The sequence below is a fragment of the Ranitomeya variabilis genome, chromosome 3 (genome assembly GCF_051348905.1).
Source record: "Ranitomeya variabilis isolate aRanVar5 chromosome 3, aRanVar5.hap1, whole genome shotgun sequence".
Classification (NCBI taxonomy): Eukaryota; Metazoa; Chordata; class Amphibia; order Anura; family Dendrobatidae; genus Ranitomeya; species Ranitomeya variabilis.
In genome coordinates, this window is record NC_135234.1 from 266,096,247 (window position 1) to 266,384,604 (window position 288,358).

The window sequence follows — 288,358 nt, forward strand, 5'->3', positions numbered from 1 at the left end:
TCTAACCTGCAGAAAACAAGCGAAGCAAAGGGAACTGCTTCCATTGCCGAAACCATTTTTCCTCAAAACCATCATAGTAAATCGAATGGAATGAGGAGATGAGTGACCACGTACACGATCTCCCTCTTGAAGGGCCAAGGCCTTGTCTCAAGGGAGAATTATCAACCCTCTGGAGGTGTCCAGGATCATCCTCAAAAAGGATATCTGCTGGGCTGGAAATGAGGAAGACTTGTCTAAGTTTATCTGCCAGCCCAGGTAAGAAAGGGTATCGCAAGTGATATAGTCTGACTCAGTGCAGTCCTGGAAGGATGGCTAGAAAGTCAACCAGATAGGGCAGGACGAACATGCCCCGAGAGTGCAAAATAGACATGACAGCCACCATGACCTTTGATAATACTCTGGGAGAAATAGCAAGGCCGAAGGGCAAGGTCGTGACCTGAAAATGCTGTTCGCAAATGGAAAAGTGCAGGAATTTTTTTTCTGGAGAGGGGAAAAATCAGAATGTGGAGGTAAGCATCTCGAATGTCGATGGATGCCAGAAACTCCACCTTTTTCCATTGAGGTAATGGCCGAACGGAGGAACTCCATTCAAAAAATGAGGACCTTGTCAAGCTTGTTAGAAGTTTGAGGTCCAGGATCGGTCTTACTTTTCCGTCCCCTTTTTGGGACAAAGATCCCTCAGATCTAGACTGTTTTGGACAACCCTTCCACTGCTGGTTGGGTCTATAGGAAACATGCGATCCTTTGTTACTGCGTGGGGAACGCCCCAACTTCTCCCCGAATAACCGACCACTCTGCTAAGGGAGTGATGTCAGAGGCTTTTTGAACGCAGAGTATGCTTCCATTCTCTGAGCCATGATGCCCATCTGAATGTAATGGCATTTGCTGCTGAAAGCGCCGCGCAACTAGCCGCATCCAAGAGGCGTGAACCACATAGTCTCCTGCTCAAGAGATTGGATTGGCCAGCTGTGTTGTCTTCAGGAAAAGGTTACTGTTGTGAATCAAAGTAGTTAAGGTCTCCGACCAGGAGACCACTGCTCTAGCAACTCATGCGGCGTATAAGGGAGGGTAGGGCGCTGAACCCGAGGCCGCAAGACGGAACGAGACAGATTTGCTATCTGACAGTCCGTGGTATTTTTAATTGATGACCCATTGGGCAGGGATACTGGTAGGTATACCACAGGAGATTCTACCCGGTTAAGCTGCCAGGTGGCAGAATGCACGGCTGCATCCAGGTCAGGCAAAGGCCGTCTCTTGCTATCGCCGCTGTCTTTCGACGGTGCAGAGTAAAAATGATGAATCCTCGATCCACCATCCTCTAACAGGGAAGTGGTGAGGAATAGTCTGCCTTCTTGCATCATCCGCAAACTAGTGGTGATGCAGAGGGGGCTGCTCGGATGCCAAAAGGGGTGTCTCTGTACATCCATGGAGCTCAGGTCCCCGGGTGGACAGGGCTGGTTGTCCGGCATTAGGCCTGGCTGCAGAAGAGGATACATGGAGGCTACACTCCATGTGCTTGTCTGTTGATGGTGTGGGGAGATCGGTGCCCTTTAAAGGACCAGTCGCCCCTAAAAATCAGACCAGGCATGGCATCCCACGTCATAGGGGGGTATACGTGGAGGGGACTCTCCACGTGTTCGCATATTGGCTGAAAAAGGATACTGCGCTTGAAGAGGCTTCTGTCCAATGAATCGCTTATCAAGATGCTCCCTGTCCGGGTGAATGGCAAATGCTCTAGTTTAGTCTCCTCTTGAGGGTCACTGCCCGATCTAGAGCAGAACCGGAGTCCTTGTCCATCAACAGAGATTGGTTAATGGTCTAAATAGGCAAATCCATCTTTTTCTGAACCTCTGGCGAGTCCGGATCCAAGGCAACATCCGATCCATATTCAGAGTCTTGTTCTCAGCAAATCATTTGTGAGGGAGATCAGGAAATGAAGCTTCCATTTTCTAGACGCCTGTACGCTTCTAGAATACTGGCGGCCCCTGCTAGCCGATGGCTCCCATATAGGAGAGGGTCCAGCTACATCGGTTCTGCGAGCACTCCGAGCCACAGAGGGTTCATGGAGGGATTCAATCTCTTGGTTAGAGAAGCCATGGATTGCGGCAGTGACGAAGCCCACTCAGGGGAACTAGGTACTCTGGGATAAGCCGGGATCGGCGGCGGCAGAGGGCTCCTGAGCTCATTTGGGGTGACCGGCTTCGGACTGGTCATGTGCCTTTAAAGACCAGGAAATACTGGTCATGTGCCTTTAAGACCAGGGAATACTGTGCATGTGTCTTTAAGACCAAGGAATACTGGTCATGTGCCTTTAAGACCAGGGAATACTAGTCATGTGCCTTTAAGACCAAGGAATACTGGTCATGTGCCTTTAAGACCAGGGAATATTAGTCATGTGCCTTTAAGACCAAGGAATACTGGTCATGGCCTTTATGCTGACGGAGGTAATGTGGGAAGGGGGAGGAAGCGGCATCTCCTTACCCGGATCCTGGGTCCCCCGAGTCTCACCGGGTCCTATGCAGCAGCCGCTTCCGGATGCCAACTCGTGTCCAGAAGCGGCAGGAGAATATGCTGCGAGTGCTCTTGTCCTGAACGAGAAGCGCCTGAACAGGGGGGCGGAGCCATGGAAGCGTGGCATAGTACGGGCTGCGGCCTACACAAACCCGAAGCCGGGGGCTAACTTTTTGGCGCTGGCCGGCAGGAAAAAAAAGGTGACCCATGCTGCAAAGAAAGCGGGGATCTGCCGCTTGAGCAGAGCACTCCAGCAGCTCCAGTCTCGGCACTTAGCCAAGAAGCTGCCGGAAGGCAGAGTACGCAGCTCTATTCAACAGGTCAGAAAAATAGAAAAGATCCTCTGCTGTCGATGCTGTTTGGACGGTGCAGGGATAAAAAGAAAAACCTCAATCCATCATCCCTTTAGTAGGGAGGTGGAGAGGTACTGTCCGCCTCCGTGTACCATCCGCTTTAACTGTGGTGGTGCAGTGAGGGCTGCTTAAACACCACGAGGTGGGCCTCTGTACATCCAAAGGGTTAATCACCTAGGATGGGACAGGACTGAATGTCCAGCAATAGGCCTGGCTGCGGAAGAGGATACGTGGAGGCGACACTCCATGTGATCGTCCGTTGAAGGTGTGGGGAAATTGGTACCCGTCGCCCCTAAGAATCAGCTCCGGTGTGGCATCCTACATCGCTGGAGAGGATACGGAGAGGCGACACTCCACGTGCGCCCCTGGTGATGGTTCGGAGAGATCGGAACCTTGAAAGGATCGGCCGCCCCTTCGTCTGTTGTAAAAAGTATAATAAAAAATGTAAAAAAATGTAAAAATAAAATAATAAAGAGTTTTGGGTCTGAATAGCAGACCCGCCCATGTGCCTCCTACGGACACTAAGCAAGAACTGGTTCTCTGGGAGCCACAGCATGAGGGTTTATACTGCAGGGGAGGAGCTAACTTTCTTTGTAATACTACTTAGTGTCAGCCTCCTGGTGGCAGCAGCATACACCCATGGTCTATGTCCCCCAATGAGGCGAAGGAGAAATAAAGATTACACAACAGGCACTGTATCATATTAGTCAGCGCCGACCTGACACTGTGTGTAGGTTACTGTGCACAATCCTGCTGACAGGTTCCCCCCTTTGAGGATATGTTTCCACGGTCAGTAAACGCTGCAGGTTGGACGCTGCGTACATCCACAGCATCCAGATGTAACAGCATAGTGGAGGAAATTTTATGAAATCCCATCTCCACTATTTATGCAGGGACACCTCTTGGCTTCCCTGCGTAAATGGACATTGTGGCGCGTTTTTCCAGACTGCAGCATGTCTATCTTGCGGAGACGCTGAGTGTCCGCAAGATAAATATCACCGTCCAATGTATAGGATGCAGTGATTCTGCATGGTTCAATGAACACACGCGGAATCACTGGCGTTCAAAAGCCGGCAGCGCTTTGGACGGAGCAGACATATGGTGCGTCCAAAGCGCTGACGGTTTCTGCCTATGGAAACATACCCTAACACATCCACTTGTGGAAGTTATTATTATTCCAAGATCTATTGATTAAAATGTACTTTGTTCTGGGACAATGCCTTTAACATTAAATCTGTTTCGTTTCGGAGAACCCCTAAGGGTGAGTGCCCAGGATCAGGAGTTGCTATGGGTTTAACGCTGTGTATTTATGCAGCAGCCAGATGTTACAGCATAGTGGATAGGATTTCTAGAACTCCCATGTCCACTATACGTGTATGTGTGCCTCTGGATCACCCACGGAGACTGACGTGCGGGCAGGTGTCTCCGCAACAGAAATGTTGTCAGTAGAATTTCTTGGATGAGGTAAAGTCACACGGTTCAGTGAGCACATGAAGATTTACCTGCGTGACTAGGCCGGGAGCCCACCATCTGGTAGTAGCAGTGCAGGTCCGCTACGTCCAAAGTGCAGGTCCGCTACGTCCAAAGTGCTGCTGTCTATTGAATGCAGGTGAATCGCGTGTGATCACTGAACCGTGCGGATTCGCTGTGTCCAATACATTGTGCAGGTGAAAATACTCTTGTGGTCTGGAAAGCCACGCCACATGTCCGACTCCTGGGGTGATCCACAGGCGCCGCTGCACGCATAGTGGAGATGAGACTTCTTGGTATTCCATCCAGTATACTGCAACATCTGGCTGCTGCACTAATACACAGCGCCCAACCTGCAGCGATTACTGACCATGTGCACATACCCTTCGCATTCAGAGTTGTGGGCGCAGAGCAAATCCGCTGCTACTTCCTGGCGCTGTGCACATAGCCTCAGACAGGGCCGGCCTGGCCATCGGGCAGTTCTGGCAAATGCCAGAAGCGCCGGTGGCAGTCATGGGCCACTCGCCAGCACCGACTCCCAACCCCCCGCCCCCGCCGGTGCCGCCGCATTGAACTATACTGGCGTCTATGACGCCGGTACAGTTGAATGCAATGATGGAGGAGAGGGCGTCTGCTGACGCTCCCTCGCCCATCATTCCCCGCTCTGCCTGGCGCTGACACTGCGGGTGCGCGATGAGGTCATATCATCACGCACCTGTGTGACCGGGCAGACTGCAGCTGCTGAGACTGGAGCCAGGAGCAGCGCTGGGCACGAGGAGAGGTGAGTGTTTTTTGTTTTGTTTTTAAACATATCACTGAGTGATAACTAGATTGTGGGGCTATTGGGGGGGCTGCCTTACATTCTATGGGGGCTGTGCTGCATTACATTCTATGGGGGGCTGGCTGCATTACATTCTATGGAGGGGCTGCATTATATTCTCTGGGAGGTTACATTATACTCAGGGGGCTACAATATATTCTGTGGGGTGGATGCATTATACTCTGGGGTGGCATCATTATACTATATGTGGGCTGCATTATACTGTATTGAGGACTTTGGGGAATACATTATATTATATGAAGAACTAAGGGGTGCATTATACTATGGGAAGTGAATTGTACTACATGGATGACAATGGCAGGGCATTATAATATATGGAGCACTATGAGGAATGTATTATACTATTTGGAGGACTGAGGAGTGTATTATACTATTTGGAGGAATTGCAGTGTATTTTAACCCCTTCCCGACATGTGACGGTATAGTACGTCACATGTCGGGACCCCCGCTTTGATGTGCGCTCCGGCGGTGAGCGCACATCAAAGTCGCGACATGTCAGCTGTTTTTTACAGCTGACATGTGCGCGCAATAGCGGCGGGTGAAATCGCGATCACCTGCCGCTATTAACTAGTTAAATGCCGCTGTCAAACGCAGACAGCGGCATTTAACTACCGCATCCGGCCGTGCGGCCGGATATGAGCGCATCGCCGACCCCCGTCACATGATCGGGGGTCGGCGATGCTCCTCCATTGTAACCATAGAGGTCCTTGAGACCTCTATGGTTACTGATTGCCGGTGGCTGTGAGCGCCCCCCTGTGGTCGGCGCTCACAGCACACCTGCAAATCTGCTGTGTAGCAGCGATCTTATGATCACTGCTGCATAGCAGAGCCGATCGGGCTGTGCCTGCTTCTAGCCTCCCATGGAGGCTATAGAAGCATGGCAAAAGTAAAAAAAAAAAAGTTTTTAAAAATGTGAAAAAAATAAAAAAAATATAAAAGTTTAAATCACCCCCCTTTCGCCCCAATCAAAATAAATCAATTAAAAAAAAACCCAACCTACACATATTTGGTATCGCCGCGTTCAGAATCGCCCAATCTATCAATAAAAAAAAAGCATTAACCTGACCGCTAAATGGCGTAATGAGAAAAAAATTCGAAACGCCAGATTTACCTTTTTTTGGTCGCCACGACATTGCATTAAAATGCAATAACGGGCGATCAAAAGAATGTATCTGCACCAAAATGCTATCATTAAAAACGCCAGCTCGGCACGCAAAAAATAAGCCCTCACCTGACCCCAGATCATGAAAAATGGAGACGCTACGAGTATCGGAAAATGGCGCAATTTTGTTTTGTTTTTTGCAAAGTTTGGAATTTTTTTTCACCACTTAGGTGAAAAATAACCTAGTCATGTTAGGTGTCTATGAACTCGTAGTGACCTGGAGAATCATAATGGCAGGTCAGTTTTAGCATTTAGTGAACCTAGCAAAATAGGCAAGCAAAAAACAAGTGTGGGATTGCACTTTTTTTGCAATTTCACTGCACTTGGAATTTTTTTCCCGTTTTCTAGTACACGACATGCTAAAACCAATGATGTCGTTCAAAAGTACAACTCGTCCCGCAAAAAATAAGCCCTCACATGGCCAAATTGACGGAAAAATAAAAAAGTTATGGCTCTGGGAAGGAGGGGAGCGAAAAACGGAAAAAGCTCCGGGGGTGAAGGGGTTAATATATGGAGGTCTATGAGGAGTGTATTATACTATGTGGAGTACTGAGGAGTGTATTATACTATATGGAGGACTGAGGTGCACATTATTATAATACACCCCATAGTCCATATATTATAAACAAGCAAAATGCTGCCTATTCATCGAGTGATTGGACTGTTTATGTGGGAACACAAATCCTTGTTCTCAGCAGCGCTCGGTCGCTTGTGACCTGGGGCTAAAAAAAAAAAAAACACCTTGCTCAGGTGCCGCCCCCCGCAATGTCGCCGCCCTAGGCACGTGCCCTCGAGTGCCTAGTGGCAAATACGGCCCTGCCGCTCTTCAGTCGCCGAGCTCAGCGCAAGACCCAGAATACTGATGTCACCGCTCTTCAGAGTCTCTGGGTCTCGTGCTGCGCAGCGGAACCAACAGTGGCTGTAGGCAAACTTTATGGAGCATCAGAATGAGGTTCTATAGCCTTTGGTCGTCTCATCCCTTCATTATCTACGAGATCCAGTTATGTAGATAAAGTAGCGGCTTTTCTTGGTACTGCAACTAAAAACAATAAATAGGACTGAGCTGTAATGCTGGATACAGCTGTGATTATATGTTATATAGTCGTGTTACTCTCCCCTCACTTCTTGTAGCCTACAAGTGTACAAAGATATTATACAGTCACATGTGACAAGTGGGCCTGTGTAACTTCAAATGCCAGGGCTGAATTTTAGTCCCAGTCCAGCCCTGGCCTCAGATAACCTGCGCTCTCCGGTATCTTCTCTGAACCAGTGGCCGTGTGCACAGCAGGAGTACACTGTCCGCAGCAGCACGGAGCCCCCGGTACTACACGCCCCGGTACTACACGCCCCGGTACTACACGCCCCAGTACTACCAGTAGCACTGGGACGGAGGACGCCCCCAGGTGACAGCGCCAGCTACGTATTAGCGGGGCGGAGACCCCGAGCTCTAAGTCTAACTCTGTAGCCCTAAAATGGAGCCTTCTCTTCCGCCCGCTCCCTCAGCGCAATTCTCAGGGCGCCATGTCCCAGCAGGCCCCGCCTCTTCCGGTACAGTCCGCCGTGCTCCGCCTCCGTGGCCTCCACAGTTGTTTCTTACTTCCTCTTTTGCTTGGAGTTTTCGCCTAGAAAAGCGAGTGGAGCGGGAGCGGGCAGGTAAGAAGTGTTCTCTCATACACGGGATAATACAGGCGGAGGTGGGTCAGTGAGCTCGGCACTGCGCAGGCCCAGATGGCGGGTAGGTCAGTGAGCGCGGCACTGCGCAGGCCCAGATGGTAGTTCGGGCCCGGGCGCAGCATTAGTCTGGTGTGCGGCTCCAGGAGGGCAGTGGCGGTGACGAGAAGAGCCCAGTCCTCGGGAACAAGGTGCCGAGGGGTAATTTGTTCTCTGTGCTTGGGTAAGGGTCTCACATCAGGGTGGTAAACAACTGGCCGGGACTGCGGGGGCAACGCATGTGTGGCCCGGGGGCACAGGACCCACCTCATAGAGACAGGCTGCTCACATTGGGAAAAGGCCAAAATGTCTCCCACGTGAGGGCTAGGCCTCCTCACACCTAAGATACCGTGGTGTGGGAATCCATGCACACGTCCTGTGAGTAGCCACTGTTACCTGCCTGTGTCCGCGGCTCTTCTTTTCATTAGTTGGCAGGGCATCGGTGCTGCCACTTACCTGCCTGTGTCCGCGGCTCTTTTCATTAGTTGGCAGGGCATCGGTGCCGCCACTTACCTGCCTGTGTCCGCGGCTCTTTTCATTAGTTGGCAGGGCATCAGTAACGCCACTTGCCTGCCTGTGTCCGCGGCTCTTCTTTTCATTAGTTGGCAGGGCATCAGTGCCGCCACTTGCCTGCCTGTGTCCGCGGCTCTTTTCATTAGTTGGCAGGGCATCAGTAACGCCACTTGCCTGCCTGTGTCCGCGGCTCTTCTTTTCATTAGTTGGCAGGGCATCGGTAACGCCACTTGCCTGCCTGTGTCCGCGGCTCTTCTTTTCATTAGTTGGCAGGGCATCGGTAACGCCACTTACCTGCCTGTGTCCGCGGCTCTTCTTTTCATTAGTTGGCAGGGCATCGGTGCCGCCACTTGCCTGCCTGTGTCCGCGGCTCTTTTCGTTAGTTGGCAGTGCATCAGTGCCGCCACTTGCCTGCCTGTGTCCGCAGCTCTTCTTTTCATTAGTTGGCAGGGCATCGGTGCCGCCTCTTACCTGCCTGTGTCCGCGGCTCTTCTTTTCATTAGTTGGCAGGGCATCGGTGCCGCCTCTTACCTGCCTGTGTCTGCGGCTCTTCTTTTCATTAGTTGGCAGGGCATCGGTGCCGCCTCTTACCTGCCTGTGTCTGCGGCTCTTCTTTTCATTAGTTGGCATGACATCGTCTGGTACAGTGTCATTGTTGCAGCATGAGGTAGCACAAGGCCTTCTAATCAAAGAACCTTGGTTGTGCCAGGTAAGAGGCAGTACTCCACAGGGCTGTGGAGCCAGTAAGCCAAACCTCCGACTCCTCAATTTCCATGACAGACTCCACCAAAATGGGCTCTGTCTCCAACTCCACAGCCCTGGTACTCCCTCTCCCATCCAGTGGCCAATTGGAATGTACAAATAAATTTGCACGAACTCTACTGCCAGCCAAATGCTCTTCCTCCTAGGTATCATTTACAGGGGCTGATAACCAGAATCAAGAATTCATAAATTGTTTTGTTGTATTGTTAGCAGGGCCTCGTTTCACATTAAATATTGTGCCCCTTGTATTCGATTGCTCCTGCCATCTGTGCACATGTAGAATGGTCCACTGCAAATTTTTCCGCAGCGGATTTGATAAATCCGCAGGGCAATAACTGCGCGTTTTTCCTGCGGATTTACCGCGGTTTTTGTGCGGATTCCACTGCGGTTTTACACCTGCGGTTTTCTATTATGGAGCAGGTGTAAAACCGCTGTGGATTCCGCAGAAAGAATTGACATGCTGCGGAATGTAAACCGCTGCGTTTCTGCGTGGTTTGTTTTGCAGCATGTGCACAGCGTTTTCGGTTTCCCTTAGGTTTACATTGTACTGTAAACTCATGGGAAACTGCTGCGGACCTGCAGCAAAATCCACATTCGTGTGCACAGAGCCTGACACTTTCTGAAGTGCTGACTTCAGGAGCCAGCTGTGGGTCCATTCTATTGTTAGGTGACATACTTCTCCTTATACCAGTACAGTAGGTTTTTTAAATGTGATTTTTACTTGTATTTTTAGTACAAATAGAAAAGACTGAAGAAAACAACATACCAATAGTGAGTTGTAATTTTATATCCATGTATGTTATGAAAAAACAAACGTTACAAAAACACCAGAAAATAAAACAACTTTTTTGCATTTCAACTTTGAAATATTTTACTAGAAGCTTCAGGCTGTGTTCACATCTGTATTGGTGTTGTGCATTGCAGTGAATATTCTGACTTGCATATTGTCAGTGGCCATGCAGATTTGTGGCACCGTACCTAAAGATGGGGTCAGATGCCTTTGAAGTAAAGTCAGTAAAGGTGTCCTTTTGTATTGAATTTGGAGAAACCACTTCTTACTGTGTTTGGCATTTACATTATTTTTTCCAACTAGTGTATGGCAAGAAGGAGAAGGAATTTGAAATGGCGTTTGATTAATTTTGATCACGATTGTAATTATGCTTATGAAAGCTGATGACTGTTAGTACACAGTGACTGCTGAAACCAAGTTACTCATTTGTATGCACCTTCCCACCTGCTTGTTTTCCCTCTATCACCTTCTCCCTCTTTGGTTGACAGCTCTGGCTTTATACAGCCAGAGAAGGGAGGAGATAGATGAGACGGTGTATTTAAATGATTGGGTTCAACCGTCATTCTGTGCTGACAAAGTCCCTTTTAAAAGGAGCCTGTCAGCAGGATTGTGCACAGTAACCTACAGTGTCAGGTCTGCCCCGTTGTACTGACTAAAATGATACCTTGGTTGATATCCATTTTGTGGTAAATTTTTATTTTCAGTTTTGAGATAATGATATGCTTGTTCTCCTGGGGCGGCCTGTGGGGTGTGGCTTCATGTGGTGCTCTGATTAGCTATTCATAATGCAGACTGCTGACAGGTCACCAATCCCTCACTGACCTGCGCCCTAGTTTGCATAATGAATATTATATATATACACATATTGGTGGGATAAAGAAAAAACCCTTCTGCAGGAAGGCACCAGCCGTGGCACCTACTCTGCAGCATAATCACATATGTACTGTGTATAGAATTAATGTCTGAGGTTATCCTGATATTGCAAAAAAATCCACTTGAAAATGGCGTCGGCTGCACCTGCCCAGTAGTAGCCATCAGTGATCCAATAGCTGCTACTTTGCTTTTTTACTCAAGCAAGATGGTGCCACCTGCACAGTAGCAGCTATCGGATCACTGATGGCTACCACAGCGCAGGTGCTGCCGGCGCCATCTTCAAGTGGATTTTTTTTTTCTTTGGAATATCAGGAGTATTTCAAGCATATTCTGTACACAGTACATATGCGATCATGCTGCAGCGCAGGTGCCACAGCTGGTGCCTTTCTGCAGAAGGGTTTTGTTATATATATTTCTCATTATGTAAACTAGGGGGCAGGTCACTGAGGGGTTCTGTGACCCACCAGAAGCCATACAGATGATTAGCTAATCAGGGCACCATATAAAGCCCCCCACAGGCCGCCCCTGAGCACGAGCATGTCCTTAAAGGGCCACTGTCACCACCCTCCAGCCGTTATAAACTAAAAGAGCCACCTTGTGCAGCAGTAATGCTGCATTCTAACAAGGTGGCTCTTTTAGTTTTTGGTTCAAGTATTCCCAAAATAAAGCGTTTTGAAAGTTAGCCAAAATACCTGTCGTTAGCCAGGGAGGCGGGTCCTCACTCCCCAGCTTGAACCGCTACTCTGCCGTCACTCCAATCTTCAGGGACTTTCGGCGCCACCCCCTCCGTGCTTTTTTCTCTTCAAAACCGGCGCCTGCGCTGTGTGTAGGCTCTGGCCGTGTGACGTCCCAGCCAGGCTTGCAGACTGCGCCTGTGCGGGCATTGCGGCCACCCACCTTGGGAATCCCAGCCCCGCAGTGTGTTATGCATTATGCACAGTGCGGGGCTAGGATTCCTGGGCATGCGCACTGCGTGTGTCAGCCTGTCACCCAGGTCCCCCGCCTTACAGCGTCTGTATACTGTACTGTATACTGTATGAGGAGGCACGATCAGCTGAATACAGTATACAGACGCTGTAAGGCGGGGGACCTGGGTGACAGGCTGACACACGCAGTGCGCATGCCCAGGAATCCTAGCCCCGCACTGTGCATAATGCATAACACACTGTGGGGCTGGGATTCCCAAGGTGGGTGGCCGCAATGCCCGCAAAGGCGCAGTCTGCAAGCCTGGCTGGGACGTCACACGGCCAGAGCCTACACACAGCGCAGGCGCCGGTTTTGAAGAGAAAAAAGCGCGGAGGGGGTGGCGCCGAAAGTCCCTGAAGATTGGAGTGACGGCAGAGTAGCGGTTCAAGCTGGGGAGTGAGGACCCGCCTCCCTGGCTAAAGACAGGTATTTTGGCTAACTTTCAAAACGCTTTATTTTGGGAATACTTAAGCCAAAAACTAAAGAGCCACCTTGTTAGAGTGCAGCATTACTGCTGCACAAGGTGGCTCTTTTAGCTTATAACGGCTGGAGGGTGGTGACAGTGGCCCTTTAACTCAAAACTGAAAACAAAGATTAAACAACAAGCACAAGATGGATTTCAACACCCAAGGTATCATTTTATTCAGTGTAACGGCGCCGACCTGGCACTGTCTGTAGGTTACTGTGCACAATCCTGCTGACAGGTTCCCTATAAATTAGGCCTGTCACTTTTTGCTTTTCCATGCGGTCAAAAGGCACGTCAAAATGCCGCATTTGGACGCATCCGCATACAACGCATGTCCCTGTGTACCGAATGTGAACTATAGGTACGCAGGACCCATGCAGAAGTAGGTGGAGCTTAAGGGAGTGTATACGCAGACCAGCCAAACGCAAGTGTATACTTAGCCTTAGAGAGAACAAGGTCAATCATATTACAATAGTAACAAGAAAGTAATTACAATAAACCGGGGTAACATCAAAGGATGTACATGTACATTTCACATGAGGAATTTCAAGGAAACATTTCTAACCGTGTCCATTTTTTGGCTAATTTGTTAAAGCAGTTATTGATCATGGCAAACTTATGCTCATATGATTTGTGAAGGGAAATTTTATCTATTTTATCTTTTATTGTGGGAGGTTCTGGGTTCTTCCAATTAAATGCAGTGGCATTTTTTGCCACTAAAAGGATATGAATAATAATGGGTCTGAGGGAGGGGTTGACTTCTTCCATGTTTAGTGAGGAGTGCCAGTTGGGGAGATAACTTCAGTTCCTTATTCAGTAGGTTGTTGATGATGATTGAAATTTTTGTCCATAGGGGTTGATGTTTGGGCACTTCCAAAAGATGTGCAGCATTTTGCCATGTTGGCCGCAATTCCTCCAACTATCAGATGAGTGTTGTACATTGATTCGGGAAAACCTAGCCGGGGTGAGATACCATCTGGAAAGAAGCTTATAATAAGACTCCTGAAGTGACATAGAAATGTTTGAGGAGTACGTGTGCATGATTGCTAGTTCCCATTTTTCGGGTTGAAAAGAAGAGTGTAGCTCAGATTCCCATTTTAACATATTTGAGGTTTTAACCAGTTCTGAATTGTTAAACCAGCTGTAAATGTAGATGTAACTTCAGAATATCTTATGGCCTATATTACAAATGAGGTTGATTACTGCTTCCAAAAAAAAAAAAAGGTTTGCTAGCGAGAACATTTTGGATTTGGTCTTTTAAAATCTGGAATTGAAGAAAAGCTGATTGGGGGGGGGGGGGGGGAGAATGTTAAAGTTGATTTTAAGAATATTACAGTGATGGACGTTTTTTCCCATCATGGATGTCTTTTAACTTCTTGACATCGAATTCTGACCAAAGAGGGGTGATGTTTTGGCTAAATAATGAAAGGATAGAAGAGTGGAAGTTTTTTTTGTTTTTTTTTCCAGAGAATTGAACCTATTTGACCCTCTTTTGGGTTTTGATAGATTTATTTCATGCCATAATAGATGCTGAGAAAATAGGATGCGTGTTGACGTTGCTGTTATTCGTTAGATGTTTTAAAATTCGATCTCGTGAAGGGTTATTCTTATTAAGGCTGTGTGCACACGATGCGGAATTGGTGCGGATCCGCAGCGCATTTTTCCGCTCAGAAACGCTGTAGTTCCGCACAGTGATTTACAGTACAATGTAAATCAATTGGAAAAAAAAAAGGCTGTACTAATGGTGTGGAAAAATCCGCATGAAAACCGCTGCGGAACACAATCTGCAGCGTTTCTGACCCCTTCCATAATTGAAATCCACAGGGGTAAAAACCGCAGAAAATCCGCATCAATTCCGCCTCAAAACTGCACAAAATCCGCAGCAAATCCGCGCCTGCGGTTTCTGCCAGGAGATGCGGATTTTGTGAGGAAAATGCTGCACCCCAATCAGAAGTGAGTTCTAAGTCGAACCAATCTGGAGTTTCTTCTTGAGACCACCAATGGAAACTTTGCTTAACTAGATTTGCATGGTAATACGCTGATATATTTGATAAGCCTAATCCTCCTGAGATTTTGCTTTTATATAATATTTTTGTGGCAATTTTTGCCTTTTGTTGCTCCAAATAAAATTTATTACGGCCTGTAAACTTATCAAGTAGGAGGTTGAAACTGTCAAAGGAAGGGATCTGAATATATAAAGGATCTTGGGGAGAATGTTTTAATAGTTTTACCCCACCATGATATGTCTTTATCCCCAAATATATTCAGGTCTTTTGTGATGGTTTGATTACCGTATATACTCGAGTATAAGCTGAAATTTTCAGCCCAAAAAAATGGGCTGAAAGTGCCCCTCTCGGCTTATACTTGAGTCATGGAAGGCAGGAGGAGCGACGCCTGTCAAATACTCACCTGCTCCTGACGCGGTCCCTGCATGTCCCACGGTCTTGGGGTGCGGCAGCTTCTTCCCCTATTCAGCGGTCACTGGTACCGCTCATTAACCCCTTCATGACCTTGGGATTTTCCTTGTTCGTTTTTCGCTCCCCTCCTTCCCAGTCAAAACTTTTTTATTTTTCCGTCAATATGGCCATGTAAGGGCTTATTTTTTGCGAAACAAGTTGTACTTTTGAATGACATCATTGGTTTTAGCATGTCGTGTACTAGAAAACGGGAAAAAAAATTCCAAGTGTGGTGAAATTGCAAAAAAAGTGCAATCCCACACTTGTTTTTTGTTTGGCTTTTTTGCTAGGTTCACTAAATGCTAAAACTGACCTGCCATTATGATTCTCCAGGTCGTTACAAGTTCATAGACACCTATCATGACTAGGTTATTTTTTATCTAAGTGGTGAAAAAATTCAAAACTGTGCTAAAAACAAAAAAAGGCACCATTTTCCGATACCCATAGCGTCTCTATTTTTCATGGTCTGGGGTCGGTTGAGGGCTTATTTTTTGCGTGCCGAGCTGGCGTTTTTAATGATACCATTTCGGTGCAGATACGTTCTTTTGATCGCCCGTTATTGCATTTTAATGCAATGTCGCGGCGACCAAAAAACTGTAATTCTGGTGTTTCTAATTTTTTTTTCTCACTACGCTGTTCAGCGATCAGGTTAATGCTCTTTTTTTTTTTTTGATTGGGCGATTCTGAAGGCGGCGATACCAAATATAATTTTTTTACTTTTGCCATGCTTCAATAGCCTCTATGGGAGGCTAGAAGCTGGCACAACTCGATCGGCTCTGCTACATAGCAGCGATCATCAGATCGCTGCTATGCAGCAGAAATGCAGGTGTGCTATGAGCGCCCACCACAGGGTGGCGCTCACAGCTATCCGGGATCAGTAACCATAGAGGTCTCAAGGACCTCTATGGTTACTTTGCAGAAGCATCGCTGACCCCCGATCATGTGACGGGGTCAGCGATGCGCTCATTTCCGTCCGGAAGCGCCAGTTAAATGCCGCTGTCAGCGTTTGACAGCAGCATTTAACTAGTTAATAGCGGCGGGTGAATCGCGATTTCACCTGCCGCTATTGCGGGCACATGTCAGCTGTCATGTCAGCTGTTCAAAACAGCTGACGTGTCCCGGCTTTGATGCGGGCTCACTGCCGGAGCCCTGCATCAAAGAGGGGGATCTGACCTCGGACGTACTATCCTGTCCGAGGTCAGAAAGGGGTTAAAGTAATGAATATGGACTCCACTCCCATAGGGGTGGAGCCGCATATTCATTACTGTAATGAGCGGTACCATGTGACCGCTCACTATAGGAAGAAGCTACCGCTCCCGAAGACCGTGGGACATGCAGGGAACCGCGTCAGGAGCGCCGGGAGCAGGTGAGTATTTCATATTCACCTTTCCGCGTTCCACCGCCTCCCCGTCTTCCGTGTCTTCTGCTGTGACTGTTCAGGTCAGAGGGCGCGATGACGTATTAGTGTGCGCGCCGCCCTCTGCCTGAACAGTCAGTGCAGAGATACGGGACGCTGAGGGGCAGCGACGAGAGGTGAGTGTCATATTTTTTTATTCTTTTTTTTTAGTGCAGCATTACATGAGGCACAATGCTATATGAAGCGTCTATGGGGCCATAAAGAACTGCATGGAGCATTATATGGGGCATCTATGGGGCCATAACTGCATGGAGCATTATATGGAGCATCTATGGGGCTATACACTGTGTTCCAAATTATTATGCAAATTGGATTTAAGTGTCATAAAGATTTAATCATTTTGTTTTTCAAATAAACTCATGGATGGTATTGTGTCTCAGGGCTCAATGGATCACTGAAATCTTAAATAAATGTGATAATTAGTTTTCCAGGTGATTCTAATTAAAGGAAAACTACCTAAAAATGATGTTCCACATTATTAACCCCTTCATGACCCAGCCTATTTTGGCCTTAATGACCTGGCCGTTTTTTGCAATTCTGACCAGTGTCCCTTTATGAGGTAATAACTCAGGAACGCTTCAACGGATCCTAGCGATTCTGAGACTGTTTTTTCGTGACATATTGGGCTTCATGTTAGTGGTAAATTTAGGTCGATAATTTCTGAGTTTATTTGTGAAAAAAAAACGGAAATTTGGCGAAAATTTTGAAAATTTTGCAATTTTCACATTTTGAATTTTTATTCTGTTAAACCAGAGAGTTATGTGACACAAAATAGTTAATAAATAACATTTCCCACATGTCTACTTTACATCAGCACAATTTTGGAAACAAATTTTTTTTTTTGCTAGGAAGTTATAAGGGTTAAAATTTGACCAGTGATTTCTCATTTTTACAACAAAATTAACAAAACCATTTTTTTTAGGGACCAACTCACATTTGAAGTCATTTTGAGGGTTCTATATGGCTGAAAATACCCAAAAGTGACGCCATTCTAAAAACTGCACCCCTCAAGGTGCTCAAAACCACATTCAAGAAGTTTATTAACCCTTCAGGTGTTTCACAGCAGCAGAAGCAACATGGAAGTAAAAAATGAACATTTTAACTTTTTAGTCACAAAAATGATCTTTTAGCAACAATTTTTTTTATTTTCCCAAGGGTAAAAGGAGAAACTGGACCACGAACGTTGTTGTCCAATTTGTCCTGAGTACGCTGATACCTCATATGTGGGGGTAAACCACTGTTTGGGCGCAGGGCTCGGAAGGGAAGGAGCACCATTTGACTTTTTGAATGAAAAATTGGCTCCAATCTTTAGCGGACACCATGTCGCGTTTGGAGAGCCCCCGTGTGCCTAAACATTGGAGCTCCCTGACAAGTGACCCCATTTTGGAAACTAGACCCCCCAAGGAACTTATCTAGAAGCATAGTGAGCACTTTAAACCCCCAGGTGCTTCACAAATTGATCCGTAAAAATGAAAAAGTCCTTTTTTTTTTCACAAAAAAATTATTTTAGCCTCAATTTTTTCATTTTCACATGGGCAACAGGATAAAATGGATCCTAAAATTTGTTGGACAATTTCTCCTGAGTACACCGATACCTCATATGTGGGGGTAAACCACTGTTTGGGTGCACGGCAAGGCTCGGAAGGGGAGGCGCGCCATTTGACTTTTTGAATGGAAAATTAGCTCCAATCGTTAGTGGACACCATGTCGCGTTTGGAGAGCCCCTGTGTGCCTAAACATTGGAGCTCCCCTACAAGTGACCCCATTTTGGAAACTAGACCCCCCCAAGGAACTTATCTAGATGCATAGTGAGCACTTAAAACCCCCAGGTGCTTCACAGAAGTTTATAACGCAGAGCCGTGAAAATAAAAAATAATTTTCCTTTCCTCAAAAATATTTTTTTAGCCCAGAATTTTTTAATTTTCCCAAGGGTAACAGGAGAAATTTGACCCCAAAAGTTGTTGACCAGTTTCTCCTGAGTATGCTGATACCCCATATGTGGGGGTAAACCACTGTTTAAGCACATTCCGGGGCTCGGAAGGGAAGTAGTGACGTTTTGGAATGCAGACTTTGATGGAATGGTCTGCGGGCATCATGTTACATTTGCAGAGCCCCTGATGTGCCTAAACAGTAGAAACCCCCCCCACAAGTGACCCCATTTTGGAAACTAGACCCCCCAAGGAACTTATCTAGATGTGTGGTGAGCACGTTCAACCCCCAAGTGCTTCACAGAAGTTTATAACGCAGAGCCGTGAAAATAAAAAATAATTTTTCTTTCCTCAAAAAAGATGTTTTAGCAAGCAATTTTTTATTTTCACAAGGGTAACAGGAGAAATTGGACCCCAATATTTGTTGCCCAGTTTGTTGTGAGTATGCTGGTACCCCATATGTGGGGGTAAACCACTGTTTGGGCGCACGTCAGGGCTCGGAAGGGAAGTAGTGACATTTGAAATGCAGACTTTGATGGAATGGTCTGTGGGCGTCACGTTGCATTTGCAGAGCCCCTGATGTGCCTAAACAGTAGAAACACCCCACAAGTGACCCCATTTTGGAAACTAGACCCCCCAAGGAACTTATCTAGATGTGTGGTGAGCACGTTCAACCCCCAAGTGCTTCACAGAAGTTTATAACGCAGAGCCGTGAAAATAAAAAATAATTTTTCTTTCCTCAAAAATTATGTTTTAGCAAGTAATTTTTTATTTTTGCAAGGGTAACAGGGGAAATTGGACCGCAACAGTTGTTGCCCAGTTTGTCCTGAGTACGCTGGTACCCCATATGTGGGGGTAAATCACTGTTTGGGCGCACGTCGAGGCTTGGAAGGGAGGGAGCACCATTTGACTTTTTGAACGCAAGATTGGCTGGAATCAATGGTGTTGCCATGTTGCGTTTGGAGACCCCTGATGTGCCCAAACAGTGGAAACCCCTCAATTCTAACTTCAACACTAACCCCAACACACCCCTAATCCCAACTGTAGCCATAACCCTAATCACAACCCTAACCCCAACACACCCCTAACCACTACCCTAACCCCAACACACCCGTAACCCTAATCCCAACCCTAAACCTAACCCTAATCCCAACCCTAACCACAACTGTAACCCCAACACACTCCTAACCCTAATCCCAACCCTAACCCTAATCCTAACCCTAATCCCAACCCTAACCACAACTGTAACCCCAACACACTCCTAACCCTATCCGTAACCCTAACCACAAGCCTAATCTTAACCCTAATTCCAACCCTAACTCTAATTCCAACCCTAAGGCTATGTGCCCACGTTGCGGATTCGTGTGAGATTTTTCCGCACGATTTTTGAAAAATCTGCAGGTAAAAGGCACTGCGTTTTACCTGCGGATTTACAGCGGATTTGCAGTGTTTTTTTGTGCGGATTTCACCTGCGGATTCCCTTTCTGCGGAATCTGCACAAAGAATTGACATGCTGCGGAAAATACAACGCAGAGTTTCCGCACTGAATTTTCCGCACCATGGGCACAGCGGATTTGGTTTTCCATAGGTGTACATGGTACTGTAAACCTGATGGAAAACTGCTACGAATCCGCCGCGGCCAATCCGCTGCGGATCCGCGGCCAATCCGCTGCGGATCCGCAGCCAAATACGCACTGTGTGCACATGCCCTAACCCTAACCCTACCCCTAGTTCTAACCCTAGTTCTAACCCTAACCCTAGTGGAAAAAAAAATATATATATTTTCTTTTTTTTATTATTGTCCCTACCTATGGGGGTGATAAAGGGGGGGGGGGGTCGTCATTTACTATTTTTTTTTTTTATTTTGATCACTGATAGGTTATATCACAGTGATCAAACTATATCTGGAACGAAGCTGCCGACTGGCAGATTCGGCGGGCGCACTGCGCATGCGCCCGCCATTTTGGAAGATGGCGGCGCCCATGGAGAAGACGGATGGACACCGGGAGCCTCGGTAAGTATAAGGGGGTGGAGATCGGGGCACGGGGGGGGGGCGTCGGAGCATGGGGGGTGGCATAGGAGCACGGGGGGAGCGGAGCACAAGACGGAGGGGAGCGGACCACAGATCGGTGGCTTGGGGGGGGGGGGCACGATCGGTGGGGGGGGGGGGTCACATCAGTGTTTCCAGCCATGGCCGATGATATTGCAGCATCGGCCATGGCTGGATTGTAATATTTCACCAGTTTTTTAGGTGAAATATTACAAATCGCTCTGATTGGCTGTTGAAAGTGAAACTGCCAATCACAGCGATCGTAGCCACGGGGGGGTGAAGCCACCCCCCCTGGGCTGAAGTACCACTCCCCCTGTCCCTGCAGATCGGGTGAAATTGGAGTTAACCCTTTCACCCGATCTGCAGGGACGCGATCATTCTGTGACACAGCATATGCGTCACACGTCGGATTGGCACCGACTTTTATGACGCATACGCTGTGTCACAGGTCGGGAAGGGGTTAAGTAGGCCACAGGTTTCAAGCAATATGGGAAATAAAAAGGATCTCTCTGCTGCTGAAAAGTGTTAAATAGTGCAATGCCTTGAACAAGGTATGAAAACATTAGATATTTCACGAAAACTTAGGAGTGATCATCATACTATGAAGAGATTTATGACTGAAACAGAGTTCATGCAGATAAAGGCATATTGAGGAAGGTTTCTGCCAGACAAATTCATTGAATTAAGAGAGCAGCTGCCAAAATACCATTACAAAGCAGCAAAAAGTTATTTGAAGTTGCTGGTGCCTCTGGAGTCCCTCAAACCTCAAGGTGTAGGATCCTTCAAAGGCTTGATTTGGTGCATAAACCTTCTATTCGGCCACCCCTAAACAGTGATCACAAGCAGAAATGGTTGCAGTGGGCCCAGACATACATGAAGACTATTTTTCAAGCAGTCTTGTTTACTGCTGAGTGTCGAGCAACCCTGGATGGTCCAGATGGAAGGAGTAGTGGATGGTTGGTGGATGGCCACCATGTCCCAACAAGGCTGCGACGTCAGCAAGGCGGTTGAGGAGTCATGTTTTGGTCCAGAACAGCTGGTAGGGCCCTTTAAGGTTCCTGAAGGTGTGAAAATGACCTCTGCAAAGTGTATAGAGTTTCTCACTGACAACTTTCTTCCATGGTATAAAAAGCAGAAACATGCCTTCAGGAGCAGAAGCATCTTAGTGCATTGTCATGCATGATCTCATGCTGTCATGCTGCAAAGAATGCATCTGAGTCATTGGCTGCTATGGGCATAAAGGGAGATAAACTCATGGTGCGGCCACCATCTTCCCCTGACCTCAACCCTATTGAGAACCTTTGGATTATCATCAAGCAAAAGATCTATGAGGGTGGGAGGCAGTTCACATCAAAACAGCAGCTCTGGGAGGCTATTCTGACTTCATGCAAAGAAATACAAGCAGAAAGTCTCCATAAACTCACAAGTTCAATGGATGCAAGAATTGTGAAGGTGATATCAAAGAAAGGTTCCTGTGTTAACATGCATCTTGGCCTGTTAGGATGTTTTGGAGTTAAATAGCTTTTTTGCTCAGTGAATGTGACCTCCTAATGCTGCAAATTCAACAAATGAGCATTTTCAGTTCTTTAAAACATATCAAATGTTTAGAAATTCTACTGTGCCTAATAATTTGGAACAGTGCATTTTGAGTTTTTATTCATTTTAGAGATTATACTGTTATCATTGGGAGGTTTCTTCAATAAAATTCGATGTATACTCTATCGGGTGATGACTTTTATTAGACTGATTGTCATTTGCACCAACCATTTAGGAAAATCAAAGAAAAATGTCATTTGCATAATAATTTGGAACATAGTGTAAAGAACTGCATGGAGCATTATATGGATCATCTATGGGGCCATAAAGAACTGCATGGAGCATTATATGGGGCATCTATGGGGCCATAAAGAACTGCATGGAGCATTATATGGGGCATCTATGGGGCCATAAAGAACTGCATGGAGCATTATATGGGGCATCTATGGGGCCATAAACTGCATGGAGCATTATATGGGGCCATAAAGTACGGCATGGGGCATTATATGGGGCCATAACTGCATGGAGCATTATATGGAGCATCTATGGGGCCATAACTGCATGGAGCATTATATGGGGCATCTATGGGGCCGTAACTGCATGGAGCATTATATGGGGCATCTATGGGGCCATAACTGCATGGAGCATTATATGGAGCATCTATGGGGCCATAACTGCATGGAGCATTATATGGGGCATCTATGGGGCCATAACTGCATGGAGCATTATATGGGGCATCTATGGGGCCATAACTGCATGGAGCATCTATGGGGCCATAACTGCATGGAGCATCTATGGGGCCATAACTGCATGGAGCATTATATGGGGCATCTATGGGGCCATAAAGAACTGCATGGAGCATTATATGGGGCATCTATGGGGCCATAAAGAACTGCATGGAGCATTATATGGAGCATCTATGGGGCCATAACTGCATGGAGCATTATATGGGGCATCTATGGGGCCATAACTGCATGGAGCATTATATGGCGCATCTATGGGGCCATAACTGCATGGAGCATTATATGGGGCATCTATGGGGCCATAACTGCATGGGGCCATAAAAAACTGTATGGAGCATTATATGGGGCCATAAAGAACTGCATGGAGCGTTATATGGGGCATCTATGGGGCCATAAAGAACTGCATGGAGCGTTATATGGGGCATCTATGGGGGCCATAAAGAACTGCATGGAGCATTATATGGGGCATCTATGGGGCCATAAAGAACTGAATGGAGCATTATATGGGGCATCTTATGGGGCCATAATGAACTGTATGGAGCATTATATGGGGCCTATTTTGTATGGAGCATCTTATGGGGCCCATCATGAACTTTATGGATCATTATATGGGGCTCCTGATTCAATATGGATATTCAAAAACATTTAACCTACTGATGTCTCAATTAATTTTACTTTTATTGGTATCTATTTTTATTTTTGACATTTACCGGTAGCTGCTGCATTTTCCACCCTAGGCTTATACTCGAGTCAATAATTAGGGGGGTCGGCTTAAACTTGGGTCGGCTTATACTCGAGTATATACGGTAATAGATCTAGGTATCTAGGTTAGTAGAGATTAGGGAGTTAAGATTTTGTTATTTTTAAACCAAGATAGGTGATGTCTTTCTCGGCCCAACTCCAGGGAGAGCTCTTTACTTCTTTAATTTGTGTACTACTTAAATTTAAAATGGAGAATTTTCGATTTGTTTTCATTGACCTTAAAATAGGATACTTTGGAGAAGAGGTCAAGCAGTTTATGGAGTTCTGAAATAGTTTATAGGGTCTGTTAGGGTCAAGATTGTCTTCTGCGAATAACCCTGTTTTAAAATCTCTGAATGTTGAGTGAATACCTGAGATTTTTGTATGTTCTCTAATTAATTGAGCCAATGGTTTCTTGGCAATAACGAATAGCAATGGGGAAAGGGGGCAACCTTGCCTGGTGCCATTGGATATAGGGAAGGGGGTAGATAGATGGTTATTGGAGTATATTCTCGCTTTAGGATTTGAATATCTACTATATAATTGTCTAAGGGTCACTTCCGTCTTTCTGTCTTTCTTTCTGTCACGGATATTCATTGGTCGCGGCCTGTGTCTGTCATGGAACCCAAGTCGCTGATTGGTCGTGGCAAAACGCCCACGACCAATCAGCGACGCGCACAGTCTGGAAGAAAATGGCCGCTCCTTACCTCCTTACTCCCCGCACTCGCATACTCCCCTCCGGTTACCGGTCACACAGGGTTAAATGCCGGCGGTAACGGACCGCGTTATGCCGTGGGTAACGCACTCTGTAACCGCTGCTATTAACCCTGTGTGTCCCCAATTTTTTACTATTGAGGCAGCCTATGCGGCATCAATAGTAAAAAAATGTAATGTTAAAAATAATAAACATGCTATACTCACACTCTGTAGTCCGCCGAGCCGCTCGCGCCGGCCGCCATCTTCCGTTCCTGGCGATGCATTGCGAAATTACCCAGAAGACTTAGCGGTCTCGCGAGACCGCTAAGTCTTCTGGGTAATTTCGCAATGCATCCTGGGAACGGAAGATGGCAGCAGCCGCGCGAGCGGCTCCGCGAAGCTTCAATGGATCCCAAGCGTCGGTATCCGCTTCCTGGATCCAGGCGCCAACGGAAGGTGAGTATATAACTTTTTTGTTTTAATTTTTTATTTATTTTTTTTTAACAGGGATATCATGCCCACATTGCTATATACGTGGACTGCGTAATGTACTGCGTGGGCTGCGCAATGTACTGCGTGGGCTGTGCAATACACTATGCATACATATTCTAGAATACCAGATGCGTTAGAATCGGGCCACCATCTAGTAAAGCCATAATTGAGGTGAAACATTGTACGTTGAATCCACATTTTTGAAGCGCTGACCTAAGAAAGTCCCAATTAAGGCGGTCGAAAACCTTTTCGGCGTCTTAAGAGATTATGGTTGAGGTGATTTTTTTTATATTTAGAGTTGATCAGTTTGATTGTGTTAATGATCCTCCTTGTTCTGTCGATAGGCTGCATATTTTTGATCCTATCTGGTCCTTTTTATTAATTATTTTTGAGAGGATGCGGTTCAATCTATTGGCAATAATTTTGGAATATAGTTGTCAGTATTTATTAACTAGATCGGTCTGGTTACTTGATTTAAATCTCCATTTGGTTAGGGATGAGTATAATTGTGGCTTCAAGCATTTCAAATTTGTGTGAGGTGGGGGTTTCTCTTAAAATTCTTAAACAGCTCTTGCACATCCTAGGAAACCGTTAAATTTGGGATCATAGGCAATGTGTTGAATAACCATAACCCTTTTTTTTTTTTTTTTTTTTAAAGGGAATCCGTAATAGCTTGAAAGCGTCAAGATGGGGACAATGTGCATACAGCTAATTGGTTAAAATTGTCTTGCCTGTATGCCTCAAAGCTGCCGTCTAATTGTGGGGAAATAATTGAAATGTTTTATGTTAATTGGTTCTTCCAGGCTCTGGGAGTGTGCAGAGCCTCCTGACTCAATTATAATACCATCCTCTTCCCGTGAACGGCACACTATTCTGTGGCGCCGTAATCCTGTGCCTGCGCCCTGCATTCACGCTGTTCTGGGTACCTAATCCATCCCCTTCTATGGGCAGTGTCTTCACCCTGCTTCTGCTCGGGCGAGTGAATGGTGCTGTGCCTGTACAGAAGCAGGATACAGACACTGCCCATATGAGGGGACAGATAGGTACCCAGAACAGCGTGAGTGCAGGAGCGGGATTATGACGCCACAGTTGCATAGGGCACACTGACGTGCATGGGAGGGTGATGGTATTATAGTGAACAGAGGAAATACCATAGAAACTGGGGAACAAACAAGCCCCATAGGGTCTTAGGCTTCTTTCACACTTCCGTCGGTACGGGGCCGTCGCTAAGCGTCGTTGCGACGTACCGACGGACGTTGTGAAAATTCGGCACAACGTGGGCAGTGGATGCAGTTTTTCAACGCATCTGCTGCCCATTCTAATGTCCCTGGGAGGAGGGGGCGGATAACTATGACTACTTTAAAAGTGTTATTCAAAACCGATTTAAAAGTCAGCGCATTTCAGTCATTCCTGACTTCTCCCTCAGGACACAAAATGTATATCGGTGTGTGTCCTGAATGACTTTGAAAAGCGTTGACTTTTAAACCTGTTTTGAATAAAACTTTTTTAAAGGGAAACTGTAGCAGGATTGTGCACAGTAGGCTACTTTCACACATCAGGTTTTTGCAGTCAGGCACAGTACGTCGAATGTTGAAAAAAAAAATGGATCCATCGCAGATTGTGAAAAACCGATGCAACGGATCCGACTAGCATATCCAGATAATTGGATAAAAAAAAAATTGGAGCATGCTCAGTTTAAAAAAACGGAATTTGGCGCCGGGATCCGTCATTTTTCGGACCCGGCACCTTCCGGCTCCCGTAGGCTTCCATTCTAGTAAAAAGCCGGAAGCACCGGATCCAGCGCTTCCAGCTTTTTCACCGGACAAAGAACGTTACTGTGTGCGTTTTTTTTCCAGAAGCCGGAATTGAAATTTTAGCTGGATTCGGTAAAAAACGGAATGAACGGTAGGCCATGTGGCGCATTCTGGCGCTAATACAAGTCAATGAGAAAAAAAACTGATCCGGCTTTTGATTTTGCCGATTCCGGTTTTTCAAAAAAGCCGGAGGGAAAAAACCTGATGTGTGAAAGAAGGCCTAACCTACACACAGTGTCAGGTCAGTGCCGTTATACTTAATAAAATGATGGCTTGGGTGATGAAATCCGTCTTGTAGTTGTTACGGTAATCTTTATTTTCAGTTAATGAGATGCTCGTGCTCCGGGGCGGCCTGTGGGGGTCTTCATGTGGTGCTCTGATTAGATATTCATAATGCAGACTGCTGACAGTGCCCAAAAATGTTACTAATTAAAATGTCAGCTCGTCCCACACAAGTCCTCACATGACTGTCGGCCGAAATATAAAAATATTGTAGCTCTCAAAATATGGTGATGCAAAAACTAGTTTTCGCAATAAAAAGCGTCTTTTAGTGTGTGACCGCAGCCAAATATTAAAAACCCGATATAAATCCGGTATCACTGCAATCGTGCCGACCCGAAGAATAAAGTTGCTTAGTCACTTATACCGCACAAGGAGCAGCGTAAAAAAGAAATAAAACCAATCCTTCACCGGCTATTGATTTTTTTTTTTTTTTTTTTCCTCATTCTGCCTTCCAAAGATCACAGTAAGGCTCGGCGCACATTTATCCTGCACAAAGTGCTTGCACCGGGGTATCCGTGTAAATGTCTGAAATATGTGATTGAGACAGAATCCTCGGTGGAAGATTACCTATAATGAGGCAGACGGAGGCACTGTGGATGCCTTCTGACCTGTGATCCAGTGGTGTCCGTCTTTTGAGGGTATGTGCACACGTATTCTTGTCCACTGCAGATTTTTCCACAGCGGATTTGATAAATCTGCAGGGCAAAAATGCTGCGTTTTTGCTGCAGATTTAGCGCGGTTTTTCTGCTGTTTTACAACTGCGGTTTTCCATAGGGGCAGCTGTAAAACCGCTGTGGAATACGCAGAAAGAAGTGACATGCTGCGGAATGTACACCGCTGCATTTCCGCGCAGTTTTTTCTGCAGCATGTGCACAGCGTTTTTTTGTTTCCCATAGGTTTACATTGTAATGTAAACTCATGGGAAACTGCTGCGGATCCGCAGCGTTTTCCGCATCGTGTGCACATACCCTTAGGATTGCATAAAAGTGCCGTTGGCCACAGTTTTGTGTACTTCTGAAAAGAAGGAAACCACTGAACAGAGGTCAGACTGAGTCCAGAGTAAGGCCGGCCTCACACTAGCGAGTTTTACGGACGTATGAGCGCATAAACTACGTCCGTAAAATACGCATAACACATGGCACAATGATTCCCTATGTCCCAGCTCCTATCAGCCGTATTTTACTGATCCGTATTATACGGTCTTGTACGGCCGTAGAAAATCGCAGCATGCTACGTTTGTCACCGTATTGCGCAAAAAAAATCGCCAATGAAAGTCTATGGGGGCGAGAGAAATGGGGATTCCACACGGACCAGCAGTGTGACTTGCGAGAAATACGCAGCGGTGTTAGTGAAAAGCCGGTAATTCAATTGCCGGCTTTTCATTTCTCCTTCACAAACCCGACAGGATATGAGACATGGTTTACACACAGTAAACCATCTCATATCCCTTTTTATTTTGCATATTCCACACTACTAATGTTAGTAGTGTGTGTGTGTGCAAAATTTGGGCGCTGTAGCTTGTAAAATAAAGGGTTAAATGCGGAAAAAATTGGCGTGGGCTCCCGCGCAATTTTCTCCGCCAGAGTGGTAAAGCCAGTGACTGAGGGCAGATATTAATAGCCAGGAGAGGGTCCATGGTTATTGGCCCCCCCTGGCTAAAAACATCTGCCCCCAGCCACCCCAGAAAAGGCACATCTGGAAGATGCGCCTATTCTGGCACTTGGCCACTCTCTTCCCACTCCCGTGTAGCGGTGGGATATGGGGTAATGAAGGGTTAATGTCACCTTGCTATTGTAAGGTGACATTAAGCCAGATTAATAATGGAGAGGCGTCAATTATGACACCTATCCATTATTAATCCAATAGTACTAAATGGTTAATAAAACACACACACACATTATTACAAAGTATTTTAATGAAATAAACACACAGGTTATTGTAATATTTTATTAGACTCTTAATCCACCTGAAGACCATCGTTCTGTAACAAAGTTAAAAAAGCAAACAACAATATTCCATACCTTCCGTCGTTATGTCCCACGATGTAAATCCATCTGAAGGGGTTAAATCATTTTACAGCCAGGAGCTGTGCTAATGCACTCGATCGTGCCTGTAAATCCCTGGGTACTGAAAGGAAAAGCTGGGTGATCTGTACTTACCTTGAGTTGCGGTGATGCGCCCTCTGCTGGATGTCCTCATGAACTGGAGCCTTGGAAAAGTTCCCACGCTGGGGTGGCTGGGGGCAGATGTTTTTAGCCAGGGGGGCCAATAACCATGGACCCTCTCTAGGCTATTAATATCTGCCCTCAGTCACTGGCTTTACCACTCTGGTGGAGAAAATTGCGTGGGAGCCCACGCCAATTTTTTCCGTGATTTAACCCTTTATTTTAGCAGCTACAGCGCCCAAATTTTGCACATACACACTACTAACATTAGTAGTGTGGAATATGCAAAAAAAGGGATATGAGATGGTTTACTGTATGTAAACCATGTCTCATATCCTGTCGGGTTTGTGAAGGAGAAATGAAAAGCCGGCAATTGAATTACCGGCTGTTCACATATATCGCGCTGAATTAAATATACATACAGAAAAAAAAAGAAATATATATATGTTTTACCGAACATTTGAGCACATAAATCCATTAGATGTCGGTTTTGCAAGCCTGCGAGAAAATATCGCAGTACGGATGCCATACGGATTACATACGGAGGATGCCATGCGCAAAATACGCTGACACACCCTGCCTACGGATGACATACGGATCACTATTTTGGGGACTTTTCTGCGTATTACGGCCGTAAAAAACGGACCGTATTTACATACGCTGAGTGTGAGGCCGGCCTAACTGCTGCCTCATTATAGTGAATGGATCCCTCTGGGGTTTCATCTGAATCACGTCACACAGAGATTTAGATGGAAATCCCAAAGTAAATTGTCGGCGTAGAGCGCCAGATAAATGTGATCCCAAACGTTATGTTAAATGTTCCCAATATAAGCTTCAACTCGGTCCACAAAAAAAGCAAGCCCCCCACTTAGGTCTGTCATCTGTTAATGGAAATATAAGGGGCTTCCACGTTACTTACTGGTAGTACAAAGGCTCTTGAAAAGTGAAATGTTTCGTCACAAGAAATTCAGCAAATTTTGTGCTCCCAGATACAAATGCCCCTCTCCCTTCTGAGCCCCAGTGTAAACTACATTTAGCGCTCACGTTTGACATTTCTGTAGTGATGAGAGCCCGCCTAATTTACAAGTGCGTGTCTCCAGAAGCATGGACTGGGCATAATGTACTGGTCACTACAACGGCAGTTTGCATATTTCACTCGGCAACATCCACTGCTGCCTGTTTCTGGAAAACACCCATGGAGTCAAAATCATTACTACATTTGTAGATAAATGGGGTCACTTGAGGGGGGGGGGGGGGGGTTCTGCTTTTCTAGCACTTAGGGGGTCTTTATATGGAATCTGCAAACTTTTCTAGGAACATCTGTGCTCCAGGAGGCAAATAGCGCTCTGTCCCTCCCGACTCTCCATGTGGCAAAGTACTGTACATCAACATATGGGGCATTTCTACATTTAGCAGAAATTGAGGGACAAATTTTGGTGCCATTTTTACCTATTTCCCTGTGTGAAAATGCAAAACTTGGGGCTAAGACTCCATGCTGGTGGTAAAAATGTAAAAAATAAATTTCTTCACTGCCCAATGGTATAAAAGTCTGTGACACACCTTTGGTGTCGGTATAATCATTACACCCCTTGATGAATTCATTGAGCGCTTTAATTGGTAAAATGGGGTCTCTTATGGGGGGTTCTGCTGTGTTTGCACCTCGGGCTCTGCCAATGTAACATGGCACCCTCAAACAAGTGCAGCAAAATCTGCACTGTAATATGGCGCTACTTCAATTCTGAGCTTTGCACTGTGCCTCAAAAGTAGTTTTCAACCACATATGGGGTATCTGTGAACTCAGGAGACATTGAACAAACTTTGGGGTCTATTTTCTCCTTTTGCGCTTGTGAAAATACAAAATTCGTGGGAATTTTTTTTTTTTTTTTTTTTTATTATTTTCACATCAGGGGCTCTCCAAATGTGACATGGTGTCCGCTAATTATTCCATCAAATTTTGCATTAAAAAAGTCAAATGCGCTCCTTCACTTCCAAGCCCTGCCGTGTGCCCAAACAGTAGTATTCCCCCACATATGGGGTATCTGCGCACTCGGGAGAAATTGCACAACAAATTTGTATGGAGCAATTTCTCCTGTTACCCTTATTAAAATGCAAAATATGGAGCTAAGGGTATGTGTCCACGTTCAGGATTTGGTCAGGATTTTATGCAGGTAAAATCCTGACCAAATCTGCACCTGAGGTCACTGGCAGGTCATCTGCGTTGTCCTTGAGTTTTTTCTGCAATGTAAGGACATGCTGCGTTCTTAAAAGACGCGCCGCATGTGAGTTTTCTCGGGTGTGCCGCATGCGTCTTTTACTGCATAGTGGAGACAGGATTTCATGAAAACCCCTCCACTATGCTGTAACATCTGGACGCTGCGTTTTTTATGCATGCTGCTCAATGCTGCGTCAAAAACGCAGCGTTTCCTGAACGTGGACACATACCCTAAAAAAGATTTATTTGGGGAAAAATGTGATATATATTTCCACGGCTCTACGTTATAAACTTCTGTGAAGCACCTAGGAGTTGAAGGTGCTCAATACACATCTAGAGAAGTTCCCAAAGGGGTTTAGTTTCCAAAATGATGTCACTTATTGGGGGTTTCCACTAAGCACATCAGGGCCTCTCCAAATGTGACATGTTGTCCGCTAATTATTCCAGCAAATTTTACATTCAAAAAGTGAACTAGCGCTCCTTCCCTTCCAAGCCCTGCCGCGTGCCCAAACAGTAGATTTTCCCCACATATGTGGTATCTGCATGCTCAGGAGCAATTGCACCGCAAAATGTGTGGTCTATTTTCTCCTGTTACCCTTGCGAAAGTAAAAAAAAAAAAAAAAAAGTCTAAAGGAAAATTTTTGCAAAAGAAAAGTAATGTTTATTTTTTCCTTCCACATTACAAATAATCCTGTGAAGCACCTGAAGGGTTAATAAACTACGTGAATGTGGTTTTAAGCACCTTTGAGGGGTGCAGTTTTTAGAAAGGTGTCACTTTTGGGTATTTTCTGTCCTATAGGCCCTTTAACCCTTACAACTTCCTAACTAAAAATTGTTTCAAAAATTGTGCTGATGTAAAGTAGACATGTGGGAAATGTTACTATTAAAGGGAACCTGTCACCCCCAAAATCGAAGGTGAGCTAAGCCCACTGAATCAGGGGCCCGATGTATCCTGAAAGATGAAAAAAAAGGTTAGATTATACTCACCCAGGGGCGGTCCCAGTCCGGTTCTGGTCCTATGGGCGTCGGGGGGGCCCCCGACGCCCATCGGATCGGGACCGCCCCTGGGTGAGTATAATCTAACCTCTTTTTTTTAATCTTTTAGGATACATCTGGGGCCCCTGATGCTGGTGGGCTTAGCTCACCTTCGATTTTGGGGGTGACAGGTTCCCTTTAACTATTTTGTGCCCTAGGACTCTGATTTAAGGTCATAAAAATTAAGTTAGAAAATTGCGACACTTTCGCCAATTTTACATTTTTTTTTTTTTCCACAACTAAATGTAAGTCATATCAAAGAAATGTTACCCCTATCATAAAGTACAATATGTCATGAGAAAACAGTCTCGGAATCAATGGGATCCATTGAAGCGTTCTAGAGTTATGACCTTAAAGTGACAGTGGTCAGAATTGTAAAAATTGGCCCGGGCAGGAAGGTGAAAACAGGCTTCAGGGTAAAGGGTTTAAGTGTGAGATTTGTATTGGACTGGAAAGGTAATAAGACTGATGAGCAGCTTGTACTCACGCCTGTGTCATTTGTTGTTTTTGTTTTTCAGTTTATTGACAATCGTGGGAAATCAATCAGTGTGAGTATGGAACTAACCTTTATCTACAAAGTGGCATTGCTTAGCCCTAATAGGATTACATCTTACTCAGGTTGGGAGAGCGTCCGACAATGGCACGTAGCTTTTCTAGAATACTTGGTACTCATTCCACCAGGTTAAAAAGTGTAATAATCCATTATAGACCAAGTGCTTTAATAAAAAACTGAGCAAACGCCTTGTATATTTTGTATATGGTAAGATATACATTATTGCATACCACTACTGGATATAGTGTGATTTCTTGACCAGTAAATATTCAGTTAGAACTGTAGTCATGGATACACCATTATTTGGTTAGACCGTATACATATAATCGATTAGATGCTCCTGTCTATAGCATGGTAGTAGCAATATGTTTAAGACCGTATAATAACCCTGTGCTTATCTACTTCCGCTTTATTTTTAAGAAAGGGGGAGTTGTTTTGTTCTTTTCATACTAGGTTAAGAAGATGTGGAATTGAAGTTATTGAAAGCTGCTTAATTTTTCTTTTACTTCCCCCCCCCCCCCCCAAGAAGACTTTTTTGATATTACATTCCTTGCAGAAAACTGGCCTTGCGCCTTTTGGTGTGTTTTTTTTTTTTGTTTTTTTTTTTCACTTTTTTTTCCCCCCCTCAAGTAGTTGAGGATTATATTTAAAGAAAAAAAATACATATATATAATTTTTTTTTTTTTAAAAAAAAAGCCTTTTTCGTCAATGGACTGTCCTGTATTGCTTATACATGACTGATCATTCAAGGTCAAGTCTAAATCCCTTCCTTCACCTTACGGGCCATTCTCTCTGCCACAAATGAACTGTTGGATTGATGGTTGATTCGACCTACAGGAGAAAATTCTTGCAGCTGTTTCAGTTCGGAGATCTACCAATGTGCCTTGGTGAGTTTTGACCTGCTAAAATGTTGTTTAAGGGTATATCTATAGACAAAAATAAAGCAGGGTAGCAGGAGCAGGCAGTCTATTCTTATGGGCTATGCTAGAATTCTATTTAATGGGGTTGTGTTTTGTACTTGTAGCCAAACACAAATGAAATGAAAGACCTAGTTGCCTGCCACTTTGCACACAGACTTTTAAGGGGTTGTTTGATATCTATAATGCCTTTTATAAACCTCTATCTGTAAGTCCTAACCTCTTTTCTAATCTGCTTTATTTTAAAATGTCCCACCATTCTCCCTATACAGCTAATCCTTATGTCTGTTTCTTACTTCCTTCTTTACTTCCTGTTGCATTCAGTTCGAGGAGTCTTAAAAGCGACGTCACAGGAGGATGACTCTGCAGTCACTTCCTTGCTGCTTCCATCTACATCCCCCTGCCCCTTCCTGATATAGGACATCATCAAGGGGAGGTGCTGTGGTCACTGCCATTCCTTGATGATGTCCAAAATCAGTTGTGTAAGGCTTTCACACTAGCGTCGTACTCGGCCCGTCGCAGTGCGTCGGGCCGACCTACCGACGCTAGCAGTGAATGCGCCGCACAACGGGGGCAGCGGATGCTGTTTTTCCACACATCTGCTGCCCCATGGGGAGGTGGGGGCGGAGTTCCGGCCGCGCATGCGCGGTCGGAAATGGCGGACACAGCGCAGTAAAAACCGTTACATGTAACGTTTTTTGCTGCCGGCGGTCCACCACAACACGACGCAACCGTCGCACGACGGTTGCGACATGTCAATGCATCGCTAATGTTAGTCAATGGGGAAAAAACGCATCCTGCAGCTAACTTTGCAGGATGCGTTTTTTAGCCAAAACGACGCATTGCGACGTATGCAAAAAAAACGCTAGTGTGAAAGTGGCCTTAGGCTACTTTCACACATCAGGTTTTTTGCATCAGGCACAATCCGACGAATGTTGGAAAAAACGGATCCGGCGCAGATTGTGAAAGATTGGTGCATATCCAGATAATTGGATAAAAAAAAAAAAAATTGGAGCATGCTCAGTTTAAAAAGCCGGAAGCTGTCATTTTCTGGATCCGGCACCTTCCGGCTCCCATAGGCTTCCATTCTAGCAAACAGCCGGATCCGGCACGTCCGGCTTTTTCACCGGAGACAAAAAAAACACGTTGCTATGGACGTTTTTCCGGAAACAGCATATTTGCAATGTCATCCAGCGCAATCCAACACTAATACAAGTCTATTGGAATAAAATGTATCCGGCTGCAACATTCGCCGGACCCGTTTTTTGAAATTTAGCCGGATTGAGCCTGACAGCGAAAACCTGATGTGTGAAAGTAGCCTTAGGGTATGTGCACACGATGCAGATTTAGTGCAGAATTGGTGCAGAACTGCAGCAGATTTTTCTGCTGCAGAAACGCTGCAGAACTGCACTGTGATTTACAGTACAATGTAAATCAATGGGAAAAAAAAAAAGCTGTGCACATGGTGCAGAAAAATCTGCGCAGAAACGCTGCAGATTTCAAAGAAGTGCACGTCGCTTCTTTTGTGCAGTTCTGCAGCGTTTCTGCTGCAGATTTTTCTGCACCATGTGCACAGCTTTTTTTTTTCCCCATTGATTTACATTGTACTGCACAGAAACTGCACAGAAACTGCACAGAAACTGCATAGAATCTGCGCAGAAACTGCATAGAATCTGCATAGAAACTGCACAGAAACTGCACAGAAACTGCGCAGAAACTGCGCAGAAACTGCGCAGAAACTGCGCAGAAACTGCGCAGAAACTGCGCAGAATCTGCGCAGAAACTGCATAGAAACTGCACAGAAACTGCATCAAATCTGCAGATGCAGATTTAGTGCAGAAAATTCTGCACCACATTTCCTACGTGTGCACATAGCCTTAGAGGAAGGGAGAAGTGACAGCTTTTTTTTTTCCCCAGCCTCTCCACACACCATCTGCATCTTCAGTCCCCACTCGCACATGCCTTGTTAGCTGAAAAGCGATGTCATCAAGGGGCGCTGATGGAAACGGTGAGTGACAGTAGCACCGCCCCACAGCTTCCATCACCACCCTGATGTGAATTGTCATCAGGGGAGGCCCTGGTGTTTCTCCCTTTGCTTCAATCACTGCACCCTGATGACTTCTCCTTTCAGTGAATGAGGTGGTAGGGACACAAGACGACATGTGGCAGTGGTGAATAAAGCTGCCATCCCTCTTCTTACCTCCATCATCCCAATTACATTTGGACATGAGGATGACAGTGAAAAAGCTGTACAGTAGTCACTGAATGGTAGGGAACTTTATAGTAAAGCGAGTTATAAAAGTGCTTAGGGCTTAAAGCTGAAGATTTATAAAGTGCATTATATGTATCAGACAATCCCTTTAGTATACGAAGCTTGCGACATGTTTGTAATTTGACAACCCTAAAAAAGTGTAACACCCCCCTCCATGTTGTGTCAATGTCTTAGGCTGAATTTCAAGGGCTCATTCAGGCGTTGGTATGTTTCTTGGATGCAAAAAACGGAGCTGATTTTTCTTTAGTGCTTTGAATCCAGATTTTCAGAGGTGTTTGGTGAGAGTGTTAGATTTACTATCATTAAGTTGTTTTTAGCCTATGTTACAGTTTTCAAGCTTCTATCACATAAACATGGATATCGCACAGCACTGGGATGCTGCTGTGGTGGCACAAGTGCTGTTAATTTTTTTTTTTCCCCCTCACAAATCCATAGACTTGCAGCGGTGAGTTTCATATGTGACTTGGATCATAATCGGGCATGTGCTTTAGTGCTGACCACTCCTGCAAAAAAACATTTGAACAGCCCCATAGACTGTAATGGCTACGAGTTATATCCATGAAAAACACAGATTGAACCCGAAAGTTATTAACTGACGTCATATTGAGCCCTAAGATTCCGGTCTTGCAACATATACAGGATTAATGGTACTGGAGCACCCAATACACTCTGGTAACAGTACTGAAGCAGAATTCTGATTTTAGCATTTTGTCTGAGGACATCAAAGCTTGGGTGATCATGTACCAAAACTTCTAAACAGATTACTATTATTAAAGTTGTTAATACTGTACAAGCTCATTTCAATAGTTCCACTCTACAGCATAAAATTTCAAAAGCTCTGTGACCTGTTGCCGTTCCTATGATCTCGGCGTCGGGTCCCCTGGTGATCACGTGACATAAACTTGTTACTTGAGCACTGATGACAAACCGGATCCCCTGATCGGCTGCAGCCTTCACTGTTCACTGCTGCACAGTGGAACTATAGGAAATGTGGTGCAGAATTTTCTGTACATAGCAACGCAGATGCAGTTTCTGTGCAGTTTTTACCAGTGCAGATTTTTATCATGGAGGGGTGCAGAAACGCTGCAGAACTGCACAAAAGAAGCGACATGCACTTCTTTGAAATCTGCAGCGTTTCTGCGCAGATTTTTCTGCACCATGTGCACAGCTTTTTTTTTTTTTTTCACTTTGATTTACATTGTACTGTAAATCACAGTGCAGTTCTGCAGCAGAAAAATCTGCTGCAGTTCGGCACCAATTCTGCACTAAGGGTATGTGCACACGATGCAGATTTAGTTTGCGGTTTTCTTGCGGATTTGCTGCAGTTTTTACCCCTGCGGTTTTCTATAATGGAATGGGTACAAAAACGCTGCAGATTCACAAAAAAGTGACATGCTACTTCTTTTAAACCGCAGCGTTTCCGCAGTGGATTTTCCGCAAAGTGTGCACAGCATTTTTTTTTTTCTCATTGATTTACATTGTACTGTAAATCAATTGCGGATCTGCAGCGTTTCTGCACCTCAAAAAACGCTGCGGATCCACAGCAAATCCGCAACGTGTGCACATACCCTAAATCTGCATCGTGTGCGCATACCCTTAGGGTATGTGCACACGTTGCAGATTTGACTGTGGAATTTTCTGTGCAGATTCTGCATTTCTTTGCAGAAAACGCAGGTTTTCTGCAATGTGCAGATTTTTGTGCAGATTTCTTCCTTTTGTTACCCGTGCAGATTTCTATAATGGAATGGGTGCAGAAACGCAGCAGATCTGCGCAAAGAATTGACATGGTCCTTTTTTGAACCTGCTGCGTTTTCCGTGCAGACTTTTCTGCACCATCAGCACAGCATTTTTTATTTTTTTTTTTTGCCATTGATTTACATTGTACTGTAAGGCTGGTTTCACACTTGCGTTTTGATCTGCAGCGTTTTTTTAAAAAACGCATGTGGTGAGAAAACGCATGCAAACGCTGCCGCATGCGTTTTTGCGCCAAAAAAACCCGCGGGAAAACGCGGCGTTTTCCCGCGCTTACATGCGTTTTTACTCTTCGCCACGACAGCACCCTACTGGAGAGAGGGATCCGCCCCGCAGGAACAGGAAACCTATTGAGAAATAAAAGGGGGCGGTCCGCCTCTCCTCCTCAGTTTAGGTTTCCTGTTCCTGCGGGAACGACAGGACTTCTGAATGAGAAGGCATACCTGGGCTTGCATGCCGCCTGCGCAGTATCCGAGAGAACGGCAGGGGCTGCGGCTCAGAAGCAGCGTCGGGGGAGTTCCGTTAGACGGCTCCCTCCTCGTCTGATGGAGCGGGCAGACGGCCGGGTCCGGGAAAGGCCGACCGGCGTCCTTCCCAGCGTGCGGTACGGCAGCAGGAGCCGGGTAAGGTGACCTTCCATTGCGGCCCGGCGTTGAATCCCGGGCCGCACATGCGCCGACCGCCGCAAATACAGGCTACCCCGGAAGTGGATCTTGGACTTCCGGGGCGCCTAGGCCGGATCCAGGGCAGGGGAGCCGGCACTGGTCTGCGCATGCGCAAAAAAAAAAAACAAAAAAAAACAAAAACGTTTTGGCGCTCTATTTAAAGCGCTCACTAACACTGAAACGGCGATGCAGAGATGTCATCCCCAGGTGCCATGGACCCCACAACCGGAGTTCCAGTACCCCCCGCCAAAGATCACGCCAGAGGATCCTCGGACACCGCTCGTAAAAGCGACGGTTCCAGAACAGGATCTCGGCCTTCTGATCCGGTATTGTTTGCTTCACTGGGTGAGTTGTGAACTCTGCCTATTAAGCTAACGCTGTCTCCCTATCTCTCTCTTTTTCCCTTTCTCTACTTACACGCTTAGAGCAAAAAACGACAAAAAACGAAGCACAGGGAATGTGCCTTGTGTAACCAGCCCCTCCCTGACTCATACTCCAAAAAACTTTGTGAGGACTGTTTTAAAGAAACAACACAGGGAGCAGCAGTGTCCATTACGGACCTACGGGCCATTATTAGAGAAGAACTAAAAAATATGACCCAGGAAAAACCGCGTAGTTCTAAATCTAAAACACCGACACTTGTGTCAGACTCCGACAGTGACCAACCGATACTGTCAGATGCCTCCCTATCATCATGTCCAGCGTCATCATCCTCATCAGAGATTGAGGGACGCTCATGTTTTCCTTTGGACAGTGTGGACAACTTGGTAAAATCTATTCGAAATACCATGGGGTGTGAGGAGTCTAAGGGTGCGCAAACCGCGCAAGAGATAATGTTCGCGGGTTTGGCAGACAGAAAGAGGAGATGTTTTCCGGTTATACCAGCAGTGAAAACATTAATTAAAAGAGAGTGGGAGAAGCAAGATCAGAGAGGCTTTCTACCCTCAGCGTCAAAACGTAAATATCCGTTTAGTGACGAGGAGCTTCTTACTTGGACCAAAGTCCCTAAGGTCGACGCAGCTGTAGCCTCTACCTCCAAACAATCCACTCTACCTGTGGAGGATGCGGGACTATTGGTCGATCCTTTGGATCGTAAGGCTGAATCATCCCTTAAACGTTCCTGGGAAGCGGCTACAGGAATATTCAAACCTGCAGTAGCCAGCACTTGCGCGGCCCGGTCAATGATCATCTGGATTGATCAGTTAGACCAGCAAATTGAAAAGAAAAGCTCAAGGGAAAAACTAAGAGCAGCCATCCCTTTAATACGAGGAGCAGCGGCCTTTCTGGCAGACGCCTCCGCCGACTCACTCCGTTTAGCAGCAAGATCTGCGGGCCTTGTGAATAACGCAAGAAGAGCCCTATGGATGAAGAGTTGGAAAGGGGACGCGCAATCTAAATCTAAAATATGCGCAATCCCATGTGAGGGTGAGTACCTCTTTGGTAAAACCTTAGATGAGATACTCAAAAAGGCAAAGGACAGGAAGAAAGCTTTTCCTGAATCCTCTATTCCCTTTTACAGGAGAGCCTTTAAGAGGAGGCCGTTTGGCAAAAGGAGGCAAACGGATAGGTCTACAACATGGACCCCTAAGGACGACAAGCAGAGAGGTACCATGTTTAGAAGACCCAACCCCCCAAAAGACAAATACTGAGGACATACCAGTTGGGGGCAGACTTAAATTTTTCACCACCCAATGGGAGAAGATAACATCTAGCTCGTGGGTTTTAAATATCGTCCGAGATGGAATTAAATTAAAATTCTCTCGTGTGCCCCACGAGTCTTATATTATAACAACTCTCAGCTCGCCTATACAGCAACAGGCTTTAGAGCTTGAAATCCAAACCCTAATATCAAAACGGGTCCTAGTCCAAGTGCCGGTGGGACAGGAGGGTAGGGGATTCTATTCTCCCCTATTCCTAATCTCTAAGCCCGATGGTTCTTTCAGAACCATCATAAACCTTAAAAAACTCAATTCATTCATTGAAAATTATACATTTAAAATGGAGTCCATTAGGTCCACCATAAAACTCCTCTTCCCAAACTGTATGATGGGGGGCATTGATCTAAAGGATGCTTACTATCATCTCCCCATTCATAACAGATACCAAAAATTCCTCAGAGTGGCGGTAAAAATCAACAACGAGGTTCGTCACTTCCAGTATGCGGCCTTACCCTTCGGCCTCTCAACAGCGCCGAGGATCTTCACCAAGATAATGCTAGAGGTGATGGCATACCTACGCCAGAAGGAAACTTTGATTGTGCCCTATCTGGATGACTTTTTGGTAATAGGAAATTCAGTTACTCAATGTGCTGATCGTTTAGCTCACGCAATTTCCTCTCTACAGGACCTGGGCTGGATAATCAATACCGACAAATCCAGACTCACTCCACTTTCCCGTCAGGCGTTCTTGGGGTTCCAGTTAGACTCCATAACTCAAAAGTGTCTTCTGCCACAGGTAAAGGTTCTACTGATCAGACACAAAGTCCTAGCTGCAATAAATAATCCGCGTATATCCCTAAAACAAGCTATGTCGTTATTAGGGTCCCTTATCTCTTGTATACCAGCAGTGAGATGGGCTCAACACCATACTCGTACACTACAACATCAAGTTTTACAAGAGGATAGACGGTTATTTGGGCGCCTAAATGCAAAAATAACCTTGTCTCAGGAGGTTTTAACTTCCTTAGAGTGGTGGCTAGACTCAAACCATTTGAGTGGGGTTCCATGGGTAATAACGCCATCTCATACCATAACCACTGACGCCAGTCCTCATGGATGGGGCGCTCATATGGGAAACGATTATTGCCAGGGGTCATGGAGCATGGAGGAAAGCGGTAGCTCCTCTAACTTTAAAGAACTGAATGCTGTAAAATACGCCTTATATCATTTCCTCCCACAGCTTCGGGGGAAAGACGTCAGAGTCCTATCCGACAACACCACCACAGTGGCGTATCTAAATCGGCAAGGAGGTACGCGATCAGAGACTCTGATGTCTTCTGCTACAGAAATCCTAAATCTAGCAGAAAGTCACCTAACATCCCTTACTGCGCTGCACATAAGAGGAGCAAGCAATCAGCAGGCGGACTTTTTAAGCCGACACACCCTGAGACAAGGAGAGTGGTGTCTAAACCAGCAAATATTTCTGGACATAATATCTCTTTGGGGCCGTCCTCAGATAGATCTTTTCGCCACAAGGAAAAACAGAAAAGTCCTGAGATTTGCTTCTCTATCTCCAGCGGATCACCCGGACAATATGGACGCTCTCCAAGCCCCTTGGCAGTTCAGTCTGGCGTACGCATTTCCTCCGATCATATTGCTACCTCAAGTTATACGCAAAATCAGAGAAGAAGGGGCGAGAGTTGTACTGATAGCTCCATTCTGGCCCAAGAGACCATGGTTCTCATGGCTACGGACCATGTCGGTCTCAGATCCTTGGGTCCTCCCCTCAACGCCCAACCTTCTCTTCCAGGGTCCGTTTTTCCACCCTCAGGTGGACAATCTCCACCTGACGGCCTGGAACTTGAGAGGCAGATGCTAAGATCGAGAGGATTCTCGGGGGGTTTAATTGATGCGCTTCTCCATAGTAGAAAACCCTCCACCACAAAAATCTATACAAGAGTATGGAGAAAATTTTTTCAATTCCATACATCTACCAACACATCAGAGATTCCGATACATTCTATCCTGGAGTTTCTTCAAAAAGGGAGAGAACTAGGTCTAACTGTAAACACCTTAAAGGTTCATGTTTCAGCACTAGGAGCCCTCTATGGCCATAACATTGCGGGGGATAGATGGGTATCCAGATTTATTACGGCCTGCGAAAGAATGAATCCAGTTAACATACCTAGAATTCCACCCTGGGATTTAAATTTAGTCTTACAAGCCCTAACAGACTCTCCATTCGAGCCAATAGACTCAATACCAATTAAATGTCTATCACTAAAAACGGCCCTCTTGGTAGCACTGACTTCAGCTAGGAGAATCAGTGACATCCAAGCACTCTATAGATCCACCTTTTTTGTTAACCTTTCAGGATAAGTTAATTCTTAAACCAGACCCTACCTACCCAAAGTAGCGAAAAAATTCCAGAGGTCACAAGAAATAATCTTGCCCACTTTCTTCAGTAATCCCTCCACTCCTGAAGAACAAAAATATCACACTCTAGACGTTAAAAGAGTAGTGTTAAAATACATTGAAAAGACCAGTAGCTGGCGACAGAGTAGGGCTCTGTTTATTTCCTTCCAGGGTGTCAAGAAGGGTCATGGAGTAACAAAAAGCACCTTATCCCGGTGGATCAGAGAATCTATCAGACTGGCTTACTCCGCGAGGAAAGAAAACCCTCCGGAAGGCATAACGGCACACTCTACCAGAGCGATGGCATCCTCCTGGGCAGAGAGGGGAGACGTCCCGATTGAAACTATATGTAAGGCGGCAACGTGGTCAAATCCTTCTACATTTTATAACCACTATAGGCTAGACCTATCGTCAACTTCTGACCTAGACTTTGGCAGGACTGTCCTCAGCACGGTGGTCCCCTCCCTAGGTGATGGTCTCTGAAAGATCTCCAGTAGGGTGCTGTCGTGGCGAAGAGTAAAAAGCCGGATTACTCACCGGTAATGCTCTTTTAGTGAGTCCACGACAGCACCCTCTTACATCCCTCCCTATATTAATATAATGCATATTATTTGAGTAAAATCCTTTTAATCATAAGCAAATAAGTTTAAAGAATGAAATAAATGATATTTGCCTAATATTGGCGGTCCTCCGGGTACTCTGAAATCAAAACTGAGGAGGAGAGGCGGACCGCCCCCTTTTATTTCTCAATAGGTTTCCTGTTCCTGCGGGGCGGATCCCTCTCTCCAGTAGGGTGCTGTCGTGGACTCACTAAAAGAGCATTACCGGTGAGTAATCCGGCTTTTTTTCCCGTTTTTGAAACGCATGCTGAGAAGTGTGTGACAGCTGCCAATCATCAAAATCAACTAGAAAACACACTATTAATAGAATTAGCTAGGGTTAGGGTTAGGGGTAGCTTTTTATTAGAATGTCTTGGTCACCAGGTCACTGATAAGCCACCCCCCACCATCAAGGTGATAAAGGGATCCAAACCCTACCCCTAACCCTCACCATAACCCTTGGGATCCTAACCCTAAGGGTTAGGATCCTAACCCTAAGGGTTAGGGTTAGGATCCCTAGGGTTACTAGGGATCCTAACCTTAGGGTTAGGGTTTTCTTGTTTTTTTTGTGTTTTCTTGTGTTTTTCTATAAAAACGCATGCGTTTACATAGACAGCAATGCATTTTTTTTGCCGTGAAAAACGCATGCGTTTTTTCGCGGAAAAAAAACGCCGCTAGAAATTACTACAGGTTGCATTTCTGCAAATGAACGCACACGTCCAAAAACGCATGCGTTGCCGAAAACGCGTCAAAACGCATGCGAAAAAGGCATGCGTTTTTAATGTTAAGTATAGGAAAAAAACGCATGCGTTTTTTAGCGCTATAACGCAGCTTACAAAAACGCAAGTGTGAAACCAGCCTTAATCAGTTGCAGATCTGCAGCGTTTCTGTGCGGAAAAAAAAGCTGCAGATCTGCAGGAAATCTGCAACATGTGCACATACCCTTAAAGGGAAGGTACCGCTTTTGTAGATGAATAAATCACTGTAATGTAGCATAACATGCTGCTATAACCAAGTTTTAAATGCATGTGAAACAGATTTTGTGTGTTTTGTGAGTTTAAAGAAGGCACTGGGGGCTGACATCTTGGTTTCACAGCAGTTCACGACACTAAGTGTGTCATATTATGGCACCCCATGGACATAGGGTCAGCGCCGGTCTATTATCTCCTATCTCTAACATTGCAGCAGCATTAGCAGTGAGCTGGGCACGCCTCTGTGGGCTGCACAATTCACTGCTGTAGGTGTGGCTGGCCGCCATTTTATTATAGCCCAGTCTGCCGAGCTCCACTTACTCTCTATCACAGGAGAGAAGCGCTCACTGGAGCCGGAGGATGGAGAGTGGGGAGTGCGGGTGATTTACCTCCCTGCTCCTCTGTACTCCAGGCACTGCACGTCCTGAGCAGACATCCCCTGCTCTCACACGCTGCCCTCCCTGTGTGCTTCTCCTGCTCTGTCTCCTCACACACAGACCCTGTGATCTCCAGTAAGCTGCATTCACAGCCTGCAGAGACGGAGCTGACACCTGGTGAGAGAGAGCAGGGCAGCTGACAGGACAGGGATTAAGGTGGGGGAAGGGGGGATGGCAAGAATGTTAGTCACAAAACAGGAGAGACATAGCATGCACACAACAGGGATCACATACCCTTCCCCCATATATCTCTTCTGTTATCTCCCATAGGCCAGCACACTGCTCTCCTGAAATACTCTGTGCTGCAGTCACCCTGCTCCTTCCTCCATATATCTCCCTCTGTGACTCTGGAGGTGACTGTCTCCCAATGGGTGCTGTCTCTCTCCCCATGTGTGCTCTCCATCCCCCTGTGCCTGTTCGCTCTCGCTCCTATGCACTCCTCTCCCCCTGCATGTCTTTCCCCATTGCACACACAGCTCAGTGCTTGCGATAACAGGAGCTGCGGGGGTCATGCTGTCGCATGTCAGCGTGACCCCCACAGCTGTGACTGTCACCTGCGGTAACGCTACCGCCGGTACTGTCGGTCACAGCGCTGCGGGATCATGCTGGCAGATGTCAGTGTGATTCCGCAGCTGACTCTGACCTGCAGCGGTGACCTGCGGTAAAAAAGCAGGCGCGGACCGATGAGATTACTGCTCCCATTGGGCTATGTCTGATGGGAGAGTAGTATCATCTGCCGCTACCTGTGCTCACAGTTTAAAAAAAAAAAAAAAAAAGTTACATTACATACACATTCACATAAAAATAAAAAAACATTATGCTGACGGTGGTGCAGTAATCCACTGCAGGGGGCGATCTCATCCTGTCAGTCTATCGCCGGCTGTCTTTGAGAGCACTCATATCACTGATGTGACTGCTCTCAAAGTGATCAGGATCGTCATGGGACATTATGGATTATCTTCTCGGCAGGCAGGTGAGGAATATTTGTGGTTTATTTTATTTTTGTTGCAGGAGGCGAGGACGAGGGATTCGGGGATTATGCGTTCGGTAAGTATAGTTTAATTAAGATTAAGAAAGGACTTTATTCGGGCTGTCTCTTTATTTACAATACAACTATAGGATTAGTAATGGATAGGTGTCTCATATACGCCTCTCCATTACTAAGCTGTGGGTTTGATGTCACCTGACAATAGAAAGGTGACCTCAATCCCACAAATATGAAACCAACTTGCCACCGCTACAGGGCAAGTGGGAAGAGCCGGGCAAAGTGCCAGAAAAGACGCATCTAATAGATGCGCCATTTCAGGGGCGGCTGAGAGCCCCTTCCTAGGCTATTAATATCCCGCAGCTGTTTGCATAACCTTTGCTGGTGATTATAGGGGGACCCCACGTAATTTTTTTTGTTTGGAGTCCCCCATTTTAATAGCCAGTAAAGGCTAAGTATACAGTTTGTGTGTGTGTGTGTCACCACGTGAGCGTCAGCGTGCGCACACTCCCCCCATAGACCAGCACACTGCTCTCCTGAAATACTCTGCTCCCTCCACCGTATATCTCTCTCTGTGACCCCCCCATAGACCAGCACACTGCCATATGGATCACATAATACTCCCATAAACACCACACATTATACCGCCATATATATTTATTACATAATACTGCCATATAGATCACACATGATGCCACCATATATATTTTTTACATAATACTAATAATCAAGTGTAGTCTGACAGTACTATGTGTGATCTGTATTATGGCATTATGTGTGATCTTTGACGGTATTATATGTGATCTTTATGGTGGTATTATGTTTGATCAGTATGGTGGAATAATGTAAAAAATATGACTATTATATGATAACTATATTGTGGGATTATGTGTGATCTATGTGGCATTATGTGACAATTATATGGTGGTTTTATGTGTGATCTACATGGTGTGTGTGATCTATATAACGGTATTATGTGTGATCTATATGGCGGTATTATGTGAGAAGTATATGGCGGTATTATGTGCGAACACTATGGCGGTATGTGTTATCTATATGATGGTATTATATGAGAACTATATGGCGCCATTATGTGTGATCTATATGGCGGTATTATGTGAGAACTATATGATGTTTATAGCCTAGGAAGGGGTTAATACCCATGGATCTTCCCAGGCTATGAATATCAGCCCGCAGCTGTATATTTAGCCTTTACTGGCTATTAAAATAGGGGGACCCCCCAAAAAACAGTGGGGTCCCCCTATAATTAATAACCAGAAAAGGCTATGCAGACAGCTGCAGGCTGATGTTAATAGCCTAAGAAAGGGCCATGGATATTGAACCCACCCCCTTCCCCAGCTACAAACACCAGCTCAAAGCCACCCCTGAAATGGCGCATCTCTACGATGCGCCAATTCCGGCACTTACCCTCTCTTCCCACTACCCTGTAGAGGTGTCATATGGGTAATATTTGTGGGGTTAATGTCACCTTTCTATTGTAAGGTGACATCAAGCCGCCTTAGTAATGGAGAGGCATCAATAAGACACCTATCCATTACTAATCCTATAGTTAAGGGGTTAAATAAACACACAGCCAGAATAAAGTATTTTAATGAAATCAAACACTACACACTTTCTCATCTTTTAGTCAGCTAACCGTGCAACGCCCTCAATCTCCTGAAAAAAAAACAAACAGCAGTATACTCCCTGTTCCCGCACACACACGTAGATACACACGGACACCCGCACACAGACACGCACATATTCACAGTTCACACAGTCTCCGCCCACACACTTCCTCCTCCGCAGCGTTTATCGCACGCAACTCCGTAGCAAGACCTCAGATTTTTACACCTGCTGTTTTGCTGTGGATTTGCCTAACTCAATGGTAGTCAATGGGTGCAGAAACGCTGCAGATCCGCAAAAAGAATTGATGTGCTGCGGAAAATACTACCCTACAAATCCGTGCTTATTTTTCCGCAGCATGTGCACAACAATTCTCAATTTCCCATTGACTAACATTGGTTGTGCACTACACTGCGGATTTGATGTAATTCCGCGCATCCAAAAACGCTGCGGAAGCGCATCAAAATCATCCAAGTGTCTCACCCCTGCTATTCCATGTGTATCTCTCTCCATCACACTCCATATGTCTCTCATCATACTACATGTCTCTCTCCTCATCACGCTCCATGTGTCTCACCCCTGCTGTTCCATGTGTATTTCTCTCCCCATCACGCTCCATGTGTCTCACTCATCATTCTACATGTCTCACTCATCATTCTACATGTCTCACTCCTCATTCTACATGTCTCTCTCATCATTCTACATGTCTCTCTCCCATCAGTCTTTCTCAGCCATACCAATGTATCTCTCCCCTCCCTCCACATTGCCTGGCCACTCACTGCAGACCTGGATCTCCTTCTTATCTTACTGAGTTATGAGTCACAGACAGCTCTGCTCAGATAATGCTGCTCCATACATAAAGGCCATGTGCACACGTTCAGTATTTTTCGCGTTTTTTTGCTATAAAAACGTGACAAAAATGCTTACATATGCCTCCTATTATTTAGTGTATTCCGCATTTCTTGTGCAAATGTTGCATTTTTTTCCGCGAAAAAATCGCATCGCGGAAAAAAAAGCAACATGTTCATTAAATTTGCAGAATTGCAGGGATTCCGCACACCTAGGAATGCATTGATCTGCCTACTTTCCGCATGTGGCTATGCCCACCATGCGGGAAGTAAGCAGATCATATGCGGTTGGTACCCAGGGTGGAGGAGAGGAGACTCTCCTCCACGGACTGGTCACCATCACCATATAATTGGTAAAAAAAAAGAATTAAAATAAAAAATACATGTAGAAAAGCCGCGGAGACACCATCACATGTTTCTCAATGCAAGCAATGAATAGCCAGGTCTTTCACCGGGAAGGAACAACCACGGGAAGGGCAGCATCCAATAAAGGAAAACCACCTATGCCAAAACATGGTATCCATCCACAGACAGCTGTTTCGGGGTATTTGCCCCTCATCAGTGTGGAGTAGGAAACTGGCTATTAGGAGCAGTGCCTAGTGAAAAGGCTATGAACATAAGGATGAATGACCTCGGGGAGATCATAACATCCAACACCGCGGAGACACCATCACGTGTTTCTCAACGCAGTGATCCAGAACACTGCCCCCATCCCTTATGGGAAATATGCAAATGCATGTAGAAAAGCCGCGGAGACACCATCACGTGTTTCTCAACGCAAGCAATGAATAACCAGGTCTGAGAAACACGTGATGGTGTCTCCGCGGTGTTGGATCTTAAAATAAAAAATAGTCATATACTCACCTTCGATGGCCCCCGGAGTCTTCCCGCCTCTCAGCGGTGCATGCTGCCGCTTCGGTTCCTATAGCTGGTGTGTGTGAAGAACCTGCGATGACGTCGCGGTCAAGTGACCGCGACGTCGTCGAAGGTCCTGCACACACACCATCTATAGGAACGGACGCCGCTGAGGAGATCAGCTGTCTGCAGGTGAGTATAACCATTTTTTTTAATTTTTTTATTATTTTTAAACATTCTATCTTTACTATTGATGCTGCATAGGCAGAATCTATAGTAAAAAGTTGATCACACTTGTCAAACACTGTTTGACAAGTGTGACCAACCTGTCAGTCAGTTTTCCAAGCGATGCTACAGATCGCTTGGAAAACTTTAGCATTCTGCAAGCTAATTTTGTTTGCAAAATGCTAAAAAAAAAAAAAAAAAGCGGGAAAAAAGCGGCAAAAAAAATGCGGATTTCTTGCAGAAAATTTCCGGTTTTCTTCAGGAAATTTCTGCAAGAAATCCTGACGTGTGCACATACCCTACATAAACACCACGTCTTCACTTTTCCTCCAGTCCACCATGCTGCTGAGCCCACTGTGTTCTGCTCTTTTGTAAACTCTGTAGCACCGTTTCTGATGCAGTAACTGCTGGTGATGGCAGATCACAGGGCAGTCGCACACAAAATGGCTCTGCCCTGTGATGCTGCTCTTCATTCTGCCCCAGGGATATTAGACCACCCAAAAGGGAGGGAAATGGTGATGTCAGCAGTTTCTGCCCCAATTTTCCAGCTAACAGTAAAGCTGGTAAGTCTTACTATAGCTGCTTGAGGTCTAAGACGGAAAATGCTCCCCCTAGTGGTCAATATATATATTTGTAAGAAAATATATAATATTTTTCATATAGAAATGTTTGCAAACATTGCATTAATGCATTTTAATTACTATTTTAAGCTTAATTTCACAAAAAAACAAACTACAAGAAAACTGGTGGCACCTTCCCTTTAATAAGGAATTGCCAATAATAGACAACCCCTTAAAGGGAACCTGTCACCCCGTTTTTTCCGTATGAGATAAAAATACCGTTAAATAGGGCCTGAGCTGTGCTGGACAATAGTGTATTTTGTGGACCCCGATTCCCCACCTATGCTGCCGAAATACGTTACCAAAGTAGCCGTTTTCGCCTGTCAATCAGGCTGGTCTGGTCAGATGGGCGTGGTGACATCGCTGTTTCTTCCCCCAGATCTTGCTTATTTTTCCGATGGTGGCGTAGTGGTTTGCGCATGCCCAAGTGCCGAATCCACTGCATAGGTGAGGAAAAAGAGCGCGATCTGCGCTATTCCCCTGGTGATCGGTGGGGGCGGCCATCTTCCTGTGGCCGCCCGTGCGCAGATGGAGCGCTCTGCTGCCCGGGGCTTCAGGAAAATGGCCGCAGGATGCCGCGCGTGCGCAGATGGAGATCGCGGCGGCCATTTTCCTGAAGCCAAGATGCGAACTCTGCTTCAGGAAAATGGCCGCCGCGATCTCCATCTGCGCACGCGCGGCATCCCGCAGCCATTTTCCTGAAGCCCTGGGCAGCAGAGCGCTCCATCTGCGCACGCGCGGCCACAGGAAGATGGCCGCCCCCACCGATCACCAGGGGAATAGCGCAGATCGCGCTCTCTTTCCTCACCTATGCAGTGGATTCGGCACTTGGGCATGCGCAAACCACTACGCCACCAACGGAAAAATAAGCAAGATCTGGGGGAAGAAACAGCGATGTCACCACGCCCATCCGACCAGACCAGCGTGAGTGACAGCCCAAAACGGCTACTTTGGTAACGTATTTCGGCAGCATAGGTGGGGAATCAGGGTCCACAAAATACACTATTGTCCAGCACAGCTCAGGCCCTATTTAACGGTATTTTTATCTCATACGGAAAAAACGGGGTGACAGGTTCCCTTTAATGACCACCAATACGTCTTTTTACTGACCTGAGATATAAGGGAATATCATCCCCATACAGGTGACAATCCAGCAGCTGTCGGATGTACACTATAGTTGACAACTTGCTGCATTAGCCATGATCAGCCATGGCACCGCCCATATCTGCTTAAACCCTTAGATGTTCCTGTCCATAGTGACTACATCATATAAATTGTTAATTGAGTGTGGGGGCTTCCTATTTAACCCCATCGGCACCTAGAGATCATGATTGTGTGGTCCTGATGTTTGCCATGGCAATTCTTGGCCTAACAGTGACCTTAGAGTCTGTGGCTATAGCGACCTGTTCAAAAGTTACTGACATTTAGGTGGTAAAAATACACTTTCTCGGTCCCCCATGACAGCACTACGGAGAGAGGGGATCCGCCCTTCAGGGACAGGAAACCTACAGATAAAAAGGGCGGTACCTCTCCCTCGCATCAGTTGGTTTCCTGTCCCTGACGGGGAACCTCTTTTCGGCAGTACCTGACACGAAGACGCCGTTTCCAAAGGACCGGGACCGGACAGTCGGGTTCCGGCAGCAAGGAGGCTCCTGCCGCGGCTCGTCCGGCACCCGAAGCCGCCACCGCTGGAACCGACGGGTTCTTCAGGGTGTGCGGGGGAGAGGCCGCCGCCAGACTCCGAGGGAGGAAGGGGCGCTGGTCACCCGGAGCTCCGGTGCCGGCTGCTGCACGCTCCGGGTGAAGAAAGATGGCTGCCGCTCCGGAAATGCGGCGTTAACTTCCGGGTCATCTCCGCGCGCATGCGCGGTACTCTCTCCTCTCCCTGGGATGTGCGCAGGACCGGAAGTGAGGCAGAACGCCGGGGGTGGCGCCGAATTCAAAAAGGGAGATAGTTGTCGCACTATGTGTGCACCATCTCCGTTTAACCATGGAGGACAGCGATCCACAGCAGCTGCAGCCCAGACAGCAGCACCATAAGAAAGGGGACCCAAAGAGCTCCAGAAGAAGTGAATCAAGCAGTCGGTCCACACAGCGCAGCAGATCTGCTGCAGGGACTACCACTCCTCTTCAAGAAGCTCCACTGTCAGACCTGGGCCCGCCTCCAGAATCTGTACCTGCCTCCACATCCGGATGGTGAGTGATCTCCGTGAAAGTGTACATTTTTTATAATAGGGCTCCCTCTTCTCCCTTACTAGGGTAAGAAGAGCCTGGAGAAAAAGAAAAATAGGGTCTGTCCCACCTGTAACAAAGCTTTGCCGGTAACCTGGAGAAAAAAGCTTTGTAAATCTTGCATTCAGCGATTATTATGTGAAGAGACCCCTGACTTCGCATCTGAACTAAAAACTATAATTAGATCTGAAGTTCAGAATGCCCTGTTATCTTCCAAAAAAGGGAAGGAAAAGGTGAAGGAGACGGTATATTCTCACTCTGTCCGATCCTCGTCTGAGGACGCGGACTCTGACGATTCCAAATCCTCCCTATCTTCCTCCGATGAAGATTCGGGCCGTCATTGCTTCCCACTAGAGGAAGTGGACGCTTTAGTTAAAACCGTCAGAGCCACTATGGGGGTTGAGGATCCCAGACCCGATAAAACGGCTCAAGATATTATGTTCGGAGGTCTGGGACAAAAAAAGCGGAGAACTTTTCCGTTAAATCCCAATGTCCAGACACTGATCAAAAAAGAATGGGAAAAAACGGACAGGAGGAACTCTTCAGTACCCTCGCTTAAAAGAAAGTATCCCTTCGAAGATGAGGCGTCCACTTCTTGGGACAAGGCACCCAAATTGGACGTGGCAGTGGCCAAAGCCTCGAAAAAATTTGCGCTCCCGTTTGAGGATATGGGTACCCTCAAAGACCCCTTAGGGTATGTTTCCACGTTCAGGAAACGCTGCGTTTTTGACGCAGCGTTGTTCCGCAGCGTCAAAAACGCACCGTCCAGATGTTACAGCATAGTGGAGGGGATTTAATGAAATCCCGACTCCACTATGCGTTAAAAAACGCATGCGTTTTTGCCGCGAAAACGCACATGCGGTGCGTTTTTTCAAAACGCAGCATGTTCCTGCTATGAGCAAAACACGCAGGCACACCGCAGGTGACCTGCCAGTGACCTCAGGTGCAGTTTTGGTCAGGATTTTACCTGCATAAAATCCTGACCAAAGCCTGAAGCAAAACTGAACGTGGACACATACCCTTAGACAAGAAAGCGGATACCTTTCTTAAAGGGGCTTGGGAATCGGCTGGGGGTAGCTTGAGACCTGCAGTTGCAGCGACCTGCACCTCCAGATCTTTGATGGTGTGGGTTGACCAGCTGGAAAGCCAGATCAAGGACGGGTCACCCAGAAGTAAATTGCTGGACTCAATCCCTGCAATTAGGGCAGCAGCAGCATTCCTAGCAGACTCCTCAGCGGACTCAGTACGTTTAACATCCAAGGCCGCTGCCCTCTCCAACGCAGCCAGAAGGACCCTATGGCTTAAGAGCTGGCCAGGGGATCTCCAAACAAAGTTGAAATTGTGTTCTATTCCATGTGAGGGAAATTTCTTGTTTGGGGAAACCCTGGATGACATCCTCCAGAAAGCAGGAGACAAAAAGAAGGGGTTTCCAAACCTGGGGCCAGCCCCATTTAAACAGTCCTTTCGGAACCGTAAATTTTTTAGTCGGAGACCTCCCAGAGAACAGAATAAATGGGAAGAAGGGAGAAGACGAGATAGAGGTTACCTCTTTGGCAACACCTCCCGTGATAAAAAACCCTCCAAATGACATTTTCCCTACGGTGGGGGGAAGGCTCACCTCATTTCTTCCTGCCTGGGAAAAAATATCCAACAACACCTGGATTTTAAGACTAATGCAATCTGGTCTAAAAATAGATTTCTTTTCTCTCACCCCCCCCCCCCCCCGAAATTATGTAGTGACAAAGACGAGGTCTTCGGCAGCAGAACAAGCGGCATTAGAGAAAGTTCCCTACTGCAGAAAACCATAATTCAGGAGATCCCTCCTCAAGAAATGGAGGAAGGGTTCTTTTCCCCTCTCTTTCTAGTACCGTAGTACCGAAACCCGACGGGTCTTTTCGGACGATTATAAACTTGAAAAATCTAAACAACTATGTAAGAAATCACAAGTTCAAAATGGAAACAATAAAATCTACAATAAAAATTCTCTTCCCAAATTGCTACATGGTTGTGATAGACCTAACCGACGCATATTACCATGTGCCCATCCACGAACATTCTCAAAAATTTCTCAGGATGGCGGTGTCCATAAAGGGAAAAATAAGAAACTTCCAGTACAGGGCCCTCCCTTTCGGGGTTTCTATTGCTCCGCGGATATTCACAAAAATAGTAGCGGAGATGATGGCCCACATAAGGGAACAAAACATTATCATAGTCCCTTACTTGGACGATTTTCTTATTGCCAGCGACTCGGCTCAAAGTTGCAGAGAACAGAGAGACCGAGTAATGACTATTCTAACGGACTTGGGTTGGCTCATAAATATAAAAAAATCAAAATTGGAACCCTCTCAAGTGCAGGAGTTCCTAGGGCTGACGTTAGACTCCCAGGTTCAAGAATGCCGACTCTCGGGCCCCAAAAAAGACAAAATATTAACCATGATAGCACAAACACTGCAAAACCCCTCCATGACTCTAAGGAGGGCAATGTCACTGCTGGGGTCTCTATCTTCATGCCTGCCGGCGATACCCTTTGCACAATTCCACACAAGGGAGCTTCAGTGGCACATACTAGAATGGCAGGTAATATTAAAAAACAATTTGGAAAGCAGGGTCATTCTAAATTCCTCCGTTATTCATTCCCTTCTCTGGTGGGGAAAGAACCAGAATATCTCAAAAGGGAGTCCTTGGGTACCAAAAATATCTCGGGTGATAACAACCGATGCAAGTCCCAAGGGGTGGGGGGCCCACATGGCAGACAAAGTGGCTCAGGGCAACTGGTCAATTCAGGAGCTGTCAGCATCCTCAAATCAAAAAGAACTCTGGGCGGTACATCATGCGCTTCTATCATTCCTTACCTACATTCGGGGACATCATGTCCGAATTCTCTCGGACAATATAGTGACAGTAGCCTACATAAATCACCAGGGAGGAACAAGGTCTCGGTCACTGATGAATTCCTCCGCCAAAATTTTCAGCCTTGCAGAAACAAATCTACTATCCCTTTCTGCACTGCATATTCAAGGTTCAAAAAACGAGAAAGCAGATTACTTGAGTCGAACCCAGTTGAAACAAGGCGAATGGTCCCTGAATCAGTCTGTCTACAACCAGATCACGAGGATGTGGGGAACCCCAACAATAGATTTGTTCGCCAATTACAAAAACAAAAAAGTAAGCAAATTTTGTTCTCTAAGCCCGGAAGGGAATCCTCAGGCTCTGGATGCCTTTCTGATTCCATGGACACACAAACTGACATACGCTTTTCCACCAACCATTCTGATTCCGGCAGTCATTCGGAAAGTCAGAGAGGACAAAACAAAAATGATCCTTATTGCCCCATTCTGGCCCAAAAGGACATGGTTTTCCTGGCTAAGGATGCTATCGGTCTCAGACCCTTGGGTTCTACCGAATTTGCCAGACCTACTACAGCAAGGACCGATCTTCCACCCACAGGAGACGAACTTGCATTTGACAGCCTGGTTTTTGAACGGGAACTAATAAAAAAAAGAGGCTTCTCAGACAACTTGGTCACAACATTATTAAAATGTAGAAAACCTATTACTACTAAGATATATGGGAAAACATGGAAAAAATTCTTGTCTGTATCCAAAGTTAAAATCCAGGAGGGACCCTCAATTAATAAAATACTTGAGTTCCTACAAAAAGGTCTGGAACAGGGGTTAGCGGTTAGTACTCTTAAAGTACAGATAGCAGCCCTGGGTGCACTCTATAACTAGAATATTGCAGCCAACCAATGGATAATAAGATTCATTAAAGCGGTAACAAGAGCAAAACCTGTAGTTACCCAAAAAATGGCCCCATGGGACTTAAATCTAGTACTCTCGGCATTATCTGGTCCTCCGTTTGAACCAATAGACATGATTCCCATTAAAATACTATCTCTTAAGACCATTCTTCTAGTAGCCTTAACATCTGCGCGCAGGATAAGCGACATTCAAGCCCTGTCCTCTAACCCCCCCTTTACAAAAATCATGGATGATAGTCACTCTAAGACCTGACCCGGCCTATTTGCCAAAAGTGGCAACAAAATTCCATAGGTCACAGGAAATAACCCTGCCGTCCTTCTGCCCGAACCCTAGAAATGAGAAAGAGCAGAACTTCCATAATCTAGACGTCAGAAGATGCCTAGTCCAATACCTAGATTCCACCAGGGAGTATAGGAAGGAAGGCTCTCTGTCTGTTTTCAGGGTCCCAGAAAAGGATTCCGGGCATCTAAAGGTACCTTGGCAAGGTGGATAAAAGAGGCAATAGCGTTGGCCTATTCATCCACGGGGAATGCGAACCCGGACGGTATAAGAGCGCATTCCACAAGAGCAGTAGCTACCTCATGGGCTGAGAGGTCAGAGGTATCAATAGAACAGATCTGTAAGGCGGCCACCTGGTCATCACCGTCAACCTTTTTTAGGCACTATAGATTAAATCTAGCCTCTGTATCTGACCTGACCTTCGGTCGAAGGGTTCTTGAGGCGGTGGTCCCTCCCTAAGCTTAGTCTCTGCAATTCTCTCCGTAGTGCTGTCATGGGGGACCGAGAAAGTCAGTTACTCACCGATAACAGTGTTTCTCGGAGCCCATGACAGCACTCGCTTATTCCCTCCCATCACGAGTGCGGTGAGCACCATTAATTACATATGATTTATATAGTTATATATTATAATTTAGGCACGGGGTTCCTTTTTTTAAGAAATGTTATAATATGGTATTTTCTCTGTTGTAAACTAACCTGGAGGTCCTCCGATGCTCTGTAAACCAACTGATGCGAGGGAGAGGTACCGCCCTTTTTATCTGTAGGTTTCCTGTCCCTGAAGGGTGGATCCACTCTCTCCGTAGTGCTGTCATGGGCTCCGAGAAACACCGTTATCGGTGAGTAACTATGACTTTTTCTTTTTTTATGCCACTTTGCATTAATTCCTGAAAATCACCTGAAGTGTAAATAAGCTACCTGACAGCAGTTTTCAGTATGTAGAGGGGTACAGTTTTTAAAATGGTATCACTTTTGGGGGGGTTCCAATATCTGGGACCCCCAAAGTCACTTCAAACCTGGATAGGTCCCTAAAAAAAAATGTTGTAAATTTCCTTGAAAAAATGAAAAATTGGTGCAACATTTTTAAACCTCCTAAAATTAATAAACGTTTTACAAATAGTGCTGATGTAAAGCAGACACAAGGAAAATGTTATTTATTAATGTTTCTGTGGTATGACTATCTGGATTAAAGGGATAATCATTCAAAGTTTGAAAATTGCAAATTTTTAAATTTTTTGACAATTTTTTTTATATTTTTAGAAATAAACACAAAACATATAAACCTAAAGTTACCATTATCATAAGTTATAATGTGCCACAAAATAATAATCTCAAAATCACTGGGATTTGTTGAAGCGTTCCAGAGGTATAACCACATAGTGACACTGGTCAGATTTCAGAAATTTGGCCCAGTCACTAAGGGGTTAAGAAACACAGGAACTTTAAAAGAAATCAACTACTGAATCAGATTCTCATGAACAATTTTTATTTTATCTGGGTTGTCAAACAATCTAGAATGTTATGAACAGTAAGACGATAGTGTTTGAGAAAAATGAGATGTGGTCTTTGAGATTCTTGAGGCTGGTGGTAGCTGAGGAGGTCATAATGATAGTAGGTATGCTGGTAATGGGTTTAGACCAGTGTATTGAGCCGTATACATGTATTGCTGAGTATTATTTAATGATATCTGTCACCAGATTTAACAATACAAAATATTTATAGATGTCTTGGACCTTATGGCTCACATACTTTGTTTCAGCCATAGGAGTGGGGATCTTTAGCTTTCCAATCACGGTCAATCAAATGCCTTTTCAAATTCTCCATGCCCATTGTAAGTTCCAGCTTCATATCAAATGTGTTCATGCTCCAGAGCCACTGAGTCACACTGAGTCACACTGAGTCACGCATCCACAAGCCACTGACTCATGTGCGCATGCTCTGGAGCCACTATGATGTGACGCTGGGACGTACACCCAGATTCGGTGCACATGCCCAGAAAGCGGATAGTCATTGCCCAAGCCCAGGATCTGCTGGGAGATTTTGGTGATGTAGGGAGCAGTCAAGGAAATGAATTATGATGGGATGGGTGTGGAAAATTTGAAAAGGCATGTTTTGTTTTGTTTTTCAGTAAATTACAATATTCCAAAACTATCTTGATAAGATGAATGGGCAAACACTTGGCTAATGAGATTTAATGTAGATAAATGTACAGTAATGCACCTAGGACGGAGTAATCCTATTGCTGCATATGGGAGTGTACTCTGGACATTCTGGTTACAAGTAAGCTGAGCAACAGTACTCAATGTCAGAAAGAGAGAGAAAATCCCACGATCCCAACGTATTGTTACCTCTTAATAAATCACTGGTGGGGCCACATCTAGAATATGGGGTCCAGTTTTGGGCTCCACATTTTAAAAAGGATATTCAGAAATTAGTGACCGTTCAAAGATGGGCAACTAGATTATTACAAGTGATGGAAGGCCTCTCGTATGAGGAGAGGTTGGAAAAGTGTGGCTTGTTTAGCTTGGAAAGAAGACACCTCGGAGGAGATCTCATTTATATGTATCAATATGTGTGTGATCAGTACAAAGGACTGGCTTGTGAATTATTCCTTCTAAGAACTATACTAGGGACCAGGGGGCACTCATTACGGGTGTAAGAAAGGCGATTCCGACAGCTAAATAGGAAATGGTTGTTTACTAGGGTTGATTGATTAGCCTCGGACAAGAGCTTATCCGAATAGCTATAGCGCTTCCCAAATAGCTGCGTCAGTAACCTGGTTACCTGGAGCGCTCCCAATGATCAGCTGTTCGGCTCTGCAGCTGCATGTGTCGCGGATGTGTGACAGTCACAGCACATGCATTGGGAGAGCCAGTTTGTTGAGCAGTCAGACTGGAATGCCCGACCACAGGAGGTAGTAATGGCCGACACTATAACAGTTTTTTTTTTTAAAGTGCTGGATAATTTCCTTGATACACATTAGATTGCGGGTTATAGTTATCGTATATACTCGAGTATAAGCCGAGATATTCAGCCCCCCAAAAATGGGCTGAAAGTGCCCCTCTCAGCTTATACTTGAGTCATGGAAGGTGGGGTGAGGGGGAGCGACGCCTGTCAAATACTCACCTGCTCCCAGCGCTCTTGGCGCAGTCCCCGCGTGTCCCACGGTCTTTGGGCACGGCAGCTTCTTCCCCTTTTCAGCGGTCACTGGTACCGCTCATTAAAGTTATGAATATGGACTCCACTCCCATAGGGGTGGAGCCGCATATTCATTACTGTAATGAGCGGTGCCACGTGACCGCTCATTACAGGAAGAAGCTGCCGCTCCCGGAGATGTGGGACATGCAGGGACCGCGCCGGGAGCAGGTGAGTATTTCATATTCACCTTTCCGCTTTCCAGCGCCGCCTCGTCTTCCATGTCCTCTGCAGTGACTCTTCAGGTCAGAGGGCGCGATGACGTATTGGTGTGCGCGCAGCCCTCTACCTGAACAGTCAGTGCGGAGAGACGGGACGCTGAGGAGCAGTGGGCAGCGACGAGAGGTGAGTATGTCATTTTTTTTTTTTTTTTTGTGCAGCAGCATTACATGTGGCACAATGCTATATGGATCGTCTATGGGGCCATAAAGAACTGCATGGAGCATTATATGGGGCATCTATGGGGCCATAACTGCATGGAGCATTATATGGGGCATCTATGGGGCCATAAAGAACTGCATGGAGTATTATATGGGGCATCTATGGGGCCATAAAGAATTGAATGGAGCATTATATGGGGCCATAAAGAACTGCATGGAGCATTATATGGGGCATATTTGTATATGGAGCATCTTATGGGGCCATAATGAACTGTGTGGAGCATTATATGGGACCTATTTTGTATGGAGCATCTTATGAGGCCATAATGAACTGTATGAAGCATTATATGGGGCCTATTTTGTATTGAGCATCTTATGGGGCCATAATGAACTGTATGGAGCATTATATGGGGCTCCTGATTCAATATGGATATTCAAAAACATTTAACCTACTGATGTCTCAATTAATTTTACTTTTATTGGTATCTATTTTTATTTTTGACATTTACCGGTAGCTGCTGCATTTTCCACCCTAGGCTTATACTATTTTCGAATTTTCGATTTGTTTTCTTTGACCTTTAAAATAGGATACTTTGGAGAAGAGGTCAAGCAGTTTATGGAGTTCTGAAATAGTTTATAGGGTCTGTTAGGGTCAAGATTGTCTTCTGCGAATAACCCTGTTTTAAAATCTCTGAATGTTGAGTGAATACCTGAGATTTTTGTATGTTCTCTAATTAATTGAGCCAATGGCAATAACGAATAGCAATGGGGAAAGGGGGCAACCTAAGTTTTCCCAGTTTTTTGTTGCAAAATTAGGGGGGTCGGCTTATACTCGAGTATATACGGTAGTAGTTGTTTTTTTTTGTTTGTTTTTTTTTTCAACCTATGTAAATAGATCGGGTGCGGGTGTCAGCTGTATGTGACAGCTGACACCCCACAGCATTGCCCACGATCAGTGCTAGCACCAATCGTGGGCATTTAACCCCTCTGATGCCGCTGTCAGTAGTGACAGCAACAGAGGGGCATCGCACAGGAATGATTTTGCAATTTTTGTTGTAAAAATGAGAAATCGCTGGTCAACTTTTAACCCTTATAACTTCCTAAAAAAAAAAAAGTTTCAAAAATTGTGTTGATGTAAAGTAGACATGTGGGAAATGTTATTTATTAACTATTATGTGCGATATGACTGATTTAAGGGTATAAAAATTAAAAGTTTTAAAATTGTGAAAATTTTCTCCAAATTTCAGCTTTTCACAAATAAACGCATATCAAATAAATCATGACGTACAATATGTCAAGAATCAGTGGGATCCATTGAAGTGATCCAGAGTTATGACCTCACTAGATGGTAGCCCGATTCGAACGCATCGGGTATTCTAGAATATGTATGTAGTTTATTTATGAAGATTTTAGAATAATGCATTGAATACACAGGATTCGGCCGGCTGCGACCAATTAGCGAAGCGTGGTTTAAATCCCGAGCCAATTCATGGCCGGACTGCGCTTGTCGCTGATTGTTCACGGCCGGCCACGTATATAACCCGGCCACGGCGTAGATAGCGGCCCGGCCCACGGCGTAGATAGCGGCCCGGCCCACGGCGTAGATAGCGGCCCGGCCCACACAGGACACTGCCCGGCCTGCATCCATATCCCTGTTTAAAAAAAAAAAAAAAAAAAAAATTAAAATAAAAAAGTTATACTCACCTTCCGTTGGACCCCAGATGCAGGCGAAGCAGTTACCGACGCTCCTCGCGCGCTCCAGTCTCAAGAGTGCATTGCGGTCTCGCGAGATGATGACGTAGCGGTGTCGCGAGACCGCTACGTCATCATCTTGCGAGATCGCAATGCATGGAGCGGTCACCGGAGCGTCGCGAGGAGCGAGGAAGGCCTGTTCTGGATCCGAGAGGCTGACGGACGGTGAGTATATAACGATTTTTTTTTAATTATTATTATTATTTTTAACATTAGACCTTTTTACTATTGATGCTGCATAGGCAGCATCAATAGTAAAAAGTTGGTCACACAGGGTTAATAGCAGCGTTAACGGAGTGTGTAACGCCGCGGCATAACGCGGTCCGTTAGCGCTGCCATTAACCGTGTGTGAGTGCTGACTGGAGGGGAGTATGGAGCGGGCACTGACTGCGGGGAGGAAGGAGCGGCCCTTTTGCCGCCGGAGTGTGCCTGTCGCTGATTGGTTGCGGCAAAACAATCAGCGACTTGGATTTCCATGACAGACAGAGGCCGCGACCAATGAATATCTGTGACAGACAGAAGGACAGACGGAAGTGACCCTTAGACAATTATATAGTAGATAATGCAACAGTGGTCAGAATTCTAGAAATTGGCCTGGTTAGGAAGGTTTAAACAGACTTTGGGGTGAAGAGGTTATAGACTTAAAAAATACTCCGGTGTTACTTTTCTCCTTTCCGTTGTCAAATTTCTGAGGACCCCAGCCAGTGCTTGCTTACTTTTCAAGTTACATGTTGCCCTTACTAGCATCGCTACCAGAAAATAAAGAAGGACCAGCGGGCATTGGCACTGGAGGAGGAGCATTCAGCAGTTGAGGATTTTATTTATAACATTTCCTGCTGCTAGTTTTAGACTAGGAGTGCTAGGCGAAATGTGACTCATCTGCAACTTGGCAATTTTATTCAAAGCATAGTAATAAAACAGCAAGTTGCCATTGCATGTAACTTGCATGTGACTTTCATTCAAGTTGCGACCAACATTATAAAATCTGACATCTTTGGTCAGAAGCACTCCAGGGCACTGAATCCTATGCCCAGTTCTAAAAATAAAATTTGTGAGCTATGAACAGAAATGTTTTTCTTTTTGCACAGAATGTGGACAGCCAAACTAACTAAAAAATGTCTTCTTTGTTTTAGTGTAGAAGATTATTTAAGATCTATATATACTTCTATATATATTTGTTAAAAAAAATAACCAGCAGAGTTGCCAAGCTTGAACTCCGATGTCTAACCAAGGAGATGATTGCTATTTCTTCTTCTACTCCACCTGCACTAAGGTAACCCTGTGAACTTAAAAGCTGTGCTTTCCTAAACTCCAGTTTAGTTGCATGACACTTTGCTCATAGTTCCATGTTTACTTAATAAGTGTAAATGAATTGTATAATATCATGCTAACATTTTCACACCATTAACCCCTTACCCCACTTTGATGCAGACTTGGGAGCTGAACCTGCATCATGATCTACAATTGGTAGCTGTATTACATAGCCATCATCTGCCTCTAATAGCTGAGCACCACCTGCTGCTGTTAACCCTGTTAAAATGTTTGACAGTGCAGCATTTACCTGCAGTCCAGGAGGCACCTTTTCCACACGCCAAACTTCTTTACCCAACCCGTGGTGTCTGATGGATTTACTATGTCAGTTGGTGACCTGCTGATGACTCCAATGCCTTACAGTGCAGGACTATATATTGCAATGCTGTACGCCATTTTATTCCTATTTAAAAATAAACATTAAAAAATCTAGCCACCAGATTTGTTTTTCCAAACAACTTTATTAACATTTTTAACCAAAACAAGACATAGAGAGAGCAATGTTAACACAAATGCAATGACATGAAACATTCATGAAGCATAAAAGTAAAAATAGAATAAAATAAAACCACAAAACAATAAATACAGTAAATTCTTATGGAAATATTTCCAGCCAGCGAGACCATTTTTTTTTTTCAAAAAGAAAGGAAAGCAGCCATTCAGTAACTCCAATTTCTTTATCGCTTCATTGGGGGACACAGGTAACCATGTATGCTGCTGTCGATAGGAGGCTGACACTATGCAATAAAAGGAAAATGGCTCCTCCTCTGCAGTATACACCCACCGACAGGCAGGAAGTACCTCAGTTTAAGCTTAGTGTCTGTAGGAGGCAGACCTGGATCTGTTCCCATATCCGCAGCTAATCCTTTTTTTCCTTACAGGTTTGTTGTGTTTTAGTAACAATTTCCCTTTGTCTTTCAGATACAGATTCAGGGAAACGGGGTGTAATTTCTCACCCTGCCTTCCCATATTATGCGGCTGAGCGAGCAGTGTGGTGTCACCCACATCGCAATTCTCAGGCCCGCAGGCAGGACATTATCCCCTGTCACCTTCACGGGTGCTCCAGGGCTGATTCCGGTGGCCAGTCCTTGCCATTTCCCTCCTCACCCCTCTCCTCGGAGAGGGCTGAGAGGAAGACGGTGGTCACCAGCGGTGGCCTCCCCCTTGTAAGGGGTTGATGCCGTCTTCTGCACCGTCCGGAGACGTTGCGGGAAGGAGGATCCCGGTTTCCAGTGACCCTCACCCTTCCTGAGGGCTCCTGATATGTGATCCTCATCAGTGAAGAGGGATTCGGGACTCACCTTTTACAGGTATGTCCTTTTCTCTGTCCCTGGCAGCTACCCGCCTGCCTCACAGTTTACCCGCGAGAACGCTGCACAGAACATGACGTCACTGAACAACAACGGCCATCTCAGCTAGTGCTTCGTTAACGCCCTCCGCATTAAGCGCGCGTATTTATCGCGCTCTTTTCTCCCTATCAAGGGGCCTCCTCTCCCCTACCCGGTGCACTCCTCTGATGGCACGGTCAATGGAAGGGCCCCTACTCCCACCAGACGCAGACTAGGACTTTCGTTTACCGGCCCTGCCACCGCGGGTGCCGAGACTGCACATAATTCCACAACTTTGGGACCCCCACTTCCTGACACTGTCAGACGGGGCCAGTTTTCATACCGGACTAGGACCTTCTTTAATACCAATTTTCCGATCCTGTCATTGTCTGTGCGGAGGCTTCGCATAATTATATGCACCTGTTAATTTAGCCCCCCGGCGTCGGGGCCTTTTCCCCAGACTCTGTGTAACCGTGGTTGCCTTATGCTTAGCCACGCCCTCTTATGAGACTCTCTGCTCATTAGGGCACGCCGTACGCTGAGGCCCCGTCTCCTGGCCTAATGAGAGTGTTTTTTCTCTATCCCTCTCCTAATACACGAACCCCCCCTCCCACAGAGGGGACCTAGTGTATCTCTGCCTGCAGGTTGAGTGAAGATTCGAAACCGAATGAAGAATTGTGCAGCCACCATCACCTTCCGAAGGGCACAAAAGGCGTCCATCATTAACCTACTGGTTCTGGGGACACTGCAGCCTGAACATTGACAGCCGTGTCTGTTATCAGGTAGGACCAGCCCAGACTGGTTATTTTCTCTCTTCACAAGGGCTTAGCTATCCCAGCTGTAGCCCTAGCCTATTACTTATGCCCAATCTCAGGGAGGCCCATTCCTGTCCCTATAATCCGCAATGCTTGTGCCATCCGTACAAGAGCAGTGGCATTTAGAGAAACCCTCTAACACCCGGGATGAGAGCACTCCCCTCCTTCCGGAGTGGGTTGTTGCCAGGTCACAGTCGGTCTCAGATCTGACCAAACTCACAGTCCTTGGTCCAGGTCCTGGAGCGTCCTACACGTTTGTCTTCTGCCACCAGTGCTCCGAACACCTCTCACAGTGATTCATACGCACCTGACCGCGACCTTCACAGGGACAGATCGCGTAGAAAGCAACGGAAACTGCGGGTCCCTCTACTTTCTCCTGGACGCATTCCTCATCCCATGCCCCTCCTTGGAGGTGGTTTTTGGGTCTGATATGGATACCCAGTCAGTCTGAGTCCAATACGGACCAGACCTGAACGATGCAAGATATGCTCAATAACCTCATCTTGGCAAAATACCAAATTTATCGGTCGTCCATGACAGCACTACGGAGAGAGGGGATCCGCCCTTCAGGAACAGGAAACCTACAGATACATAAGGGCGGCACCTCTCCCACGCATCAGTTGGTTTCCTGTTCCTGGAGGACAGGATTCCCTGCAGATACGACTTCGTTTCTCCTATCAATACCCAGGCCGGCTGTCCGACCCAGGTAGCGAGGGGGTCTCCTACCTTGGGCAGTGCGGGTCCCTGGAAGCGCCACGGTGGGTCCGGGTAGGGCTCCACGACAGTGAGCGGTGCAGTGTGGAGCGACGTCCGGAGGAGGTCCATCCCCAGTGGTCAGCGAGGTGAGTATGTCCCCCCCCCCCCGGGGTCCGCTCACCCTCCTGGGCCTCGGTCTTCCCCACTCTGATCCCCGTTGGTGCGGTGCGGCGTCCTGTGTGCTCCTTTCGATTCGGGACCGGAGCTGGGGGTCGGACGCCGGCCTCTGCCGCGGTCACTGCTGGGCTGCGGCCGTGGAAGCGGCGGTAGCGTAGCGGGGGGGCGGCTGGGTGGTCCGGCGGCACCGTTCCCCGGCTTCCGGGCGCGTTCCTGAGCGCTCTGCCCGAAACCGGAAGTGACGCGCAGGGGGCGGGGCCAGGACCGGAAGTCAAACACCGGCCGTTTTTTTTCTAAAAACGCCGCTGTCCTGCATGCGGCGGGGGAGCAGTGACCTGCAAGTCGGGGGGGTGGATTTGGCCACACACCTGCACTGATTCCGGATCCGGGGGAAGGGCTATTTATAGCCAAACAGAATGCTGCAGCGCTGCTTGTGAGCCCATCTGCAGCTATGGATGAGCCGGAAGCTGCCGTCGGTCTGCTGGAGCAGGAGCAGGACGGATCCTCGGAGAAGTCCCATGCGAACCCCCAGCTGAAGACCTGCGGACGCAGTAACCAGACCAGTCGCAGATCTAAACAGAAGGATCTGGACCGACCCCCCAATAATCCGGTACCTACCGCTACTGCCTGGGTAAGAGATCTTCGTGAATGTACCCTGATGCAGTCTTTTCCTATGTTTATTTCTGTAGGGGAAAAAAAGCGCTGGTAAAACAAAAAACAAGGAGTGTGCGCTATGCGCTTGCCCTTTGCCAGACGCCTACCCTAAGAGACTTTGTCAGTCGTGTGTACGGCAGACGGTAGGAAATAAATTGATGGGAACACTGATAGCGGTAGCGCCAGATAATTTACATAGCCTTTTTCTCCGCTCCCATAGGTGGCGGAAGAGTCTCCTGATTTCACATCAAACCTTAGGGAGATTATCAGGAAGGAGGTGAAAGATTCCCTGAAATCCCTCTCCCGGGGGGAGTCTTCCAAAAGAAGAAGGGAGCCTAGCGCCTCAGATTCGGATTCGTCCGCTGGCCCTAGTAGGGAGAATGATTCAGACGCCTCTGTCTCCTCAGCGTCCTCTTCGGAAGAGGAGTCTAACCGTTTCTGTTTCCCGTTGGACCAAATGGACAAACTAATTAAATCAGTTAGATCCACCATGGGGGTGGCTGACGAAAGGCCAGAACTCTCAGCACAGGACCTAATGTTTGGCGGTCTAGACCCTAAAAAGCGTAGGTCTTTTCCGCTCAACGACAAGGTTCAGAACCTCATCAAAAGGGAGTGGAAAAAGCCAGAGAAAAAAGGCTCTTTTCCACCGGCCTTTAAACGCAGATATCCCTTTGAGGACCCCATGGTGAACACATGGGATAAGGCGCCGAAATTGGACGCAGCGGTGTCTAAGGCGTCTAAAAAATCATCTATCTCCTTCGACGACATGGCTTCCCTAAAGGATCCTCTCGATAAGAAGGCTGACACATTCTTTAAAGGGACATGGGAGATGTCGGCGGGTGCCCTGAGACCTGCTGTAGCTGCGACATGTGCAGCCAGATCGATGATGGTCTGGCTGGATCAGCTAGGGTCTAAATTGGAAGGGGGTGTTTCCAGAGATTCTATGTTGAAATTCCTACCAACAATTCAGAATGCCGCTGCCTTTCTCGCGGATGCATCTGCGGATTCGGCAAGAATGGCAGCTAGGGCGGCCGGACTATCAAACGCAGCACGCAGGGCCCTATGGCTGAAATGTTGTCCGGGTGACCTTCAATCCAGATCCCATCTGTGCTCTATCCCATGCGAAGGGGAATACCTGTTTGGTCCAGTCCTAGACGAACTGCTGGAGAAAGCCGGAGACGAGAAGAAGTTGTTTCCCAATCTACCAACTGCCTCTTACAGGCGTCCCTTCCCAGGGAAGAGATTCTTTCGGAGAAGACCAGCCAGAGACAAGAGCAGATGGGATAAGAAAAAGAAGAAAGGTACTGGATTTATGTTTGGAGGTGGAGGACGTCAGGAGCCATCTCATGAGGTCAAAAAACCACCCCAATGACTAGTCGCCCCGGTGGGAGGTAGACTATCTGCCTTCTACCCGGCCTGGTCCAAAATCTCCAGTAGTGATTGGATTTTGAGGTTAATAGCTATGGGTCTGCGGCTAGCGTTCTCTTCTATCCCTCAGGACTTCTTCAGAATTACCCCACTCGGGTCCTCTCCAGCAGAACAGGCGGCCCTGGAAACGGAAGTTCACGACCTGCTCAATAAAAATGTCCTGTCAGAGGTTCCGGAAGGAGAACAGGGTAGAGGGTTCTACTCTCCTCTATTCCCAATAAGTAAACCTGACGGCTCCTTCAGAACAATTATTAACCTTAGGGCTCTTAATAATTTCCTGACCGTTCAATCATTTAAAATGGAAACTATTAACACCGCAATAAAGCTGCTGTTTAAAAACTGCTTTATGGTAGTATTGGATTTGAAGGACGCCTATTACCATATCCCTATTTATGCAGGTCACCAACGATACCTGAGGGTGGCGGTAAGGTTGGATGGGGTAATCAGTAATCAGACACTTCCAGTACAGGGCCCTCCCCTTTGGTATATCGGTCGCCCCTCGAGTGTTTACCAAAGTTATGGCGGAAGTTATGGCACACCTGCATGAGTCCAACATTCTAATAATCCCCTACCTGGACGATCTCCTTATCGTAGGTAAAACGGCGGATCACTGTCTGGAACAGTTACATAACGTGATGTCGGCTCTGGAGCGTCTGGGGTGGTTGCTAAATGTTAAAAAATCACGCTTACAGCCCATGACGGTGCAGCGATTTTTAGGCCTGACCCTGGATTCCCAGGTTCAGGAATGCCGTTTGCCTCAAGAGAAAATTGATCGCCTGCACCTTCAGGTGCTGAATGCCTCTAAAAACCCCACCATGTCCCTTAGAAGAGCCATGTCTCTGTTAGGCTCTTTCTCGTCCTGTATTCCAGCGGTCCGATGGGCCCAGTATCATACGAGGATACTGCAGGGCGAGGTGCTGTTACAACAAAAAAGGTTGGGGGGATGTCTGGAGAGCCGGCTGACCCTATCCCAAAACGCTATTGTATCCCTCGGATGGTGGCTAGACCAAAAGAACCTGTCCAATAGGGTCCCCTGGGAATATAATGTAACTCGTATAGTCACCTCGGACGCTAGCCCTTCTGGGTGGGGGGCTCACATGGGGGATACATTGGTCCAGGGGCTTTGGGATCGGGATCAGATAGAAATGTCCTCCAACCTAAAGGAGTTAACGGCTGTGGAACAGGCAGTTAAATCACTCCTTGTCTATCTACAGGGCCACCACGTGCGGGTATTCTCGGACAATCGGGTCGCCGTGGCATACATAAATCACCAAGGCGGGACTCGTTCCAAATCCCTAATGTGCGTAGCAGATCGACTATTCCATCTAGCAGAGCAACATCTTCTCTCATTGACGGCTCTTCACATAAGAGGGGCAGAAAACACTACGGCGGATTTCTTAAGCCGCAACACATTGAGGCAGGGAGAGTGGTCCCTGAACGGCTTCATCTTCAACCTCATCGTGGAAAGATGGGGTCAACCAGAGGTAGACCTGTTTGCCACAAAAGAAAACAGGAAAGTGGCACAATTCTGCTCTCTCAACCCCAGAGAAAATCCTCTGTCAGTGGACGCCCTCCTCATAGACTGGAACTTCAGGCTAGCCTACGCCTTTCCTCCCCTATCTCTACTTCCTCTGGTGGTGAGGAAAATCAGGAAGGACAAAGCCACTGTGATAATAATTGCCCCCTTTTGGCCCAGAAGGACGTGGTTTCCATGCCTGAGGGCTATGTCGATATCCGACCCATGGGTCTTGCCAGACATCCCGGATCTCCTATCCCAGGGCCCAGTCTACCATCCTCGGGCGGTTGGCCTTCATCTGACGGCGTGGATTTTGAGCGGGCGCTGTTAAAGGATAGGGGGTTCTCTCCAGGCCTCATTAACACTCTGCTGAAGAGCAGAAAAATAATCACCACAAAGATTTATGTCAGGATCTGGAAGAGGTTCCTTCAAAACTCGGGGGTAATAGCTGGTCAGTCAGTACCAATAGACCAGATTTTAGAATTCTTACAGAAGGGGTTGGATATGGGGTTATCCCCAAATACACTTAAAGTGCAGGTATCAGCCTTGGGGGCCCTCTTTGGCTGCAATATTGCTGAGAATCACTGGGTCAGCAGATTCATCAGGGCAACAAAACGGGCTAGGCCAATGGTGAAGAATAGGGTCATGCCATGGGACCTGAACCTAGTCCTCTCAGCCATGACAGAGGCCCCATTTGAGCCAATTTCTTCAGCCTCTATTAAAAATTTATCTCTTAAAGTAGCCTTCCTGGTGGCCCTAACATCGGCGCGTAGGATAGGCGACATCCAAGCATTATCCAGGGTCCCCCCTTACATGCAGCTTAGGGATGATGGAGTGATACTATCCCCTGATCCAGCATATCTTCCTAAAGTAGTGTCCAGGTTCCACAGAACACAGGAAATAGTTCTTCCATCTTTCCTCCCCAATTCTACTAACGATAAGGAAAGGAAGCTACACACTTTAGATGTAAAAAGATGTATCCTGGAGTATCTAGCAGTAACTGATCCCTGGAAGATAGATAATGCCCTATTCGTGTCCTATCAGGGTAGTAGGAGGGGTCATAGAGCATCAAAATCTACTTTAGCTAGATGGATCAGGGAGGCTATCTCGCTGGCATACATCTCAAAGGGCAAGCCGACGCCTGAAGGTCTGAAAGCGCATTCCACTAGAGCTATGGCGGCTTCGTGGGCAGAAAGATTGGAGGTGTCGATCGACCAAATTTGTAAGGCTGCTACTTGGTCTTCCCCAAACACATTCTATAACCACTATAGATTGAACTTGGGTGCCTCTTCTGATCTCTCTTTTGGTGTAAGGGTGCTGCAAGCTGTAGTCCCTCCCTAGTTAGTTACTCTCTGTAATTCTCTCCGTAGTGCTGTCATGGACGACCGATAAAGTCTTAGTTACTCACCGGTTAACGGTGTTTTTCGGAGTCCATGACCGCACCTGTACATACCCTCCCGTCTTCTTAAGTTCTGGGTGTACACCTCTTCCTTTATTTATATAATTCACGGGTAGTGAATAGTTAGTTATTGTATCATTGTTTATTATGTATGCTATTAACCTTGGTGGTCCTCTTGTGCTCTGTAAACCAACTGATGCATGGGAGAGGTGCCCCCTTATGTATCTGTAGGTTTCCTGTTCCTGAAGGGCGGAACCCCTCTCTCCGTAGTGCTGTCATGGACTCCGAAAAACACCGTTAACCGGTGAGTAACTAAGACTTTCTGAACCTACAGGAGGATGAGGCTCCTGCTCATGAGCACTCCGTTACTTTCAAATGGGTAAAAATGTTTTTCCCGGAATTTTCCCTGATCACAGGGAACTTGTCATGACTATGTCTAAACACTGGGAACACTCTGAAAAGCGCCTCCCATTTAAGAGGAAGCTACACATCCTCTACCCCTTTAGACCAGGCCTTCTTGATAAATGGGCAGAATCCCTAAGGTGGAGCCACTGGCTTCTCGCCTGTCTTTCTAGACAGCCTTGTTTCTACTGATCAGTGCATCCCTTAAGGATTCTACAGATAGACAGATTGAAACCTTGGTTAAGTCAGCCGTTGAGGCAGCTGGCGCCTCTGTCCCACATTTGCCTACACCTGGGTGTCAAAATCCATGTCTGTCTGGGCAAGAATACTTAGTCAAGGTATTCCTCCGGATGGGAGGCCAGATCTGGCTGATCAGATTGTCCATGCCAGCAAATATCTTGTGACCGCTCCCCTTTTGATGCGGCTGGTTGTTCCGTCACGACTACCGGCAGCATCGTTGCCATACACCGCATTCTCTGGCCTCACTGGTTTTGCCTTCCAAGTCTCTAGATCTTTTGGATCCAAGCTGGATCAATAGTTTCGAATGCCACCGGCGGGGGAAAAAAAACACCTCGCTTTTCCGGTCCAAGCCTAATGTCCTTTTAATAGGAAAAGGTTGCTTCAAACTCAAAAGAGATAGCGACGTCCGGCTACAATATCGACCGTTCTTCTCCCCCAGGAAGAAATTTCCTTTTGGTTTTTCGCCCGTCAAGACATACATCGCAGGCCCCAGCAGTTCTTCAGGCAGTCTTTACCTGCCATTCACAGGAGTGATCATACCCGTCCCCTGGAACGTACTGTTGTCGGGGTTCTATTCTATTCTTTCTTAGTCACGAAGAAAGGCGGAGCGCTCCTCCGTTTTTAGTCCTCAAGCGGTTTACCGGTCACGTTCGGTACTGTCTTTTCAGGACGATGTAACTAAGTTCGGTAATCACTTTCATGGACTCGGGAGAATTTTTCTCACATTCTTGTTTGTGTTTAGCTTCAGAGGCTCCTATGATGTGCGATCCAGGAGGGTCCTTATCAGTTCACGGCCCTCCCCTTCATCCTAGCTTCTGCTCATAGACTATTTACGTCATGGCAGCGGTCAGGGTCATTCTTCTATCCAAGGGAGTTTTCATATTTCCCTACTTAAACGATCTTCTGATCAATGAGCCATCCCGCTGAGGCTGCAACCAGAGTCTTCAGTTTACTCTACATATCCGGGTCCATCTCAGCTAGATTATAAACAGAGAAAAGTCCTCCCTCACCTTTGCTTAGTACTTTTTGTTTCTAGGTATGGGTTCGACTTGACCCAAGCCCGTCTCTTCTTTCCAAAGGAGAAGGTTTTTCATCCCTCTGCCAGGGATTTCTGTACTCTAAAGCGATCAGCTTCTCTTCCCCTATGGTCCTGCATAGGAGTTCTAGGGGAAATGGATTGTCGCCTCAGAAACCGTTCCTTTTGCCTAGTTCCATGCCCGCCCCTTTCAGTGGGCTTGCTGGTCCTTTCCTTGGACAATCCTGTGCTTTTTCCTCTGAGTGAGGCAGTCCCTCATCTGGTGATGCCATCGGCATCAGTCCTATAAAGGAAGTTCCTCTTTCCTCTCTAGTGGCAGGTTGTCACCAACAACGCCAGTCTCCTCTTTTGCGGAGCCCCTTTTTCTTCGGCATACAGCGCAGGTCCACTGGAACGCCCAAGAGACAACGCCACGGCCGAGGTTTACATAAACCGTTAAGGCGGTACTCTCATCAAACGAATGAAGTCAGAGTTAACAAGAATTCTGCGAGAGGCAGAGCGTAATGTTTCCGCCATATCAGCCGTGCACATTCCGAGGTTTGGAAACTGGGCAATCGATTTTCTGTGCCATCTGGGTCTTTCTTCGGGCAGCCAATGGCTCAGCCCCTCTGTCTTCTTCCATATATGCTGAAATGGGGCTCTCCGCACGTTGTCCTCGTGGCGTCTTGGATAAACCACAAGGTTCCTTGGTTCGTAGCCAGATCCCGGGACCGCTAGCCACCTGTTACGATGCTCTAGTAATATCGTGATCACAATTCCATCTGCGCTCTCCTTTTCCGTCTCTTCCCTTGGCCCGAGAGTTGTGAAAAGGATAAAGGAAGAAGGGATCCCTATATTCCTGTTATCTTCGGATTGGCCAAGAAAGGCCTGGTGAATATGTTCATAGACGCCCCTTGGAAGCTTCCAGGCCGTCCAGATTCTCTCTCTCTCTCTCGCTCTCTCTCTCTCGCTCGCTCGCTCGCTCGCTCTCGCGCTCTCTCTCTCGCTCTCTCTCTCTCTCGCGCTCTCTCTCTCTCGCGCTCTCTCTCTCTCGCGCTCTCTCTCTCTCGCGCTCTCTCTCTCTCGCGCTCTCTCTCTCTCTCGCGCGCGCGCTCTCTCGCGCGCGCGCTCTCTCGCGCGCTCTCTCTCTCTCGCGCGCGCTCTCTCTCGCGCTCTCTCTCTCTCGCGCTCTCTCTCTCTCGCGCTCTCTCTCTCTCGCGCTCTCTCTCTCTCGCGCTCTCTCTCTCTCGCGCTCTCTCTCTCGCGCTCTCTCTCTCTCGCGCTCTCTCTCTCTCGCGCTCTCTCTCTCTCGCGCTCTCTCTCTCTCGCGCTCTCTCTCTCTCGCGCTCTCTCTCTCTCGCGCTCTCTCTCTCTCGCGCTCTCTCTCTCTCGCGCTCTCTCTCTCTCGCGCTCTCTCTCTCTCGCGCTCTCTCTCTCTCGCTCTCTCTCTCTCGCGCTCTCTCTCTCTTCCACCACAGTTCATAGTCTGTCTTTCACAGCATGGCCATTGAGGCCATAGTCCTGGGGGAGGCTGGTTTTTCCCCGTCTGGTCATTCAGACCATGATTTGGACCGGGAAACCAGCATCCTTGCGTATCTACTACAAATACTGAAAGGCCTTCTTTTGGTGGAGTATGGACAAGGGTCTGGTCCCTATGTCCGTTTTTCCTTTCATTCTCGGTTTTCTTCAAGGAGTCGCCCACCTAGCTCCTCCTTATTGTCCTCCGATAAATCCATGGGATTTTAATCTGGTCTTAGGCGCGCCACAGCGCGCTCATGTTTTAGCCCATTCAACACATGACATTTTTTCTCCTGTCTTAGACAGTTGTCTTCTTTGCTCAATTATGTCCATCAGGAGAGTTTTCAAGTCAGCGGCATTGTCCTGCCTTTCCCCACTTCTGATCCTATATCAGGACAAGGTGGTTCTCGGACCTGGCCCTTCCTTTCTTCCCGAGGTGGTCTTTTCCTTTCTCATTAACAAAGTCATTGTCCTTCCTTCTGTGTCTCTCCAGTCCATCCGCTGGAGAAGTCCCTCTACAAGCTGGTTTCCGTCACCGCTCTTCGAGTCTACCTTTCAAGGACTGCTCCCTTTCGTCAATCTGATTCCCTGCTCATCATCTCCGAAGGTTGCCTTAAAGGGCTCCTAGCTTCTAGTTTCTCTGTTGCCGTGAGGCATTCCGTGTTCAGGACAAACAGCCTCTTCTGACGGTGCAGGCTCCTCCGGGGGTGAAGGCTCACTCCGCCCTGCGGTGGGGGCCTCCTAGGCTGTGCGTTACCAGGATTTGGCTTTCCAGACTGTAAGACCGCAACCTGGTCATCTTTGCCCTCTTTTGTTAGTCTTTACAGGGTTCATACCATGCCTCTTCTGATGCAGGCCTGGGAAGGCAGGTGCTGCAGGTGGCGGTTTTGCACTGACCGACCTGAGCCCATTTATTCCTTGAATCTTCCTGTTTCCCACCCTAGGGACTGCTTTTGAACGTCCCATGGTTACCTGTGTCCCCCAATGAAGCGATAAAAGAGGGATTTTTGGTACTCACCATAAAATCTTTCTTGGAGCCTTCATTGGGGGACACAGCACCCTCCCTATCTTGTTTGTACCATTAATGTACCTTCCTAGTTGCATTGGCACATATGTGATACCATTATTTGGTATGTTGTACCATTATTTGATCTATGTGTCTTCAGGTTGGATTGCTACATATGTTGTACCATTATTTGGTCTATGTGCCTCCGTTTTTGGATTGGTATATATGTTGAGTTTTGGTTGCTTCTACTACTGCTTTAACACTTCCTGCCTGTCGGTGGGTGTATACTGCAGAGGAGGAGCTATTTTCCTTTTTTTGCATAGTGTCAGCCTCCTAGCGACAGCAGCATACATGGTTACCTGTGTCCCCCAATGAAGGCTCCAAGAAAGATTTTACGGTGAGTACCAAAAATCCCTCTTTTTGTTCATAGGATTTATGCAAGGCCAGTTTGTCAATAATTTCTTGTGAAGAGAGTACTTTAGAAGATTAAAAAAAAAAAAGCAATAGCATTCTTAGAAACTAAAAGCAGATGTATAACAAGTTTCCTAAAAGGTGGAGTCAATTTGGTCTGCATTCAACGAGAGCAGGGCCAACTGAGGAGACAGAGAAAAATCCGAACGTTTTAATATAATAGAAATAAGAGAAGAGATTTCATCCCAAAAAGGTCTAATATGTGGACAAAACAAATGGGAAAGGCTACCATAATGTCTAGCCACCAGATTTGTAATTTTTTTTTGGTTGCTGCAATAACACACAATCAGAATGTACCTACCGCCGAAATTGTCAATTAAAACATCATCTCGCGATCCCAAAAAACTATTCCTCACACAATTCCAGCGGCAGAAAAATGAAAACGTTAAGTGTCTTGGAAAATGATGACCTAAGCAAAAACAAAAAATTCTGAATTTTTTTTTTTTTATACAACTTAAACACGAAAACCTAACATTTCCATGGCGGGAAGGGGCTAGAGTGCACCTAATTTGTCACGCTGACTTGTGTTGGATAAGAAATGTGGTGCATTATACACTCTTGTCTATCTTTATACTACATCTTAGTATCTTGCTCATGGATAATTTTTTTTTCACCAAAAACTATTGCCCAGGGCCACCATTACTTGTGGGTGCATTTTAAAAATGACATGTGACACGCATTGTGATATCGCATCTAGCCATTTCCCATGGTGGCACATTGTGACCTACATTTGAGCCCCAAATATTTAAAATGTTAGATTTTCAGTTGCTGTTGCAAGTGACATGCGGCTTTGGCAATACCAATTTCGTGTAATTTTGTAGGTTTTACAACTTTTACACAATACTCCCATGTCCTTGCAATCAGAATGATGAACATGTATGTCAACGTGTGGCCAGGCATCTATATACTGCAAATGACGTGTGGTTTTCGGTCAGGTGGTTAAGCAGCTTATGCTATATACTTTGGATATTCCATATCCAATATATAATTGAATAATTTTTGTTTATGCTACTTCATTATTCTTCATGGGATCAGTAAGTTGGTACAAATGTCTCCTTCTTTTCAACAGGGGGACGGCTGTGCATTCCGTCACTCTGAGGCTGCCTTAGGAAATGAAACCGTTTGCACTTTGTGGAAGGAAGGCCGGTGTTTTCGCCAAATCTGCAAGTTTCGCCACATGGAAATTGATGTAAGTGCTCAAGATTAGAGATGAGCGAATATCTTGGCCTTCCTCTTTATTCGGCAAGCTATAGTGCTTACCGAAGATGCTGCAGCAGGAACCCGAATGCCTGGAGCGCTCCAATAATCAGGTGTCCGGCGCCGCAGCTGCATCTGTCGCGGCTGTGTCACTGCCACAGCACACCGACTCTCCATACATGTGTTGTGACTGTCACACAGCCGCAACACATACAGCTGCAGCGCTGGACACCTGATTATCGGAGCGCTCCAGGTATGTGGGTTCCTGCTGCAGCTTCTTCGGTAAGCGCTATAGCTTGCTGAATAAGGAGGGACCCGGACAGATTAACTCATGTCTATTCTAGATCAATAAGTGACAGCCAAATGTGGTCTAAGGGGTAACGTTTCTCCTTATGGAGAGTGACATACCAGCTGGCTTGTCAAGGTAAGGAGGCTTATTCGCCGTGCAATGCTCCTCTGGGAAATTAAATATGCAAATTGCCTCTTCTGAGAAAAAGAGGACTTAACTCTATAGCGCCACCTGTTGGAAGTAGCGATCCTACAAGTCACAATCAACCCTTTAACGAGTCGTGCAATATGACTTAGGATAAAAGCCAAATCCGTATCTGATTTGGCTCTTATCCTAAGTCATATAGCACGACTCGTTAAAGGGTTGATTGTGACTTGTAGGATCGCTACTTCCAACAGGTGGCGCTATAGAGTTAAGTCCTCTTTTTCTCAGAAGAGGCAATTTGCATAGCCAAATGTGGATCATTTTTGGGTTGTAAAAAATCCTTTTTTTGTATTGTTTCCATAAATGGCTGATTCAGGATCACACCTTTTGCATCTTTATGGAGTATTTTTTTTCTGCCCTATATCTGGTATATAAAATAAGACAAGTTCAATTTGAAAATAATAAGCTTTTTGGTGATGTATAACTTAATGTGCAAAAATAGAAGAGAGTGATCCATTATTCAATAATCTAAAAGGGCGTGCTGAGATCAATGAAGGACAGAGAGTACATCATGACTTTACTAACCAATATCAAGTATAATAGCTAGAATAATGATGGCTATTTATGAGTGCTATGCACATCAATCACCCATCCTTGCTTTTATTGCTCATACTTGCACCAGGCGTTTGTCCAGTACTTGGGAGCAACAAAAGCTACCCAAAAACTTAGAACAGTGTACTTTTAACTCTTATAATACATGAAAACACCAGAAAGAGAGAGTATACATACCATAAAAATCTTATATTAAATATGTACGGTAATTAAAAAAAACACATATATGAAGTATACAATTGTAATGGCAGAGGCTGCAAAAACCGTATACAAATCAGGGGAGGCCAAACCACATGTATTATCCCCAAATGAGGTTCTACAACATGTCTACAAAATATAAACCTTGAATAGTGGATTACAATCAGTAAAAGTGCATATAGTGCAAAAAGCTGCCTAATGGCGTGCAAACTTAATACATGTAAATAAAGGGACTTACCATATTTTTCGGATTATAAGATGCACTTTTTTCCCCCAAACTTGGGCGTGTGTCTTATAATGCGGATATACCTTACCCAGTAGCGTTGCTGCGGGCCGCAGGCTGGATGAGGGAGTGTCTGGCGCAGCTGGCGGTGCCATGGGGGTGTCCGGCGCTGTGGGTGGTGTCCTGCGCTACCCGGTGGTGCTCATGCTAGTCTCCGTTCGAGCCCCCGGCAGTTCCATGGGTTTCCTCCTGTGCGGTGGACTCCAGGAAAAGGGCCGCCGAGATCTCGGGAGATGAGATTTCAGCTCTGAGATCTCATCTCCTGAGATTTCGGTGCAGAGATCTCCATCTGTGCATGGGGGCTGCACCGGAGACCAGCATGAGCACCACCAGGCAGCACTGCCCAACACCCCCCAGCGCCAGACACCCGCAGCAGGTACCTGGATCAAAGTGCATCTTTCTACTTGGAGGATCCAGTAGGTGTGTGTTTTTTTTGTTTGTTTTTTTTACTATTGGACATGGACAGGTTATCAATTTCGGTGAGAACTGTTGTGACTCTTTAGAGTAATAAACAGTTGCCTGGATTCCATCACAGATTGCAGCTTGACAACAGGGGGCAGCCTCTGGGCATATGTATCACTGTAAATAAGTTTTAGGCAGGTGTTGAAAAAAGCTGTAACGTAATAGTGTTTATTGGGAAGCCGCAGCAGCGCGCCACACATTGGAACACCCCTCATCCCATCCTGCGCCTCCAGCAGCGACCCAGGGACCCCGCTGACCGCAGCCACAACCCCCAGTAAGCAATAGATTATAAGAAGCACCACCATTTTATTTTTTTTAAAAATCCTATTTTTTTTCCTCAAAATTTGGGGTGCATCTTATAATCCGAAAAATATGGTACATTGAAGGACAGGTTATAGTGATGGCACTCCCGCCACCCTAACGCACGTTTCGTTATGTAACTTCCTCAGGATGCCTCCTTTTGTAGACGTGATAGAACCTCATTTGAGGATAATACATGTTTTTGTCTTCCCTGATTTGTATATGGTTTTTACAGCCTCTGCCATTACAATTGTAGGATATATATGATATATATATATATTCTTTTTAATTACATATTTAATAAGTTTTTTTTATGTTACTTATACTCTTTCTGGTGTTTTCTTGTTTGTCCAGTGCTGTAACATTTTTATATTAAGGAGAATATTATTCTCACCATGTTAATTGTGATCTGATCTTTGCAGAAAAAGCGCAGTGAGATAGCCTGCTACTGGGAAAACCAGATCTCTGGTTGTCAGAAGGCAAACTGTGCTTTCTATCACACAAAGGGGAGATTTGTGGATGGCACATACTTTCCTCCCAATAAGGGTGAGTGTTTTGCTTTCTGTGTACTTGGCAAATATTCTTTCATCTGCTTTAACTTTGCAGCTGACCTGATGCATCTAAATATTCTTCCATAGCAGTGACAATGCCTGAACTATGTGAACCTGATGTGCAGAACTCTCTACCATCGCCAGTCCCAGCTAAGCTTTCTGTGGTCCCCACACCACAGTTACGTGGGGTCAAAAAAATGGAAGCTACAGAGAATGTTCCAAGTCCTACACATCCACCTGTGGTCATAAATGCAGCTGATGATGATGAAGATGACGATGGTGAGTTTGACTTGCAGGATAACCTAGTACACAATTTTGCGGGGTAAAGTAATTAAGTACTGTATTTTTCGGATTATAAGACGCACTTTTATGATCCCCAAACTTAGGGGGAAAATGGAAGTGCGTCTTATAAACCAAACATTGTTCTTGCGAGATCAATGCTGCGGGCCCGGAGCTGGGGGTGTTGCGGTGGTACAGCAGCGAGTAGTGGTCCTGCTGTGGTGGAATGGTGGCGAGTGGTAGCCATACGGTGGCCGCCATTCTTCTTCCGGGGTCCGGCTTCTTACTCTGCGCAGATGGAGGAAAGCCAAAATCTCCATCCCCGCCTGCCTCTACGTGATGTGTCCAGGAAAATGGCTGCAGATGGAGATCTCGGCTTTCTTCTATCTGCGCCGAGTAAGAGGCCGGACCCCGGAAGAAGAATGGCTGCTGCTACAGGGCTACCGCTCGCTGCCGTACCACCACCGCACCACGACCACAACACCCCCCGCTCCGGGCCCGCAGCATTGACGCTCCAGTAAGAATATTTCACCGAGCCACCACCCCCGGTAAGCTATAGGAGGACACCTGGATTGTAAGAAGCACCACAATTTTAGTAAAACAACGTTTATTTTCCTATTTTTCTCCTCAGGATTTGGGGATTGCCTTATAAACCGCAAAATATGGTACACATTTGTCAACACTATTGTATTCAGCTAAAGCCTCATTCAGAAGTCAGTGATTTTTCTAGTATTTTTAATCGTTTTTTTTATTTCTAATCCATCTGCTCACTGTCAGTTTTAGCATCAGAAATTTGCCATTTTCATCAATTTTTCCCAGACACACTAAAAAAAAATTGAGGTTTCTCAACTATCTCATATCAAACCGCACACGCAAGGCACCTGAGTGCTTTCCAGTTTTTGTATTTTTTTTTTCTCAGACCTATAGACTTTGCTTCAAACAATTTTATTCTCATCAAGATTGAGTACATCTCAGTGAATAGGCTAGAATAGTGATAAGTTATTTTCACAGAACTCGTATGAGAAACTGACATCTGAGCCCTGTAAAAGACTACTGCCACCAGAAAAGAGTCCACCACTTGATATTTTTACCTGTAAATATGCATTATTGAAGCCAGTTTCTCTATTGTAGGCACAGCTGAATTCCATTGTTTAGGAATTCAAGCGCAATTCAGATTGGCGTTCCACACAATGTCAGGTTTGTCAAATTAATTTATTTAATTTTTACTTTTTTTTTTTTTTCTTGAAAGATCAATTTTCAGAAGGTGAGGAGATGAAGAATTCTTCACAGCATAGTATGGCACCTGGAAATCAACAACGAATACATGCATTATCTACTAGAAAATCAGTGAAAAAAGGTAAATGAAAGGGGTTATCTCCTACTTAAGTGCCCCAAATAAAATCAAAACTATTTCTACTCCCTTCCATCCCATGGTGGGTGTTCCTGTGATTTAGTCTCTTCTTTTATCGGCTTGTCACGTGACTGCTGCAGCCAATCTGGAGCCATAACTATTACATCAGAGTGAACTACTAAAGTTGCTTTATTAGAAACAGCCCAGCAAAGCCCATAGACAAACTGAGCTATTAGAGAGCGATGCATGAGCAGGCTTCTCCACACTTTCCAAATGATATAGGGTAGACAGATAACCAGTGTGTGTCTTGATGATCAGCAAGCTGATTGGGTGTGGGCAGCTTTAATCTGGCATAGGTTTTTACAAAATCATAGTTATAAATGATGGATTATGAGGGTCAACAAGTGTCAGGAAGATTTGTATCACATTAACCCCTTCAAGATCTTGCCCTTTCTCGTTTTTCACTCCCCTCCTTCCCAGAGCCATAACTTTTTTTATTTTTCCGTCAATATGGAAATGTGGGGGCTTATATTTTGCGGGACAAGTTGTACTTTTGAACAACATCATTGGTTTTAGCATGTCGTTCACTAGAAACTTGGAAAAAAATTCCAAGTTAGGTGAAATTGCAAAAAAAAGTGCATTCCCACACTTGTTTTTAGTTTGGCTTATTTGCTAGTGATATTAAAAAAAAAATACAATCTTTGCTTTCACTTGATACCAGACTAAAATATATTTTAAAAGACTAGCCCAGTAAGGAAAGGGTGGGAGACACTACTAGTGACAGCAGGAAGAAAGATCACAGCTTGTAAGCATCACATATCTGCCTGCCTATACAGTCTCAAGTAATCCTAAAGGTGAAGGATAGTGGAACCTATCTTCAGATCACGCCCTTTCCCAATTAAACCCTTCATGATCTCAGCTTTTTTCGGTTTGGCGTTTTCGTTTTTCGCTCCCCTCCTTCCCAGAGCCATAACTTTTTTATTTTTCCATCAATATGGCCATGTGAGGGCTTATTGTTTGAGGGACAAGTTGTACTTTTGAACGACATCATTGGTTTTAGCATGTCGTATACTAGAAAACGGGAAAAAAATTCCAAGTGCGGTGAAATTGCGAAAAAAAAGTGCAGCCCCACACTTTTTTTTGTTTGGCTTTTTTGCTAGGTTCACTAAATTCTAAAACTAACCTGCCATTTTGATTCTCCAGGTCATTACGAGTTCATAGACAACAAACATGTCTAGCTTATGTTTTTTCTAAGTGGTAAAAAAAATTCAAAACTTCGCTAAAAAATTGTAAAAAATTGCACAATTTTCCAATACCCGTAGCGTCTCCATTTTTCGTGATCTGGGGTCGGGTGAGGGCTTATTTCTTGCGTGCCGAGCTGACATTTTGGTGCAGATACGTTCTTTTGATTGCCCGTGATTACATTTTAATGCAATGTTGTAGCGACCCAAAAAAGTTATTCTGGTGGTGTTTCGATTTTTTTTTTTTTTCTCGCTATGCCGCTTAGCGATCAGGCTAATCCTTTTTTTTTTTTTTTTTTAACTTTTGCCATGCTTCAATAGCCTCTATGGGAGGCTAGAAGCTGGCACAACTTGATCGGCACTGCTACATAGGAGCGATCCTCAGATTGCTCCTATTTAGTAGATTTACTGCATTGCTATGAGCGCCGACCACAGGGTGGTGGTCATAGCAATCCAGCATCAATAACCATAGAGGTCTCAAGTAGACCTCTGGTTGCTATGCCGACGCATCGCTGACACCCGATCATGTGACGGGGGTTGTCGTTTCTTTCATTTCTGGCCCGAAGGCCAGAAGCGGTAGTTAAATGCCGCTGTCAGTGTTTGACAGCGGCATTTAACTAGTTAATAGCGGCGGGTGGATCGCGATTTCACCAGCCACTATTGCGGGCACATGTCAGCTGTTCAAAACAGCTGACATGTCCTGGCTTTGATGTGGGCTCACCGCCGGAGCCCGCATCAAAGCAGGGAATCTGACCTCCACAGTACTAGTACGGCAGAGGTCGGTGAGGAGTTTTAAAGATGCCACTCTCTCTCCATGTATTATGCATAAAAATTGCCACTATTGCTGTTAAGGAAATACAGATTTTCTTGACTTTTTTGCAGATGTTAACCTAAACTATGGTATTAAAACACTAAAAGAATTAAAGTCTGAGAAACAGAAGGATCGAGAGGTAGCCAGCAATGGTAAGATGTCTTCTGATTCAAATTCAAGGCTGTTTTCTTATGTACCTTTTTTTTAGAGTGTATCGGGCAAGCTGCAGTACATGCTAAATGTCTCTATAAGGCTACATTAGTCCAACTAAGAGCAAAAGAGACTCCTTTTTGGCCCAAGGCTGGCCAGTATCTGTCAGTATGTTACAAAATAATGTATAGGAATTGATTTTGTCTGCAATGGTAACTAGTAAAAGAACATTTGCAAGTAACTTGGTAACCACAGGAGCTCAGACTTTAAGATATAATATGCAGACCGATGATGTTTGAAGTAAACTTATTTTTTAAAATATCTTTTAGGCTAGGTTCACATTGCGTTAAAGCAGCCCGTTCAACACATGCGTTAAACGGGCTGCGTTAGCGCAAGTGCCGACATGCTATCCCAGATACAGCTAGCAGATGCTCTATCTGTGCTAGCGGTGACGGACCTGGAAACGCTGCTACCCCCGTCCGAGGGTCCGTCAGTCAATGACGAAATGGTGCTTAACTGACTGCGTTACACCGCGTTATGCCGTGGTGTAACGCAGTCCGTCTAACGGACTGCTTAAACGTAAAGTGAACCCAACCTTACATATTCACATCCTGCAGATTGGAGGGACTACTCATCCAGAGACCTGCACTAGTGTATAAAAAAAACTGCTGTTACATGAATTTCATGTCATGAAGGGATTTATGTCATATGTTTTGTTCCTGCCTTTTGAGGTTGAGCCTGCATTTTTCCCGGCAGATGATGGCTGATTTAATCAGCCATCATGTGTCCAACAGCCGTGGATGGAGTGCTTTCTGCAGCTGTTAACTTTTTAAATCACGTCGTCAATCTCACAATGGCATTTAGCATGCAGGAGAGTGCGTCATTCCACGCTCCCGCTGGCCTGCCATGACATCCAGAGGTCTGCTGAAGACCACCTGCTTGTCATGATGATTCTTCTGTGAAAGCCAGCCTCTAGTTGGCATTCGTAGGAGATTGTGATTTGGGCTATACATAGCAGTGCTGAAGTACTGCTGTGTACAAAACAAGCTATCACACGGTCACAGCTTGAAGACTTCGAAGATGACTAATAAATAATGATGAGCAAGTATACTTGTTGCTTGGGTGGTCTCCAAGTATTTGTGAGTGCTCAGAGATTGTTTTTGTCGACGCATCTGCATGATTTGTGGCTGCTAGACAACCTGAATACATGCGGGGATTCCCTAACAACCAGGCAATCCCCACATGTATTCATGCTGTCTAGCAGCTGCATCAACAAAAACTAAATCTCCGAGCACTCACAAATACTCTGAGACCACCCAAGCATGCTTGGGAAAACTCGAGCAACTAAGGCCGGGATCACACACAGCGAGATACGGCTGAATCTCGCAGGTTAAAAACAAGCTCTGGCACCGGCACTCCAGAGCAGAGCGTACGGCCACATAGCAATACATGGAGCTGCATGCTCCGCTCCAGAGTGCCGGTGCCAGAGCTTGGTTTTAACCTGTAAGACTCGTCCGTATCTCGCTGTAGTGTGACTCCGGCCTTATATACTCGCTCATCACTGCTAATAAATTGAAAAAAAGTTAACTAGTATGGGGGGAAAAAAAACACAAGATCAAATCACCCTCTGGTTTGCCCTTTATTGCTTCATTGGGGGACACAAACAACCATGGGTGTATGCTGCTGTCGCTTGGAGGCTGACACTAGGCAAAAAAAGGAAAATAGCTCCTCCTCTGCAGTGTACACCCACCGACAGGCACAAAGTACCTCAGTTTAAGCTTAGTGTCTGTAGGAGGCGGACCTGGATCTGATCCCAGATCCGTATTTTCCTTTCGGCTATGTGCACACGTTCAGGATTTCTTGCAGAAAATTCCTGAGAAAAACCTGAAATTTTCTGCAAGAAATATGCATGCGTTTTTTGCCGCGTTTTTACCGCGTTTTTGATGCGTTTTTTTTCCGGGAAATCTGCAAAAAAAAAGAGCAAAATTAATGAACATGCTGCGTTTTTTACCGCAATGCGTTTTTTTTTGCGGAAAAAAAACGCATCATGTGCATAAAACATGCGGAATTCATTCTAAATGATGGGATGCATATTGTATGCTGTTTTTTGTGGTTTTATAGCGTTTTTATTCAGAAAAAAACGCGAAAAATCAGCAACGTGTGCACACAGACTTCAGGTCACCTGTTGTTTTATTAATCTTTTCCTTTTGTCTTTCAGGTTTCTTCGTCTTCAGGGTAACGGGGTGTAATTTCTCCCCCTGTTTTCCCACACTTATGCAACCGAGAGAGCAGTGTGGTGTCACCCACATCGCCCACTCTCAGACCCGCAGGCAGGACTTTTTCCCCTGTCACTTTTACTGGTGTTTCAGGATAATTCCCGGTGGCCAGTCCTTTTCTCCACCCCACCCCTCTCCTCTGAGAGGGCTGGGAGGAAGACTGGTCACCAGCAGTGGGCCTCCCCCTTCTTGTAAGGGGTTGATGCCGTCTTCAGCACCATCTGGAGATGGTGTGGGAAGGAAGATCCTGGATTCCAGTGACCCTCTCCCACCCGAGGACTCCTGATGTGATCCTCATCGCTGCAGAGGGATCGGGATTCACCGCAGGTATGTCTCCCACCCCTCCCTCCGCAGCGGCAGGCGTTATCCTTGGGTACGCTGTCCCTTCATCCCAAGGGGCCAGGCGGCGTTGGTGGTAGGGAACAGCTGGCGGCCGCAGCCATATTTCCCATAGCCAGGCTCAGCACTTGCGCACACCCCCCTCCCTTTTTCTGGCTGCACCTTTCCTGTTTTCTTTTAGCCAGTCACTGGTGTGCGTATAAATGCGCATTCTTTTTATCCAATAGGACGCGTCTTCGTCCTTCTTCTTTTGAGCTGCCCACACCCCCCGCGTTTTGTTTTTTTTTCGGCACCCTTTCTTCCGCTCTATCACGGAACTTCTCCTTCCTGGCTGTTCACACCCCTGGCATGTCAGCCGATTGGACGGGGACCTTCGTTTTCACTGGCCAGCAGAGTGTCCTGGCTGTCCCCGTCCCTGGTGTGTCAGCCAATAGGATGCTTGCTTTCTCTTGCTGGCCAGCAGATTAGAGCAGTGTGGGGAGAAGCAGCGTCTGCATCAGCCTCTTCACACCGCCATATCCTGCGTGCTCTACAGTCCTGCTGGTGCTCTACTCATGGGGGACACCGCTATATCCTGAGCTCTCTGCAGACAGCTTCCACTGCTCTTTCTGCTGGTTGTAACTGGCATCAGGTAGTAGTCTTCAGGCCAGCCCTCTGCTCTCTGCCTGTCCTGCAACCCCTCCACCATGTCTGCCCCACAGGAGCACCCTAATGCCCGGGATGAAAGCACTGCCTCTGGAGTGGGCTGTTGCCACGTCAGTCGATCTCAGATCTGACAAAAGTTTTACAGTCCCTGTTCCAGGTCCTGGACAGACTTCCACAACTGCCACCAGTGCGCCGAACACCTCTCATGTTGATAAGCACGCACCTGACCGTGACCTCCACAGGGTCAAATCGTGTATAAAGCAAAGGTAGCAGGCTCCTTCCAGTTCCTCTAGTTCTCCGGGTCCCTCTGCATCCTTCGGATGCATTTCTCACCCTATGCCCCCTCCTCGGAGGCAGCTTTTGGGTCGAAGGTTGATTCCCAGTCAGAGTCTGATACAGACCAGAACTCAAAGATGCAGGACATGGTCAGTAGCCTTATTTTGGCAATTACCCAAACTCGGAACCTAAAGGAGGACGAGGCACCTGCTCAGGAGCACGGTTTTTCCTTCAAACAGGTAAACTGTCCTTCCCGGAATTTCTCTAATCACAATGAATTTGAAGCGATTATGTCTAAATACTGGGAGCACCCTGAAAAGCGCTTCCCAGAAAGGAAGCCGCTAGATATTCTCTACCCCTGTAGGCCAGTCTTCATTGGTAAATGGGATGAATCCCCTAATGTGGAACCGCCGGTTTCTCGCCTGTCTTCCAAGACAGTCTTGTTTCTATCGGACGGTGTATCTTTTAAGGATTCTACGGATAGACAGATTGAATCCTTGGCTAAGTCAGCCTTTGAAGCAGCTGGCGCCTCCCGCTGTCCCATATTTGTCTTCACCTGGGTGGCAAAGTCCATGTCTGCTTGGGCAAGAAAGCTTCATCAGGGTATTCTAGCGGCAGCTCCTCCGGATGAGATGGCATATTTGATTGCTCATGCCGGCAATCTCGTGACCACTTCCATAGATGCGACTGGTTGCTCCGCTAGGGCTACCAGCAACATCGTTGCTATACACCGCATTCTCTGCTTGAAAGCGTTGAAGGCGGTTCCGCCGTCACAAAAATTCCCTCGCTGACCTTTCCTTCCAAGGCTCTAGACTTTTTGGATCCAAGTTGGATCAAATAATTTTGGATGCCACTGACGGGAAAAGCACCTCGCTTCCCCCGGTCCAAGCCTAAACGTCCTTTTTAGTTGGAAAAAGGTTGCTTCAATCTCGAGACAGATAGTGACTTCAGACTACAAAATAGACACTTCTTCTCACTCAGGAAGACGTTTCATTCTGTCTCGCCCACCGAGACATCCGTCGCAGGCCCCATGGGTTCTTCAGGTGTCTCTTCCCAACCACGCACAGGAGTAATCGTACCTGTCCCCCGGAACAAATGGTTTTCTGGGTTCTACTCTATTCTTTTCATAGTCTCGAAGAAAGACTGATCGCCCCTTTCGATTTTTGGACATCAAGCAATTGAACTGTCACTTTCGGATCTGCCATTGCAGGACTGAGTCCCTACGTTCGGTTATCGCCTCCATGGTACCGGGAGAATTTCTTCACATTACTGTTTGTGTTCAGCATCAAAGGTTCCTACGGTTTGCGATCCGGGAGGATCTTTATCAGTTCACGGCCCTTCCTTTCGACCTGGCCTCGGCCCGAGACTATTCACGAAGGTCATGGCAGCGGTCATAGACATCCTTTGCTCCAAGTTTCTCATAATTCCTTACTTGGTCAATCTTCTGATAAAGGGGCCGTCCCGCTGAGACTACGACCAGAGTCTTCCGTTTACTCTGGACACTCTGGTTCATCTCGGCTGGATTATCAACAGGGAGAAGTCCTCCCTGACCCCAGCTCAGCACTTGGTGTTTCAGGGTATAAGGTTACACAAGACCCAAGCCCGTGTCTTCCTTCCAAAGGAGAAGTTTTCATCCCTCTGCCAGGAGATACGTACTCAAAAGCGACCAGCTTCTCTCCCCCTTCGGTCTTGCATGAGAGTTCTAGGGAAGAGATTGGCGCCATTGGCATCAGTCCTATGAGTGAAGTCCTTCCTTCCACTCTGATGGCAGGTCATCACTATCGACGCCAGTCTCCTCAGTTGCGGAGTGTTTTTTTTCTTCGTCACACAGCGCACGGCTACTGATCACCCAAGAGGCCGCTCTCCCCATCAATCTCCTGGAGATCAGGGCAATTTTCTTTGCCCTTCGCCAATGGCAGACCCTCTTCGCGTTCAAGCTGGTCCGCATACAGCCGGACAACGCCATGGGCATAATAAACCATTAAGGCGGAACTCGCAGCAAACATGTTATGATAGAGGTAACAAGGATTCTGCTATGGGCGGAATGTCACGTTCCCGCCATATCAGCCGTGCACATTCTGGGGGTAGAAAATCAGGCAGCCGGGGGCGTGGCCTAGCAGCATGTGAGGAGGACGTGTGCTTGCAGAGCTCCTGCATGACCTAGTGAATTACTGCTGCTAAATCCCCACAGCACAGCCAGTAATTATCTGTGGAGAGGCCCTGGGGACTGGTGGAGGTCCTCGGGCCATCGAGGGAGCATTCCAGGCGTGCAACATGCCGAAAAAAGGTCAAAGGAGGATTACAGGAGAGATGGCCTCTGGTTCCCAAGATGGCGCTGCTGCTTCAGCACATGCTCTGGCAGATGCAGAGACTGATAGTGCAGCCAGAAACAGAGAAGTAGCGGCTCGTCTGCAGCGATTTGCCCGAGTGGAGGAATTGGAGAAGGAATCTCCCCATGCAGTTGGAAAAGATCCGGACACAGGAGGAGAAGGTACAGAGCGGGGGATGAGTGAAGAGGGGGAGGAGGAGACTGAAAGTGCTGGAGGGCAGAGGAACCAGGAGGCCCTGGCTAGCTGGGGAGAGCTGGTGGAACAAAATAAGAAGCAGCTCACAGCGCTGAAGCTGCAGGTTCCTGCTGAGCCCACTATAAAGGACGTGCTGGTGGCTGTTATGCAGTGTGGATCAGCTATTACTAATGTGCTCACTCAGTTGGGCTTTTTACAGGAATCAATGCAAAATGTAAAACATGATCTTCACACAGTTAAGGACAGAACTGGGCAATTGGGGAAAAAAGAGTTGGTGTGGTTGAAAATACAGTTTCTGCGTCTGCGCAGCACAATAAGGAGATCACGAAAGATATTGCTGCGATTTGGAACAAAACGGATGATTTGGAGAACAGGTCCAGGCGCAATAATGTTCGCATTGTCGGTGTGCCAGAACGATGCGAGGGCAAAAATCCTACTACTTTTATTGAGACCTGGATAAAGGAGAAAGTTGGACCGGCCACTCTGACTCACTTGTACGCGGTGGAGCGCGCTCATAGAATTCCGACCCGTCCCCCTCCCCCCGGCCATCCACCAAGACCTATTTTGGCCAAAATACTTCACTACAGAGACAGAGACAACATTCTTCGGTTTTCAAGAGATCACCCTGAACTAACTATTGATGGTTCTAGAGTTTCATTTTATCCGGATTTTTCGCCGACAGTGCAGAAAATGAGAGCAAAATTTGTTGACATTAAAAAACGGCTGAGGGCTCTTGGCCTGAAATACTCAATGATGTTCCCGGCTAAATTGCGGGTCGAGGCTGGGAATAAATCTCATTTTTTTCTGGACGCTATGGAGGCAGCTGATTGGTTGGATCTGAATGAACAACATTTAAGAAGAGAGATGGAAGACCGCAGTGGGGAAAAGTGAACTTTTAGACATTTTAAGTTGTCTCTGTGCTCAGATGGTCACATTGTGCTGTGGGGTGTTATCCTGTAAAATGTGGGGGGCGAGATGGGAACTGAAACGCCTGGTGTTGGGGGTTTTATCTATACCAGAGTGGGATGAATCCAACACAATTTAAAGTTATGTTGGGATGGGTTGTTAGGAGGGTGGGAGGGAATGGGGGGGGTGTTAGGTCCTTTGATATGTGCACATATGTTAAAATAGGTTTGGCTAAGATTAACTGGATATTGTTTTGTATGACTGAAACTACTAGTTATGGGGGAAGTTAGGATTCTTAGTTGGAATGTTAGAGGGATGAAATCCCCAGTAAAAAGACAGGCAATTTTTTCTTTTATTGCGGATCATAAGCCAACGGTAATCTGTCTGCAGGAGACGCATCTTACCCGAGAGACACTCAATATTCTAGATAAGAGATGGATATTGGCGGGATATCACTCCACTTATTCCCAGTATTCCAGAGGGGTTAGTATACTAATTGGACGGGGTGCTCAGTTTTCATGTAATCAGGTGGTGGTGGACGAAGAGGGGCGGTTTGTTATTTTATGTTGTACCTTGTCTGCAGTTACAATGACACTGATATCTTTATATATTCCTCCGCCATATAGTAGTAAGATCATATATCAAATTCTTACTATTTTGAGAGGTTTTCCAGGGGTCCCATATTTAGTGGTGGGTGATTTCAATAACATTTTAGATGCCCATTGGGATAGAGGTAATCACGCACCTATAAAACCGGAAGGTAATTGCACACCATTTGGGGCGCTCCTGCGAGAACTAGCTTTAACTGATCTGTGGAGATGCAGGAATCCCGAGGTGTATCAGTATTCATGTTTTTCTCCTACTTTTACTTCTCTATCTCGTATCGATCTGGCCTTGGGGGATGGTCTCATGCTGGGGAAAATTAAAAATGTTGAATATTTGCCAAGGACAGTGTCGGACCATTCACCCCTGTCCATTGTGATCAAGGGGGATGACGTGGTGTCACGGGGTAGGCCTTTGTGGCGCTTAAATCCATTTTGGTTGCAGCTAGTGGATAAGACAGATATGTTCACCTCGGAATTACAGGAATTCCTTCAGTTTAATGAGAACTCAGCCTCTAGTCTGGTGGTGTGGGAGACTCTGAAGGCATACTTGCGTGGTATGTTTATTCGCGAGATTTCAAAGATTAAGTCTAGTTCAAGACAAAAATCTAAACTTGTACTTCAGGAGTTGGAGGCTGCAGAGGGGGCTTTCTCAATGCAGGTCACCCCTAACACACAGAGGAGACTTAGGGATGCTCAGTCACGAGTGACCAAAATGACTCTAGAGGCGGCCGTGCAGAAACGTATGTTCCAATCAACCCAATTCTTTGAAAGTGCAGAGAGTGTGGGGCACCTACTCTCGGTTATAACGTCAGCACAAAAAGGGTCCTCGTTCATACCTGGGCTCAGTGGTGGGGATGGGACACTTATTACGGATTCACCGGGAATTCTAAGGATTTTGAGGGCCTTTTACACTAACTTGTATTCCTCTCATTTTGGGGCTTCCACGGAAGAGCTTGCAGACTTTTTAGAAGCCGCCAGGCTCCCGCAACTTTCTGATGCGGATAGAGCTTTGTTAGATGAACCTTTGGGTTTAGATGAGCTTGAAGAGGCTCTGAACACTATTTCTAATAACAAATCACCGGGGGTGGATGGCATACCAGTGGAGGTCTATAAAAAATATAAGTCGGTTCTACTCCCAATATTATTGACTACACTTAATGATAGCCTCGGGCTTGGGGTCCTTCCGCCTTCTATGCGGGAAGCTATTATTACTGTCTTACCAAAAAAAGATAGGGATCCTACCCTCCCGGCCTCGTATAGACCAATTTCCCTTCTGACAGTAGATATTAAGCTATTAGCAAAGGTGTTGGCCATTCGTCTTTCAAAAGTCGTGGAATCTCTAATACACTCGGATCAGACGGGATTCATGCCTCATAAGTCAACGGCCCTAAATGTTAGAAGACTATATCTCAATATGCAAGTGGGGGCAGACAATGTGGGGAGGAGGGCAGTTCTGTCCCTTGATGCCGCTAAGGCGTTTGACAGCGTGGAATGGAAATACCTGTTTGCTACGCTTCAGTGCATGGGTTTTGGTCCAGGCTTTATTGGTTGGATTAAGCTTTTGTACTCAGAACCGTCAGCAAGAATACGAGCAAATGGACTGCTGTCTGAGTCCTTCAATCTGTATAGGGGTACGAGGCAAGGTTGTCCTCTGTCTCCGCTGCTTTTCGCCCTGGCGGTGGAGCCTTTGGCTTCAAGGATAAGGCTTAGCCCAGAAATTGAAGGGTTTAGATACGGGACATTAGAGGAGAAAGTGGCTCTCTACGCCGATGACATTCTCCTGTTTTTGGCTGACTCTGACGAATCGCTCAATGGCGTAATGTCACTTTTTGCTGCGTTTGGGGCTATATCGGGTTTGGCCATAAATTGGGAAAAGTCTGCTATTTTACCATTAGACCCAACTGTGGTTAGAGCTCCACAGGTGCCAGTAGTGTCATGTTTTAAATACCTGGGTATTAATATATCAAACAACATATTAGCTTATGAACACTTAAATCTTTCCCCACTTGTGGCTAGGATTAAACAGAAGATTAAGGCCTGGGCTAAGTTACATTTGTCAATAGTTGGGAGAGTGAACCTGTTGAAAATGGTGATTATGCCTCAGCTTTTATATGTTCTTCATAACTCCCCAATTTGGCTTCCCCAAAATAGGTTCTTTAAAATTAATGCACTGTTTAGGGAACTTATATGGTTGAAAAAGGGTGCGAGAATTAAGTTAGAGCACTTACAAAGGAGTAAGGAGGAAGGAGGGTTGGCATTGCCTAACCCTTGGCTATATTTTTTATCTTCCCAGTGTCAACATCTGGCAAGTAGAGTGGAGGACACATCTGTGGAAATAGGGGGAGGTCGAGGGATTCTTCAGTTTCTCGGGGGTCGGGGTCCCCTATTGTCTAAGTTAGAGGCAAATAAATTTAAACCGTGGGTGTCTAAATTTCCGACGGTAATGCTTATGGTCAAAGTGTGGGGTAAAATTAAAAGTTTAAGGGGAATTACTGGGTTCACAAGGTATACCCCTATATGGGATAATCCATATCTGCCGCAATTGAGGACACTGAAGGGGTTTGCGCAATGGCGACGAGTGGGTATCTGGTGGCTCTCACAGCTGATAGATGGGGGTGTCTTTAAATCATTTGAGGACTTACGAAGGGAGTTCTCACTTCAGCATTCTATGTTTTATCAGTATTTACAAGTAAGACACGCTTATATAATGCAGACTCATATACACCCTATTATTATACATCATGATACTGTTATTAATAGGCTCGGTTTACAGGCATCTACAAGGGGACTAATTTCATTCGTGTACGGGGAGCTCCTCTCAAGGGCGCTATTAGGTCACCCGATGACTGCATTGGCGAAATGGGAACATCAAGTGGGGGGGATTTCGGTAGATCAATGGGAGTCAATAATGCAAATGATCCCTAAGTTGTCTCTCAGTGAGCCTAACCGTCTGTCTCAACTATATATCCTTTATAGGGTTTATAGGACTCCTAAGTGGCTGTTTGATTTAGGTCTAAGGCCAAATTCAAAATGTCCCAAGTGTATGCTCGATAATGCAGATATCCTACATATGTTCTGGACGTGTCCCTGTATACAAATATTCTGGATTATGGTTCTCAACTTAATATATATGGCCACAGAGCAGGATATTCCCAGAGATCCTATTGTCTGTGTGCTTGGATATGTTGAGGAGGCGGGAGGAGATGATCATTCACAAATAGCTGTTGCCAGAATGCTTTTTACTGCTAGAAAATTAATAGCATATCACTGGATCTCAGATAAAGTTCCCACGAGGAAGGAGTATGTAAATAAGCTAAACCTCATACTATGCAGAGAGAAGGCCATTTATCTTAAACGGGGTAGACCGGCAGTGTTTGAGAAAATTTGGGCAGGATGGTTGAATGTTCCAGGCTTACCGTCTGTAAGTTTATTCTCGTGATACCATGTTTATATCACCCTGAAAGTGATTTAGTTGTACTCCATGACTGGTGCCTTGGGATATGTGCCTTATCTATGTCTGTATTTTTCTTGTGATATATTTTATCATTGGACCAGGGTTGGGGGGGGGGGGGGGGGGGAGTTGTTGGGAATGGGAAAAGACTGTGGGGTATTTTGGGAAAAATTCTGTTATGTTCTGAAAACTTTAATAAAAAATATCTGATTTAAAAAAAAAGAAAATCAGGCAGCCGATTTTCTGAGCCGTCAGGGACTCGCTTCGGGCAAGTGGTTGCTCAGCCCTGCCGTCTTCATCCAGATATGCCAGAAATGGGGCACCCCGGACATCAACCTGATGGTGTCTCAGATGAACCACAAGGTTCCTCAGTTCGCAGCCTGGTCTCGGGATTCGCTGGCCACCGGTTGCGATGGTCTAGTAATCCCGTGGTCACAATTCCAACTGCCTTATCTTTTTCCACCTCTCCCTTTTGATCCGAGAGACGTGAAAAAGATAAACGTAGAAGAGATCCCCGCAATCCTGATGGCTCCGGACTGGCCTAGAAGGGTCTGGTGCGCGGAGCTGGTGAGCATGCTCATGGATGCCCCCTGCAGGCTTTCAGACCGTCCAGATCTCTCTCAAGGCCCCCTCTTCCACCAGAGTTCACAGTCTGAGTTTAACAGTATAGCCGTTGAGACCGTAGTCCTGAGGGAGGCTGGTTTTTCCCACCAGGTCATTCAGATCATGATTGGGGCCAGAAAACCAGTATCTACCGCCGATACTGAAAGGCCTTCTTCTGGTGGAATGAGGAAAATGGTTTGGTCCCTATGTCCTTTTCTCTTCTTTCCATTCTTGGTTTTCTACAAGCGGGTCTTGACTTGGGTCTATCGCTCTGTTAATTCTTGTCCAACGAAATCTGGCTTCTCTTTCCCAGGTAAAGGCCTTTCTTCAAGGAGTTATCCACCTGGCACCTCCTTATCGTCTTCTGATAGATCCATGGGATTTTAACCTTGTCTTTGGCGCTCTGCTGTTGAGCCCATTCAAGACATCACATTTTCTCTTCTGTCGTGCAAAGTTGTCTTCTTAGTTGCTTTATGTCCAAGAGGAGAGTTTCCGAGTTAGCGTCATTGTCCCGCCGTTCCTGATTCTACATCAGGACAAGGTAGTTCTCAGGCCTGTTCCTTCCTTCCTTCCTTCCTTCCTTCCTACCCAAGGTGGTCTCTTCATTTCATATTACTGAAGACATTGTCCTTCCTTCTCCATGTCCCTCTCCGGTCCAACCCCTGGAGAAGACCCTCCATAAGCTGGATCCCGTCAGAGTTATCAGAGTCTATCTTTCAAGGACTGCTCCCTTTCATCAATCTGATGCCCTGTTCGTCATCTCTGAATGTCGTCGTAATGGGCTCCCAGCTTCCAAGTTCACTATTGCCGTTGGATTCGTTTGGCAAAATTGAAGGCATACTGCTCGGCGGTGGGGGCCTCCTGGGCTGTTCGACACCAGGCCTCGGCTTTCCAGATTTGTAATGCTGCAACCTGGTCATCTTTGCACTCCTTTGCGAAGTTTCACTGGGTTCATATCCATGCCTCGTCTGATGCAGGCTTGGTAAGGAAGGTGCTACAGGCGGCCGACACGCATCGGCCGACTTGAGTCTGTTTTTCCTTGCATCTTTTCTGTTTCCCACACTAGGGACTGCTTTGGGATGTCACATGGTTACCTGTGTCACCATTGAAGTGATAAAGTGATTTTTGGTACGCACCATCAAATCTTTCTTGAAGCCTTCATTGGTGACACATCACCCTCCCTAATTGTACCATTATTGGGCCTATGTGCCTTTGTTGTTGTTTTGCTACATATGTTAAGTTTTTGGTTGCTTCTCCTACTGCTTTAACTCTGAGGTACTTTGTGCCTGTCGGTGGGTGTATACTGCGGAGGAGGAGCTATTTTCCTTTTTTTGCCTAGTGTCAGCCTGCTAGCGACAGCAGCATACACCCATTGTTACCTGTGTCCTCCAATGAAGGCTCCAAGAAAGATTTTACGGTGAATACCAAGAATCCCCCTTTTATTAGCCACCCCAACATTGAAATAAGAGGTAATCAAAATATTGTATCTACCCCAACATGGTATAGGTAAAAACATCAGTTCAGAGCTTAAAAAAAAGTGATTACTCAGCCTGGTATCTTAAACATTGAAAGCGAGGAAAACGGCGACACAAGCAGAAGTGTTTGGAGTGTTTTTTTTTTTTTTTCCTTTTTTTTTTTTCACCACTTAAATAAAAAATAAATAAAAAAAATATATATGTATGTATATATACGTGTGTGTGTGTATATATATATATATATATATATATATACACACACACACACACACACACACACACACACACACACACACACACACACACACACACACACACACACACGTTTGGTATTTGGTACATACCTGGAGAATCGTATTGCGGGTCAGTTTTACCGTGCAGTGAACATGGTAAATAACCAATTTGTCTGTTATGCTCAACTTGTACTCTGCTTATAGAGAAGAGCAGGCTGTTACAGCTCACACAGGAGTAGTCCAGAACAGGCAAAGCTGCTCCTGTGTGAGATGTAATGACAGCCTGCTTTGATCTTGCTGCAGAGCGATTACAAGCTGTTTGCATACAGCAGACATAAGTATGATTTAAAAAAAAAAAAAATAACATACATAGTAACCACAAGAGCTGATAGGGATTGTAATTGGGGTTGAACGAATAGCTTCGGATAAGTGCTTATCCGAATAGCTATAGCGCTTACCGAATAGCTGCCTCGGTAACCTGGATACCTGGAACGCTCCCGATAATTAGCTGTTCTGGTCCGCAGCTGCATGTGTCGCGGCTGTGTGACAGTCACAGCACATGCATGGAAAGCCCAACAAACTGGCTCTCCATGCATGTGTTGTGACTGTCACACAGCGCAACATAGGCAGCTGCGGCGCTGAGCAGCTGATTATCGGGAGCGCTCCAGGTATCCAGGTTACCGAGGCAGCTATTCGGATTAGCTCTTATCCGAACCTATTTGATCAGCCTTATTTGTAATGTGACACAGATAATCTCAGATGCAGTGCCTTTTTCCCCCACACTGACTCATGCAGGAGGTTAGACCAGGGGATCAGGGCTGTATCATTACATCTCGCACACTGAGAATTCTGCTCTAAGCTTTTAGTAAGGGGGGCATGTTCTTTTTTCCTTTTGAGTGTCTGATTAGTCAGAATTGTACAGGGAGCAGTACAAGCCCCTAGTGAAAATTATCTAACACCCACTTGGATTTATTTATTTATTTATTTTAACTCATGAGGTGCCAAATTTCTATAATGTTCACCATGGAAAAGGGCGTGAATAACGTTGTTCCTCTCTGTAGCCACTACTACGTCCTGTGTACAGTTAAACATTAAAAATTTGGTGAAAGGTCTTCTGCAAGTGCATTGATCAGCAAGTAGAAGCGCTTAGCTTCTGCATGACTGCTTGTGCAGAGTGGTGTACCGGCTGAGAATCTGTTATTGGGGCACAGTCAGGCTACTGTATTACTCGTGTGAGGATCACATTGCAATCCTCACACTTGGCGTTGGCTGTCTTGACCTGAGTAGGACACCATGTATTTCTATGCCGATGTCACACTTGGGCAGGGAGAAGCCGACTGCCAGTCCGAGGATTGCGATGCGATTCACTTAGAGTAATACTGCAGTCTGACGGCACCCTAAATCCCATACTCTGCTCTGTGTACTCGCTTATGCTCGAGCACCTGCTTCTGCTTGCTGAGCATTGAGCTTCTCAGCAGTTTTTTTGAGGGATAGTGGGGGTTTCTATACTCAGACCACCAACAATCTTGCAGGATAAGTCTGAGTCATTTTTATTTATTTTAATTTAATGGCCTTCAGATGAATGCTCTGTAGGAAGATTGATCTTGTGCAAGCCTAGATGGGTCCGCCATTATCTTGATCCTATCACTAAATAGAACGTGTTTTGTGAAATAAATGATAGGTACTAGTGATGAGCGAATATACTCGCTACTCAAGATTTCTTGAGCATTCTCGGGGGTCCTCCGAGTATTTTTTTAGTGCTCAAAGATTTAGTTTTTCTTGCCGCAGCTGAATGATTTACAACTGTTACCCAGCATAAGTACATGTGGGGGTTGCCTGGTTGCTAGGGAATCCCCACATGTAATCAAGCTGGCTAAGAGATGTAAATCATTCCGCTGCGGCAAGAAAAACTAAATAGCCGAGCACTAAAAAATACTCGGAGGACCCCCGAGCTTGCTCGAGAAATCTCGAGTAACGAGTATATTCGCTCATCACGAATAGGTACACTTTTTAAAAAGGAGGAACTATAAGTGCACTTTGATTTCACTTAATTTACTACTCCTGACTTATTTGATTTTAGACACATTTACAGTGTTTTTCATTTTAAGATAGAGCCTTTTCCAAAACACAAACTTTTTTCTTTTTTTCCCAGAATCCACTGTTACTTCAGAAATTTTAGTTTCATCCTATAAACAAACAGACAACAGCATTTCATTTCAGCGGACTGTAAAGTTCACCAATAAAGGTAGCCTGAAGATGGGTTTTCAGCTTTTCATTTGTGTCCCTGACTATAAATATTTTGCTAAAGCCCTTTTTCTTGAAAAATGTTAGAGAAAGTAATTGGAAGAAACATGGGTGTGACTGTGTGGGTTGTCATCAATTTATATGTAAAATATTATATACTCTGCATGTGTGTATGCATGTAGATGATAGTGATATATAATTAATTTCACATTATATAATGTGTCTGTGATATTTATACACACTATAATATATTTGTATCTAAAATATTTTTTTTGCTTTCAATCAGATTTGGCAACAAACCTTAGTTTGGCACAACGATTGGGAAAACGCAAGAAATTCCAGGGAGACAGTCCATTAGGTAGTGCATTTACTGCTTTATTTTGTGAACTGTTATGTGATTAAATGCACAACTTTTCTGGATGGAATTGTATGTTCTGTTTAAATATGTTGATTGAATTGCATATACAGGAACAGCAAATTAGTTACAAATATTCTTTTAATCTGTTCCACTAGCTGCTTCTGATGGAGAGGTTCCACCTTCTGTGAAGAAATCATTATCAGAAAGACTTGGGAAGAGAATTGCCACACCTACTGATAGCCCAGAGCGTCCACCAACGAAAGGTATTTTATAGCTAGAAATGGTGCTTGGCTTAAAACCGCTTTACAACAATTATTAAACCAAATAGTCAAATATATCCATTTAACCAAATTAAACTTGAATTGTGCAATAGATTGTGAGACCATTCTGGACAGTGAGTGATGACCATGTCTGTAAAGCGTTGCAGAGGAGAGATGTGGCACATTATGAACTTGTTCATTGGCACTTTAGAATTTTGACCATCTTTTAAACAACTCTGAATCAAAAAATTTTTGATCACAGCTGAGTCCTAAAAATAAACATTCAGGACATGCAGAGTTCATCCATGCCGTTTATGCCTATGTCTAAATGCGTATATGACCACATAATTACAAGAACTATATCCCAAAAAGCAGATGTCCACGACTTCGAGTCCATAAATGACTTGATTAAGGGGTTACATGCTCGCCATACTCGCTGATTATTATAAAAGTATGACGGAGTTAAATAGTCCTTAACCCCTTTCTGACCATTTTTTTACCACTTAGATAAAAAATAACCTAAACATGTTTGGTGTCTATGAACTCGTAATGACCTGGAGAATGGCAGGTTAGTTTTAGCATTTAGTGAACCTAGCAAAAAAGCCAAACAAAAAAACAAGTGTGGGGTTGCACTTTTTTTTTCGCAATTTCACCAAACTTGGATGTCGTTCAAAAGTACAACTTGTCCCTCAAAAAATAAGCCCTCACATGGCCATATTGATGGAAAAATAAAAAAATTATGGCTCTGGGAAGGAGGGGAGCGAAAAACGAAAACGCTAAACTGAAAAAAGCTGAGGTCATGAAGGGGTTAATTGGGAAAGGGCGTGATCTGAAGATAGGTTCCACTATCCTTCACCTTTAGGATTACTTGAGCCTGTATAGGCAGGCAGATATGTGATGCTTACAAGCTATGATCTTTCTTCCTGCTGTCACTAGTAGTGTCTCCCACCCTTTCCTTACTGGGCTAGTCTTTTAAAATATATTTTAGTCTGGTATCAAGTGAAAGCAAAGATTCTGTCCTTTTTTAATATCACTTAAAGATCTATGATTAAATTATGGCAGTCATTTAAAGGGGTTATCTGTGACTTTAGACTTGTCTTATTGGGCGAAGAACTTGCAGGCAGTTGCCAACCACTCCTGCCAGGAAAATTCCTGCTTCCGGTGATGTGACATCGACAACAGTGCTTTCTCTTCTGTTCTGATCTGTTGACAAGGTCATCACTGCCGATTGTCATGCTGATTGACAGCCGACTCCTTCCCATTCTGCCCGTCAATCAGCATGACATTGGCACTGATGCCTCGTTGGCAAAGGTGACTGGAAGAGAAGGCACTGCTCTGTTGATGTGAGATCAAAAGAAGCAGGGGAATTGCTGCCTGAGCTGGGAGAGATCTTCACAGGGAAGAAGATGCTGAAAGTTCTTAGCACCATAGGAAAGAAACCCTAAAGTCCCAGATATTACAGAATGGGTTAAGTATTCTCTTTTTTAAGGCCGGGGACCTAAGCATTTAGCTGCATAGAAATACATGCAGCCGCACACTCCGGTCACGAGTGCCGATGGTAGTGCCGGGTATTGATACGAGAGACTTGCGCGAGTTTCTCGCATTGCACTCACGTGTGACACCGGCCTTACACATACTTATGCACCGTGCACACTTAACCCACAGTTTTATGTAGACTATATTGCTGTGTATGCCAATAAAATAAAAATACATTTTTTTCTTACAGAGCACCATTTTATTCCACTGTGCTTGATAGATATTCTCAGCACTGTCCCATTTGGGGCTCAGTCTAAATCGGTATCACCCACTCAACCTGACTTGCATATGGATCATAACATAAACATCTCCTGATTGGTGCATCAGTATCTGCAAAAAATTGTTTTTATTGGTGGACAAGCGCCAATACAGGAATTCACCTACCTTTTATTTGTAAAACATGCTGACAGGTTCCCTTTAACATCCACGAACAACTGGTAACTATGATGAAATCTTTGTTTTTCAGTTCAAATTTCCAGACCTTTGAAGGATCGACTTGGTTTACCAACAGAACAAGGCAACAAAGAAGCAGGTAACAAATTAAACTCCAAACTAAGTTTGTGTATTTTTGTTTTCTTTTTCCTTTCAGACTGAGGTTATCTTGAATAGTTTTGTAAAGTTCATGATCTTTTGCTGTATATTGGACATTGTTGACCTATTTTTTGGATATGTCCTTAAATTTAGACTTTTTGAGTCTGATATCTCGCCCATGAGCTGATGGATTATATAGTGGCCACCAAAGGTAAATGGTATGTACAGAGGCAAAACTCCACAGCACCATGCACTCTATACTCCATATGCTGTCGTAGAATACTGCAGCTCATCTCCCATTTACTTCAGTGTGAGCTGAACTGTAGTACCCAAGAATGGCGGCAGTCTCTCCTATTGCAGATCTTTGCTCATAGCTATCCTCATGGATGACTCCCGTGCCTGTCATTACTCATCCTGTGAATACTGGACCATGGCCAGTTTTCATAGATGGAGATTCCAGCCATACAGATGCTGATGCACTGCTATGTATAGTACAGTCCGGCAGAACATCACCTGTTCAAGTCTTCTGAGGGGGCTATTAACCCCTTCCCAACCTGTGACGCCACGTAGGCGTCATGAAAGTCGGTGCCAATCCGACCTGTGATGCCTATGTGGCGTCATGGAGGGATCGCGTCCCTGCAGATCGGGTGAAAGGGTTAACTCCAATTTCAACCGATCTGCAGGGACAGGGAGAGTGGTACTTTAGCTCAGGCGGGGTGGCTTTGCCCCCACGTGGCTACGATCGCTCTGATTGGCTGTTGAACTTTCAGCAGCCAATCAGAGCAATTTGTAATATTTCACCTATGAAAAGTGGTGAAATATTACAATCCAGCCATGGCCGATGCTGCATTATCATCGGCCATGGCTGGAAACTTTGATCTGCCACCGATCTCCCCTGCCCTCCGTCCTGTGCTCCGCTCCCCTCCGTCCGACCGGCCGGTCATCCGTCCTCCGGCCGGCAGATTCGTTCCATGTACATTTTGATCACTGTAATAAAACCTATCACAGTGATCAAAATAAAAAAAAGTTACTGAAACACCCCCCCCCTTATCACCCCCATAGGTAGGGACAATTAATAAAATGAAGAAAATATATTTACTTTTATTTTTCCACTAGGGTTAGGGTTAGAACTAGGGCTAGGGTTAGAGTTAGGGCACGGGTAGGGCTAGGGTTAGAATTAGGGTTAGGGTATGGCTATGTGCACACGTATTCTGGTCCTCTGCGGATTTTTCCGCAGCGGATTTGATAAAACCGCAGTGCAAAACCGCTGCGGATTTACCGCGGTTTTTCTGCGGATTTCACTGTGGTTTTACAACTGCGGTTTTCTATAGGAGCAGCTGTAAAACCGCTGCGGAAACAGCAGAAAGAAGTGACATAATGCGGAATGTAAACCGCTGCGTTTCCGCGCAGTTTTTTCCGCAGCATGTGCACAGCGTTTTTTGTTTCCCATAGGTTTACATTGAACTGTAAACTCATGGGAAACTGCTGCGGACACGCTGTGGATCCGCAGAGTTTTCCGCAACATGTGCACATACCCTTAGAATTAGGCTATGTGCACACGGTGCGGATTTGGCTGCGGATCCGCAGCGGATTGGCCGCTGCGGATTCGTAGCAGTTTTCCATCAGGTTTACAGTACCATGTAAACCTATGGAAAAACAAATTCGCTGTGCCCATGGTGCGGAAAATACTGCGTGGAAACGCTGCGTTGTATTTTCCGCAGCATGTTAATTCTTTGTGCGGATTCCGCAGCATTTTACACCTGTTCCTCAATAGGAATCCGCAGGTGAAATCCGCAGGTAAAACGCAGTGCCTTTTACCTACGGATTTTTCAAAAATGCTGCCGAAAAATCTCACACGAATCCGCAACGTGGGCACATAGCCTTAGGGTTAGGGTTGGAATTAGGGCTAGGGTTGGAAATAGGGATAAGATTAGGCTTGTGGTTAGGGTTATGGTTAGGGGTGTGTTGGGGTTAGGGTTGTGGTTAGGGGTGTGTTGGGGTTAGGGTTGGGATTAGGGTTGGGGTTGTGGTTAGGGGTGTGTTGGGGTTAGGGTTGTGTTGGGGTTAGGGTTGTGATTACGGTTATGGCTAGAGTTGGGATTAGGGTTAGGGGTGTGTTTGGGTTAGTGTTGGAGTTAGAATTGAGGGGTTTCCACTGTTTAGGCACATCAGGGGTCTCCAAACGCAACATGGCGCCAACATTGATTCCAGCCAATCTTGCGTTCAAAAAGTCAAATGGTGCTCCCTCCCTTCCGAGCCCCGACGTGCGCCCAAACAGTGGATTACCCCCACATATGGGGTATCAGTGTACTCAGGACAAACTGGGCAACAACTATTGGGGTCCAGTTTCTCCTGTTACCCTTGCGAAAATAAAAAATTGCTTGCTAAAACATCATTTTTGAGGAAAGGAAAATATTTTTTTATTTTCACGGCTCTGCTTTGTAAGCTTCTGTGAAGCACTTGGGGGTTCAAAGTGCTCACCACACATCTAGATAAGTTCCTTGGGGGGGGTCTAGTTTCCAAAATGGGGTCACTTGTGGGGTTTTTCTACTGTTTAGGCACATCAGGAGCTCTGCAAATGCAGCGTGACGCCCGCAGACCATTCCATCAAAGTCTCCATTTCAAAACGTCACTACTTCCCTTCCGAGCCCCGACGTGTGCCCAAACAGTGGTTCCCCCCCACATATGGGGTATCAGCGTACTCAGGACAAACTGGACAACAACTTTTGGGGTCCAATTTCTCCAGGTAACCTTGTGAAAATAAAAAAATAGTGGACTAAAAAATCATTTTTGAGGAAAGAAAAATTATTTTTTATTTTCACGGCTCTGCGTGGTCACCGCACATCTAGATTTGTTTCACGGGAGGTCTAGTTTCCAAAATGGGGTCACATGTTGGGGAGCTCCAATGTTTAGGCACACAGGGGCTCTCCAAACGCGACATGGTGTCCGCTAATGATTGGAGCTAATGTGAGGTGAGGTATCAGTGTACTCAGGAGAAATTGCCCACTAAAGTTTAGGATCCATTTTATCCTGTAGCCCATGTGGAAATGAACAAATTGAGGCTAAAAGAAACTTTTTGCGGGGGAAGTACTTTTTCATTTTTACGGATCAATTTGTGAAGCACCTGGGGGTTTTAAGTGCTCACTATGCATCTAGATAAGCTCCTTGGGGGGTCTAGTTTTCAAAATGGGGTCACTTGTGGGGGAGCTCCAATATTTAGGCACACAGGGGCACTCCGAACGCGACATGGTGTCCGCTAAGGATTGGAGCTAATTTTTCATTGAAAAAGTCAAATGGCGCTCCTTCCCTTCCGAAACCTGTTGTGCACCCAAACAGTGGTTCCCCCCCACATATGGGGTATCAGCGTACTCAGGACAAATTGTACAATAACTTTTGGGATCCAGTTTCTCTTTTTACCCTTGGGAAAATAAAAAAATTGTTGCTAAAAGATCATTTTTGTGACTAAAAAGTTAAATGTTCATTTTTTCCTTCCATGTTGCTTCTGCTGCTGTGAAACACCTGAAGGGTTAATAAACTTCTTGAATGTGGTTTTGAGCACCTTGAGGGGTGCAGTTTTTAGAATGGTGTCACTTTTGGGTATTTTCAGCCATATAGACCCCTCAAACTGACTTCAAATGTGAGGTGGTCCCTAAAAAAAATGGTTTTGTAAAAATGAGAAATCGCTGGTCAAATTTTAACCCTTATAACTTCCTAGCAAAAAAAATTGTTTCCAAAATTGTGCTGATGTAAAGTAGACATGTGGGTAATGTTGTTTAACTATTTTGTGTCACATAACTCTCTCGTTTAACAGAATAAAAATTCAACATTTTGAAAATAGCGAAATTTTTGCCAAATTTCCTTTTTTTTCACAAATAAACGCAAAAATTATCGACCTAAATTTAAATATGCAAATTGCCTCTGCTGAAAAAAAAGAGGACTTAACTCTATAGCGCCACCTATTGGAAGTAGCGATCCTACAAGTCACAATCAACCCTTTAACGAGTCGTGCAATATGACTTAGGATAAAAGCCAAATCAGTATCTCAATTCGCAGACACGGTGTTTCGGGCTGTTGGCCCTCGTCAGTGCGAATCATGAGAACTGATTTGGCTAGGTGAGAGGCTCTGGAGTGGGGTCTAAGGGGTAACGTTTCTCCTTATGGAGAGTGACATACCAGCTGGCTTGTCAAGGTAAGGAGGCTTATTCGCCGTGCAATGCTCCTCTGGGAATTTAAATATGCAAATTGCCTCTGCTGAAAAAAAGAGGACTTAACTCTATAGCGCCACCTATTGGAAGTAGCGATCCTACAAGTCACAATCAACCCTTTAGCGAGTCGTGCAATATGACTTAGGATAAAAGCCAAATCAGTATCTCAATTCGCAGACACGGTGTTTCGGGCTGTTGGCCCTCGTCAGTGCGAAGCATGAGAACTGATTTGGCTAGGTGAGAGGCTCTGGAGTGGGCAACCTAAATTTACCACTAACGTGAAGCCCAATATGTCACGAAAAAACAACCTCAGAACCGCTAGGATCCGTTGAAGTGTTCCTGAGTTATTACCTCATAAAGGGACACTGGTCAGAATTGCAAAAAACGGCCAGGTCATTAAGGTCAAAATAGGCTGGGTCATGAAAGGGTTAAATACAATAAAAAGTGAAGAAAAAAAGTTTTGAAAATACGAAGTTTAAATTGCCTCCCTTTTGCCCCATTAAAAGTAAAGTGATAAATGCACATGTGGCAGGCATCCCTGTGTTTAGAAATGTCCGATCTATCAAAATATAAAATTAATTTGATCGGTAAATAGTGTAATGAGAAAAAAAGGTCATAACTACAGAAATGCCTTTTCTCCTTCGCCTCATGGGGGGACACAGGACCATGGGTGTTATGCTGCTGCCACTAGGAGGACACTAAGCAAATACACAAAAAAGTTAACTCCTCCTCCGCAGTATACACCCTCTGCTGGCTCTCTCATGAACCAGTTCTTGCTTAGTGTCTGTAGGAGGCACTAGGGTCTGATTTCAGACCCTGATTTTCTTATTTTATTTTTTACTATTTTAGTCTTTTTTTCCACGGATTCAGTGGGCGACGGGGCTTTTCAAGGTCCCGATCTCCCAAAAACATCAACAGGCGGAAACGCGGAGTGTCGCCTCCCCGTACCCCTCCTGCAACGTCAGCCTGGGCTCTCATCGGGGCAACAGATTCCACTCTCCCCACACCAACAACGGACAGGAACATGGGGTGTCGCCCCCATGTACCCTCTTCCGAAGCCAGGACTTCAGCTGGCCTGCCCCCCAATGAGGTGAAGGAGAAGCTCCCTAGTGCCTTTTGTGTGGCCCCACTGCACCACCACTGAGAGAAAGCTGCTGGTGTCAAGAATCCATCATGCCCTCTCGTCCTCCCTGTCAAAGGGATGGTGGATTGAGGATCGACAGCGCGACTGACTCTGCTTGCAGTGAGTACTGCCATTTCAGTGGGAGGGAGGACTCCTTACCTCCCTCCCCGGGGTCCTGTGTTGGTGTCCTGGCCCCCGGGGGGATCGGCACCCGAATGCTGCGCCGCGGCCTTCACTACCACCGCACCCGTCCCCAGCCCGCCTGCCTGCAGCCGCAGTCCTCTCCGCTGGCTGTGGCTGTCTCCAGCCACCGCAGCCGCCATCCTGGCTGCTATCCCCGCCGCAGCTGCAATCGTCCCCGCTGCCGTTGCCATTACCGCTGGCCACGGCCGCCTGCATTACCGCGGCCTCTAACTTAGTCCCCGGTTTCTGGCCGAGGTAGGCCCGATTCCGCCCACCTTGCTGGCTCCGCCCCTTCCTTTAGCTCTTTCTATGGGAACTTGTATAGCCCTGCCTTTCTGGGACTCTGCATTATGCAGCCACGGTGTCCCGGACATTCCCTCCGCCCACTTTTTCTGGCGCTTCTCTTTACCCACGAGACGTGCAGAACTCACTCTCGCGGTCTTCCTCCTGAAGCAGGAACATGGGGGACGCCATTTGCACGCCGGGCACCGCAGCAGGCGACTACTCTGGGGGCACAGAAGCAGGACATAGGACCTGGGTAAGCTAGCCGCTTAACCCCTACACGGCAGTCGCACACCACCGCAGGCACATCGCTTAACCCTTCGCCAAGTCCTCTTACCTTTTGGTAGCCTCCCTTTTTTACAATGTCTCAATCAAAACCTACCAAAAGGGCTGATAAAGCTCACACAGTGGTATATGTCGCATGTGCATCATGCAATGTCCTCTGCCTCGGGGGCACTCTAACCTGTTTTGTATAGTCTGCGATGCCTCATGTCTCCAGGAGCCCCTCGCTACTGCAGAACACAGCGGTGCCAGTCCCCCGGAATGGGCTTCTTCCTTGACTCAGTCTGTGATTTCTCTCACCAAGGCCTTAGAGTTCTTTCGGGACTCCTCTTCAAGCCAGGGCACCTCCCTTCCTTCAGTAGAGGGCCCCTCAGCCACACAAGAGCCTTCCTCAGACGTGGCAGGATGGCCACAAAAGGGGAAACATTATTCTAGAAAACTTGCCCGTGACCCGTCCCCACGAAACTCCGATGCTCTGGAATTGGACGATGAACCTGGTACTAATCCGGATCACCCAGTGTCTTTTAAACGAACAAAACGTCCACACAGGGTTTTTGCTAACCACCCTGAGTTTACAGACATTAAGAGACATTAGAAGTCGCCCAGATAAGTGTTTCACGGGCTTTGAACCGCTAGAAGCTCGGTACCCTTTTGCAACTACTCTAAGACAGGTTTGACTGTCCCCTGCAGTAGATCCACCCATTTTGAGACTCTCTTCAAAACCTCTATCTCTAGCTGACGGATCTTCCATTAAATATCCCACTGATCGTCAGATTCACAACCTGGCCAGGTCGGTCTTCGAGGCTGCCGGAGCAACGCTATTTTCTTCTTTCGCCACCACTTGGGTAGCTAGAGCTATGGTGGCCTGGGCTGAGGCCATAGTGAGGACCAGTAGGGACAATAGTCTGCCGCCCGAGGTGACCAGTCTCGCCTACCAGATCGCCCGAGCAGGGGATTACGTAGTTCATGCCTCCCTTTATGCAGCTAATTGTGCTGCTCTTGCGTGGCCATCAGGAGAGCATTGTGGCTCTGAGAATGGTGGGTAGACTCCGCTTCAAAGAAATCTTTGACTTCCCTGCCGTACCAATACGGGCATTTGTTCAGAGATAAACTTGATCAGATTATCTAAGATGCTACCTCTAGGAAAAAGCAAATTCCTCCCTCAGCGTAGGCCCAATCGCCCCTTTCGGAACCAATCCCAGGCTCGCTTCCGACCTTTTCGCAATACCACAGGCTGGCCATCCACAACCGGTTCCGAAGAGGCAGGGGTTCGCAACCTTCCTTCATACCTTCTAACTCCTGGAGACCCAGATCCCCAACTCCCCCCCCCATCCATCCCGATCCAGGCCCAAAAGTGCCCCTTTCTGCAAATTCGCCTCTCTGACTTCTTGCCATGTCCAGAGGTTCAAGACCAATGGGTCAGAGATCTCATGTCTTCTGGATACAAGATCGAATTCACATCCTAAACCCCCCCCCCCCCCCCCCCCAACGCGTTTCTTTCAGTCTCATCTTCCAAGGTCCAAGGCGCACACAGCCCCCTTTTACCAGACCTTGCAAGCCCTCCGCAACAGCTCAGTCATTGTTCCGGTTCCTCCCAAGGAAAGGTTCAAGGGCTTTTACTCGAACCTCTTTGTCGTCCCAAAGAAGGACGGAACCATGCATCCCATTCTAGACCTAAAGTTGTTGAACAAATTCGTCACAGTGCGCCACTTCAGGATGGAATCCCTCCGCTCCGTCATCGCTTATCTGGAGACAGGGGAATACCTTGCGTCAATCGACATCAAAGACTCAGATCTTCACATCCCAATCTTCGAAAGTCATCAAAGATTTCTACGCTTTGCGGTCGGAGACGGTCATGTTCAATTCACTGCTCTGCCCTTCGGGCTTGCCACCACCCCCAGGGTATTCAGGAAAGTCATGGCAGCCGTCATGTCTATTCTACACTCCCGGGGCCTGGTGATTCTACCCTACCAGGACGATCTTCTCATCAAAGGTCCGTCCTATCGGGCTTGCGCAGAGAGTGTCCGTGTCGCCATCGACACTCTCTCGCCTAGGTTGGCTAGTGAACTTGGACAAATCTTCCCCAGTTCCATCCCAGCTAATTCCCTTTTTGGGGATGATCTTGGACACTTACCGAGGGTTGGTAATTCTCCCTCCGGAAAAGGTTTCTTCTCTTATCCGGGGAGCCCAATTGCTATCTCTTGGCCGCTCTCTCTCCTTGCGGTTCGCCATGCAGGTCCTCGGGAAGATGATGGTATCCATCGAGGTGGTGCCGTTTGCATGATTTCACCTCCGTCCCCTGCAGCAGGCTTTGGTCTCAGCCTGTGACAGGAATCCAGCCTCCTTGGGTCACCGCTTTCGCCTGGCACACAGGATCAGGCGGTCTATCAGGTGGTGGATGGCAAAGTCATCATTGGATCAGGGAAGGTCGTTTCCCCCTGTACCCTGGCTGGTAGTGACCACCGACGCCAGCCTCCTCGGCTGGGGTGCGAACTTTCGTCACCACACGGCTCACGGGCGTTGGTCTATTCGGTAAGCCAACCTTCCAATCAATATCCTCAAGATCCGAGCAATAAAACTGGCTCTTCATCAATTCCATCACCTTTTGGCCGGACGTTCCTTCTGGATCCAATCAGACAACGCCGCGGCTGTGGCTTACATCAATCGCCAGGGAAGCACGCGAAGCAGAAGGGCGATGATCAAAGTGACGCACATTCTGCATTGGGCCGAGACAAATCATTCGCTCATCTCTGCAGTTCATATTCCGGGAGTAGAGAATTGGGCAGCGGATTTTCTCAGCCGCCAGGGCATAGCCTCATGAGAGTGGTCTCTCCACACGGAAGTCTTTCTACAGATTTGCCAGCGTTGGGGCACTCCAGATGTGGACCTCATGGCCTCCAGGCTAACCACCAAGGTCCCGACATTCGTTGTCCGGTCCTGCGATCCGTTAGCCATCGGCACGGATGCTCTAGTACTCCCATGGAGCCAATTTCGCCTCCCTTACATCTTTCCTCCACTTCGCTGATCCCAAGGGTCATCCGGAAAATCAAAGCGGAAGGCATTCTGGTGATCCCAGTCTCTCCAGACTGGCGACATTGAGCTTGGTATGCAAAGCTAGTGCATCTAGTCACCGACGTTCCCTGGCTCTTACAGGATCGTCCAGATCTACTCTCCCAGGGACCCCTTTGCCACCAGAACTCGAGTTCTAAGTTTAACGGCCTGGCCATTGAATCCTGGATTCTATTCCAGGCCGGGTTCGCGCATCAAGTGGCATCTACCATAATCAACGCTAGAAAGCCTGTTTCCATGCGTATTTTCCATCGCGTTTGGAAAACGTTTTTCTCTTGGTGTAAAGATGAGGGTCGTTTCCCGTTTGTGTTTTCCATCCCCTTCATTCTGGAGTTTCTTCAAGCGGGATTGGATTCAGGCCTAGCGCTGACCTCTCTCAAGGGCCAAATCTCTGCTCTATCCGTCCTCTTCCAGCGACGGATAGCTTCCAAACCACAGATTAGGACCTTCATGCAGGGAGTTTCGCATCTTGTCCCTCCATACAAGATGCCTTTAGAACCTTGGGACCTTAACTTGGTCCTCAGTGGCTTACAAGAAACTACTTTCGAGCCAATGCAGGATGTTCCTTGTTCTCTTCGTTCATGGCAAGTTGCCTTTCTTGTTGCAATGACATCCATCATATGGGTCTCGGAACCGTCGGCTTTGTCGTGCAATCCTCCGTTTCTGATTTTCCACCACGACAAGGTGGTGCTCAGGACGTCCCCATCCTTCCTGCCTAAAGTCTTGGGTTTTCATCTGAATGAAGACATAGTTCTGCCCTCATTCTGTCCGGCTCCAGTCCACCGTACTGAGAAGGCTGTTTACACTGGACCTGGTGAGGGTTCTCAGAAAGTACATTTCCAGAACAGCGTCTTTCCGCAAATCAGATGCCCTTTTTTGTGCTTCCAGAAGGACACAGAAAGGGTTTACCTGCCTCTAAGGCCACGATAGTCAGATGGCTTCGTTCAACGATCCAAGAAGCTTACAGTGTCAAAGGCCAGCCTATCCCCGCGGGGCTTAAGGCACACTCCACTTGGTCAGTGGGGGGCCTCCCGGGCCATTCGGCACCAGGCATCCGCACAGCAAGTGTGTAAGGCTGCGACTTGTCCAGTCTTCACATGTTTGCTAAACATTACAACATTCATACTGAAGCCTCTTCAGATGCGGCCCTTGGCAGACAGATTCTGCAAGCGGCAGTTTCGCATCTGTAGGCTTCATTTAATCACTTAATCCTTTAAGCATTGGGTGTGCGAGGTTTCACCTGTTGTGACGGTTTCCCACCCAGGGACTGCTTTAGGACATCCCATGGTCCTGTGTCCCCCAATGAGGCGAAGGAGAAACAAGGATTTTTGTGTACTCACCGTAAAATCCTTTTCTCCGAGCCAATCATTGGGAGACCCAGCACCCGCCCTGTTAGCCGTTGGCTTGTTGTCTTTGTTGGTTTTTACATATTGCAATTCTGTTTGTGAGCTCCCACTGCTTTGACACCGAACTGGTTCACGAGAGAGCCAGTTGATGTCAATCAAAACTACAAATCATCTCCCAAAAAAACAGCCCTCCATACAGCTATATGTACCGAAAAATGGAAAAGGTATGGCTCTTGGAAGGAGGGGAGGAAAAATCGACATCTTTAAAAATAAAAAAAAATAAATTGCTAGTTGATTAAGGGATTAAAGTATGTGACATTTTCTGCCTGACATGAGTGCGTTATGCTTTTGGCTAATATATTAGTCCCATGTATCTTAAGGACAGGGTTAAATCTGCCAGACCGTATTAATGAGAAATTATTGTTCTTTTGTTCTATGATGTAACCTTTATTATGTTGTATAATCTTCAATAAAATTAGTTTTAAAAAAAAAAAAGCAGCAGCACTATGTGTCAGCAGTTTGGTGAGGGTCTAACAACCAGCATTCGCCCCCAATCTGAAATTGGCTTTTAGTCCCTTTCAACACATTTAAATTCTTGAACTGATTCTAATAGATGAGAAAAATGAGACGCATTGTCCATGTATTGACCATGCTTTTCTTCATACAGGCATCGGTGACGATCAGATCCTCCGTCAAAATGTCCAGTTGAAAAGAACAAATTCGGTCCCAGGAAACCAGTTTAACGGGGTTTTCACAGGATTGAAAGTTTTCACAGCAATCCCAAGAATGGGCTGGGCAGAGACGTGTAGAAATGGAATAGAGGTCAAGCATGCTCGCCTCCTCTCTTCATTGTTATGCGACTCTGGGAGAAAGCAGAGTGCAGGACTTAGCCATTTCCTGCAGTCCTATAGACAATAAATGGCGTACTAGTGCACATGTGTGAATACAGGGTTCTTGTGCTTCAACCCTAACTGATCCCCATTAAATAGGGAATAACTTTCAATGTTGGGAGAACCCCTTTAGACTTTAGAAAAAAATCACATCAAAATGTAGGAGGTTCAAAAACCTTTGCCGGTCAGCACAATGAGGTGGATAGGAGTCAGCTGCAGTACCCACACAACTGCTTGTACAGATGACACTGTGTTCGTACTGATAATTAGGAGACACATTTTTTTTCTTTATATCCTGCTATACAAAAAAAAAAAAAAAAACCCTCACCAGTTGAATACCAATGGCGTGTCCTAACTAAAACGAGTTCTATGTTTTGTTTTAGGGAAAGCAATCCCTTCAAGAAAGTGGTTTTACAAGCCCTGAGTGATTAAATGCTTAGTTTCGAGTTACCTGTGATTTTCTGTCACTACACCAGATCTTCTGTTAACTGTCATAAGTAGATGCATAACTCAAGCATCTCATAAAGGATCGGGTATCACAATGCAGAAGTGAACTACATAGTACCTCTATAGATTTGTGAGGTTGTAAATATATACGGTACTTAAAGCCGGCTTCTTACAGGTCACCAGCCCTAACATTGATGCTTATGGTTTGTGCTGTCCACTGTCAGCCACCCTACCCAAACTGACCAAACCCTTATTAAAGAGAAGATGTCTCATTGTTCTGTGGGATTTCAATAGAATATTCATAGGTTGCAGGGTGACTGGGTCACTCATTTGTGTGACCAGTCTGTTTTTTCTGCTGGTTTGCACATTCTAAGTGTCCAGATGCTCCTGACTCATGAAGAGGCATACGCCTTTTGCATCTGGAGCATTGGACAAGTGGCATACATGTCTGTGTGCAACACCACAAATCCTACTCAAGTCCCTGCTGGAGTAAGACTTGTGACTTGGCAAACGCCTTCTCTCTTCTTTTATTTGATGATCATCGATAAATACGCCCAAGTTCCGCCAACTTTGTCAGAACTGGGTAAAAAAGGCATGAGCGCATTAAAAGTCGCAAAAGCAACTTTTCAAAACTTTATACAACAAAATGTAAAAGCTTTGATCAGTCGGGGCCAAATTGTTTTTCAATGTGTGCTATTTTTTTTCAGTCTCTTGTGGATTTTTGTATCCAATAAATTATATTGCTTGATCATCTTAGTGTGCACGGCTGTGGCACATTATAGAATTTACCATGGTTGTGCCTGTTCATCGTTATAGAAGGCTCCTTTGCCTACTGCCAATTCCTTCTATTGACTCATTAGACCACCTTGCTGCTTGTAGTAAAGAATATCACCACATTATTTCAACAAAGTCAAAACTACTATAATAAAACAAACTGCCAGTAATGGTGTAGAAATCTTCTAGTGCCAGGCTGCAATGCAGTAGGGTCTTTTACGACCTGCTGGCTAATTCTCAGGGCCATGTGGTGCCAACAATGTAGAACGTTGGTTCTTAAACTAGATTCTATAATAATAATAATCATTTTATTTATATAACGCCAACATATTCCGCAGCGCTTTACAAATTATAGAGAGGATTTGTACAGACAATAGACATTACAGCGTAACAAAAACACAGTTCAAAATAGATACCAAGAGGAATGAGGGCCCTGCTCGTAAGCTTACAATCTATAGGAATGTCCCTAATTGTCCCTAATTGACGGGTTTTTGTTTTTTTTCAGAAACAGATGCTAATACAGGGACTGACTTCCATATTAAGACTCTTCAAGAAATCCGTCAGGAAAAAGCCAATCAAAGGCAGGATCACAATGTCTCAAGTTTATCTTCTCAAAATGAAGACAAAGTCCTTGTTAAGAGCAAACCTTCCTCCAAGCCTCAAACAGCAATTTACATCAAATCATTAAGTGAAATTCAGGCAGAAAAGAGACTTAGACAACTGAAAAATGGGGTAGAGAAGTGTGAGACCCCAAAAGATGAAAAACAGAGCATTGCAGATAATGCTCTAGAGCAAAAAACTGATGGAAGTACAGCACAACATTGTCTGGTCCCACCTGAAACCACACAAAAACAGACTGGTGTTAATTGTAAAATTCAGTGTGAAAGAAAGATGAAACGGACAAATGACAATATTTCCAGAAATTCTGGTACTGCAAAACTTCTTTCTGTGAGTTTACAGTCAATAGAAAAAGTAAGAGTCAAAACATTGGAAGAGATCAGGCAAGAGAAAGCTCTCCGTCTCCAACAAGCCACAAAATCAGAGAATGTAGAGTCTGAATTTCAGCCACCGGCACCCGTACACCACAGAAAGATCCTGCGGCTCTCCAAACTCCCCGGTAAATATGATTATCTGTAAGGTGTAACTACCATAGCCTTCAACCTCTGACCTCTAGGGATCTTGCTTACTGATCATCAGTGCACAGATATCTGCACGGCTTGGTTCTTATTAGTCTTCTGCTTTAAATGTATTCATATTTTAAATCTGTGCCCTGCCTGCTGTAAGTAATAACTTGCCACTGCAATGGTCAGATGTGGGGAAAATGGTAACCCTTTCATGAGAAAGCAAGTTTTTTGGATTGGTGCATTTGTGGGTTTTTTTTTGTTTTTTTTCCCTTCTAAGAGACACAGCTGGCATCTGCCGGAAATGGTGCATGCTCAGCTCCCTAGCCTTCTCCCTACACCCACATTTGAGAAATAGTTAAAAGGTTGTTCTGCATAAACAAGTTATCACTAGCTTATTGGTGGGTGTCCCATCACTGCAGCTCGCACCGATCAGTAGATCGGGGAACTTCTATCAACCGACCGCCCCCCCCTATTCATTTTTTATGAGGGCGTGGGAAAAAGCCGAGCACAGCGCTTGGCAGCCCCAAAGTGAAATGTAGTGCAGGTCACACACATTGCCACTCCATTCTAAAGGGGATAAATGTTCCACATTTTGCTGTTCAGTGGGGGTCTCAGCAGTCAGACACCCACCAATATATGTTATCACTTATCTTGTGCATAGGAAGCTACTTGTTTTAACCGGACAACCACTTTAAAGGGGTTATCTGGTTTGCTAGTTTAGTCTGGCATGTTAATGTTCGAATGAACCCACATATGATTATTGGACCACTCTGTCCAATTCTTATAGATGGCTTAAGAGGAAAGTCCATAGTTTCATGCAGGTCTTTGGTTGGAATCCTACCACATGAACCATAGTGGCACAAGGCAACAATGTGCTAGAGCTGGGTACAGAAGAGCCACATTTAGATAAGCGACAATTGTTTCTAAGCACTTGATACTAAACCATTTTGTACTCCATTCCTCATTTCCATTCAGTTTTTTTCCCCCTCCCTATATATCGGGAAGATCTGGACAGAAAACATCACATAACCACTCACATCAGTTCTTATCCCACACAAGACTAATTTTCCCTCCTCATACACATGAATACACATTTAACACTTAAATAAAAAAACTACACTGATATATTATAACTAGATGGTGGCCCGATTCTAACGCACCGGTATTCTAGAATATGTATGCGTAGTGTATTGCCCAGCCCACGTAGTATATTGCCCAGCCCACGTAGTATATTGCCCAGCCCACGTAGTATATTGCCCAGCCCACGTTGTGCATCAATAGTAAAAAGTTGGTCACACAGGGTTAATAGCAGCGTTAACGGAGTGTGTTATCCGCAGCATAACGCGGTCCGTTAACGTTGCCATTAACCCTGTGTGAGCACTACTGGAGGGGAGTATGGAGCGGGCGCCGGGCACTGACTGGACTGAAGTAGGGAGGGACTAATTCTTGGCCGGACTGTGCCCGTCTCTGGTCGAGGCCTAGCGGCCTCGACCAATCAGAGACGCAGGATTTCCAGGACAGACAGACGGAAGTGACCCTTAGACAATTATATATATATATATATATATATATATATATATATATATAGATATATGTAATGGCATACCAGATTTCCAGAAAATGTCTGCTCTGCTTACCCCAACAATCACCTCTTTCTGAAAATATCTTTTTATACTATGTATTTAACAAATGATTGCAAAAACTGTGTATGTTCTTTAAAAAAAAAAATAGGTAGGACAGATGCAAAGATGGACCAAACGACTGACAAGCCAACCCCTGCTGAAGAGGTAATTTGGGTATTTTGTCGTAAAGTCTGATGTTTCTGATCAAATTCTTTTAGATGAGGATAATGAGACACATCGTCCATGTATTGACTGTGCTTTTCTGCATACAGACATCAGTGACGATCAGATCCTCTGTTAAAATGTCCAGTCGAAAAGAACAAATTAAAAAAAATCTCTCCACCAAGACTGAGAGTAGCACATTGATTGCAGACTCTCAAGTGTCCACACTGAAACATGGAATCAACACAGAAATGTTTAAGCCAACGCCTATAGCGCTTGAAAAGAGAGGTATGTGTTTCAGTGATGATGGTGAATAAACAGAAGTGCATGGATATAAGAGAACTGGTTTTACAGTTACCGTATATACTCGAGTATAAGCCGAGATTTTCAGCCCAAATTTTTGGGCTGAAAGTGCCCCTCTCGGCTTATACTCGAGTCACGATCGGCGGGTGAGGGGGAGAGGGCGCTGAGGCATACTCACCTAGTCCCGGCGATCCTGGCGCTCCCCCTGCCTGTCACACGGTTTTCGGGTGCCGCAGCTCTTCCCCTGTTCAGCGGTCACGTGGGACCGCTCATTAGAGAAATGATTATGGACTCCACTCCCATAGGGGCGGAGCCGCCTATTCATTTCTCTAATCAGCGGTGCCGGTGACCGCTGACAGAGGAAGAGCTGCGGCACCCGAAGACAGTGTGACAGGCAGGGGGAGCGCCAGGATCGCCGGGACTAGGTGAGTATTTTATATTTACCTGTCCACGTTCCACCCACCGGGCGCCACTCAGTCTTCGCGTCCTCTTGTTCTGACTGTTCAGGTCAGAGGGCGCGATGATGCATATAGTGTGCGCGCTGCCTTCTGCCTGATAAGTCAGTGCAGAGAGACGCCGGGACGGGACGCTGAGGAGCTGCAAGCAAGAGAGGTGAGTATGTGTTTTTTTTTTTTTATTGCAGCAGCAGCGTTATATATGGCACAGATTTATGTGGCACATCTATGGGGCAAAGGTGCAGAGCACTATATATGGCACTGCTTTATATGGCACATCTATGGGGCAACGGTGCAGAGTATTATATATGGCACATCTATGGGGCAACGGTGCAGAGCACTATATATGGCACAGATTTATATGGCACATCTATGGGGCAACGGTGCAGAGCATTATATATGGCACAGATTTATATGGCACATCTATGGGGCAACGGTGCAGAGCATTATATATGGCACAGATTTATATGGCACATCTATGGGGCAACGGTGCAGAGCATTATATATGGCACAAATTTATATGGCACATCTATGGGGCAACGGTGCAGAGCATTATATATGGCACTGCTTTATATGGCAAATCTATGGGGCAACAATGAACAGTGCAGAGCATATATGGCACAGCTTAATAAGGAACATCTATGGGGCAATAATGAACAGTGCAGAGCATATATGGCACAGCTTAATAAGGAGCATCTATGGGGCCATAATGAACAGTGCAGAGCATATATGGCACAGCTTAATAAGGAGCATCTATGGGGCCATAATGAACAGTGCAGAGCATATATGGCACTGCTTTATATGGAGCATCTATGGGGCCATAATGAACGGTGCAGAGCATTGTATATGGGGCATATATGGGGCATCTATGGGGCCATAATGAATGGTGCAGAGCATTATATATGGCACAGCTTTATAAGGAGCATCTATGGGGCCATAATGAACGGTGCAGAGCATTCTATATGGCACAGCTATATATGGAGCATCTATGGGGCAATAATCAACGGTATGGAGCATTATATATGGCACAGCTTTATATGGAACCTCCTTTGGGGCAATAATGAACGGTATGGAGCATCTATTTTTATTTTTGAAATTCACCGGTAGCTGCTGCATTTTCCACCCTAGGCTTATACTCGAGTCAATAAGTTTTCCCAGTTTTTTGTGGCAAAATTAGGGGGTCGGCTTATACTCGGGTCGGCTTATACTCGAGTATATACGGTACATTTGTTAGGCAGTTATGGAGTATTCAGTCTGTATATGCCACACAGTAAAGGTGGTTGCAGATTGGTACTTCATGAGTACTATACATTTTCAACAGTATCATTTCCACCACAAGTGTAACTTGTACATCCTGGGGTGTAGCCAGTTAGAAAATAGCTATACTGCCTTTCATGCTTGGAAACAGTGGTTGTCAAATGGTGTCATACATTGGATATGCCTTACATGTTCATGTGTTGTGGTGTAACTGCTGGGAGCACCATTAATCCCATGGATGATCTTTCAACAAATAGACATTGCACTCTTACTTCCAATAAACCTATCCTATATTCTCATTCTGCTACAAGGCTTTATCGTTTTTAGATAACTATTAGCAACATTTAATATGTTCCTGCTTACAGAGAAACCAAAACTTAATGTTGAGCCATGTGTGGTGAAAAATACATTGCCTGTGAAAGTTGCCACGAAGCAGAAAGCACAAGAAAGAACTGTAGTTGCTGAAGTTAAACCAATGAGCTCTGCTCTAACATGCAGCAAAGGCGAGACCTCACCAGGAATAGTAAGTAACACTTATGTTTTATTATGAACACTTCACAAACTGAGAGAACAGTAGGACGATTGCAGGAACATAGCCTATGAGCCGTGCTGCCGCTTGTTAGTCTGCTGTCCATCAGTGATCAATCACTCCAAAGCCCTAATGATAGGGAATTTACATTGTGAGCCCCATTAGGGACAGTGATGATAATGTATGCAAAGCGCTGCAGAATAAGATAGCCCTATATAAGCAAAGCATAATAAACTCTACACTGAATTGAGCGATTATTATTTAACAGAAGCCATTATGAGCCTTCCTCTCTCTTACACCTGATGGCAAAGCTGACATTGTCTTGGCTCTGTTCCACTCTCCCAAGTAGATTATCACCTGTACTTTTGCACAGTACACCACAGTGCATCTTATGATGGTTGTCCTCATCAACCGCTGATACACCATGTGAGTTCAACAAACATTTATCTAACCTGCTTAACCCCGTAGAGCTATATGACATGTATATCCATAATCAGCACATGTCAGTAGATCAGTGTCTTTCTATTGCGATCATTTGATCACGTCTGTCCTCCTGGTAGACTAATAAATATTGTATTAAAAAAAAATGTAAAACAATTAACACATTTCCCAAAATGCAATTTTCTTATTTTTTTTTGTTTAAAAAAAGGTACGTTTATTTCTTCTGGATTAAAGGGAACCTGTCACCTGAAAAAACAGAGTTTTTGCAGGTTAATAGCGTTGTGAACTTGCCTGGTGTGGCACTTAGGTCATTTTCTCTTGGCAGAGGGTCTTTCTCCCCCCTCCCCCCAGCAGCATTCGAGTTCCAGGCATAGGGGTGGCACCTTATACACAAAGCGGTGGCTGAACACGGGTCCCTGCCACCCATGTGATCCCTACCGGGGAAATAAAGTTTATTTACTTTCGACAGCGTAGGTGTAAGTGAAGGCGCCGGGCAGGTTAACAACGCTATTGACCTACAGATTAACCTCATATCAGCAGGTTAATACTGTTTTGGTTTTTTTCAGGTGATAAGTCACACTTAATACTACCATGTCCATAATATCTCGCATGATAAGCCATGCAATAAAAATATGTATTTTCATTAAAATGTGATTTTCTTGCTCAAAATGTATGAAATGTAAAAAATAAATAAATAAAATGACCTGTACTATGAAACAATAAAATTATTTATCCCGTATTATGAATGACATAAAGGAAAAAGTGGAAAACAATACCAAATTTGTCAGTGTTTGCTCATCCAACTTCACAAAAATAAAATTAAAAAGTCGTATGTGGCAAAAAAATGCACCAGTGAAATTACAGCTTGTCCTGCAAAAAATAAGCCTTAACACGACTGGGTAAAAATTGTTAAAGTTATTGCCCTTGTAATATGGTGAACCACCCCCTCACCACCACCATATTTTTAAGTAATAAATCCAAACAGAACAAGGAAGCATAAGCCAAAAAAAGGAAAAATAAATCTTCTTTATTAACAGAAAATCTAAAATTGAGTAAAAACTGGAGATACAAATAAAAAAAAGTTACTGGCTAATATGGTTGTACACCCATACCTAACTAGATCAGTGTAATCATACAAAGCCGACCTATATCACTGCCAAGTAAACAATTCCAGGTACAAAAGCCCTTACAAAAGGTTCAACTGCAGTCAGAGTACATAAAATATGAGTCAGCCAACATAAATCTGGATAGTAGATTTCATGGGATCAGTACATTGCAGCACTAGTTAAGCTTAATGCATAGAGGTAAATATTAAGGCAATGTAAGACTATACTTACTAGAGCTGATTTCAGCTGTATGAGAGCTCTGATTGCTAAGCATGCAAATAAAGATATATCTATATATAAAAAGAAATCAATTAAAGTGCACTGTGTGTATATGTGTATGTATATGTATGCATGTATGTATGTGTGTGTGTATATGTGTGTATGTATATATATATATATGTATATATATATATATATATATATATATATATATATATATATATATATATATATATATATATATATATATATATATATATATATATATATAGTCATTAAGGACTAACATCAGTATTGAAAAAACGCCATTTGCATGTGTTTCAAAAAGGCAAACGCCTCAGATATAACAGCAAGTAGGGTAGCAGCAGGTGAAAATAGCAAGAGATCAAAAAGGTGACATGTATGTACCTTTCCAACCGCACATTCAGCGTCTCCCACACTACCTCCTCATCCCACCCTCTCTCTGGAGTCCCCCAAGGCTCTGTTCTAGGACCCTTACTCTTCTCAATCTATACACTTGGCCTGGGATGACTCATAAAGTCCCATGGATTCCAGTACCACCTTTATGCTGATGACACTCAGATCTACCTCTCTGGCCCAGACGTCACCTCTCTGCTGTCCAGAATCCTGGAGTGTCTATCAGCCATATCCTCCTTCTCCTCTCGCTTCCTCAAACTCAATGTGGACAAATCTAAACTCATCATCTTTCCTCCATCTCATAGATCTTCCTTACCTGACCTATCTATTGCAATTAACGACATCACTCTTTCCCCCCGTATCGGAAGTTCGCTGCCTCGGAGTAACCCTTGACTCTGCCCTGTCCTTCAAACCGCACATCCAAACTCTTTCCACCTCCTGTCGCCTCCAGCTCAAAAATATCTCCAGAATCTGTTCTTTCCTCAACCGTCAATCTACTAAAATGCTTGTGCATGCCCTCATCATCTCCCGCCTCAACTACTGCAACATCCTTTTCTGTGGCCTGCCTGCTAACCCTTGCTCCTCTCCAGTCCATCCTTAACTCTGCTGCCTGACTAATTCATCTCTCTCCTCGCTACTCCTCCGCTTCCCCCCTCTGCAGATCTCTTCACTGGCTCCCATTCCCTCAGCGTATCCAGTTCAAATTACTAATACTAACCTACAAAGCCATCCATAACCTGTGTCCTCCATATATTTCTGAACTAATGTCCCGGGATCTTCTCTCGCGTAATCTCCGGTCCTCCCAAGACCTCCCTCTCTCCTCCACCAGAGGTGTCAAACTGCATTCCTCGAGGGCCGCAAACCATGAGGGTTTTCAAGATTTCCTTAGCATTCTACAAGGTGCTGGAATCATTCTGTGCAGGTGATTAAATTATCACCCGTGCAATACAAGGAAAACCTGTTTGCGGCCCTCGAGGAATACAGTTTGACACCTCTGCTCTACACTTATTCGCTCCTCACCCAACTGCTTCCAAGACTTCTCCTGAATATCCCCATCCTCTGGAATTCTTTGCCCCAACACGTCCGACTATCAACCACATTCAGTTCCTTCAGATGGAACCTGGAAACACATCTCTTCAGGAAAACTTAGCTTGCACTGACCCTGCTGCCTCCTCACCACTACCGAAGCTACAGCCTCACCAACACCGGAGTTTCTGCAGCCCTCAACCTATTGTCTCCTTCCCCATAAATCCTGTAGAACAGAGGTGTCAAACTGCATTCTTCGAGGGCTGCCAACAGGTCATGTTTTCAGGATTTCCTTAGCATTCCACAAGGTGCTGGAATCATTCTGTGCAGGTGATTAAATTATCACCTGTGCAATACAAGGAATTCCTGAAAACATGACCTGTTTGGCGGCCCTCGAGGAATGCAGTTTGACACCTCTGCTGTAGAATGTAAGCCTGCAAGGGCAGGGTCCTCGCCCCTCTGTATCAGTCTGTAATTGTTAGTTTGGTTACTGTAAGTGATATCTGTAATTTGTATGTAACCTCTTCTCATGTACAGCACCATGGAACCAATGGTGCTATATAAATAAATAATAAATGTATGCATAAGTAAAGGGTATACGACCTAGTTAGGCAGTGCAGATCCCTTTAAGTAGTGTAGCATAAAGATCTATATAAATTGGGTTATGCCATTTTCTTATCAGCCTGCAGAATAGTTAAGTGTTAAAATAAAACTAAAATTCCAGAGTTACTTTTTTGTACTTTTCTCCTCAAAAAAGTGTAATAAAGGTAATCAAAAAGTCATATGTAACAGAAAAGGGCACTTCTGAAAGCGAAGCCATCATACAGCCCCACTGATGGAAAAATCAAATTACTATGGCTCCTGAAATGTACCATAAAAAGGCAGGAAAAAAATGCTCTGTCATATTAGTCTAAAATGAAAAGTCTGTAGTCACGGTGATTGCAGGCTTATGGTTCCACCCCCAGAGCACGCGCTGTGGGGATTCCCTGGTATCGGAGCCAGGACCGGTGGTGATGTATGCGTTATACATACTCCTGGGCAGAAGTGTGTCTAGTGCAGTGGTCCCCAACCTTTCTGACCTTGAGAGCCACATTCAGCTAAGGCTAGGTTCAGATTGCGTTAGGGCAATCCGTTTAGCGCTAAGCGCTCGCGGATTGCGCTAACGCAATGTCTTTTAAGGGGTCGCGTTAAACGTCCCCGCTAGCGCAGATCCTCGATCTGCGAGCGCGGGGAACGGACCTCGGGCGCGCCGCGGACGCTGCAAGCAGCGTCCGAGGCGCGCTTCAAAAGAACAGCACATCGCTAGCGCGTGCTGAAAGTGACACGCGCTAGCAATGCGCTTTAACATTGCTGGCAATGGGAGCGCTAACGGACGCGTTGCACGGCGTTAATTTCGCCGTGCAACGCTGTCCGTTAGCGCTCACACTAAAACGCAATGGGAACCTAGCCTAAGAGAGATGGTCGCGAGCCACATTCAGCACTGAGAGAGGGTCGTGAGCCACACCAAGCTCCCACCGCCTTCAAAGTAGGGTCAACCAAAGCCCCCATTAAGGGTATAATGATAACCAAAGCTTTTCCACAGAAATCACTCCAAAGCAGTAGACTGAGATCTAGGCGTTCCCACAATACCCCCATTCAGTATTCTCCCAGCAAGGACTCCCAACACAGTCACATCCAGCTTCAAGCACCTCCTCAGACAGGTGGTGTCACCTTGTCTTCAGCGTACCATACTTCATTGATCTCTGAACCCCTAAGACCAGTAAATGTGCATCCAGATCTGCTCTTCTGTGCAGGGCTACTCACAAAATTCACCATTTTAAGATGTACTCTTCATACCTGTTTGCTAGACCTGGACCTAATGCAACAAGTTGGCTGACAGTCGCGAGCCACATGTGGCTCCCGAGCTACAGGTTGGGGAGCCCTGGTCTAGTGGGTGCAGATTTGCTCCAAACAATATTTGGAGCAAGGGCGCAGCCATCCACTAGACGGGTTCTGGCCGGGAGTATGTATAACGCATACATCACCACCGGTCCTGGCTCAGACACCAGGGAATCCTCACAGCGCACAGACCAGGCAACCCCTTTTAAGGCCAAAATGGGCATGTCTTTGAAGGGAATCTGTTGCATTGAAAATGCAGTGCATTCTGCAGGTGTGTGGACCCTATACAATTTCACCAATTGTTTCAGGGGTGAGTGTCTATTTTCTTAGTGTCAATTCTAGGTATGTTTATATGGCATTGCTTTGTGTAAATTGTAATTCATGTTTCCTTCTCTTCACAGCTTCCAGTAGCACAACCCTCTGAGGAACCGTCAGACAGTGCAAAACCAAAACATCTCAAGCCCAGGTATTTGAATCATAAATAAATGTAATTTTATTTCCCAGCGAAGACTGCATGTTTGATTCCATACTGACAAATGCATGTCGGTGTGGTGTAAGTGGTGGCTAGCAGTTTTCAATGGGGAGGTTAGAAATGCATAAAATGCTGCATAGCGGTAGTAGATTTTTCCTCCCCTATATAGGGGAATTACAGAGTAGCTTCTCACCAGTCGGGGGCTGCACGTTCTATTAGTAAGACTGTGCAGCTCTGCACTAGTAATTTTATGAAATACAGCTTAGTGTAAAACTGTTCCTAATGCTCCCCCACTTTTTCAACCCGTTGGGCCGAAGCTTCTGGTTTGTGTGTTTTCACAGTGAGAGAGTAAAGGCTTTGTGCACGCTTTGCGGATTGTTGTGCGTATTTTTCCGCACGTTTTTTGCAAAATCCGCAGGTAAACCACACTGCGGATTTACCGCAGTTTTTGTGCAGATTCCATCTGCGGTTTTAGGGTATGTGCACACGTTCAGGTTTTTTCGCTATAAAAACTCATTAAAAAGGCATACATTATGCATCCTATCATTTAGAATGCATTCTGCATATTTTGTGCACATGGTGCGTTTTTTTCCGTGAAAAAAACGCATCACGGTAAAAAAAAGCAGCATGTTCATTCATTTTGCTGATTTTCTGCTTTTTTCCCCGCTGTTCTATGCATTTGGAAACACCGCAAAAAAAAAAAAAAAAGGGGCGTCAAACGCATGCGGATTTCTGGCAGAAATGTCTGTTTTTTTGTCAGGAAAATTTCTGCAAGAAATCCTGACGTGTGCACATACCCTAACCTAAAACCTGCGGATTCCTATTGGGGAGCAGGTGTAAACCGCTGCGGAATCCGCACAAAGAATTGACATGCTGCGGAAAAAAACACGGCTGTGTTTCCGCAGCATGTGCACTGCGGATTTTTATTTTTTTTTCCATACGTTGATATGGTACTGTACAACACATGGAAAGCAGCTGCAGATCCGCAGCGTCAAATCCGCTGCGGATCCGCAGCGAAATCCGCAATGTGTGCACATAGCCTAAGATTTCACCCTTTCCACTAAGCCAGTTCTGTCACATTCTTTCCAAGGCTGTTGTCGAGCGATATCTCTGTAAGGATGTTACCATGGTTTAGGAAACTTGTTCTGGCCTGAGATCTCAGCATTAACCATTGCGATCCGGCCACATGTAGCTGTGACGTAACAAATGGGGTGTTATATCCTTTGCAGGTACGCCGTCTTGATTGAGTTACTACTATTTGAATGCGTGTGTATGTGGATGACTCGGCCTTAAATGATCAGGCGGACATCTTCAGTTTTGTACTAAAAGAATCCTTGATCTTTATGTAGCATTGATTTTTAGCTTCTGGAATATCTGATTTCTTATATTGGTAGATGTATTACTTTGGCATTGTGCTGGGATGTGAGCTGGGCCAATGAAGGAGCTGAGCACTTTATCTCCTAATAATTGTGCTGGACATGATCTAGGTATGACAGGCTCTCCTCCTGCTCTTGGTATTACAGACTGCACAGCAATCCTGTCCATACAATGGCTGATGATGGTGTGACATGTCACCAGCTCTGTCCATCCTCACATGGAAAAGCTGCTTTTCTATTGGACAAGGTTAATGGTCGGGTCGCATGCTCCTCCACCAGCAGCCATTTTAAGGACCGAAGTGCCCTGAAAAAAGCTGAACTAACAAAAGAAAGTGGTCAACCTCCTTTTATGGTGTAATTTGTCATTTTACATTTTATGAATGTAAGATAAGAAATTCTGTGATATATCTGATTAGAGATATAGGGTCTGATTCATCAAAGCTTTTATGCCAGTATTTGAGTATAAATAGTGTTAAACGTTGCAAAATTTTGGTGCAGCTCTAGGCGGTGTTAAAACATAGTGACTTTTTCTCGCTCCATTTTTGCCTTGCTCTGACAAAGTGAGTAGAGCTGAGATGGTATGGGGCAGTGAGTGCCACTCATCAAATTCATGACAAGCTATGGCATTCAGGAAGCCACTAATCTTACTCCAGTAGGCCTGACGCTACATGAAGCATACGCCTCTTCGTGAATTGGGAGCCTCTGACTCCCAACATGTCTTCTCATCAAAACCAGCATAGACACTGATCATTCACACTCAGACCACTAGTAAAATGTGTTATTCGCTCAGTGGTGAGAAATGCGTTACTGCTCTTAAGTCTACGGGCAGGAGGCGGGAAACTAGAGGAACACTTCAGGCTTTTCAGTGATGGTGTCTATTTGACGATAACAATTTTTTTTTCTTGTCCTAGCCCTGAAGTTATCACACCTTTGCCTAGTGCTTCTGCTGCAGTTCAGCTTCCCATAAAGTCACCAAGGACAAGTACAGCATCGATGGGTAAAGCCTCTGTGCCCACAGAGGATGAGCTGGATGAGATGATATGGGAAATTGATGATGATGATAAGCTTGATGCAGAGTTGGATCTGGATTCAAATAAAGATGAAGATGCTCTTCTTCTGGAACTGTCCAAGATGATTGACAGCTGATCCTGCAGTGATTTTGGATCTAAGCAATGTAAACTGTATATGGTGTATTAAATATACAACTGCCATGGTTTTGCACAGTGAATTGCTTGCTCAGTTTTAATCCTGAACCATTGGAAGCATCAGACTGGTATGGCATCAAGGCTAAAATTTGTAGGAGAAAAAAAGGAAATTGTATTACTCTTGCCTATCTAGATACTAACTTTTTGCTGGTTTATTTAATCTCCTAGGCTTAAGCAAAACCAATATAAATTATGGGCAATACTTTGTTTTTTGTCTTTTTCAAAAATATTTAGCCACTATTTTACATTTTTATTTGTTTTTATAATGAGACTTGTAAAAAAAAAAAATTCAATTATGTGTATATATTTATATAAAAAAAAATTTCATGTGAAAGCAAATTACCCTCCCTTTCTTTTTAATTGGACACTGAAGTATAAAGAATTACTGTGCTGGGTTGTTTTGTTAAATTATGTACAATTATTGAAGCGATTGCTAATATATTATTTAAAGCAAAGTGTCCCTAGCAGCTTTTCATATACTAGTCATAAAACTGAGCTGTAATTTTTCTCAGGAAATACTTTTACCATTGAATCATGTAAAAAAAAATTTATTTTTTTTTTGATTGGTTTAAAGGAACACTGATTCCTATTTTACTTACACTTACTAGATGTACATAATTGCATTCACTTAAAAATTCTATTGCTTACTGGGTTTTAATTTATTTGTTTAAACACCTGACACAGTGCGACATTGACAAAATGTAGTAGTGTCAACTTCTGTGACTTTTTTTTTTTTTTTTTTTTTTTTAGTGGGTGATTCAGTTTTGGACAAGCTGAGGTTTAAAAGTTGAGTTATGGTAGAGAAATGTGTATGTTTAATCATACTGTGTATTTTTAATTGAAAGTGTTGAGTTATTGCCACAAAGTAAAAATATTTTCTCAACTTTAATGGTTTGTCTTTTGGTGTTTTTTTTTTTCTTTACCTTCAAATTTTACTGATTTATTCAATATATTCTGTTGTCTTAAATGTGTTTTTTCCACAACAAAGCTAATTTGAACCCCTTTCTGACCACGGACGGGATAGTATGTCTGAGGTCAAATCCCCTGCTTTGATGTGGGCTCCGGCAGTGAGCCCACATCAAAGCCGCGACATGTCAGCTGTTTTGAACAGCTGACATGTGAGTGCAATAGCGGTGAGTGGAATTGCGATCCACCCGCCACTATTAACTAGTTAAATGCCGCTGTCAAACACTGACAGCGGCATTTAACTACCGCTTCTTGCCATCCGGCCGGAAATGCGCTCATCGCCGACCCCGTCACGTGATCGGCGGTCAGCGATGCGTCGCCATAACAGCCAGAGGTCTCCTTGAGACCTCTATGGTTGTTGATGCCGGTGTTCTGAAATTTGTCGGCATGTCGTAGATAGTAGGGATGGGCGAGGCTACGTGGCGCAAACTGACCAATCACGGCCAAGCAACAGCTGAAGATGCATGGTGGAGAGAAGAGGAGCTCTGGGCGGCAACATGCCTGAAAATTTCAGGGACGGGCGTGAGTATGGCACCTGGGGGCCTGGTTAAAACCACAATAGTGAGGGAGGGGGCGTGACAAAGGGAGGGGGGCGTTACTATGCTCAGAAATTTCAGGGCGTCTTCATTTCTGCAAAGGGGGGTGATTAAAGCAGCGGGGAGTGACTACATGCCGAGAAGGGGAGTGTATACATGCCCAGAAATTTCACCAGAGGGCGTGATTAAGGCAGGGGGGAGTATATATATGCCCAGGAAGGAATTGAACACTCAGGAGGACAGATAGCCGAGAACGATGCTGAAGTTGGTTTCTTATTCAGCAGTTTCTTATTCGGCTATTTTTTATTTTCTGTTTTTTTCAGGTTTTTGTATAAAAATAAACCATTCTGAGTATATAATAATATGCGGTCATGTGTCCTTTTGTGAATACACTTAAAAACAGATAAAAATATTAGAAGGCTGGCACAAAAATGGGCATCAAAGTGCGCACTGAGGTATGGTATTAAAGGGGTTAAATGCCTTTGTGCCACTGATCTGACACCTGACTTGCATACCTTGTGATGCCACACATCAAGTTCCTGTCAATCCAGCCTGGCACAAATGGGTTCTGGGCATCAGAACTGGCATCAAAGTGGGCAGAGAACCAATTTTCACACATGCGAATAAGTAACAGCTATTTTTAAGGGGTTAAATGCCTTTGTGCCACTTATTAAACACCTGATTTACATACCTACTGATGCCCCACATGAAATGCATGTCACTGCAGCCTGGCACAAATGGGTTCTGGGCATCAGAACTGGCATCAAAGGGGGCAAATTGCACATTTTCACAGATTTGAATAAGTAACAGCTATTTTTGAGGGGTTAAATGCCTTTGTGCCACTAATCTAACACCTGATTAACATACCTAATGATGCCCCACATGAAATCCATGTCAATACAGCCTGGCACAAATGTGTTCTGGGCATCAAAACTGGCATCAAATGGGGCAAATCGCCCATTTTCACTGATTTGAATAAGTAACAGCTATTTTTGAGGGATTAAATGCCTTTGTGCCACTGATCTAACACCTGATTTACATACCTACTGATGCCCCACATGAAATCCATGTCACTCCAGCCTGGCACAAATGGGTTCTGGGCATCAAAACTGGCATCAAAGTACTCAAATCACCAATTTTCATAGATTTGAATAAGTAACAGCTATTTTTAAGGGGTTAAATGCCTTTGTGCCACTGATTTAACACCTGATTTACATATTTCCTGATGCCCCACATGAAATCCATGTCACTCCAGCCTGGCACAAATGGGTTCTGGGCATCAAAACTGGCATCAAAGTACTCAAATCACCAATTTTCATAGATTTGAATAAGTAACAGCTATTTTTAAGGGGTTAAATGCCTTTGTGCCACTGATTTAACACCTGATTTACATATTTCCTGATGCCCCACATGAAATCCATGTCACTCCAGCCTGGCACAAATGGGGTCTGGGCATCAGAACTGGCATCAAAGGGGGCAAATTGCACATTTTCACAGATTTGAATAAGTAACAGCTATTTTTGAGGGGTTAAATGCCTTTGTGCCACTAATCTAACACCTGATTTACATACCTACTGATGCCCCACATGAAATTCATGTCACTCCAGCCTGGCACAAATGGGGTCTGGGCATCAGAACTGGCATCAAAGGGGGCAAATTGCACATTTTCACAGATTTGAATAAGTAACAGCTATTTTGAGGGGGTTAGATGCCTTTGTGCCACTGATCTAACACCTGATTTACATACCTACTGATGCCCCACATGAAATCCATGTCACTCCAGCCTGGCACAAATGGGTTCTGGGCATCAGAACTGGCATCAAAATGGGCAAATTGCACATTTTCACAGATTTGAATAAGTAACAGCTATTTTTAAGGGGTTAAATGCCTTTGTTCCACTAATCTAACACCTGATTTACATACCTACTGATGCCCCACATGAAATCCATGTCACTCCAGCCTGGCCCAAATGGGTTCTGGGCATCAGAACTGGCATCAAAGTGGGCAAACAGCCCATTTTCACAGATTTGAATAAGTAACTGATGTTTTTAAGGGGTTAAATGCCTTTGGGCCACTGATACGACACTTAAAATACACAGAAAGTGATGCCCTGCATCAAACCCAGGTTCCTCCAGCCTGGCACAAATGGGTTCTGGGCACCAGAACTGGCATCAAAGTGGGCAAGCGGCCCATGTTCACAGATTTGAGTGTTATGGACATGGTGGTTAGGTGCACCCGGAATGACCTGATAGTTATACACAGAATCGGGACTAGCACTGGGAAGTGGGAACTCTGCTGACCGCAAACCCTACTATCAAACACACTAGAAATAGCCGTGGAGCGTGCCTGACTCTGCCTAGACGCCTCTTCACAGCCTAAGAGCTAACTACCCCTAAAGATAGGAAACAAAGCCTCACCTTGCCTCAGAGAAATTCCCCAAAGGTAAAGGCAGCCCCCCACAAGTATTGACTGTGAGTTAAGAGGAATATACAAACACAGGAATGAAATAGGGTTCAGCAAAGGAGGCCAGTCTTCACTAAATAGTCAGAGGATAGAAAAGGGAACTATGCGGTCAGCACAAAAAACTACAAAACCACGCAGAGTATGCAAAAAGACCTCCACATCGACTCACGGTGTGGAGGTGCAACTCTGCACCCCCAGAGCTTCCAGCTATCAAGGAAATATCATGATAGCAAGCTGGACTAGAATTAGCAGTAACAACAAATGAACTAGCAGGAACTTAGCTTCTGCTGGAGTAGACAGATCATCTGAGAAGTCCAAGAGAGATCTGAACCAATACTGAGACATTGACAGCTGGCATGAAGTAACGATCTGAGTGGAGTTAAATAGAGAAGCCAGCCTAGCAATAAACGAGGCAGCTGAGAAATCCAACCTCAAGGACCAGCAGTTCCACTCAAAGCCACTAGAGGGAGTTCAAGGACAGAACTCACCGAAGTACCATTCATGACCACAGGAGGGAGTCCGAGAATGGAGTTCACAACAGGCCACCCAGGGGTTAGAGGTACTTTGGAGTTGGTGTCACGTCAGTTTTGGTGGCCCAAAATCCGACAGGACGTGGTCTCATATGTGTCAGCTTGCACTACGTGCGCTAGGGCGAAGACGCCCCGCTCCCGTCCTGTTGGCACACTACTTCCTCTGGAGGTACCTAGTAAGCCATGGACGGAAATCTCCATGGATTTCATCACTGATTTGCCCTCCTCAGCTGGGAACACGGTCATTTTGGTGATTGTGGATCGGTTTTCAAAAATGTCGCACTTTGTGTCTTTGCCTTCTTTACCTAACGCTAAGACTCTTGCTCAGATGTTTGTGCAGGAGGTGGTCAGGCTTCATGGCGTTCCGTCTGACATCGTGTCAGATAGGGGTACTCAGTTTGTAGCAAAATTTTGGAAAGCATTTTGCTCACGGCTGGGGATCAAGTTGTCTCATTCGTCTGCGTTTCATCCCCAGTCAAATGGTCAGACCGAGCCTATGAACCAAAATTTGGAGCAGTACTTGCGCTGCTTTGTCTCTGATAACCAGGAGGAGTGGTCTACCTTTCTTCCTTTGGCTGAGTTTGCCATCAATAATCACCGCCAGGAGTCGTCTGGGGAGTCTCCATTTTTTTGTGTTTACGGGCTACATCCTCAGTTTTGTACGTTGAGTCAGAGAGGCTCTTCCGGCGTTCCGGAGGAAGATCAGTTAGGAACACAATTGTCATCAGTCTGGAGGAGAGTTAAACAGCGCCTGTTGAGTGTGGGTGCTAGGTACAAACGTGTGGCTGACAGTAGGCGTGTGCCAGGTCCGGACCTGAGTGTGGATGACTGGGTGTGGTTATCCACAAAAAACATAAGACTTAAGATACCATCCCTTAAATTGGGTCCACGGTTTATTGGTCCATTTAGGGTCACCGCCGTCATTAACCCAGTAGCGTACCGACTGGAGCTCCCTACGGTGTATAAAATACACAACATGTTCCACAGGTCTCTTCTTAAGAAGGTGGTGGGTTCTGTGGACGCGGCGCCTATGCCACCTCCAGTCTTGGTGGATGGTAACCTAGAATTTGAAGTCTCCAGGGTGGTTGACTCTCGTGTGGTGCGCCGCACTTTACAATATTTGGTACACCGGCGTGGTTATGGGCCTGAGGAGAGGTCCTGGGTACCAGCCTCGGACATTCATGCGGATCGGCTGGTCAGGTGTTTTCATCGTCGCCATCTGGACAAGCAGGGTCCTATAAGCCGTGAGGGCCCTGGGGTCCCTCGTAGAAGGCGGGGTACTGTCATGTCAGACACTGTTCAGACCAGGTCGTCTGACAGACAGCGGTAATTCCGCATTTGACCACTGTTTGCTCATTGGCGTCGGCTAGTTTTCGTCTGGCTGCTCCGGGGTTAATTTATCTGATCCTCGGAATGGAAGCTGAGCCATGCCCATTTCCTTTAAATGGTTCTCCTGATCTTTGGGCATCGCCGATTATAGCTTCTGTCTTATCCTTAGTTATCTCGGTCCGGAGTGGAGAGCTGGTTGGTGGAGTATCGTTGCTGGTGGTGTATTTTCCTTTGTCTTATTTACTCCTTTCTATATTTGTATTTATTTTGCCCTGCACTTTTATAGTGTATTCCTGATTGACTGCTGGGTGGTGTATATTTTCCTTTATCCTTGTTTGTTACTCTGGGAATTGGTCTATTGCATTCACTGGGTGGTGGGCGGTGGTATTCAGTCTAGGGCTGAATCAGGAGTCAGGGTGAGGGTGGAGGCCTGAACATGCACACCTTCAGTGTAAACTTCAGGTAAAGGGTCAGACAGGGTTTCCCTATGTGACGGGGTGTTCGGCAGAGCAAGAAGGGACAACAGGCCAAGGGATGATTCCACAGATTTATTATCAAGAACACTGGAACAACACATGCAGGTAGATCTACAGAGTCCACAATTAGTCCAACGGAACAGGTTCGGGGGCACCTCCCGATAATCCTTGTGGCAGCTAACAAAACAATAGTCCACACGAGTCCAAGCGATCACAAAACAATCCCTCGAACGACGAGATATGTCCTCAGCTCAAGTCTCGCCCCGTTCGCTTCTGCAGTCCCAGATGGACATGGGGCCTTGCCTCAGCTAAGAATCCCCACTCCTTCTCCTTCCAGCCTCAACTCACATCTGATCTCAAAATAAGAATGGATTGTCTGAGCTCCTGGGATCCGCCCCTGAAGGGGGTAGGGGTCACACCTTCTATTCAATGGCTGAGTTTACCAGAAGATTCTATTCTGCTCGGCTCCACTTAGTCTAGGTTGTATGTACATTTGACTAGCCACCTGCTGTGAGGAAGAATGGCTATTCTGCACTAGTGGTGTTTACAAAGCTTACTTACATTATAGCTTAGGGCTGCAAGTATTGGGGGAAGGAGACATTGTTACAGGTGACTCCCAGCACAAGAAAATACAATACATAAATTACAGCTAATAGAAACCAGAGAACAGTTACATACATCAAATGGCATATTATTCAAATGCAGGACAGGGCAAAAGTACATATCATGACACCCTAGTCTGAGGGAAATTGCAGGGGCCCGGGTTATTAGCTCTCGCCATCCTTGTCTCCCCGTGACAGATATGCCCCTTACGAAGACTCTCGGCAAAATACTCCTTCATGGCCAGCCGCTCAGGACAAGACAGATTAAACAAACGGGCCTTGGGCAATTTAGCCCCAGGAATTAAATTGATGGCACAATTAAAAGATGGATGTGGCGGTAGAACCTCAGTCTCGCTTTCAGAGAACACGTCTTCAAAGTCCTTCAGGTACTCCGGAATAGCTTCCAGACCGACAGACAACACAGATACAGACTTCAAGGACTTAGATAAGGACCATTGAACAATTTCCTCAGTAACCCAGTTAATAACAGGGTTTTGATGCTGTAACCAAGGCATTCCCAAAACCAACCCACTATTTGCCCACTTTGATGGCAGTTCTGGTGCCCAGAACCCATTTGGGCCAGGCTGGAGAGACCTGGGTTTGATGCAGGGCATCACTGTCTGTGTATTTTAAGTGTCGTATTAGTGGCCCAAAGGCATTTAACCCCTTAAAAACATCAGTTACTTATTCAAATCTGTGAAAATGGGCTGTTTGCCCACTTTGATGCCAGTTCTGGTGCCCAGAACCCATTTGGGCCAGGCTGGAGAGACCTGGGTTTGATGCAGGGCATCACTTTCTGTGTATTTTTAGTGTCAGATCAGTGGCCCAAAGGCAATTAACCCCTTAAAAACATCAGTTACTTATTCAAATCTGTGAAAATGGACTGTTTGCCCACTTTGATGCCAGTTCTGATGCCCAGAACCCATTTGTGCCAGGCTGGAGTGACATGGATTTCATGTGGGGCATCAGTAGGTATGTAAATCAGGTGTTATATCAGTGGCACAAAGCTATTTAACCCCTCAAAAATAGCTGTTACTTATTCAAATCTATGAAAATTGGTGATTTGAGTACTTTGATGCCAGTTTTGATGCCCAGAACCCATTTGTGCCAGGCTGTATTGACATGCATTTCATGTGGGGCATCATTAGGTATGTTAATCAGGTGTTAAATCAGTGGCACAAAGGCATTTAACCCTTTAAAAATAGCTGTTACTTATTCAAATCTGTGAAAATGTGCAATTTGCCCACTTTGATGCCAGTTCTGATGCCCAGAACCAATTTGTGCCAGGCTGGAGTGACATGGATTTCATGTGGGGCATCAGTAGGTATGTAAATCAGGTGTTAGATTAGTGGCACAAAGGCATCTAACCCCCTCAAAATAGCTGTTACTTATTCAAATCTGTGAAAATGTGCAATTTGCCCCCTTTGATGCCAGTTCTGATGCCCAGAACCCATTTGTGCCAGGCTGAAGTGATTTGACTTTGATGTGGGGCATCAGTAGGTATGTAAATCAGGTGTTAGATTAGTGGCACAAAGGCATTTAACCCCTTAAAAATAGCTGTTACTTATTCAAATCTGTGAAAATGGGCGATTTGCCCACTTTGATGCCAGTTTTGATGCCCAGAACCCATTTGTGCCAGGCTGGAGTGACATGGATTTCATGTGGGGCATCAGTAAATATGTAAATCAGGTGTTAAATCAGTGGCACAAAGGCATCTAACCCCTTAAAAATAGCTGTTACTTATTCAAATCTGTGAAAATGTGCAATTTGCCCCCTTTGATGCCAGTTCTGATGCCCAGAACCCATTTGTGCCAGGCTGAAGTGATTTGACTTTGATGTAGGGCATCACTAGGTATGTAAATCAGGTGTTAGATTAGTGGCACAAAGGCATTTAACCCCTTAAAAATAGCTGTTACTTATTCAAATCTGTGAAAATGGGCGATTTGCCCACTTTGATGCCAGTTTTGATGCCCAGAACCCATTTGTGCCAGGCTGGAGTGACATGGATTTCATGTGGGGCATCAGTAGGTATGTAAATCAGGTGTTAGATTAGTGGCACAAAGGCATCTAACCCCCTCAAAATAGCTGTTACTTATTCAAATCTGTGAAAATGTGCAATTTGCCCCCTTTGATGCCAGTTCTGATGCCCAGAACCCATTTGTGCCAGGCTGGAGTGACATGGATTTCATGTGGGGCATCAGTAGGTATGTAAATCAGGTGTTAGATCAGTGGCACAAAGGCATTTAACCCCACAAAAATAGCTGTTACTTATTCAAATCAGTGAAAATGGGCGATTTGCCCCATTTGATGCCAGTTTTGATGCCCAGAACACATTTGTGCCAGGCTGTATTGACATGGATTTCATGTGGGGCATCATTAGGTATGTTAATCAGGTGTTAGATTAGTGGCACAAAGGCATTTAACCCCTCAAAAATAGCTGTTACTTATTCAAATCTGTGAAAATGTGCAATTTGCCCCCTTTGATGCCAGTTCTGATGCCCAGAACCCATTTCTGCCAGGCTGCAGTGACATGCATTTCATGTGGGGCATCAGTAGGTATGTAAATCAGGTGTTTAATAAGTGGCACAAAGGCATTTAACCCCTTAAAAATAGCTGTTACTTATTCGCATGTGTGAAAATTGGTTCTCTGCCCACTTTGATGCCAGTTCTGATGCCCAGAACCCATTTGTGCCAGGCTGGATTGACAGGAACTTGATGTGTGGCATCACAAGGTATGCAAGTCAGGTGTCAGATCAGTGGCACAAAGGCATTTAACCCCTTTAATACCATACCTCAGTGCGCACTTTGATGCCCATTTTTGTGCCAGCCTTCTAATATTTTTATCTGTTTTTAAGTGTATTCACAAAAGGACACATGACCGCATATTATTATATACTCAGAATGGTTTATTTTTATACAAAAACCTGAAAAAAACAGAAAATAAAAAATAGCCGAATAAGAAACTGCTGAATAAGAAACCAACTTCAGTCCGAATAAGAAACTGAACGAATAAGAAACCAACTTCAGCATCGTTCTCGGCTATCTGTCCTCCTGAGTGTTCAATTCCTTCCTGGGCATGTATATACTCCCCCCTGCCTTAATCACGCCCTCTGGTGAAATTTCTGGGCATGTATACACTCCCCTTCTCGGCATGTAGTCACTCCCCGCTGCTTTAATCACCCCCCTTTGCAGAAATGAAGACGCCCTGAAATTTCTGAGCATAGTAACGCCCCCCTCCCTTTGTCACGCCCCCTCCCTCACTATTGTGGTTTTAACCAGGCCCCCAGGTGCCATACTCACGCCCGTCCCTGAAATTTTCAGGCATGTTGCCGCCCAGAGCTCCTCTTCTCTCCACCCTGCATCTTCAGCTGTTGCTTGGCCGTGATTGGTCAGTTTGCGCCACGTGACTCCGTAGCCTCGCCCATCCCTACTATCTACGACATGCCGACAAATTTCAGAACACCGGCTTGCTGTGAGCGCCACCCTGTGGTCGGTGCTCATTGCAAGCCTGTAATTCCACTACATAGAGGCGATCTATGCTTCGTATGCTTCTATGTAGCAGAGCCGATCGAGTTGTGCCAGCTTCTAGCCTCCCATGGAGGCTATTGAAGCATGGCAAAAGTTAAAAAAAAAAAAGTTTAACCCCTTCCTGACCTTTGACGCCACGTAGGCGTCATGAAAGTCGGTGCCAATCCGACCCATGATGCCTATGTGGCGTCATGGAATGATCGCGTCCCTGCAGAGCGGGTGAAAGGGTTAACTCCAATTTCACCCGATCTGCAGGGACAGGGGGAGTGGTACTTCAGCCCAGGGGGGGTGGCTTCACCCCCCGTTGCTACGATCGCTCTGATTGGCTGTTTCACTTTCAACAGCCAATCAGAGCGATTTGTAATATTTCACCTAAAAAACTGGTGAAATATTACAATCCAGCCATGGCCGATGCTGCAATATCATCGGCCATGGCTGGAAACACTTATGTGACCCCCCCCCACCCCACCGATCGCCCCCCCAAGCCACCGATCTGTGCTCCGCTCCCCTCCGTCTTGTGCTCCGCTCCCCCGTCCTCCTGTCCGCTCCCCCCGTGCACCTATGCCACCCCCCCATGCTCCGACGCCCCCCCCGTGCCCCGATCTCCCCCCCTTATACTTACCGAGGCTCCCGGTGTGCATCCGTCTTCTCCATGGGCGCCGCTATCTTCCAAAATGGCGGGCGCATGCGCAGTGCGCCCGCCGAATCGGCCGGCAGATTCGTTGCAAGTACATTTTGATCGCTGTGATAGGTTCTATCACAGCGATCGAAATAATAAATAACCCCCCCCCCTTTATCACCCCCATAGGTAGGGACAATAATAAAATAAAGAAAATATTTTTTTCTTTTTCCACTAGGGTTAGGGTTAGAACTAGGGGTAGGGTTAGGGGTAGGGTTAGGGTTATGGCATGTGCACACAGTGCGGATTTGGCCGCGGATCCGCAGCGGATTGGCCACGGATCCGCAGCGGATTGGCCGCAGCGAATTCGTAGCAGTTTTCCATCAGGTTTACAGTACCATGTACACCTATGGAAAACCAAATCCGCTGTGCCCATGGTGCGGAAAATTCCGTGCAGAAACGCTGCGTTGTATTTTCCGCAGCATGTCAATTCTTTGTGCGGATTCCGGAGCGTTTTACACCTGTTCCTCAATAGGAATCCGCAGGTGAAATCCGCACAAAAAAACACTGGAAATCCGCTGTAAATCCGCAGGTAAAACGCAGTGCCTTTTACCTGCAGATTTTTCAAAAATCGTGCGGAAAAATCTCCCACGAATCCGCAACGTGAGCACATAGCCTTAGGGTTAGGGTTGGAATTAGGGCTAGGGTTGGAAATAGTGTTAAGATTAGGCTTGTGGTTAGGGTTACGGATAGGGTTAGGGGTGTGTTGGGGTTACAGTTGTGGTTAGGGTTGGGGTTAGGGTTAGGGTTGGGATTAGGGTTAGGGTTGGAATTAGGGTTACGGGTGTGTTGGGGTTAGGGTTGTGGTTAGGGTTGTGGTTAGGGGTGTGTTGGGGTTAGGGTTGTGATTAGGGTTATGGCTACAGTTGGGATTAGGATTAGGGGTGTGTTGGGGTTAGTGTTGAAGTTAGAATTGAGGGGTTTCCACTGTTTAGGCACATCAGGGGTCTCCAAACGCAAGATGGCGCCACCATTGATTCCAGCCAATCTTGCGTTCAAAAAGTCAAATGGTGCTCCCTCCCTTCCAAGCCCCGACGTGCGCCCAAACAGTGGTTTACCCCCACATATGGGGTACCAGCGTACTCAGGACAAACTGGGCAACAACTGTTGGGGTCCAATTTCTCCTGTTACCCTTGTAAAAATAAAAAATTACTTGCTAAAACATAATTTTTTGAGGAAAGAACAATTATTTTTTATTTTCACGGCTCTGCGTTATAAACTTCTGTGAAGCACTTGGGGGTTGAACGTGCTCACCACACATCTAGATAAGTTCCTTGGGGGGTCTAGTTTCCAAAATGGGGTCACTTGTGGGGGGTTTCTACTGTTTAGGCATATCAGGGGCTCTGCAAACGTAACATGATGCCCGCAAACCATTCCATCAAAGTCTGCATTCCAAAACGTCACTACTTCCCTTCCGAGCCCCGGCATGTGCCCAAACAGTGGTTTACCCCCACATATGGGGTATCAGCGTACTCAGGAGAAACTGGACAACAACTTGTGGGGTCAAATTTTTCCTGTTACCCTTGCAAAAATAAAAAATTCTGGGCTAAAAAAATATTTTTGAGGAAAGGAAACACATTTATTATTTTCACGGCTCTGCGTTATAAACTTCTGTGAAGCACTTGGGGGTTCAAAGTGCTCATCACACATCTAGATTAGTTCCTTGGGAGGTCTAGTTTCCAAAATGGGGTCACTTGTGCGGGAGCTCCAATGTTTAGGCACACAGGGGCTCTTCAAACGCGACATGGTGTCCGCTAATGATTGGAGCTAATTTTCCATTCAAAAAGCCAAATGGCATGCCTTCCCTTCCAAGCCCTGCCGTGCGCCCAAACAGTGGTTTACCCCCACATATGGGGTATCATCGTACTCAGGACAAACTGGACAACAACATTTGGGGTCCAATTTCTCCTATTACCCTTGGGAAAATAAATTCTGGGCTAAAAATTTTTGAGCAAAGAATTTTTTTTTATTTTCACGGCTCTGCATTATAAACTTCTGTGAAGCACCTGGGGGTTATAAGTGCTCACTATGCATCTAGATAAGTTCCTTGGGGGGTCTAGTTTCCAAAATGTGGTCACTTGTAGGGGAGCTCCAATGTTTAGGCACACAGGGGCTCTCCAAACGCGACATGGTGTCCGCTAAAGATTGGAGCCAATTTTTCATTCAAAAAGTCAAATGGCGCTCCTTCCCTTCCGAGCCCTGCCGGGCGCCCAAACAGTGGTTTACCCCCACATATGAGGTATCAGCGTACTCAGGACAAATTGGACAACAACGTTCGTGGTCCAGTTTCTCCTTTTACCCTTGGGAAAATAAAAAAATTGTTGCGAAAAGATCATTTTTGTGACTAAAAAGTTAAAATGTTCATTTTTTACTTCCATGTTGCTTCTGCTGCTGTGAAACACCTGAAGGGTTAATAAACTTCTTGAATGTGGTTTTGAGCACCTTGAGGGGTGCAGTTTTTAGAATGGCGTCACGTTTGGGTATTTTCAGCCATATAGAACCCTCAAAATGACTTCAAATGTGAGGTGGTCCCTAAAAAAAATGGTTTTGTAAATTTTGTTGTAAAAATGAGAAATCACTGGTCAAATTTTAACCCTTATAACTTCCTAGCAAAAAAAAAATTTGTTTCCAAAATTGTGCTGATGTAAAGTAGACATGTGGGAAATGTTATTTATTAACTATTTTGTGTCACATAACTCTCTGGTTTAACAGAATAAAAATTAAAAATGTGAAAATTGCGAAATTTTCAAAATTTTCGCCAAATTTCCGTTTTTTTCACAAATAAACTCAGAAATCATCGACCTAAATTTACCACTAACATGAAGCCCAATATGTCACGAAAAAATAGTCTCAGAATCGCTAGGATCCGTTGAAGCGTTCCTGAGTTATTACCTCATAAAGGGACACTGGTCAGAATTGCAAAAAACGGCAAGGTCATTAAGGCCAAAATAGGCTGGGTCATGAAGGGGTTAAAAAAATATGAAATAAAATAAGTTTTAAATCACCCCCCTTTCGCCCCACAAAACAATGAAAATAAAATAAGAAATACACATACCGTATATACTCGAGTATAAGCAGACATCAGTAGGGTTATGTGTTTTTGAATATCCATATTGAATCAAGAGCCCCATATAATGCTCAATACAGTTCATGATGGGCCCCATATAATGCTCCATACAAAATACGCCCCATATAATGCTCCATATACAAATGTGCTACATAAAATGCTCCATGCAGTTCATTATGGCCCCATAAGATGTTCCATATACAAATATGCCCCATATAACGCTCCATACAGTTCAATATGGCCCCATAGATGCTCCATATACAAATATGCCCCATATAATGCTCCATACAGTTCAGTATGGCCCCATAGACGCTCCATATAACAATGTGCCACATATAATGCTGCTGCTGCAATAAAAAAAAAAGACATACTCGCTTCTAGTCGCTGCTCCTCAGCGTCCTGTCTCTCCGCAGTGACTGTTCAGGCAGAAGGTGGCGCTCACACTAATCGCGCCCTCTGACCTGAATAGTCACTGCAGAGGACGTGGAAGACGGAGCAGCGCCGACGCCGGAACAAGGGACAGGTGAATATTTAATACTCACCTGCTCCCGGTGCGGTCCCTGGCAGCTACTCCTGGACAGATGGTCTCCAGCGCCCGCAGCTTCTTCCTGTATTGAGCGGTCACTGGTACCGCTCATTACAGTAATGAATATGCGGCTCCACCCCTATGGGAGTTGAGTCCATATTCATTACTTTAATGAGCGGTACCACGTGACCGCAGAACTGGGGAAGAAGCTGCCGGCGCCGGAGACCATGGGACACGCACGGACCGCGTCGGGAGACCCCAAACCCCCCCCCCCCCCCATTCCATGACTCGAGTATAAGCCGAGGGGGGCACTTTTAGCCCTTTTTTTGGGGCTGAAAATCTCGGCTTATACTAGAGTATATACGGTATTTGGTATCGCCGCGTTCAGAATTGCCCGATCTATCAATAAAAAAAGAATTAACCTGATTGCTAAATGGCGTAGCGAGAAAAAAATTACAAATGCCCGAATTATGGTTTTTTGGTCGCCGCAACATTGCATTAAAATACAATAACGGGTGACCAAAAAAAGTATCTGCACCAAAATGATATCACTAAAAACGTCAGCCCGGCACGCAAAATATAAGCCCTCAACCGACCCCAGATCACCAAAAATGGAGACGCTACTGGTATCGGAAAAAGGCGCTTTTTTTTTTTTAAGCAAAGTTTGGAATCTTTTTTTTCACCACTTGGATAAAAAAATAACCTAGACATGTTTGGTGTCTATGAACTCGAAATGACCTGGAAAATCATAATAGCAGGTCCGTTTTAGCATTTAGTGAACCTAGCAAAAAAGCCAAACAAAAAAACGCGCATCGGATTGCACTTTTTTTTGTAATTTCACCACACTTGGATTTTTTTTTTCCCATTTTCTAGTACACGACATGGTAAAACCAATGATGTCTTTCAAAAGTGCAACTTGTCCCACAAAAAAATAAGCCCTCACATGACCATATTGGCAGAAAAATAAAAAAGTTATGGCTCTGGGAAGGAGGGGAGCGGAAAAACAAAATCCCAAGGTCATGAAGGGGTTAAAGTTGATTTTAATCAATAGATCTTTGAACAATAATAAGTTCCACAATTTGGATGTGTTTAAATAAAATGTTTCTGTGCTGAAATAATCTTATAAATGTGTCCCTGCTGTGTACTATGTAATGGCTGTGTCTGACCGTACAGGGACATGGTCTGATCATCATATCGCATCTCCTGGGCAGGGGAGGATAAATAAAAGTATACAGACATTACAGCAGGGGATCGCAAATGTTTGTGAGATGAAGCATTTCATTGCCTGTTATTAAAAAATATTTTACATCAGACAGATTTATTTGTGATCCCTTCATGTATACTTCTGTACTCCTCACTCTCCTTTTCCCCTCCCTGCCCAGGAGATGATGTATGATCAGACATAGCCATTACACAGGAGGGACACATTTATTAGATTATCACAGGAACAGTTTATTTAAACACATCCAATTGTGGAAGAGTTATTATCCCAAGATGTATTGATTACAATGAATGTTCATAGGGATAACCCCTCTCCCACCTGAGATGTATCCATTCGTCCCTGTTACTTGGTTTCATATTGACCTGGAACATATGGCTACGTCCCGATAATTTTGCACAGAGGCTGTGCACGTGCAATCACCACCGGGTTTCGTTTGATCCTCACAGCTGACACCCGGTACTCATTGTCAGGAGTGGTCCCGCACCGCTCCCGGCACGTTGACCCCCTGAATGCTGAAATCAAACTCAATCGCAGCATTTCGAGAGCAGGCAGAGGGAAGACAGGTCTTTATGCCTTTTGGATCGGAGACCCCGTGACGTCATTGCAGGGTCCTGATAGTTGCCATGACCCTGCTCACCAGAGCTAGAAAAGTTGCTTGATCATGCTCAGAGTGAGAGCACTAACGTCAGTGCAGCGCTGACCGTTTGCATAGAAAAGGGAATGCTGCTGCAGTTTCTGTGCTATACAAGCGATCAGCCTGCAAAAAAATGAAAATCATGTAGTCGGACAAAGTAAACAAATTATTGTAAAAATATTAAACCTTTTCACCCCTAGGCCATTTTTGCGTTTGTTTTTTGCTTCCCTTCTACTTAAAGCAATAACTTTATTTTTCCGTCAATAAGGCCATGTGAAGGCTTGTTTTTTTGCAGGACGAGTTGTATTTTTAACGACACCATTGGTTTTACCATATAGTTTACTGGCAAATGGGAGAAAAATTCCAAATGCAGTGAAATTGAAAACAAAAGTGCAATTCCACAATTTGTTGTTTTATGGGTTTTTTTTGCCATGTTTACCAAGTGCTAAAACTGACATGCCATTATGATTCTCCAGGACATTAAGGCTATGTGCACACGTTCAGGATTTCTTGCAGAAAATTCCTGAGAAAAACCTGAAATTTTCTGCAAGAAATCTGCATGCGTTTTTGGTGCGTTTTTTTCCGGACATTTCCCAATGCATTTTATAGTAAGGAAATTCGCAAAAAAAACGCAAAATTAATGAACATGCTGCGTTTGTGGAAAAAAACGCATCGTGTGCACAAAAATTGCGGAATTCATTCTAAATGATGCGATGCATATTGTATGCTGTTTTTTTGCGGTTTTATATCGTTTTTATCACGAAAAAAATGTGAAAAATCAGCAATGTGTGCACACAGCCTAAGAGTTCCATGATAACAAACATGTCTAGGTTATTTTTTTCTTTACCCCTGGAGCTTTTTTTTGGTTTTCTTTTTTTCCGCTCCCCTCCTTCCCAGAACCATAACTTTTTTATTTTTCCGTCAATATGGCCTTGTGAGGGCTTATTTTTTGCAGGACGAGTTGCACTTTTGAACGACACCATTGGTTTTACCTTGTCGTGTACTAGAAAACGGGAAAAAAATTTCAAGTGCGGTGAAATTGCCAAAAAGTGCAATCCCACACTTTTTTGTTTGGCTTTTTTGCTAGGTTCACTAAATGCTAAAACTGACCTGCCATTATGATTCTCCAGGTCATTGAGTTCATAGACACCAAACATGTCTAGGTTCTTTTTTTATCTAAGTGGTGAAAAAAAAAAAATCCAAACTTTTCTAAAAAAAAAAAAAAAAAATCTCAGGATTAGAACTCTGGGAGGCAGACGCCGTAAGGGTCCCGCCTCATGTGAGTGGGAACTTCACACGGAAGTCTTCCATCAGATCTGTCTTGTAGGTCGGATGGCGTCCAGACTGAATGCCAATGTACTCTTAAGTTCATGGTTCGGCCTTCAAGTCCAAAAACCATTGCAGTGCATGCTCTGGTCCTTCCATGGTACCAGTTTCCTTCACCCCTCTTCCACTACTTCCAAGATCTTTTCGGAAGCAGAAAGGGCCCCAGTGATCCTGGGAGATCTGCACTGACCATGTCAGGTTTTTGTCGTTTGCGGAACTAGTATTTTTCCATCTTATTGCAACAAAGCTGCAAATATAGCCTTCCTCGCAGGGAGTCTTCACATATGGTTCTTCCCTATTGCATACCGTTAAATCTTTGGGACCTTAATGATCCTGGGAGTCTTACAGTAGACTCCTTTTGATCCGAACAGACTTTACTATCAGGGAAGGTCGCCCCTTTTTTCTCTGCGATCTCCTCATCCTGACAAGTCTTCAGAGCTAGCTGCTGTTCTTTCAGACCTTTTTCCCTTATTACCATCAAAGCAAGATTGCCCTCAGGCCATCCCCGTCCCTTGTTACCAAGGTGGTATTGTATTCCCACAGTTATGAGGGCATCCTTCTTCCCTCATCTCTTTTGACACTAGTCCACATAAAGGAATGTGGTGAGTGCTCTGAGTAGGTACTTCTTCTTCACGGACCGCTCCCGGCACATTAAACCCCGGAACACTGTGAACAAACATGATCGCAGCGTTCCAGCAGCATAGGGAAGCAGGGAGGGGGCTACCTGCGTGCTTACCCGAGACCCTCGATACAACGCAATGTGATTGCGTTGTACCGAGCGTCTCCTCCCTACAGAGATTTACGGTTGGAATTAGGGTTGGGATTAGGGTTAAGGGTGTGGTTAGGGTTAGGGTTATGGTTGGGGTTGGGGTTAGGGTTGTGGTTGGGGGTAGGGTTGGGATTAGGGTTAGAGGTGTGTGTGTTTGGGTTAGGGTTTCAGTTAGAATTGGGGGGGTTTCCATTGTTTAGGCACATCAGGGGCTCTCCAAACGCTACATGGAGTCCGATCTCAATTCCAGACAATTCTGCGTTGAAAAAGTAAAACCATGCTCCTTCCCTTCCGAGCTCTCCCGTGCGCCCAAACAGGGGTTTACCCCAACATATGGGGTATCGGCATACTCAGGACAAATTGGAGAACAAAAAAAAAAATGTTTTAGTTTCACGGCTCTGCGTTATAAATAAGGCAGCACACTGCAGCGCTAAAACATGCAAACATGAAAATTGAATGGCATTGCTGCCCTAGAAATATGAAAAACTGAGTGTTTAGCGCATAAATTGGCCAATTCATGTGTACCTGGTAGCCACATTAGGGCATCTCTCGTATACCAGGTCCTACACTTTCCTTTCCACGCTGAGAATAAACGTCTTCATCTGAATGGGTACCTGTGAAACCTCTTCTTAGACTAAATTTCTCTCTCTGTGGAGGGGTAATGGACCTGCTGCGATTAAAACACCTGTGGCTAAGAGGCGGAGTGCTCAGTCAGAAGGCTAATGAATACAGATTTTAAAAAACTGACCGTCACATTCAAACATAGACTAAGTGTGAACAGGTGCTGAACCTACAGTCACCAACTCATATACAGTCAAATAAATAAGGCAGCACACTGCAGCGCTAAAACATGAAAATTGAACTGCATTACTGCACTAGAAATATGAAAAAGAGTGTTTAGCGCATAAATTGGCCAATTCATGTGTACCTGGTAGACACAGACTAAATTTCTCTCTCTCTGTGGAGGATTAATGGACCTGAATACAGCCGCAATACAGCATCATCAGCGAAAAAGTAAACACATTATAGTCCTCAGAATAAAGCGATGCAAAAATAATTATTTTTTTCTATAAAATAGTTATCGTATAAAGGCGCCAAAACATAAAAAAATATATAAATGAGGTATCGCTGTAATCGTACTGACCCGAAGAATAAAACTGGTTTATCAATTTTACCAAATGTGGAACGGTATAAACGCCCCCCAGAAAATGAAATTCATGAATTGCTGTTTTTTGGTCATTCTGCCTCCCAAAAATCAGAATAAAAAGCGATCAAAAAAGTCACGTGCCCAAAAATGGTACCAATAAAAACGTCAACTCGTCTTGCAAAAAACAAGACCTCACATGTCTCTGTGGACCAAAATATGGAAAAATTATAGCTCTCAAAATGTGGAGACGCAAAAACAATTTTTTGCAATAAAAAGCATCTTTTAGTGTGTGACAGCTGCCAATCATAAAAATCCGCTATAAAAACCAGCTCTAAATAGTAATTCAAACGCCCCTTCGTCACCCCCTTAGTTAGGGAAAAATAATGAAATAAAAAATGTATTTATTTCCATTTTCCCATTAGGGTTAGGGTTGGGGCTAAAGTTAGGGTTAGGGCTTAAGTTAGGGTTAGGGTTGGGGCTAAAGTTTGGGATGGGGTTTGGATTACATTTGCGGTTGGGATTAGGGTTAGGTGTTATGGACCTGGTGGTTAGGTGCACCAGGAATGACCTGATAGTTAAACACGGAATCAGGACGAGCTCTGGGGAAATGGAAACTCTGCTGACCGCAAACCCTACTCCTATCAACACAACTAGAAACAGCCGTGGAGCGTGCCTGACTCTGCGTAGACGCCTCTTCACAGCCTAAGAGCTAACTACCCCTAAAGAAAAGAAACAAAGCCTTACTTGCCTCAGAAATTTCCCCAAAGGTAAAAGCAGCCCCCCCCACAAGTATTGACTGTGAGATAAGAGGAAATCACAAACACAGGATGAAATAGGTTTTAGCAAAGAGAGGCCAGTCTAACTAAACAGATTGAGGATAGAAAAGGGATCTTTGCGGTCAACACAAAAAGCTACAAAAACCACGCAGAGTGTGCAAAAAATACCCCCGCACCGACTCACGATGTGGTGGTGCCACTCTGCACCCCCAGAGCTTCCAGCTAGCCAGGTAATTTCATGATAGCAAGCTGGACTAGAACTTAGCAAGAAAAACCATATGTAACAAATGAACAAGCAGGAACTTAGCTTGTGCTGGAGTAGACAGGTCCTCAGAAAGATCCAGGAGAGATCTGAACCAGTACTAGAACATTGACAGCTGGCATGGAGTAACGATCTGAGTGGAGTTAAATAGAGAATCAGCCTAGCCCCAAATGAGGGCAGCTGGAGAAGGAATCTCAGAACCAGCAGCTCCACTCCCAGCCACCAGAGGGAGTCCACGGACAGAACTCACCGAAGTACCATTCATGACCACAGGAGGGAGTTCGAGAACGGAATTCACAACAGTTAGGGTTGTGTCAGGGTTAGGGGTGTGGTTGGGGTTATGGTTGGGATTAGTGTTAAGGGTGTGTTGGAGTTAGGGGTGTGGTTAGGGTTGGGATTTGGGTTAGGGGTGTGTTGGGGCTAGGGGTATGGTTGGGATTAGGGTTAGGGGCGTGTTTGGGTTAGGGGTGTGGTTATGGTTAGGGTTTCAGTTAGAATTGGGGGTTTCCACTGTTTAGGGTTTAGTCACATCAGGGGCTCTCCTAACGCGACATGGTGTCCGATCTCAATTCCAGCCAATTTTGCATTGAAAAGTCAAACGGCGCTCCTTCCCTTCTGAGCTCTGCCATGCCCCAAACAGTCGTTTACCCCCACATATGGGGTATCAGCGTACTCAGGACAAATTGCACAACAACTTTTGGGGTCCAATTTCTCCTGTTACCCTTGGTAAAATAAAACAAATTGGAGCTGAAGTAATTTTTTGTGAAGAAAAGTTAAATGTTCATTTTTTGTTAAACATTCCAAAAATTCCTGTGATACACCTGAAGGCTTAATAAACTTCTTGAATGTGGTTTTGAGCACCTTGAAGGGTGCAGTTTTTAGAATGGTCTCACACTTGGGTATTTTCTATCATATAGACCCCTCCCTCAAAGTGACTTCAAATGTGATGTGGTCTCTAAAAAAAAATTGGTGTAAAAATGAGAAATTGCTGGTCAACTTTTAACCCTTATAACTCCCTAACAAAAAAAAATTTTGGTTCCAAAATTGTGCTGATGTAAAGTAGATATGTGGGAAATGTTACTTATTAAGTATTTTGTGTGATATATCGCTGTGATTTAAGGGCATAAAAATTCAAAGTTGGAAAATTGTGAAATTTTCCAAATTTTTGCCAAATTTCCGTTTTTTTCCACAAATAAACGCAGGTAATATCAAATAAATTTTACCACTATCATGAAGTACAATACGTCTCAAGAAAACAATGTCAGAACCATCAGGATCCGTTGAAGCGTTCCAGAGTTATAACCTCATAAAGGGGGACAGTGGTCAGAATTGTAAAAATTGGCCCGGTCATTAACGTGCAAACCACCCTTTGAAATGAAGGTTCTTAGAGCATAAATTGGCCAATTCATGTATGCCCATCAACCGCGGCAAGGTGAACTCCCTGTGATGGGTCCCTGCTCTACTGTACATGCCTTCTCTTTCCACTGTCAAACCTACAATTTTGGACATTCATGTCTGCTCCTGGGTTTAGCCTACAATTTATGGGCAAGTAGAGCTGATTACGGCCACCTGAAGGTCAATGGGAGGAGTGCAGAATCATACTGGATGGAGCCAACATCCAATAGTTAAATATACAAAAAAACTGACTAGCACCTCTTAGGCTAAGTGCACACGTCGCAGAATTGCCGCGGAAATCTCCGCGGCAATTCTGCAACTCCTGCCGTGGGTATATCGCATGCGGAATTGGCATGCATATTCCTATCGTTTTGCAAGCATAATTAGCTTGCAAAAAGCTAGTGTTTTCCAAGCGATCTGTAGCATTGGAAAACTGATTGACAGGTTGGTCACACTTGACAAACATAGTGTTTTGACAAGTGAGACCAACTTTTTACTATTGTTGCTGCCTATGCCGCATCAATAGTAAAAAGATCTGTTAAAAATAATGAAAAAAATTTAAATGGTTATTCTCACCTTCCGAAGGCCCCCGATCTCCTCAGCAGTGCATGCGGCGGCTTCCGTTCCTATAGATGCTTTTGTGTGCAGGATCTGCGATGACGTCATGGTCACGTGACCGCGACATCATCGCAGGTCCTTCACATAAAGCATCCATGGGAACGGAAGCGGCCGCGTGCACCGCTGAGAGGCGAGGAGACTGCGGGAGCCATCAGAAGGTGAGTATATCACTATTTTTTTATTTTAATTCTTTCTTTTTTACCAATTATATGGTGCCCAGTCCGTGGAGGAAAGTCTCGTCTCCACCCTGGGTACCAACCGCACATGATCTGCTTACTTCCTGCATGGTGGGCATAGCCCCATGCAGGAAGTAAGCGGATCAATGTATTCCTAGGTGTGCGGAATCCCCGCGATTCCGCAAATTTAATGAACATGCTGCGTTTTTTATTTTCCGGAAAGCATTTCCGCTCAGGAAAACAACGCAGCATGTGCACAAAAAATGCGGATTGCATTCTATTAAATAGGATGCTTAATGTGAACGTTTTTTTTTTGCGGTTTCATAGCGTTTTATAGCGAAAAAAAAGCAACGTGTGCACACAGCCTAAAGTGTGAACATGTGCAAGCTGCCTTAGAGAAGGAAAAGTAAGTAAAATTAGAAGACAGTGATTAGTCTTACCGATTTTGGGATATTTCTTATGTTACACTTGAAAGATGTCACACTTCAAATGATGTCATATCTGACCTTCTCCATTCAACTTATACCATTCAAATGTCCATGACGTGTAGCCAGATGAGAGGGAAGGAGGAGGGAGCAGGAGGACAGTTAACAGCAGGGAGCAATTAACAGATTGCAGTTAGCTTGCTTTCACACATCAGTTTTTTTCTCATAAACTTGTATTAGCGCCGGATTGCTACGTTTTCCGGCAGAATGTTTTTTTCTGTCTGTCAAAAAAACGGACAGTGACGGATCTGGCGAAAAATGGATGAAACATGATGTATAATGATGGAATCCGGCGACAGATTCTGTTTTATTTAAACAAATCATGCATTTTCCATCTCTCTCTCCCCTCAGAATCCAAAATAGCTGGCAGATCCACAAACTCGGATCCGCCGAAAAAAACGGATCCGTCGCATCAGTTTTTCACAATTTCCAATGGATCCGTTTTTTTTCAAAATTCATTGGATTTTGCATGAAGACAAAAAACTGATGTGTGAAAGCAGCCTAACCCTGCTCTTTAACCATGCTCACTTTTGCACTCACCATTTTTGCTCCACTAATCCTCTCCTTCGCTTTGCCACTGACCCCCTTCCCCCTGCTTCCTCTCTCTGGAGCACTTTGGAATGCCCGCTCCGTCTGCAACAAGCTCCACGTGATCCACGATCTCTTTACTTCCTGCAACCTTTTCTTCCTGGCCCTCACTGATACCTGGCTGACGCCCCCCGACACGGCCTCCCCTGCTGCACTGAGTTACAGTGGCCTCCACTTTACTCACGCTCCTCGCTCTGGCAACATACATGGTGGAGGAGTGGGTTTCTTTTTAAAAACTGCTCCTTCAACCCTATCCAACCCTTATCCTCCCTTCTTTCTAGGTTAACTCTGTCTGTATCTACTTTCACTCTAATCTCCAAATGGCTGTCATATACCGATCACCAGGCTTAGCCACTGCCTTCATTGACCAATTCTCCACCTGGTTAGTTCACTTTCTATCTGCTGACATCCCCACCATCATGGGTAACTTTAATATCCTTACTGACACCCGCTAGCCAGCAGCCTCCAAACTCCTGTCCCTTACCTCATCCTTTGGACTTACTCAGTGGTCCTCCGCAGCCACCCACACAGGCGGACATACACTAGACCTCATTTTCACCCGCCTCTGTTCCCTATCTAATCTCACAACCTCTCCCTTCCCCCTATCTGACCACTATCTACTCTCCTTCTCATCCTTGTCCTCCTCACCCGCCCCCATGTCCAGCTACTAGCACATCCTCGCAGAAACCTCGCACACCTAGACATTCGTAGACTCTTCTACCTCTGTCCTCCATATCTTCACTCCATGACACAGACAGTGCCACCACTTTCTACAATGCCACCCTCACATTAGCCATAGACACAGTCACCCCCCTCATGCATGGCAAAGTGAGACAAATCAATAGGCGACCCTGGCACAACAATCTCACCTAAAAACTTCGACAAGCATCCAGGGTCGTGGAGCAGCTTTGGAAAAAAAAACATGCCTGCCACACGACTTCACCACTCTCAAACAAGCTACACTTGCCTTCAAATTAGCCCCACCTCTGTTAAACAGACCTATATTTCACAAACATTGTGTCTTCATTATCCTACAACCCAAAGCAACTGTTCAGCACATTCAACTCTCCTCCGCCCACCACTGCCTCCTCCAACTCCCCTAATCTCTGCCGAGGACTTTGCCACCTACTTCAGAAATAAGATCGACCAAACAAGGTAAACCTTTACTGTTCCACCACCCTAATCACTTCATATACCAGACGTCTGCCCTTCCCTAATAACCTCCCTCTCCAACATCACTCAAGGTGAGCTTGCTCACCTCCTTTCCAAATCACACCTCACCACCTGTGCACTTGACCCCATCCCTTCCCACCTGCTCCCCAACCTAACTAACATACTCATTCCAGCCCTAACCCATCTCTTCAACCTATCGTCTGGTAATTTCCCTCTGCCTTCAAATATGCCACCATCATACCTATCCTCAAAAAATCTAACCTTGACCCAACTGCTATGCCCAGCTATCGCCCCATATCACTGCTCCCGTTTGCTTCCAAACACCTTGAGCAGCATGTCCATGTTCAACTTTCCTCCCACCTCTCATTTAACTCTCTCCTTGACAACCTCCAATCTGGCTCTGCCCCACCAATCCACCGAAACTGCCCTGACCAAAATTACTAATGACTTACAGCCAAAGCTGACAGAGTTCTCCATCCTCCTCCTTCTCGACCTGTCCTCTGCCTTCGACATAGTCGACCACTGCTACAGATTCTTTCATCCCTTGGCATCAAAGACCTTGCCCTGTCCTGGATCGCCTCATACCTTTCCGACCGCACATTTAGCATTTCCCATTCCCTCAATACCTCCTCATCCTGCCCACGCTCTGTTGGAGTCCCTCAAGGCTCTGTCCTGGGGCCCCAACTCTTTTCCATCTATACCCTTGGCCTAGGACAACTCATAAAGTCTCATGGCTTCCAATACCACCTGTATGCGGACGACACTCAGATCTACCTCTCTGGCCCAGATGTCACCTCTCTGCTGTCCAGAATCCCGGAGTGTCTATCAGCCATATGCTCCTACACCTCTCGCTTCCTAAAACTCAATGTAGACAATGTATCTCCCCTACCCGACCTATCTATTATGGTAAACAGCATCACGCTCTCTCCCGCACCTGAAATCTGCTGCCTTGGAGTAACTCTCGACTCTGCCCTGTACTTCAAACTCCACGTCCAAACTCTTGCCGCCTCCTGTTGCCTCCAACGCAAAAATATTTCCAGAATCCATCCCTTCCTCAGCCCTCAATCTACTAAAACTCTTGTGCATGCCCTCATTATCTCCCGCCTTGGTTACTGCAACACCTTTTTCTGTGGCCTCCCCGCTAACTCTTGCACCACTCCAGTCTGTCCTCAACTCTGCTGCCTGACTAATCCACCTCTCTTCTCGCTACTTCCCTGTTTCTCCCCTCTGCAAATCCCTCCACTGGCTCCCAATTTCCCAACGAATCCAGTTCAAACTACTAACACTGACCTACAAAGCCATCCACAACCTGTCCCCTCCTTATATCTCTGAACTAATCTCCCAATATCTTCCCTCATGTAATCTTTGATCCTCCCAAGACCTCCTACTCTCCTCCACACTTATTCCTTCCTCACACAACCACCTCCAAGATTTTTCCCAAATATCCCCCATCCTCTGGAATTCCACGCCTCAAGATGTCCGATTATCCACCACCCTCGGATCCTTCAGATGGAATCTGAAAACCCACCTCTTCAGGAAAGCTTACAGCCTGCAATAACCATTCTGCCGCCTCACCACCACCCGAGCTGCCGCCTCACCACCACCACAGCTGCTGCACCCCGACCTTCTGTCTCTTCCCCATTATCCCGTAGAATGTAAGTCCGCAAGGACAGGGTCTTCTCCCCTCTGTACCAGTCTCATCGTAAATTTGTTTACTGTAAACGATATCTATAACTTTGTATGTAACCCCTTCTCATGTACAGCACCATGGAATTAATGGTGCTATATAAATAATAATAATAAGTTTAGGCCATGTGAAAACAGAAAAACACATTAAAAGCATAATCTAGATTATAAATTGTAGGCTAAACCCAGGAGTAGACATGAGTGTTCAAAATTGCAGGTTAATAGTCCAAGAGAAGGTATGTACAGCAGAGCAGGGACCCATCAGAGGGAGGTCACCATGCCGTGGTTGATGGGCATACATGAATTGGACAATTTATGGGCTAAGAACCTTCATTTTCTTTCATTTCCGTAAGTTTTTAAAAAAAAATTTGGTGCTGTCTGTGAGCTCTGAGGAGGCATCCTCACAAATCGACATTCATTGCGGCCAGAAATCACTTTCTATATTTACATGCAATATATCTCCTCCACTCATCATCAGGAGTATTTGGGTACCAAAATTATCATTTCTGGAGCAGCTTGGAGAACTTTGCCTGGACCGCATGGTTCAGGCCCACCACCCAGCATACTAAGAGGACGCATCCTGCTGCCCTTATTTACGGGCTATTTCTCCCCACCAGCTCTTTTATAAACTTTTCCACCCAATATTCTTGCTGGCAGCAGGAGGACTCCTGACCCTCCGCAGACCCTGACCTCCAATCAAGAAACAAGGGTAGTAACCCATGGAGGACCCTCTGAAATACCGGATCTCCTACTTATACAGGCGTTCCACCCCTTCACATACTTCCCCGGTCTCCCTGGCTGTCTGGAGTTGGATCAGATCCTCCTACGCTGACTAAAGGTGCTGTAAAGAAGCAGCTGGAGGAACCTGAACTGGCCTGCCAGCGCCGTATCACATCGCGGCTGTAGCTGCGGCCCGCAGAGTAGATAAGCCAGGACCTTGTTTATTCTCGCAGCGGTGAGTGAAGGATCAGCCGCAAAGCGCCGTGCCACAAAGCGAGCACTGTATTGCGACTCCCCGGAGCCCTGCACGGCCGGAGCGATCTCGCCGGCAATCAAAGGGAGGACTCAGAGCAGCGCATCGGACCCTCCGCAGAGTAAACAAGACCAGAAGGTAAGAAGTCCCAGGAGCAACGCGGCACTCGGACATTAACCCCTTAGTGTGACTGACTGAGTGCTACACGCGGACGGAGTAACAGCCTTTACATAATAATACAGCCACAACCTTAGTTATCAGCCACAATAAAGCACCATACTCCAGCAGCAGTATTACTCACCGCTGCATCCATCACACAGGGCACGCCGACCAGGAGGAAGACTTCAGGAACAAACAATGCTGCACCCCTAGTGGCTGATAATAGCTCAAATTTCGGGACAATAGCTTTTCTCATTCAGCAGTGGCTACTGGACTTTCCCTAAAGGGGTCATATGATCGATCTGAACTGTATACCCAGCATTTTGCTCCTTTAAACTCTATAACCATTACATCTATTACAGCCAGCATCAAGAACATTAATCCTATCAGGGTGATTATTGGACTTGAGGTACCCTCGGCTTGACCTATCAGTTGATCAAAGGCAATATTGGACATTATACCTAGTTTTGCTTGTGTCCTTGGACTGGTGCTCTCACCTGGGGACACTCATAGTGGAGAACTCTCACCTACCTTATCATACCGAGCAATGCACTCCCAAAGACATCAATCATAAAGCACTGCTTGTCTGTCATTTTGGAGTTAGGGTGTTTTGTTTCCCCTAAACCCCCTGGTGAATCACAGTGAGGGGCAAACTTCCATTATATTTTGTCTTGGAGCCTACATATATTGTCCTCTAACAAACTGAGGTTACAAGGGCTTGCACTCAAATATATCTTAACCCCTTTCTGACATTGGACGTACTATCCCGTCGAGGTGGGGCCCGTATGACCACCGACGGGATAGTACGTCCAGCGGGATTGGCCGCGCTCACGGGGGGAGCGCGGCCGGGTGTCAGCTGACTATCGCAGATGACATCCGGCACTATGCCAGGAGCAGTCACCGACCGCCCCCGGCACATTAACCCCCGGCACACCGCGATCAAACATGATCGCGGTGTGCCGGCGGTACAGGGAAGCATCGCGCAGGGAGGGGGCTCCCTGCGTGCTTCCCTGAGACCCCCGGAGCAACGCGATGTGATCGCGTTGCTCCGAGGGTCTCTTACCTCCTCTCCCTGCAGTCCCCGGATCCAAAATGGCCGCGGCATCCGGGTCCTGCAGGGAGGGAGGTGGCTTACCGAGTGCCTGCTCAGAGCAAGTGCTTGGTAACCCTGCAGCACTGTAAGTCAGATCGCCGATCTGACAGAGTGCTGTGCAAACTGTCAGATCAGCGATCTGTGATGTCCCCCCCTGGGACAAAGTAAAAATGTAAAAAAAAAAATTCCTAAATAAAGAAAAAAATATATATATTATTCCCATAAATACATTTCTTTATCTAAATAAAAAAAAAAAAAAGTACACATATTTAGTATTGCCGCGTCCGTAACGACCCAACCTATAAAACTGTCCCACTAGTTAACCCCTTGAGTGAACACCGTAGGGGGAAAAAAAAAAACTAGGCAAAAAAAACAACGCTTTATTATCATACCGCCGAACAAAAAGTGGAATAACACGCGATCAAAAAACGGATATAAATAACCATGGTACCGCTGAAAACGTCATCTTGTCCCGCAAAAAACAAGCCGCCATACAGTGTCATCAAAGAAAAAATAAAAAAGTTATAGTCCTCAGAATAAAGCGATGCCAAAATAATTATTTATTCTATAAAATAGTTTTTATCATATAAAAGCACCAAAACATAAAAAAAAGATATAAATGAGGTATCGCTGTAATCGTACTGACCCGAAGAATAAAACTGCTTTATCAATTTTACCAAACGTGGAACGGTATAAACGCCTCCCCCAAAAGAAATTCATGAATAGCTGTTTTTTTGTCATTCTGCCTCACAAAAATCGGAATAAAAAGCGATCAAAAACTGTCACGTGTCCGAAAATTTTACCAATAAAAACGTCAACTCGTCCCGCAAAAAACAAAACCTCACATGACTCTGTGGACCAAAATATGGAAAAATTATAGGTCTCAAAATGTGGAGATGCAAAAACTTTTTTGCTATAAAAAGCGTCTTTTAGTGTGTGTCGGCTGCCAATCATAAAAATCCGCTATAAAAGTAAATCAAACCCCCCCTTCATCACCCCCTTAGTTAGGGAAAAATAATAAAATAAAAAAAATGTATTTATTTCCATTTTCCCATTAGGGTTAGGGCTAGGGTTGGGGCTAGGGTTAGGGCTAGGGTTGGGGCTAAAGTTAGGGTTAGGGTTGGGGCTAAAGTTAGGGTTAGGGTTTGGATTACATTTACGGTTGGGATTAGGGTTGGGACTAGAGTTAGGGGTGTGTCAGGGTTAGGGGTGTGGTTAGGGTTACCGTTGGGGTTACGGGTGTGTTTGGATTAGGGTTTCAGTTAGAATTGAGGAGTTTCCACTGTTTAGGCACATCAGGGGCTCTCCAAATGCGACATGGCGTCCGATCTCAATTCCAGCCAATTCTGCATTGAAAAAGTAAAACAGTGCTCCTTCCCTTCCGAGCTTTCCCGTGCGCCCAAACAGGGGTTTACCCCAACATATGGGGCATCAGCGTACTCGGGACAAATTGGACAACAACTTTTGGGGTCCAAGTTCTCTTGTTACCCTTGGGAAAATATAAATTTGGGGGGCTAAAAATCATTTTTGTGAGGAAAAAAAAAGATTTTTTATTTTCACGGCTCTGCATTGTAAACTAGTGAAACACTTGGGTTTTCAAAGTTCTCACAACACATCTAGATAAGTTCCTTGGGAGGTCTAGTTTCCAATATGGGGTCACTTTTGGGGGTTTCTACTGTTTGGGTACATCAGGGGCTCTGCAAATGCAACGTGACGCCTGCAGACCAATCCATCTAAGTCTGCATTCCAAATGGCGCTCCTTCCCTCCCGAGCTCTGCCAAGCGCCCAAACAGTGGTCCCCCCCCCCACATATGGGGTATCAGCGTACTCAGGACAAATTGGAAAACAACTTTTGGGGTCCAATTTATCCTGTTACCCTTGTGAAAATATGGGGGCTAAAAAATCATTTTTGTGAAAAAAAAAAGAATTTTTATTTTCACGGCTCTGCGTTATAAACTGTAGTGAAACACTTGGGGGATCAAATCTCTCAAAACACATCTAGATAAGTTCCTTAGGGGGTCTACTTTCCAAAATGGTGTCACTTGTGGGGGGGTTTAAAGTTTAGGCACATCAGGGGCTCTCCAAACGCGACATGGTGTCCCATCTCAATTCCAGTCAATTTTGCATTGAAAAGTCAAACGGTGCTCCTTCCCTTCCGAGCTCTGCCATGCGCCCAGTCGTTTACCCCCACATATCGGGTATCAGCGTACTCTGGACCCCAAAAGTTGTTGTGCAATTTGTCCTATTTCTTCTCTTACCCTTGGTAAAATAAAAATTGGGGGCGAAAAGATCATCTTTGTGAAAAAATATGATTTTTTATTTTTACGGCTCTGCATTATAAACTTCTGTGAAGCACTTGTTGGGTCAAAGTGGTCAACACACATCTAGATAAGTTCCTTAAGGGGTCTACTTTCCAAAATGGTGTCACTTGTGGGGGGTTTCAATGTTTAGGCACATCAGGGGCTCTCGAAACGCAACATGGCGTCCCAATTCCAGTAAATTTTGCATTGAAAAGTCAAATGGCGCTCCTTCCCTTCCGAGCTCTGCCATGCGCCCAAACAGTGGTTTACCCCCACATATGGGGTATCACCGTACTCAGCACAAATTGTACAACAATTTTTGGGGTCCATTTTCTCCTGTTACCCTTGGTAAAATAATACAAATTGGAGCTGAAATAAATTTTGTGTAAAAAAAAGTTAAATGTTAATTTTTATTTAAACATTCCAAAAATTCCTGTGAAACACCTGAAGGGTTAATAAACTTCTTGAATGTGGTTTTGAGCACCTTGAGGGGTGCAGTTTTTAGAATGGTGTCACACTTGGGTATTTTCTATCATATAGACCCCTCAAAATGACTTCAAATGAGATGTGGTCCCTAAAAAAAAAATGGTGTTGTAAAAATGAGAAATTGCTGGTCAACTTTTAACCCTTATAACTCCCTAACAAAAAAAAATTTTGTTTCCTAAATTGTGCTGATGTAAAGTAGACATGTGGGAAATGTTACCTAGTAAGTATTTTGTGTGACATATCTCTGTGATTTAAGGGCATAAAAATTCAAAGTTGGAAAATTGTGAAATTTTCAAAATTTTTGCCAAATTTCCGTTTTTTTCACAAATAAACGCAAGTTATATCGAAGAAATTTTACCACTATCATGAAGTACAATATGTCACGAGAAAACAATGTCAGAATCGCCAAGATCCGTTGAAGCGTTCCAGAGTTATAACCTCATAAAGGGACAGTGGTCAGAATTGTAAAAATTGGCCCGGTCATTAACGTGCAAACCACCCTTGGGGGTAAAGGGGTTAATGATGCAACAGTGACACCTAGTGTCCATTTCATCTTGAATTTCTTGAATAAAGTCCATTCCATGAATATGTCTAACCACATTTGTGGACCCAATCAGCGATCACAGCACGCAGCACAGTAAAGAATGGGCAAAAAGCTTAACCAGAAACCCCTCTGTAAACCTGAAGTCTACCACACGCGGTGAACTTGATAAATTTCTAAAAAATGAGAGGCTAGACGGTCTATAGACAAATTACAAGGACAGGATAATGAATCCTCAATTACCTGAAAATTCAGACGTTAGTCCGGATGAGTCAGAATGTGAATCTTTAACAGACGATCAGGTCCCTATCTCATGAAATTTCATGAAAAAACTGTTAGCCACCAGCATGAAACCTTTGATTGAAGAGGTCGCGGGCCTGAGGTCCAATGTGAAACACATCGGCCATAGAGTGGAAACACTGGAAAGCACACAGTCTGACATGATTGAAGCCTCTAATACGATGAGAAAACACCTATTGGCTCACCAAAAACATATAAATTCAGTCTCTCTGGCCATAAAAGATCAAGAGAACAGAAGTAGGAGGAAAAATATCAGACTCAGGGGTATACCAGAGTCCTTTGCCCCAGAATCAATAAAGTCTGCAAAGAGATTTTCTTCACCATCTTGAGCCAAGACCGAGCGGACGCTATTATAATTGAAAGAGTATACAATAATCCCTAAGGAGGGGAGAGATGACACCCTGTGCAGCAGTTACCGCCCTATATCACTGCTTAACACAGACATTAAATTATGAGCCAAGCTCTTTTCAACTAGAATCAGTTTGGTTTTGGTGGACCTGATCCACCCTGATCAAGCTGGGTTCGTAAGAAGCAGAGAAGGTAAAGACAATTCCACCAGGATTCTGCAGGCCATCTCCTATGCAAAACATGCTCATCAGCCTCTCGCGATTCTCTCTACTGACGCCGAGAAGGCTTTTGATAATATATGTGTTGGCACTATTTGGTGTGTGTCTTATAGAAATTTGCCTTCCCCGCTCCTTTTATTGAAGCTATAATGTCCTTGTATGCTCAACCCACGGCTAAAGTCAGAGTTAATGGAATCCTATCAGAATCCTTTAAGATAAGCAATGGTACTAGGCAGGGTTGCCCTCTCTCCCCCTCCTTATTTATTCTGGCCATGGAGACACTTATACAACACTAGATGGTGGCCCGATTCTAACGCATCGGGTATTCTAGAATATGTACAGTAGTATATAGCACAGCCCACGTAGTATATAGGACAGCCCACGCAGTATATAACAGAGCCCACGTAGTATATAACAGCCCACGTAGTATATAGCACAGCCACGTGGTATATAACAGCCCACATAGTATGTAACACAGCCCACGTTGTATATAACAGCCACGTGGTATATAGCACAGCCACGTGGTATATTGCCCAGCCGCGCAGTATATTGCAGCTTTACATGAACACCCGAGCCTTACACTATGGCTGGTCCAAATAACTAAAGCAATTGTTACCATCCACCTCTCGTGTCTCCCCTTTTCCTCATAGGTTGTAAGCTTGCGATCAGGGCCCTCATTCCTCCTGGTATCTGTTTTGAACTGTGATTTCTGTTATGCTGTAATGTCTATTGTCTGTACAAGTCCCCTCTATAAGTTGTAAAGCGCTGCGGAATGTTAGCGCTATATAAATAAAATTATTATTATTATTATTATTATTATTGCACAGCCACATAGTATATAGAACAGCCCACATAGTATATAGCACAGAGACGTAGTATATAACACAGCTCACGTAGTATATAGCAATGTGGGCACCATATCCCTGTTAAAAAAAGAATTAAAATAAAAAATATTTGCTCATCTTTCGGCAGCCCCCGGATCCAGTCAAGGCATTTAGTGATGCTCCTCGTGACGCTTTGGTCCCAAGAATGCATTGAGGCAATAACACGTGATGTAGCGGTCTCGCAAGACCGCTACGTCATCATCTCGCGAGACCGCTACGTCATCTGCGGTCATTGACTGGAGGGGAGTAGGGAGGGGCCAATCAGTGACCCGGGATTTCCGTGACAGACAGACGGAAGTACCCCTTAGGCAATTATATATATATATATATATATATGTTATGGTTCTCAATGGCAAGAGAACATAGCCCAGCAAACATAAGTACTAGCTCTTGGAAGGATGGAAACTAAACTGACCATGAACTAAACCTGCCGCACAACTAACAGTAGCCGGGTAGCGTTGCCTACGTTTTTTATCCCTAGACGCCCAGCGCCGGCCGGAGGACTAACTAATCCTGGCAGAGGAAAATATAGTCCTGGCTCACCTCTAGAGAAATTTCCCCGATAGGCAGACAGAGGCCCCCACATATATTGGCGGTGATTTTAGATGAAATGACAAACGTAGTATGAAAATAGGTTTAGCAAAATTGAGGTCCGCTTACTAGATAGCAGGAAGACAGAAAGGGCACTTTCATGGTCAGCTGAAAACCCTATCAAAATACCATCCTGAAATTACTTTAAGACTCTAGTATTAACTCATAACATCAGAGTGGCAATTTCAGATCACAAGAGCTTTCCAGACACAGAAACGAAACTACAGCTGTGAACTGGAACAAAATGCAAAAACAAACGAGGACTAAAGTCCAACTTAGCTGGGAGTTGTCTAGCAGCAGGAACATGCACAGAAAGGCTTCTGATTACAATGTTGACCGGCATGGAAGTGACAGAGGAGCAAGGTTAAATAGCGACTCCCACATCCTGATGGAAACAGGTGAACAGAGGGGATGATGCACACCAGTTCAATTCCACCAGTGGCCACCGGGGGAGCCCAAAATCCAATTTCACAACAGTACCCCCCCCTCAAGGAGGGGGCACCGAACCCTCACCAGAACCACCAGGGCGATCAGGATGAGCCCTATGAAAGGCACGGACCAGATCGGAGGCATGAACATCAGAGGCAGTCACCCAAGAATTATCCTCCTGACCGTATCCCTTCCATTTGACCAGATACTGGAGTTTCCGTCTGGAAACACGGGAGTCCAAGATTTTTTCCACAACGTACTCCAACTCGCCCTCAACCAACACCGGAGCAGGAGGCTCAACGGAAGGCACAACCGGTACCTCATACCTGCGCAACAATGACCGATGAAAAACATTATGAATAGAAAAAGATGCAGGGAGGTCCAAACGGAAGGACACAGGGTTAAGAATCTCCAATATCTTGTACGGGCCGATGAACCGAGGCTTAAACTTAGGAGAAGAAACCCTCATAGGGACAAAACGAGAAGACAACCACACCAAGTCCCCAACACAAAGCCAAGGACCAACCCGACGCCGGCGGTTGGCAAAAAGCTGAGTCTTCTCCTGGGACAACTTCAAATTGTCCACTACCTGCCCCCAAATCTGATGCAACCTCTCCACCACAGCATCCACTCCAGGACAATCCGAAGATTCCACCTGACCAGAAGAAAATCGAGGATGAAACCCCGAATTACAGAAAAAAGGAGACACCAAGGTGGCAGAGCTGGCCCGATTATTGAGGGCAAACTCCGCTAAAGGCAAAAAAGCAACCCAATCATCCTGATCTGCAGACACAAAACACCTCAAATATGTCTCCAAGGTCTGATTCGTCCGCTCGGTCTGGCCATTAGTCTGAGGATGGAAAGCAGACGAGAAAGACAAATCTATGCCCATCCTAGCACAGAATGCTCGCCAAAATCTAGACACGAACTGGGTTCCTCTGTCAGAAACGATATTCTCCGGAATACCATGCAAACGGACCACATTTTGAAAAAACAGAGGAACCAACTCGGAAGAAGAAGGCAACTTAGGCAGGGGAACCAAATGGACCATCTTAGAGAAACGGTCACACACCACCCAGATGACAGACATCTTCTGAGAAACAGGAAGATCCGAAATAAAATCCATCGAGATGTGCGTCCAGGGCCTCTTCGGGATAGGCAAGGGCAACAACAATCCACTAGCCCGAGAACAACAAGGCTTGGCCCGAGCACAAACGTCACAAGACTGCACAAAGCCTCGCACATCTCGAGACAGGGAAGGCCACCAGAAGGACCTTGCCACCAAATCCCTGGTACCAAAGATTCCAGGATGACCTGTCAACGCAGAAGAATGAACCTCAGAAATGACTTTACTGGTCCAATCATCAGGAACAAACAGTCTACCAGGTGGGCAACGATCAGGTCTATCCGCCTGAAACTCCTGCAAGGCCCGCCGCAGGTCTGGAGAAATGGCAGACAATATCACTCCATCCTTAAGGATACCTGTAGGTTCAGAGTTACCAGGGGAGTCAGGCTCAAAACTCCTAGAAAGGGCATCCGCCTTAACATTCTTAGAACCCGGCAGGTAGGACACCACAAAATTAAACCGAGAGAAAAACAACGACCAGCGCGCCTGTCTAGGATTCAGGCGTCTGGCGGACTCAAGATAAATTAGATTTTTGTGGTCAGTCAATACCACCACCTGATGTCTAGCCCCCTCAAGCCAATGACGCCACTCCTCAAAAGCCCACTTCATGGCCAAAAGCTCCCGATTCCCAACATCATAATTCCGCTCGGCGGGCGAAAATTTACGCGAGAAAAAGGCACAAGGTCTCATCACGGAACAATCGGAACTTCTCTGCGACAAAACTGCCCCAGCTCCGATTTCAGAAGCGTCGACCTCAACCTGAAAAGGAAGAGCAACATCAGGCTGACGCAACACAGGGGCGGAAGAAAAGCGGCGCTTAAGCTCCCGAAAGGCCTCCACAGCAGCAGGGGACCAATCAGCAACATCAGCACCCTTCTTAGTCAAATCAGTCAATGGTTTAACAACATCAGAAAAACCAGCAATAAATCGACGATGAAAGTTAGCAAAGCCCAAAAATTTCTGAAGACTCTTAAGAGAAGAGGGTTGCGTCCAATCACAAATAGTCTGAACCTTGACAGGATCCATCTCGATGGAAGAGGGGGAAAAAATATATCCCAAAAAGGAAATCTTTTGAACCCCAAAAACGCACTTAGAACCCTTCACACACAAGGAATTAGACCGCAAAACCTGAAAAACCCTCCTGACCTGCTGGACATGAGAGTCCCAGTCATCCGAAAAAATCAAAATATCATCCAGATACACAATCATAAATTTATCCAAATAATCACGGAAAATGTCATGCATAAAGGACTGAAAGACTGAAGGGGCATTTGAAAGACCAAAAGGCATCACCAAATACTCAAAGTGGCCCTCGGGCGTATTAAATGCGGTCTTCCACTCATCCCCCTGCTTAATTCGCACCAAATTATACGCCCCACGGAGATCTATCTTAGAGAACCACTTGGCCCCCTTTATGCGAGCAAACAAATCAGTCAGCAGTGGCAACGGATATTGATATTTAACCGTGATTTTATTCAAAAGCCGATAATCAATACACGGTCTCAAAGAGCCATCTTTCTTAGCCACAAAGAAAAAACCGGCTCCTAAGGGAGATGACGAAGGACGAATATGTCCCCATGCGTCCCCTTACATCCCCAGCTTAACACAGACATAGCTTTCCAGTCAAGGACTGGGTTATGAGATTGCAGCCATGGCAATCCAAGCACCAACACATCATGTAGGTTATACAGCACAAGAAAGCGAATAATCTCCTGATGATCCGGATTAATCCGCATAGTTACTTGTGTCCAGTATTGTGGTTTATTACTAGCCAATGGGGTGGAGTCAATCCCCTTCAGGGGTATAGGAGTTTCAAGAGGCTCCAAATCATACCCACAGCGTTTGGCAAAGGACCAATCCATAAGACTCAAAGCGGCGCCAGAGTCGACATAGGCATCCGCGGTAATAGATGATAAAGAACAAATCAGGGTCACAGATAGAATAAACTTAGACTGTAAAGTGCCAATTGAAACAGACTTATCAAGCTTCTTAGTACGCTTAGAGCATGCTGATATAACATGAGTTGAATCACCGCAATAGAAGCACAACCCATTTTTTCGTCTTAAATTCTGCCGTTCACTTCTGGACAGAATTCTATCACATTGCATATTCTCTGGCGTCTTCTCAGTAGACACCGCCAAATGGTGCACAGGTTTGCGCTCCCGCAGACGCCTATCGATCTGGATAGCCATTGTCATGGACTCATTCAGACCCGCAGGCACAGGGAACCCCACCATAACATCCTTAATGGCATCAGAGAGACCCTCTCTGAAATTCGCCGCCAGGGCGCACTCATTCCACTGAGTAAGCACAGCCCATTTACGGAATTTCTGGCAGTATATTTCAGCTTCGTCTTGCCCCTGAGATAGGGACATCAAGGCCTTTTCCGCCTGAAGCTCTAACTGAGGTTCCTCATAAAGCAACCCCAAGGCCAGAAAAAAACGCATCCACATTGAGCAACGCAGGATCCCCTGGAGCCAATGCAAAAGCCCAATCCTGAGGGTCGCCCCGGAGCAAGGAAATCACAATCCTGACCTGCTGAGCAGGATCTCCAGCAGAGCGAGATTTCAGGGACAAAAACAACTTGCAATTATTTTTAAAATTTTGAAAGCAAGATCTATTCCCCGAGAAAAATTCAGGCAAAGGAATTCTAGGTTCAGATATAGGAACATGAACAACAAAATCTTGTAAATTTTGAACTTTCGTGGCGAGATCATTCAAACCTGCAGCCAAACTCTGAATATCCATTTTAAACAGGTGAACACAGAGCCATTCCAGGATTAGAAGGAGAGAGAGAGAGAGAAAGGCTGCAATATAGGCAGACTTGCAAGAGATTCAATTACAAGCACACTCAGAACTGAAGGGAAGGGGAAAAAAAAATAAAAAAATCTTCAGCAGACTTCTCTTTTCTCTCCTTTCTCTGTCAATTAATTTAACCCTTTTTGAGGCCGGTCAAACTGTTATGGTTCTCAATGGCAAGAGAACATAGCCCAGCAAACATAAGTACTAGCTCTTGGAAGGATGGAAACTAAACTGACCATGAACTAAACCTGCCGCACAACTAACAGTAGCCGGGTAGCGTTGCCTACGTTTTTTATCCCTAGACGCCCAGCGCCGGCCGGAGGACTAACTAATCCTGGCAGAGGAAAATATAGTCCTGGCTCACCTCTAGAGAAATTTCCCCGATAGGCAGACAGAGGCCCCCACATATATTGGCGGTGATTTTAGATGAAATGACAAACGTAGTATGAAAATAGGTTTAGCAAAATTGAGGTCCGCTTACTAGATAGCAGGAAGACAGAAAGGGCACTTTCATGGTCAGCTGAAAACCCTATCAAAATACCATCCTGAAATTACTTTAAGACTCTAGTATTAACTCATAACATCAGAGTGGCAATTTCAGATCACAAGAGCTTTCCAGACACAGAAACGAAACTACAGCTGTGAACTGGAACAAAATGCAAAAACAAACAAGGACTAAAGTCCAACTTAGCTGGGAGTTGTCTAGCAGCAGGAACATGCACAGAAAGGCTTCTGATTACAATGTTGACCGGCATGGAAGTGACAGAGGAGCAAGGTTAAATAGCGACTCCCACATCCTGATGGAAACAGGTGAACAGAGGGGATGATGCACACCAGTTCAATTCCACCAGTGGCCACCGGGGGAGCCCAAAATCCAATTTCACAACATATATATATATAGATATTAGGCAAAACAGGGAAATCAGAGGAGTTAGAATAAACCAATTAGAAGTAAAAGCAGCGGCCTTTGCAGATGATCTCTTACTTTTGATTTCCAACCCGAAAACTGCTTTCCAAAAGCTGTTACAAACCTTCACGTTATTTGGGGACCTTTCTAATTTTAAGATCAACCTTGATAAGTCCGAAGCCCTTAATATTTCAGCAAATGCGTCAGATATTCACTTCCTGAAAAATACTTTGCCCTTTAAATGGCCTAAAGACAAAATTAAATATCTTGGCATCTTTATCTCCAAAGACCCAAACTCCCTTTTCTTCATAACTTTTTCCCTATCCTGGAGAACATTAGAAGCCTTCTCACCTCATTTGACTTAGCCTGTCTGTCCTGGATAGGTAGAGTGAACATTTTTAAGTCATATATCCTACCCAAAATCCTCTGTCATGAACATCTCACTTCTGAAATCTTGCTTCAACACACTAAATAAAATTATCTCAAAATTCATCTGAAAAGCTAGATTACCCTTTAAGACACTTATCCTCCCAAAACAATGAGGGGGCCTGGCCCTTCCGGATCTCCAATCGTATTATCATGCCATACATATAGCCAGATGGTTAAAATTAACACATTTGGTAAATAATGACGCACAAGCACATTTTGAAATGCAATTATTGGGTCAGGATTTGGGAAAATTGTTATGGACCAATTACCCTACCTCAAACATAAGCTTTAATGAAATCCTTTCCACAACCATTCTAATTAAGCGCTCACTGATTCCTAATCAGCCACCTTCTGGTCTTTTCCTGGACAAAATTCCAATTGGCTTGATCCCATACATCTTCTATCCGGAATCCACTCCACGCTCAGAATGGCTTTGGTTGGACTTACTGACCAAAATTAAGCCACCTGTCTTGAGATTATTATCAAAAGTCTACGCTAACCTCGGAATCTCCCTATCATCTGAAGACATACAGAGAATTTGTTGATAAACCTATAGAGAGGGCACTACAAATAAATGCTCAGCCATCATTGAGCGCCCCCCGAGGAAACAATATTTGCGAAACGCGCGTCGGGGCTCCTCTCTTCCGCATACCGCTGCAGGGCGACTCTACATGTGCATATATCTCTTCATTTGTAAGTACATCATAGCTTGATTCATGCATGTGCTTGGGATTTTCCTTATTATACTTATACACTGATACTAGGATGTACTTTCATAATATGCATGAGGCACTTTATTGTCCTGTGTGACTTATGTGCACACCTATTGTCCCCCTGTACCTGCTCCCTATGTGTGAACTATCACGCTATTGTTGCCAGGATAGTTGTACACAAATGTGATAATTGGGTCTCACATATAGGGCTGCCCTGCTATACTTTACCGACATTAGGCACCTTTTATTGTTTCAAGTTTTCTTGACCACATGCCTTGTTTCTTTATACCTGCTTCTTATATGTGAACTATTATCTTACTAAATGACAGGTTATTGGCTGTGAGTCACGGTCTACACGTTTCAAGCAGGATACATGTGTATGCGGCACTAGTGTCGCTTCTCCACTATTTACTACAAACTTTGTCTTTATTAATATACTTTATTTGTATGTATTGTTTTTATGGTTCTTTAATAAAATTGTAATTTTTAGCTCTTGGAGTTCATCTTCTTTTTGGTTTATAATACAGAGAATTTGATCGAACTCCCATGGCTTTTCTAGATGCATCCTACTCCAGGAATCTCCTTATAAAATACTATCACGTTGGTATTATACCCCGGAGAGGCTTTTTCATTTAGGCCTCACTGACTCTCCAATGTGCTGGAGATGTACGTCTTCTAGGGGTACACTAAGGGTACCGTCACACATTGAAATTTTCATCGCTGCGACGGCACGATCCGTGACGTCGCAGCGATCGTATGATCATCGCTCCAGCGTCGTAGACTGCGGTCACACGTTGCAATCACGGCGCTGGAGCGATGCCGAAGTCCCCGGGTAACCAGGGTAAACATCGGGTAACTAAGCGCAGGGCCGCGCTTAGTAACCCGATGTTTACCCTGGTTACAAGCGTAAACGTAAAAAAACAAACCGTACATACTCACCCGTCGGTGTCCTTCAGGTCCCTTGCAGTCTGCTTCCTGCTCTGAGTGCAGCCGTACAGTGAGAGCAGAGCGCAGCACCGCTGTGATCTGCTCTCTCACTTTCCGGCCGGCACTCAGAGCAGGAAGCAGACTGCAAGGGACCTGAAGGACACCGACGGGTGAGTATGTACGGTTTGTTTTTTTACGTTTACGCTTGTAACCAGGGTAAACATCGGGTTACTAAGCGCGGCCCTGCGCTTAGTTACCCGATGTTTACCCTGGTTACAAGCGAAGACATCGCTGGATCGCTGTCACACACAACGATCCAGCGATGTCAGCGGGTGATCAAGCGACGAAAGAAAGTTCCAAACGATCTGCTACGACGTACGATTCTCAGCAGGATCCCTGATCGCTGCTGCGTGTCAGACACTGCGATATCGTAACGATATCGCTAGAACGTCACGAATCGTAACGTCGTAGCGATGGAAATTTCAATGTGTGACGGTACCCTAACACACATTTTTTGGTCTTGTCAGAAGCATCAGTACTTCTGGCATCAAATCAATCAATCTATAAGAGCTATGGGAGTTTTGAAGTTGGATCTCACAGCCCCAGAAGTCCTTCTGTCTCTTCCCTCACCGAATTTTAAACCTAAGAAACACGATCTCCCACCTCTACTGCTGGGAGCAGCAAAACATTTAATTGCGTTGAAATGGAAGCAAACAACCCCACCATCCTTGGGGAATTGGATTGAGAAGGTTAGGGATATTTTTCGTCTGGAAGAATTGACAAGCTGGGAAACGCTCTCTCACGACCTTTTCCTAAAGAGCTGGTCCAACTACTGGACTGGACATAATCAGAGCATTGTCTGACTTAAATTTTTCTTTTGTATTCTTCAGAGTTTTGGATATCCTAAGAAATGATTCCCATTTATACTAGTGTGACAGAGTCTCCTCCCCCTATTTCAGCCTCAGTAAACAAACTTATTATTCCTATTTTGATTTCAAAAGGTTTATTATAATTTGATGTTCAGTCTAAATTTGGTACGCATATGTTGGTCTTATGCCTTCGCTGAATCATAAGTGACACCTGTTTGGTCGTTTCATTTTGTTTGGTTCTATTGATACTTGATTATACAAATGCATAACTTCATTTGTACTACGAACATTTACTCCTTACAAGACATATTGTGATGAGTGTTTATTTATTATTTTAACAAAAGAAACATACAAGAATTGAAAAAAAAATATATATATTATTTTTTTTTTAGTAGTAAAATCTAGATAATGTTTTTCTGTGTTTTCACATGGCCTAAACTTACACTTAGTCCTGTTGTGCTTTCTGTTTTCTATATAATGCAGTCTGGCAGCTTGCACATGTTCACACTTAGGAGGTGCTGGTCAGTTTTTTGTATATCTATAGATATATCTATCTATAGATCTATCTGTCTATAGATCTATCTGTCTATAGATAGATAGATCTATAGATAGATATGTCTATAGATAGATAAATATGTCTATAGGTAGATAGATATGTCTATAGATAGATAGATATGTCTATAGATAGATATGTCTATAGATAGATAGATAGATAGATATGTCTATAGATAGATCTATCATCTATCGATCCATCATCTATCTATCTCCAGATATATCTATAGATCTATCTATCTATAGATCTAGCTGTGTGTAAACATTATTCTTCAATGGAGTATGTAAATGAAGAGGTTGAACAACAAATGACATCACAATTCTTTTTTTTGTTAAATATTAGATCTTTATTTAGCATACAAAAACGCATAGAAATCGGCATGAAAATCTGCATCAAAAAACGCGCGGATTTTTTCCTGTGTTTTCTGCTAAGAGATGCAGAATCTGCGCAGAAAATTCTACAGGCAAATCTTCAATGTGTGCACATACCCTAACAGTAAAATCTGCACTATAGTATGGACCTCCTGAGATTTGTACTGTGCCTGAAAAATATTTCCCGATTACATGTAGGGTATTGGCGCAGTCAAGAAAAAAATGGACCTCAGTTTGTGTAAAAAATAATTCCTAAGCCATTAGAAAAATTAAAACTTGGGGCTGAATCAACATTTTAGCAATTAAAATATAATTTATTCTTCATCACTCAATGGTATAAAATTCTGTGAGGCACATGTGGTGTCAATATGATCACTGCACCCCTAGATGAACTCATTGGGGAGTGTTAATTTGTAAAATGAATTCACATATGGGGGGGTTTCTGTTGTGTAGGCTCCTCAGGGGCTCTGCCAATGTGACATGGCGCCCTCAAACCATTTCAGCAAAATCTGAACTCCAATATTATGCTTCTTCCTTCCTGATTTTTTCACTGTCTCAAAAGTAGTATTCCCCTACATATGGGGTATCGGCGTATTCAGGAGAAATTGCACAACAAATTTGTGCAATTTCTCATGTGATTTTTTATTTTCAAGGCTCAACATTATAAACTAATGTGAAGCACCTGAGGGTTCAGGGTGCTCACCACACATCTAAATACATTCCTTCAGGGGTCTTGTTTCCAAAATGGTGTCACTTGTTGGGGATTTCACAGCAGGTGATCTCCAAACAGGACATGGTGTCCGCTAATGATTCCAGGAAATTTTACATTCAAAAAGTCAAATGACGCTCCTTCTTTTCCAAGCCCTGTTGTGCGCCCAAGCAGTGGTTTTCCCCCACATGAGGTATCAACGTAATGAGGGGAAATTGCACACCAAATTTTGGGGTCCATTTTTTCTGTTATCCTTGCAAAAATAAAGTGACTGAAGTAAAAAAAAAAAATATTTGAAAAAAGTTAAATGATCATTTGTTTTTCCACATTCAAAAAATTCTTGTGAAGCTCCTGAAGGGTTAATACACTTTTTGAATGTGGTTTTCAGCTCCTTGAGGGGTTCAGTTTTTAGAATTTTGTCACTTTTGGGTATTTTCTATTATATAGACCCCTTAAAGTCACTTCAAATGTGAGGTGGTCGCAAAAAAGAAAAAAAGGTTTTGTAAATTTTGTATGAAAAATGAGAAATCGCTGGTCAACTTTTATCCCTTATAACGTCCTAACAATAAAAAAGTTTCAAAAATTGTGCTGATGTAAAGTAGACATGTGGGAAATGTTATTTATTAACTGTTTTGTGAGACATCTCTCTGATATAAGGGTATAAGATTTCAAAGTTTGAAAATTGCAACATTTTCTAAATTTTCGCCAAATTTCCATTTTTTTTCACAGATGCAAGTTATACTGAATAAATGTTATCAATACCATGAAGTACAATATGTCACGAAAAAATAATCTCAGAATTGCTGGGATCCATTGAAGCATAATGTGGTAGTGCACCATCTTGGGTGTCAGGTCCGAGCATTCCTACATGAACAGTTTCCTGGAAAGTGGATTGGTCATAATGAGCCAGTTGAATGGCCACCAAGGTCTCACGATCTGACCCCCTTAAGGCTGAGTCACACATAACGATATCGTTAACGATATTGTTGCAACGTAACGCTTTTGGTGACGTAACAACGATCCCGCTAACGATCTCGTTATGTGTGACAGCGACCAACGATCAGGCCCCTGCTGGGAGATCGTTGGTCTTTGGGGAATGATCAGGACCATTTTTTGGTCGCTGATCACCCACTGTCATCGCTGGATCGGCGTGTGTGACGCCGATCCAGCGATGTGTTCACTTGTAACCAGGGTAAATATCGGGTTACTAAGCGCAGGGCCACGCTTAGTAACCTGATATTTACCCTGGTTACCATTGTAAAAGTTAAAAAAAAACCACTACATACTCACATTCTGATGTCTGTCACGTCCCCCGGCATCCACAGGGTTAAAACTGCTTTCGGCAGGAGCGCTGCTGCCGAGAGCTTCCCTGCACTGACTGTGTCAGCGCCGGCCGTAAAGCAGAGCACAGCGGTGACGTCACCGCTGTTACTGCTGGCGCTGACACATTCAGTGCAGGGAAGCTCTCGGCAGCAGCGCTCCTGCCGAAAGCAGTTTTAACCCTGTGGACGCCGGCGGGGGACGTGACAGACATCAGAATGTGAGTATGTAGTGTTTTTTTTTTTTTTACTTTTACAATGGTAACCAGGGTAAATATCGGGTTACTAAGCGCGGCCCTGCACTTAGTAACCCGATGTTTACCCTGGTTACCCGGGTGCTGTAGGGGGACTTCGGCATCGTTGAAGACAGTTTCAATGATGCCGAAGTCGTTCCCCTGATCGTTGGTCGCTGGAGAGAACTGTCTGTGTGACAGCTCCCCAGCGACCACACAACGACTTACCAACGATCACGGCCAGGTCGTATCGCTGGTCGTGATCGTTGGTAAGTCGTTTAGTGTAAAGGTACCGTCACACTAAAGCGATGCTGCAGCGATACAGACAACGATGCCGATCGCTGCAGCGTCGCTGTTTGGTCGCTGGAGAGCTGTCACACAGACCGCTCTCCAGCGACCAACGATGCCGAGGTCCCTGGGTAACCAGGGTAAACATCGAGTTGCTAAGCGCAGGGCCGCGCTTAGTAACCCGATGTTTACCCTGGTTACCTGTGTAAAATGTAAAAAAACAAACACTACATACTCACCTTCGCGTCCCCCGGCGTCCGCTTCCTGCACTGACTGAGTGCGGGCCCTAACAGCAGAGCGGTGACGTCACCCTGGTTACCCTGCACTTAGTAACCCGATATTTACCCTGGTTACCATTGTAAAACATCGCTGGTATCGTTGCTTTTGCTGTCAAACTGTTGTGAACTCTGTTTTTGGGCTCCCTCTTGTGGTCACAAGTGGTACTGTGTGAGTGTTGTCTTTGGGCTCCCTCTGGTGGCTCTTTGTGTCATTCTGCAGGTCTGAGGTTGGATCAGCTGTCTCGTTATCTGTTAGCTGGTTCCTATTTAGTTCAGCTGGACTTTCAGTGGTTGCCTGCTGTCGTTGTATTCAGTGCTATTCTGATTGCTCCTGTCTACATCCGTTATCAGTCTCTCCAAGAGAAGCTAAGTTTTGTTTGCTTATTTTTGCTCATCTGTGTTCAAGATGTGTCCTAGTATATGATGTGTTTTGGTCCAGCTTGCTAATATGTGATTTCCCTGCTTGCTGGTGCTCTGGGGTGCTGAGTTGCTCCCCCCACATCGTTAGTTGGTGTGGGGGTTCTCGCATTCTCTGCGTGGATATTTTTGCATAGGGTTTTTTACTGACCGCACAGATCCCTTGCTATTTTCTGCTATCTAGCGTTAGCGGGCCTCATTTGCTTAACCTGTTTCATCTCTGCGTTTGTCTTTTCCTCGCTGGTTAGATTTGTGATCCTAAGCCACTGGGATCATAACACAAACACAACGATACACGGCGATCTGACGACCAAATAAAGTTTTGAACTTTAATCAACGACCAGCGATATCACAGCAGGAACCTGATCGCTGCTGCGTGTCAAACACAACGATATCGCTATCCAGGACGCTGCAACGTCACGGATCGCTAGCGATATCGTTTAGTGTGACGGTACCTTAACTCCAGCTTTAGACTTTTATCTTTGGGGTCATCTGAAGGCAATTGTCTGTGAAGATATGAGATGTGGAGCATCTGAACAATGGATACTGGAAGCCTGTGCTAGCATTTCTTCTGCTGTGTTGCTATCAGTGTGTCAAGAGTGGGAGGAGAGGGTTGCATTGACAATCCAACACAATGGGCAGCACTTAGAACACATTTTATAAGTGGTCATAAACTTGTAAATAACTCATGAAGGAATAAAGTAAGTTACGTTAAAACCAAGCACACCATTGTTTTCTTGTGAAATTCTCAATAAGTTTGATGTGTCACATGACCCTTTTCCCATTGAAAAAAATAAAGTTGGATCCAAAATGGCCGACTTCAAAATGGCCACCATGGTCATCACCCTCTTGAAAACTTTTCCCCCTCTCATATACTAATGTGCCACAATCAGGAAGTTGATATCACCAACCATTCCCATTTTATTTAGGTGTATCCATATAAATGGCCCACCCTGTATATAGTGACGATTATTGTAGATATAATTTCATGTCAATCATTTGTATCCTTTGTTTCATAGGATTATAAAATCCCCTTCAGTGTGCAGCTATAACAGAAGGCAAGGACCCTCTTTGGAGTGTAGCTAGCTCAGCAGGGGGGACAAGCTCCAAAGGCAATGAGTGACAGATCTCGCACCTTGATTCAGTCCAAAGTAGGACAAAGGCTGCTTGCAATATAGAGTCATGCTGCAGCTGCCATCGAATATTCTAGAAACATGATTCCATAAAGAGTTATGGAGATACTATACATCCTACCGTACATTTTTTTTATATTACCGAGACACCCAGAACATGGCGAATGCCCACCTGGGGCTTGACCTGTTTTAGCACCCAAGGGTATGGAGATAGAACCTTTTCTCGGTTTAACTTCCCATGCTACCGGGGCTGGTTTCAGACCCGATATCCCTGTTAATGGCTTATATTTAATGAGGAATTAGTGGCAGTCCAACCGAGCTGGCAGCGCTGTTTCACTGGTGCTAGTGAAAAGGGCCTCTCAGCTTGTTAGGGTTGTGAACAAGTGTGGTGGTATGGGCAGTAACTGCGTGGGCCATATTCTCTCACTCCCCATGCCTCCTGTGGCCCATGTGGACAGGGACGTCTGTGTAAAACTGTAACAAGCTGACCTTTTGTGTCCCCAGGGTTTGCGTAACGTCAAATTGGTTAAAGTGGAGAGACCACATTATGTGATTCGTCTGACATAATAATGACATCAGGCGAGGTGTGGGTTTCTTACATGTGGCAGCGGTGGGATTCTGCATGATCTCTCTGGTGCCATCCTTCACAAGTGGTGGCAGCATGGTGAGATCAAGATAAGAGTCTGTGAGAGTGTGGGACCCATAATCCCAGATCCTAAAGACTACCAGCAGTAGCTTTTTGCCGCTAGGCCTTAAGATCAGCTCAGCACAAGACAGTCCGTGTGCAAATACTGTAAGGTGTGTGGGTGCATCAGGTTGCAGTTGTGTGTCAATTATCAAAGATTGCAAGGATGGTCAGTGGCACCAGGGGCAAAGCCAGGGAGATGGCCAGTGTTTTGATGGTGGGGAGGAGGTGGAAGACCATGTTCCTCAAGTAGAGGGGGAGTCCACCTCAGGCTCCCCAAGAAGCCAGTGGTCACTCAGTCCCACAGTGGACCGCTCACCACCTTACAGTCCCCCCAGCCAGGCAAGTTCAGATACACTCCTGCAAGCTGCCATGCACAGAGTCAAGTAAGGAAGCAAGGCCTCCTACAAGACTCTGATAGTAGCACCAGAACATCGCGAGGCAGCTGTAAAATGTCAGTGGGAGCACAAGCACCAGCAACAAATGCTTCAGCTCCAACTCCAGCTGCAGACCCCAGACAGTCACGAGTCCTCCGAGATTCGGGTCACGAAGCTACGGGCAATGGACTTCCCCCTGCGGGACAAAGGAAGGGACTTGGACACTTTCTTTCTGGCATTTGAAAAATACTTGCCATCCGTACAATCTGCCTGAGGACCAATGGGTCAGGTTCTTAACCTCTCGCCTCAGGGGTAAGGCCCTGGAAATCTTTGGGTACATGCCCAGAGAGACTACCCTGAGTTATAAGGACATCAAGCTGGCTCTGATCCGGCAGTACAACTTGACACCTGAGTAGTGTTGAGCGATACCGTCCGATACTTGAAAGTATCGGTATCGGAAAGTATCGGCCGATACCGGCAAAGTATCGGATCTAATCCGATACCGATACCCGATACCAATACAAGTCAATGGGACTCAAGTATCGGACGGTATCCTGTATGGTTCCCAGGGTTTGAAGGAGAGGAAACTCTCCTTCAGGCCCTGGGATCCATATCAATGTGTAAAAGAAAGAATTAAAATAAAAAATAGGGATATACTCACCCTCTGACACGCCCTGGACTTTACCGCCGTAACCGGGAGCCGTTGTACCTAAGAATGCGCGCTTGAAGGGCCTTAGATAACGTCACGGCGCTCTGATTGGTCCGTAGCGGTCGCGTGACCGCTACGTGACCAATCACAAAGCCGTGACGTCACCTAAGGTCTTTCAAGCGCTTGAAATACCTTAGAAGACGTCCGCAGCTTCTGATTGGTCGCGTAGCGGTCGCGTGACTGCTACGCGACCAATCACAAAGCCGTGACGTCACCTAAGGTCTTTCAAGCGCATTCTTAGGTACAACGGCTCCCGGTTACGGCGGTAAAGTCCAGGGGCCGCCGGAGAGGTGAGTATATCCCTATTTTTTATTTTAATTCTTTCTTTTACACATTGATATTAATCCCGATACCGATTCCCGATACCACAAAAGTATCGGATCTCGGTATCGGAATTCCGATACCGCAAGTATCGGCCGATACCCGATACTTGCGGTATCGGAATGCTCAACACTACACCTGAGACATACCGGAAGAAGCGCAGAAGTATGCAGCGAGGTCCTGCAGACAGCTGGGCTGATCACATGTGGGCAATACCGAGAGCAGTTGATCAGTAGACCATGGGATTGGAGCTTACCACCGTCCAGCAGCTGAAAGGTCACACTGCGACTGAGCAGTTTTTGTGGAACTGACTGGAGGACCTCCAGCAGTGTCCCCATGACTGGAAGCCAAAAGGAGTCTCTGCAACAGAGACACTTGCCAATGAGTACTCCAACAACAGAACTTCAGAGGCCAAGACATCTGCAAGCTGGAGAGGGAGTAAGACGCAAGGGGTGCCTGCTGTCCCTGCACCCAAAAAAGGGGGGTACCCAGTGGGGGAACTCCGACTATGTCTTTTCTGCAGACAGTCAGGAGACTTCAAAGCCATGTGTCCCCAGGGCCAGAAAGATCTGTCCCCATCCCAGAAACCATGCACTGTTTTGTGTGTAGGTGGGGGTGTTGGGAGGTCCCTTGCTAACCTTCAGCATGTCACTACAGGCTAGGCCGGTGCAGAGATGATTCTGGTACAGCTTGAACCTGTGTCTCCAAAGGATTTGGTACCAGTGAAAATGCTTGATGTCTCTGGGATTGGAGTGCGGGAGGTGGAGGTAACCTTGAATATTCTCGCAAGTGTTTTGTTTGGACGGACTTGGGGTAGCTAGTAGGGTTGAGCGAAACGGATCGGTCAATTTCATAAGTCGCCGACTTTCGGCAACGTCGGGTTTCGTGAAACCCGAGCCGATCCCAGCGTGGGATCGGCCATGCGGTCGGCGATCTTCGTGCCAAAGTCACGTTTCGTATGACGCTTTAACCGCCATTATTTCAGCCAATGAAGGAGTGTGGGCAGCGTGATGATATAGGTCTTGTCTTGCTTTCTGCGGCATCACAGGGGGTGGGGGTATAAACGCCATCTTACCGTTTTGGATTTAGCGATTTACACAGTCCGAGGAATGTACTGATTTACAATCTGTCCGAGGAGAGAGAGAGAGAGAGAGAAAGAGAGAGAAAAAAAAAATCCCCATTGACCTGCATTGGGCTTCGTGTTTCGGTCGGCCCCCCGACTTTTTACAATAATCGGCCGATTTCACACGATCCGACTTTCAAGAAAGTCGGGTTTCACGAAACCCGACTCGATCCTAAAAAAGTAAAAGTCGCTCAACCCTAGTAGCTAGTGGTCCAGTATGTGGCCATTGAACCCCCAAGGTCTGATCCTCAAGGCAGCAACGTAATGTCCATCCCTGTTGATGTCCATGTCATTAACATGCCTACTGAAGGGGGTGTGAGGGTGGGTGATGTACTGTGTCCATCTCCACTCGAGAGGGAGGAGATCAATCAAGCCTCCTGTGATAATACCTTAGAGTGTGGCCAGATGGCATGCTGGAACAGTTTGTCTTGTGATGTTGTCACAGAGGGGACAGACAGGGCAGTGGAGGAGGAGCATGCAATTGAGAGCTGGGCTGTCCCAGGAGAGGTAGGGCTCCCAGATATGACCTCATTGCAGGGTCCCTCCACAATTGGGATGTCAGAGGACCAGTTTAGTCAGTCTGGACCGGTGACTTGGTTGAAAGCAGAGGATAAGTGGACACTACCATCAGCTGCAACGTCCGTGGCTGCTGTCACTTGCAGTGGTAGTACTGGGGCCCCAGAGGCCTCTTGGGGGTCTGAAGGCTTCCCCCCTTTTGACCAAGTGGCTGCTAGGTCAGACGGAGGCCAGGAGACAGGTCCCGGGGAACTGACAGAAGACTTGGAAGTCTCATCTATTCTGACCATGTCCAGTCAGGCGATTCAGACGGTGTTGGAAACTGGCGACAGCCTGAAAGCTCTCAAGGAGCAGGCGGCACATCATCCCTCAGACTCACACCTCAAGCAGATGGTCTGGGATGAAGGATGGCTGTACCAGCTAACGGCCTAGGGACCGACAGTTAGTGGTAGTTGCTGCGGATTGCACATAAGATTCCGATGGCTGGACATCTAGGGATCACTATGACCAAGGCCAGGCTAGCCCAGTATTTCTACTGGCCATGAATGGGGGCAGATGTGGCTGCCTACTGCCGCTCATGCGACACCTGTCAGAGGGTGGGGAAGGCCCCAAAGCCTCACTGATAGCTGTTCATCATTGAAGAGCCTTTCAGGAGGACTCCCACCAGCTCCGGGAAACACTACGTACTGACAATAGTAGACTAGGCCACCGTCTTACTGCAGATTCTCTCTTGAGTGGGTTTTCACCAGGAAATGCTATCCGACCAGGGGACCCAGTTCATGTTGCAACTGATGGAGTCCCTCTGTAAGCAGATACAAGTGGAACATCTGGTGACCAGCCCATACCACCCACAGCCCAATGGACTGTGTGAAAGGTTCAATGGCAACCTGAAGCAGCTGCTTAAGACGTTTGTCGACTCCCATGGGCGTGACTGGAAGTGATACCTCCCACACCTGCTATTTGCCTACCTCGAGGTTCCACAGGGGGCTCAATAGGGTTCTCCCTCTTTGAGCTCCTGTATGGGCGACGTGTGTGGGGGTTCCTGGCTCTGGTGAAAGAGGTCTGGGAAGGAAACTTAGCCACCCCTTGAGTGTCAGTCATTGAGTATGTGCATTTCTGTGACAAGATTTAGGCCTTGCCTCAGCTGGTGCACAATAATATGTAATATGACATGAGCCCTAAAGTGATGGTAAGACCAGAATTTTACCCTTCACCAGCACCCACTTGAGAGACGGATCCGCCCATAGGAACAGGAAACCTACAGAAATAAAAGGGGCGGTCCATCTCTCCTCCTCAGTTGGTTTCCTGTTCCCATGGGAACCGAAGGAAGAAGACCTATGAAGAAATACCTGGGCCAGTGCATGCCGCCTGTGCAGTAACGGCAAGGGCTGCGGTCCGGAGGCAGCATCGGCAGAGTTCTGTCTATCAGCCTCCCTCCTCGTCTGACAGTGATGACCACCCGGTACCACATTGACACGCGGCGCGTGATCTGGGTCCGGATGAGGCCGCCCAGACACGCACGATATCGTGGGGAGCATTCCGGACGCCTCCACTATGCAAGAAGGTTGATACCAGCGGGGCGACTGAAAGAACAAGGCCACATAATGTGCCGGAAAGCGCTCCTGCCCCAGAAGTGATAGGTACTTCCAGGGCGGACCAGAAGAGGTGGAGCAACCGGCGGGAACTGTGCCGGATTCAAATATAAAACAAGAGCAGGAGAACCACCTGTGTGCAAAGCGGTCATCCCCACAAGTGGAGGTTCATGACGATCGCACACCAGAGTTGGACTCGCATGCAGAGAGCACTGGATCTAGACGCTCCAGCAGAGGTTCCACGGACAGGAGCCAGAAGAGTGATGTGGCAGATGCACCCAGGAGTCGTACTGTGCGCCGTCTTCCAGAACCGGTATTGTATGGCTTCACTGGGTGAATGTATGGGGCTCTACCTATTAGGCTGACTTTCCTCTTGCTATATACCCCTTCTTTCAGACCAAGAAGAGATAGAAATCAAAACATAAGGAATGTGCCCTATGTACTCAGCCCTTCCCTGACTCCTACCCTAAGAGATTGTGTCATGATTGCATTAATAAAACAATGCAGGAGGAGGCTGCAGTGTCAGCAGTAGACATCCACACTATTAAAAGGGAAGAGATGCAGGCCCTGAGCCAGACCAGTATACCCCAAAGGCACAAAAGTAAAAGAAAGGCAAGGTCCCCTATCCTCAGTTCAGAATCGGACACTGACATTAAGGAAGCCTCCGACTCCTCAGAGTCATCCTCTTCACCTCCTTCATCAGATATGGAAGGTCACGTCTGTTTCCCTATAGCTAGTATTGACAATTTAGTCAGATCAGTCAGAAACAATATAGGGTGCACGGATACCAAAGACGCTCAAACGCCTCAAGAGATAATGTTTGCAGGACTGGCAGAAAAGAAAAGGAGGGCCTTCCCTGTAATCCCAGCAGTGAAAGCCCTAATTAAAAGAGAATGGGAGAAACAAAATCAGCGGGGCTTCCTTCCCTCAGCTTCTAAAAGAAAGTATCCATTTAGTGACGAGGAATTACTAAACTGGTCAAAAGTTCCTAAAGTAGACGCAGCAGTTGCCTCCACTTACAAACAGTCAGGTCTACCTGTGGAAGATGCGAGCATACTATCAGATCCACTTGACCGCAAAGCAGAATCTTCGCTAAAAAGGTCATGGGAAGCGTCTACGGGTAATTTTAGGGTCAAATTGCTATAGGCCATTTCTTTTATCAGAGGGGCAGCAGCATTTATGGTGGATGATTCGGCTGACTCTTTACGCCTGTTAGTTAGGTCAGCTGGCCTGATTAATAATGCAAGGCGCGCCTTATGGTTTAAAAGCTGGAAAGGGGACACGCAGTCCAAGTCAAGACTCTGCACTATCCCGCGTCAGGGTGAGTTCCTCTTTGGAAGTGTTCTGGATGAGATTCTCACCAAGGCAAAAGAAAGGAAAAAGTGTTTCCCTAATCCATCTCTCCCATTCTATAGGAGAGCATTTAGGAGACGACCATTTAATAAGAGAGGGCCGTCGGAAAGACAGGTCCGCTGGAATACAAAAGAAGAACAAAAAGTTGCCATGTTTAAAGGATCCTCCTTCCAGAGGGGTGGCGGCTATCGATAACCCTGATCCTCCAGTAGGAGGCAGACTGAAATTTTTTTCCCAAAAGTGGGAGACTAAGATCAAGTGCCTGGATTTTGAGTATAGTAAGAACGAGGCAGAAATTAGAATTCCATCACATTCACCGTGAATCATTTATTATTACTTCTTTCATTTCACCAATGCAACAGGCAGCTCTTGAGTCAGAAATTCGCAGTCCATTATTCAAAGGAGTCCTGATGAAGGTTTCGGAGGGCCAGGTAGGAAGGGGATTTTACTTCCCTTTGTTCCTTGTCTCTAAACCAGATGGCTCGTTTAGAACAATCATTAATTAAAAGAAGTTGAACACATTTATCCGCAGTCATAAATTCAAAATGGAGTCCATTAAGTCCACCATAAAACTTCTATTTTCTAGATGCGTCATGGCTGGCCTGAATCTGAGAGATGCATATTGCCGTTAACTCATACATGGCAAACATCGAAAATACCTCAGAGTCGCAGTGTCTATCGCGAGGGAGATTCACCACTTCCAGTTTACAGCAATGCCCTTCGGTGTCTCTATGGTACCCTGAATTTTCACAAAGGTGATGTTTGAAGTTATGGCTTTCTTACGTCACAAGGACACATTAATTATACCGTATCTTGATGACTTCCTCATAGTAGGAAATTCAACCACCAAATGTAAAGATCATCTAGCTGACACAATTTCGTCCTTACAAGTGCAGCGCCCCAGAGTCCTGGTCGTTGCAGTACTGTGGCTCCGCCACTATGGGGAGCTACGGTGCGTCCGATGGCACTGAAGGAGTTCATCTGATCAGGTATCACAGACACCAATACATTTCACCGCAGGGCCTCCGGGGGGAGCTAAGGGTTCTATTCATTAGGCCACTCCCCACCATAGTGGGTAAACTGGGGGTCAGGCAGGAAGTTAGAAGAGAAAGCTGACTGGATTGAACGAAGCAACACCTTGTGGCAGAGGGTGTTGTGGAGGAAGAGACAGTAGGGTCTCTGCCAGGGGTGGGATCCTGGCAGAGGCTTGGCATTGGAAAGAACGTAACGGGTCCGCGCCAGCTCCGGGAAGCGGCGGGATTCAAGAAAGGACTAGAAGCGAGATAGATTGTGCTGAGTGAGAAACGAGATCAAGCAATAGGAGAATTCCAGTAGGGGTCGTGCTGTAAGACCGAAGCAACACCCTACTGAGGCGCACTACCGGTGGCCGGAACGCCGAGGGAGTATTATAACATTCAGCTTCAAGCAATACTCTAAACAGCGGCAGGACAGTCAGTTTAAGGCGGGCTGTCTAACACATATCACCTATGAAGTCTTGGGAGGCAATTGCGGGAGAGGGGCGTCTCTAGGGTCCCGGAAGAACTCCAGGCCTACCCGACAAACGGGTGCCGTTCTAACCGTAACATCAGGGAGGGACGGACGATTAGAAGAACATCATTTAATCGAGTTGTGAGGGAACTTAAGAAACAGACACAACAGTTGTGGGGTACTTTCCGTAAGCACAGCAGGGGAGGACTACAACACATAGCGCTAAGAAGGAAGGCACCGATTTCCACCTGTGAAGAGAACTCTGGAAGTGCCATTGGACCGGCCGGACTTGCGCAGCCTGGTGAACCGTATTCTGGACTGAGGACTCAGAGATCTCCAGTAAAGAGGTAAAGAGACTGCAACCTGGTGTCCTCGTTATTTACCGCGACCTGCACCCCACAACTGCACCGTTACAACACCACTTATTGCACCGGACGTCCCCCACTGACAGACAGGGCCACGGACCGGGTCTAGCCACCGTGACAACCCCAGGACTGAGACCTAGAGGCCCGGCTCCGGGTACCCCTCGGCCCTGCGGCGGTGTGGGGGCGCTCCAAATCTTGGCGTCACGAACAGGATCTACTTAAGCCTGAAGAATCAGGTCATGTGTGCCTAGAGACTGTGATTTGTTGTGCTTGGACTGTACTTTATTAAGAGGACTGTGTGTTGTGCCATTTGCCGCCAAAATCCGCCGCCATTGTAGCGCTGAGGAGAGCGCAGGGAGAGAAGAGGGGCGTGAAGGGGGCGTAGGCAAGCTGGAGAGCGCGAACAGCAATGGCCGCCCAGTCTAAGTATTTCTGTGTCCTGAGGACGTGCCCGTCAACAGCCGAGGTCCGCCTCCTGATCCTGGTCGGAGGGTGGAGACCATGGGGACGGGGCCGCCCACGAAAGAGACCGCGGGAAGAAGACATTGGAGAGGAGATAAAGATGGCGACACCAGAAGCAACGCATGGGGATGGTCGAACTCCGAGAGAGGCTGGACAGCCCGGTGTGGCTCAGGATACGCCGCCGCTGCGGGAGCTGACCCTCACGGAGCCAACGATGGGCCGACCCCCCAGGCCGCCGTCGGAAGAGTGCGTGGCCGCAGCCGAGGCCCGGCGGATCGCTGCTCGCCTGGAGGCCGATGCTCGAGTGACTGCTCGGCTGGGCCAGCCCACGGAGGTCTGCTTGTCTCCAGTGTCCCTTGATCCTCTCAACCCGGTCGCGGCTGGAAGTGCGCCGCTGACACCAGGCTTGAAGCTCCTGCCTGAAGCCGAACACCTGCGGCACATGATGGCTGCATGGCGAGCCCGGCCACAACCGGTACCCCAGGTAGACTTGCTCACTGTTGCGGAGCCCCCCTTGTCCCACTGGGGTGTAGTGGTCTCCTTTAACCCCCAATATGGACGCGGGGTCATCCAGGAGATTGGGGAGCCGCTGCAAATCCACGTGGAACGGGAAGAAGTGGAGCCCTGCAGCGGAAGATTTCCCCGCGACCTGGAGCCAGGTGATGCGGTGACGTACACCCGATGGAGGAGGGCTACGGGAGAAGCTGGCTGGGTGGCGCGAGGTGTTCAGCGGTGCATCGCCCTCCAGGCTGCTGCTGAAGCACCGGAAGAAGGTGATCCCAAGGGAAAAGCAGCGGAGCCCGGCCCCGCGGAACCACAAGAAGCCCGACCTCGCCGTGCCCCGGAGGAACGTGTGCGCCTGCCAGTAAGAAGGGCCTCCCGGCGAGGGATTTTATCACTGCTGGGACCGGAACGGCGTCCTGGCTCACCAGTGCGATCTGTTGGCCTGGTGAGGCCGGATAGGAGACCACCTTCCGCTTCACCACAGTAAGGTTTTACTGTTTCTTTTGAAAATGTAAATAGTTCTCCTTTTAACTGTTTGTTTACTGTTTGCTGCTAAACCCGTCCAGGGTTAACTTTTTATGGATCCCTTAGTTGACCCGGGATCCTTATTGTTTGTTTTTCTACAAGTTTGCACAAGTTTTACAAACTGAGAAATCATGAACAGTGCATGATCCAAACTTTCTTGTAAATAGTTTGCACCTTATTAAAGGCGCTTCCTACTGGTTTTATTTAAAGACTCTTTGCGAAGATACCGTTCTGGAACCTTTGCTGAACAAAGACTGGTAGGCTGAGAAGACGAGCTACCTCAGAAAGACTTGATCCTCTTTTAAAGGGGATGTCCAACAGCGTACTTACGAGAGATACTGTTTTAAGAACAGTAATGCCATGGTAATGTTGGAATGAGAAAAGTTGTATGTGTTTTAACTAGTTAAATGTGAAGAAATGCTGATGATGATGCTCTGGAAGAAATGTAACTGCTTTGCATATAGGAAAGTTATGTGTGTTCAATTTGTTTAAAATGTGAAACCTAGATAATGTTCTTTGAAAAAAGAAAGATGCAGAAAGCCCGTAGGGGCAGATTTAGAGTTCTGCTTAAGTGAAAGTAAGAAAGTAATAATGAAGGTGAGGATAGAAGGTAAACCCTGAGTCCCCATAGAAAGTTAATAATGTGTTACTAAGGACAGAAAGTGAACCCGTAGGGGTTAGTGAGTGAGTCCTAATAGGAGCCAAGTAGAGCCGGCTCCATGTTCTCTAATTGAAAGGAATGTTATGTCTATACCATGTATAGTAGAGAAAGGCAGTAGGCCCTGGCTGAACGGGGCGGTCCTGTAAAAGAAAGGAGAGGCAGTAGGTCTGGTGCCATAGGGACAGGCGGTCCTGCAGGTTCAAAGTAGGAGAATGAAAAGTTAACTTGCCCTGTAATGTGATTATGGGAAGGCCTTTAGCGAGCTAAGAGTGTATGTTCCTTGAAGGCAATGTTAAATTATTGTTCATCAAATTGCACTTAGTAGAATACCCGGTTGGGTAATGAGAGTTAATTGTAGCCTGTTGCTATGATATTTAATTATGTTTGTAACGTTAAAGTGTCCTCACCTCCCATAAAGGGAAGCCTGTTCAAGTATACTTATTGTTTTGCACTCAACAAAATTGTATGTCTTTTTGCTAACTTGTATTGTTGTTTTCTTCCCAGTCCCGGAGTACTGTGTTTAACCAGGGGGGAGTGCAGCGCCCCAGAGTCCTGGTCGTTGCAGTACTGTGGCTCCGCCACTATGGGGAGCTACGGTGCGTCCGATGGCACTGAAGGAGTTCATCTGATCAGGTATCACAGACACCAATACATTTCACCGCAGGGCCTCCGGGGGGAGCTAAGGGTTCTATTCATTAGGCCACTCCCCACCATAGTGGGTAAACTGGGGGTCAGGCAGGAAGTTAGAAGAGAAAGCTGACTGGATTGAACGAAGCAACACCTTGTGGCAGAGGGTGTTGTGGAGGAAGAGATAGTAGGGTCTCTGCCAGGGGTGGGATCCTGGCAGAGGCTTGGCATTGGAAAGAACGTAACGGGTCCGCGCCAGCTCCGGGAAGTGGCGGGATTCAAGAAAGGACTAGAAGCGAGATAGATTGTGCTGAGTGAGAAACGAGATCAAGCAATAGGAGAATTCCAGTAGGGGTCGTGCTGTAAGACCGAAGCAACACCCTACTGAGGCGCACTACCGGTGGCCGGAACGCCGAGGGAGTATTATAACATTCAGCTTCAAGCAATACTCTAAACAGCGGCAGGACAGTCAGTTTAAGGCGGGCTGTCTAACACATATCACCTATGAAGTCTTGGGAGGCAATTGCGGGAGAGGGGCGTCTCTAGGGTCCCGGAAGAACTCCAGGCCTACCCGACAAACGGGTGCCGTTCTAACCGTAACATCAGGGAGGGACGGACGATTAGAAGAACATCATTTAATCGAGTTGTGAGGGAACTTAAGAAACAGACACAACAGTTGTGGGGTACTTTCCGTAAGCACAGCAGGGGAGGACTACAACACATAGCGCTAAGAAGGAAGGCACCGATTTCCACCTGTGAAGAGAACTCTGGAAGTGCCATTGGACCGGCCGGACTTGCGCAGCCTGGTGAACCGTATTCTGGACTGAGGACTCAGAGATCTCCAGTAAAGAGGTAAAGAGACTGCAACCTGGTGTCCTCGTTATTTACCGCGACCTGCACCCCACAACTGCACCGTTACAACACCACTTATTGCACCGGACGTCCCCCACTGACAGACAGGGCCACGGACCGGGTCTAGCCACCGTGACAACCCCAGGACTGAGACCTAGAGGCCCGGCTCCGGGTACCCCTCGGCCCTGCGGCGGTGTGGGGGCGCTCCACAGGCATTAGGGTGGATCATCAATTTTAAAAAATCCAGGCTTGTACCTCCGACCCTCCAGTCCTTTTTTGGTCTTCACCTAGACTCAACGAGTCAAAAATGCCTACTTCCAGAGGTAAAAATATTACTCATAAAGGAAAAAATTAAAGTGGGTATAGACAGACCCCGGATGTCTCTAAGGAAGGCTATGTCCCTGTTAGGTTCCCTTTCCTCCTGTATCCCGGCGGACCAATGGGCCTAGTATTATACCCGGAAGTTGCAACATCAGATCCTCCTTGAGGAGAAATGTTTGCGAGGTCATCTTGGAAGAATGATAACTCTATCCGCAGGAGTTTTGTCTTCTCTGGTTTCGTGTTTAGATAATTTCCATCTATATATTGGTGTCCCATGGGTGGTGAAACCCTCCTGTATAATCACTATGGACACTAGCCCTACGGGATGGGGTGCCCATATGAAGAAAGATGTCACACCGGGTCAATGGAATATAAGGGAATTGCAAGATTCATCAAACTTAAAAGAGCTAAATGCGGTTAGTTATGCACTGCACCATTTTTTTCCACAGCTCCAAGGGAAACACGTAAGAATCATGTCGGACAACACCACAGTAGTCACCTATGTGAACAAACATGGAGGAACCAGATCAGAAAGCCTAATGTCTTCCGCAGAGAAAATTTTCGATTTAGCCGAAAATCATATGCTATCCCTTTCTGCTCTTCATATCAGGGGCAAGGACAATTTGGAAGCAGATTTCCTAAGCCGCCATACATTAAGGCACCAGATATTCCAGAAGATCATGGATATTTGGGGTCTTCCTCAAATAGACCTTTTCGCCACAAGAAACAACAAGCAGGTACAGAGATTCGCCTTCCTGAACATGACAGATCATCCAGAAATACTGGATGCCCTTCAAACTCCATGGCATTTCGAACTATCTTATGCCTTCCGGCCAATAATACCGTTACCACTGGTCATCAGGAAAATCAGGGAGGAGAGGGTGAGAATAATCCTGATCGCACCATTCTGGCCCAAGAGGCCATGGTTCGCCTGGCTGCAGACCATATCAATATCAGACCCATGGGTCCTTCATTCAATCCCCAATCTGCTCTCACAAGGTCCATTTTTCCATCCTCAAGTGGAGAATCTGCACTTGATCTCAATAACTGCCTCTTAAGTTCTAAGCTGTCAAGAGGATTCTTGGAAGGACTAATTAATACACTTATACAGAGCAAAAAACATTGTACAACAAAAATTTACTCTAAAATATGGCGAAAATTCTTAGATTTTTATACGGACACCTGTTCTAGCGATGTTCCGATAACACCTATCTTAGAATTCTTGCAAAGAGTTATAGATTTAGGCCTGTCTATTAATACATTAAAGGTCCAGGTATCTGCTCTAGGGGCCCTTTATGGTTATAATATAGCAGGAGATAAGTGGATAGCACGTTCATCAAAGCATGTGAACTTATGAATCTGGTCCACATGTCTCGTATTCCTCCCTGGGACTTGAAACTAGTCCTGGATGCTTTAACAGGGCCCCCCTTCAAACCATTGGACTCTGTCCCTCAAAAATACGTATCTCTGAAGATAGCCCTTTTGGTAGCACTGACATCTGCTACGAGGGTTAATGATATCCAGGCGCTATCCATAAACCCATCATTTTTATTGATATCCGAGGACAGTTTAATACTAAAGCCGGATCCCTCGTATCTTCCTAAAGTGGCAGCGAAATTTATAGATCGCAAGAGATCTTTCTTCCCTCCTTCTTTAGTTGTCCGGTCAGTCCAGAAGAAGAAAAATTTCATACCCTATACCCTAGACAGTAAAAGAGCAGTCATGAAATACATAGATAGATCTAGGTATTGGAGATAGTGTAGGGCTCTGTTTATATCCTTCGAGGGTCACAAAAAAGGGTATGGAATCACGAGGGGCATATTATCGCATTGGATCAGGGACACGATTTACCTGGCATACTCCGTGAAAAATGAAAATCCTCCAGAGGCGCATTCAGCTCGAGCCATGGCATCTTCCTGAGCGGAGAGAGCAGACGTTCCAATTGAATCTATAGGTCAACTTGATTGACTCCGTCTACCTTCAATAACCACTACAGACTTAATCTTTCTTCATCTTCTGACTTAGCCTTTGGCAGAGCTGTACTCAGCACGGTGGTCCCTCCCAGGTGATAGATCTCTAGAGGTCTCTCAAGTGGGTGCTGTCATGGCGAAGGGTAAAAAGCCGGATTACTTACCAGTAATGCTCTTTTAATGAGTCTACGACAGCACCCACTCACTTCCCTCCCTAAGTTTGTTGTAAATAGTACACATAATAAATTATGGATATTTAAATAGGAGAATAGTATTCTTGGATGTACAAAATTATATTGCATATGCCTAATACTGGGCGGTTCCTCTGGTACTCTGAAATCCAACTGAGGAGGCGAGGTGGACCTTCCCTTTTATTTCTGTAGGTTTCCTGTTCCTATGGGCGGGTCCCTCTCTCAAGTGGGTGCTGTCGTGGACTCATTAAAAGAGCATTACCGGTAAGTAATCCGGCTTTTTTGTGAGTCAACCTACTAGGTGGGTCAAAAGGTGTGGTTACTCCAGAACAAGAAAAATAGCAAAAAAGGCAGAGATGCTTACCTGCCTAGGCCTCCAAACAAATGCACTATCAGGATGCAGTGGACCCATGTGGTTAAGATAGCAGCAACACAGGTGCAGAAATACCAATGAGGCAGCCACTCACAGCCTACCAAATTAATGGAGGGGGTGGCTGCTTGCCTTTTTTTGCTATTTTTCAGAATTTTTGGAGGATCTCTGAATCCTCTTTTTGTGCTAGCATTGGTTAGTGGTTAGAGTAGGACTCGTAAGCGTGGGGACCCGTGACGTGGGTTACGAGCTTGCATATTTTGGCCAAAATATAAACTAATACCTCACATATTTTTATATGTGTTTTTTGCATTTTTTCAGGATGCAGTTGGGTCCATTCTGTCTTGTAAACTGTGGTGTATGTTCACATGGGATGCATGTTAATAGCGCTGGGCAGCCCGCCTGAGCTAATAGAAGGGTGTCACTAATAGGGTGTTAAACTGGATGCTGTGCATTCCCATTGTGTGAACAGCGCCACGTACAAGTCTCTTATGTACAGTCATATGCCAAGCAGCCACCCCCTCCATTAATTTGGTAGGCTGTGAGTGGCTGCCTCATTGGTATTTCTGCACCTGTGTTGCTGCCAACATGGGTCCACTGTATTTGTTTGGAGGCCTAGGCAGGTAAGCATCTCTGCCTTTTTTGCTGTTTTTCAGAATTTTTGGAGCATCTCTGAATCCTCTTTTTGTGCTAGCATTGGTTACTCCAGAACAAGCTTCACGCTGCCTGGGAAGGCCTGTACCTCATGCTCCAGCAGCCCAATGCCGTAACATACCTGTTCAACCTAGACCACACCTGGGGAAAGTGGAAGGCTGTCTACATGAACATGATGAAGGCACATCTGAGCGGGAGGTCTGCATCCTCGCCGTATGCAACCTGCCATAAGAGGGAATGCCAGAGACCCTCCTGGATATGCTTCCCCAGGCTAGGATGAGTGGGACCATAGAGGATGTGGAAGTTTGTCATCTGCTCTTGTCAAACAAATGGTCCCAGCAACACTACACCCCTTCCGAGATTTGTTCAGCAACAAGCCCGGGAGGACAGAGTTGACCGTCCATCACTTTGACACCAGGCATCACCCCTCAATCCGACGTTCAGCATATTGGGTCTCCCTGGAGGTGCAGCAGCACTTGAGCCAGGAGATTGATGAGATGCTGAAGGTGGGGGTTATCCAACCATCCAGCAGCGCTTGGGCCTCACATGTAGTCCACATCCCAAAGAAGAACTGGTTCTGCATGGACTACAGGGGGCTCAAAGCTGTCAGGGTCACCAATGCGTACCCAATGCCGCGCATTGATGACCTGCTTGATCAGTTGACCGGGGCCAAGACTCTGACCATCATGGATCTTAGCCAGAATTATTGGGTTTTCCCTGACCTGCAATGCGAGGTAACGCTCTGCCTTTATCACCCCATTTGAACTGTACAGTGATGACATTCAGCATGAAAAATGCCCCTGCCACATTTCTTTTTATAGTCACCAAGCTGATCAAGGGACTTGAGGGGCATGCGGCAGCGTACCTGGACGACATTGCAATCTTCAGTCTCTGAGCAGGCTTGACCATTAAGATGGAAAAGTGCCAGCTGGGTATGAGGGCGGTCCTGGGACACCAGGTTGGCGGGGAGCCTGGGAAAGTGGATGCTATCACTTCCTAGCAGGTGATGTCCTTTCTAGGCACCACCAGGTACTATAGGAAGTTCGCCCCTCACTATAGTAGTGTGACAAGGCCCCTGATGGACCTCACCAAGAAGAAGCTGCCCTCTGCAGTCGATTGGTCAAACGACTGTGAATCGGCCTTCCAAGCATTGGAAATTGCCCTTTCCATCTTCCTGGTACTACAAGCACCGACTTTACATGGCCGTTTGTAGTATAGACCGATGCCAGTGACCTCGACCTCGGAGTTGTGCTCAGTTAGGTTGACACTATGGGCCAAGAATATCCTGATATTGTACCTGAGCCGTAAGCTCCTGCCGAGGGAGTTGGCCTACTCCACGATGGAGAAGGAATTTCTGGTAATTGTGTGGGCCCTGCAGAATCTGCATCCATACTTGTACGGACAACAATTCACAGTGGAAATGCACCACAACCCCCTCAGCTGGTTACACACCATATCTGGAATGAATCTGAGGTTGCTATGCTGGAGCCTTGCACACCAGCAATACTACATTCACCACAAGAAGGGCCGTGAAATTGGTAATGTCAATGAGTTATTCCCCGTGCGCCTGAACAACGTAAAGTGCTGCCCCCTAAGCCGTCAAAAGGGGTGAGGTGTAAAGAATATTGGATATATAATTTCATTTTCAATCTTTGTATCCTTTGTGGCATGGGATTAAAAAACCCTGTTCAGTGTGCAGCTGTAACAAAACAGTCATGCACAGTGATAAAAGACTAAGCGCAACATGAAGGGAAGAGGAGAAGGAAGCCCAAATGCTAGGGAAAGGGGGAGTGGAGACCGCTAGGCAGATCTAATAGCACCCTGCCACCCCTACCATCCCTATATTGGTTCCACAACAATCATTGAGCAGGAACCTAAGCCCAGTATATCCCTAGAGCTATGCCCTGGATAGGGAAGGGGCATGAGCACTGGTTAGTCTCCACTGTACACTAAAGACAAGAAGGGAGACAAACAAGGTGAAAGAAACTTAGCTTGAACAGACTCCAGAGAGGTAACACCAAACATCCTCGAAGAGCACTAGAAAGGAAGTAAGCCGACTGTTACAGCTCCAAGTCTTCACCAGAGAAAATGTGATGTACAATAACAAATTATATTGTGGTACCGTGTTAGCCAGAAAAATCAATGTGAATACTTTTCTGCCCAATGACGACAAAAGTATTCTTGGTAGCTAGAAGGAATATAGAGCGCACATAGGGTCTTATCCGAGATAAAGGGAATATTCGTGAGAGATAATATAAATTCACTCACCTATTATGGTTGTGTGAGACACAACCACTGCACTTAGCATTGGCGGCTGCTGCAAGCCCCGATGTGATGATCCTTTGCTAGGTGAAGAGAATAGGGCATCAGACTACGCTGCTCGCCTGTCAGGATAATGTAACAGAGAAGTCCAAGTAGATGGAATAGAGAATAGACTTTATTTCTACGCGTTTCGTGGTGATCACACCACTTCCTCAGGACAGTCTATACACTCTTTCCGCATACCCTCACTGGGTGGGACTCTGCGTGTGCCTATAACTCTTCTATTTTTGTAAGTATATATGGCTCCATTCATATGTGGTCAAGTAAAAAAGGCAGCACACTGCAGCGCTAAGACATGCAAACATGAAACATGAAAACTGAACTGCAATACTGCACTAGAAATATGAAAAATGAGAGAGTTTAGCGCATAAAAATGGCCAATTTTATGTGTACCTGATAGCCCCTTTACGGCATCTCTCGTATATCAGGTCCTACGCTTGCCTACCTCGCTGAGAATAAACGTCTCCATGTGAATGGGTACCTGTGAAAACCTCTTCCTAGACTCATATTCTCTCTCTCTGTGGAGGGGTACTGGACCTGCTGCGATTAAAACACCTGGGCTAGGAGGCGGAGTGCTCAGTCAGAAGGCTAAATAATATATTTGAAAAAACTGACCGTCACATCCATACATAGACCCCTCCACAGAGAGAGAGAATATGAGTCTAGGAAGAGGTTTTCACAGGTACCCATTCACATGGAGACGTTTATTCTCAGCGAGGTAGGCAAGCGTAGGACCTGATATACGAGAGATGCCGTAAAGGGGCTATCAGGTACACATAAAATTGGCCATTTTTATGCGCTAAACGCTCTCATTTTTCATATTTCTAGTGCAGTATTGCAGTTCAGTTTTCATGTTTCATGTTTGCATGTCTTAGTGCTGCAGTGTGCTGCCTTTTTTACTTGACTATATATGAGTTGGTTACTCTAGGTTCAGCACCTGTTCACACTTAGTCTATGTATGGATGTGACGGTCAGTTTTTTCAAATATATCCATTCATATGTGTTTATAGGAATTTTTTCCCGGTATACTTGCACACATGTGTTATAGTAATATAAAAATATAGGACCTTTTGCCATGTTGTACTTTACATGAGGCACCTTATTTTCCAGTCACTTACATGCACACTCGTTTTTCCCCCTGTACCTGCCCTCCATTTACGAGTTAATATCTTACTGCTGTTGGACATCCTTCTGGATGTGTGCCACCATAAACGTTTTATAGCATTTATATGTATTTATTGGTTATCTTGCGGCCCACCTCCTTCTTATCCCGTATTACTATACTATTCAGCAGGTTGTATTGTGTATGAGGCACTAGTGTTGCCTTTCTTTCATATTATTTTTTTGTATATTTTTTTTTTGTTATTTCTGTGCAGTTTTTTACTGTTTTAAATGGTCTTCAATAAAATTGTTATTTTTAGCTTTGGTATCCATCTTTTCTTTGGTGTACAGTCTATACACATACAGGGTCTTGTATTTATAGCAAAAGAATGCACATGGAGATGCATCCTTTAAAAAAAACACACCCAGTGGGCAGGGAATCTGACTTAGGCCGGCGTCACACTTGGCGTAAGACAATACGCCACGTATTATACGTCCGTACTACGGCCGTAATACGGAGAAATGTTCCCAAAATAGTGATCCGTAGTCAGGGTGTTTCAGCGTATTTTGCGCATGGCATCCTCCGTATGTAATCCGTATGGCATCCGTACTGCGAGATTTTCGCGCAGGCTTGCAAAACCGACATCTAATGGATTTATGTGCTCAAATGTTCGGGAAAACATATATACAGTATATATATATATATATATGTCATTGTGACACATATATATATATTCTGTATTTAGATTTCAATCAGCGCGATATCTGTGAACAGCCGGCAATTCAATTGCCGGCTTTTCATTTCTCCTGCACAAACCCGACAGGATATGAGACATGGTTTACATACAGTAAACCATCTCATATCCCCCTTTTTTTTGCATATTCCACACTACTAATGTTAGTAGTGTGTATGTGCAAAATTTCAGCGCTGTAGCTGCTAAAATAAAGGGTTAAATGGCGGAAAAAATTGGCGTGGGCTCCCGCGCAATTTTCTCCGCCAGAGCGGTAAAGCCAGTGACTGAGGGCAGATATTAATAGCCAGGAGAGGGTCCATGGTTATTGGCCCCCCCCTGGCTAAAAACATCTGCCCCCAGCCACCCCAGAAAAGGCACATCTGGAAGATGCGCCTATTCTGGCACTTGGCCACTCTCTTCCCACTCCCTGTAGCGGTGGGATATGGGGTAATGAAGGGTTAATGCCACCTTGCTATTGGAAGGTGACATTAAGCCAGATTAATAATGGAGAGGCGTCAATTATGTCACCTATCCATTATTAATCCAATTGTAGGAAAGGGTTAAAAAACACACACACATGATTGAAAAGTATTTTAATGAAATAAACACAGCGGTTGTTGTAATAATTTATTGTTCTCTCAAATCCATTTGCAGTCCCTCGCTTGGCAACATAATAAACGCACAAGATACATACCTTCTGATGTACTGTCAGGTCCAACGATGTAATCCATCTGAAGGGGTTAACTAATATTACAGGCAGGAGCCCTGCTAATGCAGCTGTGCTCTGTGCTTGTAATTCCCCTGCGAATGAATGAAATGTAGGTCATTGACCTACATTTCATTCATTCGCGGTGAGGCGCCCTCTGGTGGATGTTCTCATGAACTGCAGCCTGGGAACTTTTTCCCACGCTCCAGGTCATATGAGGACATCCACCAGAGGGCGCCTCACCGCGAATGAATGAAATGTAGGTCAATGACCTACATTTCATTCATTCGCAGGGGAATTACAGGCACGGAGCACAGCTGCATTAGCAGGGCTCCTGCCTGTAATATTAGTTAACCCCTTCAGATGGATTACTTCGTGGGACGTGACAGTTCATCAGAGAGGGTATGTATCTTGTGCGTTTATTATGTTGCCAAGCGAGGGTCTGAAAATGGAATGAGAGAGCAATAAATTATTACAACAACCGCTGTGTTTATTTCATTAAAATACTTTTCAATCATGTGTGTGTGTGTTTTTTAACCCTTTCCTACAATTGGATTAATAATGGATAGGTGTCATAATTGACGCCTCTCCATCATTAATCTGGCTTAATGTCACCTTCCAATAGCAAGGTGGCATTAACCCTTCATTACCCCATATCCCACCGCTACAGGGAGTGGGAAGAGAGTGGCCAAGTGCCAGAATAGGCGCATCTTCCAGATGTGCCTTTTCTGGGGTGGCTGGGGGCAGATGTTTGTAGCCACGGGGGGGCCAATAACCATGGACCCTCTCCTGGCTATTAATATCTGCCCTCATTCACCGGCTTTACCGCTCTGGCGGAGAAAATTGCGTGGGAGCCCACGCCAATTTTTTCCGCCATTTAACCCTTTATTTTAGCAGCTACAGCGCTGAAATTTTGCACATACACACTACTAACATTAGTAGTGTGGAATATGCAAAAAAAAGGGGGATATGAGATGGTTTACTGTATGTAAACCATGTCTCATATCCTGTCGGGTTTGTGCAGGAGAAATATAAAGCCGGCAATTGAATTACCGACTTTTCACTAACACCGCTGCGTATTTCTCGCAAGTCACACTGCTGGTCCGTGTGGAATCCGTATTTTTCTCGCCCCCATAGACTTTCATTGGCGATTTTTTTGCGCAGTACGCTGACAAACGCAGCATGCTGCGATTTTGTACGGCCGTAGAAAGCCGTATAATACTGAACCGTAATATACGGCTAATAGGAGCAGCCCCATTGAGAATAATTGTGCCGTATGTTATGCGAGTTTTACGGACGTAGTTTCTGCGCTCTTACGTCCGTAAAACTCGCCAGTGTGACGCCGGCCTAAAACACATATTCAAACACATATGTACATCATAAAACAAACGAAACAATCATAACATATAATTGAGTATAGCACTTAAAACCATTGCTCATACATGTAAAAATCTAAATACAAAAAAACACATTAAAAAGAGTAGTTAAGCAAATGAATAACTTTTGCAAGCTGGAGGAGTGCTGGAACCTACGGTGTTAAAACATTTATTCTTTGTCAGGACCCTGCTACTGATGTTTTGAACCATTGAGCCTTGGGTGGATTTAATTGGAATGCTTTGATTGGTGGTAGTTTCACAAGAGTCTGTGAAATCAAAGCTATAACAGTGGAAAACAAAAGTGCAGCGCCCCAGAGTCCTGGTCGTTGCAGTACTGACGCTCCGCCGCTAAGGGGAGTGATGGTACGTCTGATGGCACTTAAGGAGTTCATCTGACCAGGTATCACAGTCACACATTACACTTCACATTCTGGCCACCAGGGGGAGCAAAGGGTTCTATGTATTAGGCCACTCCTCACAATCTGGTAAAACTGGGGGCTGGATAGGGAGTTAGTCAGAAGCTGACTGGGTTGGATCCAGGTAACATCCTGTGGCAGAGGGTGTTGCAGGGGAAGATTCAGGGAGGTCTCTGTCAGGGGTGGGATCCTGACAGTGGCCTAGCGAACAGAACAGAACGTTACGGAGCCGCGCCTGCACCCATTGCAGCGGCATCCTAAGAAAGGAAACGAAGCGAGGTTTATTGTGGAGAAGTGAGAAATGAGATTGCAGCAAAAAGGAGATAAAGTCAGTAGGAGTCGTGCCGTAAGATCGAGGCAACATCCTACTGAGGCGCGTAGCCGGTGGCCGGAACGCCGAGGAAGTATTAGGCTCCAAGCAGTACTTCAAACAGCGGCAAGACAGTTAATTTTAGGTTGGCTGTCTCACCTAAATCACCTAAGCAGACATAGGGGGCAATTGTGGGAGAGGGACGACGCTAGGGTCCTGGAAGAACTCCAGGCCTACCCGTCATACGGGTGCGTCCTATCCATATCATCTGGGGGACGGAGAAAGAACATCAGAACAGATACGAGTTGTGAGAGAAGAACATCAGAAATAGACACAACAGTTGTGAGGACTATCCCATGGTGCTCAGCAGGGAGGTACTACAACACACAGGCGCTAGAAGGTAGGCACTGATTTCCATCTGCAAAGGAAACTCTGGATGTGCCTTCGGACCGGCCGGTCTCAGCCAGCCCTGTTAGCAGTGCTCTGGATTGCGGATCCTGAAGCCTTCAGTAAAGAGGTAAAGAGACTGCAACCCTGTGTCCTCGTTATTCATCGCGCCTTGCACCACGCCCCACCATCACACCTTTCATTGGACGCCCCTTAGCAGGGTCACGGACCGGGTCTAGCCACCGTGACAACCCCAGGACCGAGACAGAGAGGCCCGGGACCGAGTACCCCGCAGCCCTGTGTCTGGGGGCGCTCCAATTTGGCATCACGAACAGGATCTACTTAAGCCTGAAGAATCAGGTCATGTGCGCATTGGAACTGTGTCTGAATTGTGCTTGAACTGTGACTTATTGCGAAGACTGTGTGTTGCTATTTGCCGCCAAAAATGCCCACCAAAACCGCCGCCATTACAGCGCTAAGAGGAGCGCAGGAGAAGAAGAAGGGCGTGAAGTGGGCGTACACGAGCTGGAGGGCGCGAAAACAATGGCCGCCCAGTCTAAATATTTATATATCCTAAGTACGTGTCCGTCAGCAGCGGAGACCCGCCTCCTGATCTTCTATGGCGGGCGGAGACCGAAGAAACGAAACTATGACTCAGATGAGGTGGGACTGGAGACCAGAGAAGGCCTGCAGAAAAGAATGGCCTTGCACCGACCCCTGTCACCGGAGGACTACTCCGACATGCCCTCGTTGGAGGATTTCGACCCGCGGGAGCTGTCGATGGGGCATCCCATGCCTGAACGGTCCCCAGTCCGCACGCCTCCCTCAGGGGAGTGGAGTGGTGCCGGAGGAGTTACCTCAAGCGTAGGTGCTCAGTGCTGCGACTCCCAGGGAGGATGCCTCACCTCCGCACCTGACCCAGTTACCACTGCGATCACTGGCACCACGGTGGCCCCGCCGCCTGACCCCAAATTACCGGGGGGCACGACCTCGGGCCCTTCCCTTGGGGAGAATATAGGAACCACCTGATCGCGGAGTTCCAGCAGGAAGTGGAGCGGGAAGCGCGAGGCGAGCTGCTGGAGGGCTCCTTGCCGAAGTGGGGCGTTGTGATCGTTTACCAGCCCCAGGAGGGGAAAGGCTTCGTCCAAGAAATTGGAGCGGCCCTAAGAGTTCGCATCACCCGGGATGAGGTGGAACCCTGCCTGTGTGGAGACGGTGCCAAGTCCCTCCTGGAGCCGGGAGATATGGTGACGTACCGCCTGCATCTCAAGGGCAGAAGTTGGTGGGCCCGAGACATGCAGCGCTGTACAGCCGTCCTGGCGGTATCCAGAACCGAGGGGGAGGAGCTTGCCGCCGAAGCGGCTGCAGCAGCCTCTGCCACCGCCAGCATCATCCACCGGCCCACGCAGTCACTCATCGTGGCGCACCACCTGGTCGTGCAGAAGACCCAAACCCATGGAGTGTACCTGGCACCGGGAGTAGACTTGGAGTCAAGCCTGCCTGGGCCGCAGAGGGCCACCTGTCAGGTAAAGCCTCGGTGGAGGCCACCAGAACCAGGGTAAGATCCTAATGCTCTGAAACTGTACATAGATAACTGTTTGTTTCCCTGCTTTTTGCTGCTAATACCCGACCAGGGTTGTTCTTAAAGGGATCCCTTCGTTTACCCGGGATCCCTATTGCTTTTTGTTTTTGCTTTTGTTTTCATTTTTGCTTTTGTTCCACAATGTTACAAAGACTGCCAAATCATGAACGGTGAATGGTTCACAAACTGTATTGTAAATAGTTTGCACCTTCTTAAAGGTGCCCTTTACTGGTTTTACAAGAAGGAGAGCTTTGTGAAGAGACTGTTCCTGAGTACAGCATGGAAGCTCTTGCCTTAACTGGACTTGCAGATTGAGGAAGTCTGCATTACCTCAAAGAGACTTGGTTCCCTCTTAAAGGGAACGTTCACTAGTTGCCCTTAAAGTATAATGTTGCCTTAAAAGAAAGTAGATGGTAATAATGTTTTACATAGGAGTAATATGTAGTTAGCTAGATAGTTATAGCGAATGTTTAATAATGTTACTAGAGAATGAGGACAGGAAAGAGTTGAAAACCGAGTTTCAATAAAGTAAACCAGTAGGGGTTAGTTAGTGAAGTCCTCCTGAGAGCTACAGAGAGATGGCTCAGTGATCCTGTACTAAGAAAAGAGGCAGTAGGCCTGGGCAGATAGACAGGTGGTCCTGCATATGGAAAATCAGAGAGTAAAAAGAAAAATGTTGCACTTAGAAGAGAGAAATAAAGAAAAAGTTAATTTATATTTTAGAGTTTTACAGTAAGCCTTTAGTGGGTTCAGCCTATACGCCCTTAAAGGAAAAGTTAAATTATTGTTCAGAATTTGCACTTAGTAGAATACCCGGTTGGGTAATAGAAGTTATTTATAGTATGTTATTTAAAATATTTAACCATGTTTTGTTTGTTTGTATCGTTCAAGAGTCCTCACCTCCCATAAAGGGAAGCACTGTTATAATTACTTGTTCATAGCATTTCAAAATTTGTATGTCTTTTGCTGACATGTATTGTTGTTTTCTTCCCAGTCCGGGAGTACTGGATTTAACCGGGGGGGAGTGCAGCGCCCCAGAGTCCTGGTCGTTGCAGTACTGACGCTCCGCCGCTAAGGGGAGTGATGGTACGTCTGATGGCACCTAAGGAGTTCACCTGACCAGGTATCACAGTCACACATTACACTTCACATTCTGGCCACCAGGGGGAGCAAAGGGTTCTATGTATTAGGCCACTCCTCACAATCTGGTAAAACTGGGGGCTGGATAGGAAGTTAGTCAGAAGCTGACTGGGTTGGATCCAGGCAACATCCTGTGGCAGAGGGTGTTGCAGGGGAAGATTCAGGGGGGTCTCTGTCAGGGGTGGGATCCTGACAGTGGCCTAGTGAACAGAACAGAACGTTACGGAGCCGCGCCTGCACCCGTTGCAGCGGCATCCTAAGAAAGGAAACAAAGCAAGGTTTATTGTGGAGAAGTGAGAAACGAGATCCCTGCAAAAAGGAGATAAAGCCAGTAGGAGTCGTGCCGTAAGATTGAGGCAACATCCTACTGAGGCGCGTAGCCGGTGGCCGGAACGCCGAGGAAGTATTAGGCTCCAAGCAGTACTTCAAACAGCGGCAGGACAGTTAATTTTAGGTTGGCTGTCTCACCTAAATCACCTAAGCAGACATAGGGGGACATTGTGGGAGAGGGGCGACGCTAGGGTCCCGGAAGAACTCCAGGCCTACCCATCATACGGGTGCGTCCTATCCATATCATCTGGGGGACGGAGAAAGAACATCAGAACAGATACGAGTTGTGAGAGAAGAACATCAGAAATAGACACAACAGTTGTGAGGACTATCCCGTGGTGCTCAGCAGGGAGGTACTACAACACACAGGCGCTAGAAGGTAGGCACTGATTTCCACCTGCAAAGGAAACTCTGGATGTGCCTTCGGACCGGCCGGTCTCAGCCAGCCCTGTTAGCAGTACTCTGGATTGCGGATCCTGAAGCCTTCAGTAAAGAGGTAAAGAGACTGCAACCCTGTGTCCTCGTTATTCAACGCGCCTTGCACCACGCACCACCATCACACCAGGACCAAGACAGAGAGGCCCGGTACTGAGTACCCCGTGGCCCTGCGTCTGGAGGCGCTCCAAAAAAAAAAAAAAAAAAACTCCCAAAAAAATCCCTGAGAATATTTTTTTTTCTTTCCTTTTCTTTTTTGTATGTGTATAGAATGTCCTGAGGAAGTGGTGTGATCACCACAAAATGCGTAGAAGTAAAGTCTATTCTCTATTACATCTACTTGGACTTCTCTGGTACATTATCCTGACAGGCGGGCAGCACAGTCTGATGCCCCATTCTCTTCACCTAGCAAAGGACAAAAGTATTCTGGGCCTGATACCTTTATTGGCTAACCAGAAAATAATATGTTTGCAAGCTTTTAGAGCACACTGGCTTCTTCTTCAGGCAAGATTACTGGCGGCTCCCTGAAGCAGACTGAGAGTCTATAAACACCCAGGTCCAGATGTGTCAATTAGAGCCTGAGGGAGGTTGCCACTAGGTCCAAAAGTCAGAAGGATTAAGAAGGCATCTGCAATGCTAAAAGCATAGACCTTCTGCAGTCAGATGCAGAGCGACTGTCTGAAGCATCTGACACACCCATGACAAGAACACCTAGACCCTCTTCAGTGTGCAGCTATCCCAGCAATGGGGCCAAGCTCCAAACGCTGTGAGTGACAGATCTCATAATTCCATACATCGTGTATATTTACAAGATCCCCAGAACATGGTGAATGCCTGCCTGGGTCTCGACCCATTCTAGCACACAGGGGTGTGGAGATATATAGAACAGTTAGTAGAAACCAGATAGCAAAGCTGTGCCAAAACTGCCTCTCTAGGACCGTTTATTAAGGAACTATGACCCAGCTTAGGTTTTGAAGTTTTTAACTGCAAAGGCAAAGGAGAGGATTTAGGTTCAGATCAGAGGGCAAGAGAGGAGTGACTCAAAGGGGATGAAGGCTAGTGTAAGGCCAGGTGGTTGCTCTCTATGGTATACTTGCTGGTCACTTTGAAAGTGGGCGCCGTGTAGAGTAATGTGCTGAGAAGGGAAGGAGACAGCTGGCAGCCCATGCCTCCTGTGGCCCAGCACACACACGGTTGAACATCAACCCAGTAATTAACATATATTCTGCTTATATCTTTAGTCCTACTGCTATCTATACTTGCATATCTGACCATTGTATATGTAAAACCATTTTGTATGTAGTGTATTGTTTAGTGTGCCCTTAAGGTGAATAAATATGTATTAAAAAAACAGTCAAAAAAATCAATCAGAAAAAACACAAATAACCTTATATCCTCATGATAATCTAGATTAAAACATACCTTTAAGGAGGAAGCTCTGATATATGGATGCATTGTTACTAGCAGGGAACAGTAATAGTGAGGGTGTTTTTACTGTATTCATGAGCACTTCAGCTTTTATAAATCCCTATCTCCTTCCAATTTTCCTGTCATGTATACATGATGGCCCAAATGAGACACTGAATTAGGGCACATATAGGAGATTTAGGGTAAGCCGACGTTGAGCAGGGGCGCCAATCTCGTGTTTGTATATAGGGTGCCAACCTCCGCTGGCATGTAGTGCGTATTAGGCTATTGTAGTAGGGAGAATCTAGGTTGCTTGTTTTGTTGTCTGTGGTTGTTACATTGTCTTAAAGTATATATAAACTAGATGGTAGCCCGATTCTAACGCATCGGGTATGCTAGAATATGCATGTAGTTTATTTATGAAGATTTTAGATTAATACATAGGATTCGGTCGGCCGCGACCAATTAGCAAAGCGTGGTTCAAATCCAATCCAATTCGTGGCCAGACTGCGCCTGTCGCTGATTGTTCGCGGCTGGCCATGTAGTATATAACAGCCCAGATAGTAAATAGCACAGCCCACGCAGTATATAGCACAGCCCACGCAGTATATAGCACAGCCCACGCAGTACATTGCACAGCCCACGCAGTACATTGCACAGCCCACGCAGTACATTGCACAGCCCACGCAGTACATTGCACAGCCCACGCGGTATATAGCAATGTGGGCATCATATCCCTGTTAAAAGAAAGAATTAAAAGAAAAAATAGTTATATACTCACCTTCCGTTGGCCCCGGATCCAGGCGAAGCGTTTACCGATGCTCCTCGCGGGCTCCGGTCCCAAGAGTGCATTGCGGTCTCGCGAGATGATGACGTAGCGGTCACCGGGGCATCATCTCGCGAGACCGCAATGCATGGAGTGGACACTGGGGCGTCGCGAGGAGCGGGAAAGGCCGCTTCTGGATCCGAGGGGCCGACGGACGGTGAGTATATAACTATTTTTTATTTTTTTAATTATTTTTAACAGATCTTTTTACTATAGATGCAGCACAGCCAGCATCAATAGTAAAAAGTTGGTCACACAGGGTTAATAGCAGCGGTAACGGAGTGCGTTACACCGCGGCATAGAGCGGTCCATTACCGCTGCCATTAACCCTGTGTGAGCGCTGAGTGGAGGGGAGTATGGAGCGGGCACTAACTGCGGGGAGTAAGGAGTGGCCATTTTGCCGCCGGACTGTGCCCGTTGCTGATCGGTCGCGGCAAAACGGCCACCACCAATCAGCGACTTGGATTTCCATGACAGACAGAGGCCGCAACCAATGAATATCCATGACAGACAGAAGGACAGACGGAAGTGACCCTCAGACAATTATATAGTAGATTAAAGGTATGTTTTAATCTATATTATCATGAGGATATAAAGTTATTTGTGTTTTTTCTGATTGAGTAAATATGTAATTTAATTTTGGGCTGCTTTTTTATCTCGATCCACGAATCCATACGTCCGTTTCTCGGTTTAACTTTGCATGTTACTGTTGCTTGTTTCTGGCCCAATACAATCCCATTAACGGAAATGGGCTTATGTAAACAATGGTAGATAATGTGTATTAAGCTATGTGCACACGTAGGAAATGTGGTGCAGAATTTTCTGCACTTAATCTGCATCTCCTGGCAGAAAACGCAGGTGCAGATTTGATGCAGTTTCTGTGCAGATTTTACCAGTGCAGATTTTTATCATGGAGGGGTGCAGAAACGCTGCAGAACTGCACAAAAGAAGCGACATGCACTTCTTTGAAATCTGCAGCGTTTCTGCACAGATTTTTCTGCACCATGTGCACAGCTTTTTTTTTTTTCACATTGATTTACATTGTACTGTAAATCACAGTGCAGTTCTGCAAGTTTCTGCAGCAGAAAAATCTGCTGCAGTTCTGCACCAATTCTGCACTAAATCTGCATCGTGTGCACATACCCTTAGGGTACGTGTCCACGTTCAGGAAACGCTGCGCGTTTGACGCTGCGTGGGGCCGCAGCATCAAACACGCAGCGTCCAGATGTTCCAGCATAGTGGAGGGGATTTTATCAAATCCTGTGTCCACTATGCGTGGAAACACGCATCCGTCGGCTCTGTGACTCCGGACATGCTGCGCGTCTTTTAAGATCGCAGCATGTCCGTGTTCCTTGCGGCGCCGCTGCGCCGCCGCAAGGAATAACACAGGGCCCTATGCGAGGGGTGCGATGATGCCGGATGTGTGCAATGAACACATCCGGCATCATCGCGTCCCAGAAGGGGGCGGGGCTTAGCGCCGAGCGGGTTTGCCGCTCTGACGATACCGCCGGCCATCCTGATCGTGGACACGTACCCTTAGAGACAAAAGCATGAAAACACCAGATTATACAGCAAACTGAGGATAAAGGATGAAAGAGTAGAAGACCAATGGGAAAGGAAATAAGGAAAAAGGAGAAAGAATAGGAAATAAAAAGAAAACATTACAAAAAATTTACCCAAGCTCCACGTAGCTTTTAGGGACAGTCCTGACTGACTGAAGGATAATCCATTGATTTGTTATTGCTATTGTGTACACAATCTTTTGCCTACTGTTGTCGTATTTAAAAAAATATATATGTATATTTCCCTGTTTGGGATATTCTTAGGCTACCTTTTTGTATTTTATGTTCACTATTAACAGTGTATATTTGATAAAGGTCTTCTTAACCGAAATGTCACTGACTGTTACACTGATTTTGGACCATGCTATAAAAAAGGCACTTATTCACAACATGCCATGTCGAATTCTTTATTCTATAAAATTAGGCACATCAGTGTGAAAGTTGCAAAAATGAAATGTGCTTAACACATTGTGGCAAAAAAAAAAAAAAAAAATTATGTATTTATATTACCGTATATACTCGAGTATAAGCCGAGATTTTCAGCCCAAATTTTTGGGCTGAAAGTGCCCCCTCGGCTTATACTCGAGTCACGGTCTGTGGCAGGGTCGGCGGGTGAGGGGGAGAGGGCGCTGAGGCATACTTACCTAGTCCCGGCGATCCTGTCACTCCCCCTGCCCGTCCCACGGTCTCCGGGTGCCGCAGCCTCTTCCCCTGAGCGGTCACGTGGGACCGCTCATTAGAGAAATGAATAGGCTGCTCCACCTCCCATAGGGGCGGAGCCGCCTATTCATTTCTCTAATGAAGCTGTGCCGGTGACCGCTGACAGAGGAAGAGGCTGCGGCACCGAACACAGGCAGGGGGAAGGAGCGGGACGCCGGGAGCAGGTAAGTATGTCATATTCACCTGTCCGCGTTCCACACGCCGGGCGCTGTCTCCATCTTCCCCGGCGTCTCTCTCTCCTCACTGACTGCAGGCAGAGGGCGCGATGACGCATATAGTGTGCGCGCCGCCCTCTGCCTGATCAGTCAGTGCAGGGAGACGCCGGGAAGATGGCGCCGAGAAGCTGCAAGCAAGACAGGTGAGTATGTGTTTTATTATTTTTATTGCAGCAGCAGCAGCAGCACAGCTATGGGGCAATAATGGACGGTGCAGAGCACTATATGGCAGAGCTATGGGGCAATGGTGCAGAGCACTGTATGGCACAGCTATGGGGCAGTAATGGTGCAGAGCACTATATGGCACAGCTATGGGGCAGTAATGGTGCAGAGCACTATATGGCACAGCTATGGGGCAGTAATGGTGCAGAGCACTATATGGCACAGCTATGGGGCAGTAATGGTGCAGAGCACTATATGGCACAGCTATGGGGCAGTAATGGTGCAGAGCACTGTATGGCACAGCTATGGGGCAGTAATGGTGCAGAGCACTATATGGCACAGCTATGGGGCAGTAATGGTGCAGAGCACTGTATGGCACAGCTATGGGGCAGTAATGGTGCAGAGCACTATATGGCACAGCTATGGGGCAGTAATGGTGCAGAGCACTGTATGGCACAGCTATGGGGCAATAATGGTGCAGAGCACTATATGGCACAGCTATGGGGCAGTAATGGTGCAGAGCACTGTATGGCACAGCTATGGGGCAATAATGGTGCAGAGCACTATATGGCACAGCTATGGGGCAGTAATGGTGCAGAGCACTATATGGCACAGCTATGGGGCAGTAATGGTGCAGAGCACTGTATGGCACAGCTATGGGGCAATAATGGTGCAGAGCACTATATGGCACAGCTATGGGGCAGTAATGGTGCAGAGCACTGTATGGCACAGCTATGGGGCAATAATGGTGCAGAGCACTATATGGCACAGCTATGGGGCAATAATGGTGCAGAGCACTATATGGCACAGCTATGGGGCCATAATGAACAGTATGGAGCATCTATTTTTATTTTTGAAATTCACCGGTAGCTGTTGCATTTTCCACCCTAGGCTTATACTCGAGTCAATAAGTTTTCCCAGTTTTTTGTGGCAAAATTAGGGGGGTCGGCTTATACTCGGGTCGGCTTATACTCGAGTATATACGGTATATTATATATCGCAAGAAAAACCTGATTATACAATAGAAACCCAAAGGAAAAATGGATACTAGAGCTATTTAAAATCATAGAAAGTTTATTAGAAAATTTCTAAAAGATTGTTGTGTTACATAACAACCATAAATGTATAAATAAATAAAGACACAATAAGAAAGGGAGACAGACAAAAACCTAGTGCCACGTTCAAGGAAAAGGTGTTGCAGGTATAATCAATATAACCACTATATGCTATGGATTTACTACTTAAATAAATGAATACAGTATTATGAAATCACTCTCCATAAGATTTTTGTAGCAAGTCACAAAGAACAATTTTTTTCATGAATAAACTAAAAGTTCAGAGTATCATACCAAATCCTAAGTATGAACCAAATAACGAAATAATACAAAGTACCAGAAGTATAATGAGTGTAACCCCACAATAGCTACTGCAGTAAGTGAATGTCTAAGGCCAGTCTCACACGTCCAGATACAGTTATATGAAAAAGTTTGGGCACCCCTATTAATCTTAAGCTTAATGTTTTATAAAAATAGTTTTTTTTTGCAACAGCTATTTCAGTTTCATATATCTAATAACTGTTGGACACAGTAATGTTTCTGCCTTGAAATGAGGTTTATTGTACAGAAAATGTGCAATCTGCATTCAAACAAAATTTGACAGGTGCATAAGTATGGGCACCCCACCAGAAAAGTGACATTAAAATTTAGTAGATCCTCCTTTTGCAAAAATAACAGCCTCTAGTCGCTTCCTGTAGCTTTTAATGAGTTCCTGGATCCTGGATGACGGTATTTTTGACCATTCCTCTTTACAAAACAATTCCAGTTCAGTTAAGTTTGATTGTCGCCGAGCATGGACAGCCCTCTTCAAATGATCCCACAGATGTTCAATGATATTCAGGTCTGGGGACTGGGATGGCCATTCCAGAACAGTGTAATTGTTCCTCTGCATGAATGCCTGAGTAGATTTGGAGCAGTGTTTTGGATAATTGTCTTGCTGAAAGATCCATCCCCTGCGTAACTTCAACTTTGTCACTGATTTATGAACATTATTGTCAAGAATCTGCTGATACTGAGAGGAATCCATGCGTCCCTCAACTTTAACAAGATTCCCGATGCTGGCATTGGCCACACAGCCCCAAAGCATGATGGAACCTCCACCAAATTTTACTGTGGGTAGCAAGTGTTTTTCTTGGAATGCTGTGTTTTTTTGCCACCATGCATAACGCCTTTTTGTATGACCAAACAACTCAATCTTGGTTTCATCAGTCCACAGGACCTTCTTCCAAAAAGAAATTGGCTTCTCCAAATGTGCTTTTGCATACCTCAGCCGACTGTTTGTGGTGTGCTTGCAGAAATGGCTTCTTTCGCATCACTCTCCCATACAGCTTCTCCTTGTGCAAAGTGCGTTGTATAGTTGACCGATGCACAGTGACACCATCTGCAGCAAGTTGATGCTGCAGCTCTCTGGAGGTGGTCTGAGGATTGTCCTTGACTGATCTGACCATTCTTCTTCTCTGCCTTTCTGATGTTTTTCTTGGCCTGCCACTTCTGGCCTTAACAAGAACTGTACCTGTGTTCTTCCATTTCCTTACTATGTTCCTCACAGTGGAAATTGACAGGATAAATATCTTAGACAGCTTTTTGCATTTTTCCCCTGAACAACTATGTTGAATTATCTTTGTTTTCAGATCATTTGACAATTGTTTTGAGGAGTCCATGATGCCACTCTTCAGAGGAGATTCAAGCAGGAGAACAACTTGCAAGTGGCCACTTTAAGTAGCTTTTCTCATGATTGCATACACCTGGCTATGAAGTTCAAAGCTCAATGAGGTTACAAAACAAAAAAGCGTAGTTATTCACCGATAACGGTGTTTCTCAGAGCCCATGACAGCACTACCAGAGAGAGGGGATCTGCCCTTCAGGGACAGGAAACCTACAGGATAAAAGGGCGGTACCCCTCCCCTGCATCAGTTTTGTTTGGTCCTCCAGGTTAGTCACAACAACAAAAAATATACAACTTTATCATATTGCTTAACAAGTGAACACCGTGTCTATATGGAAAAATGGAGCGCCCCCAGACGCAGGGCCGCGGGGTACTCGGTACCGGGCCTCTCTGTCTCGGTTCTGGGGTTGTCACGGAGGCTAGACCCGGTCCGTGACCCTGCTAAGGGGCGTCCAATGAAAGATGTGATAATGGTGTGTGGTGCAGGTCGCAATGAATAACGAGGACACAGGGTTGCAGTCTCTTTACCTCTTTACTGAAGGCTTCAGGATCCGCAATCCAGAGTACTGCTAACAGGGCTGGCTGAGACCGGCTGGTCCGAAGGCACATCCAGAGTTCCCTTTGCAGGTGGAAATCAGTGCCTACCTTCTAGCGCCTGTGTGTTGTAGTACCTCCCTGCTGAGCACCACGGGATAGTCCTCACAACTGTTGTGTCTCTTTCTGATGTTCTTCTTTCTCACAACTCGTATCTGTTCTGATGTTCTTCTCCGTCCCCCAGATGATATGGATAGGACGCACCCGTATGACGGGTAGGCCTGGAGTTCTTCCGGGACCCTAGCGTCGCCCCTCTCCCACAATTGCCCCCTATGTCTGCTTAGGTGATTTAGGTGAGACAGCCAACCTAAAATTAACTGTCCTGCCGCTGTTTGAAGTATTGCTTGAAGCCTAATACTTCCTCGGCGTTCCGGCCACCGGCTACGCTCCTCAGTAGGATGTTGCCTCGATCTTATGGCACGACTCCTACTGGCTTTATCTCCTTTTTGCTGCGATCTCGTTTCTCACTTCTCCACAATAAACCTCGCTTCTTTTCCTTTCTTAGGATGCCACCGCATTCGAGTGCAGGCGCGGCTCCATAACGTTCTGTTCTGTTCGCTAGGCCACTGTCAGGATCCCACCCCTGACAGAGACCCCCCCCTGAATCTTCCCCTGCAACACCCTCTGCCACAGGATGTTGCCTGGATCCAACCCAGTCAGCTTCTGACTAACTTCCTATCCAGCCCCCAGTTTTACCAGATTGTGAGGAGTGGCCTAATACATAGAACTCTTTGCTCCCCCTGGTGGCCAGAATGTGAAGTGTAAAGTGTGACTGTGATACCTGGTCAGGTGAACTCCTTAAGTGCCATCAGACGTACCATCACTCCCCTTAGCGGCGGAGCATCAGTACTGCAATGACCAGGACTCTGGGGCGCTGCAAAAACACTTCACACAAAATAATGTGCTCACCGCACACGTGATGAGGGGGGGAATAAGTAGGTGCTGTCATGGGCTCTGAGAAACACAGTTATCGGTGAGTAACTACGCTTTTCTCAGTCACCCATGACAGCACTACCAGAGAGAATTGCAGAGATTATTGCTTAGGGAGGGACCACAGCCTGCAGAACCCTTCTTCCGAAGGTCAGGTCAGATGAAGAGGCTAGGTCTAAGCGGTAGTGTCTGAAAAAGGTTGAAGGTGATGACCAGGTGGCCGCCTTACAAATTTGATCTAATGGTACCTCTGACCTTTCGGCCCAGGAGGTCACCATATCCCTTGTAGAATTGGCCTTCAGTCCCTGCGGAACAGCATTCCTGGCGGATGAGTACGCCAAGGCTATTGCGTCTGTTACCCATCGAGCTATAGTGCTCTTAGAAGCTTTGAGTCCTTTCCTGGGCCCCTGGAAGCAGATAAAAAGAGACCCTTCCTTCCTATGCTGCTGGGTGATTTTAAGGTATTGGACTAGACACCCTTTCACATCTAGTGTGTGGAATTTCTCTTCCTTCTTATTTCTAGGGTCTGGACAGAAGGAAGGAAGGATTATTTCCTGAGATCTATGGAATGTGGACGCAACTTTTGGCAAATAGGCAGGGTCTGTTTTTAGTATAACCTTTTCGTCCAGGATTTGTGTAAAGGGAGGGTTTGCAGATAGGGCTTGGAGGTCACATCCTTCGGGCCGATGTCAGGGCTATTAGGAGGGCCGTTTTAAGTGAAAGAGTCTTAAGGGGTAGCGATTCTATAGGCTCAAACGGGGATTCTGTTAGAGCTGACAATACTAAGTTCAAATCCCAGGATGGTAATCTACGTATAGTTATAGGTTTAGACCTTGCAGCTGCTCTGACAAACCGTATTACCCAAGGGTTGGCAGCTGTTTTCACAGTATAATGCTCCTAGAGCTGCTATCTGTACTTACTGAAAGGCCTAGGTCCAACCCCTTTTGTAGAAACTCTAATATTTCAGCAACTGGAACCCTGTCCTGCAACCTTACCCCAGAGGAGGATAAATTTTTTTTTCCAGGTTTTACCATATATTTTTGTGGTCACAGGTTTTCCACTTTTCATTAGAGTAGATACTAGTTTATCAGAAAACACTCTTTCCCTCAATAGTGACCTCTCAAATTCCACGCTGTCAGATGGAGATTCTCTGACTGAGGGTGGAACACCGGTCCCTGAGACAGAAGGTCCGGAAGTTCCGGAAGAACCCAGGGTTTGGTGATCGATAGCATCCTCAGCCATGAGAACCAGGCTCTCTTGGGCCAGAAGGGGGCTATTAAGATGAGTCTGGATCTGTCCTGCCTGATCTTCCGTAGGACTGCTGGAATGAGAATAGTAGGGGGAAATGCATACGCAAGTGTTTGTGTCCAGGGAATTGTGAACGCATCCACAGCCTGAGGGTCCCCCCTGGAATCTAGGGAGCAGAAAGTTTCCACTTTCCTGTTGTGGACATTGGCAAAGAGGTCTATTACAGGGATTCCCCATAGATCTGTAATTTTGTTGAAGATGCACTGATTTAGAGACCACTCTCCCTGCTTTAATTGGGTACCAAGCTGAAAATTTCGGAGGTGGTTTTCATTAATGTTTGGGTTCTGGTTCCCCCCTGGTGGTTTAAGTAACCTACTACTACTCTGTTGTCCGAGAATACTCGGACATGATGTCCTTGTAGCTCGTCTAGGAAGTACAGTAACGCATGATTTACCGCCCTCAGTTCTTTTTGATTTGAGGAAGACCTGAGCTCCTGACTTGTCCATATCCCCTGAGCGACTCTGTTGTCCAGGTGAGCCCCCCACCCTGTGGGACTTGCGTCTGTGGTAACTATCTGAGATGCCTCTATCACCCAGGGAATCCCTTTTGATAAGTTGCTGGGATTTAACCACCAAGCTAGGGAATGAATAGTAGGCAAACTTAGAGTCAAGCGACCCTCTAACCGCCCCCCTAGTGGTTTCTGGTTTCTTAAAATGTCCCACTGGAGTGGTCTTGTGTGGAGCTGTGCCCACTGAACTGCTGGGAGACAAGCAGAGAGGGACCACAGTAATGACATCGCCTTTCTTAGGGTCATGGTAGGGTTTGAACGCGCTTCCGATACTAAGTGGATTATCTTTTGTTTTTTTCTTGTCTGGAAGGTGACACACTTGAGAAGTTGAGTCCAAGGTGAGACCCAAAAATTCTTGAACCCTGGTTGGTTCCAGCTTTGACTTTTGGAGGTTCACCAGCCAGCCCAATTTTTTTAAAATGTCTATCACTCTGCCGCATTGCTGATGGCAGAGTTCGGCCGAGTTGCTCACAATCAGAAAGTCGTCTAGATACGGAATAATCAAGACGTCTTCCTCTCTCAGATGTGCCATCATCTCCGCTATCAGCTTGGTGAAAATGCGGGGTGCAATTGATATGCCAAAGGGAAGCTCCCTGTATTGGTATTCCATTATTTGTCCTTTTATGACTACTGCCAGTCTGAGGAATTTCTGAGAGGTCTTGTGGATGGGGACTTGATAGTTCTAGATCTCAGCGACGCGTATTATCATAAAACAGTTTGGAAACAGATTTTTTATTGTTGACTTTATTGACTCCATTTTGAATCTTTCGTTTTTTACATAAGTATTCAACTTCCGTAAGTTTATTATAGTCCGGAAGGTTCCGTCCGGTTTGGGAACCAGGAACAATGGAGAGTAAAATCCCTTCCCTCTCTCCAGAGGGGGGACTTCATTGATGACAGCTTTGTCTATTAGTTTTAAGATTTCTAGTTCTAGGGCTTCTTGTTGTTGAGCAGACGACCTCAGCGGTGTTACCACATAGTTCCATGGGGGTAGGGATAGAAATTGTATGCGAAGCTCTTCTCTTATTAATTTTATTATCCAAGGGCTGGTCGAAATTTTCTCCCAGGCCGGAAGGAATTGAGATAGTCTCCCTCCCACCCTGGGGAAGATGTCACTTGGGGGGGTGGTTTCTATCCCGAGGGGAGTTACCAAAAAGGAGCCCTCTGTCCTTCCTTCTCCCATCATCCCATCGGTTTTGTTCCCTTGGCGGTCTCTTTCTAAAAAATTTCCTATTCCGAAAGGGTCGCTTATTATATGTTGGGGCCAGGATGGGGAACCCTTTCTTTTTGTCACCTGCTTTTTGCAGGATATTGTCCAGAGTCTCTCCAAAAAGAAACTTGCCTTCGCATGGGATTGCACAAAGTTTTTCCTTAGTTTGTAAGTCCCCCGGCCAGCTCTTTAGCCATAAGGTTCTACGCGCTGCATTTGAAAGAGCTGCAGATTTAGATGCTAATTTAATTGAGTCGGCCGAAGAATCTGCCAAAAATGCCGTGGCTCCTCTAATCATAGGGATAGATTCTAAGATTTTATTCCTGGGGACCCCATCCCTAAGCTGTTTCTCTAGGCTATCAATCCAGATCATTAAAGAGCGTGATGTGCAGGCAGCCGCTATGGTTGGCCGTAAGCATCCTCCTGCTGACTCCCAGGCCCCTTTAAGAAAAGTATCTGCTCTTTTATCAAGAGGATCTTTCAGGGTTCCCGTATCCTCGAATGGTAATGCAAACTTTTTTGAGGCCTTAGCTACCGCAACGTCAAGTTTGGGGGCTTTATCCCATGACACAGAAGCCTCTTCTTCAAAGGGATATTTCCTTTTAATAGAGGGAACCAATGCATTTTTCCTTTCAGGTTTCTCCCACTCCTTTTTGATTAATGCTTGTATGTTTTCATTAAGGGGAAACACTTTACGCTTTTTTGGGATAGCCCTCCAAACATAATGTCCTGCACAGTTTTGTCAGGACGAGGGTCCAACACCCCCATTGTTGATCTTACTGCCTTAACAAGGCCATCAACCTCATCTAGGGGGAAGCAATGACGACCTCCACTCTCATTATCCGAAGAAGAGAATGAGGAATCCTCCGTATTTGAGTTTTTACTCTCGGAGCTGGAAGAGTCAGAATTCCCAAAGGGAATAGGTTGTTTCCTACTAGCTCTCCTTTCACCTTTAAGGGAATTAAACACAGTCTCGACCTCTGATTTAATTACAGATCGTAACTCGGAGGCGAAGTTTGGGGTCTCCTCACAGAGGACTCGTTCTATACAGGAGTCACATAGCTTCTTATCCCAAGACTGTGGAAGGGCTTTCTCACATAAGGGGCAGGTTCTATGTTTCGTCTTCCCCGTTCTCTTCCTTGCCTAAGATAAATGGAGAAGGGGAACCCCAATTACAAAAAGTGAGCTTTCACGAAGATCACTCACCAATCTGACACAGCCACAGGTACTGGTTCTGGAGGAGGGGCAGGATCCTGAGGTGTATGATCGGTGGCCGGCAGCTGGTTTACCACGCTGGAATTCTTACTATGCTGTGTGGAATGGCTACCAGACCGAGAACTCCGGTTGTCCGCAGAAGTTCGCTTTTTCAGAGCGTCCGACTTTTGTCGCTGACGATGGCGCTGCTGCTGCTGCTGCTGTTGCGGCTGGAGCTGCTGATCGCTGTCCTCCATGGTACTACCCTGGGACGGCATGCAGCAAGGAGTTTCCATGTGCATCTTCTTTTAAATGTTGGCGCTTATCCCCTCCCCCCGTGGCTGCGTTACTGAGGAAGCATCTCTTTTTTTTTTTTTTTTAGTCTTCTGCACTTACTGCGCGTGCACACGCAGTCAGCGACCCGGAAATGAAGAACTCCGGTTCCGGGGCAGCGCCATCTTGGTGCAGTCAGTAACCGCACAGTCCATGAACCGGAAGCTCCCCATTACTTCCGGTGCAGCGCCATCTAGGAGATCCAGGCGTCCTGTGCGCGGCAAAGTGCTGGAGCCCCTGACTCCTATCCGGAGTGGCGGCTGCGCTTCCCCCCAACTCACGCTTCCAGACCCATCGGTCGTAGCCGTGGCGGCCTCGGATACCGGACCAGCCGTGGCAGGGGCCTCCCCGCTGCCAGAATCCGGACTGGCCGGCTTAGGATTCCTTCGTTCAGGTCAGTCTTCATAACAGGTACCGTCCGAGAAGGTTCCCCGTCAGGGACAGGAAACCAAACTGATGGAGGGGAGAGGTACCGCCCTTTTATCCTGTAGGTTTCCTGTCCCTGAAGGGCGGATCCCCTCTCTCTGGTAGTGCTGTCATGGGCGACTGAGAAAAAAGTGCTTTAGTAAGTCAGTAAAAAGTAGGCAGGAGTATTTAAAACAAGAAAATAATAAGGGTGCCCATACTTATGCACCTGTCAAATTTTGTTTGAATGCAGATTGCACATTTTCTGTTAGTGCAATAAACCTCATTTCAAGGCAGAAACATTACTGTGTCCAACAGTTATTAGATATATGAAACTGAAATAGCTGTTGCAAAAACAACAACAATTTTTATAAAACATTAAGCTTAAGATTAATAGGGGTGCCCAAACTATTTCATATAACTGTAATTCCGGTACAGGAAAAATCGGTACCGGAATTATCCGTGTCCGTGTGCTCACGTGGCACATCAGTGTGGCACACGTGCGGCAGCTGTGTGCCAACTGAGGACCACAAGGACCATGCAGGAGACAGCGCTAGAGTTAAGCTCTGTCTCCCCTGCATGTGGTGCTGAATTTTTTTTTGTGTTTAAAATAAAGTTCCTGGTCACCTGGTCACCTATGTGCCTCCCACCCCCTGTGCTCCTGCCCGCTGGCATTAAAATACTCACCCAGCTCCCACGATGCTTCCTCTCAGTGACAGCAGCTTGTCCTGTGTGAGCGGTCACGTGGTACCGCTCATTACAGTGATGAATATGCGGCTCCACCCCTAAGGGATTTTTCATTCCTTCTCTCCAGTGAACGCTGCTGGGGAGAAGGAATGAATGCCGGCTTCAGCACCACACGCAGGGGGGACAGCGCTTACTGTAGCGCTGTTTCTCCTGCGCGGTCCGTGTGGTCCTCAGTCGGCACACGGACAGCATCCATGTGCGGTACGTGTTTACACAGACCCATTGACTTTAATGGGTCCGTGTGATCCATGCACTCCCACGAACACTTGTTGAGGAGAGGCATAAGATCAAATACTTAACCTCAAGACATAAGGTAATTGAGAGAAGCAACCCATAACATGTATTGTTTAACCTTACATAAGTTTTCCTCAGATCAAAGTGAGACACTAAAGATGGCTGCCATCTCCTGTATCAGAGCCATGTGCTCTGGTATCCAAGATGAACAATGAAGACACTAAAGATGGCTGCCATTTCCTGTATCAGCATACCATGTGTTGGTGTCCAAGATGATGCCCACCCTGATGACCTCATGGATCCACCCACAGTGACACCCACCCTGATCACCTCATGGACCAACCCACCCTGATGACCTCATGGATCCGCCCATGGACTTGCTCATTGCCCAACCCACTAACCAATGGAATATATCCGATCACTCCCATTTTAGAGCTAACCGAGCCCCCTTACAGAAAATATGTAAGATGTGTTTTAAGCCAAATAAAGTCCTTCTTGGAGCTGAGCCACAGATTGATCAAGGAGTATACATCCAACTGTGTGGTGTATTTCTTTTGGTGCGCACCTGATCAATATCCATTAGGCCAGGAGTAGGCAACTAGAGAATTGAATATTTTATTAATTGTTCAACCCTAATATTTGGCCGCCCAACCTGGGGCCAGCAGAGAAAGAGCCCTGAGACCCTGAGGACCGGCGAGTGGAATGGCAAGACGCGCTGAGTACCCCGAATCTGGAGACTGATCACCTCCTTAACAGAACACGGTAAGTCTGCTGATTATTTATAATCTGTAGTCTTTACCTGTGTCCTTCGGGGTATCCTGTGCAGATTGCCTGACCGTGTCCGGTTTTCTTGGTATCTGTAAGACGGCAGAAAGGGACTCTCCGCTGCTGGTCATTTAATTGCAAGAACCGTCACATATTTTAGTTGCCTACTGCCTGTTACATGTTGTGAAGAGGGGAGATGACTGGTAGTTAAGAAAAGTAAGTGTAAGGACAGGAAAAGGAAGTTTTTTTTAAAAAGAAAAGAAGCAAGTGTTTACAGAAGGAGAAGCATGTGTTTAGAACAGGAAGAGCAGGTTTTTAGAAAAGAAAAGAAGCAAGTGTTTACAGAAGGAGAAGCATGTGTTAGAACGGGAAAAGCAGGTTTTTAGAGGAGAGCAAGCGTTAGGAAAAAAAAAAATAATAATAATTTTTTGTCTGTGGTATACGGTTGTCGCCTGTGATAAGATTTTCAGTTCTGTATAAGAGACTAGGACCTGGAGTGATTGACTCGGCCTAGGGGGGCCCGGTAAAGCTTGGAGTGAATGACTCAGTTCGGGCCTAATAAATTGTGTAGCGGCTCATTAAAACTTGGAGTGAATGACTCAGTTCGAGCCAAATAAATAAATTTATAGTTTTTGCCCCGTGACATCGAGTGAGTTGACTCTGCACGGGGACTGGTAAGTTAGGGAGCAATTTCACAAGGTAGGGAATAATTGGTTTGTAAAGTACGGAGCACGGAAGTCAGACAGGGACCACATGACAAGAAGCAATAGGAACTGACTACTGCAGACTCAGTTCCCTTTAGAATCTCAGGTTTGAGTCATCTCCCCCGTCTTATTGTTTGTTTGGTGTTTGTTATCTTGATAGATAGATATATATATACTGTATATCTATAGAAAGATGGAGAAATTAATGCAGTTCTGCCGTATGGGCACTAAGCCAAATTCAGATGGCAAGTTAGACTCGTGTAAATTAGTGGAAGTTGTGTGGAATGCCAGAAGGGGGAGGTTACAGCCCCTGGACTGGAAGATTGTCTTAGAAAAGAAAAAGAAAGAAAAGGTATCCTAGAAGATAATGGATTGTTGTCTATTGCTAGGGCAGGAGAAAGAGTCTCTGAAAGTCTGTATAGAGAAAATTGGGTAGAGGAGGAAAGGAATAGAAAGAGTAGAGTTTTGAGTTATGTGTATTACAAAAATATATCCTGTGAGCGGTCACCACCGTATAATGGAGGCCCAGAGCCATGTGCTAAATGCTGACGGCAGCCATTTTGTGGATGGCAAAAGTGTTGATGCTGGGGGGCGTGGCTATGTAGCAGAGGAAGGAAGACGTGCCTCGTGTAAGCTCCTACTATCCTGACTCTATCCTGCCGTTAAAACTTATCATTAACACAAAATACGGGCTGGCGCTGGTGCCCCAAGACCCCAGGAATCTGGTGACCCCTCCGGACGGACGCCGTGAGGTCCTGGAGTGCTGGAAGCTGTGGTGACCCGGGCTGATAGGAATTCCTTGTGTGGCGGCGGCCATTTTACCTGCGCGCGCTCCGGCTGAGCAGAGCGCAGTGCTGGCTCCCTTTGGTGTCGGGCTCTCCTCGTTGGACCCGACGGCTCTGCGGACATTGGTGGGGATCGCTGGAGGACACCGGCACGCAGGAGTCAGAAGATCTAGGCGGACGGCAGTGCCTGCAGGGGACAGAGGTCCTGGGAAGGCACACGTGGAGCGGCAGCCATCTTCAATGCAAGTGCGCTCCGGGACACAGGACGCGGCGCCATCACCTCCAGCTGGAACCGGACCTCCCTTATAACGGAGCTGAGAGCGGCAGGAACGCAGCGGTGAGATCTATACCAACGCAAGACAGTTGTGAGGCCTGAGGGGGGCAGAGGGGCTCGAGGGGAGAGGCGGCCATTACTACAGCGCGCTACCTAACAGCAAAGGGAGCGACGCTTAACACATCTGCAGTGCTACATGTGAAACAATTCTGTGCCTGGAAAACTAGTGAGGTGGTGCGGTGTATGTATGCCCTGAGATATTGGGCCCTGCACCTCCTCTGTTACTTAATCGCTTCACTGGTGGCACCATAATAGTGGGAATTAACCCCCTCCCTGCTGCTCTCCCTCTTTGCACGAACTGAGCGCCCGCCCAGTATATAAGGCCTAAATACATAAATTAACACTTGGACAACTACCCTGCGGTCCTCCCTGTCATCACCTGCTAAAAAATTTATGGAGCCTTGGAGCATTATTTAATATTATACAAAACTTGGGGTTAGAGCTTGTTTCATTTATATCCATAGAGTTGGAGCACGGTCTGCCTATAATTACTTCTAGCACTAATCTGTGAGGTCCTCTTGTGTATACCTGCCATGCAGCATCCTAGAGGAGCAGCGGCTGCTGAAAAACTTAAAAAATTTGCTAAGGATGACCCCCATGAAAATGTACGCAACCTTAGAAACAACCCTGCATCCTCTCAACGCAGGGGTCGCCCCTCTGATGGTACTGGGGAAGGGGAAGAGGAAGAACTGACTCTCAAACAGGCATCGGAGCAGTTAATGCAGGCTATATCCCTCACTAGAGCATCTCTTACGGAAAAAATAGATGATGTGCATACTGAGGTGGGCCGCCTGCGACATGATATGCAAACTATGAGGGGGCGTATATCAGAGGTCGAAACGAGGGTATCTAATATAGAAGACACTATCACTCCTATGGAGGCCAAATTAACCAAAGCCACTGGATCTGTAAATGCTTGGAAGCAAAAAGCAGATGACTTGGAAAATAGACTGCGCCATAACAATGTCCGAATTATAGGTCTCCCGGAACGGTCAGAGGGTCAGCAGCCTGAGCAATTTTTGGAGGACTGGCTTAAGTCCACACTGGGAGATGGATTCTCCTCAACTTTTTCGGTGGAAAGAGCCCATAGGGTGCCAACAAGGCCTCTCCCTCCTGGAGCTCCGCCGCGACCTCTCCTGGCGCGTCTTCTTAATTGCAGAGACAGGGATACTATTCTTCGTCTGGCGCGACAGAAGGGCCTCATCAAATTCGATAATGCCACCATATCGATTTTTCCAGATTTTTCCGCGGATCTTCAAAAACAGCGTGCAAGATTTGTGGATGTTAAGAAGCAACTTAGAGACAAGAACATTGTTTATTCTATGCTCTACCCAGCTCGGCTCCGTATCGTCCATAAAAGCTCCTCATTATTCTTCACAGACCCAGCGGAGGCGTTTGACTGGCTGCGATCTAGCGGAGGATCAACTGTGGAAGACCCCTAACTTGGGTTCCTTGTATGTTGGCAACAAAATTGAGCTTTCCGTATAGGTGCGGGAAAATCAACAATACCGGACACTGAATTCAGTGAGGGTATCCCCTTTTCAATCTGACTGTGGGAGGATGGAAATACTCTCCCCTACTGTTCAAATTTTCTTGTTTAATTTGGTTTTATGTTTTTGTTTTGGTTGTTTATTAGGTAAAGCTGCCATTGACACTAACTTTATGCCCAGTATGCTGTTGTTGAAATACACCCGAATAATAATGATATGTATTAACTTTTCCCTTAAGAGTAAATATGGGGGCTGAACTTATATGCATGACCTGGAATATCCGAGGCATAAAGACTCCTAGAAAGAAAATTAAAGTATTTTCACAGATAAAAAGATGCCACCCCCATATTGTAGCACTAGTAGAAACACATTTAACAAGGGACACAGTCCGATGTATGCAAAAACCGTGGGTTCAGTGGTCCCTACATGCCTTCCACACCAGTTATTCAAGAGGGGTCTCTTTACTAGTACACAAAGAGGTCAGATGGGAGGCGAAGGAGGCGAGACGTGATCCAGAGGGTCATTTTGTTTTTGTACATGCACTCATTAACTCGCGAGAATACGTGTTGTTATGTATCTATAACCCCCCCCCCGCCAATATATCAATTCTCCGTATGGCCCTAGGCTTCTCTTTAAAGTACCCGGAAGCCAATGTCATCTGCATGGGAGACTTTAATTTGACTATGAATCAATCCATAGATAGACTGAGATTAGATGACGCAACGTCGGGAGACACTATACCTCAGACTCCCTCTCAATTAGCATTATTTATGGATGGTAGTGGTTGGCTGGATTTGTGGAGAATGAGTCATCCGGAGATCAAAGGGTATACTTGTCACTCATCCACTAGACAGTCATTATCTCGGATAGATTATATATTTGGGTCGAGTGGATTGGCATTATGGGTAGATAGTATTCAACATGGTAGCCGGGGGATCTCGGATCACTCTCCAATTATCCTTAAACTTAAATTTGGACGATCCGATACTAACAGTGGGTCCTGGAAATTGAGCCCCTTCTGGTTAAAATTAATAGACTCTAGTGACAGGACGGTTGCTCAGTTAAATACTTTCATTTTGGTACATTCGGAACTCCAGAACCTCGGTTTATTGTGGGACACCCTGAAGGCATATTTAAGGGGATGTCTGTCCTCCACTATCTCCTATATAAAGAGGGCAACGGCGAAAGAGGATGAGGAGATAGAACAAAGATTAAAAGATTCAGAGGCCGCTTATATAGCCAATCAATCCAGCAGTAACAGAATTGAATGGCTCACCTCCCAAAGACTTTATACCCAACATACAGAGGTTAAATCAAAACGTAAACTGTTTTTCACTCGTCAATCTTATTTTGAGTTAGGGAATCAGGCCAGTACACTTCTAGCCTTCTTGGTACGACAACACAATACCTCCAATACAATTTTGCAGATCCGGGTGTCTGATGGATCTTTAGTATCCTCTTCTGAGGAAATACTTCAGGGCTTCTATGACTATTATACCTTGTTGTATGGGTCTAGTAGTGACTCTGATGTTGATGAGTGCTTAGATTATTTATCAGATATAACATTCCCCTCACTAAATCCATCGCAACAAGCCCTTATGGAGGCGGAATTTACTTTGGAAGAGGTGGAGCAGGCTATAGCTGACATGGCAACTGGAAAGGCCCCAGGACCTGATGTGTTTCCCATAGAGTTCTATGGGAAATACCGGGACAAGCTAGCCCACATACTGCTGAAGGTACTCAAAGGAATATGGGAGGGGGAATCTATTCCTGAAACGTTTTATGATGCTAATGTTATAGTACTTAAGAAGGAGGGGAAAGATCCTTTAGATTGTGGATCATATAGACCAATTTCTTTGGTAAATGTGGATTACAAAATTTTTACTAAGATTTTAGCCACTAGACTGAACAAGATCATATTAGATCTCATACACCCGGATCAAACCGGTTTTATGCCGGGGAAAAACACTTCTATAAATATCAGGAGGGTGCAGTCGGTCATACAATATAGTTCTCTAGAACCAGATAATAAATGGGCATTGGCTTCACTAGACGCAGCTAAGGCTTTTGACTCCCTCGAATGGCCCTTCTTAATTGCATGTTTACGGAAATATGGGTTCGGGAATAAATTTTTGAGAGGGATAGATACACTATATGCGAAACCCAAGGCACGTATGGTGGTGAACGGCTTAATGTCTGCATCGTTTTCTTTGCATAGGGGAACTCGACAAGGGTGCCCTCTCTCCCCAGCTCTATTTGCCTTGGCGATAGAGGCCCTGGCAATACGAATGAGGTCTTCTGTAGATATTAAAGGGATACATATTGCTGATAGGGTGGATGTCATCGGTCTGTATGCTGATGACATGGTGGTGTTTATGGATCAAACGGAAGACACATTACCAAAAGTAATAACGATGATTGATAGATTCAGTAAATTTTCTGGCCTTTATATAAATTGGGGAAAATCTGCTCTGATGCCTCTTTCCCATATCCCAATGCCCTGCCTTGAAACCCTCTCACTGCTACCCATTGTCTCCCAGTTTAAATATTTAGGAATATATATGTCCCAGAGTAGTCACCTAGATTTACATCTTAATATATTCCCGTTACTGGATGTGGTTAAATCCAAATTCGCTACCTGGGACAAATTACCATTATCTGTAGCTGGACGCATTAACCTTATAAAGATGATATTACTCCCCAAGTTGAGCTATTGTTTTCAACATAGTGCAGTTATAATACCTAAGTCTTTCTTTGCAACCCTAAATTCTCTTACTACATCCTTCATATGGGGAAAGGCTAGGCCTAAGCTTAAATTATCTACTCTACAGAGACCTAAACAAGGGGGTGGGGCGGCCCTGCCAGACTTCTACCTATATTACCTAGCGGGCCAGGCCAAAATGTTGAATATGTGGATGCCCGGGAAAATTCTCCCTAATTCTGAACACGACATTTTGTACTCAGCCAAAGTTGATTGTCCACTGGGATTTTTGGAAATGGAGGGAACTGCGGTTCCTCATATACTTCCTATGCTCCGACTAGCACGATCAATATGGAGGCAAATTAAAAAATTAATAGGATTTGCTGATATAGCAACTGAAATGCCGTTGTGGAATAATGGTTATTTCCCGATACTACTGGGTCATCCGTCCACTAAATTCTGGATATCGTACAGTGTTCTTACAGTGGGTGATTTGTACCAACAGGGGATCTTTACCTCCTTTGAGCGGTTACAAACTACTCACAATATACCAAAATCTCAATTTTTCCGTTACCTACAACTATGGTCAGCCTTCCAATCACATATGCGGAGTGTAGATACAGGTCGGGCTATTTCAAATTTACCGCTAATAGGTATCCTTAATTCGCAGGGTCCCCAGGGACTTATTTCCTCACTATATACCTATCTATTGTCCATGAATGAGGGATCCACTCTAGATTCCATTAAGGGGAAGTGGGGACGGCTCCTCCCAGACACACTAGGGGAGGAATGGGACGAAATCTTGGAGTCCCCAACTAAAGTCTCCCCCTCAGTTAATTGTAATGAGCTGGCCGGCTCTGACTGTTCTGTTATCATTGACATAGAAGAATCTGTGACAGACACTGCCCCCGTGTGGCCAGAAGTTATACCTACGCCGAATGTGATTACAGAGAAACAAACTGTATTGGCTAAGCTCCCCCCTGTTATGTCATGTGACCAGGAAGGAGGGAGAGAGAAAGAAGAGCCCGGGAAATCAGTCTGTGCAGAGAGAAGTCTGTGTATGCTGGTGCCCTCCTGTGAATGCGATATAACAGATTGTCTGGATGATCCCTCTCCCTTGAAAGCTGACTTCCAGATCCTGAACCCACGAATTGTAAGCGGGTCCTCTGTTGAGAGGCCGAATATTCACTCAGCGGTGACATCTCCACAGATCCTGAACCCACGAACTGTAAGCGGGTCCTCTGTTGAGAGGCCGAATATTCCACCCCTACCTGCCGTACCCCAAGGACTACAGTCTGGACCTGAGAGACGGAGCTTTGTTTAATCCCTGCAGAGACAGACAGGCCTGCGACGTGGGAAGATAATCTTCTGGAGCAAAGAGACTGGTAACGTGTGGATAGGGACAGTGAGGGAAAGTTTGTTATTACACGTTATTTCTGTGAATAGGTATATTTTGTATTGTCTACAATTGTGTTCCACTGTGTTAAGAAAATGTTTAACAGTAAAGATACGTTTGTTAAGATGGAATCTGAGTGTGGAAGTTTTGCTGGGCCAGATCATGGATATACATGGGCGAACTTGCCCTCGGTCACTTCATCTGGCGTAGTCGGCAGGATCTGTGCCCAGCAGGATTCCCACCCAGGCCCAGTATACAGTCAGAAACCGCCGCCGGTGTCCATTGTAAACCAGGTCAGGAAATTTGGCGGGCGAAACTACCCCGTACCAGAGTGGGCGGAACAAGTGCGGATACTGGGAGAAATGTATAATATTGACCCTAAGACCTTGGCGGAAATGGCGGTACTGACGCTAGAGGGGGAGGCATGGACGACAGTCAGACTGGAGACGGTCAGGGGGCAACGTGTGTTAGAGGATTTGGTGCGGGTGCTGGAAAAGACCTATGGACCTACTACGTACCAGGGAACACTGCGGTACCTGTTCTTCAGACGGACACAGCTTGAATGGGAGGACATTCCCCAATATGCAAATGCCCTTCAGGTACTCCTTGAACAAGTCTGTGCAAAAGGGGAACAGCTGGCTACTATAGCTCCTCGTGACCTGGTACTGAGAGACCAATTCGTTATAGGGCTGAGAGACCAGTATCTTAACCGTACGCTACAGGACTTGATTCGGATGATGCCGACTCTCACCTTCGCTGAAGTCCAGCAGGAAGCCATAGAACGTTCTAGGGGACCCGTCATGGATGTGGGGACTCAGAGCACTGCGTGCAGATCCATATTAGACATTAAACAGCCCAACAGTGACACCGAGAAGCTGAAACAGATGGTAGCAGATTTACAGCAACAGGTGTCACAGTTAATACTAGAACGACAGAGAGACCAGCGGATACGACCTAGCCGTCCCGCGGGACCGTGTTGGTCATGTGGTGACCCCCGTCATAGGGCGAATCATTGTCCTCAACGAACAAACCATCAATTACCACGACGAACCGAATATCAGCTACACCCACGAGCAGAGTCACCACGCCAGGTCTCACCACAATGGCCGCCGTTAAACTAGACACCCCTGCAGCTGAGGTTCGAGCAGCAGGGGGGGACAGAGAACGGGGTGTAGAAAAACAGAACCAGCGGCTGATAAGAAGAATCTGGGAGGAGATTGAGAGTCTGGGGAAAGCCCTTACTGCCGTTCTGGGGACCAGCGGCCTATCCCAAGATAACATGCGGAAGCCGCCAGAAAGAGTTAAAGGAGAGGTACGCAGCATGAAGGCGGTTTCGGTGGTGGCCCCAGAGTGTAACTCCGTATCCTGGGGTGAAGAGCAACCGCAGATGACAGATGTCCCCTACCGAGGTCGACGATACAGGCTGAAGCGCCCTCCAGACAGACGCAGACGTGAGTGCTGGACGTGCAGAAAGGTGGGACACATGTCCAGAAATTGCCCTACCCGAGAAGAGCGGTGGCAGAGATCCGCTCACCCCTCTGAGGGTCCTGCTAACTGGAAGGAACGACGCCCCTGGAGGGAATGGTACGGCTGGAAGAGAAGAGTTCCACCTAGGACAAGACAGCACCGCAACATGTTGCGCCCCTGTCGTTCTCAGCCTGACTCCCCTCCTGTGATACCTAGAGAGATGGATATCACTAATACTGTGGGAGACACCGACACCGGGGATGTAGAGGTAGAAGACATACCTACCCCGGCTCGCCTGACTGACACGTCTGAACCCCTTACCTCCTCGACTGACTTACCGACTGGGGTGGAGAGTGGAGTGACTGATCGGGGAGAGAGACTAGCACCCGTTAGGCGGACAGCGAGGACCACCGCAGGAGTGCCCCCGGGACAGTCCTACAGAGACCAATATGTGTGGCCCTCTTCACAGCCGGGTCCTACAACCTCCACAGCCATCGCCGCCCTGGAGACAGTCGTTGACAGGGACTGCCAACCTTCAAGTGGGGGGGCGTGTAATGAGCTGGCCGGCTCTGACTGTTCTGTTATCATTGACATAGAAGAATCTGTGACAGACACTGCCCCCGTGTGGCCAGAAGTTATACCTACGCCGAATGTGATTACAGAGAAACAAACTGTATTGGCTAAGCTCCCCCCTGTTATGTCATGTGACCAGGAAGGAGGGAGAGAGAAAGAAGAGCCCGGGAAATCAGTCTGTGCAGAGAGAAGTCTGTGTATGCTGGTGCCCTCCTGTGAATGCGATATAACAGATTGTCTGGATGATCCCTCTCCCTTGAAAGCTGACTTCCAGATCCTGAACCCACGAATTGTAAGCGGGTCCTCTGTTGAGAGGCCGAATATTCACTCAGCGGTGACATCTCCACAGATCCTGAACCCACGAACTGTAAGCGGGTCCTCTGTTGAGAGGCCGAATATTCCACCCCTACCTGCCATACCCCAAGGACTACAGTCTGGACCTGAGAGACGGAGCTTTGTTTAATCCCTGCAGAGACAGACAGGCCTGCGACGTGGGAAGATAATCTTCTGGAGCAAAGAGACTGGTAACGTGTGGATAGGGACAGTGAGGGAAAGTTTGTTATTACACGTTATTTCTGTGAATAGGTATATTTTGTATTGTCTACAATTGTGTTCCACTGTGTTAAGAAAATGTTTAACAGTAAAGATACGTTTGTTAAGATGGAATCTGAGTGTGGAAGTTTTGCTGGGCCAGATCATGGATATACATGGGCGAACTTGCCCTCGGTCACTTCATAATAATAGGATGATACAATTATATATTATATATCAATCCTATCTGACCCCGATTCGTCTCTTCAAAATGGGTCGTCTACACTCATCAGACTGCCTGAGATGCCATTCCAGCAACGCAGATTTTATTCACATGATATGGCAGTGTCCTATTGTCTCCCAATTCTGGAATGAGGTAACGACACTATTGACATCACTGATATCTATCCCTGTCCCACTTGAACCTCTGGTATGTTTATTTGGAGTATGGGAGACAGAGATTTGGGATCGTCACACGGGAATTTTTCTGAGGGAGACTCTGTTTTTAGCACGGAAGGTGTTGGCTCTGCGGTGGATGGGGGGCTCTTGCCCAACTCTTAGAGCGTGGGTCGATTTGGTGAATTCCATTGTTCCATATGAGCGGGCATTATATCAGAATAGAGGCAATCCAGCCAAATTTGAGAAGATATGGGGAAGATGGAACTCTTCTTCCCATACTGTTTAGATTAACATAATTTAATAGTCATATAAGAAAAGGGTGTCAAACTGTACGGAACATTAATTGCTTACAGGGCGGAATTTATCTAGAACTCTCTTTTTTTTAAATGGCAGCGTGTTAGTTTTAGAGGTTTCATTAGAAGATAAGGCAGTTAAAGTTTGAACAAGATATGAACAAATAATTGACATGCGTTGCTTGTAACCTTTGCAATATCCCAAATATGGTGATGTGTAATAATTGTATGTACCCTCTGGATGTTGGGGAATATAAGCAAATGTATGTATGACTGATGTTGTAATCAATAAACGAATTTAAAAAAAAAAAAAAGTGTTGATGCTAACGGCAGCCATTTTGTGGATGGCAAATATGTTAATTGTAACAGCAGCCATTTTGTGGATGGCAAATGTTTTAATTCTAATAGCGGCCATTTTGTTGATGGCAAATGTGTTAATTGTAACAGCAGCCATTTTGTGGATGGCAAATGTTTTAATTCTAATAGCAGCCATTTTGTTGATGGCAAATGTGCTTATTCTGATGGCAGCAGCCATTTTGTAGATGGCAAATGTTTTAATTCTAATAGCAGCCATTTTGTGGATGGCAAATGTTTTAATTCTAATAGCGGCCATTTTGTGGATGGCAAATGTGCTTATTCTGATGGTAGCAGCCATTTTGTGGATGGCAAATGTTTTAATTCTGACGGCAGCCATTTTGTAGATGGCAAATGTGCTTATTCTGATGGCAGCAGCCATTTTGTGGATGGCAAATGTACTTCTGACGGCAGCCATTTTGTGGATGGAAAATGTGTTAATTCTGACGGCAGCCATTTTGTGGATGGCAAATGTGCTGCTCCTGGTGGTGAACATCTCAGACTAAGGCTACACACCACATCACTAAATCCTTGTTACCCAGTAAGGACCACTGATGGCCAATACTATATTCCTTTGGGAAGTGAACAGGCTTTACCCATGTTTCTCATCTCAGTGGTTTCCAGTGGGGCACCGACCCTTTCCCCTATCACTCCTGTCGTGAATCCAGTTATCCTCCCACCTGGATTGTCCCCGGCACCGACCCTTTCTACTGTCACTTCCACTGCCAATTTAGCCGCACACCCACATGAGATGATCCAAGCAGCGGCCTCTCCTCCCAATGCTTCCGCTATAACAGCACTCTCACGCAGTCTACCTAACCCTATACCCGGTACCTAACAGGCTGTCTCGCAGCCAAGCGCACACCTGTATGGGACGGTGGCAACTGTAACAAGGGGGGCTCAATCTGGGAGGGGGATACCAATAGCACAGGAAGCACAAAGGGGAGGGAATGTTGGCAACCTATTTTTGAAAAAGAACTTCCTGAGGGACCCTTGTTAGTGGTGGGAAAGGGTGACATAACAACAGGGGAGACAGACGCTATTGTTAATGCTGCCAATTCTCGGTTAGAGCACAATGGAGGTGTAGCTAGAGCTATAGTGGAAACAGGAGGGGCGACTATTCAAGCTGACGGTCGAATCATTGTTGAGTCACGTGGTCAGATAGCTATTGGGGACATAGCGGTGACTAAAGCTGTCAATCTTCTGTGTAGAATGATCATACACGCTGTGACCCCTACTGTTGACCGTGTTCATCCAGACGTTAGTGCTCAACAACTTCGTGCAGCAATAACTCGCATTAATGAGGACAGGACTGTTAAAGCTTTTAAGACTGCCTGCGTCACCTGGACCCCACACCATGATACTGGAGCTGCCCAAATAGAGCCCCTCATTCCAAGACTCCTGCTCCTCATATACAAGGGACTACATCTGTACTCCCGGTGCCATCTCTACTCCCGCCTCAGGTGCCACCACCAACAGTGCCAATGCTCATGTCTGAGGAGCCCACCCTCTATGTCAAGTTTACACCCCAGCAAGCTGCTACTCTGTTGAACCAACTTCCAGATCCAGAAAAAACAGACGATGCCTTTCTACAGGAGCATGCTTCAAATCCAAAGTACTTAGCCAGCCAAGTGGCAAGATCTAATTTCCTTGCCAAATCTTAAAGCAGGCGATGCATATTGGCCTGTTATGGATATCATGTTCAATGATGACTCACTTGCCAGTGACAAGACATGGGACTCTGGTGTTGAGTTCTGCCAAGAACCTAAGACATGGGCCTCGGATGAGTTGGCTGACCTATCACTTATTGTCGCCAAAGGATTCCAGATGCCTCCAAGCTGATGCAGCCATTGTACGATGACCTCAAGACGTCAGCGTTTCCGCTATGTACCAAATCCGTGGAAGCTTTCTACGCTCTTAAACAGGCCATACAGTTTGCACCAGCTCTTGGAATCCCAAATTCTGATATCAACTGAGGACATCCAGTTCTCTTAATGGCTCCACACGACATAATTGCTATTCTTGCAACCTAAACATCTGTTGGTGCAGCGTCATATGAGACTCCAATGTTCGCTCTTGGTTCCGGATAATGTCACTCTTGTCCGCTGCAGCATCTTCAAACTGTCCACGCTGCTTCCTCTTTCCAGGGGGGATGTGGATGATGATACTGATGCTCTCGGAGAAGATGCCTCTACACACTCAGAGGATCATGACTGTCTTGAACAAATGCATGAAGAAGTAGCCTCCCAGAAAAACGTGTCTGAAGACCCACTCCCACATGCTGACCTGACGTTCTTCACTGATGGTTCCAGATTTGCAGATGAAACAGGAAGATTCTATACGATATATGCCGTGGTTACACATGACCAGGTCATCTCAGCTGGATTGCTACCACCGCACATGTCTGCACAAGAAGCGGAACTTAAAGCTTTGACGTTGGCTTGTCAGGAAGCGACGGAGAAGGTGGTCAACATCTACACGGATTCAAGATACGCTTTTGGAGTGGCTCATAACTTCGGCAGTATCTGGGCAGCCAGAGGATACCTAACGTCCAGTGGAGCTCCTGTAAAACATGCTACTATCATACAAGAACTTGTGGCCGCTCTAGATCTACCTTTGGAGGTTGCAGTGATCAAGATCAAAGCTCACGGGAGATTGGATTCTCCAGAAGCAAGGGGGAACTTCTTTGCTGACAAAACAGCAAAAACCTATGCTGTGGATCCATTTGGGAAAGAGAAAGCAGCGGTGTACGTGTCACAAGACACTGAAGAAGGGACTAAAGCCTCTCTTATGAGGATTATCCGTCTACATCAAGACAAGACATCAGATGATGAAAAGAAGTCATGGCAAGAAGGAGGAACTAAAAAGGATGAAGATGGAGTCTGGAGGATGAACAAAAAGGTCTGTCTACCTCGTAATCTGTACCCCTCAGTGACAGAATGGGCACACGGTATCACCCACAGAGGCAAGAATCAGATGAATGACCTGATTTGGAAGACTTATATGGCACCTGGGATCTCTACTGTCACCCAAAATTATTTCAAATCTTGCCTTGTGTGTGCAACATGCAGTCCAGCACATACTCAGAAAATTACTCAGAAACATTTGGCTAAACCACTTTATCCCTTTCAGAGGATTCAGATTGATCACATTCAAATGCCAAAAGTAGGGAAGTACGAGTATGTACTGGTAGTGACTGTAATGTTCTCAGGATGGCCCGAAGCCTATCCAGTAACCAACATGACTGCCAGAGTGACTGTTAAGAGACTGATGACTGAAGTAGTATGCAGATATGGGGTCCCAGAGGTAATTGAGCGTGACCAAGGACCTGCGTTCACTGCAGCACTGACTAAGGAGCTATGGACATTGGTGGGAGCTGATTTGGGTTTACATACTCCATATCACCCACAGAGCAGTGGGAAAGTAGAAACACTGAATGGCACCTTCAAAAATAAAATACTGAAAGCCAGTTAGGAGGTCAGACTTGGACAGACATTTTGCCCGTTGCCTTATACTCAGTCAGAAACACTCCAAGGGGTCCCACTAAACTCACACCATACGAGATTCTTTTTGGGGGGCGTCCAAGGTTGGGTCAATATTTTCCACAACAGCTAGCCTTAGGAAGTGATACTCTTGTAAATTATGTAATTGCCCTTACTAAAGAACTGTCAGTAACACATGTACAAGTTTTATCATCCATTCCAGGTCCAGATTCCACTGAAGGTACCCATACTTTCCAACCTGGTGACTACGTGCTGGTAAAGAAGTTCATCAGAAAGACATCTCTGGAGTCGAGATTTGAGGGTCCCTACTAAGTGCTCCTGACTACTCCTACTTCGGTCAGGGTTGCTGAGCGCCTCCTGGATCCATCTCTCACATTATAAACTTGTTAGACAGTTAGGGACAGAGTAGGATCTGACCTTCTTGTCAAAGTCCAGCTACAAAGGGAGGTTTTCCACAAGGGAAAACTTGTCTCAAACTGGTGAAAACTCCAATTCCCCCTCCCGGGCAAGACGGTCAGATCTAGGATGTGTACATCAGGGTTAGTCGCACATGTGTATTTTATGTAACCATGGAGATGGGAGATTGGAGAGTAATAGATCCAGCAGGTAGGAAAGTCCCGAGGACATGGGTAACGCGCTCCGATATACCTCCTCGGTATACCCATAATTAGTCTCACATTCTCTGGTGTCTATAGCATCCGTATTGTCATGAAGCCTCTGATGTCATAGTGAAACTTAACACCGGTGGGTTAGGGAACCACGGTGGGATCAAGATAAAAAAAAAAAAAGGTTAATAAAGTATTTAGGGGGGACTGTTGAGGAGAGGCATAAGATCAAATACTTAATTAACCTCAAGACATAAGGTAATTGAGAGAAGCAACCCATAACATGTATTGTTTAACCTTACATAAGTTTTCCTCAGATCAAAGTGAGACACTAAAGATGGCTGCCATCTCCTGTATCAGAGCCATGTGCTCTGGTATCCAAGATGAACAATGAAGACACTAAAGATGGCTGCCATTTCCTGTATCAGCAGACCATGTGTTGGTGTCCAAGATGACACCCACCCTGATGACCTCATGGATCCACCCACAGTGATGCCCACCCTGATGAACTCATGGACCAACCCACCCTGATGACCTCATGGATCCGCCCATGGACTTGCTCATTGCCCAACCCACTAACCAATGGTATATATCCGATCACTCCCATTTTAGAGCTAACTGAGCCCCCATACAGAAAATATATAAGATGTGTTTTAAGCCAAATAAAGTCCTTCTTGGAGCTGAGCCACAGATTGATCAAGGCGTATACATCCAACTGTGTGGTGTATTTCTTTTGGTGCGCACCTGATCAATATCCATTAGGCCAGGAGTAGGCAACTAGAGAATTGAATATTTTATTAATTGTTCAACCCTAATACTGACATGTCTCCGTGTTTTTCAAAAGGACACACGGTCCGTGAAAACACGCTGACATGTGCAGAGACACATTGATTTTAATGTGCCTATGTGAGTCAGTGCCTCCGGTACGTGAGAAAACTGTCACTACACGTACCGGAGCCACTGACGTGTGAAACAGGCCTAACTAGGAGTAAAAATGCGGTTACTGTGAGAGCAAATCAGACCATAATAAAGTGCAGAGTGCAAAAGCTAGTCTACAGTAATTAATATAACTATATAGCCTTAGTGGCTAGTGCAATCAATAAGTACCATAAACTAAACTAGCAACATATAGCATACGGCCAGAACATATAAGAAGGAGATCCCATATAGAGCAAATCTGAGAAGAGGTAATAATACAGTTAAATGGTATGAAACAAGAAACAACTTCTCCTGAACGTGGGAAGCAGAACTCCAACACGCGTTTCGCAAACTTGCTTCCTCGGGGGGCGTAACGTCAGGCCAAAAATTACCTGCTTAAATACCTGATGCTGTCCTGAGTACCAGTGGCTAAGGCGGCGCTTCCCATGGCGCCGCAATGACCGGAAGCAGAGGAGTCAGCGTCCCATGTCACAAATTCACGCCGACCACTGACGCGTCGGTTAGGCAGGCGTGTCCATAGCAACCCTGCCACACAGGCCAAGAAAAGCGCACTCCGCTGAAGATAGTACTTGTATACGGTAAGAAGATGCATAATAAAGCCAGGGATGGACTAATAATATGAGAAAACCTAGCAGGAATATAGAGAGGGAATAGTGCACATACCTGAAGTGATAAAGGGAAAAGGGAAGGTGGGGATGTGAACATCGCTCATAGTGACTTTAATAAAAAGAAGAAATAAGCAAAGTTATGAATATAGACAAAGAAAGAAAGTGGTATATAATAAAAGTGAGAAATAAATAAAGCACAAGAGTGCTATGCACTTAATTTGCATAAGTTAAAATATACAAAAAAATACTTAATATACTGTATGTATATAATTCATATTCTTATCAAATCTTTTCATTTTTCTTCCTTCTATATGCTTTTTTCTATGTCAAAGAGAGAAAGTGAAAAGGTCCATCCGAATATCCTAGAGTCTCAGTAGGGGGTAAGTAAGAAGGTAACAAAGACCGTAAGAAAACCTACGTAAATAAAAAAGGGAGAATCAGTAAAATGTACAAAAGAAAATAATTAAAACCACAAACAATACACATATGAACATATTTATAGAAAAGGGACAAAACTAAGGACCTCATTGAGGCCCTTTGGGCAAATGCAATCAATACAAATGATCCACTGGGCCTCCAATTGGGCAAGTCTCTTTTTGATGTCCCCACCGCGTCCATCCATCAAAATGCGATCAATACCACGTACATGTAGTAGGTTGCTGTTGCACCCATGGGCTTCTTTAAAATGTCTGGGAATGGGTTTCAGGAATTCATCCATCAAGGAATCACGAGCTCCTTTGATGTCACAGACATGCTCTCTGACTCTTACACGAAGTTGTCGTGAGGTCAAACCAACATAAATTAAGCCATAAGGGCACGTTGCATAATATATTAAGGCACTCTGTGGAGCAAGTGATATGCTGTGTGATACGGAATTCTTTTGAACCATCACTTGACAAGAAGTTGAAGCAGCGTTCCAAATTTGAACACGCAGCACAGTCCCTGCAGGGAAAGAAACCCCATCTTGGGCCTTTAGAACCAAAAGGCACATTTAGATTCCTGGCCTTTATAATAGCTGTGAGTTAGTATATCACGCAGATTTTTATTCCTCCTATATGTGATGGAGGGTGTGGTGGTAAGGCATTTGCTCAGCACAGTATCTTGTTTAATGATGGGCCAATATTTGCATAATATCTCCCTGAAGGTACAATAGGATAAAATGTATTTTCCTAGAGTCCGCACACAATCTGTTAATATTACTTTATTTCAGGTCAGATAGAAAGCACATTAGTAAGCAATGAAAAATTGAGCAACTGCACTAAACGCATATCATATCATTTGGGTGCACATATAAGACTCCCAGAAATCCACAGCACTCATATTTGTATGCATCAAAACAATACAATTTATTATGGTTGGGAAAATTGTGCTGCCAATGGACTTCAGGAAATTAAAACTGTATTCTTTGATGAATGACAAGTGGCAGTACACCACTGGAAATAAATAGCAATAAAAGGAGGGCAAATTGGGCAATAATTAGTGTTGAGCGATACCTTCCGATATCCAGAAGTATCGGTATCGGTTTGGATCGGCTGATATCCAAAAAATATCGGATATCGCCGATACCAATGCAAGTCAATGGGACACAAATAACGGAATGTAAATAAGCCCTTTCTGTGCTTCTACATCCTGTTCCAGAGGGGGGGGGAAGAGTGTGGGCGGTGCGTGGGCAGACACTGTGCATGTCTGTGTGTGCTTGCCTGTTATGACCCCAGTGGACAGGGTCTCAGAGGAACGTGTAAGTCTGCGAGATTCAAAAATCCAGCTCATAGGGCTGTGGTAACTGGGTTGACCAAATAGCTACTCCTAACGCCAACACTAGAAGTAGCCGGGGATCATGCCTACGGTGATCGCTAGATGACTCGCGCCAGCCGGAGAATCTAACTACCCCTAGGAGAAGAAAACAAAGACCTCTCTTGCCTCCAGAGAAAGGGACCCCCAAAGCAAGATACAAGCCCCCCACAAATAATAACGGTGAGGTAAGAGGAAATGACAAACACAGAAAGGAACCAGGTTCAGCAAAGAGAGGCCAGCCCACCAATAGCAGAATATAGCAAGACAACTTATCTGGTCAACAAAAACCCCATAAAAATCCACGCTGGAGATTCAAGAACCCCCGAACCGTCTAACGGTCCGGGGGGAGAACACCAGCCCCCTAGAGCCTCCAGCAAAGGTCAGGATACAGATTGGAACAAGCTGGACAAAAATACCAAACTAAACTAAAGCAAAAAGCAAGGACGCAGACTTAGCTTGAAATACAGGAACCAGGATCAAAGGACAAGAGCACAACAGATTAGCTCTGATTTCCACGATGCCAGGCATTGAACTGAAGGTCCAGGGAGCTTATATAGCAACGCCCCTGAACTAACGGCCCAGGTGAGGATATAGGAAAAGACAGAAGCTCCAGAGTCAATTCACTAATGACCACTAGAGGGAGCAAAAAGCAAAATCACAACAGTACCCCCCCCTTAGTGAGGGGTCACCGAACCCTCACCACGACCACCAGGGCGATCAGGACGAGCGGCGTGAAAGGCACGAACTAAATCGGCCGCATGAACATCAGAGGCGACCACCCAGGAATTATCTTCCTGACCATAGCCCTTCCACTTGACCAGGTACTGAAGCCTCCGCCTGGAGAGACGAGAATCCAAGATCTTCTCCACCACGTACTCCAACTCGCCCTCAACCAACACCGGAGCAGGAGGCTCAGCAGAAGGAACCACAGGCACAACGTACCGCCGCAACAAGGACCTATGAAACACGTTGTGGATAGCAAACGACACAGGAAGATCCAGGCGAAAGGATACAGGATTAAGGATTTCCAATATCTTGTAAGGACCAATAAAACGAGGTTTAAATTTGGGAGAGGAAACCTTCATAGGAACAAAGCGGGAAGAAAGCCACACCAAATCCCCAACACGTAGTCGGGGACCCACACCGCGGCGGCGGTTGGCAAAGCGCTGAGCCCTCTCCTGTGACAACTTCAAGTTGTCCACCACAAGATTCCAGATCCGCTGCAACCTATCCACCACAGAATCCACCCCAGGGCAGTCAGAAGGTTCCACATGACCCGAAGAAAAACGAGGGTGGAAACCAGAGTTGCAGAAAAACGGCGAAACCAAGGTGGCGGAACTAGCCCGATTATTAAGGGCAAACTCAGCCAACGGCAAGAAGGTCACCCAATCGTCCTGATCAGCAGAGACAAAACACCTCAAATAAGCCTCCAAAGTCTGATTAGTTCGCTCCGTCTGTCCATTAGTCTGAGGATGGAAAGCAGACGAAAACGACAAGTCAATGCCCATCCTACTACAAAAGGATCGCCAGAATCTGGAAACAAACTGGGATCCTCTGTCTGACACAATATTCTCAGGGATGCCGTGCAAACGAACCACGTTCTGGAAAAACACAGGAACCAGATCGGAAGAGGAAGGCAGCTTAGGCAAAGGAACCAAATGGACCATCTTGGAGAAGCGATCACATATCACCCAGATAACAGACATGCCTTGAGACACCGGAAGATCAGAAATGAAATCCATGGAGATATATGTCCAAGGTCTCTTAGGGACAGGCAAGGGCAAGAGCAACCCGCTGGCACGAGAACAGCAAGGCTTAGCTCGAGCACAAGTCCCACAGGACTGTACAAATGACCGCACATCCCTAGACAAGGAAGGCCACCAAAAGGATCTGGCCACCAGATCTCTGGTGCCAAAAATTCCTGGGTGACCTGCCAACACCGAGGAATGAACCTCGGAAATGACTCTGCTGGTCCACTTATCAGGCACAAACAGTCTGTCAGGTGGACAAGAATCAGGCCTATCAGCCTGAAATCTCTGCAACACACGTCGCAGATCTGGAGAAATAGCTGACAAGATAATACCATCCTTAAGAATACCAACAGGTTCAGCGACTCCAGGAGCATCAGGCACAAAGCTCCTGGAAAGAGCATCGGCCTTCACATTTTTTGAACCTGGTAAATACGAGACAACAAAGTCAAAATGGGAGAAAAACAATGACCAGCGGGCCTGTCTAGGATTCAGGCGTTTAGCAGACTCGAGATACATCAGATTTTTGTGATCAGTCAAGACCACCACACGATGCTTAGCACCCTCGAGCCAATGACGCCACTCCTCAAATGCCCATTTCATGGCCAACAACTCCCGATTGCCCACATCATAATTTCGCTCCGCAGGCGAAAACTTCCTAGAGAAAAAGGCGCAAGGTCTCATAACAGAGCAACCAGGGCCTCTCTGCGACAAAACGGCCCCTGCTCCAATCTCTGAAGCATCCACCTCAACCTGAAAGGGAAGCGAGACATCAGGCTGGCACAAAACAGGCGCCGAAGTAAACCGACGTTTCAACTCCTGGAAAGCCTCCACGGCAGCAGGAGCCCAATTAACCACATCGGAGCCCTTCTTGGTCATATCCGTCAAAGGTTTCACAATGCTAGAAAAGTTAGCGATAAAACGACGGTAGAAGTTAGCGAAACCCAAGAACTTCTGAAGACTCTTAACTGACGAGGGCTGAGTCCAATCAAGAATAGCTCGGACCTTGACTGGGTCCATCTCCACAGCAGAAGGGGAAAAAATGAACCCCAAAAAGGGAACCTTCTGTACACCAAAAAGACACTTTGAGCCCTTGACAAACAAAGAATTTTCACGCAAAATTTTAAAGACCATCCTGACCTGCTCCACATGCGAGTCCCAATTATCAGAAAAAACCAGAATATCATCCAGATAAACGATCAAAAATTTATCCAGATAGTTCCGGAAAATGTCATGCATAAAGGACTGAAAAACTGAAGGGGCATTAGAGAGCCCAAAAGGCATCACCAAGTACTCAAAATGACCTTCGGGCGTATTGAATGCGGTTTTCCATTCATCCCCTTGCTTAATGCGCACAAGGTTGTACGCACCACGAAGGTCTATCTTGGTAAACCACTTGGCACCTTTAATCCGGGCAAACAAGTCAGACAACAGCGGCAAAGGATACTGAAATTTGACAGTGATCTTATTTAAAAGCCGATAGTCAATACAAGGCCTCAAAGATCCGTCCTTTTTAGCCACAAAAAAGAATCCCGCACCAAGAGGGGAAGAAGACGGACGGATGTGTCCTTTCTCCAGAGACTCCTTGATATATGAACGCATAGCGGTATGTTCAGGTATCGACAGATTAAACAGTCTTCCCTTAGGAAATTTACTGCCTGGAATCAAATCTATTGCACAGTCACATTCCCTATGAGGAGGCAATGCACTGGACCTGGACTCGCTAAAGACATCCTGATAATCAGACAAATACTCCGGAACTTCCGAAGGCGTAGAAGAAGCAATAGACACAGGCAGGGAATCCTCATGAATACCACGACAGCCCCAACTAGACACTGACATAGCCTTCCAGTCAAGGACTGGATTATGGGTCTGTAACCATGGCAGCCCCAAAACAACCAAATCATGCATTTTATGTAGAACGAGAAAACGTATCACCTCGCGGTGTTCAGGAGTCATGCACATGGTAACCTGTGTCCAATACTGCGGTTTATTTTCTGCTAATGGCGTAGCATCAATACCCCTAAGAGGGATAGGATTTTCTAATGGTTCAAGAATAAAACCACAGCGCTTAGCAAATGAGAGATCCATAAGACTCAGGGCAGCACCTGAATCTACAAACGCCATGACAGGATAAGATGACAGTGAGCAAATCAAAGTTACAGACAGAATAAACTTAGGATGCAAATTACCAACGGTGACAGGACTAACAACCTTAGATATACGTTTAGAGCATGCTGAGATAACATGTGTAGAATCACCACAGTAGTAGCACAAGCCATTCCGGCGTCTATGAATTTTCCTCTCATTTCTAGTCAGGATTCTATCACATTGCATCAAATCAGGTGTCCGTTCAGACAACACCATGAGGGAATTTGCGGTTTTTCTATCACATTGCATCACATCAGGTGTCTGTTCAGACAACAACATGAGGGAATTTGCGGTTTTGCGCTCCCGCAACCGCCGGTCAATTTGAATAGCCAGGGACATGGTATCATTCAGACCTGTGGGAATGGGAAAACCCACCATAACATTCTTAATGGCCTCAGAAAGGCCATTTCTAAAATTAGCGGCCAGTGCACACTCGTTCCAATGTGTCAGCACGGACCATTTCCGAAATTTTTGGCAATACACCTCAGCCTCGTCCTGGCCCTGAGACATAGCCAGCAAGGCTTTCTCTGCCTGAATCTCAAGATTGGGTTCCTCATAAAGTAAACCGAGCGCCAGAAAAAAACGCATCAATATCAGCCAATGCCGGATCTCCTGGCGCCAACGAAAAAGCCCAATCTTGAGGGTCACCCCGTAAGAATGAAATAACAATTTTTACTTGTTGAGCAGAGTCTCCAGACGAACAAGGTTTCAGGGACAAAAACAATTTACAATTATTCCTGAAATTCCTAAACTTAAATCGGTCTCCTGAAAACAGTTCAGGAATCGGAATCTTGGGTTCAGACCTAGGATTTCTGGTAACATAATCTTGTATACCCTGCACACGAGCGGCAAGCTGGTCCACACTTGTAATCAAGGTCTGGACATTCATGTCTGCAGCAAGCTTAAGCCACTCTGAGGTAAAGGGGAAAAGAAAAAAAAAAATGAGAGAGGGAAAAAAAAAACTCAAAATTTTCTTTCTTATAATCCCACTTCTGCAATGCATTAAACATTTAATACTGGCCTGGCATACTGTTATGACCCCAGTGGACAGGGTCTCAGAGGAACGTGTAAGTCTGCGAGATTCAAAAATCCAGCTCATAGGGCTGTGGTAACTGGGTTGACCAAATAGCTACTCCTAACGCCAACACTAGAAGTAGCCGGGGATCATGCCTACGGTGATCGCTAGATGACTCGCGCCAGCCGGAGAATCTAACTACCCCTAGGAGAAGAAAACAAAGACCTCTCTTGCCTCCAGAGAAAGGGACCCCCAAAGCAAGATACAAGCCCCCCACAAATAATAACGGTGAGGTAAGAGGAAATGACAAACACAGAAAGGAACCAGGTTCAGCAAAGAGAGGCCAGCCCACCAATAGCAGAATATAGCAAGACAACTTATCTGGTCAACAAAAACCCCATAAAAATCCACGCTGGAGATTCAAGAACCCCCGAACCGTCTAACGGTCCGGGGGGAGAACACCAGCCCCCTAGAGCCTCCAGCAAAGGTCAGGATACAGATTGGAACAAGCTGGACAAAAATACCAAACTAAACTAAAGCAAAAAGCAAGGACGCAGACTTAGCTTGAAATACAGGAACCAGGATCAAAGGACAAGAGCACAACAGATTAGCTCTGATTTCCACGATGCCAGGCATTGAACTGAAGGTCCAGGGAGCTTATATAGCAACGCCCCTGAACTAACGGTGAGGATATAGGAAAAGACAGAAGCTCCAGAGTCAATTCACTAATGACCACTAGAGGGAGCAAAAAGCAAAATCACAACACTTGCCACAGCTAAACAAACCTACTTCTCATCTCTCATATCCTCCCTGTCTCACAACCCTAAACAGTTATTCAACACCTTCAATTCTCTCCTCCATCCCCCAGCACCTCCTCCCTCCCCACTTATCTCCGCTGAAGACTTTGCCTCATTTTTCAAGCAGAAGATTGATAGCATCAGAGACAGTTTTGCTCAACAAGCCCCAGAGCCCTTCCTCCCGACTTCCCAGCCCTCCACCTCCAAAACCATTTTCTCCACCATTACAGAAGATCAACTCTCCACTCTACTCTCAAGATCGCATCTCACCACCTGTGCGCTTGACCCGCTCCCATCCCACCTCATCCCAAACATCACCACAGTCTTCATCCCAACCCTAACTCATCTCTTCAACTTATCACTAACAACTGGTGTTTTCCCCTAAAGCTTTAAACATGCCTCCATCACACCTATCCTCAAAAATCCCTCTCTTGACCCATCCTCTGTATCTAGCTATCGCCCTATATCACTTCTCCCTTATGCCTCCAAACTACTGGAACAACACGTCTACCTTGAACTGTCCTCCCATCTCTCTTCTTGCTCCCTCTTTGACCACTTACAATCTGGCTTCCAGTCACACCATTCCACTGAAACTGCCCTAACTAAGGTCACCAACGACCTCTTAACCGCCAAGAGCAAGCGACACTACTCTGTTCTCCTCCTCCTCGACCTGTCAGCTGCCTTTGACACAGTGGACCATTCCCTATTATTACAGACCCTCTCATCCCTTGGCATCACAGACTTGGCCCTATCCTGGATCTCATCATACCTAGCAGACCGGACATTCAGCGTCTCCCACTCACACACCACCTCCTCACCTCGCCCCCTATCTGTCGGAGTCCCACAAGGTTCAGTCCTTGGGCCCCTTCTCTTCTCCATTTACACCTTTGGCCTGGGACAGCCCATAGAATCTCATGGCTTTCAGTATCACCTCTATGCTGTTGACACACAGATCTACATCTCTGGACCAGATATCACCTCCCTACTAACCAGAATCCCTCAATGTCTGTCCACTATTTCATCCTTCTTCTCCGCTAGATTTCTGAAACTTAACATGGACAAAACAGAATTCATCATCTTTCCCCCATCTCACGCGATCCCCCCAACGAACCTAACCATTACAGTAAATGGCTGCCCTCTCTCCCCAGTCCCACAAGCTCGCTGCCTCGGGGTAATCCTTGACGCTGATCTCTCCTTCAAACCACATATCCAAGCCCTTTCCACTTCCTGCTGACTTCAACTCAAAAATATTTCACGAATCCGTTCATTCCTCAACCAAGAATCTGCAAAAACCCTAGTCCATGCCCTCATCATCTCCCGCCTTGACTACTGCAACCTCCTGCTCTGTGGCCTCCCCTCTAACACTCTCGCACCCCTCCAATCTATTCTAAACTCTGCTGCCCGACTAATCCACCTGTCCACCCGCTATTCACCTGCCTCTCCCCTCTGTCAATCCCTTCACTGGCTCCCCATTGCCCAGAGACTCCAGTACAAAACCCTAACCATGACATACAAAGCCATCCACAACCTGTCTCCTCAATACATCTGTGACCTCGTCTCCCGGTACTTACCTACAAGCAACCTCCGATCCTCACAAGATCTCCTTCTCTACTCCCCTCTTATCTCCTCTTCCCACAATCGTATACAAGATTTCTCTCGCGTATCACCCCTACTCTGGAACCCTCTACCACAACACATCAGACTCTCGCCTACCATCAAAATCTTCAAAAAGAACCTTAAAACCCACCTCTTCCGACAAGCCTACAACCTGCAGTAACCACCGATCAACCAAACCGCTGCATGACCAGCTCTATCCTCACCTACTGTATCCTCACCCATCCCTTGTAGATTGTGAGCCTTCGTGGGCAGGGTCCTCTCTCCTCCTGTACCAGTTATGACTTGTATTGTTTAAGATTATTGTACTTGTTTTTATTATGTATACCCTTCCTCACATGTAAAGCGCCATGGAATAAATGGCGCTATAACAATAAATAATAATATCGCCGATACCAATGCAAGTCAATGGGACACAAATAACGGAATGTAAATAAGCCCTTTCTGTGCTTCTACATCCTGTTCCAGAGGGGGGGAAGAGTGTGGGCGGTGCGTGGGCAGACACTGTGCATGTCTGTGTGTGCGGGTGGGGTCAGTGCGGGCCTGCCGGGGCTATGTGCGGGCCTGCTGGGGATCTGTACGGGTGGCTTTTAGGGGCTCTGTGCGGGCCTGCCGGGGCTCTGTGCGGGCCTGCCAGGGCTATGTGCAGGCCTATGTGCGGGCCTGCCGGGGCTATGTGCGGGCCTGCCGGGGCTATGTGCGGGCCTGCCGGGGCTCTGACTACAAGTCCCATCGAACGATGCCTGCTACAGTGACAGTGATTGACACATTAGCCAATGACTACATACATACATATAGACATACAGTACATTAAACATAGATTACATACTCACCATTACTTGTCATTTTGATCCCCGAAGCCAGTGTCATCTGTAAAAAAGATTAAAATAACAAACAACCAATATACTCCCTGTCCGCAGAAATCCACAAGTGTCCCAAGACGATCTCCCATGATAGCGTGGGATAAAACCAGTCTGAGAGCAAAGCTGCAGTAAAAGATGTATTTAAACAAAACAGAAATGCAAACAGAACTAACATAGATATTCCTGCAATTGTAACGAAGTGCTCAGCACAATATGGTAATCACAGCACAGTGAATAGCGGGACACAACCGCTAATATGAACCAGTCCAGCAAGGATATGACGAGGGGGCAAACAAGACACTTGACAAGGAAGTCCAGTAGGTTATCAGTGGAAATGCACACAGTACTTAAACTTGGGAATCCAGCAGAAGTGAAGTAGAAATGCACACAGTACTTAAACGAGGAAGTCCAGCAAAACTTGATCATATCTGCGCACAGCACTTGTTTGTGGAAGTTCAATAATATGCAGGTGGTGCATTGAGCATGAAGTCCTGGTGAAAGAGGATGAAGGGAAAAAGAGGGAGAAGCGCTATCTAAGCGTAGTAGATGAGTACAAAACTCTTTTGGTGAGAAAAGCAACACTAGAATCTTGCTCACCTGGTGTGGTTGTGCAAAGAGGCACAACACTGGGAAAAGTTTAGCAAACAAGGGAAATCCTTCCACAGGTGTGCTGCCAGTCACAGCAGTTCCAGAGGAGAGATGCAGCTGAAAGGGGCGAGGCAGACCACCGGAGTAGTGAGCAGCTGAAGCAGGAAGTTCTCCAGACCACAGGCAGAAGCTCAGGAGCCAGCAGAACAAAATACTCAGGCACAGAACACCACATGACTCGGACTTAATAATCAGGACAGACAGGAAGTTCCATGACAGGGGGAGATCCAAGACTCCATCTTGGATCAGGGTGAACAGGAACAAGGGAAGTCTGGAATCCTTACACTAGGCTATGAATATCAGCCCCAGCTGTCTGCATAGCCTTTCTGGCTATAAAATATAGGGGACCCCACGTAATTTTTTTTGGGTCCCCCTATTTTAATAGCCAGTAAAGGCTATGCAGACAGCTGCAGGCTGATATTCAGACGCACGTTGTGAAATTTGTGCATGGCGTGGGCAGTGGATGCAGTTTTTCAACGCATCCGCTGCCCATTCTGAAGTCCGGGGAGGAGGGGGTGGAGTTTCGTCCGCGCATGCATGGTAGAAAATGGTGGACGTGAAGGACAAAAAAAGTTCACTTGAACATTTTTTCGTGCCGACGGTCCGCCAAAACATGAAGGATCCGTTGCACAAAGGACGCGATGTGTGGCCATCTGTCGCAATCCATCGCTAGTACAAGTCTATGGGTAAAAAAACGCATCCTGCGAGCACATTTGCAGGATCCGTTTTTTCCTCCGAATCCTTTTTTATTCCGCCAGATCCTTTTTTTATTCCGCCGGATCCGTTTTTTTCCACCGGATCCGTTTTTTTCTCATAGAGTTGTATTAGCGCCAGATTGCGCCTGATGGCGGATCCATTTTTTGCAGGATCCATCAAAAAAGCTGTTTCCGCCAGATGGAAAATACATACAGAGGAACGTTTTTTCTGTCCGGTGAAAAAACGCACAGCGACGGATCATCCGGCAAAAAAATTATGAAACTGAGATGTGAAATGATGAATCCGGCCTCCGAATCCATTTTTTCATGCATGTTTTCATTCAAATCATGCACATTTTCTGTTTATTTCCAAAAACTGCATCAAAACCGCGCAAAAACCGCACCATAAACTGCATCTAAACTGCATCATAACTACACCAAAAACTGCATAAAACTGCACCAAAAACTGCATCAAAAACCGCACCAAAAACCTGCATCAAAAACTGCACCAAAAACTGCATCAAAACTGCATCAAAAACCGCACCAAAAACCTGCACCAAAAACTGCATCAAAACAGCATCTAAAACAGCATAAAAAACGCACCAAAAACTGCATCAAAATCTGCATAAAAATCTCCACCAAAAATTGCATCAAAAACCGCACTAAAAACCTGCACCAAAAACTGCATGAAAAACAGCATCAAAAACCGCATCAAAACTGCACCAGTTTTTGATGCAGTTTTTGGTGCCGTTTTGATGCAGTTTTAGTGAGGTTTTTGATGCTGTTTTTGATGCAGTTTTTGGTGCGTTTTTTGATGCTGTTTTTAATGCAGTTTTTGGTGTAGGTTTTTGGTGCGGCTTTTGATGCGGTTTTTTATGCAGTTTTTGGTGCAGTTTTGATGCAGGTTTTTGGTGCGGTTTTTGATGCAGATTTTTGGTGCGGTTTTTGATGCAGTTTCTGATGCAAGTTTTGATGCAGGTTTTTGATGCAATACAGGAGAACCCAGAGTCAAAACTAGCCAAAAAATTCACAAAAGATTGTATTTATTAAATAAATTCATTACAATAGTAAGATGAACAGTAGCAAGAATAGTTAATTAAAAGAGCATATAGTAACTGCATCCATAAGTACATCCAATTGCCCAAGTGACTATGACAGGACCAGAATGAGTATAATACACAATTTAACAACCATGAGGGTCAGAGCAAGTGCTGCCCACACATGAGCATGATTACCACAGGTGTATGGTGATCAGACAGAATCTGAAATAGTATACTGCCAGTTCTCAAATAGTAAAGATCACTACATCACACTGTGGATACATCAATGGTAACAAAGAAATCAGATAAATAAATTACCCATGTGTGTGGTAAGATCCTGTCAGGGTCCTGGGTCGTATACCCCAACGCACGTTTCGCAGTAAATTATTGCCGCTTCCTCGGGGGGCGTGGTTTAATGAGGATCTCTATCCGGTTTAAGTAGTGTTCCCATTAGGTCATGTGACAAAAAATAAATACGTGAAGTGCGCAAGCGTGAAACGCCGACCATACTTCCTGCTGCGCTCCAAGCCTCAATCCCAGCTGACCGATACCAGTCACGTGAGCGGGTCGGCGCCACGCCCACATCACGCGGCCTGGGACCGCCGCCAGGAAGAAGGTAGAGCGCTACAGCGTCCATGTATCAGCGTATATAAATTTAAAGTGGCCGTGCATATAAAGTGCATGATAAGTGCAATATGTTACTTGTATGCGTGTATATAAGTGAGTATTGTCAAATATGCAAAAGAGTGCATACATAAAAAGTGACTCTATATCTCTATACTATGTCTCAGTATGTCACCATCGATTAACCAGCTAATTGTAAATGCTGGACACACCTGTGAGAGTGATAAAAAATGATGATAATAAAAATGAATAATAAAATAATAAAAATAATAATAATGATAGTGCCCAATAATAAGATATGACAAAATTACATTCAGTATTATTGCCAATATTACATAAACATACAGTGTTCTGTGCTAAAAAGAGGGTGTAGTTAAAACATTAATTACCCAATGAGCACCACAGTATCCCCTATACAGATTACTAAAAATACTCACACAAATAAACAGACTAAAACAGTCAATAAAATATACTAAAACCATAAACAATGAGTCCACCGACGTTGGTGATAAGTCCATGAGAGGTGTAGATGTCATTATTCGCCAATATCCAGTTCAAATCCTATCATAGGTAGGTGAACATTCAGATGTATCCAACAGTCCACCATCTAAATATTATCAAGTTGTGGGAAGTGTGTACCACTACCAAAAGCTGTCCACTCCAGAGTATTGGCGATTTCCTCCTCACGGTTTGCAGTATTTCTTCAATCTTTGGATTACTCCACTCACGTACCACCAGCCTCGGGAGTCATATGGATATGGTTGTAGGTATAAACACGCTAAAAGATTATTGGAAGAGAAACCAAATTAAAATTGATGGTATGTGGCAAAGAAAAAGAACATAACATGAGAAATGTATATCTCCCTCAGACAGCTATTTCATAAAAAGGAGGAAAATCCATTAGTTTCATTAAGGCCCATAGGTGTCATGGTACCCAATGTGTTTATCCACCGACATTCCCTTTGGGCCAAAATGCGCCTAATGTCACCCCCTCTGACACCGCATTGCACATGGTCAATACCCCGTGCCATAAGAGACTTGGGGTCACAGCTACGACATTGCTTGTAATGCCGTGGTATGGTTTTAAGTCTCGTCAGATCCTTCTCCTCACTCGCAGCCATTATATTGCGTACGTGCTCACGTATGCGTGTGCCCAACCTACGGGATGTCAACCCTATATAGATCTTAGGGCAACTGCATACAGCATAATAAATAACCTGTATGGTGTTGCAGGTTATATGATGATTAATTGAGAAAGTCTTCTTCCCATCTACTGAATTAAAGGAGGCTACTCGAGAAATGTTTGGACATGAGACACAGTCACCACATGGGAAACATCCCCTGGGTGGCCCGCTAGATCCAAAATTGTACCTACTAGGTCTAGGAACATAATGGCTTGACACCAAGGTCTACCAAAGGTCTTTTAAATTTTTGCTCCTTCTCGCCGTCATTGAAGGATAATCTTTCAGGCATTGAGCAAACAGTGGGTCACTCATGAGGATGCCCCAATGCTTTTGGAGACACCTCCTCATCGTGGCCCATTCACCATTATAGGTGGAAATGAACCTTACCATGTCATATTGTTGAGAAGTTTCCTTGTTTTTCCGAATACTGCTACTCTGACATAGAAGTTCATTCCTTGATGTATATTTGGCTCTCAGATAGCCTTTCCTAATGTTCCTGTTGCTATATCCTCTCATTTGGAACCTAGTTTTAAGATCTGCTGACTGGGCCTCAAATTTAGCAGTGGAAGAGCAGATCCGCTTTATCCTTAGATGCTGACCAATCGGGATGGCTTTGATGGTACTAAAGGGGCTGACCCGAGTCCGCATGTAATAATGCATTAACCGATGTGGACTTCCTGTAGATATCCGTCTGCAGGTACCGATCACCATCAACCTCAATCTTAATGTCCAGAAAGTCTACATCGGTCTTGCTGGTTTGATATGTTAATTTGATGTTATATGTGTTGTCATTAAGTTGTTTCATAAACTCATGCAGAACATCATCGGGCCCCTGCCATATAATGAACAGGTCATCAATATAGCGCAGCCAGCACTGCACATGGTCCACGGCCTGCGGCCCCCCCCACCAAAGATCTCCCTCTCCCAGTATCCCAGGAAGAGATTGGCGAAGGAGGGCGCACAGGCCGCGCCCATGGCAGTGCCGCGCTGCTGCAAGTAAAATACATCCTTAAACACAAAGAAGTTTCTTGTCAGTATGAATGTCAAAAGTTCAATGACCAGGTCACAAATGGCACCATCCCAACTGCTCGCATCAAGGAAGAAGCGGACCGCTTCTAGGCCAGTATCATGTGCAATGCAGGTATACAAGGACTGTATGTCCGCGGTGACAAGGCACATATTGTCTTCCAATTGTATCCCATCGATCCGACGAAGGACATCTGACGTGTCTCTGGCATAGGAGGGGAGCGACTCAACCAAAGGTTTCAAGTAATAATCCACAAATTTACATATGGGATCGCTCAACCCTCCCATACCAGAGACTATCGGACGCCCCGGTGGGTCAGTGGGATTTTTATGAATCTTAGGGACAAAATAGAGTGTTGGAACCCTAGGAAACTTGGTGAGTAAACCATCCAACACTCGTTTGGGAATTATGCCCCTCTCAAAGGCATCCCTCAAAATTCCCTCCAGTTCACATGAGAATTTATTAGATGGGTTAAAATCCAACCTTCTATATGTTTCCCTGTCCCTAAGATGTTTAAAGGCCTCTTTCTCGTAAAGGACACTGGGCCAGATAACCACATTTCCCCCCTTGTCTGCTGGCTTTATTACAACATCCTCATAATTTCTGAGCTGTTCAAGGGCCAATCTTTGTTTTGATGTGAGGTTATCATGTCTGCGCTTGGTAGATATACTCTGAAATTCCCGTGTGACCATCTTAGTAAAGATGTCCACTGCTGGGCACAGAGACAAGGGGGGAAACGTGGCAGATTTAGGTTTGCAGTCGTGTGGAAAGGTACTTACTGTATCAGATGTCTGTTCGTCTAAGAGATCCTCCAGCGCCATCTGTGCCTCCCTTTCAGCATCATCAGTAGTTGACTCCTGGCCACCCTTCCCAAATAGCTTTTTAAGGATTAATTTCCTTGAGAAGAGGTGTAAGTCTTTGGTGGCTGTGAAGAGATCAAATTTATTAGTAGGGGAGAAGGTAAGACCCCTTTGTAAAACATCCAATTGGTCATGAGAGAGAACATGGTGGGAAAGGTTAATTACCTCCAAACCCTTTTTGTCCTTTTTGTTGGGTTGATTGTTGGGTGGATTGTTATGGAGGTTTTTACGTTTCCCAGCATTTCTCTCCCTGTTGAAACCAGAATTGCGTAAGTCGTAAAATCTGGGTTGCGTCTTGTTTGACTCTTCACTAGATGCCACTGATACTGTGGAGGCAGATCTGGCGCGGGAGGATCCCCTCGACCGATTACCCCTCCTATTCCATCTGTACATTGTGTTGGATTGTTGATCATTCATGTCACGTTGAAATTTCCTAGATTTGTTTTCGCAAATACCCTTTTCCCACTTGCTGAATTCGTTCTCCAATTCAGCATTAAACTGCGCCAAAGTTTCACTCGGTAGATCCTGCCTGAGTTTGATCTGCAACTCTTCAATGTTTTTATCTAGGATCTCCAGGTTACTTTGGTTATTCTGGGCCAGAAGTTCCATGAAGCCCCTAGAACACCCAGTGGCCAGTTCCTCCCATTTTTGTTTAAAGGTGACATCATCTATTTCAAAGGAAGGGAAGACTTGTATCCTAAGTCCCCTTGGTACAAGGCCCTTTTCTAAATATTTATTAAGAAACGCCCGATTCCACCAAGTCCTTAAACGCTTATTAAGAAGATCTTTAAGCTGTCTGAAAATCTCTTGTTTTTCTCTACCATTTCCCATCAAGGATGTACCAGGATCGTCACAGAACACATCATTAAGCTGTACCAGCCACGTCTGTTCACGGGCTTTAAAGTCCATATTGGAACTGACGTTAGTTGCTGTAGAAGATACAGAAATAAGCACATGAACAAAAAATTCGTCAGTTTGAAATACTATATAAGCATATATGGCAACTCATGAAATGAATAGCAATACAGGAGAACCCAGAGTCAAAACTAGCCAAAAAATTCACAAAAGATTGTATTTATTAAATAAATTCATTACAATAGTAAGATGAACAGTAGCAAGAATAGTTAATTAAAAGAGCATATAGTAACTGCATCCATAAGTACATCCAATCGCCCAAGTGACTATGACAGGACCAGAATGAGTATAATACACAATTTAACAACCATGAGGGTCAGAGCAAGTGCTGCCCACACATGAGCATGATTACCACAGGTGTATGGTGATCAGACAGAATCTGAAATAGTATACTGCCAGTTCTCAAATAGTAAAGATCACTACATCACACTGTGGATACATCAATGGTAACAAAGAAATCAGATAAATAAATTACCCATGTGTGTGGTAAGATCCTGTCAGGGTCCTGGGTCGTATACCCCAACGCACGTTTCGCAGTAAATTATTGCCGCTTCCTCAGGGGGCGTGGTTTAATGAGGATCTCTATCCGGTTTAAGTAGTGTTCCCATTAGGTCATGTGACAAAAAATAAATACGTGAAGTGCGCAAGCGTGAAACGCCGACCATACTTCCTGCTGCGCTCCAAGCCTCAATCCCAGCTGACCGATACTAGTCACGTGAGCGGGTCGGCGCCACGCCCACGTCACGCGGCCTGGGACCGCCGCCAGGAAGAAGGTAGAGCGCTACAGCGTCCATGTATCAGCGTATATAAATTTAAAGTGGCCGTGCATATAAAGTGCATGATAAGTGCAATATGTTACTTGTATGAGTGTATATAAGTGAGTATTGTCAAATATGCAAAAGAGTGCATACATAAAAAGTGACTCTATATCTCTATACTATGTCTCAGTATGTCACCATCGATTAACCAGCTAATTGTAAATGCTGGACACACCTGTGAGAGTGATAAAAAATGATGATAATAAAAATGAATAATAAAATAATAAAAATAATAATAATGATAGTGCCCAATAATAAGATATGACAAAATTACATTCAGTATTATTGCCAATATTACATAAACATACAGTGTTCTGTGCTAAAAAGAGGGTGTAGTTAAAACATTAATTACCCAATGAGCACTACAGTATCCCCTATACAGATTACTAAAAATACTCACACAAATAAACAGACTAAAACAGTCAATAAAATATACTAAAACCATAAACAATGAGTCCACCGACGTTGGTGATAAGTCCATGAGAGGTGTAGATGTCATTATTCGCCAATATCCAGTTCAAATCCTATCATAGGTAGGTGAACATTCAGATGTATCCAACAGTCCACCATCTAAATATTATCAAGTTGTGGGAAGTGTGTACCACTACCAAAAGCTGTCCACTCCAGAGTATTGGCGATTTCCTCCTCACGGTTTGCAGTATTTCTTCAATCTTTGGATTACTCCACTCACGTACCACCAGCCTCGGGAGTCATATGGATATGGTTGTAGGTATAAACACGCTAAAAGATTATTGGAAGAGAAACCAAATTAAAATTGATGGTATGTGGCAAAGAAAAAGAACATAACATGAGAAATGTATATCCCCCTCAGACAGCTATTTCATAAAAAGGAGGAAAATCCATTAGTTTCATTAAGGCCCATAGGTGTCATGGTACCCAATGTGTTTATCCACCGACATTCCCTTTGGGCCAAAATGCGCCTAATGTCACCCCCTCTGACACCGCATTGCACATGGTCAATACCCCGTGCCATAAGAGACTTGGGGTCACAGCTACGACATTGCTTGTAATGCCGTGGTATGGTTTTAAGTCTCGTCAGATCCTTCTCCTCACTCGCAGCCATTATATTGCGTACGTGCTCACGTATGCGTGTGCCCAACCTACGGGATGTCAACCCTATATAGATCTTAGGGCAACTGCATACAGCATAATAAATAACCTGTATGGTGTTGCAGGTTATATGATGATTAATTGAGAAAGTCTTCTTCCCATCTACTGAATTAAAGGAGGCTACTCGAGAAATGTTTGGACATGAGACACAGTCACCACATGGGAAACATCCCCTGGGTGGCCCGCTAGATCCAAAATTGTACCTACTAGGTCTAGGAACATAATGGCTTGACACCAAGGTCTACCAAAGGTCTTTTAAATTTTTGCTCCTTCTCGCCGTCATTGAAGGATAATCTTTCAGGCATTGAGCAAACAGTGGGTCACTCATGAGGATGCCCCAATGCTTTTGGAGACACCTCCTCATCGTGGCCCATTCACCATTATAGGTGGAAATGAACCTTACCATGTCATATTGTTGAGAAGTTTCCTTGTTTTTCCGAATACTGCTACTCTGACATAGAAGTTCATTCCTTGATGTATATTTGGCTCTCAGATAGCCTTTCCTAATGTTCCTGTTGCTATATCCTCTCATTTGGAACCTAGTTTTAAGATCTGCTGACTGGGCCTCAAATTTAGCAGTGGAAGAGCAGATCCGCTTTATCCTTAGATGCTGACCAATCGGGATGGCTTTGATGGTACTAAAGGGGCTGACCCGAGTCCGCATGTAATAATGCATTAACCGATGTGGACTTCCTGTAGATATCCGTCTGCAGGTACCGATCACCATCAACCTCAATCTTAATGTCCAGAAAGTCCACATCGGTCTTGCTGGTTTGATATGTTAATTTGATGTTATATGTGTTGTCATTAAGTTGTTTCATAAACTCATGCAGAACATCATCGGGCCCCTGCCATATAATGAACAGGTCATCAATATAGCGCAGCCAGCACTGCACATGGTCCACGGCCTGCGGCCCCCCCCACCAAAGATCTCCCTCTCCCAGTATCCCAGGAAGAGATTGGCGAAGGAGGGCGCACAGGCCGCGCCCATGGCAGTGCCGCGCTGCTGCAAGTAAAATACATCCTTAAACACAAAGAAGTTTCTTGTCAGTATGAATGTCAAAAGTTCAATGACCAGGTCACAAATGGCACCATCCCAACTGCTCGCATCAAGGAAGAAGCGGACCGCTTCTAGGCCAGTATCATGTGCAATGCAGGTATACAAGGACTGTATGTCCGCGGTGACAAGGCACATATTGTCTTCCAATTGTATCCCATCGATCCGACGAAGGACATCTGACGTGTCTCTGGCATAGGAGGGGAGCGACTCAACCAAAGGTTTCAAGTAATAATCCACAAATTTACATATGGGATCGCTCAACCCTCCCATACCAGAGACTATCGGACGCCCCGGTGGGTCAGTGGGATTTTTATGAATCTTAGGGACAAAATAGAGTGTTGGAACCCTAGGAAACTTGGTGAGTAAACCATCCAACACTCGTTTGGGAATTATGCCCCTCTCAAAGGCATCCCTCAAAATTCCCTCCAGTTCACATGAGAATTTATTAGATGGGTTAAAATCCAACCTTCTATATGTTTCCCTGTCCCTAAGATGTTTAAAGGCCTCTTTCTCGTAAAGGACACTGGGCCAGATAACCACATTTCCCCCCTTGTCTGCTGGCTTTATTACAACATCCTCATAATTTCTGAGCTGTTCAAGGGCCAATCTTTGTTTTGATGTGAGGTTATCATGTCTGCGCTTGGTAGATATACTCTGAAATTCCCGTGTGACCATCTTAGTAAAGATGTCCACTGCTGGGCACAGAGACAAGGGGGGAAACGTGGCAGATTTAGGTTTGCAGTCGTGTGGAAAGGTACTTACTGTATCAGATGTCTGTTCGTCTAAGAGATCCTCCAGCGCCATCTGTGCCTCCCTTTCAGCATCATCAGTAGTTGACTCCTGGCCACCCTTCCCAAATAGCTTTTTAAGGATTAATTTCCTTGAGAAGAGGTGTAAGTCTTTGGTGGCTGTGAAGAGATCAAATTTATTAGTAGGGGAGAAGGTAAGACCCCTTTGTAAAACATCCAATTGGTCATGAGAGAGAACATGGTGGGAAAGGTTAATTACCTCCAAACCCTTTTTGTCCTTTTTGTTGGGTTGATTGTTGGGTGGATTGTTATGGAGGTTTTTACGTTTCCCAGCATTTCTCTCCCTGTTGAAACCAGAATTGCGTAAGTCGTAAAATCTGGGTTGCGTCTTGTTTGACTCTTCACTAGATGCCACTGATACTGTGGAGGCAGATCTGGCGCGGGAGGATCCCCTCGACCGATTACCCCTCCTATTCCATCTGTACATTGTGTTGGATTGTTGATCATTCATGTCACGTTGAAATTTCCTAGATTTGTTTTCGCAAATACCCTTTTCCCACTTGCTGAATTCGTTCTCCAATTCAGCATTAAACTGCGCCAAAGTTTCACTCGGTAGATCCTGCCTGAGTTTGATCTGCAACTCTTCAATGTTTTTATCTAGGATCTCCAGGTTACTTTGGTTATTCTGGGCCAGAAGTTCCATGAAGCCCCTAGAACACCCAGTGGCCAGTTCCTCCCATTTTTGTTTAAAGGTGACATCATCTATTTCAAAGGAAGGGAAGACTTGTATCCTAAGTCCCCTTGGTACAAGGCCCTTTTCTAAATATTTATTAAGAAACGCCCGATTCCACCAAGTCCTTAAACGCTTATTAAGAAGATCTTTAAGCTGTCTGAAAATCTCTTGTTTTTCTCTACCATTTCCCATCAAGGATGTACCAGGATCGTCACAGAACACATCATTAAGCTGTACCAGCCACGTCTGTTCACGGGCTTTAAAGTCCATATTGGAACTGACTTTAGTTGCTGTAGAAGATACAGAAATAAGCACATGAACAAAAAATTCGTCAGTTTGAAATACTATATAAGCATATATGGCAACTCATGAAATGAATAGCAATACAGGAGAACCCAGAGTCAAAACTAGCCAAAAAATTCACAAAAGATTGTATTTATTAAATAAATTCATTACAATAGTAAGATGAACAGTAGCAAGAATAGTTAATTAAAAGAGCATATAGTAACTGCATCCATAAGTACATCCAATCGCCCAAGTGACTATGACAGGACCAGAATGAGTATAATACACAATTTAACAACCATGAGGGTCAGAGCAAGTGCTGCCCACACATGAGCATGATTACCACAGGTGTATGGTGATCAGACAGAATCTGAAATAGTATACTGCCAGTTCTCAAATAGTAAAGATCACTACATCACACTGTGGATACATCAATGGTAACAAAGAAATCAGATAAATAAATTACCCATGTGTGTGGTAAGATCCTGTCAGGGTCCTGGGTCGTATACCCCAACGCACGTTTCGCAGTAAATTATTGCCGCTTCCTCAGGGGGCGTGGTTTAATGAGGATCTCTATCCGGTTTAAGTAGTGTTCCCATTAGGTCATGTGACAAAAAATAAATACGTGAAGTGCGCAAGCGTGAAACGCCGACCATACTTCCTGCTGCGCTCCAAGCCTCAATCCCAGCTGACCGATACTAGTCACGTGAGCGGGTCGGCGCCACGCCCACGTCACGCGGCCTGGGACCGCCGCCAGGAAGAAGGTAGAGCGCTACAGCGTCCATGTATCAGCGTATATAAATTTAAAGTGGCCGTGCATATAAAGTGCATGATAAGTGCAATATGTTACTTGTATGAGTGTATATAAGTGAGTATTGTCAAATATGCAAAAGAGTGCATACATAAAAAGTGACTCTATATCTCTATACTATGTCTCAGTATGTCACCATCGATTAACCAGCTAATTGTAAATGCTGGACACACCTGTGAGAGTGATAAAAAATGATGATAATAAAAATGAATAATAAAATAATAAAAATAATAATAATGATAGTGCCCAATAATAAGATATGACAAAATTACATTCAGTATTATTGCCAATATTACATAAACATACAGTGTTCTGTGCTAAAAAGAGGGTGTAGTTAAAACATTAATTACCCAATGAGCACTACAGTATCCCCTATACAGATTACTAAAAATACTCACACAAATAAACAGACTAAAACAGTCAATAAAATATACTAAAACCATAAACAATGAGTCCACCGACGTTGGTGATAAGTCCATGAGAGGTGTAGATGTCATTATTCGCCAATATCCAGTTCAAATCCTATCATAGGTAGGTGAACATTCAGATGTATCCAACAGTCCACCATCTAAATATTATCAAGTTGTGGGAAGTGTGTACCACTACCAAAAGCTGTCCACTCCAGAGTATTGGCGATTTCCTCCTCACGGTTTGCAGTATTTCTTCAATCTTTGGATTACTCCACTCACGTACCACCAGCCTCGGGAGTCATATGGATATGGTTGTAGGTATAAACACGCTAAAAGATTATTGGAAGAGAAACCAAATTAAAATTGATGGTATGTGGCAAAGAAAAAGAACATAACATGAGAAATGTATATCCCCCTCAGACAGCTATTTCATAAAAAGGAGGAAAATCCATTAGTTTCATTAAGGCCCATAGGTGTCATGGTACCCAATGTGTTTATCCACCGACATTCCCTTTGGGCCAAAATGCGCCTAATGTCACCCCCTCTGACACCGCATTGCACATGGTCAATACCCCGTGCCATAAGAGACTTGGGGTCACAGCTACGACATTGCTTGTAATGCCGTGGTATGGTTTTAAGTCTCGTCAGATCCTTCTCCTCACTCGCAGCCATTATATTGCGTACGTGCTCACGTATGCGTGTGCCCAACCTACGGGATGTCAACCCTATATAGATCTTAGGGCAACTGCATACAGCATAATAAATAACCTGTATGGTGTTGCAGGTTATATGATGATTAATTGAGAAAGTCTTCTTCCCATCTACTGAATTAAAGGAGGCTACTCGAGAAATGTTTGGACATGAGACACAGTCACCACATGGGAAACATCCCCTGGGTGGCCCGCTAGATCCAAAATTGTACCTACTAGGTCTAGGAACATAATGGTTTGACACCAAGGTCTACCAAAGGTCTTTTAAATTTTTGCTCCTTCTCGCCGTCATTGAAGGATAATCTTTCAGGCATTGAGCAAACAGTGGGTCACTCATGAGGATGCCCCAATGCTTTTGGAGACACCTCCTCATCGTGGCCCATTCACCATTATAGGTGGAAATGAACCTTACCATGTCATATTGTTGAGAAGTTTCCTTGTTTTTCCGAATACTGCTACTCTGACATAGAAGTTCATTCCTTGATGTATATTTGGCTCTCAGATAGCCTTTCCTAATGTTCCTGTTGCTATATCCTCTCATTTGGAACCTAGTTTTAAGATCTGCTGACTGGGCCTCAAATTTAGCAGTGGAAGAGCAGATCCGCTTTATCCTTAGATGCTGACCAATCGGGATGGCTTTGATGGTACTAAAGGGGCTGACCCGAGTCCGCATGTAATAATGCATTAACCGATGTGGACTTCCTGTAGATATCCGTCTGCAGGTACCGATCACCATCAACCTCAATCTTAATGTCCAGAAAGTCCACATCGGTCTTGCTGGTTTGATATGTTAATTTGATGTTATATGTGTTGTCATTAAGTTGTTTCATAAACTCATGCAGAACATCATCGGGCCCCTGCCATATAATGAACAGGTCATCAATATAGCGCAGCCAGCACTGCACATGGTCCACGGCCTGCGGCCCCCCCCACCAAAGATCTCCCTCTCCCAGTATCCCAGGAAGAGATTGGCGAAGGAGGGCGCACAGGCCGCGCCCATGGCAGTGCCGCGCTGCTGCAAGTAAAATACATCCTTAAACACAAAGAAGTTTCTTGTCAGTATGAATGTCAAAAGTTCAATGACCAGGTCACAAATGGCACCATCCCAACTGCTCGCATCAAGGAAGAAGCAGACCGCTTCTAGGCCAGTATCATGTGCAATGCAGGTATACAAGGACTGTATGTCCGCGGTGACAAGGCACATATTGTCTTCCAATTGTATCCCATCGATCCGACGAAGGACATCTGACGTGTCTCTGGCATAGGAGGGGAGCGACTCAACCAAAGGTTTCAAGTAATAATCCACAAATTTACATATGGGATCGCTCAACCCTCCCATACCAGAGACTATCGGACGCCCCGGTGGGTCAGTGGGATTTTTATGAATCTTAGGGACAAAATAGAGTGTTGGAACCCTAGGAAACTTGGTGAGTAAACCATCCAACACTCGTTTGGGAATTATGCCCCTCTCAAAGGCATCCCTCAAAATTCCCTCCAGTTCACATGAGAATTTATTAGATGGGTTAAAATCCAACCTTCTATATGTTTCCCTGTCCCTAAGATGTTTAAAGGCCTCTTTCTCGTAAAGGACACTGGGCCAGATAACCACATTTCCCCCCTTGTCTGCTGGCTTTATTACAACATCCTCATAATTTCTGAGCTGTTCAAGGGCCAATCTTTGTTTTGATGTGAGGTTATCATGTCTGCGCTTGGTAGATATACTCTGAAATTCCCGTGTGACCATCTTAGTAAAGATGTCCACTGCTGGGCACAGAGACAAGGGGGGAAACGTGGCAGATTTAGGTTTGCAGTCGTGTGGAAAGGTACTTACTGTATCAGATGTCTGTTCGTCTAAGAGATCCTCCAGCGCCATCTGTGCCTCCCTTTCAGCATCATCAGTAGTTGACTCCTGGCCACCCTTCCCAAATAGCTTTTTAAGGATTAATTTCCTTGAGAAGAGGTGTAAGTCTTTGGTGGCTGTGAAGAGATCAAATTTATTAGTAGGGGAGAAGGTAAGACCCCTTTGTAAAACATCCAATTGGTCATGAGAGAGAACATGGTGGGAAAGGTTAATTACCTCCAAACCCTTTTTGTCCTTTTTGTTGGGTTGATTGTTGGGTGGATTGTTATGGAGGTTTTTACGTTTCCCAGCATTTCTCTCCCTGTTGAAACCAGAATTGCGTAAGTCGTAAAATCTGGGTTGCGTCTTGTTTGACTCTTCACTAGATGCCACTGATACTGTGGAGGCAGATCTGGCGCGGGAGGATCCCCTCGACCGATTACCCCTCCTATTCCATCTGTACATTGTGTTGGATTGTTGATCATTCATGTCACGTTGAAATTTCCTAGATTTGTTTTCGCAAATACCCTTTTCCCACTTGCTGAATTCGTTCTCCAATTCAGCATTAAACTGCGCCAAAGTTTCACTCGGTAGATCCTGCCTGAGTTTGATCTGCAACTCTTCAATGTTTTTATCTAGGATCTCCAGGTTACTTTGGTTATTCTGGGCCAGAAGTTCCATGAAGCCCCTAGAACACCCAGTGGCCAGTTCCTCCCATTTTTGTTTAAAGGTGACATCATCTATTTCAAAGGAAGGGAAGACTTGTATCCTAAGTCCCCTTGGTACAAGGCCCTTTTCTAAATATTTATTAAGAAACGCCCGATTCCACCAAGTCCTTAAACGCTTAATAAGAAGATCTTTAAGCTGTCTGAAAATCTCTTGTTTTTCTCTACCATTTCCCATCAAGGATGTACCAGGATCGTCACAGAACACATCATTAAGCTGTACCAGCCACGTCTGTTCACGGGCTTTAAAGTCCATATTGGAACTGACTTTAGTTGCTGTAGAAGATACAGAAATAAGCACATGAACAAAAAATTCGTCAGTTTGAAATACTATATAAGCATATATGGCAACTCATGAAATGAATAGCAATACAGGAGAACCCAGAGTCAAAACTAGCCAAAAAATTCACAAAAGATTGTATTTATTAAATAAATTCATTACAATAGTAAGATGAACAGTAGCAAGAATAGTTAATTAAAAGAGCATATAGTAACTGCATCCATAAGTACATCCAATCGCCCAAGTGACTATGACAGGACCAGAATGAGTATAATACACAATTTAACAACCATGAGGGTCAGAGCAAGTGCTGCCCACACATGAGCATGATTACCACAGGTGTATGGTGATCAGACAGAATCTGAAATAGTATACTGCCAGTTCTCAAATAGTAAAGATCACTACATCACACTGTGGATACATCAATGGTAACAAAGAAATCAGATAAATAAATTACCCATGTGTGTGGTAAGATCCTGTCAGGGTCCTGGGTCGTATACCCCAACGCACGTTTCGCAGTAAATTATTGCCGCTTCCTCGGGGGGCGTGGTTTAATGAGGATCTCTATCCGGTTTAAGTAGTGTTCCCATTAGGTCATGTGACAAAAAATAAATACGTGAAGTGCGCAAGCGTGAAACGCCGACCATACTTCCTGCTGCGCTCCAAGCCTCAATCCCAGCTGACCGATACTAGTCACGTGAGCGGGTCGGCGCCACGCCCACGTCACGCGGCCTGGGACCGCCGCCAGGAAGAAGGTAGAGCGCTACAGCGTCCATGTATCAGCGTATATAAATTTAAAGTGGCCGTGCATATAAAGTGCATGATAAGTGCAATATGTTACTTGTATGAGTGTATATAAGTGAGTATTGTCAAATATGCAAAAGAGTGCATACATAAAAAGTGACTCTATATCTCTATACTATGTCTCAGTATGTCACCATCGATTAACCAGCTAATTGTAAATGCTGGACACACCTGTGAGAGTGATAAAAAATGATGATAATAAAAATGAATAATAAAATAATAAAAATAATAATAATGATAGTGCCCAATAATAAGATATGACAAAATTACATTCAGTATTATTGCCAATATTACATAAACATACAGTGTTCTGTGCTAAAAAGAGGGTGTAGTTAAAACATTAATTACCCAATGAGCACTACAGTATCCCCTATACAGATTACTAAAAATACTCACACAAATAAACAGACTAAAACAGTCAATAAAATATACTAAAACCATAAACAATGAGTCCACCGACGTTGGTGATAAGTCCATGAGAGGTGTAGATGTCATTATTCGCCAATATCCAGTTCAAATCCTATCATAGGTAGGTGAACATTCAGATGTATCCAACAGTCCACCATCTAAATATTATCAAGTTGTGGGAAGTGTGTACCACTACCAAAAGCTGTCCACTCCAGAGTATTGGCGATTTCCTCCTCACGGTTTGCAGTATTTCTTCAATCTTTGGATTACTCCACTCACGTACCACCAGCCTCGGAAGTCATATGGATATGGTTGTAGGTATAAACACGCTAAAAGATTATTGGAAGAGAAACCAAATTAAAATTGATGGTATGTGGCAAAGAAAAAGAACATAACATGAGAAATGTATATCCCCCTCAGACAGCTATTTCATAAAAAGGAGGAAAATCCATTAGTTTCATTAAGGCCCATAGGTGTTATGGTACCCAATGTGTTTATCCACCGACATTCCCTTTGGGCCAAAATGCGCCTAATGTCACCCCCTCTGACACCGCATTGCACATGGTCAATACCCCGTGCCATAAGAGACTTGGGGTCACAGCTATGACATTGCTTGTAATGCCGTGGTATGGTTTTAAGTCTCGTCAGATCCTTCTCCTCACTCGTAGCCATTATATCGCGTACGTGCTCACGTATGCGTGTGCCCAACCTACGGGATGTCAACCCTATATAGATCTTAGGGCAACTGCATACAGCATAATAAATAACCTGTATGGTGTTGCAGGTTATATGATGATTAATTGAGAAAGTCTTCTTCCCATCTACTGAATTAAAGGAGGCTACTCGAGAAATGTTTGGACATGAGACACAGTCACCACATGGGAAACATCCCCTGGGTGGCCCGCTAGATCCAAAATTGTACCTACTAGGTCTAGGAACATAATGGCTTGACACCAATAGGTCTTTTAAATTTTTGCTCCTTCTCGCCGTCATTGAAGGATAATCTTTCAGGCATTGAGCAAACAGTGGGTCACTCATGAGGATGCCCCAATGCTTTTGGAGACACCTCCTCATCGTGGCCCATTCACCATTATAGGTGGAAATGAACCTTACCATGTCATATTGTTGAGAAGTTTCCTTGTTTTTCCGAATACTGCTACTCTGACATAGAAGTTCATTCCTTGATGTATATTTGGCTCTCAGATAGCCTTTCCTAATGTTCCTGTTGCTATATCCTCTCATTTGGAACCTAGTTTTAAGATCTGCTGACTGGGCCTCAAATTTAGCAGTGGAAGAGCAGATCCGCTTCATCCTTAGATGCTGACCAATCGGGATGGCTTTGATGGTACTAAAGGGGTGACCCGAGTCCGCATGTAATAATGCATTAACCGATGTGGACTTCCTGTAGACATCCGTCTGCAGGTACCGATCACCATCAACCTCAATCTTAATGTCCAGAAAGTCCACATCAGTCTTGCTGGTTTGATATGTTAATTTGATGTGGAGGTAATTAACCTTTCCCACCATGTTCTCTCTCATGACCAATTGGATGTTTTACAAAGGGGTCTTACCTTCTCCCCTACTAATAAATTTGATCTCTTCACAGCCACCAAAGACTTACACCTCTTCTCAAGGAAATTAATCCTTAAAAAGCTATTTGGGAAGGGTGGCCAGGAGTCAACTACTGATGATGCTGAAAGGGAGGCACAGATGGCGCTGGAGGATCTCTTAGACGAACAGACATCTGATACAGTAAGTACCTTTCCACACGACTGCAAACCTAAATCTGCCACGTTTCCCCCCTTGTCTCTGTGCCCGGCAGTGGACATCTTTACTAAGATGGTCACACGGGAATTTCAGAGTATATCTACCAAGCGCAGACATGATAACCTCACATCAAAACAAAGATTGGCCCTTGAACAGCTCAGAAATTATGAGGATGTTGTAATAAAGCCAGCAGACAAGGGGGGAAATGTGGTTATCTGGCCCAGTGTCCTTTACGAGAAAGAGGCCTTTAAACATCTTAGGGACAGGGAAACATATAGAAGGTTGGATTTTAACCCATCTAATAAATTCTCATGTGAACTGGAGGGAATTTTGAGGGATGCCTTTGAGAGGGGCATAATTCCCAAACGAGTGTTGGATGGTTTACTCACCAAGTTTCCTAGGGTTCCAACACTCTATTTTGTCCCTAAGATTCATAAAAATCCCACTGACCCACCGGGGCGTCCGATAGTCTCTGGTATGGGAGGGTTGAGCGATCCCATATGTAAATTTGTGGATTATTACTTGAAACCTTTGGTTGAGTCGCTCCCCTCCTATGCCAGAGACACGTCGGATGTCCTTCGTCGGATCGATGGGATACAATTGGAAGACAATATGTGCCTTGTCACCGCGGACATACAGTCCTTGTATACCTGCATTGCACATGATACTGGCCTAGAAGCGGTCCGCTTCTTCCTTGATGCGAGCAGTTGGGATGGTGCCATTTGTGACCTGGTCATTGAACTTTTGACATTCATACTGACAAGAAACTTCTTTGTGTTTAAGGATGTATTTTACTTGCAGCAGCGCGGCACTGCCATGGGCGCGGCCTGTGCGCCCTCCTTCGCCAATCTCTTCCTGGGATACTGGGAGAGGGAGATCTTTGGTGGGGGGGGGCCGCAGGCCGTGGACCATGTGCAGTGCTGGCTGCGCTATATTGATGACCTGTTCATTATATGGCAGGGGCCCGATGATGTTCTGCATGAGTTTATGAAACAACTTAATGACAACACATATAACATCAAATTAACATATCAAACCAGCAAGACCGATGTGGACTTTCTGGACATTAAGATTGAGGTTGATGGTGATCGGTACCTGCAGACGGATGTCTACAGGAAGTCCACATCGGTTAATGCATTATTACATGCGGACTCGGGTCACCCCTTTAGTACCATCAAAGCCATCCCGATTGGTCAGCATCTAAGGATGAAGCGGATCTGCTCTTCCACTGCTAAATTTGAGGCCCAGTCAGCAGATCTTAAAACTAGGTTCCAAATGAGAGGATATAGCAACAGGAACATTAGGAAAGGCTATCTGAGAGCCAAATATACATCAAGGAATGAACTTCTATGTCAGAGTAGCAGTATTCGGAAAAACAAGGAAACTTCTCAACAATATGACATGGTAAGGTTCATTTCCACCTATAATGGTGAATGGGCCACGATGAGGAGGTGTCTCCAAAAGCATTGGGGCATCCTCATGAGTGACCCACTGTTTGCTCAATGCCTGAAAGATTATCCTTCAATGACGGCGAGAAGGAGCAAAAATTTAAAAGACCTATTGGTGTCAAGCCATTATGTTCCTAGACCTAGTAGGTACAATTTTGGATCTAGCGGGCCACCCAGGGGATGTTTCCCATGTGGTGACTGTGTCTCATGTCCAAACATTTCTCGAGTAGCCTCCTTTAATTCAGTAGATGGGAAGAAGACTTTCTCAATTAATCATCATATAACCTGCAACACCATACAAGTTATTTATTATGCTGTATGCAGTTGCCCTAAGATCTATATCCCGTAGGTTGGGAACACGCATACGTGAGCACGTACGCGATATAATGGCTGCGAGTGAGGAGAAGGATCTGACGAGACTTAAAACCATACCACGGCATTACAAGCAATGTCATAGCTGTGACCCCAAGTCTCTTATGGCACGGGGTATTGACCATGTGCAATGCGGTGTCAGAGGGGGTGACATTAGGCGCATTTTGGCCCAAAGGGAATGTCAGTGGATAAACACATTGGGTACCATGACACCTATGGGCCTTAATGAAACTAATGGATTTTCCTCCTTTTTATGAAATAGCTGTCTGAGGGGGATATACATTTCTCATGTTATGTTCTTTTTCTTTGCCACATACCATCAATTTTAATTTGGTTTCTCTTCCAATAATCTTTTAGCGTGTTTATACCTACAACCATATCCATATGACTCCCGAGGCTGGTGGTACGTGAGTGGAGTAATCCAAAGATTGAAGAAATACTGCAAACCGTGAGGAGGAAATCGCCAATACTCTGGAGTGGACAGCTTTTGGTAGTGGTACACACTTCCCACAACTTGATAATATTTAGATGGTGGACTGTTGGATACATCTGAATGTTCACCTACCTATGATTGGATTTGAACTGGATATTGGCGAATAATGACATCTACACCTCTCATGGACTTATCACCAACGTCGGTGGACTCATTGTTTATGGTTTTAGTATATTTTATTGACTGTTTTAGTCTGTTTATTTGTGTGAGTATTTTTAGTAATCTGTATAGGGGATACTGTAGTGCTCATTGGGTAATTAATGTTTTAACTACACCCTCTTTTTAGCACAGAACACTGTATGTTTATGTAATATTGGCAATAATACTGAATGTAATTTTGTCATATCTTATTATTGGGCACTATCATTATTATTATTTTTATTATTTTATTATTCATTTTTATTATCATCATTTTTTATCACTCTCACAGGTGTGTCCAGCATTTACAATTAGCTGGTTAATCGATGGTGACATACTGAGACATAGTATAGAGATATAGAGTCACTTTTTATGTATGCACTCTCTTGCATATTTGACAATACTCACTTATATACACTCATACAAGTAACATATTGCACTTATCATGCACTTTATATGCACGGCCACTTTAAATTTATATACGCTGATACATGGACGCTGTAGCGCTCTACCTTCTTCCTGGCGGCGGTCCCAGGCCGCGTGACGTGGGCGTGGCGCCGACCCGCTCACGTGACTAGTATCGGTCAGCTGGGATTGAGGCTTGGAGCGCAGCAGGAAGTATGGTCGGCGTTTCACGCTTGCGCACTTCACGTATTTATTTTTTGTCACATGACCTAATGGGAACACTACTTAAACCGGATAGAGATCCTCATTAAACCACGCCCCCTGAGGAAGCGGCAATAATTTACTGCGAAACGTGCGTTGGGGTATACGACCCAGGACCCTGACAGGATCTTACCACACACATGGGTAATTTATTTATCTGATTTCTTTGTTACCATTGATGTATCCACAGTGTGATGTAGTGATCTTTACTATTTGAGAACTGGCAGTATACTATTTCAGATTCTGTCTGATCACCATACACCTGTGGTAATCATGCTCATGTGTGGGCAGCACTTGCTCTGACCCTCATGGTTGTTAAATTGTGTATTATACTCATTCTGGTCCTGTCATAGTCACTTGGGCGATTGGATGTACTTATGGATGCAGTTACTATATGCTCTTTTAATTAACTATTCTTGCTACTGTTCATCTTACTATTGTAATGAATTTATTTAATAAATACAATCTTTTGTGAATTTTTTGGCTAGTTTTGACTCTGGGTTCTCCTGTATTGCTATTCATTTCATGAGTTGCCATATATGCTTATATAGTATTTCAAACTGACGAATTTTTTGTTCAGGTTTTTTATGCAGTTTTTGATGCAGTTTTTTATGCAGGTTTTGATGCAGTTTTTTGGTGCGGTTTTTGAGGCAGTTTTTGGTGCGGTTTTTGATGCAGTTTTTGATGCAGTTTTAGGTGCAGATTTGATGCAGTTTTTGGTGCAGTTATGATGCAGTTTTTGATGCAGTTTGGTGCAGTTTTGGTGCGGTTTTTGCATGGTTTTGATGCAGTTTTTGAAAATAAATAAACGGAAAATGTGCATGATTTGAATGGAAACATGCATGAAAAAACGGATTTGGAGGCAGGATTCATCATTTCACATCTCAGTTTCATACGTTTTTTGCCAGATCTGTCTCTGTGCGTTTTTTCGTATGTGTTTTCCGTCCGGCGGAAACAGCTTTTTTGATGGATCCTGCAAAAAACGGATGAAACGAGTGGCCATCAGGCGCAATCCGGCGCTAATACAACTCTATGAAAAAAAAACGGATCCGGCGGAAAAAAACGGATCCTGCAAATGTGCTCGCAGGATGCGTTTTTTTTTACCAATAGACTGGTACTAGCGACGGATCGCAACGGATGGCCACACGTCGCGTCCGTTGTGCAACGGATCCGTCGTGTTTTGGCGGACCGTTGGCACGAAAAAACGTTCAAATGAACGTTTTTTTGTCCGTCGCATCCGCCATTTTCTACCGCGCATGTGCAGACGAAGCTCCGCCCCTTCCTCCCCGGACTTCAGAATGGGCAGCGGATGTATTGAAAAACTGCATCCGCTGCCCACGTCGTGCACAAATTTCACAACGTGCGTCTGAATATCAGCCTGCAGCTGTCTGCATAGCCTTTACTGGCTATTAAAATAGGGGGACCCAAAAAAAATTACGTGGGGTCCCCTATATTTTATATCCAGAAAGGCTATGCAGACAGCTGGTGCTGATATTCATAGCCTAGTGTAAGGATTCCGGACTTCCCTTGTTCCTGTTCGCCCTGATCCAAGATGGAGTCTTGGATCTCACCCTGTCATGGAACTTCCTGTCTGTCCTGATTATTAAGTCCGAGTCATGTGGTGTTCTGTGTCTGAGTATTTTGTTCTGCTGGCTCCTGAGCTTCTGCCTGTGGTCTGGAGAACTCCCTGCTTCAGCTGCTCACTACTCCGGTGGTCTGCCTCGCCCCTTTCAGCTGCATCTCTCCTCTGGAACTGCTGTGACTGGCAGCACACCTGTGGAAGGATTTCCCTTGTTTGCTAAACTTTTCCCAGTGTTGTGACTCTTTGCACAACCACACCAGGTGAGCAAGATTCTAGTGTTGCTTTTCTCACCAAAAGAGTTTTGTACTCATCTACTACGCTTAGATAGGGTTCTCCCTCTTTTTCCCTTCATCCTCTTTCACCAGGACTTCATGCTCAATTCACCACCTGCATATTATTGAACTTCCACAAACAAGTGCTGTGCGCAGATATGATCAAGTTTTGCTGGACTTCCTCGTTTAAGTACTGTGTGCATTTCTACTTCACTTCTGGATTCCCAAGTTTAAGTACTGTGTGCATTTCCACTGATAACCTACTGGACTTCCTTGTCAAGTGTCTTGTTTGCCCCCTCGTCACATCCTTGCTGGACAGGTTCATATTAGCGGTCGAGTCTGGCTATTCACTGTGCTGTGATTACCATATTGTGCTGAGCACTTCGTTACAATTGCAGGAATATCTATGTTAGTTCTGTTTGCATTTCTGTTTTGTTTAAATACATCTTTTACTGCAGCTTTGCTCTCAGACTGGTTTTATCCCACGCTATCAGACTCCTTAGTACCTATATATTGTTACACCTAGAGAGGGGCCATGGATATTGCCCCCCCCCCCCCCCCCGGCTACAAATACCAGTCCGCAGCCGCTCCGGAAAATTCCGGCAATTAGCCCCTCTCTTTCCACTCCCGTGTAGTGGTGGGATATGGGGTAGTAAGGGGTTAATGTCACCTTGCTATCGTAAGGTGACATTAAGCCGCATTAATAACGGAGAGGCGTCAATAAGACGCCTATCCATTATTAATCCAATACTAGTAAAGGGTTAATAAAACACACACACATTAGGAAAAAAGTATTTTAATATTCTTCATTTCACCATACTTACCATACTTCAGCGATCGCAAAAAAAGTAAAATAATAAACCGCATACTACCTGTCCGCCGTAGTCCAATTAATAACGAGTGTCCCATGACGATCTCCCCTATAGAACAGTGACATCGGGTGATGTCACTGCTCTGTAGGACCTTGAGTGACACACTGACAGGAGACAATGGCTCCTGCAGTGCATCACTGAACTACAGTACAGACCAAAAGTTTGGACACACCTTCTCATTTAAAGAGTTTTCTGTATTTTCATGACTATGAAAATGGTACATTCACACTGTAGGCATCAAAACTATGAATTAACACATGTGGAATTATATACTTAACAAAAAAGTGTGAAACAACTGAAATTATGTCTTATATTCTAGGTTCTTCAAAGTAGCCACCTTTTGCTTTGATGACTGCTTTGCACACTCTTGGCATTCTCTTGATGAGCTTCAAGAGGTAGTCACCGGAAATGGTTTTCACTTCACAGGTGTGCCTTGTCAGGGTTAGTAAGTGGGATTTCTTTCCTTATAAATGGGGTTGGGGCCATCATTTATGTTGTGCAGAAGTTTGGATACACAGCTGATAGTCCTACTGAATAGACTGTTAGCTGCTTTTTTCTTGCCATAATACAAATTCTAAGTAAAGAAAAATGAGTGGTCATCATTACTTTAAGAAATGTGGGGTACCACAGGGGTCAGTATTGGGCCCTCTTCTTTTTAACATATTTATTAATGACCTTGTAGGGGGCATTCAGAGTAGAATTTCAATATTTGCAGATGACACTAAACTCTGCAGGGTAATCAATACAGGGGAGGACAATTTTATATTACAGGATGATTTATGTAAACTAGAAGCTTGGGCTGATAAATGGCAAATGAGCTTTAATGGGGATAAATGTAAGGTCATGCACTTGGGTAGAAGTAATAAGATGTATAACTATGTGCTTAATTCTAAAACTCTGGGCAAAACCGTCAATGAAAAAGACCTGGGTATATGGGTGGATGACAAACTCATATTCAGTGGCCAGTGTCAGGCAGCTGCTACAAAGGCAAATAAAATAATGGGATGTATTAAAAGAGGCATAGATGCTCATGAGGAGAACATAATTTTACCTCTATACAAGTCACTAGTTCGACCACACTTAGAATACTGTGCACAGTTCTGGTCTCCGGTGTATAAGAAAGACATAGCTGAACTGGAGCGGGTGCAGAGAAGAGCGACCAAGGTTATTAGAGGACTGGGGGGTCTGCAATACCAAGATAGGTTATTACTAGTGTTGAGCATTCCGATACTGCAAGTATCGGGTATCGGCCGATACTTGCTGTATCGGAATTCTGATACCGAGATCCGATATTTTTGTGATATCGGGTATCGGTATCGAAACAACATTAATGTAAAAATGTGTAAAAGAGAGAATTAAAATAAAAAATATTGCTATACTCACCTCTCCGACGCAGCCTGCACCTTACCGAGGGAAGCGGCAGCGTTCTTTGTTTAAAATTTGCGCTTTTCTTTCCTTTACGTGAGTCCCGGCTTGTGATTGGTTGCGTGCCGCCCATGTGACCGGGACGCAACCAATCACAGCAAGCCGTGACGTAATTTCAGGTCCTTCAGGAGTTTAAAATTATGTTCCGGCGTTGTGATTGGTTGCGTCGCAGTCACATGGGCGACGCAACCAATCACAGCAAGCCGTGACGTAATTTCAGGTCCTTAAGGATTTTAAAATTACGTCCCGGCTTTGTGATTGGTTGCGTCGCAGTCACATGGGAGACGCAACCAATCACAAGCCGTGACGTCACGGGAGGCTGGACACGCGCGCATTTTAAAATGGGCGCGTGTCCAGCCTCCCGTGACGTCCCGGCTTGTGATTGGTTGCGCCGCGATCAACCAATCACAAGCCGGGAGGCTGGACACGCGCGCATTTTAAAATTTTAAAATGCGCGCGTGTCCAGCCTCCCGGCTTGTGATTGGTTGACCGCGGCGCAACCAATCACAAGCCGGGACGTCACGGGAGGCTGGACACGCGCCCATTTTAAAATTTTAAAATGCGCGCGTGTCCAGCCTCCCGGCTTGTGATTGGTTGACCGCGGCGCAACCAATCACAAGCCGGGACGTCATGGGAGGCTGGACACGCGCCCATTTTAAAAAGTGCGCGTGTCCAGCCTCCCGTGACGTCACGGCTTGTGATTGGTTAATGGCGGCCATGTTGCCGGGACGCGGACCAATCACAGCAAGCCGTGACGTAATTTCGTCACGGCTTGCTGTGATTGGTCCGCGTCCCGGCAACATGGCGCCGTGACCAATCATAAGCCGGGACGTCACTGGAGGCTGGACACGCGCGCTTTTTAAAAAGCGCGCGTGTCCAGCCTCCCGTTACGTCACGGCTTGTGATTGGTCCGCGTCCCGGCAACATGGCCGCCCTGACCAATCACAAGCCGGGACTTCACGTAACCAAGTAAAAGCGCGAATTTTAAACAAACAACGCTGCCGGTTCCCTCGCTGAGGTCCAGGCTGCGTCGGACAGGTGAGTATAGCGATATTTTTTATTTTAATTCTTTCTTTTACACATTTATATGGATCCCAGGGCCTGAAGGAGAGTTTCCTCTCCTTCAGACCCTGGGAACCATCAGGAATACCGTCCGATACTTGAGTCCCATTGACTTGTATTGGTATCGGGTATCGGTATCGGATTGGATCCGATACTTTGCCGGTATCGGCCGATACTTTCCGATACCGATACTTTCAAGTATCGGACGGTATCGCTCAACACTAGTTATTACACTTGGGGCTATTTAGTTTGGAAAAACGAAGACTAAGGGGTGATCTTATTTTAATGTATAAATATATGAGGGGACAGTACAAAGACCTTTCTGATGATCTTTTTAATCATAGACCTGAGACAGGGACAAGGGGGCATCCTCTACGTCTGGAGGAAACAAGGTTTAAGCATAATAACAGACGCGGATTCTTTACTGTAAGAGCAGTGAGACTATGGAACTCTCTGCCGTATGATGTTGTAATGAGTGATTCATTCATTAAATTTAAGAGGGGACTGGATACCTTTCTGGAAAAGTATAATGTTACAGGGTATATACACTAGATTCCTTGATAAGGCGTTGATCCAGGGAACTAGTCTGATTGCCGTATGTGGAGTCGGGAAGGAATTTTTTTCCCCATGGTGGAGTTACTCTTTGCCACATGGTTTTTTTTTGCCTTCCTCTGGATCAACATGTTAGGGCATGTTAGGTCAGGCTATGGGTTGAACTAGATGGACTTACAGTCTTCCTTCAACCTTAATAACTATGTAACTATGTATGTAACTAAATGAAGGTCAGTCAGTCCAAAAAATTGAGCAAACTTGGAAAGTGTCCCCAAGTGCAGTGGCAAAAACCTTCAAGCGCTACAAAGAAACTGGCTCACATGAGGACCGCCCCAGGAAAGGAAGACCAAGAGTCATCTCTGCTTCTGAGGATAAGTTTATCCGAGTCACCAGCCTCAGAAATCGCAGGTTAACAGCAGCTCAGATTAGAGACCAGGTCAATGCCACACAGAGTTCTAGCAGCAGAGACATCTCTACAACAACTGTTAAGAGGAGACTTTGTGCAGCAGACCTTCATGGTAAAATAGCTGCTAGGAAACCACTGCTAAGGACAGGCAACAAGCAGAAGATACTTGTTTGGGCTAAAGAACACAAGGAATGGACATTAGACCAGTGGAAATCTGTGCTTTGGTCTGTGTCCAAATTTGAGATCTTTGGTTCCAACCACCGTGTCTTTGTGCGACGCAGAAAAGGTGAACGGATGGACTCTACATGCCTGGTTCCCACCGTGAAGCATGGAGGAGGAGGTGTGGGGGTGCTTTGCTGGTGACACTGTTGGGGATTTATTCAAAATTGAAGGCATACTGAACCAGCATGACTACCACAGCATCTTGCAGAGGCATGCTATTCCATCCGATTTGCATTTAGTTGGACCATCATTTATTTTTCAACAGGACAATGACCACAAACACACCTCCTGGCTGTGTAAGGGCTATTTGACCAAGAAGGAGAGTGATGGGGTGCTACGCCAGATGACCTGGCCTCCACAGTCACCAGACCTGAACCCAATCGAGATGGTTTGGGGTGAGCTGGACCACAGAGTGAAGGCAAAAGGGCCAACAAGTGCTATGCATCTCTGGGAACTCCCTCAAAATTTTTGGAAGACCATTCCCGGTGACTACCTCTTGAAGCTCATCAAGAGAATGCCAAGAGTGTGCAAAGCAGTCATCAAAGCAAAAGGTGGCAACTTTGAAGAACCTAGAATATAAGACATAATTTCAGTTGTTTCACACTTTTTTGTTAAGTATATAATTCCATATGTGTTAATTCATAGTTTTGATGCCTTCAGTGTGAATGTACAATTTTAATAGTCATGAAAATACAGAAAAATCTTTAAATGAGAAGGGGTGTCCAAACTTTTGGTTTGGACTGTATATAGTAACCTCTGAGTCTCACTTTATGGCAATTGCTGAGTGGGAAAATTTCTCACACAGCAATGGCATAAAGTGAGACTAGGGACTATTTTTTACAGTGGCGGAGGAATACAGTGCGTAAGGATACCTTCCTCCCATCATTGTGTTCCTGGAGCCCCTGGAGAGCGGTCGCATCAGCTGATGCTGCTGTTCTCCACGGGAGATCGTCGTGGGACACTCATGTATTTCTGCGGACAGGGAGTATATTGGTTGTTTGTTATTTTAATCTTTTTTACAGATGACACTGGCTTCGGGGAAAAAAGTGACAAGTGATGGTGAATATGTACTCTGTTATATGTACTGTATGTCTATATGTATGTATGTATGTAGTATGTAGTATGTATGTATGTAGTATCAGACAAAGACAGGAGAAAAAGGAGCAAACTAATTACATCTGGTAAAAATAGTCATATAACTTTAATAATTCGTTGAAAAGATAAAACATAAAGAGCCATAAACAATGCAGATTGCTATATACCCCACCCCCACCTATCACCTCCTCACATTGCACATGAGTCCCTGAAAGAATAACATAAAGGTCCAAAGACCATAGCCCTGAGGGAGCAGTGCATCCAAAAGTGGACACCTGGAGGTCAGCATGCATCCATAAAGTGACTAAGTGACTAATAAAGTAACACCTGTCTATCTTTCATATAAAGTGAGAAAGCGGCCCCAAGTAGCCGCGAAACGTGCGTCGGGACCCTCCATCCGACCCCCCCCTTGTTCCGACTCATCTGCTGGAAAGCATTGCACCTTTTGCTAGTTACTTCCGCATTAAGTCCTTTAATGAGGACTTCCCAAACGAAAGAGAATTGGCTGAAAAATAAAAAGGGCTAGTTTGACTGTCCTCGCTTCCCTCAGATTGCAAGAAATAAGCTTATCTGCTGACCATTTCTTCGGAATAAAATGATGAGCAGGCCAGCACACAAAGTGACTTTAAAGAAAGACTCTGCAGCCTATTTGAATTATATCCCCAGACGGAACATCAAAAGGTCAGCATATTAACTGGTCAATTAATTGATGCAGCACGATGGGAGGTAAAATACTGGTCATATACTGAAAAAGGAACTGTGGAGCAGATATTAGCCAAATTGAAAAACACTTTTGACACCTGCACCGCTGCAGAAATCAAGATGAGGTTTTTTGGGTGCAAACAAAGGGCACAGGATAGCATACGAGACTATGCCCTTAACCTCCAGGAGGCACTGTGGGCCATTAAGCAGGTTGACCAGAACAGCATGCAGCATGGGGACAAATTATTAAAGGAGCAGTTTATTGAGGGACACCTGTCCAGCACCCACAGGACACAGCTGTGGATCCTGGCCTTGCAAAACCCTGACCTGGACTTCAAAGACAGGGCCATCTAGGTGCTACATGAACCACTTCCCAGCCACGCAGCGCCCCCTAGGCATCCAGCAATTATGTACCACCAGGAGGTGGCACCCTTTCATCAGGCCCCCATTGAGGCCGACGCACAGAATCTGGACGATGACTCCTCTGCAGGATTGGGCCTCCAGGTCCAGGAACTGACCAAAAGCATAGCCGCACTAGCCAAAACCGTGCAGTCCCTACAGGAGTCTCCAAAGGAAAGGATCCAGCTGGATTCCAGTCCAGATGATGTTCCCTAGTGATGACAGAAGAGGATTCCACCGATCAGAGGACGAGACAACGACAGCTATCATCAGGACGGATGACCCATTTGTCGCCCCTGCAACCAGGTGAGACACATCGCAAGATTCTGCCATTTAAATGAGTGACTCCTGGGGCAGAGGGCCAACCCCCAGGAGTAGGACGACCAGGCCCACAAAGCTGGAGAGCCAAGTATGTTGGAGGACGACCGGTCCTCCCCATTGAGATCGACGGCATACCGATGAACTCTTTACTGGACACCGGTTCTCAGGTGACCATTATGCCTTACATTCTTTACCAAGTGGCCAAAGTGGCTACCAAGTGGCCAAAGTGGCCACCAAGGTGCCGAATATGCCAAAGTGGTTATCAAGTGGCCAAAGTGGCTACCGAGGTGCCAAATGTGCAAAAGTGGCTACCGAGTGGCTGAAGTGGCTACCGAGGTGCCGTGCCGAATGTGCCAAAGTGGCTACCAAGTGGCCAAAGTGGCTACCCAAGTGGCCAAAATGGCTACAGAGATTCCGAATGTGCCAAAGTGGCTACCAAGTGGCCAAAGTGGCTACCAAGGTGCTGAATATGCCAATGTGGCTACCAAGTGGCCAAAGTGGCTACCGAGGTGCCAAATGTGCAAAAGTGGCTACCAAGTGGCTGAAGTGGCTACCGAGGTGCCGTGCCGAATGTGCCAAAGTGGCTACCAAGTGGCCAAAGTGGCTACCAAGGGGCTGTGTGCATCAAAGTGACTACCAAGGATTCCTGCATGCCAAAATGGCTACCAAGGGGCCAAAGTGGCTAACAAGGTGCCCGCACATCAAAATGGCTACCAAGGGGCCAAAATGGTTACCCAGGGGCAGGGCCCTGCATGCCAGACTTGCTCCTGCGGTTCATTGGCACCAAAGTGGTTTCTGAGGGGCCCTGGGAACCAGACTGGCTCCTGAGGGGGCCCGCACAACAAAGTGGGTCTTGGACTTCACATACTAAAGTGGCCCCTGAGAGGCCTCGCATGCCAGACTGGCTCCTGAAAGGCCCCGACATCATAGTGGCTGTTGAGGGGCCACACCATGCCAAAGTGGCTTGTGAGGGGCTGCACTATGCAGTCGCTCTGGCTTTTACCAACCTAAGAAGATTCGCACCACAAGAATATCCACAAAATATTTCCACAAAAATGCGCTTTTGTCCATTTTTATTTTTCAGGGGTACAGCTGAAATTAAATGGTTGCTATCATTACTAAGGTCCCCATCACACTGAACGAGCATCCGATCCATAATGTTTCAGCGATACTCCGCTGTGACAGCGGCAATTGCTGCGTGTGACAGTGGGATACAACATTGCAAGGGGCATTCCTGAGCATGGCGGATCCCAGTCCTGGCCGTTTTCATCGCTGGAGTGTCATGCATCATAGTGAAGAAAATTGTTCACTGTGACCGCTGCGCTTGCAACGTTGCGATGTCGGGTTTGCGACGTTACAGCATCGCAATCATCAGCGGTATCTTCAGTGTGAAGGGACCTTAAGGACTTATTAGTCCACTAATTGTACAATTTTATTGAGTAAATAGGGACCACTGCACTGCTATAAGAAATGGATGTGACAAGGTTCCCTGATTTCTATAACAAATGTTAGTGGCCTGATTAACCCCTTACCGACATGGGACGTACTATACCGTCCGATGTCGCCTCCCCTGCTTTGATGCAGGGCTCCGGTGAGCCTGCATCAAAGCCGGGACATGTCAGCTGTTTTGAACAGCTGACATGTGCCCGCAATAGGCGCGGGCAGAATCGCGATCTGCCCACGCCTATTAACTAGTTAAATGCCGCTGTCAAACGCAGACAGCGGCATTTAACTACCGCATCCGGCGAGCGGCCGGAAATGACATCATCGCCGACCCTGTCACATGATCGGGGGTCGGCGATGCATCAGGAAGGTAACCATAGAGGTCCTTGAGACCTCTATGGTTACTGATCCTCGGTAGCTGTGAGCGCCACCCTGTGGTCGGCGCTCATAGCACACCTGCATTTCAGCTATATAGCAGCGATCTGATGATCGCTGCTATATAGCAGAGGCGATCGCGTTGTGCCTGCTTCTAGCCTCCCATGGAGGCTATTGAAGCATGACAAAAGTTAAAAAAAAATGTGAAAAAAATAAAAAAACCATAAAAGTTTAAATCACCGCCCTTTCGCCCCAATCAAAATAAATCAATAAAAAAAAAATCAAACCTACACATATTTGGTATCGCCGCGTTCAGAATCGCCCGATCTATCAATAAAAGAAAAGCATTAACCTGATCGCTAAACAGCGTAACGAGAAAGAAAATCGAAACGCCAGAATTACGTTATTTGGTCGCCGCGATATTGCATTAAAATGCAATAACGGGCGATCAAAAGAACGTATCTACACCAAAATGCTATCATTAAAAACGCCAGCTCGGCACGCAAAAAATAAGCCCTCACCTGACCCCAGATCACGAAAAATGGAGACGCTACGAGTATCGTGAAATGGCGCAATTTTTTATTTGTTTTTATTTTTTGCCAAGTTTGGAAATTTTTTTCACCACTTAGGTGTCTATGAACTCGTACTGACCTGGAGAATCATAATGGCAGGTCAGTTTTAGCATTTAGTGAACCTAGCAAAAAAGCCAAACAAAAAACAAGTGTGCGACTGCACTTTTTTTGCAATTTCACTGCACTTGGAATTTTTTTCCCGTTTTCTAGTACACGACATAGTAAAACCAATGATGTAGTTCAAAAGTACAACTCATCCCACAAAAAATAAGCCCTCACATGGCCAAATTGACAGAAAAATAAAAAAGTTATGGCTCTGGGAAGGAGGGGAGCGAAAAACGAACACGGAAAAACGAAAAATCCCACGGTCATGAAGGGGTGAAGGGGTTAATGAAAACTGCCTCAGAGTAAAACCATTTTGGTATTATACCAAAAAAAAACATATTTGAAACTGCTGAGGTAAAATGAAAGCTGACCTCTGATTGGTTGCGGGGCAACTAGAGCTGTCTGTCAGGCAGCTTCACTGTGTGAGGCCTGTTCTTCCTAATCTGGTAGTTAAAAGCTGTCGCCACCACCACTCATTTACAATTTACAAAGTTGTTTGTGTTTTTACTTCATATTGTCAAGGGGGCATGAAGCGTAAGAGCATCTGGTGTGTGTGGTGCAGTACTAGCACAGGCTTCCTGTTCTCTGTCTTGGCATAAAACATTCTAATCGCTTTCCTTTGATTTTAAAGCTATATGTAAGAAATCATACTGTAGTATGTGTACACTTATACACTGCTTTATAAGGCCTAGTACACACAGTCTGATTTTTACATCCGAATTCGACCGATTATTTATTCTGACTGTGTGTACTAGCCCTAAGGGTATGTGCACACGTCTGGATTTCTTGCAGAAATTTCCTGAAGAAAACCGGAAATTTTCTGCAAGAAATCCGCATTTTTTTTTTTTGCATTTTTTTTTCCCGTTTTTTTCACGTTATTTTAGCATTCTGCAAGCGTAATTAGCTTGCAGAATGCTAAAGTTTTGCAAGCGATCTGTAGCATCGCTTGGAAAACTGACTGACAGGTTGGTCACACTTGTCAAACATAGCGTTTGACAAGTGTGACCATCTTTTTACTATAGATGCAGCCTATGCAGCATCTATAGTAAAAGATAGAATGTTTAAAAATAATAAAAAAAATGGTTATACTCACCTGCAGGCGTCCGTTCCTATAGATGCCGGTGTGGTTCAGGACCTTCCATGACGTCGCGGTCACGTGAGCGGTCACATGACCGGTCTCGACCAATCACAAGACCGCGACGTCATCGCAGGTCCTTCACCGCACACCAGCTATAGAAACCGAAGCGGCAGCATGCAGCGGAGAGGCGGGAAGACATCGAAGGTGAGTATATGACTATTTTTTATTTTAATTCTTTTTTTTTGACCAATTATATGGTGCCCAGTCCGTGGAGGAGAGTCTCCTCTCCTCCACCCTGGGTACCAACCGCACATAATCTGCTTACTTCCCGCATGGTGGGCACAGCCCTGTGCGGGAAGTAAGCAGATCACTGCACTCCTAGGTGTGCGGAATCCCCTGCAATTCCGCATTTTAATGAACATGTTGCTTTTTTTTCCGCAATGCGATTTTTTTCGCGGAAAAAAAGGCTACATTTGCACAAAAAATGCGGAATACACTGAAAATAATGGGAGGCATATGTTAGCATTTTTTTCTCGTTTTTATAGCGAAAAAACGCGAAAAATACTGAACGTGTGCACATGGCCTCAATGTGACTTCATTAGCTACATAAAAATAGTTTGTTTCCATTATGGCCTTCCCTATTAAAATCTGCCAAAAGCAGACAGACTTTACATTAGCAGTCTACCTGTGAGAACTTGCTGCTAGAGAGATTATTCGTTGCAATCAGAATTTCTATTGAAATCAATAAATCAAACTGAGCAGCCACAATTTCTTACATACAGACTCTGCCGAGGACAGACTGCCTGTTCTTCACAAGTGTCCGAACCCCGTTCATTTCATCATTGTGGGTCCCAGCGTCCCCTTGAAGCAAATGGTGGTGACATCATACAGGTCCTTTAGCCTGCACCCAATATTATATGATGGGGACTAGGGTTGAGCGAAACGGATCGTTCATTTTCATAAGTCGCTGACTTTTGGCAAAGTCGGCGTCTCATGAAACCCGACCCGATCCCTATGTGGGGTCGGCCATGCGGTACGCGACTTTCGTGCCAAAGTCGCGTTTCAATGACGCTAAAAGCGCCATTTCTCAGCCACTGAAGGTGGACGCAGAGTGTGGGCAGCGTGATGACATAGATCTCAGTCCCCACCATCTTAGAGAAGGGCATTGCAGTGATTCGCTTGCTTTCTGCCGCGTCACAGGGGCTATAAAGGGGCGTTCCCGCCGACCGCCATCTTACTGCTGCTGATCTGAGCGTAGGGAGAGGTGCCACTTCGTCAGAAGCAGGGATAGTGTTTTGCAGGGTACATTCACCCCCAAACCGCTTGTGCTGTAGCGATTTCCACTGTCCAACACCACCTTTTGTTTGCAGGACAGTGGAAGCTACATTTTTTTCCCTCAGCGCTGTAGCTCATTGGGCTGCCCTAGAAGGCTCCCTGATAGCTGCGTTGCTGTGTGTGTACGCCGCTGTGCAAACCAACTGCTTTTTTCAAAGCACAAATCCTGTTGTTCCTTCCTTTCTGCACAGCTATCTTGTTTGTTTGTCCACACTTTTGTGTGCAGCAGTCCTTTTTATAGCTGCCTGCCATACTTTTCTGAGATTACTGCAGGGAGATAAAGATTGGCAAGTCTGCCTCTGTGCCATTGCTGTGTGTGGCATCTGTCTCTCATTGTGTGCCACCGAAAACCAGTGTGTAATACTGGGCCATAATTTATTTTTTTTAATTCTCCCTGGAAAAAAAAAAAAAAATAGTGGGAGATAAAGATTGGCAAGTCTGCCTCTGTGCCATTGCTGTGTGTGGCATCTGTCTCTCATTGTGTGCCACCGAAAACCAGTGTGTAATACTGGGCCATAATTATTTTTTTTTGTTAATTCTCACTGTAAAAAAATAAATAGTGGGAGATAAAGATTGGCAAGTCTGCCTCTGTGCCATTGCTGTGTGTGGCATCTGTCTCTCATTGTGTGCCACCGAAAACCATTGTGTAATACTGGGCCTTTTTTTTTTTTTTTAAATTCTCCCTGAAAAAAATAAATAGTGGAATATTAAGATTGGCATTTTTGCTTGAGTGCCGGTCGTGTGTGTGCCATCTGTCTCAAATTAATGGGGCACAGAAAACCTAGTGTGTAACATTGGGCCTGGTTTTCCTTTCAGTGTCAGCCACCTATAAAGGTGTATATAAATCCTACAGAAGTTAGAGTTCACCTTATAAGTTGTTTTACAGTAACAAATACCGTTACTTTGGTTACGTTTTGCAAACAATGAGGAAGTCAGGTGGAAGAGGTCATGGCCGTGGGCTGTCATTGTCAGCTGGTAATGATGGTAGTGGTGGTGGAGCATCAGGTGGTCGTGGTAAAAGCAGTACAGCACCTAAGTCTCGAGTTGTTGAGCCAGGTTCGTCGTCTGGCTACACAAGGCCTCGAACGCTCCCTTTTCTGGGAGTAGGAAAACCGCTTTTAAAGCCGGAGCAGCAAGAACAATTTTTGGCTTTCCTTGCTGACTCAGCCTCAAGCTCTTTTGCCTCCTCTTCTGAAAGTGCAAAATGTAAAAGCAGCGCGTCGTTAGTGGATGTTCACGGTCAGGGACAAGTCGCTTCCTTGTCTTCTTCACCCAGAACAAGAGAGAAGGATGCGTCAGGAGACACAACGGGTTACTCCATGGAGTTCTTTACACATACCGTTCCTGGGTTAGACAGTGAAACAGTTAACAGGCCATGCCCATTAGAAGTTGAATCGGACATGGAGTGCACTGATGCACAGCCACAGTCAGATTACTATGCTGTTCCTTTGACTCAGACCAGAACATTGCCCTCGCAGTGTACTGAGCCAGAATCAAACCCAGCTGAGACTATGGTGCCCCGTCACGAACGCTCTACCACCGGCTTACACGGTGACACAGACGAAGTTGCACACGAGATAGAAGAGGAGGTCATAGATGACCCAGTTGTTGACCCCGATTGGCAGCCATTGGGGGAACAGGGTGCAGGCGGCAGTAGTTCTGAAGAGGAGGAGGAGCCACAGCAGGCATCAACATCACAACAGGTTCCATCTGCCGGGCCCGTATCTGGCCAAAAACGCGTGGCAAAACCAAAACCAGTTGGAGGACAGCGTGGCCATCCGGTTAAAGAAGCTCAGTCTGCAATGCCTGAAAAGGTATCCGATAGTAGAAAGAGTGCAGTCTGCCATTTTTTTAAACAACATCCAAATGATCAGCGCAAAGTCATCTGTCAAAAATGTTCAACTACCTTAAGCAGAGGTCAGAATCTTAAAAGTCTAAATACAAGTTGCATGCATAGACATTTATCCACCATGCATTTGCAAGCCTGGACTAACTACCAAACGTCCCTAAAGGTTGCAGCACCCTCGGCCAATGAAGCTAGTCAGCAACGCTACATCCCTTCCCTCACTGTAAGCCCACCATTTCCCGCACCACCTGCAGTATCTGTGCAGCTTTCGTCGCCAGGCCAAAGCAGTCAGGGAATCACCAGGTTCGTAGTAGGAAACACTGCATGTAGGGCACCGGCAAGAATACCATCTCCAACCCTCTCTGTCTGCCATGTCCACCGGCACCACCGCTAGTTCCACGATCTCCAGCTCTCCAGTCCAGCTCACCCTACATGAGACTCTTGTTAGGAAAAGGAAGTGCAGCGCCCCAGAGTCCTGGTCGTTGCAGTACTGTGGCTCCGCCACTATGGGGAGCTATGGTGCGTCTGATGGCACTGAAGGAGTTCATCTGATCAGGTATCACAGACACCAATACATTTCACAGCTGGGCCTCCGGGGGGAGCTAAGGGTGCTATTCATTAGGCCACTCCCCACCATAGTGGGTAAACTGGGGGTCAGGCAGGAAGTTAGATCAGAAAGCTGACTGGGTTGGAACCAAGCAACACCTTGTGGCAGAGGGTGTTGTAGGGGAAGATACAGTAGGGTCTCTGTCAGGGGTGGGATCCTGACAGAGGCTTGGCAACGAGAACGAACGTAATGGGACCGTGCCTGCTCCGGGTAGCGGCGGTGCCCAAGGAAGGACTAGAAGCGAGATAGATTGTGCTGAGTGAGAAACGAGATCACGCAAAGGAGAAATACCAGTAGGAGTCGTGCTGTAAGACCGAAGCAACATCCTACTGAGGCGCACTACCGGTGGCCGGAACGCCGAGGGAGTATCATAACATTCAGCTTCAAGCAATACTCCAAACAGCGGCAGGACAGTCAGTTTAAGGCGGGCTGTCTAACCTTAAATCACCTATGCAGTCTTGGGGGGCAACTTGTGGAGAGGGGCGACTCTAGGGTCCCGGAAGAGCTCCGAGCCTACCCGTCAAACGGGTGCCATCCCAACCAGAACATCGGGGAGGGACGGAGGATTAGCAGAACATCATCTAATCGAGTTGTGAGGGAACTTAAGAAACAGACACAACAGTTGTGGGGGACTTTCCGTAAGCACAGCAGGGAAGGACCACAACACATAGCGCTAGAAGGAAGGCACCGATTTCCACCTGTGAAGAGAACTCTGGAGGTGCCATTGGACCAGCCGGACTTGCGCAGCCTGGTGAACCGTGTTCCGGATTGAGGACCCAGAGATCTTCAGTAAAGAGGTAAAGAGACTGCAACCAGGTGTCCTCGTCATTTACTGCACCGCACCACCACAGCATCACCACCATCATCCACACCTATTATTCACTGTGTGCCCCACGGCAGGGTCACGGACCGGGGCCTAGCCGCCGTGACAACCCCAGAGCAGAGACTCAGAGGCCCGGTACCGGGTACCCCTCGGCCCTGCGGCGGTGGGGGCGCTCCAACTTGGCGTCACGAACAGGATCTACTTAAGCCTGAAGAATCAGGTCATGTGTGCCTTGGAACTGTGATTTGTTGTGCTTGGACTGTACTTTATTGCAAAGACTGTGCTGCGCCATTTACCGCCAAAATCCACCGCCATTACAGCGCTGAGGAGAGCGCAGGAGAAGAAGAGGGGCGTGGAGTGGGCGTAGGCAAGCTGAAAAGCGAGAAAAGCAATGGCCGCCCAGTCTAAATATTTCTGCACCGTGAGGACGTGTCCGTCAGCAGCAGAGATCCGCCTCCTAATCCTCAATGGGGGGCGGAGACCGAGAAAACGACACCGCCCACGAAGGAGAGAGCGGGAAAAAGACCAGGAAGTGACCCACGTGGAGGACACTATGGCCAGCAGCTCCGAACCCGACAGTGGGGTTGAAGTGGAAGTCTCCCCCAACTACCCGGATGAGCCCAGCAGCCCGTTCTCCGTGGACAGCACTGAACTTCTGCGGGTCGAGATGGAGAGCCTGATCGACCAACTCCTCCAACTGAACATGAAGGCCCAGGCCCCGCACCAGGCAGCGCCGGAAGAAGGTCCTCAGGCGTCGGATCCTGCACCGTTACCGGAGCAACCGCTGGGATCCTCGCCGACACCGCCGGAAGAACCCGCGGCGGAGGAGGAACCTGCATCGGCTGGTGAGTCCGCCAACCCCGTCCCGCTGGCCGAGGGTTTGCTGGTGGGTCCCGTAGCAGCACCACCTCTCCCGGGAACCCATAGACTCCAGCGCCTGCTACCATGGGAGGAAGCCACGGGCATGGAACACCGTATGCGAGCCCCAATCACCCCTACTCCCTTGCTGTGTGAGGTCCACGCGGAGCGCACAGTGTGCCGCTGGGTGAACCCCGGACCCAATCTTATGGGGTTCCCCGGGGTGGAGACCCAAGAGGGGGAGATGGTACAGGCCCTAAGCTGGGAGGAATATCGGGTCCAGCTAGAACAACAGTGGAAAGAGGAGGAGAAAACACACCAGGCCGGGCGGGAGGCCCACCATCAAAAAGACTTGGCGGTCAAGGACCGGGCCCGCAAGGACCCCACCACTCACCAGGCCCCGCGCAGGCAGGGCATTGTAGTTGACTTTAAGCTCCGTGGAGGCTGGGGCTTCATTAAAGAGCCGGGATTATACGCAGAGATCTTTGTCAACCGCCGGGATGTCGAGTCTCATCTTAGAGAGGGCCACCCTGACCAAGACCTCTACCCGGGGGACAGCGTTACCTACACCAGGCACCTTGGTGAGAAGGGGTGGTTTGCTTTAAACGTTTACAAGAGGAAGCCGACGGAATCCCCGACCAAGGTGCCAGCAAAACCGTCCCCTGTGGCCAAGGTGCTGCCTTGTGGTTTGCCCACGACCACCACCCAGACCACCGTGGTCACTCCCGCTTGTACACTTGTGAAGACCACGACCTGCAGTATTACTACCACCACCGCTGTGGTGGCCAAGGAGGCCCTTCCCCAGGTGACCAGTGTTCCTGCTGTGCCAGAGCGGAAGACGGTGGGTACGCAGACCCCCAGATGGGACAACACTCCCCCTTATGTAGTACCAGGTGGTGCGCAGTATCCTGCGGGGTTGCCTCCGCCGGTGCTGCCGCCTGCATGGTTCCAGTAAGAAAGACACTGCATTGTATGTAAATAGTTCTTTGACTGTTTGTTTCCTGATTTTTGCTGCTGAACCCGTCCCGGGTTAACTCTTAAGGGGATCCTTCTGTGGACCTGGGATCCCTACTGTTTTGCTTTGGTTGATTTTTCTAAGTTTTGGTACAAGTTTATAGTTAAAAAGAACTGCTGAAATCATGAACAGTGCATTATCCGAACTTCTTGTAAATAGTTTGCACCTTATTAAAGGTGCTCCCTACTGGTTTTACTTAAAGAAGGACTCTTTGTGAAGATACCACACTGGAACCTTTGCTGAGTATGGACTGGTAGCTTGAGAAGGCGTGCTACCTCATAGAGACTTGGTCCCCTCTTAAAGGGGATGTCCATTTGTTGCGCTTAAACTGTGATGTTGCTTTAAGATTGGAAGCAATAATGTCTTGACCAAAGAAAGTGATGATAATGTTTACATGAGAAAGTTATATGTATTTAATTAGTTAATTGTGAAGAAATACTGATGATGTTCTCTGAGAAGGAAAAGGTGAAAGATAATGAGAAGGCTTAATGTTCAATAGAAAATGTTTTGATAATGTTGATAGATAGTTAGGATAGAAGGTAAACCCTGAGTCCTCATAGGAGTCATGTAGAGATGGCTCAGTGCTCTTAAACTGAAAGTAATGTTATGTTCTATACTGTGTATAGTAGTTGAAAAGGCAGTAGGCCCTGGCTGAACGGGGCGGTCCTGTAACCGAAAGGAGAGGCAGAAGGTCTGGTGCCGATAGGACAGGCGGTCCTGCAGATCTAAAGAAGGAGAATGAAAAAGTTAAATTACCTTATAATGTGATTATAGGAAGGTCTTTAGTGGATTTAGAGTGTATGTCCTTAAAGGCAATGTTAAATTATTGTTTAACAATTTTGCACTTAGTAGAATACCCGGTTGGGTAAGAAGAGTTATTTATAGCATGTTGCTATGAAATTTAACCATGTTTGTAACGTTCAAGTGTCCTTACCTCCCATAAAGGGAAGCCTGTTCAAGTATACTTATTGTTATTGCACTCAACAAAACTGTATGTCTTTTTGCTAACTTGTATTGTTGTTTTCTTCCCAGTCCCGGAGTACTGTGTTTAACCAGGGGGGAGTGCAGCGCCCCAGAGTCCTGGTCGTTGCAGTACTGTGGCTCCGCCACTATGGGGAGCTATGGTGCGTCTGATGGCACTGAAGGAGTTCATCTGATCAGGTATCACAGACACCAATACATTTCACAGCTGGGCCTCCGGGGGGAGCTAAGGGTGCTATTCATTAGGCCACTCCCCACCATAGTGGGTAAACTGGGGGTCAGGCAGGAAGTTAGATCAGAAAGCTGACTGGGTTGGAACCAAGCAACACCTTGTGGCAGAGGGTGTTGTAGGGGAAGATACAGTAGGGTCTCTGTCAGGGGTGGGATCCTGACAGAGGCTTGGCAACGAGAACGAACGTAATGGGACCGTGCCTGCTCCGGGTAGCGGCGGTGCCCAAGGAAGGACTAGAAGCGAGATAGATTGTGCTGAGTGAGAAACGAGATCACGCAAAGGAGAAATACCAGTAGGAGTCGTGCTGTAAGACCGAAGCAACATCCTACTGAGGCGCACTACCGGTGGCCGGAACGCCGAGGGAGTATCATAACATTCAGCTTCAAGCAATACTCTAAACAGCGGCAGGACAGTCAGTTTAAGGCGGGCTGTCTAACCTTAAATCACCTATGCAGTCTTGGGGGGCAACTTGTGGAGAGGGGCGACTCTAGGGTCCCGGAAGAGCTCCGAGCCTACCCGTCAAACGGGTGCCGTCCCAACCAGAACATCGGGGAGGGTCGGAGGATTAGCAGAACATCATCTAATCGAGTTGTGAGGGAACTTAAGAAACAGACACAACAGTTGTGGGGGACTTTCCGTAAGCACAGCAGGGAAGGACCACAACACATAGCGCTAGAAGGAAGGCACCGATTTCCACCTGTGAAGAGAACTCTGGAGGTGCCATTGGACCGGCCGGACTTGCGCAGCCTGGTGAACCGTGTTCCGGATTGAGGACCCAGAGATCTTCAGTAAAGAGACTGCAACCAGGTGTCCTCGTCATTTACTGCACCGCACCACCACAGCATCACCACCATCATCCACACCTATTATTCACTGTGCGCCCCACGGCAGGGT

At 45.7% G+C, this 288,358-nt stretch overlaps 1 protein-coding gene across 9 annotated transcripts; it reads left to right on the forward strand.

Moving 5' to 3' along the window:
• The first annotated feature begins 7,702 nt into the window (after positions 1-7,702).
• ZC3H11A (zinc finger CCCH-type containing 11A) lies at positions 7,703-128,167 on the forward strand. 9 transcript variants are annotated; one of them, XM_077295440.1, is made up of 19 exons: positions 7,703-7,990; positions 32,503-32,532; positions 32,958-33,424; positions 62,112-62,251; positions 76,024-76,143; positions 78,862-78,985; positions 79,078-79,269; positions 80,519-80,626; positions 82,744-82,824; positions 98,309-98,401; positions 98,687-98,758; positions 98,914-99,021; positions 101,021-101,086; positions 114,192-114,803; positions 116,542-116,597; positions 116,705-116,882; positions 118,975-119,132; positions 124,627-124,691; positions 126,985-128,167. In XM_077295440.1, exons 4-19 carry the CDS (start codon positions 62,198-62,200, stop codon positions 127,217-127,219), a joined length of 2,322 nt encoding a protein of 773 aa, XP_077151555.1. In that variant the 5' UTR covers positions 7,703-7,990; positions 32,503-32,532; positions 32,958-33,424; positions 62,112-62,197; the 3' UTR covers positions 127,220-128,167. The 9 variants fall into 9 exon arrangements, with proteins under 9 accessions (XP_077151555.1, XP_077151557.1, XP_077151563.1 ...); XM_077295442.1 differs by having other exon boundaries at positions 33,067-33,424; XM_077295445.1 differs by having other exon boundaries at positions 7,989-8,072; positions 33,375-33,424.
• The last annotated feature ends 160,191 nt before the right edge of the window (positions 128,168-288,358 follow it).

What these genes read in the sequence shown, in the direction of transcription:
- ZC3H11A (XM_077295440.1), top strand. Translation starts at nt 62,198, where the DNA reads ATGTCTAACCAAGGAGATGATTGCTATTTCTTCTTCTACTCCACCTGC. An exon ending in TAGAAAATCAGTGAAAAAAG is followed by an intron (nt 80,627 to 82,743) that starts GTAAATGAAAGG and finishes ACTTTTTTGCAG; the next exon opens with ATGTTAACCTAAACTATGGT. An exon ending in ACAAGGCAACAAAGAAGCAG is followed by an intron (nt 101,087 to 114,191) that starts GTAACAAATTAA and finishes GTTTTTTTTCAG; the next exon opens with AAACAGATGCTAATACAGGG.